At 46.4% G+C, this 288,358-nt stretch overlaps 2 protein-coding genes across 2 annotated transcripts; both read right to left on the bottom strand.

Annotated features, from left to right (window-relative positions):
- Positions 1-62,541: 62,541 nt before the first annotated feature.
- On the bottom strand, positions 62,542-176,933 carry HS3ST6 (heparan sulfate-glucosamine 3-sulfotransferase 6). Its single transcript, XM_073361516.2, has 2 exons — positions 176,545-176,933; positions 62,542-64,211 (listed from the first exon to the last, which is right to left on the bottom strand). The coding sequence occupies exons 1-2, from the start codon at positions 176,931-176,933 to the stop codon at positions 63,593-63,595; spliced, it is 1,008 nt and encodes a 335-aa protein (XP_073217617.1). The 3' UTR covers positions 62,542-63,592.
- A 99,569-nt stretch (positions 176,934-276,502) lies between these two features.
- MSRB1 (methionine sulfoxide reductase B1) lies at positions 276,503-282,821 on the bottom strand. The gene is made up of 4 exons (XM_073361733.2): positions 282,729-282,821; positions 281,266-281,408; positions 281,003-281,117; positions 276,503-278,939 (listed from the first exon to the last, which is right to left on the bottom strand). Exons 1-4 carry the CDS (start codon positions 282,781-282,783, stop codon positions 278,911-278,913), a joined length of 342 nt encoding a protein of 113 aa, XP_073217834.1. The 5' UTR covers positions 282,784-282,821; the 3' UTR covers positions 276,503-278,910.
- Positions 282,822-288,358: the final 5,537 nt, after the last annotated feature.

Here is a 288,358-nt window from a genome sequence, read left to right as displayed (position 1 = left end):
CTCTCTGGTCACGCAATCACAGACATGAAGGTCGCTATCTTAAAACAAAAAAACTTCAAATCCAGACTCCAGCGAGAAACTGCTGAATTGGAATTCATTTGCAAATTGGATACTATTAATTTAGGCTTAAATAGAGACTGGGAGTGGCTAAGTCATTATGCAAGGTAGCCTATTTCCTCTTGTTTTTTCCTACCCCCCCCCCCCCAGATGTTCTGGTTTAACTTGGATTTAAACTTGGAGAGTGGTCAGTTTGGATGAGCTATTACCAGCAGGAGAGTGAGTTTGTGTGTGTATGGGGGTGGGGGGGATGTGAGAAAACCTGGATTTGTGCTGGAAATGGCCCACCTTGATTATCATGCACATTGTAGGGAGAATGGTCACTTTGGATGAGCTATTACCAGCAGGATAGTGAGTTTGTGTGTGTGGTTTTTGGGAGGGGGGTGAGGGGGTGAGAGAACCTGGATTTGTGCAGGAAATGGCCCAACTTGATTATCATGCACATCGTGTAAAGAGTTGTCACTTTGGATGGGCTATCACCAGCAGGAGAGTGAATTTGTGTGGGGGGGTGGAAGGTGAGAAAACCTGGATTTGTGCTGGAAATGGCCCAACCTGATGATCACTTTAGATAAGCTATTACCAGCAGGACAGTGGGGTGGGAGGAGGTATTGTTTCATATTCTCTGTGTGTATATAAAGTCTGCTGCAGTTTCCACGGTATGCATCCGATGAAGTGAGCTGTAGCTCACGAAAGCTCATGCTCAAATAAATTGGTTAGTCTCTAAGGTGCCACAAGTACTCCTTTTCTTTTTGCGAATACAGACTAACACGGCTGTTACTCTGAAACCAGTGAAATTAATGCGACTACTCATGTGCTTAGTTTTAAGCACGTGTTTAAATGCTTTGCAGAATCAGGTCATTAGTGCAGAGGTTACAAGACAGAAATTACCTAATGCTGAAGAAAAATTATCATTTGTCCAATGTTATCGCACCAGTCACCTTAAAGAGAAGCTGTTCTTGTTTTCCTACAAAAAGATCATTTGATTTCTCTTCCCTAGTCAAGGTCTTTGCAAATATTCCTTCTCCTTCTTGGAGTTATTTTTAAAAAGTATTTGTATACAGTTATAACTGTAGTTTCAATTTGCTGTAGGCAAATTGTTCTGTCACCCCCCAAAAGCCCTTTCCTCACATAGCCAGGATTTTTTTTTTTTTGGCCATACAATATCTTCAATTTAAAAAACAACAATATAAATAGTCTTCAGTTATACTAAAATTATGCATATATATTACTTCTACAAAAGCAATAAATTAAGGAATATAATTCATATGTTTGTCTCTGGCTTGTTTTGGTGTGTTTTTAATTTAAATAAATGAATAATTGCGGAAAGCTACATCTTGGTAAGCTAACACAGTCAGGCTCAACACAACAACACCATGACCACTCTTTCATGAGAATCATCCTGCTTCACTGCACATTACATTTGGTTCCAGAGATCAGCTTTTCAGAGAAGGACTGTACTGTCTTAATAATGAAGTCAGCATCTCTGATGTGCAAAGAAATGGTTTCTGCCTTTTCTGGTAACATTGCTGTGCAATAGTTTTGTCTTCTTAACAATAGCATTGACCTGTCAATACAGCCCTGATTAATATGAACAGAAATGAGGGCAACACATGACTAGTTCTTGCCACTTGATAAAGAAGTCAAGGGTGACTGAGCAAAGGTCAGAGCTGAAATAGTTTGCATATATGGCGAGAGAAATTATATCAGATTGCATCTGTCATCTCGTCAGAAAATGCCAGGTGTCAAACAGTCAACACAACACAGTATCCATATCACTGGTACAGGTAATATTATTTAAAACAGGAGTGGGCAAACTTTTTGGCCTGAGGGCCACATCGGGGTGCGAAACTATATGGTGGGCTGGGTAGGGAAGGCTGTGCCCCCCAAACAAATGCAAAATAATTAAAAAATCATAACCCGAATTGTGCCTGCCTTACTCAGACAAGAAGTCTCATATGTGTAATGAAATGGGAATTTGGCCCATAGAATCTGATCCAAAGCCCAGTGAAATCAACTTGGATTGATCTGAGTGGGTTTTGGATCAGGCTCTTACTGAGCTATGAATACACTGTAAGTGGAAAACTCTTTAAAAAATATTGTACCTGCAGTTGGATCCCTTGCTTCTGTCATCTGAGACAGTGAGAAAAGAGTCCAGCTTGCTGTTAGAGGTCGACTGATGTGGATATTTGACTCAAAAAAAAAAGTCTGTAATTGTGAAGTATGTGGCTTCCCACCTCTGTCCTTTATAGTTTTACATTAAGAAAGCTGTGTGTGCATCCCCACTCATGGCTTACAGATCTTTTGAAATTAATCTACAGTGCACTTCATTCCATAAAAAATATTTTCTATAAAAGCTATTGAGATTGGTTCTGCACCTTGATGATAGAGGTTCTGTAAACACCCAAGAGAGGTCCAAACTAAAGCCACGTCATGTTTAAGTCTCTTTGAAGTCACACACTTAAGTGCTTTCCTGAATCAAGACCTTAAACATCAGAATGTAGTATCCCACATTTTTCACAAATTTGGATTCTCATTCAGATTGGCTCAGATCTGTCTCTAATATACATCAAGCCACACACACAGAGCTATAATGGGACTCAAACTCAGCATTGATTCTTACCCACAGCACATGGACATGAAATAATGCAATCCCTGATTTCCACAATGATGCAGTATACAAACTGTAAACCTCACAGTAACATCCTGAATTTTGTATGCTCTTGATTGAAGGGTGTACTCCAGTTTGTTAGCCTGTGACACTCATAAGAATCCTTAAGAGAAATGTACCACAAGAAGAGCTCCCATGTGAAGGCTTATAAGTACGTATCCTTGGAAAATGTGTTTTATTTAAACTACACATAAATGCATCCTTACTGAAGTTTGAAGAATAATTTTGTGGGATTAGAGATGGGCCAGTTCCAACAGCTGCTTCCGCCCCTGAGATCCAAATACCCACAAATTTTGGCAAAGTTTGTATCCAGATCTAAACTTCACAGCCAACCTCTCAATCTATAGCAGGCAGAACTAGAAACACTCCCAAAGTCTGGGAAAGTTCAGATCCAAAATGCAAATTTGTGTATTTCGGGCCTGTCTATGCGGGGCATACCACAATCATTAACTTGTTTGCCACATTTAAATCCACTAATTGTTACTTCACTTATAGTGTGAAAAAAATGGTAGGTGAGTCACAGATTGGGAATGGATGAAAAAACAGACGAACCAGAGTTTCTGAATTAAGATAATCAAGCTATGCCTCCAAAGGGCCCAGTTATTGCTACTTGGCTAAATCCTGAGACTTTTTCATATTTCACTCTGACAGTCCCAGATCCTCAAAGGTATTTAGGTACTAAGTGGGAGTTAGCCCCCTTTAAAGATCTGGGCCTCAATCCTTATGTAGGCAAAAGATCATTCACATCTATGAGAATTTGCCTGGTAAGGACCTCAGCATTTGGTCCATTGAGTTTTATTTTTTGTTTGGAATTCTTTTGATGTTTACACCGTCATGAGTATTTTACGCTGTGCCATGCTGGATCTATTTTTTCACTAGTTTAAAGAGACAATGGGCCAGATCTGTAGCTAGTATAAATCAACAGGGCTTCACTGAAGTCAATGGAGCTACTGCCATTTACACCAACTGAGGATCGATATTTTTAAATCTCATTGACTGTGATATCCACATTCAGTGCCTAATGCACTTGGATGGACAAATGCACTGCAGAATACTTTGCTCTGTAGTAAAAATTCCCTGGCTCTTTATTTTCTTTGCTAGCCCATACAACTCAATGTGTGCCATATTTCATAACTGAATTAAAATTTATATGTTTAGACATAATTTGTATTGATTCGAACACAGCACTCATGGGTTTTCATAGACAGCAGGAGAATGGAGCAGGCCATTTTGTCCATTTATGATACATATAAAAATTAAAAAAGAATCAATAGAATTCACTTCTATGTCATAAAATTTTTTTAGTCCTGATCAGTAATTTTGTGACCTTGAGGTCACAGCTATTGAAATCTTTAGTGTGGCCTGACAAATGCTCTGAATCAACTCCATACTACAGGATCTTTCAGTCCTTCAATTAAACAACTGAAAATGGATACCACCTGTGCTCTCTATATTTATTATGTCAATAAAGTCCATTATAATTATACTGTGCTGATGACAAATGGCATGCCAGAGAACTGATGGCCTGGTTTTTTAGGTAACCATTTTATACAACATGAACTATGGATCTAACTTTTTTTCAAATGCTTTGAAAATGCTTGGAATGGCTTCTGTATGAGGAGAGATTAATAAGACTGGAACTTTTAAGCTTGGAAAAGAGACAACTAAGGGGGTGGGGGCGTATGACAGATATCTAAAAAATCATGACTTGTGTGGAGAAAGTAAAGGAGGAAGTGTTATTTACTCCTTCTCATAACAGAAGAACTAGGGGCCACCAAATGAAATTAATAGGCAGCAGGTTTAAAACAGACAAAAGGAAGTATTTTTTCACACAACGCACAGTCAGTCTGTGGAACTCCTTGCCAGAGGATGTTGTGAAGACCAAGACTATAACAGGGTTCAAAAAAGAACTAGATAAATTCATGGAGGATAGGTCCATCAATGGCTATCAGCCAGGATGGGCAGGGATGGTGTCCCTAGCCTCTGTTTGCCAGAAGCTGGGAATGGGCGACAGGGGGTGGATCACTTGATGATTACCTGTTCTATTCATTCCCTCTGGGGCACCTGGAATTGGCCACTGTCAGAAGACAGGATACTGGGCTAGATGGACCTTTGGTCTGACCCAATTTGGCCATTCTTATGTTCTTAAATCCTGATAAACAGAAAGAGGGACTAACACATGGCTTACACCATTTTCATTAATGTTTTGCAAAACTATTGAATGGGCAGAAGATATTTCATGTACCCATAGGATTCTAATTGCACTAGAAGAAATAATACATAGGAAATCTGAAAACTTAAATACTAGAGATTATGAGCCTGCTTCTTATCTCAGTTACACTGATGTAAATCATCAGTAACTCCACTGGTCCCACCACTATAAAACTAGTTTAAGCAAGATCAAAATCAGGCCTCGTATTTATTTGAAGGCTGTTGTCAAAAAACTATTGGATTTCATGTGAATTCCAGTTATAAACAACTTTTGAAAGCACATACTTAATGGGACATAAGCACATGTATGTTTAAAGTTAAGCATGTACTTAAATGCCTCTCTGAATGAGGACTTTAGTGCTGCACATTTGTTCAAAGCACAGTTACCAGTTTCTCTCGGGTTTATCTAGTTTTAATTGCCATTTCTCACGCATATGCAGGTGTAATCTGACTGACTTCACTCCTTCCTTCACCTTTATGGCAACAAGTCATTGTTTGGATTCAAAGCTAGTAAAACAAGGGTGCTGTTGTGTGCCATCTCTGTGTGACTGTAGCTGGAGTGTAATGTTTTGTGGTCAGGTAACTCAGACCGTCAGCATTTTGCCTTGTGGTTTACTTTCATTTTCCTGCTCTTGTTTTCAACTAACCAATGTACCTGCATTTTGAAAAGACCATAATTTACTTTCCAGTCACACTTCTTGTTAAAATGAAGTTACAAGGTCTGTCAAAGAATGACATTAAAGAATCAAATCACAACAAAGTAGTCGTGCTCAACAGGTTATAGACACACAAGCCACTGAGGTGACAATAGCAACAACAAAACAATTACACTTTGAGATCTGATTACCTATTCATTCCAGATTGATAAAAATGTCAGGTGGGAAGGAGGGAAAAGGTTATTTTAATTAGCATATCAGTCCCAAGATTATATTTAATAACTCTGCCTAGCAAGACTGAGTCCTGCTCCATGACTGGGGATACTAGGTGCTACTGCAATACACATGAATCATAAATTATTATTATAATAATAATAATATAATATTAATAAATGAACTCACTAACTTGAAAATATTCAGCCAATTTACAAAGATTAAAGCAGATTCTCAAAGTTAGGTATTTTAAAAACAATTAACAGAACCTGCAAAAATATGTTGCTATCTCAAGGACAATAATCCCTAGCTCTGATCAGTATATGTCAAAGGGCTTTACAAAGGAGGTCTGCATTTTACGGATGGTAAAACTGTGGCACAATGTGGGGAAATGACTTGGCTAAGTGGGGAACAGAACCCAGGTCTCTTGACTCCTAGTCTAGAGAGCTACACTTTAGGTCATACTGCCCCTTTGAAACAGGCTCAACCCTGGGATCAGCATTTTTCAGTTTTAGGGTCCAGTTCTTGCAAGGGGCTGAGCAACTTCAACTCTCACTGACTTCACTGCCAGCACTTTGTAAGGTTGAGCCAGTAATTAGCAGAGACTTTCTACAGAGCATCCAATGGGCCCAGATAGTTACTTCTTCATAAATGTATTTATTTAAATTATGTTCATCAGTATGGTCACGGAATCCAAATGGCATCTCGTAAATTCACTTAGCAATTTGTTATACCATGATTAACATTGCATGCATGCAGGGAGAGCTAATCTGGAACTCATCACTACTGTGGACATTTAAGACATATATTTTTAGCTTTAACAGGCTCATCAAAGCCATAGGACATCCTAATATTTGCTCCATAAACTTTCTGCCACCCACTGCTTTTATTGAGTGGACTCATCTAATATTTATCCATGCTTACACCGAAAAGAATGTGTAAAATGAAAAGGGCAGACCTGTAATTTCATGTAATTGGCCTGCCTGAATGCATTAAAAACAGCAGATTATTAAAGGTATTCACTGGTTTTTGCCTTTGGCTGATACCTGAATTGGCTGGGAACCAGGAGCGTTGACTGAGTAATGATGACATTTTTAATAGAAGTAATACAGGTGCTGATGCAGCAAAACAGATGCTTGGTGCATTGAAGGATATTCAATCTAAACCTTCTCGCCATCACCCCAGTAAGCCATTGTTCAACTCTTTCACCAACACAGAGCCCCATCCCGTGCAGCCTTACTGACTGGAGTAGTCCTGACTGGAGTATTTACTGCCTGCCAGATTTTCTGTGATGCAACCTTCTTTATTTACAAGGAATGCATCAAGTCCTGTGTCTCTGAATGCAGAAGAAACCAAGCCCAAAAGGATCTTTCCTAGCTTACAGCCCTCCACCTCTTTAGCCAACACCAGAACCAAAAGCTGTCTCTCTCTAGGTTTTTCCTGAGTCACACTGTGCTCACAAGCTCCTGCTTGGCTTTCTTGCATCCCCCTCTCTCTGTTCTTGCCATTTCTCTGTTTCTGTGTATTTTTCTCTACACGCACAACACACAATACTCAACCAAAAGCGCCTGTGCAGATTCACACACACCTTTTGTCTTAGGAGGGGGTTTACGCTTACAGTTATGTTAACTGACCGATGAATTGTCACCAGCTGATCTCACCCCATTTCAAGGTTTCACCCAGCTCATAACATTGCTCTGAGTAACTATGCAACTTCCTGGAGCCCATGAAGAATGCCTGCATACATGCATGCTCATTTGCCACTGTAAAATGAAAATGAACCATGGCGGTCTTCAGTCCAAAAGCCATTTATGTGAACGTGGCGCCTACCTTTGACTACTGTGCTTCAGCACAAAGCCTTCTCGGACCACTAGGACTTGAGGCTCCCAGGAGACAGGAGAGTGAATGGTATATGTATATGTATATGTCCGAGCAGGAGGGAGAGTTTGTGGCTAGATTGGGTTCTATTTAGAGATTATGATGACTCACTCTTGCTGCCTGACTGGAGTGAGGCCTGTGTGTTAACAAGGATGGAAAAGGACAAGCTTTAAGGCATAAACCTACTTGATTTTGTGCATGTGAGTAATGTAATGTTTTATGTAAGTTACTCCATGCAGACATGCATGTACAAGGCTAATATGCTTATTAGCAGAGCTCCAGCAGTCTGCTCCATACTCTAAAAATTGTGCACCAAAGTAGCTTTCAGCAGTGATGGGGTTTTCAGATTGTAATGTGGTGGTCTTAAATGGACACAGCAATTACAATTAGCATGATATACTTGGGTTGGTATAATGCCACTTGAAAGAACAACCGAGCTTCTTAGTGCGTTAAACTTGACAACACTTGACATCTATGACACACAGGGCTTTGTAAAAATGGCTCCCATTGCTAACATACAGTCAGTATTGTCCTGGTCCTTTAAAATACCTGCTGCCATACAGTGAAAATCCATTTACTAAAATGCAGTTCCTGTTTAAAAATAAATTCACCCTTCCTAGAGGGCAGGAGGAATTTTAAAGGGACAGGACTGCAGATGAGTAAATGACATCTAGGGAGTTCAAATGGAGAATCCAACAATTTCCCAAGAGTCTTTATCTATGATAGTTAGCAGTTCTCCTTCTCCAAAACCTGAACCAGCTGCCTATTAATCAGCAAGTTCAATTCAAGACCTTTTAAACAGAATTTAAGCCCTTCCATCACATAGGAACATTCAGTTCAAAGGATCATCTTTTGCCTAATGTCCAGCTGTTGCAAGTGAGGTCAGTAGGTCTGGAACTGCAATCTGTCCTGGGGTATAATCTTGAGAAGCTTGACCCACAGCTCAGGAATTCTCTTCCCATGTGGCTAAACCAGATATTGTCACTTAAATCTAAAGAGGGGTATTAGGCCATATTAGAGTCACATTGTAAATCTGGATATTTGGTAGGCCGCATTGAGATATCTACCCATCTATCCATTAGGGCTGTACAAATGCTTCCAAAAAGTATTACAATCCTGAATAAAACCCATGAATTCCCTTTGACTGTATTTACAACCCTTTTCCCCCCACATGCTTTTATGTGAGCCATTTTAGGGACAGGGGTTACAAGAATGTGTGTGGAAAGCAGAGTTCTTGCCAATACTCAGGTGACTATTTAGCAGTCCCAGTGTTCATAGTGGAAGGGTTCATGCAGCCAACTTTGATTTCCTTCCACTTGTTTGTTAGTATGATTTATTATTTGCATTTGCCCAAAGTCCCCAATCAGGACCAAGGCCTCACCCCACAGCACCTCACACCCCAATAGGCGGGGCCCAGCTCCCCACTCTGGCCCATTGGCTCTCACCACAGTGTGCCGGCGGCGCACTCCTCCCACAATGCCTTGCCCTGTCCTTCCTGGCCCTGGAGTCATTGCATCACTTGCCTGAGCTGGGCTGTGGCAGGCCCAAAAGAAGTCAGGCCATGGCCCAGCTGCTCCCAGGCTCTGCAGCCTATGCCTTTGAAAAGCTGGTCCCTGCAGAGAGCTGAAAGTCCAATTTAGAAAAGTTTCATTCACCCAGTCAGGGAGCAGAAACAATAACAGGTGACGTAGGTGACCGGTCACTCCCCAGGAATAATGCAAATAGTCAAAGCAAATCCATGCTCTGAAATATATTCACATTACCTGTGTGATGCTGACAGACCAAATGCCAGCTCATGTCAAAGCCCCAAGCCAATTCACGTGTGTATTAATGTAGATCAGAGTGATTTTTAAATGTATAAGAGTGTATTTGGTGTTTAAACTTCATGAAAACTAGTGGGATGTCACTTGCATTGTTTTCATTTATCTGTATCACATTATAATGTAGCAGCAAACATTTACATTGCGTGTACCCCTGCAACTAAATAACCCATCCAATGAGAAAGAAGCCTTGTGGAATGCAGATGAAGAACTTTAAGAGAAAAGTGTTCATTTCAAAGCAAGTGGTCTTTGTGTGTGATGATCGGAGGCAAACACTCAAAATGCATTCCTCATTCTCCGACAAAGGAAAAGCCCACATGGGCAGTGACCCTATCAGCTTGTTTTCTGTGAGAAGAAGCTATAAATATGGATTCAGGGAATTCAGACTCTGGACTGTTTGGATTCTAACACAGCGGAACAACTGAATAAGAAGACTGAGATCCCCAGAGTTATTCTGGGTAGCCCTGAAAGATTTCTGGGAAACTGGCCGATGACTACATCTCTGCTACCATTTGGAATTGTAGACTGTGACTCACATGTTACCTGCTTTCACCTCTCAATAACTCTGATTTCCTTTTCTTAGCTAATAAACCTTTAGGTAGTTTACTATAGTATTGGTTACCAGTGTTGTCTTTCAAGGGTACCAATGGATCTGGGGTAAGTGATTGGTCTCTTGGGATTGGAAGCAACCTGATGTGGTATGATTTTTGGCCTTTTATCACGAAGTCCAGTTTAACTGGGTGCAAAGGTAGACTGGAGAGTCAAAAGGGACTGTCTCTGTGACTCCATGCTAAGACTGGTATAGTGATCCAAGAGTTCACATTTGTTACCGGCTTTGTGAAATCTAATTGTAGAACATACCACTGGTTTGGGGTGTTTGACCTGTTTTCTGACTGTTTGCCCTAAGGCAGGCACTCAGTCGAGAACCACTCCAGACAGCTTGACAACATGATCATTGAGCAGTTTGGGGCAGGGGGGAATAGTACAAATCTAAGACTGTAGATCATTTTTAACATAAAAAGGGGAAAAGATTCTTGGCAATGAACAGCTCTCCCAGAACTTTTCTCTATCTGGGTGTCTTTATCTACTGTCTATGTGTCTGTAACTATGTTTGACTATTTCTGCAACCTTAGTCCTTTTGAAGATAGCTAAAATAAGTTGTCTGTGCAGCTATTTGATGTTCATAAACATTGGAACATATCTTTAGATGTCACTTTGCCTATGTCTCTGTGCACAGACTGGTGCTGTATCTTGCTTCTTTGAATGTCAGACTCCAGTTGTCTGAGATTTTAAAGCCATCAGCTAGAAATTTAGCTTGCCTGTATCTGTAGAGTTGAAAAGAACTTCCTTATGGAACCAAGGAGCCAGTGCTTTACCTCATGCAGCTTCTGGGAGTCAAATTCTTCTTGATATAAATCCAGAATTACTCCACTGAAGTCAAAGGAGTTAGTCCAGTTTTACATCAGTATCACTGAGAGCAGAATCTGGCCCACCCTGGACAAACCAAAATTTAACATTTTGCAACAGAAAATTGTGAGTTTTAAAGAAAAGAGATATACAAAGGTTAAAAATAGTTTTTGCCCCAAACTGGCAAAGAATGACTTGGGATTTGGGAAGAGAAAATATTTGAAAATGATTGGCTGTCATCCCAAACAAACATTTCCCACTATTCAAATCAGATGCTCAAAAATCAATGAAAAACCTATTTCTGGATTTCAGTTTGAGAAACAAGATATTTGACAAGGCTAATTGGAAAAAATGTTGTCCAAAATTTTTCAATGACAAAAGCTGGGGGTGAGGATGTTGATTTTTTTTTTGTTTCAGTTTCCAACCAGTTCTACTACTCAGTCAAACTAGCAGTTGCATAAGGAAGAAAATTTTGGATATGATTCTCAATGACAGATGGGCATGGGTGTGAGATAAAACTGAGGATTCCTAGAATAAACAGGATTTTCCTCCCAACACAAAGAAACAGGGCTTCAGTGAGAACCAAATAATACATCCAAGTTAAACTTTCCAGCATAAATATATCTTTAATATAATGAGTAAAATCCTTCCTCCCTTGAAGTTAATGGCAAAACTCCCACTGACTTCAACAGAGTCAAGATTTCATGTGATCTTTTTCTGTAAGTAACGTTGTGTTCATGTTTCTTTTATATCCCTGAATTGTGTTCAGTCCACTGTTTAGAAAATTCCTTCTGATATAGACATCTAAAGTTGTCACCTACGTTTTTAAACATAAAATATCTATTGAGAATGCAACAAATATAAGAGTTGATCAGAAGTGGACTTGCCCAACAAATTTTGTTTTAAGAAGATGAACACTAGAGGTCAATCTAGCAACTTGTACCAGAAATGTTTATTCCTGGAATAAAACACTACAGACTGTTTTCTGTATACAGTACAGTTCTAACTACAACCACATTTACTGAATTGGCGACATATTTCATATCTAACACACAGTTCATTCTATGTTTTAAAAGTTGTTCTTGTCTTGCTATAAATTAGTATTTCTTTTCTAGAGTTTACTTGTATGATCATTATCCCAATTCACATAATTTGCTAATATACTTAACTACCAGTTTATGAAGTGAAAAGGAAAAGTAGCACTTGAGTATGTAGATTACATGGGGCCAAATGTATCTCTGATGTAATTCCATTGAAGTAGATGGAGTTAGATTACGAATGAATGTGGGAACAAAGTAACAGATTAGATTAATGGTCCATCTAATCCAGTATGCTGTCTTCAGTGGCCAGTACCAATTGTTTCAGAGGAAGGTGCAAGAATCCCCACAGTGGACCATTATGGAATAATCTCAGTGTTTGGCCTGTGACCTGAAGCATTAGGGTTTATATCCTTAAAAATATATCCTATTTAATGGAAAGGTGGATATTCTCCTTAACCACGTCTCATCCTTTTTCAACTAAACTCTTAGATTCAGTGATACCTTGTGGCATTGAGTTCCAGAGGTTAAATGTGGACTATATAAAAATGTATATTCTTTCATCAGTTTTAAATGGGTTGCCATTTCAGTTTCAGTGTATTTCTGCTTCTTCTTTTCTTATGGAAAATGGAAAATGTGGAGCCCTTCCCTGCCTCACCTTCTCTATACCACACATTATTCTGTAAGCCTCTATCATGCCCCTTCTTATTGGACTCCTCTCTAAACTATGTGTAGGGACATGTGCATTCAAGGATTGATCTAATACCAAAGAAATTTGCATTGCAAGCTCCTCAGGGCAAGGGTTATCGTTTTGTTCTGTGTTTGTACAGCTCCTAGCTCAGTGGGGTCCTGGTCTGTGACTGGAATCTCCAGGTGCAATGGTAATACAAATAATAAATAAATAGTGATGATAGGCTATGACTTCCCAAAGCACAGCTTTCTCTATGACTGGTTTTCTGTTACTATATACCAGAGCTAAATATGATTTGCAGTTAGCCTGGGATGATTCTGAATGTGAAAGCACACATCTTTCTCCACATCGGTGGTTCTCAAACTATTGTGCTCGTTACCCCTATCACATAGCAAGCTTCTGAGTACAACCCCTCCTTATAAATTAAAAACACTTGTTTATATATTTAACACCATTATAAATGCTGGAGGCAATGCAGGGTTTGGGGTGGAGGCTGACAGCTCATGACCCCCCATGTAATAATCTCGCAACCCCCTGAGGGGTACCGACCCCCAGTTTAAGAACCCCTGCTCTACGTGGTAGTTTTGCTGATGAATACTAAGCACCTAGTAACCTGCTACTGTTGTTCAAAGCAATTATCTAGCTATTCTGGACTAACAATCTCCCCATTCCTGAGGCCTCTAAAATAGATAATGATCCAAAGAAATGCTGAAGGTAAACCCAGGCTTCTCAAGCTGTGAGACTGTCTCAGGTGAGACACTAGCTCAACCAGAGAAGATTCAAGGAAACTCAAATCAAAAGATTAAGGACCCTGATCCAGCAAAGCACATGCTTAATTCTAAGCACGTAAGTAGTCTCACTGAAGTCACCAGGACTACTCGTGTGATTAAAGTTAAGCACATGAGTAAGTGTCTTGGTGAGTCAGAGCTGTAATATAGCTCTTCTTTCTGAAGGCTTGTCTACATGGGGACTTATTCCAGAATAGCTATTCTGGATTAACTCCATATGTAGATGCTCTTATTCCGGCAAAAGAGTGCCTTATTCCAAATTAGTTTAATCCACTTTCAAAATTGACCCCCAATGTAAATGTTCACCCTACTTTATTCCACATTAACTTTCATGTGTAGATAAACCCTTACTGTGAACCAGATTTTGCAACCCTCACACATGATGAGTCGCCCTTATTCACACAAGTAGTCCTTGTGGATAAGTGCTGTGAATTTTGCTCCGAATGACTTTCTCCTAGAAATCAGCCAAAGGCAAGCTCCATATGGCAATCCTGAATAGTCACTCAACAGCTTGGCTTTTGCCTTCATGGAAATGGCCCAGCAAGACAGAAGAGCAAACAGACTGCTGCTTAATGCTTCATGTTGAAATTGCCTTTAAAGATCTGCCAAACGGACCCCTTCAAAATATTTCAGGAAGATCCGTTCTTCTGTCCCTCCCTTTGTAACAATCAGGGAGGCCCACGTTGCACTAAATGCTATTCACAGCAATATAACTGCACAGTGTCATGGACCATTCCAGGGGTGTTGCAAAGCAGGACTCTCAAATAGGATGCACTATGATCAACATTAGTCATTTCTTGGATTAGAACAGTTCTCAGGCATTTTCACAGGTATCTTATCAAAATGTACAGGAGAAATCCTGAACTGTTTAATTCAAGGAAGTAGCTAACGCAGAACATAGTGCATGCTTGTCTAGGGTAAGATTTGCAATACCCCTATTTCATGTTCCCCTTTCAATCTACTTCACCCACTGCTAAGGGCTCTGCTGTGGTTTTTAGACACTGTGCTGTTGAGGGTGTGGTGGAGACACCTTGCCTCAGCAGGCATCTTTGTGAGCGCTGTGCCTCCCCGAGCAACCTGATGCAGACATTGGAGCATGCTGGCTGATATGGCCCATTGGGGTGCAGCATACTCTCTTCTACACAGAGCTAGCTGGCACAAGGGGAGGAGGAGTCATGAAGCTGCCTTCTCCTCCCCAGTCCTTTTGGGTCACATGGCCCTTCTAGTGCGGATCAGCGCCTAAACTCAGAAAGGACCAGGGATTGAGATGCAAAAGCCCAAAACCTCATCTCCCCACATGCCCTTCTAGGACGTTCACAGGTCATCTCTGGCCCAACCCGCACAGATGGTCACGTCCTGAACCTGATCTTCAGCCTAGATATCTCGACTGAGTATATCACAACCCAGCCACTGTCTTGGACAGACCATTACCTCATTAAGGCTGTGGTCAGAGATCTTCCAGCTCCCAGGCAACAAGAAAGACCAATGACTTTGATTCAACCACAGAGACTCATGTACTCCACCAGAACACACGAAAGGACAATAGCACTCTACTCACTGGATGAGGAGTCAGGACCTGGTGAATCATGATCATTGTCGCTAGCGCACCATTGACTCACTGGCCCCCATTATCAAATTCTGCCTGCAGGAGCTATCCGGTCTGGCAAACTGCTTCCATCACTTCTGAATGCCTAAAACCCCAACACAACTGAGCACCAAGTGCAGTGAAGAACTATCACCTGACTGCGCTGAAAAGATCACACACATTCAGGAAGTTTTCTCAAACAGCATGGAGCCACTGCACCTGCCCCCACCAACCAACTGCCTGCCCACTTTCCCAGAGTTCAGTACAGTCACTCATCAAGAAGTTCTGAACACCCTAAAGGAGTCTCATTCCAAGATTTGTGAATCCAACCCAGGCCCTTCCTGGATTGGGAAGGAGGTGCCACTCCTGACCAAAATAGCCAACACATCATGCAGAGGAGGAATCTTCCCTTACTCCTTCAAACATGCAATAATCCAACCAACGCTCGAGAAACCTTCCCTGAATTAGGGTGACCAGATAGCAAAGGTGAAAAATTGGGACGGGGGTGGGAGGTAATAGGTGCCTATATAAGACAAAGCTCTGAATTGCGGGACAGTCCCTATAAAATCCAGACATCTGGTCATCCTACCCTGGACATACTGGTTCTAACCAACTCTCACCCAGTGGCAAACCTGTTCCTGAGCCAGCTTCACTGTGCACACTTCTCCCCCTGGGGAGAGGATGAGAGAACAAACAACATGTGACAGGTGTGTAGTCACATCACTTACTGCACTTCTGGAAGGCTCTCAGATACTACAATGATGAGCACAGGATAAGAATCTGTATAGAACAGAATAAATTGTAACTAACTCCTTACACTGTGGGGAGCAAGGGACTATAGGGGTTATTTTATGCTGTCCCTCAGACTCCCTGGCCCTAATGTGGTACTTGAGCCCTTGTGTGTAATTGACTCAGGGCAGGGATATGTCCCTCTATGGGTCTGTTAAGTGCCATGCACACAGAGTAATAAATAATAATGAACATAAACACAGTTGGGTCAGGTACACTGTGCAATGGGATTGAGATCAGCAACTTCCCCCCTGTGCAGAGCCTCCCTGCTAGCACTTTAACTCCTTGTTTTAACAGAGTTTAGAGAAGTAAAAACTATGCAGCTCCTTCCCTGCTATACTCTAACATTACGGGCTTTAACACTGGACTGGAAAGGTAGTTGCAAACAGGCTGGGGCATTCACTCCGATGACAGGCAAACGTGTCAGTGTCTGCAATAACTTTCTGCTCCCTTTGAAGTCGGTAAGGGAAGAATACATGCACACAAGTTCAAACCATCCCTGCAACAAAGGGTTTCCATTTCCATAGAGCCCATCTGGGCACACGGCATGACCACTTCCAAAGATGGGGAAATGCCAGGCTTTTCACTAACACAAAACACTACTAAGCCAAGAAAAAACAAGCCTGCTACCTCCGTGCCAGCTTACTGACACGGGAACAAGCATAAAAGAAAAACAGGGTGGGCCAAATCATGTCTTCAGCTACACCTGTGTAATCCTACTGCCTGGTCACAATGGTGGCCAAAATGTATGTATACGCTAAACTTTTCCATAATGTCCATCACTGTACTATGTGGACAGCTTTCATACCTTGATGAATTTATCCTCTGCACCAACAGGGGTAGAAAACAGACCCTCCTGCTTCAAACTTATCAGTTCCTCTTGAGCTCATGGAGAATCTCAGTTAGCAGTATAGGGACTATAGGCACAAAATTCAGTACTGCTGGCTCCACCCAGAAGAGGGGAGTGGTGACATGTACAGATTAACCGCTTCATTACAGTACAATATACACCAATTTCTAAGTGGCCAGCATGCATAACTGTACTCACAAACTGATATTTTGCAAAGGTCTCCGGTGCTGCAGAAAAGAGTGGTTAAGAGATGTATATGCCAGAAATGATTGGCACCAATCGATGGGGAAACTGTGTTTGTTCTGTGCTGACAGCTGATGTGTTCATTATAACTGATGTTCTGTCGCAACTGGCTCTGCCTCCCTCCTTTAATTCAAAGCAGCCTTCTTGTCAGGTGATAAAACTGCAACATGCAAAATGAAATCAGCAATGCAGACCATGGTGCATGTGAAGAGATGCCTGAAGAGATGCCTGACGTCAGTGACGTGTGTCTGAATTGGCTTGAGTATGTCCACTTGGTTGCTCATTTCTCATCCTACAAAGTACTGAGCAACCTCCCCTCCCCATGACTTGGAGCTGGAGGCTACTCATCACTTGGCAGGATCAAGCCCTAAATCAGGGGCATCTGATGTGGAGCCTTTCTGCATGCCCAGACCTTTCTGCATTTAATTCTGATTACTGCTAAATCAATACGTATGTCTTCCTAGTAAATAAGTGTGTCAGGGGGGTTTTAATGGCGCACAGGGTGCATGGTGTCAAGACTATTTTTGTCAGCAAAGCCAAGCTGTTTGTTTTTGTCTCCCTTCCCTGCCACTGAGCCTTCTCCAACACACAAAATGGGCTCCAGATCCACCTCCCACAAGGAAATGCAGGATCACCCAGCAAGAAGCCCTCTGTTCAAAGATCTAATGCCTCTTCAAAGCCAGAGCGAATGCACTTCTACCTGAGTTGATTTAGGCATGGCTTCTGCATCACCAGGGTGAGGGAAATGGTTAAATGCTAACAGAAGGAAGGGTAATTGAGAGCTCATTGTGTATACCCATAGCATGTTTGTCTGGATTAAGGAGTCATATCCCCCACGGCTGATGTTTAGATGGTGGGGCTGAATAATTGGTCTATTTATTGTACTTCATTTTCATATAATTAGATCTATATTAAATTTTCAAGGAAAACAAATAGCTCACAGACAGCAGCATACGCCACTGGATTACAGACCCTCTACCAAAATAAATGCCAGGAGAAGAAAATAGGCATAAAGTAAAGCAATGTCATTGCAATGAACACTGCTGCAGTCATAGCCAGTAGGGACAGGATGTGCAGGGTGGGCACTTAGTGGAAAGTGGACCACAGACACTAATGCGGTTTTCAGTGGGGAGCCTTATTACACACTGAAGGTCTGAAGCTGGGAGGCGCTCGCTTCTCTTTTCATTGACTTCCACAGGACGGGTCTGAAGGCACTCAGCACTTCACAGGAAATGATCTGCAATCTCTCATGGTCTGGTCCCAGTGCAGGGGCCTTCAAATCTTGCTCAGTTCAGGGTCATATAAATTGCACACCAATCAATGGAGCAGATTGCAACTGCCCTCCATCTTTAACACGGCAGGGCAGTCCACAGGGACTGCTCCCAGCTTACAGTTTTTCAATTCACGTCATTTCAATGTGACTTTGTTGGCCTGACAAGATATGCAAGTGTTGCCAAGTGTAAGAAAAAGACAGACCCCTCAGCTATGTGTCAGGCTGGGTCTCACTTACTCCAGAGAGGGTTACATCCTACACCCTTTTGTCATTTCTGTCCATGCTACCTTTGCAATAATAAAAACATAACACAACTCTTATTTACCAAAGGACCCTGTAGCCGAGAGGCATCCAAGTGCTGTGCAAAAAATAAGCTAAACCTTACACAAAGTTTCATCAGCAAACATAAATACCCGACTCAGCACAAAGGATCCCACACAAAGAGAAACCGCTCAACAGTAGCTGTGCTTGTTGTATGGCTCACAAGATGGAGGAAGAGAGGCTTTATGACCAGCATGGTTATTTCCATTTCCGTAAGACCAAAGAAAGAGAATCCTTCTTTCTTGAGAAGAGCCCCTGTTTACAAATGCCTCTGGTTCCAGGAGGCCCTTTAGGAAGCATTTCTCTTTTGCTAGGAAGAAGTAGACTCTGTTGCCAGGCTAAAGGGCAGAACACAAGCATTGTCTGCACTGCTGGTAATTTGCTTCAATTCCAGCAATCGAGAGTGAGCCACCAGTGTAGCTGCGTGAGTGCAAACCACAAGGGGGGACAAGGAAAGCTGCAATTTGCACCAATGGGGTTAACTGTGATTTCAAGCAGCAGTGAGTTCCTCCAGTGCAAAAGGCAGCTTTCCTTATCTACTCTTAAGGTTTGTATTGGCTGGCCATCGAATGTTGGAATCAGTGCAAATCTATAGATAAAGGCCACAGTCTCTTTCAGATCTTGAGTGGATCTGGATGGCTAGCAACCCTAAACCTCCACAAGAAAGCAGAAGGTCTTGATAATGTGGGTTCACATGTCCTCTAGAGATCTGTTTTCTATCTTGTTTCCTTAATTCCCCATTATGTTAAGAAACATCCGATGTAAATCGTTCTAAGGTATATCTGTTTGTTTTTAATTTCCACTGATGCACCAGTATTATTTACACTCATGACATATAGTTGCGGGTACGTGTATAATGTTGTGTGCATGAAATACGGCTGGCTGCCTATATTATTTATTGATTGGTAAAGTCAATAATGCCAACCAGCACAATTCATTTAAATAAGCGAAGAACACAGCTGAAGACTGACAATGTACATAGCCAGTGATGAAAATGAATCCAGAGTTGGGTGAATTTCAACAGCCATTCCAGTTTGATGGAGCCTCTTATCAAATAGGCTTTCCTCTTTATAAATCAAAGAAAGAATTTAGGGACAAATCCAACTCCCATTTTCAGACTTCGATGGGAAATGGATCAGACCCTTAAGTGGAGAACTGGCCTCGCAGACACCATCTCCGCCTGGATGGTAAATACTAGGAAGGTATCTGAAATGATATGGGATTCCTCCTGCACCATGGAGGTCAATGGGAAGTTTGCAGTTGACTTTAGTAGGGTAATGATGGTGACCACGAAGCAGTTGAAAAGTGGCTGCCTAGTGTAGTTCAAACCATTCTCCAGGTGCCCAGAGCATCTGTCAGGAAGTTATTAGAGTAGTGATATGCCAATGTAGCTGTGGTACACTCAGTAGTTAAAGTACACTCTGGAATAAAAAATAGGGCATTATTAAAAAGAAAAGCCCTGCGTATAGATGTTTTGGGTTTGATTTGTGCACATTTTGGGATGAAAAATAGTGCATTAACCATCTGTGTATAAATAATTACTCAGTTAGCATATTTAATGTATGCGGAATTTATTCAATGTCTGTGGATTCTTGGGCTTTTTCAGGAGTAAGATCAACAGGAAAATCTACATAATGCTGGATGTGCAGACCCATATCTCTCAACTGTCCCACATATTTAATCAGACACCCCCTCTTCTGTAATAAAGAGCAAAGACTGGGAAAGCAGAGTGTCATGCTGGATACATTTCAAGTTGATAGATCTCTATTCAATTGTCTTTAGTCAAAGTCAGAGGGTACAACAAACAAGGAAGAATATTTGAGCCAGATCCTCATCTGGTGTAAATCTATGTAGCTCTTTTGACTTGATTGATACCAACTGGTGATCTGACCTCCTGACTTCACTGAAGTTCAACATATTTACACCAGGGCTGAATTTGGCCCATCGTCCAACCCCAGTTGTGCAACAGGTTCTAGGACGGCTTGCAATCAAATGATCTGTCAACAATCCATGAGTAGACACCTCAGTGTGTCACTGATTTCACACCCGTATACCAGAGTAGAATTTTGGCTCTAAATCTGAGGAAGCAACAATGTAAAAAAGAACTAATGGAGGGGACCTATTCCCATCTGCATGCTTACAAAGAGCACAGAATTGCCTGTAAGCAGTTGCACTTACCACTGTAGCACCCCCTCTCATCAGGGTTTCTCGTTGCAGGGGTCCATGCTCCAGCCACCCCTGTAGGCAGTCTGTCCTTGTGTGCCATTCAACCCTCAGCTGAGAAGCATCCAGTTCAGATCCTCTGCAGGGTAACAAAAGTCAAAATAACATCCAAACTGTCTCAACAAATCAGCCCATCCTCTGAGCTCTGTCTTCATTCCCCTTTCTGGTGGCTACTCCAGAACCTTCTCCCCAGCTCCGATACTGAGCACTGCCCCCCTCAGAGTGAGTCTTTCTGAGGTATCTGTTCTCCTGCCCAGGAGTCTCTCCATGTCTCATCCTCCAGGCGGAGCTCTCTCAACTTTTATGAGGCCCTGCTGTCCATAAAGTTATCACCTGACCCCTGTTAGAGCCCCCTCTGGCTGAGGAGCAACTAATTAACTACACCACAGATGTAGTAAATATGACTATCTGGCCTTTAACTCTCTCTAGCCCATACTGAGGTCTCATCCTGTCACATAACCCTATAGGATTTCCTAAAGGAAAAAGGCCATCTGGTCAGAAGGTTTCATTGCCAGAAGCTGTTAAGGATCCACTTTTTAGTAAATGGGACAGATTCTCAGTTGGTGTAAATGAGCACAGCTCCACTGAAATCAATGCTGCTACGACTGACATGAGCTGAAGATCTTGGAGAAGTGATACAGATCTCTACAGAAGTTATGGACTCTTAAAGGCTAAGCTCTGGGATGAGATCATGGTGGACAGTTACATTCCTTGGACACAACTGAACTCTCTACAATAAGGGCAAAGCTTGTCTGTGCGGTGGACACCACCTTCTTGGGGGCTAGTCCCAGACTCTGGAATGAACTCCCTGATCACAAACCTCCCCGCCTTCCGCTCCAAGTGCAAGGTGTATTTCTTTGACCTTCCCTTCTCTAACATAAACATACAGCAACATACATATTAAAAAACAACAACAACAACCCCTAAACAACCTACCAAAACATTCACTCTACTGCACACACTTCTCCCCCTGGAGAGAGCATGAGAGAACAGACAACATGTGATGGATGTTAGTCACGTCACTTAATGCACTACTCAATGCAATGCAAGTCACTCAAATACCGTGGAGGGAAGGTGGGGTATCAGAATAGATAAAGGATAGACTAGACTAGAGAAATTACTGAGTGAGGTTCTCTGGCCCGTGTTGTGTAGGAGGTCAGATTAGATGATAGTAATATTCCCTCTTCTGGCCCTAAAAATCTACCAATCTATATATTTCTTCCTTTATGCAGAACTAAAGCATTTGCATTAGGTTTGTTTTCCAATCAGATAATAGCCTGAGGACCCAGCCTTTTTTCTAAAGAACGGAAGAGAGTAAGATACTATCTGACCGACAAAAAAATAATCAAGTTGGGGCAAAGTTTCTCTTCAGGTGCAGCAGGGTCTATAGAAAAGAGAAACAAGATCCCTGATTGTTCTGAGTTGCCTACTCTGTTGTGTTTTTTATTTTTTCATTTATTTAATTTATTGTCTATGAAATTCTTCCGGCTTCAAGTTTTTGTATTATCTGCTTTTAGTTGTCTTTGCTAGGGTTGCTCTCAGCACAGGACACAGAAAATGTGGATCAAATTAAGCAGCATGAAAAGAATTCCTCTCACTCAAACCAGGGAGCATATACCTATTGTCTCTGTCTCCTAGTTATGTTTTCAAAAGGCATTTTTCAAAGGTTGGCTCTTGCTTAGCTTACTGCACTGAACATTTCTTCTGGGAGAAGGTGGCTCTGCATCCAGTGATTGCATCGGGGATCAAAAGCTGGATTTTAATTTCTGAAGATGGGTAGTCGATCAAGTACGAGAGTAGAGTTTATGGAATAATGTTGAGGCTATTCACGCCATGTGGATGTAGAGTTGTGAATTTTGTATCACTTGCCCCCATCCTGCAAACACTTGAAGCATGTGTGAGACTTTGTACAGATGACTCATTCCACTGATTTCAGCGGGATCACTGACATGTGTCACGTTAAGCACCATGCATTACTGTGTGCAGGAGTGGGCCCACAGACTGCAAAATAACGGTCCGATCCTGCAATGTACCAAGCACCTTCAAGTCCCTTTGGGTGGGATTAAGACTGGATCCAAAAACTCTACTACGTGGTAACAACCTATCTGGTGAAATCGCAGTTTTGGGCTGTCTGGAACCTAAACTGCAGTCTGAGGGTGGCATGTTGTATGAAGGCTATGTATTGTAATGTGAAAACAAGAATCATTTAATTGGACTCTGGTTGTTTTGGGACATGCTGTGAAGATGGCATCTGGATGTCTCTCTAGCAGTAGACAGGTTTCCTTCCAGTTTACCTGGTCATCATCCCAAAGTGGATGGACATACTTACTAGAAGAACTCTTCAAGGTTCAATGGGGGACCCTCCACCCTTGTGTCAGAGGGAATAAACGGTGGTGGCCAAAAGGGTGAACGAAACCGATATAGCCTGCCCAGCAGCGATCATGTGCTGAGTGTGTTTGATGCAGTTGCGTTGCTGGTAACCAGGATACTTAGCTGTTTTCATGGTAGCAATATCTAGCTGCACTTCCATAGTTAGCCATCTGCCAGCGATAATACAAAACCACTCTGATCATGTGAACCTTGAACAGCTAACATGCCTTCTTGCCCAAATCAGGGTAACGTTTCCTAGGAGGAGCATTTGTGGATCAGCTTGTGTGGGCTGCTTCCTTGATCATCCAAATATGTCCCCGAAACATGACAAACAGGGTTGTACCGTATCTCAGTATTATGTAGACTCCGGGCCCTGTTCTGATGCCTCCGTCACTGTTTATATACTTGTCTAGCATAACTGACTTCAGCAGAGTTACTCTGGGTTTGTGCCAGTGTAAATGGGATCAGAATCAGGTTTTCAGTATTAAAAGGTTACTAAATGAGGTTCTCACTTTCTCCGCAAAGACAGAGATATGTACCAACACAAACGTCATAAGCCCTGATTTTCTGAAGTGCCCTCAAATTTTGCACAGGCAAAATAAAAATGTCGGTTTAAATAATTATGCAAAAAGAAAAGGAGTACTTGTGGCACCTTAGAGACTAACAAATTTATTTGAACATAAGCTTTCGTGAGCTACAGCATGAAAGCTCATGAAAGCTTATGCTCAAATAAATTTGTTAGTCTCTAAGGTGCCACAAGTACTCCTTTTCTTTTTGCAAATACAGACTAACACGGCTGCTACTCTGAAACCTAAATAATTATGATGCATTTTATAGCATTTAGGTATCTAACTACATAACTGCACCTGCAAAGTTGCACCTGGAGTTATCTGTGGATGGAAGCATGCGGGCGTGAAGTCAGAGTTGACTGAGAATCAGGCCCAGTGCATTTAGAAAGAGACTGAAGCGGGACTCACACTGTCAAATGCAATTCCATGGCTGCAATCGGAACACCCCGCAACTTGTGAATATTCAGAGAACGATTTTTGGTTCAGCCCTTTATTAACAGGAGCCATCTGCAAAGTTTGGGCCTGGTTCCAAGGCTGCGAGTTCATGCTCTGCCTCTAGGAGGCGCAGGAAAAGGAGGGGCTAAAACGGCTTTAAGCCTCCCAATTCTGGATGAGCTGCCTAAAATTAGCAGCATAAAATCACTGTAGCAGTGTCTGCTACTAATTGGGCCCTCCACACCCACTGGATCCTGTAGGGGGGGGCTTCTGTTTTATTCATCTCCCACACCAGAGGAATTATTCCCCAGCCGGATGCAGGGCAGCATAAACTGGCCATGCCAGGGAAGAGATTCCTTGCCCAGGTTTCAGTCCATGCTCTGGGTTTGCACGCGTTTCTAATCAAGACAGGTGGAGCTACGTTCTTTTCTCCGGGACATTAGTGGACTTCATCAGCAGAGTTCTTTGTGTGTCACAGAGAAGAGGATTTCACCCACTTGCGTGTGTACATTATAGTGTATGTAAGTAAAATGATTCTGCTACTGAAATCCGTTAATCATTGTTTTCTCATGCATTAAAAGCCAAGACTGTTGAGCTAAATACAGTAAGTGACCAGTGCTTACAGTAAACAACACTTCAATTACTGTTCCCTTGTGTCGTTATTTCAGGCTTGCCTTTCTTCCCCCCCTTTTGAGATAAGTTACAGAAGATGGAAATTTCTGTGAAGTCTCGTAAGACTTGCAATTTATTCCATCAGTTATCTGACCCCTCTGTTGGTTGTACTTCAATTTACAGGTTCTTATGAAGCTTATCGGGAGCTAATCCCACTCACTGCAAGCTGTCAGGCTGCAAAAAACAGAGCGGACATCATACCACGTGCTTTGCGTAACCTCTGGCTGCAGAAAGGCTGTTAAGAAAATTTAACTTTGTTGTGTTGTGATCGTAGCTGGGCCGATTTCCTACTGCCTTGCGCTTTACTGGGTTATGGAGTGGTGTGCCAAGCAGGTGCAAAGAGAGTGTAAAACACCCCCAGAGTGGTAGCATTTTACTCTCCCTCTCACAGAAGCAAAAGAATGAGCCAAGGAGGAAGGTAATGGAGCATCAAACTCTGCTATGTTTAAATATTCCAACTGTTTTCAGCATGCTCAAGTTGCAGCTCTCTGAATTGCTCTGTGATGTGACAGACGCAAAGCCAAATCCTGAACGAAGCCAGCCACACTATCCCGTCTCACATCTGCTGGGGATCAGGCCCATGATGTTTTTTTCAGCACTTCTGCTAGGGCAAATTGCTCCGCAGGTGCTACGCCTCTATGACGGGGAGTGGGATTTTATTAGTTGCAGCATTAGTCTGACTTTTAAAATGGATCTGGTGCTTGTGAAAGGGGCTAGCTTGGGGCCCTGGAGGCTGAAGTCCTCCGTTTAGACACAAAACCTGTACAGCCCAGGCAAAGCAGTGAATCTTTGTGCCTCAGCCCCGAGGAGCTGTGAGAGGCTAGTTCACTCTCCCTGCCTAAGTGATCCTTCGTTTTCCTGCTCCAACTGCCCACGAGGGTGTTAAGTCGACTGGTGGGTTTTGTGCTCTAGGACTGGAATGAGACCTGACCAACTCATTTCACATAGGGCAGCCATCGGCTGCTAATAACATTTGGTCACTGCTAGATTTGAACCTGGGGTCTGTACAGGTTACAGACCCCTGTCTTGCACCTCTCAAGGAGTTCCTCCTTCAAGGATTTCCCTTCATGGACAGGCTCTGCTTAGATGTTACACATAGCCCGAGGTTGTATTCACTTGTGAGCGGATTCTCCATTGGGTTTGTGGTTCTAGTCCCCGCCCTCCCCGCTTGTACATTTCCAACCCCATGGAAAGCTTTCTGCATGATCTGGGATGCAGGGGCTTGTGGGTGGGAGCTGACACTATCCTCATGTGTTCAAAGGGTTCAAACATCCATGCACAGAGGCTCTTCCCAATGCCTAGATCTCAGGGGGACTATCTGGCCCCCAAACATTCACAGAAATACTTCTCAGCTGAGCAGCTGATCCAGGACTAGACCTGGGAGAAGAATCAATGCCCAGTGCGCCATTACAAAATAAATAATCAGATCTGTTAAACAACTCATTTGTCCATGCACCAAACCAAAATGGGCTTCCCAAGGGATTGATCGTCTTCCCACAGAGCTCAAGGAAAAAATTCCAGTGGGAGCAGGATTGGGCCCCGAGCCTTCTGGAATAAATGCCTGTTCAAGAACAACATGTGGGTGCGGCACCGGGTCCTCTAGATTAGCACCTCTCAGTGGGCCCACTCCCACTGAAGTCAGTCACCAATCTCCCATTGACTCCAGTGTTGCAGCACCCAGTCCCTCCCCTCTAAATCCTTCCCCCTCCAGTGCCCTGAGCCTTCTGTAATTCACAAATCCAGGCTATGTAAATGTTGCTCTGGATTAGATTAGCAGCTAAATGTGGGACCTATTGCACAATGCTGGAAGCATGAAGGTTCATTTGGTTTAATGGCATAACTTTTTTTTTTTTTGGTCTCTGATTCTTCAGAATATATTATTTGGCTATTTCCAGCCCAAACCACAGCCCCCATTAATTTTTGAAAAGCCATCACAATTATGCTGATTGCCGGGTGATGTATTGAGTGCAACCTGGCGTCTTCTGGAAGGGCTGGATATTTAAAATCTATCCATCTGAAATCAAACCCAAAAGAATTTATACACGTACCAGGCACCTCTTTGCCCCCCGAAAATATAAATCCACACACTGATGGCACTGCAGAGATAGAAAATGTTTTTTTAAATGCTTGAGTTTATGAGTAAAACTCTTTCAATCATGGTTGGGAGCTTCCCAGCTATGTGTTTCTTTAGCCCCATTCATGAGTTCTTTTCTCTCAACCCCCTTTTTTTTTTTTTAAGTCTTCTGTAACTTTATAGTATTAAAGTTTCATTTTAGTCTCTATTCTGATTTTCAGCAGATAAAAGAATAGAATGGAAGTGGAAAGAGCCCTGGAGCCAACCATATCATCGGAGTTGACAGACTCTGGAGTTTCAAGCTGGGAAAGCTGCTGTTGTGAGGACAGGCCTGTGCTCTGCTGTGGGCCTCATTCAGGAGGAGAAGGATGGGTATTCATCAGTTCTGCCAGTCATTCTGCAGCTTTGATCAAGGGACCATTTAGGGGGGGGAGGGAAGGCACATTTCATGTCTGAATGTTTTGCTGGTTGGCTTTTTTTTTTTTTTTAAGTTAGAAATTTCATAGTTCCGAGTGAAATGTTCTCTGTTCTGCACAAGCCTCTGGGGGTCACTCCACGTCCCAGGAGAGAAAAACAATGACGGGTCAGTTGGATTCCCTCCCTTTACAAATACAGTTTGAAATGGAAATAATTGGGACTTTGGATGAGTTTATGTTTTCGTTACTGGAGAGAACTACAATGGCTGGTGAAAAGTTTGAGGTGGTAAATAAAATACGCAATATTGATGTTTAGATTTAAACCAGCACACACACAGATATGTACATAGCCTGATTTCCCGAGGGGTTTAGGCCCAGATTTTTAAAGGTATTTAGACATTGCAGAGCTCAGCAGTGCACAGCCTAACCGATTAAGGACCTACATTTCATTGTCAAAAGGGCATTCAGTGGCATTCAGGCTCTTAAGTGCCTAAATCCCTTATGAAAATGAGATTCAGTCTCCTAACTCAGTTAGGCGTTGCAACAATGCCTCAATCCTTTTAGAAAACTGGGCTAAGTGCCTGCAGCTCCCGCTGATTTCAGCTGACGCTGGGAATACTCAGCCCCTCTGAAACGTAGGCCCGCAGGAACCACAGCAGAAAGCGTTTGGGCCTGTTTCTGACCTCACTTAAACTGCTCTTAATCTGGAGTCACTATTAGAGCCAATGGAGTCACAGCAGTGGCAAGTGAGTGCACATGCAGACTCAGGGCCTGTGTGAAATGTTCCCAGGAGGAACAAAGACTCAGATTCCCATTGGCACCCAACTGGGTGTAGTTAGGAGGGGTCCATTAAGGAGCCAGTTGAAACTCCTTACTCCCAGGGCTGATTTTCTGCTGGCTCTCTCCACAATGTAGATTACAGCAATCTCAGGGCTGCTCTAAACTCCACCAGCTGGGCTATGGGACTCTAGAGGCTGTTCGGCCAGCTAGGGATTGCCAGAGTGCATTGACACTCTAGACACGACCCCTACATTGGAGCCTGCAAGTGGGCGACAGTGGAGGTAACTACTCCCGCAGGAGAGATCTGCTAACTTTACAGCCCCTTTGTGCTAATCGGCTCGTGCAAATTGGCTGTAAGTGTTTGGGGCAAAGGGGGAATATTTGCTATAGGTTTCCCTTAACAGACTAAGGAGAGAAAGTCAACTAACATGGTATTTCTCCCCCACTTCCTATCTTTAGCCTCCTTGGTTTGACACAAGTTTCAAAATATGGCTCCAACACGAGGACAGAATTTCCCCAAAGTTCAAGAGTGTACAGACCCAGGGTTTGGACCATTATAGCACTGGAGACCTGCTGATTTTATCCATCTAGGCACTAAAACCACACCCATCTCCATAGTCTGGCTGAGGCCAATTAGAATCACAAGACTGGAAGGAACCTCGAGAAGTCATCTAGTCCAGTCCCCTGCACTCAGGGCAGGACTAAGTATTATCTAGAATATCACTGGCAGGTGTTTGTCTAATCAGTTCTTAAAAATCCCCAATGATGGAGATTCCTCAACCTCCCTGGGCAATTTATTCCAGTGCTTAACCACCCTGGCAGTTAGGAAGTTTTTCCTAATGTCCAACCTGAACCGCCCTTACTGCAATTTAAGCCCATTGCTTCTCATCCTATGGAGATACGTCCCTGATCAGGAACTGAACCCAGGGCATGGCAATGAGAACACACCATATCCTGATCACTAGACCAGAGAGATGTCTAGCTTGTAGTCAAGATCTTGGTGGGTGGTGGGGATCTGGCCGGGAAAGGAATAGGGTTAATGGAGATTGGAATTGCCAGGAATTCTCCTTGCATGCTGGGAAGGGGTTGCTGCTCAAGGCAGATATATTGGGAGCTGCAAATGGGCCCCAGTCTGCTCTCCATGCACACGGGTAACTCTCCTCAGCACCACGTGGGTACAGAGAGCAGAACGGAGCCCTTTCACGGGACATTTTCCCCAGCTGTTGGCTTTGGCTATTGATTCTTTATAAAGGTAGGAGAGCTGGGAACCTCTCCCACTGATGTCATATTGTTCCAGGCAGGAGAGTTTAATATGAACAGAGGGTTGGACATCTGGGAGTAGTGTCTCTTCTGGGTTTAATGCAGTGGATGTTTATAAATAAAAGGTTGCCTTCCTTCAGTGCCTGGGGGGGCTGAGTTACAGAAGGGCTAAGTGAGGCCATGGGCACAGGCCAATGGTTAATGTACCTTTTATAGGCATTCATTATAACAGGAACGTTAACGTTTTAAATGATCTTTATATCCTGAGAACGTTCATGTTACTTGTAACTGGAATAAGGCTTGTGCGAAAGCCCGATGTTATTACTATTACTCCACCTGGGCTTCCAGTCATCCCTGGGATCTACTGCGGTGAGTACATGGCCACCCATGCATGACCACACACACACACAAGACTGTGTGTTGGACCCAATCTGTAAAAACACCAGTTTCTTAAAACAACTTTGTAAAGATCCGGCAGCACATTTTATTTTGTTATTGGTAAAAGGCTAGGGATGCAAAAGGAAAAAAAAAAAAAAAAACCCGAAGGAGCTATGTTTAAAAGGCTGAAAACAGCCCCTGAACAATATTAACACACAGTAAAATGCACCACCCATTCTTTATAAGGCAGTTTAGGAAGCCAATGTTTTTCCACACATGAATGTGCAGAAGGTGCAGGCACATGGGGTTTGGCTACTTTTTAATATACCTGGGATCTGACGTGATAGGGTCTCTTTAGGGGGAGTTGGAGCAAAAATCTCACCGCAGTTCACATTAAGAGTTTAAAATAACAGCAGAGCTACTTCTGCTAAAGGAGTCAGTTCAGGGGAGGGGAAATAGAAAGAGGAACATAGGAATTGCCAGACTGGATCAGACCTGAGGGCCACCTAGACAGTTCAGGGCAGCAGATACTCCAGAGGAGGATGTAATAAATCTTGCTGTAGGCAATTGAGGAACAATCTGCCCCTCCTCCCCATGAAGGAAGGTCCAATCCTAAGAACTAACAGTTAGTGATTGGCTTAAACCCCAAAGCATGAAGTTGTATAAACCTTCCAAAAATGTTAATAGCATTAATGATTTTATCTCTAGGTATCCTGTGGAAACAAGTGCCAGGTGACAATAATTCCACAGAAGGGTGATGTATTGGGATGTGTCCTGGGATGTGTCTTCAATGATGTAGCTATTGCAAGTCTACACAAACATTTAGTTCATGGCAAGTTGGGGTGTGAATCTACCCTGCGTTAGCCTGCTGCGGGCTAACTGGGGGGAGGGATAGCTCAGTGGTTTGAGCATTAGCCTGCTAAACCCAAGGTTCAGAGTTCAATCCTTGAAGGGGTCATTTAGGGATCTGGGGCAAAAATTGGGGCTTGGTCCTGCTTTGAGCAGGGGGTTGGACTAGATGACCTCCTGAGGTCCCTTCCAACCCTGATATTCTCTGAACTGTCCGTCCTGCCCCTGCTGATGGTTTTGATCTACTCCCGTTTGAAAGAAGACAACATCAAAGCACATTAATGAGCTGTTCATGCACATCAGCAGGGTCCACACGGACAGTTAGGCCGCAGCAGGCCAATTCGGGGTAGATTCTCACCCCAGCTTGCCACAAACTAATTGCTCATGTAGTCAAACGCTAAATCAGTGCAACCCCAGCGCACATGCACAGAACCCGAGCAGAGGGGGGCTTCACATTGGGGTGACCCCCTCCAGAAACTTACCCAAATTTGAAGGGTTTCTCAAGTGTCACTGCATCAACTCCCCAAGTTGAGACATACCATTAAAAAGTCCCTGAAGCACCAAAAAATGCAATATAAGAAGTGGTTGAAAACCAGAGGCCTAGTCTACACTACAACCCTCTATTGCAGCTCAGATATATGGAGTCAATCCACTGGCCAGCTTGGAGACACTCACAGCTGCTTTGGCTCTCTGTGCTCCCCGGGAACTGGCTGCTTTACTTTACCGCTTGCTGCCTACTGGTGAACTTCCACTGTCATGTGCTCTGCTGTGCACCAAGCTAATTCCCTCCAGCAGGGGGCGTGGCGCTCACTCATACAAGCCAGGTCCTTCCAATGGTTTTGGAACAGGCTGAAACTTTTCCACTTTTGAGACGTCCCTGAAAAACTGGGTCAAAATTACAAATTCTGACAGAAAAAATGCTGAACATTTTGGGGGAGTGTCTTCCCTTTTGGGGGGTTTTGTTCGGAGCAGCACCATCATCAAGCTATTTGGCAAAACCAGGTGCCCTTTAGGCATCAGGATCAGAGTCGACATGCAACGAGACTTCTCCCCTCATGCAGAAACAACACAGAACACAGCACAGGCTATTGACAGATGGTGAGAAATCAGGAAGGGAAAGGTTACGAACAGGGCCGGTTTGGGGTGCAGAATTGACTCTGCAGCTCTGCTCATTAGCAGCCCTTCTCAATAGGGTCTAGCAGCAACCTGATTTGTTAAACACTACTCTGTTCAAACTAAGTCCGTGCATTATTTACAAGGCTTCACGGCAGGCCACCATGACTTTGATACATGGGGCACTTTCCTTTCTTTCATTTCGTTAATAAATCTTGCCAGCAAAGGGGGCACAATATATCACATCTTACAGCTTTCTTGCCCCTCTGGACCAGTGGGTCTTGTGCTTTAATAAGGATGAAGCTGATCTGAGATGAGGCAATTTTGGTGGGACGTTGAGGGGAAAAAATGCTCCATGGTAACAAAAGCACTTGGTGGAAACAGCTCCTGTGCACAAACACACATTTTCAGAGGGATTTACGTGCAGAATAAATCAAAAATGCCCCCCACTCCTCCTTGGAGGTAGGCAAATATTTTCATACCCAATAATAAATATCACTTTATAGATGGGTTAACTGGGACACAGACAGGTTAAGTTAGTGGCTAGGTTAGCTCCAGATAGGTTAAGTGACTTGCCCAAGGGTATTAGTGGCGGAGCTGGGCAAAGTACCCAGGAGTCCTGCTTCTCCCATTTCCTCACTGCTAACCACTAGACACACCATTGCCTCCTGATTTAGGACCTAGTTCCGGAAATCATGTGCTCAGTGCCTCCCTGAATCTGGATGTTTTCCTGAATCAGAGCCATAAGGGTTTCCTCTACTCTAGAGCCGTGTGAACAACCACCATTGCGTCTGGCAGAAGCAGGGAGCTGATAATAGCCCCACCTCCACCCTGCCCCCTTCTGGATAACATGCACCCTGGAGGGAGTGAGGACCAAGCAGTCCATATTCACAGGGATGGCTGCTGTGGTAGGCCTTATACAAGTGGGAGGGAGCTTCTTGCCATCCCATGTGCCTGCGCATGAGTCAGTCACGATCCAGCCATCAGTGTGAGATCAGAATCAGGCCTAAAGGAATTACCCTGGATTTACACCAGATCACCTGACAGCAGGATTTGACCTCCAATTAAGGCTTTAAGAGATTTGAGATCACAGCTTTTGAGTTCACACAGAGTGCATAATGGAGGATCCAATTGTTCCCTTAGGAGAAAACACAGTGTTGGCTTTGGAAGGAGGTGTGAACTGCAATAGAAAAGGACAACACACTTTGCCAGTGACATATCCACAAAAATGGAGCGGAAACACCTCACCGTGGACGTTGCTTAGGTGAACTGGGCTATCACATATCGCACTATACAGATGTTTCCATGCTGGATGAGACAAAAAACAGAGCAGACAAACAATGGCCCAAGGGTTCAGCATTGGTGTTGTTTTGAAAGCCAAGCAGTCAGACCTTTTAAGAACTGATGACACACATGCTATTGGGGGGCCTTCTCCGGCACTCACTAGAGTAGCTCACCACAGCTTTAAAAGCTTAGCAAGACCTTGACTAGATAACAGGAGGGGGACATCTTCCCTGTAACATATGGCTATATTTCCATATGTAAAACTGGCAGTGAAGACAAAGATCTAAAGCCAGCTCATTACTGTGTAGCATAAAGGCACATGGGGCAGTGAACCGTCGGGAACAATTCAAAGCACCATCATCAGAGAAAACAGATGCCATGTCTCATGTCAAGTGTATATCAATGAAAATGGAATGAAAGGGAAGTGGGGAAGGGGGACATATGAATGTGTAATGAAAAGAGCAAGGAATTTAGAGCAGTCCAAAAAAATGGGAAGCCGAATAATGGGGAAAACAGGATTTTGAAATGGGGAAGTTTATGAACACATTGTCCTTTGGGTTTACATTTAATGAAGATTAGATAGATAGATAGATCATACACACATCTAAGATACTTATTTACATCTGGGTTCATACACAAACAAATTACATCTCTTCCTATACCTCACATAACGATAATGTTTTGTCCACGCCTTTAATGAGAACAGAATTACACTAGTGATTTAACTGTTAAGTATTGAGCTGAAGTTGCAAATAAATTAACCTGCACTAATGAGATCATAATTTGGTTTGATTTTTCCTTAAAACCACCCTCCCACACACAATCTCTTCACTAGAACATTAGCGTCTCTCAAAGATCCGTCAAGCCTGGAACGACCAAACCACGCACTTGAGTTTAATGGATATGGCAAATGGAACAACTTTAATAAATGTGTAAATTTCTAAGCAGCGTCTTGGTGCCATTTAAAGCAGCAGGCTCATCAATATTTTATTACGGGTGCTTATAGTTTGCCATTGATTTTCACCCCTGCCCTCGCTCCTTGTTCAGCATTACTTAGTCATGTACGCATTAAGAGCTACACCTTTGCTCCAAATGTCACCATGTCAATCCATGCAGGGCGGTCAGGAGCAAGATTAAAACACAGTTAGGTAAGGCAGTTCATTGATTCATTTCCCCTCTCTGCCCCCAGTTGCTTGCTGTCCCTCATACACACACACCAGTCAGGTATGTGCACTGGGTCAAGTCCTCTGCTGGGGTAAATGGGCACAGTTCCATTGGCTTGAGAGAAGTTGCACCCAGTTACACCAGAGGGAGCTATGGCCCGCTGCCTCTAAGTGGGCTATAGCCTGGGTGGGAGTAGGAAGCAAAAGGAAGTGCTGGGTTTAATGGCGAGAGAACAATGTTCAGAATCCAACAGATTTGCCCCAGGACGACACTGGTCTGATGAAGCCCTGCTGTAGCGGTGGCTTCTGGATCCCCTACGAACTGGTGAAGAATTCCCAAGTGGCCTGTGTACCAGCCTATACACTAGGTTGTGGGAGGCCCATGGAAGCACAGATCTAGCAGCTGGAGGACCGCAGGGGGTAACCACTGCTCCGTCCCTCTCCTACTTGATTATGGAGCCAATTCAACTTCCACTGAACAAGTCAATGGATGCACTGGTGGCACTAATGGGAATTAGTTCAGGCCCTAAATTCTACAGCACTTTTCCATGAAACTTTGCAAGCTTTGCCTTGCTTTTCCAATTTGCATCATCAGTCCTGGTTTGTGAAAAACCCAGGAACTTTCAGGGAACCTTTGCTTGCAAGCAGGACCTGTCGGAGTGAAAATCAGCTCGTTTTTGCTCTAGAACAGCCCGCAATTTGTCCCAAAATTTCAAAATGTTGAATTTCAAAAATGGAGGCTTAGTTTGCCCAAAGGTCATACGAAGATACAAGAATTCGGAGCAAAGCTGCCTTTCCATGAAAATCAAAAACATTCATTAAAATTGCTACCCACCCCCACCCCCCTACGCACACACACATTTTCCCCATGATTTTTGGGCAAATCCAGGTCAATTGTTTGCAAGCAACAGGACCAGGGAAGAGGGGTTTGCAAAGGGCTGAAGAAAAGTGGATGAAAGGGGATATTGTTGCTTTTTCCATGTGGGCTAAATTGTGTCTTTGCCGCACACCCTGAACGAGAGGCAGCCTGTAGCGACACTACGCCAGGAAGGAATTGTCCTTTGGGGAATCCTCATCTTTTCCTTACTCGCCCTTGCTTCAGGGACGGGGCAAGAGGAATTTATTGCACCCCTCTTCAGTGTGTAGCAGGCTGTCCCTTCACTGCTAGCTGGCATATAGCGGGAGAGGATTAGCCACTGCTCCACCGCTTCCCCACCCACGTGTTCATGACAGGGGGTTAGAAGCCACAGCCTCCGCTTCCGGACTCACTATCCAAGCAGGCCCTAGGCAGCTGTGCTGGGGATTGGGGCCTTAACTCAGCTGCCTGGAGCCATGGTACATAGCTCACAGTGATTATAGAAAGGCCTTTCCCTCACTTATAGTCCCTGGCAATGTTTATAAAGAAATAACTTCATTTTTATACAGACTAAACACTGAGGCTAAGGAACCTTTCCCAGGCCCCTGTCAGGGGCTGTATCATCTTCCAGGGGCCTTCGTGCAATAAACTTTTACAGCTATTATAAAGCACATCAGAAAGTAATACTAAAGGTGATTAACTGACATCCCCCCCACACCCCTTCTTTTGATAGTACAAGAAACTCACTGCTCTACTCGCGTGGAATATGCTCTTCTTTAAGGAGCTGCAAATGGAGCACTTACGACTAATTTGCCCCATCAACAGTCATGGAGCAAAATTAGTCTGTTTATTCATTCATCTAGTTTTTCTTTATTTAACCAGCCCTGCATTTCTAGGGATGTTGATATTATTATTGTTGTTTATTTTATTTTATGCTAACACACAGGGGCAAGGGCCTGATTGTGCTTGGCCCTGTGTAGAGACAAGCCCACACCCCTATCTCACCTCTAGAACAAATAAATCTCAGTATTAGCTTTCAAATATTTTCCATCCAAGAAATACCGGGCAACAATTCTTACCTGTTGGTGTGTTAGAGCTGGGGGTGGGGTGTTCAAGGAGTTTGCTGCTATTTCTAGTTTTGCATGAACCGCAATAATCTCACATTTTCCTGCGTGTGCCAAAGAATCTGTCGCTCTTTTTGCAAATGTTCATATTCTGCCCTTCTCCCCCATCCCTGACTTGAGCCTGAGAGGAAAGAAATTTACAGAGAATGAAGGACACAACATGGTGGTGTTGGGTTGGGTTTTTTTTTTTTTCTAAAGCAGTCTCAGCCCTTCCGTGTCAGTGTTTATATGAACATGTAATTAAGCCAGCTTTCCATTTGCCACACGGGCTGTGGAACACCATTGAATGAAGAGCCAATTCAGAACGGCAATTGTCCTGTACCATTTGGCTGATGCTACAAAGGAGTGGTGTGGTCCCTTAAAATACATGCTAGCTGGTCATGCTAAACTATTTGTTCGACCTGGTATTTAGCTGTGACACCCTGAGTACCTTTCCCAGACCTGCAGAAGAGCTCTGTGTAGCTCAAAAGCTTGTCTCTCTCACCAACTATCAGAGGCTCATTCACCTGCACATCTACCAATGTGATATATGCCATCATGTGCCAGCAATGCCCCTCTGTCATGTACATTGGTCAAACTGGACAGTCTCTATGTAAAAGAATAAATGGACACAAATCAGATGTCAAGAATTATAACATTCATAAACCAGTCAGAGAACACTTCAATCTCTCTGGTCACTTGATTACAGACCTAAAAGTCACAATATTACAACAAAAAGACTTCAAAAACAGACTCCAACAAGAGACTGCTGAATTGGAATTAATTTGCAAACTGGATACAATTAACTTAGGCTTGAATAGAGACTGGGAGTGGATGGGTCATTACACAAAGTAAAACTATTTCCTCATGTTTATTTCCCCCACCACCACCCCCCTCTGTTCCTCAGACGTTCCTGTTAACTGCTGGAAATGGTCCACCTTGATTATCACTACAAAAGGTCGTGTCATCCCGCCCCCCACCACCCTCCTGCTGGTAATAGCTCATTTTAAGTGATCACTCTCCTTACAGTGTGTATGATAACACCGATTTTTTTCATGTTCTGTGTCTATATAAATCTCCTCACTGTATTTTCCACTGAATGCATCTGATGAAGTGAGCTGTAGCTCACGAAAGCTTATGCTCAAATAAATTGGTTAGTCTCTAAGGTGCCAGAAGTCCTCCTTTTCTTTTCACCAACCAAAGTTGGTCCAACAATAGATATAATCTCACCCACCTTGTCTCTCTAAGGGTAAACTGGTCTCACAGTGACCTTTTCACACCATCCTCCCACCTGCAAACCTCCTGCTGCAGCTGCTACTAATTCCCTACTGGTAGGAGGGTGTGGCTCTGGCCAGACCCCAGGCTTTCCAGCCATAGATTGCCCAGCCTGTGTATTGTCCAGCCTTCCCTCCACGGCTAGATCCCAGCCTGCTGCTTCTGCTCCCATGCAGCCTCTGGCTCCCTCCTGAGCACCTTCCTTGCTGAGCTCAGGTTGCACTGTGCCCTGGAGTGATCAAAGAGTCCTTGTTCTCTGCTGCTGGATCCAGGGCCCCGTAATGCATCAACCGGACTCCTAGATCTTGTGCTGGCTTCTGGCATGAAGATGAATCTCATCCATAGTGGGCCCAGGACAGAGAATGTAAGAGCTGGGATGGACCATGGTCCATCTAGCCCAGTATCCTGTGTCTTACAGTGCCCTATCCTAGAGCTACAGGGATAGTGTCACAAACAGGGCAATTATCATGTGATCCACCCCATCTTTCCCTCCCGGCTTCTGGCAGTCAGAGGTTTAGGGTCGCCCTGAGCAAGGGGTTACATCCCTGACCATCTTGGCTAATAGTCATTGATGAACCTATCCATCATGAACTTATCTAATTCTTTTTTTAACCCAGTTATACTTTTGGCCTTCACGACATCTCCTGGCAATGAGTTCCACATGTTAACTATGTGTTGTGTGAAAAAGTACTTCCTCTTGTTGGTATCAAACCTGCTGCCTGTTAATTTCATTAGGTGACTCCTGGTTTTTGTGTTGTGGGAAAGGAGAAATGACACTTTCTTATTCACTTTTTCCACACCCGTCATGATTTTATAGACTGCTATCATGTCTTCCCTCAGTCGTCTCTTTTCTTAGCTGCACAGCCCCCCTCCTTTTCGTTTCTCCTCGTGAAGGTGCTGCTCCATACCCCATGTGATCTTTGTTGCCCTTCTCTGAATCTTTTCCAGTTCCACTATGTCCTTTTTGAGATGAAGTGAGCCCAATTGGAGCAGAACCCAGATTCCTCTGTTCCCAGTCCTTGTCTGAACCTCAGGAGCAATCCCCCTGCTTCCTTCCTCAAGAGAGAGGCACCATTCTCTCTTAAAGCCTTATCAACTCTGAGCATCAAACTCTCTTCCCTTCCTGCCTCTCCAGCACAATCAGGAATTCCCGCGTTAGATTTCTGGTACCCTGGCATATTCTATTTATCCCAATTTGTTTGTCAGAAGAAGAAAGAACTCACCCCCCACTCTTCTCCTCCACCCCCGCAAAAAAAGCCTATTTTATTTTTTACATTCGTGTTGAAAAATGTGCTGAGCTATCTAAAGAAAATCCAGGCTGTCAGCAAAGCAGGATACCTCCCGGTGAGCTGGGGGAGCCCACACAGCTCCTTATGAACCACACTGACAGTATGGGTCATACATCTTGCAGTCCCAATGTGGCAGTATGTAGCCAACATGATATATATTATCTCTCTCTCTCTCTCTCTCTCTCTCTCTCTCTATATATATATATATATATATATATCTCCCCCTTGGTTTTTCTGTGTTCTAAGTCTGGCCATGCAGGAAGAAGCTTTTCCAGATCTGTGCACTGGCCCAAAGCAATGTAACACATAAGAAGTTAGAGGAGAGAAAAATCTTTTCATAGAAGCTGCTAACAGCTGTAGTGGGGAGTCCATAGCTGTCTCTTATGTTTATGTGGAATAGCAGTCTCGGTTAGCCTCAGGAAAGCAGAATCTGTGACTTCTCTGCCAGGGCTATGCTCAGGACTGCCAAAGTGAAGTCTCTAGCATCTCTCATGGTAGAAAGAGACAGGCGCAGGTGCTGGAACTAGGGGTGTTGCCGTACCCCCTGACTTGACGTGGTTTCCATATCCACGGTTTACAGTTTGGTTCAATGGCTCTCAGCACCTGCACTATACACATTGTCCCAGCGCCCCTGGGCACAGGTTGTAATGGATATTAAAAAAGGGATTTCTTTACTGAGGCTGCTGGACACAGACAGACTTGGTGGGTCTCTCGGTCTCTTGCTCCCAGGCTTACTCACACAGACTACTGGCTACACTGTAATGGCCGAGATATTGGTACAGTGAAGAATGCTCACAACAGGGTCATTTCCGGGGCAGCTCGTCAGCCTGGGAAAATGAGGCACAGCCTAACGAAGAATTCCCACAAGCTACTACATATACATGTTTTTTGTTTCCCCGATCAATGTATACAGATTTCAGGACAATTTGTGATTGGATGTAAATGCCACAACTCTCTTGCCCTGGCAGCAAAACGCAATCCCAGGAAGATGGAGGACTGTAGTGCTGCGTGAGGCTCAAATCGTGGTATCACGAGTAGTTCCTCAAGAAGCTGCCTTGTGGCCATGGCAATTTGCCACGCCCAGGAGTCACTTTATAAGGGCGTTGCTTGGTGAGGCCACGATGGGTTTGTAGCCATTAAGCCTGGGCTGCTAGGGAATTGCAGGGGGCAAGGATGGGGCCTGCATCCTACCCCTGCCCAGTCTCTTACCCCACGTGCATGTGGGCCAGAAGCCGTCAGCACCGGTAGTGGCTCTAGCTCCCAGGTCCACCTGCTGCTTTTGTGATGTGTGCCTCACCTGTCCACAAACTCATGAGTGGCCACTGGTCATTTCTGAGCTCTGCAGAAGGGCTTCACTCTGAGCAGGGGCTTTGCTTGTCTGGCTGCTCTGTTTGCGCCTGCCGTATGGAAACAATTGGAGTTGATTCTCCTTCGGTAGAAATGGAGTTTCACGGTCTGGCATAACCAGATACAAATCTATGGACGTCAGTGGAGTGGCAGCCATTCCCACCTGAGCAAGAGTCACACCTCTCCCAGATCTGGCTGTCTGCAGTGGTTGCGTGGGAGCTGGATTCTGAGTGCTTAATGGAGGTTCAGTGCAGGGGGAGGCCGCAGAAAGCTCTCATTAATTTGTCTCTCACTGGTTTGCTGTCCCTGAGTTCCACTTTTGTATTTGGGGTTCAAGGGAACGTAGAATACAAAGCAAAACTCAGCCAGAACAGCTGTGGGGAGGGGATTGTCTGGTTTCAGGTCAAAATCAGTCAGAACTGCTGAACTTCACGTGACTCCCACCCAAAACCTAGATGGCCCACGTTCACTGGTGCCAGAGGGCCAGGTTTGCTTCAGTCTCAGCTCAGGTTTGCTGTCCCCAGATCTCAGCAAACCCCTCCCGTCATTCCACTCCTAACCAAAGCTCAATTCGGCTCCAGGGTTAGTCACATCCTCTCTGAATGAGCTCCCAAGAAAGGAAGTCGTCTCTGCACCCAATGCAAGACAAACGCTCGGCCAGCACAATGTCTGGCAATTGAGACAACGTGTTGGTTTGCAGACAATAGATTCCATTGCTTTCAGAAGTGGTACTGAGGCGGCACATTCGACAAAGTATGCCAACATTTTTATGGCTGATTTAGAACAACGCTTCCTCAGCTCTCGTCCCCTAAAGCCCCTACTCTACTTGCGCTATATTGATGACATCTTCATCATCTGGACCCATGGAAAAGAAGCCCTTGAGGAATTCCACCATGATTTCAACAATTTCCATCCCACCACCAACCTCAGCCTGGTCCAGTCCACACAAGAGATCCACTTCCTGGACACTACAGTGCTAATAAACAATGGCCACATAAACACCACCCTATACCGTAAACCTACTGACCGCTATTCCTACCTGCATGCCTCCAGCTTTCACCCTGACCACACCACACGATCCATCGTCTACAGCCAAGCTCTGCGATACAACCGCATTTGCTCCAACCCCTCAGACAGAGACAAACACCTACAAGATCTCTGTCAAGCTTTCTTACAACTACAATACCCACCTGCAGAAGTAAAGAAACAGATTGATAGAGCCAGAAGAGTTCCCAGAAGTTACCTACTACAGGACAGGCCTAACAAAGAAAATAACAGAACGCCACTAGCCGTCACCTTCAGCCCCCAACTAAAACCCCTCCAACGCATTATTAAGGATCTACAACCTATCCTAAAGGATGACCCAACACTCTCACAAGTCTTGGGAGACAGGCCAGTCCTTGCCTACAGACAGCCCCGCAACCTGAAGCAAATACTCACCAACAACCACATACCACACAACAGAACCACTAACCCAGGAACTTATCCTTGCAACAAAGCCCGTTGCCAATTGTGCCCACATATCTATTCAGGGGACACCATCACAGGGCCTAATAACATCAGCCACACTATCAGAGGCTCGTTCACCTGCACATCCACCAATGTGATCTATGCCATCATGTGCCAGCAATGCCCCTCTGCCATGTACATTGGTCAAACTGGACAGTCTCTACGTAAAAGAATAAATGGACACAAATCAGATGTCAAGAATTATAACATTCATAAACCAGTCGGAGAACACTTCAATCTCTCTGGTCACGCAATCACAGACATGAAGGTCGCTATCTTAAAACAAAAAAACTTCAAATCCAGACTCCAGCGAGAAACTGCTGAATTGGAATTCATTTGCAAATTGGATACTATTAATTTAGGCTTAAATAGAGACTGGGAGTGGCTAAGTCATTATGCAAGGTAGCCTGTTTCCTCTTGTTTTTTCCTACCCCCCCCCCCCAGATGTTCTGGTTTAACTTGGATTTAAACCTGGAGAATGGTCAGTTTAGATGAGCTATTACCAGCAGGAGAGTGAGTTTGTGTGTGTATGGGGGTGGGGGGGATGTGAGAAAACCTTGATCTATGCAGGAAATAGCCCGACTTGATTATGTAAAGAGTTGTCACTTTGGATGGGCTAGCACCAACAGGAGAGTAAATTTGTGGGGGGGGTGGAGGGTGAGAAAACCTGGATTTGTGCTGGAAATGGCCCACCTGTTGATCACTTTAGATAAGCTATTACCAGCAGGACAGTGGGGTGGGAGGAGGTATTGTTTCATGATTTCTGTGTGTATATAAAGTCTGCTGCAGTTTCCACGGTAAACATCTGATGAAGTGAGCTGTAGCTCACGAAAGCTCATGCTCAAATAAATTGGTTAGTCTCTAAGGTGCCACAAGTACTCCTTTTCTTTTTGCGAATACAGACTAACACGGCTGTTCCTCTGAAACCTATCTGGACTTTGTATCTCACGGCCCAAAAAACAGATTTCAGCTATTTTCCGAAGTGTTTTTCTTCTTTGTTTCCTTTCTTGTTCCCCTCCACCTTGAAATGGTTCAATGGTCCTATCCCTTCTTTCCCAAGCAGGTAGCATATGGGGTTGGAAGATGGGTGGGCAGGCCGCTGTCATTTAAGCCTGTGACTAAACAGGAAAAGAATAATTTCAGAAGAGCATTGCGTCTAAACCATTCCAGTATGGCAAAGCAATGTGAACCAGCTGGAAAATCACTTTACAGACCCTTAATTGAAGGCTGACTGTTCTGTAAAACTCTTTCCTATCTTAACCAGAACATTCTCCCAGACCCCCAACTCCCACCCCACCTGTCATTGCTAGCCCTTTCTCTCTCTCTGTCCTGAGTGTGTCAGGAGGCACATAGCTGGGAGAGGTTGAGCTGAAGTGCTGACCCTTTGTGGTCACATGGACGTTTTCATTCACAGCAGAAATGGGGGAAACAAATTCTTGCCCTCTTCTCGTTCACATGTGGTTTCTTTAGGCAGCATCTAGACTTGCCATCAAGACTGAGCCTTGCTGCCTTGGGCTTTGGGTTTTTTTTTCGCTGTCTTGATGTCCCCTGAGGGACAGTCCCTGCCCTGAAGAGGTTACTATCTGACTAGGGTCAGGAGGGGAGAAAGGAAGAATTATTACCTGCTGGTTACAGATGGAGAATTGAGGCGAGATTGGTGATGAGATTATATGACTGGTCCAAGGTCACCCCACAGAGTCTGTAACAGTGCAGCACATTCAGGCCAGGTCCCCAGAGTCCCAGTCTAGTGCCTTAACCACCAAATATCTCTTCCCCCACCCCTACCCCCTGCGCCATTCCAGTCGTACTGCCCTGCCAATGCACGTTGCAACCATGACCTAAACAAGTCACTTCTCTAGGTAAATGGTAGCTTGGCATCTAAGGCCCATTCAACCCGTCTTCTCTCTGCTGAGGCTGCCCACAGGCAGGAGAGCCACTTTTGTGAGGTGAATTGGACTGAGATTACCAAACTCATTTCACACAGACCCCTGAGCAGCCACCAGCTGGTGGCACCTATCCCCCCCGCCGTTAAACTGGGCTGGATGGGGAGAACTGAAGGTGAAAAAACGTTATATCTGGTTACTAGCCCCTGGAGTCACCCTCTCCGTTGGCAGCCATCCTCTTTCACCGGGCACTCCTGCACCAGGCTGCAAGGTCCCAGCAAAGAGCAACAAAATGAGGGGAATTGAAAAAGGATTGAAAACCTGCCAGAAAGGCACTGATCAGAAATCCCTGGGAGAGATTCTGTTCTCACCTACACCACAGCAAATCCAGAATGACTTCACTGAAGTAAATGGAGTCAATATGGATTCACACCTGTGGAACTAAGATCAGAAGCTGGCCCACTGTCCTTTCACTCTTATAACTTGTGCTTCCATTTATGTTCCAGAACAGGGAGAATTGTTTTGGGGAGCCAGGAACCCATGCAAATCTCAGGGCTAGGTTTTTGAAGGCACTCAGCCTTTGCCTAAGCCTGTCCCCATTGAGGTCAATGAGAGAACTCCCACTGACTTCAATAATGACAGGTCCAATGAATCCAATGAAGTGAGCTGTAGCTCTCGAAAACTGATGCTCAAATAAATTTGTTAGTCTCTAAGGTGCCACAAGTACTCCTTTTCTTTTGACTTCAATAGGAGCAGTCAGGCCTCTGCTAAGCATATGTGAGAAACCCACCCCAGATCTTCTTCTGCTTTTAGAGCCTTTCTTTTATAACATGATGCAAAAGCTATAAGCACATGTGACTGGTTCTCAGACCATCTGTGGTCAACTCGTCCCCACTGCTCTTTTTAAAAGCACTGCGTCTGACTGGGTCTCTCTCACATGGGCTCACTAGTGACTCATCCAGTATACAGAGAGGCTTTCGTGTGAGCCTGTGTTGCATTAAAGAGTGGGAGCAAGAAGGTATTTTATGTAGAGGGAGGATCAGAATTTGATTTTGTATCTCCTGTGTCAAATATCCAAAGGCACCATTTTTTTATTTTATTGCTATAAATTCGAGCATTTTGTTAGGCAGCATAATGCTGTTTCTAATCAAAGAAAACCAAAGCCTCTTTCGTTAATTTAACTTAGGCACTCAATACATGCAAAAGTTCACAACAAAAATATGATGACTTTGTCCAGGAATGTGCTGGCTTCCTTTGAATCCTTGTCTTTTCTCTACGTGGTAGGCAGTTGTGGTTCTTTAACACAGTGACAAAAGTTTATATCTGTGTGAGGCATGTGGCTCATAAGGCCAAAATGGTTTGGAAAACTTTCCAACGAGAGACGCTACATTTATCATAATTAACACACACAGGGGCTGCTTCTGCTCTCCCTTACACCTGTTTGATACTGGGGGGACTCCACTGGTTTCAGTAGAGCCAGGTAAAAATGAGAGAAGAATCACACCACTGATGGCTTTACTCCCGATTTACAAGTGGGTGACTGTGATCGAAAGCAGGCATAGGGTGATGGAGAAAAAGAAGCAAGCTCTGGATTTCTAGCTAGATTAATAAACAAATAATTTGGTCAGGCAGACCAAGAATGGGACCAGCGGTGAGGAGCTCCTGCATTCTAATTGTGGCTCTGACACTGACGCTGTGTATGGGCTTGAAGTCTCACTGAACACCAGCCTCCCCGTGTGACAAGCTGAGAATCTCAAAGTTACTGCCTGACTTCCTGGAGATGTGCAAGACTCTATCAGTTAGCATCTGCGTAGTGCTGTGACAATGTTGGGCCTGATTCTGCGTTGCCACGAGCCTTGTGCATTCATCTTCACCCATGCAAAATGGGTGTTATGCACAACCAAAGCAGAATGATAACATTTTGCACTCGTAAAACTAAAATGCCTTGTTGGCACTGAGTTCTTATGTCAGGATAGCTCACGTGCGTTAGTCACCCCAAGGTTAAGAAGTGTACATCCTTGTTAGCAATGAAGACAAGGCCTCAAGGCTGTGCTCCTGTCCTGCTATGCTGGGAAGAAGTGCCAGCTGCAAAAAGGCTACCCGCCCTTTGAGTTCCCACACCCGGAGCACGGTGAAGGGCTTGCCGGGTGGCCAGTTCACTCCACAATTCTCCAGCCCTGGAGGAGAATTCAGACTGGCTTTAGTGAGCCTTTGCTCCCAGGAGATCCCAGGGTAGCTCTACAACTGCATGGGACACTACAGAACTGCAGTAAACCAAGAATCATAGAATATCAGGGTTGGAAGGGACCTCAGGAGTCATCTAGACCAACCCCCCTGCTCAAAGCAGGACCAGAAACCACCTAAACAACTAAAGATGCTGATGAAATGGCTGTAAGGGAAGTGCAGGGTTCACTACATTTCTATGGCCTGTATGTTGTAATGATCTGGCTAGTGTATCACTGCCATCTGCTGGATGGAATCAGAGCCACTCCACTATGTACCATATTCCCTATATTGCTATAAATTAAAGGAGACTGCTCCTGTAGCTCAACTGGTGGAGGCATGGGTTTTTGGAGTGGGAGGATCTGGGTTTTGTCCCTGCTGTCCATAGGAATTGCTAAGTGGCCAGGGGTGTTCAGCAGAGCAATAGGGCACTGTACTGGGACTCAGGAGACCTAGAGTCTATTCTCAGCTTCGCTGCTGGAAGACCTCGGGTAAGTCTATGTGCCTCAGTTTGCCCATCTGTAAAAGGGAGTTAATGATACTGACCCCCTTTGTAAAACACTTTGAGCTACTGATGAAAAGAGCGAGGCTTTATCATTGTTACAATATTGAGGAGTGGAGAACAAATCTTTCAGCCTCCAGTGTGCACCGTTCTGGGCCTTTTTTGTTTCTCCTCCTTTCTGTTGTCTTTGTGAAATCAAGACAGAGAATGGAGTCGAACCCTTGCAACTCAGGCCGGGTAGTTGCTTCTAGAATTACAGGCACCAGAATAAAAGTGTCAGTTCCCCAAACGGCGAGCGCCTTATCAAGGGGGTTTTAAAGTCTCAGCACAAAAACTGAACTATTCAGAGGCAGGAAGAGAAAAGGCCTTCAATCCCTCCTTTTGTTAGCAAGCAAAATCAGGGCTTGTGAAAGGCAAGACTCCACCTATGGAAACTGCCTTCTTTATAGCCAGGCTGAGCGCAGGGAGGGAAAAAAACAGAGGATTCTACATTGTCACCCGTTCGAGTCTCTTAGTCACTCCTTGATGAGACGGTCTCTTATACACAAGTCTCTCAGAGATACGTGCATTATTTTGAGGGCCCTACCACTGATGGCTATCTTCCACTCTATGCTTGCAGAGATAATGCCTTTGTATCTCCTTTCCCACCCCGCTGTATATCAATTTTCATGGTTGGCACAGGCCTTCTACATGGTCTGTGCCCCCCCCCCCATTGCTGGGCAATGCCTGATGCAGCTAATGCCACGCGCTGAAACGTTGTTGACTATGTTGCATCAGCTCATTCCCAGACACAACAGTCTTCTGAATTGACTTGCCGAGGTGGGGGTCAAGGAGCTGGCTGGGGAACAGAAAAGGTGTAAGAGCCCTGGCTGGGATGATTTAACTGGGAATTGGTCCTGCTTCGAGCAGGGGGTTGGACTAGATGACCTTCTGGGGTCCCTTCCAACCCTGATATTCTAGGATTCTAAGACATCTGAGTTGACCCTTTGCTTTCAGATGTGGGGAGGTCATGGTAGCCACTAAAAATGGCTAGCTCGGGAGAGTTATCCTCACTCCAATGGCTTCTCGGTTCTGCTATGCCTGAACAGCCAGCTCCTGGCAGTGCTCCTGAAGGGCTGGAATCAGTTTTCGCATTGCTGCGGTAATAAGATTGGTGGGAACAGTGACAGCTAGAACAATTTCCACAGTATGGGCTTGAGTACGCTGACTCGCCTGTGGCAGACACCTGCGTACTAATAAACGGCAGCCTGGACAGCTGCAGAAGTCAGTTCTGTTATTCTGCGGCCATATAACTTCTTGATGCTCTCCCCGCATTGCTTGCAAAAACCTGTAGACAGCAGCTTTGGTGTTATCAAAGTCTGCAAATGATCCTGCAAGCATAGCTGGCTACTTCTCTGCTACCCTGAAATCAATCCCCAATACAATCAGAGGATATCAGGGTTGGAAAGGACCACAGGAGGTCATCTAGTCCAACCCCCTGCTCAAAGCAGGACCAATCCCCAATTTTTGCCCCAGATCCCTAAATGGCCCCCTCAATGATTGAACTCACAACCTTGGGTTTAGCAGGCCAATGCTCAAACCACTGAGTTATCCCTCCCCGATGACTCCCAGTAGCCTCAGGACTATCAGCTGTTCAACCTCATGCTTTCTTACTTAGTGATCAGAAAAGACAATGATGAAGGTGAGCTGTGGAAACATCTAAGACACCTTGTAAGTGAGCAGGAAGTCAGGCCTTCAGGTTACCCTGAGGTGGAAACAATGGTTGCACAAGTGATTTGTATCCATGTTCCAGGTGCGGAGCACTTCCTTAGCATTTGAGAAGGTGGATCAAGAGGTGGATTTTCTGGAACACCATCCTGTGTTTCTCTCTGTCCAGGTGGCAGAGTTAAACAACATGGTGCTAAGGATGTCTGTGCCTTGTCTACACTCCAGCATTCCCACCTTTCCTCCCACTTGTGGTGCTGCACCAATGGGAGCAGCAGTGGAAAAATTTTAGGGGGAAAAAAAAAGGCTAGTGGAGACAAGGCCCCAGGGTCAGACCCTTAGCTGGTGTAAACCAGCATCACGCCATTGCCTTTGCTGCAGCTACACCAATTTACAGCCTCGAGGATCTGACCATCTGAGCCCAATGAAAAGCCTTATTCGTTTCAATGCAATGAGACCCCGGGGGATTGTTCTAGCTGCGAACAGACATTCTAGCATCTCGCCATTTTCCTCAGGTCCCCTGGTCTCCCTGCTCTGTCAGTAACACCGGATTGAGTTGTACTGGGTTGCTGCTTCTCTGATCTAGCCCTTTCCTTATTGATTTGGGAGGTCCCCTAGGGTCCTCTTCTCGCACCTATTCTTTTTAATATTCATCGGCTCCCTCCCGGCCCCATTATACTCAGATCTGAACGTGATTAACATACATGTGCTGAGGACACATTCATTCCCTGTGCCCTTACTGAGGATCCCTAATGAGTTGAATGGGCGTGGAGCGGTCCATCTTACTTTGTGTTTGGGACATGGTGGCCCGGATGATGGAGGCATTTTTAAAAACCCAGTGCCGATGAAACAGAATTGCCTTCAACTGCTGTTCCCCATGGTTTGATTATGGGTTGTCTGTTGCCCCCACCCTCCTGCACACTAATTCCTTTTGATGAACTTGCTTAGGTTCCGGAGGCTAAACTCAGAAACTTTGATGTCCCCATTCATTTGGCCATGTCATCCAAGGTACTCGTTAATGTCGTTATTAAGAACACCCTCTTTCATCTTCATCCTACCTCTAGGCAGTGTCTCGTTAGTTCAGCACCGTGTGGTCTATTCTGGCACATGCCTCCTTCTCTCGTTGGGGAAGCTGAATAAGTTACGTTAGAGCTGGAGTAGGCTGATGGAAAGACTGGTCAGCAAAAACCTGATGGTGCTACATCTGGGTGATAGGAACTAAACCATCCTACCCCTCTGTGTTTTCTTGCAGGTCTTGAAAGCCCTCAGCTAGCTTCATGCCACACAGCCTCTTGTTTCCAACATTCTCGCTGTGGATAAGACGCGTTGGCTCAAGCCCAATCCGGTTGAAGGCAAAGCGCGTTTTGCTGTTGACTTCTGTGGCAGCAGGAGTGAAGCTTTTATATGGCTTTGCTATTGGCTCAGTGAGTGCCTGCAGAATGCTCATCATTGACTCTGCACCTAGCCAATTGTTACGTTAAGCCTTAGCTGGTCACCTGTCCGAATTCTGGATGCCGACTGAAATGTGCTGGGTGATGCACACACACACAATGCTCTTCATTTATGGAACCTCCTGCGTGTGGTGCCTTTTTTTAAAACTCAATATGGAGCTGAAACAAGCATTCTGGGGAGACCTGCGTGCATGCTGTGGAAAAATTTTCATGAATGTTTGTTTGAATTGTTAATTTAATGAATGCACTTTGAGTGTATTTGCCCCTCTTTTGCATTCACTTTTAATCACTGAGTTTACTGGGATAAATGTTTGCAGAAACCATGAATGTTAAAGGGCTTTTGGAGCCTACTGGTGGCAAGTGAATTTGTGTGTGTCCCCTGAAACATGACTCAGCAGCTATGCTCATCCAGTCAGGAAACAGAAACCCTGGGACCTGTGCATCCAATGAATTTGAACCAACACAGATCAGCTTCAAATAGTAAATAATCACAGCAAATTGCTCACAAGCTACAGAATAAGAATTATCTGCTGACATTATTGGGCAAACAATTTCAAAAAACAAATGCCTTCAAGGAAACAGTAAGTTGCTTGTAGACAGTTAGCAAACTGAACTAGAGGCTAAATTAGTCAAATATCATATTTGCTCCACTCTCATTCTGGGTAACCGATAGCCTTGTACGATAATTAAGGCAGATATTAAACCAAAGCATGCCAACTGATTTGAAAATTAAAAAATACTCTCAGTGTATCTGGTTTCCCTCTCGTTTACATACTTGCATAAACCGGCAATGCCTGATCATGTTTGTACGCACATGTGTAGACCAGACTTAACATTAGATGACTTGGAGCCAGGCCATTGGCATGTGGATACAATTACAACACTCTCTCCTTTGGCATGGGCATTTTCTTGACGACTGAGGAATATGGCATGAGTTTATTCTATGTATTGGGATTACATTGAGATTGAAACCAGAACATAAAATGTAGAACTCGGCTGGGCTGAATGTTGCAAAGCTATTCTGGCTTTCTGCAGCTCAAGAACCATGCTCAAAGCCATGAATACTTTGCATCAAATGTCAGTGGAAAGAAAGAAAACTCCCCAAAAGGCAAAAACATTTTTCTCCCCAGGAATATAACTGTTCTCTATGCTGTCATCGTGCATCCTGCCGAGTCATTGTGAGGAATGTTACGTCTTTTGAAGGGAAATGTCATAGATGTACTCCCTTCCTTAAAGGAGTCTTTCAGGGAAGTACCTGATGATAGGAGGCAAATAATCTGCAGCTGACATTATGATTTTACTTTTCATTCGGTTTCATTGGGGAGAGTTCTTCACTACATTGAGTCAACAAAATGTTAAATTCATCCCTGCAATGAACTGAGTCAAACTGAGGATGGATCTGGCTCAGATCCCTAGTGCTGACAACGCAGCAGATGGAATTATTTCTTGTGAAACAATAGCCATTGTCAGTTTAGCCCTTTCTTCTCTCCAGGAAGCATTTAAGAACAATCTGCAAACATAGAGCCAGGTTCTCATACCCTTGCTCAGGCTGTATAGAAACTTAGTCAGCAAGCGGAGTCTTATTTATTTCAATGAGATTGTGGCTGAAGGAAGGTGCTGCTCAGTGATCCTGGTACCATTCACCAGATCGCTCAGCTGTTTCTAGTCTTTGCATTATTCATGGAGTTAGAGCTTATTTTGTGCCAGGGTTTGCCAGGATTCAGCCCCAGCACCTCTTCTGTCAGTGGGGTATAGGGTGTGACCTCACATGGATTATACGTGTGAGTTCATGCTGTGCAGAGCACACCATCGTTATTGCTTGAGCTCTGGCATCTCTTTCTTTACAAATTAAGCACTGCATGTACCATTCACTTCAGCTATGGTTGACCTAGAGGCCCTACCCATGATTGGGGCCACACTGTACACACGCTTAGTAAGGGATCAATCCTGCCCTGAGGAGCTTACAATCCAAACAGACAATACAAAGGGCAGGAGAAAGGAAATATTGTTATCCCCATTTTAAAGATGAGAGACTGAGGCCCAGATAAATCAAGTGACTTGCCCAAGGTCACACACAAATGCCTTGGCTTCAAGGCCTTCATTCCATTAAGTATTTGAGATTCACCACCTTCTTTTGGTCAGCTAAGTCACATGGTATTGCTTCTACTCCCTGATTGGAAGACTGAAACATTTTAAACAGAATGACAAATAATTAATAGAAAAGAATTAAACTGCTGATACAAATTGTTGGACAAATAATCAGTTGTGAAAGTTTGAGGTTTTACCAATATTTTCACGAGTGCTGAGCGGGATGGATACACTCTTCAGAACCTAAGAATGGCCATACTGGGTCAGACCAATGGTCCATCTGGCCAGATACTTCATAGTGAATGAACAGAACACAATTATCAAGTGATCCACCCCCTGTTATCCAGTCCCAGCTTCTGGCAGTTGGAACCCAGAGCATGGAGTTGTGTCCCTGATCATCTTGGCTAATAGCCATTGAGGGACCTGTCCTCCATGAATTTATCTCAGACAATAAATCACAGCAAACCGAGTTCATCACTTTTAGTTACAAATCACATTTTGTTTTATTCTACCAGTTCTGAACACAAGTTTCATTTTGTACAATAAGATTTTATATAACATTTCATCCTTTAATGTACCTCAGCAATGAGTCTTACTGAGGCTCTCTTCTCATGGAAAAGAGCAGCATATTGGAAAGATGGAAGTCTGCATCTGGTTAAATTGTGCAAAATGGCATAATGGTATAGTACAAGCACACTGGGAAATTAGAGAGATGGTTTGAAAAATAAGTAGTTTATAATGGGAGTTAGTTCTTGTTTCAGGAGTTATCTGATTAAAGTAATGGTATGTTACGATACCAATTCTCTCTGAACTAGTATAGCCCACTGGAATATGGTCTGTAACCAAGTGGTACCAAAGTAAAAGTGTTTTGCCTGTGTTGGGGGGAAGGGGGAAATGCAATTTTTGTTAAGTATGGTTCGTTGAAAATCCCTAGCCAGTGGCAATTCCGAATTCCCAAAGGGCTGCAACCTAGGGTATGTCTACACAGCCGCTGGGACTGCGCTTCCCGGCTAAGGTGGACGGATGGGCTAGCAGTGCAGCCAGGGGTAATGAACACAGCAGCTCAGACTATCTGCCTGAGTACAAACACACCTGCGCCTCTGGGTGCATACTCAGGTAACGAGTCTGAGCCAGCACCCATGCTACCCTTGGCTACACTGCTATTTTTAGTGGGTTAGCTCAAGCAGAGCTTCTGCACACCTCTGTTTGAGCTGGGAAGCATGGTCCCAGCTGCAGTGTAGACATCATGCACAGGTTTGCTCGCCTCAGCAACCAGCTGATCTGTTTACCGGTGTTGGAAGTTGAAGACACAAGAGTGCTCTTGGCTGGGAAGCTCTAGGTCACTGAGTATCTCCTAGCTGCTGAAAGTGCTGCTGATGGTTATAGGAACCGGAGAGCAGGAGGCCGAGCTACCAGTGGTCTCAGAATGTAACATGGTATATAGGGTATGTAACACTCATATAGGGCCCAATTTTGCCATCCTCGCTCATGTTAATTGTTTTCAGTAGGATTAGCTGTGGTGAAAGGGACTACTCATCCTGAATAGAAGGCAGCAGGATTGGGCCCACAGAGAAAGTATTATCCCTTAGCTTGACCACAAGATTGGGAGCCAGGACTCCTGGGTTCTATTCCCAGTGCTGATACTGAATTGCTATGTGACCTTTAGCAACTTATATTAAGCTCGCTATGCCTCACTTTACCCATCTGTAAAACAGGTATCTTACCTAATTCATGGACATGTTCCGAGCCTTAAGCCTTGGTTCATATTGGGCTTCCGGTGCTTTTTATATGAGCATCCCAAAGTTTTGTGGGCTAGATTCCCCACGGATGAAAGCAGGTGCCACTCCATTGATTTCAACAGGCTCATGGTCACTTCGGCCAGTGGTGAATATATTATACTGATGTCAATAGAGCTACAATGAACTAATTTGACCCCATACCTCAAGCATGTCATACAGCTTGCTTCTTAGTGTTATGCAGTGGGAGGTCTTCAAATTGAAGAGATCTTGTCAAAAGATTATTTCTGTACTAGCCATCTCCTCGTTTAATTTGAATGAGCTTGATATGAAGCAGGGAATTGGGCCTCCCACCTCTCAAGTGAGCACCCTAACCATTGTCCATTATACAGAGTGGAACAGCTCCAAAAGAAGAGAGTGACACAACAGCAGAAATTGACTCAATCGCGTGGTGGTTAGATCAGTCACTTGGGATGTAGGAGACCTAGGTTTGAATCCCTACTCCAAATCAAGCAGACTAGGGAGTTGAAGCTGGCCTCCCCACATCCTCGATGAATGCCCTAAGCAATTTCACCATAAATTTCATCCTAGATCCAAGAAACCTTCCCAACAAATTTTTTTCTAGAAACCAATACATTTTCTATGAAAAGTTTCCATTTCTACAAATTGGCATTGTTTGGTCAAAAAATTCCCAGCCAGCTCTACCTAAACTGTGATAATTTTACACCAAGTATCACCATGCAAACAGACTCTCTTCTAGTGCTCAGGTTGCATTTCCATTCAAATAACCAAGGCTGGGGGGAAAAAATTCTCTCCAGAATCCCTGATCAGACAAATGAAATGGATTTTGGCAGCCCACGGGGCTAACACAGCTAACCCACATGCACACAGGGATCACTGCCGCCTACGCTGTGCATGCCATGTACATTGGTAAACCTAATTTTCTCCTCTCCTGCTCTTTCAAAGTGAAATTGACCCATGCAGATGTAACCTACCCCCATTCAGTATGACACCTGTCCCCCTGTAGTGGCAGGTGGTCCACATAAGTTGTTGATGAGTGTCTCCTTAGCTGAGAGAGCTAGATTTTTGTAGCCAAGGCACTAGAAGCTCACACATTAGCCCCAGAGCCCCCAGGTTCAATACCCACTGCTAATGACCCACCACCGGCATGCAGCTTATGCACCACTCAGGTCTCACCTGTGGTCTGTTTTTAAGATTTAAGTGGAAGCTAGGTTTCACCCAACTCTTTCACATGATCATATGAACCAGTCAGCATGAATCATCAGGGCCAGAAATTTCCAGGGCCATATGCCCTGACCCCTTTGCATTTTTAGCTTCCATCTTCACATCATTCCCACTCTTCTTGTTTTTTTGTTTTGTTTTTTTTTAATTTCCTCATTTCTTGACTGTATTCAGGGATGGTGCCCTCCCTGGTCACATCTCCCCGGCAGCCTGTGCCACTGCCCAACTGATCTTATGGTTCAGAACTGTTTTCTAAACATCCCTGGGCGGATATTCCATTTGCTCAGGAAGAAGGGAACGTCAGAGGGACATCTCATAGGTATAGGATCTCAGAGTACTTACCAGTAGGGAGGGACGGAGTGATGGGCAGTCTATGGCAGCTAGACACAAAATGGCTGTTCTAGGGCTGCAGCTGCTGACTCTCTCAAATTTAAAGAGCCAGTTATCAGAAAAGCATGCTGGGAAAGGCTAGTGAGCCTATATTGGAAACCAAGTGATTGCAGAGGAAATAGTTACTTGAGATGAGCTGAAGTCCCATCTTTGTAAGGGTCAGGAATGTGGGTGGAAGACACCCTGGGCTTTCTCAAGGCTGGAGCCAGGTGGTTTTGCAATAGTTATGTCCCTGTGATGCAATGTTTTTTATAGATGTTCTTTGTATAGATGTACTCTGAGCATCCTGCACTGAAATCTTAGTATGGCTTCAGTTTGGTGTCCTACCTCAGTATCAGGCTGTTCTCTGATCTGTAGAGAGAGCTAGGTTCTATGCTCCACTCTGTCATTCACTCCTTGTGTGACCCTGAGCAAATCATTCAACTTTCTCTGTGCCTCTTCTATCTCACCTATGAAATGAGGAGGAGGATAGTCACATGGCTTTGCAAAGAGATTTGAGACACATTGATAAAAATAGCTACAGCTGATTACAAGATTTTGACTGAGAATTTTTGCTACCAAACTGAGTTTGCTTTGAAAAATATCATTTATGATTGAATTATTTTTCCTTTTCTTGTGCAGGAAATTGCACAATTAAATGGTCTCATTTCATATTGACATTTCAGTTTTGGTTTTTGAAAATGGAAAATTTTCAAAATGTCACATTTTTTGTTTTCCTGCCTTTCCCTTGCTGTTTTCCTTTTTTGGGAGGAGGGGGCCACCAAATGCAATAGAAACTCTGAAACTTTTCCAAAGTTGGAGAAGTTTTGAATATTTACATGTGAAAAAGTGGAAAGAAAATAACCACATCATTCCGCCTAGCACATTCAGTGGCCAAAGAAAGTTTGTATGTGTGTGTGGGGGGGAATCCAATTTTTATTTTATTTTAAAAGGTCAGTTTTCAAAATCTTACCCACAAGGAAAAATCTCAGTTTGAAATGAAAATTTCGATTTGAATCAAAACCCTATGAAAATTTCCTTTCAAAAATTTCTCCTGAAAAATTTCAAATGACAGTTTTCCAGCTGAAATTTTTCCGACTCATTGTATGTGTAAGGGAATATGAAAGTTTTGTGTTTATGTCACTGCACAGACCGCGCCCCATTTAATGGATGACTGATCATTTACCAGGGGTGATGGTGGCACTGCCAATCAGATGCATGCTGCAAAGTGTGGTGATGAACTGCTTTCCTGTTGGTGACCATAGCTAGATTATAAATAAGCACTGTCTCCTGCACCAGCCATGCTGACAGACTCCTTCAGCACCATTCCACTCTTCCACTCCCTCCTCAATAGGCTGGCTGTAATCAACATTTGCAGACTCCATGAGTCAAGCATGCTCAACACCACTTCAAAGCAGAAAGACAATCAAGGCCGCCTTCTGGCATTTGATATATGCAGATCCTGGTAGCATGTGACATTGAGGAAGGCCAGATCACACAGTAAAATGTGAGTTTTGTGGAGAGGGGTATCCTTTGTGCATAGAATTCTTTATTTCTAGCCAAGTGTTTTCCACAGCAAATGGACCTTGCTTACAATTATTAAATGGTCACCCCACCAAAGTGTAGCCAGCTCACAAATAGGGTCATTTTCATGAGCAGACTCCATAACAAACTTCTGGACTAATGGATTCAACTGAACCAGAGAAAATGTCATTGAGCAGGACCCCAGATATAGATTGTGATTGTCTCTGGATGCAAACATTTTTATCAATATGTGTAACTTTCTCAGTGCAAGTTAATCTCAGTTGACAGTGAACGCTGCCCTCTGTCCAAACACTTGACAAGGTCACATGACAAGAAAGCCAGGGAGATCTGTGACTGACAAGGTCACATGATCCCTGGGTGACCCTGCCAGAAAGTCTGACTATAACTGACACTTTACCCCAAATGTTTAAATAGTCAGAATCCCTGTAGAAAACTTGTGGGGCTGGGAGCAGTTGAAGAGAGCTGAGGGAAATGTGTGTAGAATACGGCAATGTCGTTTTTATGCCAGAGGAGTCTCTGATACAATTTTTTTCCTTCCTAGAGCTCACCGAACAGAATAATCCTGGCAAGGTGCAATTACCAAAGCCCTGGGAGGTGAGGGGAAAACGTTCACCATTATTGTCATCTATGTAAACAAAATTACTAAGGATGCAGTAGGCACAAAATTACTAGTTACAGTTCACTGTAGAGTCACATGACCAGAATTCATTGGCAATAAAGCACCTTTGACACATTAACACGTTCAGCTTTGCCTTCCCTCTCTCTGTGATCAATTTCAGCTCACACATGGATGATGCAAGGCATGCCAAGATAACAGTTTAATGGAAGGAACGTGCCCAGATTATGCCTAGTTAAGGAGCACTCAGTGTATGATTCTTGCATCATGTATGCATGATCCTTACATTTTTAGCTGTAGGAGGCCTGATAGTGCTTTCTTGGAGCAAACTGAAGTCCACATACATTATCCAAACCATCATTTGCATGCTAATTTGGAAATGTCTTGACCTAACAGCAGTCAGTAGCACGTGGGAAGAAAATGTTTGATATATGTTAGGCTCTCTCTCTCTCACGTTTTGAGGCCAGGTTCCTTTATAACTAGACATCCTGGAAAATAAATATTGACTTCCAACTAACCTGAAAAATCTGAATTTTTACAAATTCAAGATAGGGACAAAAGGGGAGAAAAATCTATGAAAATAACAAGAGTCTATTTTTCACACTGGTCCAGAACAGCAAATGCACCAATGAAAACAAACAATAGTCCTGCATCATTTTCTTTATAACTTTATTTTCAGAGATCTTGTGCAGAAAAATATAGTGGTTATTTTTTTTTTTGAGTGTGATCAGATTCTGACATATTTTCACCCAACTTTGTTATCCCAGTGGAGACTGCTTATACAAGTTTTACAAGTGGTGAGAAAACTCCAGCAAAGGAGAGTGATATCAGACCCAGAGCTCTCTCTCTGTTAACAAAATATAAACACAAAGATGTATCTTCCATATAGGGAAAAGGGGAAAAAAATATAATAGCACAATCCAAGCCAAACAATCCATCTGATAATTTACAACATTCAAATACATTTCACACCATACCATGATATTTCCAGAGCCAATTGCTGCATTCTTACTGAGGCAAAACTCCCATGACTCCTGGGGGAGTTTTGCCTGTATAAAGAATGTAGCATTTTGGTTTTTCACAATACAAGTTTGATGCCCACCGGCTTAGAGGAATTTTTTAAAAAGTGATTGTAAATTAGGTAAAATTGGCCAGTGGGAAAAAAGAATAGACATTTTGGATTAGATTTTCATAAGTACTCAGTACCCACAATTGAGGACAGATTTTTCTAAGTGTCCCACTTAGACACCCAAAATGAAGAGATCAACGTTTTTTTTTCCCAAAAGTTCTTAGCGCTCATTAGCTCCCATTGGGAGGGATGGGAACTACAGTATGTTGTGCCTTAATGGAAAAGCTGGCTGAAATCTTTAGAAAATCTCGCCCCTAATTTTTCTAAATTTTCTTTTTTAATTAGGCCCATTAGCAAATGACGACAAAGGCCATTTCTTTTGGATATACACGAGGCACATGTGTTAACACATGATGGGTTCCCCATTCTGTCGCTGAAAGGAACCCACTTGTAATTGGGGAACAATGCATCACAAAAGTGACCACTGCTCGTTCAATGGATTTGATTCTACCAGCCCAATGTAGACTTTGCATCTTGGTTGTCACCAGCAATCGTTAACTGTCCACTGATGGCAAACAGAAGTGAATCGTTTGGAATTCCTCTGGCTTTAAGGGTTATCATAGGCTAATGATTCTGCATAAATTGAAACGCTAGCCATACAACTTGATGGATGTTTGAAGCACGTTATATTTCTCATGCTGGGCGCAATGCTTTAGTGGTGTCACAGGAGAACGTTGCCTTTGGAACAGTTTAACCAATGGCAGCAATTTGCTAAGATTGTGGTGGCATTTTTCAATGTGTTACGATGGAGAACTCTTAGGAGATAAAGTTGAATTTCAAGCAGCCCCGGTGATATAAGGTAGAGCATTCACTATCCAATCTCCTCTCTAATTCACCATCACTTGGATGCCAATTCTGCCTCTTGCTGCTGCTTTTCTTTCCTTACTGATGAGGTAAGTCCCCCTACCCAAAACAGGGAGACAAACATTTTAGGACAAGCCAGGCCTATTTATTAATGTTCAATTCATTGTGAAAGTTTAAACGCAGGATATGGAAGATACATCCCCACAGTGTCAGAGGCAAGGATGAAATTTTGCTGCCCAGCAAACACATCTAGAGCTGAAGGCAAAGAAAATGAAATGTCAGTGGATTTTCTCTGATCTCAGTCAGCTTTGCAATTTTTCTTTCAGTATACCTGTAACAAAATTCATAGAATTCAAGTAATAGGTTTCAAACTCCCAGGGGGTGACAGTAACAAAAAACTGCAGCATTGTGTACTAACCAAAACGACAGAGATTTGTACTCACTGAACTGATATATGTAATTAAAGTTACATTCCCTTTTAATTGAACTGGCCATTTTAGGATAGCACAACAAAGATTGTAATGAAGCATTTGGCAAGGCTACCTCCCCGCATTTAGTATATTAGATTGCAAAGCCACTATTCCATGTGGGAACTCTTTCATTGAAAAACCCTGCAGTGGTGGACATAAGTTTGTTTGTATTCAATGATTCTCCTTTGAGAGATCCATGAAATTTCCATCTTGGTTACCTTTCCCCTTCCTACGGGGAACTTCCAGCTTATTGTCCTGGTCTAATGAAGTGCAGACTTCACCTGGACAGCCCCACAAATGGCTCCTCTCGAATGCAATGAATACAAACACTTGACCTCATGAGCCATGGGGCAGCAATTAGTTTAAGCAGGGGGTTTGTGTATCACTTCAAAAGTCTTAATCCGTGCGGTCAGCCCTGGCACGGTATTTGCCAGAACCTATTGAGTAGTCTTAATGAGTTTGCAAAGCAAGCTTTCAATACATTTTGGGTTGCTTCAGATGCTTTAAATGGCATAGTCTATATGGTATTGTGCAGCTTTAGAAAGGCCTAGGCTTTAAAAAAGTATGGCCCCCTTTCACAAGGCAGACAGAAACCATCTTTAGACCCGGGGCCCTTAACGTTTTGCATATCAATATGGCTCTGGCTGAATGTAGCCACTCAGCTGAGAAATAGGGTCACTATCAGCATTTCTAGGCTTTCACAGGCACTTGGGAAACTTTAAAGCCCTTCGTGGAGAATAATTTGGTCGAATGTCGTGGCTGGAAACAAAACCTAAACAAGCAAAGTGCAGTCCATCATGTGGTGCTGCCAGCGAAAGTGACAACAGACTCCAGCAGCTCTGACATCCAACCCCAAGCGGGTTGATGGAGAGGGCACTTCCCTTTCCTTGGGCCGCTCACCTTGGCAGGATTTGCACACTTGGGGGAGGGCAATTTTACAAGGTGCTGGGCACCTGCTGTTGGGGCTGAGCACCCTCAGTTCCCCCTGGCAAAGGGGTGGAGGTAGGGTATGAGGGGAGGAGAGAGAGATTCCTCTGTGGTTTGTACAAAGCCAGACAAAACCAATCATACGAAGCTGTAGAATTACTTCACGGGAAAAGCTATGGAAATGGGGGAAGATGCCATTTACGTGTAGCCTGAACCTTTCTCTGCTTCAATTGCCTCTTCAGGACCATATTCTCAGCTGGCCTGAAATCACTGTAGTTCCACTGAAATCAATGGAACTGCTCTGATTTACCCCAGGTGGGGATCTAGCCTTTTGAGCGCCGCACAAAATTAATTCAGATTTTCTTTGTTGTTTAACCTACCACGGCGTCTTAACCAGGTACAATGCAGCTACATTGGCTTTAGAAACTGACAGGAATTTAAAGCAGGGCAAAGACCATGCAAATTAGAAGTCATGTCTATTTCCAAGGTATACCAAAAAAAGTTCACGTTTCTCTCTCCATCTCTCAATATATAAATAGCTGAGATGTTTGTGTTCAACTTAGACCTGACATTGAGTTGCATCATTTTGTGCATCGTTTGTTGCAGCAGTAAACAGATTAGCCTCCTGTCTGAAACAGTCTAAAGCGCTGACCGTTAGCCGTGAGTTTAGAGGCTTTAAGCGCCACCCATAGAAAAGAAATGCCACTGAAGAAGAACAAAGGGGAGCCTCTTACTGTAGAAAAAGCAAAGAAGTGGGAGAAGCTTTAGCAACATGTATTGCAAACCAACTAAAAACACCCCATCTAAAATGCCAGATGCAAAATCAATCTGGAGAATGACTGGAGCACTAAGGGACGCACTGGAAAGGGCAGAGGCTCTTTGCTTACATTGTATTTGTCAAGGAAAACATGGGCTACCTGAAAGAGTTTAACATTTTTGTTTAACAATGCAGCCGGGATGGTTTGCAACCAGTGGCTTGTGACCATTGAAACAGCAAGTCAACCCTACGCCTTACAGGATAGCCAGCACTGAGACTATGTTGTACTGGAATCGAATGGATCTATCACATAGTACAAAACCGTGCAGGGCCTTGGGGCCCTTCAAAACCATGTAATGAACTACTTAAAAAGACAAACAAGTCACTAATAAGATTATGAAAGGTTAAAGTGTTTTTTGCCCCTCTTTAATTATGAGAAAACTTGAAACTCATTCCACCGGCCTCCGATGACTGCCCTTTGTGGCTGCAAATCTGGAAACCGATTGGTAGGCACTGGGCTAAAGGTCAGACTTTTTTTTGCTATATGTTCTTTGGCAAAATTGTTCCTGGGAGGGGGGGATATTTGTCCTTACTCTTGGAGGTCTCCAACTTTATCACCTGTGTTGCATGTGATACACAATGCAACCAGATCTGGAATATATTCAGAACTACTGCTGCTAATTGTTTTTATTCTTTCAGACTATTTTAAATCAGGAAAAATACACCATTCTCTGGATTCGCTGTTCGACCAGATGTATCATCAAATGCCAGTCACTGCCCAGTCTCAGAAAGGAAGCTCGCCTCAATAAAAATCAACATGAGAGATGCAGAGCCAGCTGCAAAATGGGAAAGAGAAAATGGTCAAAGTGCCATTCTGAAAACAGGGCCCCAGTCCTGCAAGGTACTTGAGCATGTGTCTAAGCTTTTAGCATGTGAGTGGTCCCATTCTATTCAATGAGTGTTTTGACTCAGCTGTAAAGGCCCTGATTCAACAAAGTATTTAACCACCTGCTAAACTTTAAGCAGGTGCTTAACTCCCATTGAGGTCAATTACATGTAAGTACCAATTTAAAGCTGACTATGTGCTTAAGACGATTTTGCTTATTAGGGACAGAATATTTCCTTTTATTTCAAACTTTGCCAATTTACCGTTCTTCTGTCCAACCTTGTCATATGCTACTTGACCACCCACCAAGACAAATAATATTTGGACTGACAAAGTACCAATAATTTTGTATTCTCCTGGGGAAAAGAGCTGGCAAGCAGATTTTGTGATGTGGCCTAGTAAATTTTTATAATAATTTTGTAGAGCTGCAACTTTTGTCACAATTAAGAACAGGAGATTTTTCTACTCTTTTTTGCCCAGAGTTGTCAGTATTGTATGTTCCTGAAACCACACCAGAATAGAATTTTTAATGCAAACAGTTTAGCCAGAAAAGAACTGTGGGTAAAATCCTGTACAACTGTATTATTTTGTAGATTCATTGTGTCCTGTTTTTTGTAGATCTGACCGAAACTATCAAACCAGGTAACTGTTTCTAAGGACACCAAACATGACTTAGGTCCAAAATTCAGATTGTCTTTTTTAAAAGGGCTTTTACAAAACTCTAATAAACACAACATTTTATTTTATTTATTGTACATTTTAAGGAAAAAGAGCTTTGGGAAGAGGAGAGCATCCATGTCCTCTTGAAGCATGGGAAACCGAAAACCAAACTTGCAGGGCGTAGGCACTGGAAAGTGAAGTTGACTAGAAACACATAGGCCCAGATCATCAAAGGTATGTGGAGGGAAGTTAGGTGCCTTTGAGGATCTAGGCCAAAACTCACTGGCCCAACTGAGTGAAGCACAAAGAAAAACAAATAGCATAAAAAGTAATAGAGAAATAAGATTTTTTTTTTAAACTGGGGCATGCTACTGGCCCCAATAAGTCAATGGCCAAAACTCCATTGATTTCAATGGGAGGAGCAAGATCAGTCTCCTAACATGTTATTATCATAAGTCATTAGTGTTTTTAATATACCAGGACAGAGCATCAGCTGGTGTAAACCAACCTAGCTCCTTTGAAGTCAATGGACCTACATTGCTGTACAGCAGCTTTGAACCTGGCTGCAGTTATCTTTACAGTGTCCCTTTGTAAGGAAGGCATCCAAGACCTCAACACAGCACTGGTGTCTAGGGCCCTTTCGCCTGCTGATTAAAAGGGTCGGGATGGCTGATTGTGAATATTACAGCACTCTCAGTATAGTCAGAGAAAGAGCAGCATTAGGAGGCCAACTCTGATTTGCAAAGCTTTATTGTGAATCTTAGTGCCTTTGTCACTGCACACACTCACGCTCACTCTCTCTCTCTCTCTCACCATCTGAAAACCGTTCTGGTTAATATAGATTAGCAAGATTTATATGGAAGAATATTTAATCTGATCTGGGGTTGGGGTTTTTTTTTTTTTTTGTTTGTTTGTTTTTCTTTCTTAAATATTTCTCTCTAGTCAGTAAGTGTACATTTCTCTCCAGGAACAAGTCCGTTATAAATTAGAACATGGGAAGTGTCTTCCAAAAGTTTGCCTTGGACACACCTATGCTAGAGTCCCTGGGAAGTTTGGCACACAATGTGCCAAGGGCCCTGTAGGTCTGCTAAGCGGACTAGTTGTCCTCTCTCCACTGTGGCTTAGAAAGCCATTGGCCTGGTGAGATCTCAGTCCCACCCAAAGTCCTGCCCAGTCATCTGATAGAACTTCATGTTGAAGGGTCTGTAAAACTCCTGCAGGCGCTGGATCACCTGCCCGTGGATTTTTGGATGAGGTCGCCCTTTGGACTTCCCCAAACAGCGGGGCCGGCTGCTTCCTTCGGGCTTCTTCAGGCAAGGGAAGCCCTTGGTCTCATTGAAATAGAAGTGTTTGTCCGTCACGACTCTCTTGAGACCCAAAAAGTCTTGCACTCGGCCCATCTCCCCAGCAGGGTCACTCACGAGTCTTTCCCCGCTGACAAAGAGGAATTTTGAAAGGGGGAAGTACTGCAGCCAGTTATCCAGGTGCTTGGCATAGATGCCGATCCGCACTGCACTCCAGGTGGTGTCGATGAGGCCCGTGCTGACATTCTTGAAAGCCAGAGCCTGGAAGCTGGGGATGGTGGGGTTTTTGGATAGTGTCTGCGTGTAGTCTGAGATGGCCCTGGTGACCGGGTTCCTCACCACCACAATCAACTTGGTTTCCCTGGACATGTTGTAAATACGTTTGGGAGCCTCCTTGGTCACAAAGTAACTCGGGGTTTTCTCCATCGTGATCTGCCCCTCTAGAGTCCGTGGCATCAGGTTCCTGTGGAAAGGAAAGGACAACAGTAATGACTCAAGTGGATCTGTCCAGCTTTGACCCATTAACATCTTCAGTGATTCGCACCAGTGTAAGAACTAGCTGATAATATCAAGCCATCAGCCCCCACATGCCAAGCTCAATGTACAGGGAAAATCCTTCATCAAAACTCTTTAAAATCCCTACTTAAGCCCTATTGTGTTGTGCTGCCTACAAGCCATTCCCATCAGGCCCTGATTAGGGTTGTGACTTCTATTTTTTTGCCAAACTGTTTCTTTTGTTACCTCCCTCTCCAACAGACCCCGACCTCATTTCTCTGTTTTGTCCACCTCTGGCATGGCTAGACTGTTAGCTGCCTTGGGCAAGGACTATTCTCGGTACTTGTCTACACAGTGCTTAGCACAATGGAGTCCTGAGCCTTGTCTGGGATTGCTAGATGTGACCCCAGTACAGACGGACACACCGAGTGCAAACCCATTGACTACAGTGGGGTTGCATGGGATGTAAGTCAGAGCAGGAACTGGCTTTAGTCTGTAATAGTGCTGACAAAAAGCAAAGTACAGTACGACAATCACATTACTGGTCTTCTCCTGAATTAAGCACACAGGTCAAGGTTCTGATGTCAATGACCTTGGTATAAGATCTGGAGTCACTCTGAGGAGTGTGGATGGGTGGCAAAGGATGATCAGAAGAAGACTTTCTTTTCTAATTAGCTGGTGGGACTCCAGAATGGGTCAGCAATGACTGCGCCTTCCCTTCCATTTGTTCAGCACCTGTGGGCTCTACCAGAAAAAAGTTAAATTATAATGGCGAGTGACGATGTTGCCATCTGAGGCCTGTCCGGGCCCTCTCTTGAATGGGTGGAGAGCCAGATCCAGTTCAGACTATCCAATTGTCCACAGCACCAAAATCATCATCATCTTTGATACTAATTGGCACCATTGTTGGCATCATCAGCAAAAAAGCCAAGGAAAGGTTGAAATGGCTGGGGAGACCAAGCTATCTGACCCCCAGAAACAGTGGCCACAGGTTCTCACACCACAAAAAAGAACCCCTTTTCTCCCTTTTAGCTGCCTTCACACACCAGTTTGTTCATTTTAAACTGCCTGCCAGCTAATGAGACCTGGGAAATGGCAGTCCATTTAGACTCTAATGGGCACTTTGTTTTCTGACAGGCTGGACTTGCTCACTTACAGAGTCCCTTCCAAGATTTCGCTACCAAAACAAAACAGAATGCTGCGTACCATGGTATCGTCAGGAACTGGCCAGTGTGTATGTGCATGACTGCCCCCTGCTGGAGGGACTCAGAACTGTTCAGCTTTGTATCATAAACCCAATAGTGCTAACTGGAGCTGGTTGAAAAGATGTCAGTGAAACTTTTCCACTGAAAAATGCCATTGATTCCAAACCAAAAAGTGTGAATAGTCATTAGCTCAGTGGTTAAAGCACTCATCTGATATGGAGGATCCCGGTTCCAGTCCCCACTCTGCCTCATTCAAAGCAATGACTTTAACCTGGATTCCAGAGTGGGAAGGTATCTCGCGTTACTGTTTTTGTTTTCTTGTGAAAAAATTCCAAAGGCCTCGGTTTCATTCCGTAACAGAATGAAAACAAATTTCAAAACTTTGAAATTCTTTGCAAAATAGATTCACTGCTTTCCAGCGAGCCCCAGGGCTAACATTTAGGAGAGGTTCTCTGTCAGCTCAAAGGGTAAGGGTCTGTATATTTGGATGTGAGTTTGGTCACGGTGGAGTTCTGAGCAACAAGGCTGTCAGCAAGCCTCAGGGCCATGGTGCTCACCTAGCGATGTGATGGATTCGCCATCACTTGCTGGCTCTAAGCCAAGACTGGATGTCTTTCTGCTATGGCTCCAACAGACGTTATGGGCTCAACATCGGTTCTCTAGCCTGTGTGATGCAGGAGGTCAGATTAGAGAATTAACATGATCCCGCCTGGCCTTAAAATCCACAAAAGCCCTCAGGGGCCATGGATTGTGTCACTACTACACAGGTCTGACCTCAGAAGAGCTTTCAAAAGAAGCTAGCATCCTTTTTGTTTGTTTGTTTGTTTCTTTAAAGGAAGCTCAGAAGCTAGAAATTAAGACAGGTTTAGAAAAATGCTGAGTTTCCTTCAAAGAAATCTAGAAGGACCTTTCCACATAAAGAATTTCTGGATGGAAACGGTTCTCTCTAAGAGCTCAGGGGGTCACATTGCCACTGGGCATAGCCCCACTGAGTACATCCCCCGTGAATTTGGCCCAGGCTTCTTGAAGAGAAGACCCCAGCTGTGTCAACGATTGATTTCAGATCGACTCCCCCACAAACCCTTCTCCTTGTCTGAAGCCAAAGGGACTGCCATCTTCCTGAGCTGTCAAGCTCAGTTTGGTGCCGTGTAAGTCTCAGACACAGCGAGCAGGCCCACACTGCTTGGAATTCAGGAGGGAAGAATTAATCAGTCTGTCTGCATAAATATCCTCACAGGCGGATGAGGGCCTGAGCTACATGAGTTTCTGGGGCTGCTCCGAGGACCATCAGAGCTACTTGAAAATAATGAGAGGAGAGGAGAATAAGGAAAGTGAGAGGAGAGGAGTGTGGGGAACCGGGTCTTCAAGGACTTACTCTACATCACAGTCTTGTAACAGACCTGTCTCGTAACAGACTTGTCTCTACTGCAAACGTTAAAGAGCGAGCAGCGTTACAGCGCAAACTCTTCCCCGACGGGGGTTTATCAGCCAGGTGTAGCCACACACTTCGGGCTGCACAGGGAGAAGGGAAAGCTCATTCTGTACCACACTGGTTAGCCCAGTTTGGACGGATTCAACTCTGCTAGGCTGTACTAGCATCCCGAGGGGTCAGGGACATGAGGTGACTTCCCATGCCCGCTACTCACTGTCAGCAGCCCAATCAAATTCACTTTATTAAACATAAGAACATAAGAATGGCCATACTGGGTCAGACCAAAGGTCCATCGAGCCCAGTATCCTGTCTACCGACAGTGGCCAATGCCAGGTGCCCCAGAGGGAGTGAATCTAACAGGTAATGATCAAGTGATCTCTCTCCTGCCATCCATCTCATCTCCACCCTCTGACAAACAGAGGTTAGGGACACCATTCCTTACCCATCCTGGCTAATAGCCATTAATGGACTTAAAGAAGAGACTAAGGTAAAATCTCTCACCTAACCGCGCCCTATCACAATCCAACAGCTATAAAGCGTTTTCAGTCCACTTTCTCTCTTACTGGAGACGGTTTCTCTCTCTCTGACTCATTGCTCAGCAAATCCAGTCTCAAGCCCTTTAACACAAAAGCACATTTCTCTTATTGCCGTGCCAATAAATATTTATAGGGTGTTCAATCGTTTTTTATTCTTCATTTAGTGAGTTGCAGGTTGTCATTGTAAAGGCTTTTTTTTTCGCTCTTGTGTTTTCCTGATTGGAGTTCCCATCACAGTGACGGATGGAGAACTCCTGGCAATGTTACTGTTTAATCAATAGCTGTAGAGAGGCCAGCTGGGATGCTGTGGGACTTGCCAACAGCACAGTGAACTCCATCTCTTAAAAACGTTCAGTTCCCAATTTTGCACACAAAAGGTGTGAGCAAAAATGCAAATAAAACGCCAGATTGAGTCCTGCACATTCCTTTGCTAATTCTTCTAACACCCACTCCCCTGACCAGCGCTTCCCTCAGGAAGACAGAAAACGCATGGAATACGCAGCATTTCATTGGACTTGTCCAGTACACACTCCAAGATGGTTTTTCGACAACATAAGACCCCAGCCATTGTTTAAAAATTCAAATGTGCTTTTAGCACATCCTGTCGTCTCTCTGAAATGTGCTGTGGGCGAACTGAAACTTACAGATGATGATAAACAACCCAGGCAAAATAGCTGGTATGAACTGGTATGGGACCTATGCGAATTTACACAGCTGAAAATCTGGTCCTGTTTCTATTTTTAGGGCAGCGTGCAAATTTAGGTGGGAGGGGGAAATGTTTTGTTTGTTCTAACACCCAGCTAATGTTGTAACAGCACAATGTGGAGTTACAATTGTAAGGATTAAAAACAAAGCAGAATTTTGAAAGGGATATAAAACCCCTGCTCAGAGCATAAGCCAAACAGGCTTGGGACTCAGGAACCCTGGCTTCAATTCCTGCCTCTGCCACTGGTTTGTTAAGTGACCTTAGGCAAGTTACTTCCATTCCCTGTGCTTCAGTTTACCCATCTGTAAAATGGGAATAATGATAACCACCAAGGCTGGATTAACCCATCACTGAGCCCTAGACAAACATACACTTCTGGGCCCCTCTGCTGGCCAGCTAAACTAGATGCTCCCATGGCATGGGCACATTTATATTAACAGTGTCCTGGCCAGCACAGTTGCACTAGTGATCTATTAACCCAAACACATCTGGCTCCCACCACACAGATGTTGCTTAGTTAACCCTCTTTTGTCCAGGTCAGTCAGTGACTGGCTCAGACACGACCCCACATGTCCCACCCACTGGGCTCCTTGGGCCAGCTTCCCCATGTGGGCATTCACGGCAGCTCCCTGTACTGCTAACAGGTCTCAAGACTGTCGCTGAGTGGGCAGAGCAGAGGGGTCAGGGGTGCTGGAAGTGGGACAAGGCCAGGAAGGCCCAAAGTGGGGAGACCTGGTGCAGGAGCCAGCCCCATGGAAGCTGTGAGAAGCAGCATTAGCCGCCCCACTGGCCATTCAGGTTTGACCCCGGGGCCCTGTGTGATGACAGAGGGGAGGTCGGGCCAAATCTGAGCAGGTGGCGTTGTGCCAGGGCACAGGGGGTCACAGTGCCCCTTGGGTTGGGCCCCTCATGAATTTGGGCCTTAGGTACATGCCTAGTTTGCCTATGTGTTAATCCACCCCGGAGAGTGCCCTCCTTTGGGAGGTGTTTTGAGATCGACAGATGGAAAGTGCTGTATGACAACTAGCTGTTGTTACTATATTAACTGATGGGGAGCAGGAAGATACTTTCCCTGGGAGCAGGTTACCCCATAACTGCCTGCTGCAGGCTTTCCTTCACCTTTCTCTGAAGTCACTGCTAGAGACAGGATATTGGAGTAGATGGACCCTGGTCTGACGGAACATGGCAATTCGTACCCAATGACAACATCCCCACTGAATGGTATTTTATCGCTCTCTTCCAATATATATTATTACAGTCCACACTGGCTACACATTAACAAAATTTGCTCAATGTCACTTTGGTCTGGATTCACACGATGCCAGTTTCCCAGGCCCGTCAGACTTCTCCAACGGTCCAAAAGCTGCAGCTGTCTAGAAAATAGAAACAGCACAGGGATGGCTGGGTGAACCCAGGTGAAGTGATATCTGGCAACCCCTGGGAGCAAATCCCACTGAGCTTCACTTGACTCTCCCCCTTACCCTGCCTAGCTGGGATGTGCTGCAAAATAACCGGCTCCCTACAATCGAACCCAACCCTTTGATCACCCCCCTCCCCCCCAAAGTCGTCTTCTGTCCACATCAGCCAGACGTGAGGTGTAATGCCAAAAGGGGTGCAGCGAGAGGAAGGAAAGAGATTTGGGAGCACGTAGACTTCCTCACTGTGAACACCAGTCTCTTGTCCCATGCAGCGGGGACACTGTCCCAAACTCAGGGCTCACAGTCATGATTATTTCATAGCACAAGGCTGTCTCACTCACCAGTGAAGAGATGTTCCCCTAGTAACAAATAATAGGCCAGCCTATGGGGGGATTGCTCAGCCATCCCAGGCAGGCTGCAAGGAAGGTGGGATACAGATGAACTCAGGAAGGCTTAGGGGAGTCCAGCAATGAGGACAAAAGAATCTGAGTGATTTGCTCATAGCAAAGGGACAGATCCTGAGATCTTACTCCAACAAAATTGAACGGGAGTTTTCCGGAGTCAGACCCCAGAATCTGCCCCCAAATTAGCTGACTCCAAGGCTAATTAAGTACTATTATTATTAGAATATTTATCATTTATGTCACATAGCAGCACAATGGCCCCTGTCAGCAATAGGGCCCCGGTGCACTAGCCTCCAGCTGGTCCCGGCTCATCAGCCTCAGGACTGGCCCCAATCTCCCAGAAAGCTCCACACTTTTTCCTTGGTGAATCATAGAATAATAGAAAGGTAAGGCTGGAAGGGACCTCAAAGGATCGTCTAGTCTAGCGCCTGGAGTCACCTTCTGACTCCTCCATCACACCTGGTCTTCCAGAATGATCGCTGGGAGCACATTTTTAAACCATCCTTCCTGAACCTGTGACCAAGTGCCCCCACACAACTGCGGGTAGCTGCCCCCCTGGCACACGGCACCACCAGAGTCCTCACAGGCCCACCTGTGCCAGTGGTTGCAATGTGTGGGATGGCGTTCAGGGAAGTGGCTGCGTGGAATTCGGAGTGATTTGGTGCATGAGTAGGCGTGAGGGTCAGAGACTGTGTTTGTGTGTGTAACTGCGTGTTGTTTATGATTTGTGTATTTTGTAGCGTCCTTTCCAGAGTTGTTTATTCACTGTTAAGATTAGTGCCGGGTTTTTCCCTGTCTGCAGTCATTTCATTCTGTACCTAACCCATCATCTTTGGGGTCTGCACTTGCTGCAGTACTGTTGATGCTCATGCCCTTCACTGACATACACAGTTTTCTGCATGCTGCATTGACTCAGCTATCTATCCCCTGATTTTCGCTGTGGTGTCAGGTTAGTCAGAAAAGGACCCCACTTCAGTGGGTAGGCAAGGGGAGACCCTGGGGATTAAACACCTACTCCACAAATGTTCAGTCTACCCCCCCAGCACGACCCTTGATTTTTCTTTACAAAGGGCCACATGCCAGGTGGCCAAGGGAGCTCATGTGTTCACCTTTCATCCCATAGGAATTAAGGTCAGACCTACTTTAGAGCAGAGGTGACATAAGTGTTCCCAAGTGGGGGGGTGTTTACACCATAGAACCACCCCATAACTCAGCAAGCTCTGCGTCAGGGGAAGCAAGGTGCCTTGCTGTTCATGACTAAGGAGCAGCCACAAAGCTGGGGCGGGGGGGGGGGGATTAAAAGCACCTGTCCCCGTGACACCTGGATTCACCCAGTGCCCTGAGTTTCAGAAGCACTGAAATTCAGTGCATTTCCCCTTACACATATTGATACACTAAAAACATTGATTGTGTCAGATAGTGCAAATCAGCCTTGTTCCATTGAAGTCAACCCACCATAACGTGCACAACCCAGTCAATGAAGCTACACCGATTTACAGTAGAGGGGGATCTGACCCATATGGTTTTAGAATGAATTCAGCGCTGGCAAAGGATGCCTGGAGCTTGAAATCAGTGAGCTACATCCACAGAACCGGCATCAGCACAGCAAGCTCTCTCTGTACCATGAGCCTGATCCTCCTCTTACTTCGACGGGCAGTAATTGGGAGAGACTCCACTGAAGTCAGTGGAGTGACACAAGGTAAGTGAGAGGCGACAGAGACCCTTACACCAAACTTTTCCTCTGTGTGACCCCACTGCATGGGCGAGAGCACGCCTTACAAAATGACATACTCCGCAGAGCATAATCTCATGTGCTCCGTATGTGCGAGGTCATGCCACATGGAAGACGCCATTTTGCTCTACCGAGTGGCATCCTACACACAGGGTGATCTTTCATGGAGGGTGAGTGCACGTTCACGCTGTGTGGAGGAGGCCATTTTGTAAAATGGTGTCCTTTGTACACACGGGATTGCCACAACCGCATCCACTGATGACACAACCCCACCTGGAGCCACAACCCGTTGTGTGGGAACTGCTGCCTTAGACCCTTAATTCTGCTCTGGAGACACCATTTTTAGGACAGAGAAGGCAATTCAGTCCCTGGCCTCTTTGCTGAATAAGGCTAGCCAAAAACATTTCTGTCAGAAAATGGAGTTTTGTTGAAATCTAAATTATCCACGACGAAAAGATAAATTTGGGGAGAATTTTCTGAAACGAAATTAAACGTTTGGTTCCGGATGAACAATCATCTCTGCAGCTGCCTGAAGGGCTGCAGTGCCTCATGAGAACTGAAGTTCCAGATCCCTCCTGCTCCCAGTCTCCTCTATCAGTCAAGTTCCCCAGGCAGACTACACCTCCCATGATGCACAGCAGTCCCTCTCTCTTCCATGATGCACAGCAGTCCCTCTCTGTGGCTGAGCTGTCACAGTGCCTCCTAGGGGCCCCACAATGCACCGCAGTGGCTGAAGGACAGGGAGAGTAACGTCAACATTTCATAAACCAAAAAACTGAAATGAAACATTTCAACTTTTCCAAACAGAATTTTACTGGAACTTTCTGCGGCATGAAAAGTTTCACTATTTCAACTTTTCACCCAGATTCAGGACAAAACTAAGTATTGAAATATTGGAATTTCGATGGGATGGAAATTTTGACTTCCAATCAACTCTACTGCTGAACCTGCCCAATTAGTGTTATTAGAGGTGGTGGCTTTTGTGTTGTCTACTCCCCAAATTAAAAGTACCTTAAAGCGAATGAAATCTTCTAAACAGCTTAAAAAGCAATATGGAAATCAAGAGAAGTGATTCAATTTCCATGGTGCATTAGCAGCCAGTATCCAAAAGGTAACCTTTACCAACAGCTTTTCTGTAAGACATACATTGTCAGCAGATCATCCTCAAAAATATCTTCGCCTCTCAAGTGAACAAACCGGAAAGATTACAAATTGGGTAATCAAATAAAGGAAAGAAGCTACGGAATGAGAACGTCTGAGCAATCAGAACATATTGTTTTGTTTTGTTTTTAAATCTGACTCTGACTGCTCCATCTGTAGCTTTGCAAGGCAGGGAGCTCATCCAAAATGGTTTGCCAGCCACTGAAGTGGGTCTGTGAGCAGTGCATTTACGAGGGGCTGCACCTAGCTACACTGATATTAAGAACATATTAAGAACATAAGAATGGACATACTGGGTGATTTGCCAGCCACTGAAGTGGGTCTGTGAGCAGTGCATTTACGAGGGGCTGCACCTAGCTACACTGATATTAAGAACATATTAAGAACATATTAAGAACATAAGAACGGACATACTGGGTCAGACCAAAGATCCACCTAGCCCAGTATCCTGTCTTCCGACAGTGACCAATGCCAGGTGCTTCAGAGGGAATGAACAGAAAAGGTATTCATCCAATAGCTAATCGTGCCCCTGGAGCAGTGGATTCCAAATATTAAAATACAAGATGGAGTTATCGATCTGAACTGTTTGAGATAAACCTGTCTGCCCAACTATGATAATAAAGCCTATTCTGTGAACAAGTACAGATAACAACAGAGCCATAAAAATCCAGGTCTCACCAAAGACTATCTCTGAACAGAAAAAAGGCCAAATTGGACGTGTGTGTGTATGTGTGTGTTTTTATTACAGTAACGCCTGGACGCTCCGACCAAGTGCTGAGTCCCACTGAGCTAGACGTAGTGAGAGTACATACCCTGCAGAGTTTACAATCTACATAAATACAGACAGTGGGAAGACACCCAGGCTCAGAAAGGTGAAGAGACTTGCCCAAGGTTGCACAGCAAGTCAGTAGCAGAGTTGAGATCAAACCTAGATCAACCAATTCCTTATCCAGTGCTCAATCCACTAGATTACATTGTCTCTCCATAGCTCTGCTTGTTTGAGCAGCTCTGTAATGCAATTCTTTAAATTCCTCCCTTGCCTGAAGTCAGCCAAACATTCCCTGGCTTCCATTACACATGCTCCCCGTAGCATGGGGGATTTCCATTGGGAATGGATTTGCTTTTGCTTGGACAAATTATTTAACCTGAACCTCTTTTGCTTTAGCCTCCATCATATTGGCTCGAGCCAGAAGGAAAGTACATTCCAACCAACTTCTAAAAACCTGCTGACCTGCTGCTTTATTGGGCTGAAGCCAGGAAGCGGAAGTGGAAATGGCAGCACAAGCCTGGGGGCATTTGCTAATCGTGAGTTATGGCTTTCAAGAAGTAACACAAGTATGTTTGATGACTTTACGGCAGCAGTTTGATTTTGATCCAGCACAGTGTGTTACATTTGCGAAATGCAACATATGCGACGCTTTGATGTTTGGTGCTTTGGAAGTTACGCTTAGGAAGTTACGTCGGAATGGAAGCGTCTGCTATTCCTAGGCGAATTCCCATGGCCCTCGCTCACTTTATATAGTACCATGAATGTGATGGATCCAGTAGAGCTGGGCAAATAAAGCCTTTTTTGCTTTGCTGAAAAAGCTCCAAAAATGACATTTGGGGGGGATCAAATGAAATGTTTTGTTATGACAAAATCTAAAATGTTTCTTTTTGGCTTTATCCATTTTTAAAAATTTTCTGCAGGGGAGGGGGGATAACCAGAAAGGAAATTTGGGAACAAAAAGTCATTTTGAACCAAAAATTGAAACATTTCATTTTGAAAATGTCAAAAATTAATATTTCAATTTTTTTCAGCATTTTTTTAAGTTCAGCACAATCAACACAAAGTTGTGAAAGCTTTTGGTGTTGCTAAATCTGTGTGGCTAAATCTGTGTCGTACACAGCAGTTTGTTAGCACAGATTGACGTATTTCCTGGCCTACAGAGCTCCCAACCAAAGGGCTTCAGCCTGGAAACACATGAGTATCTTTACTCACATCTGAGGAAGTGAGCTGTAGCTCACGAAAGCTTATGCTCTAATAAATTGGTTAGTCTCTAAGGTGCCACAAGTCCTCCTTTTCTTTTTACTCACATCTGTAATCCAACACAGTCCTCAAACTGTCCTCATTAGCTCATGCCATTAGCTCTGGAAGGCCCTGGTTCCATCCCAGGATTCTTGGGTTTTACTCCTGGCCGCACAGGTAAATCACTTACCTGTTCTGTGCATCAATTCCCCATCTGTGAGATGGTGATGATAATAATTCTTCTCCTCACAGCAGCTGTGGATCTGGATTAATTCGTGCTTTTAAAGCACTTTGAATTCTTCCAGTGGAAAACATTATAGAATTGCAAAGTGTTATCAGTATTAACCAAATGTAGAAAGCGACACTACCTGATGCTCAGCCTGTTCCAGAATTAGGGGAGAAGTTTCCTCTCTGATCCACAGCGAAAATGGATCCCAATTCCTGACTGCCTATTTGGCTCCTGTTCTGTCTGCAGATTGGGAAACTGCCATCAACAAGAATTGAAACCCCACATGTGGGGAAATGTGCACTAGAGATCAGCTTTACTCTCACAGCTCATCTGACTACACCACAAGGAAATTAAGTAACTCGCCTCAGGCCCCAGAGCAATTCAGTGGCTTGGTCTGAATTACTTCCCCCTGCCTCCAAACACTTTGATCTAACCACTAGGCCACAGAGTCTCCAAACATTACATTACATTAGCACTAATGCAGATGGCCCTGATGAACACTCATTGCTGGTCTGGAAGCTAGCTATGCACACACCCCCTCTACCATTAGCCCATTCAGCACTGAGCTTTGAAACAGATTTTTTAATTTCTAAGATAAGATCCATTTTGTTTAAATTTAAAAAAAAATACAAAGATCCTTTGGCTTTGGAAATTGCCATAAGGCATGGGTTTTAATAATGCATGAGCCAGTAGAGAAATAAGTGGGCACTTTTGCAGCCAAACGTAATATTTTTAAAAACAATCTCTCACACTGGGGTTTCCTGATGCATTAGCAAAATAGGGAAAAGTTCACTTTGGAATTTCTTTTCTACCCTGCTTATTTCCATAGGCAAGCACAACGTTTTGGCTCTGAGACGCCTCAAGGAAAAAAAGTATATTATGTCCAATGACAACTTTGTTAAAGAGAAAGGATCCTATGTAACCAATGTAGGAAATATACCATTATTACTCATTGCAAAGTGGTCATGATCCTGAATTCTAAGGAAGTATTTGTTAGTCACAAATATTTACACCATAGCTCTTAAGCAAACAAATTTCAGCCCCTGGGGACGTTCGCAAGCTGTTCACTTCAACTTCAATAGTCACATGATATTGTTTCTGCTTCCCAATGAAATAAACGTTTTTTGAGGATGTGAACAGTGTCTGAGGCATGCTGAATAATGCACTTTTTGGGACACATTTTTGGACCAATAAATATTGGGGCTAAAAGTTGTGAAATTCATTTACAAACCTATAAGAAAAAGACACTGCTAACATAGATAGACAATGCGACAATTTGTCTAGGATGCAGCTAGATATCTGGTATTTCTATGCTTCCTGTCACCTCTCGATGTTTCATGTATTTATCCCCAGGACACTCCTGCAAGGAAGCCCAGTACTATTATCACCATTGTACAGATGGGGAAGTGAAGTAGAGAGAGGTTAAGTGACTTCTCCACGTAAGAAGCCTGTGGCACTGCAGGGAATTGAACCTAAATCTGTTTTCCACATCCCAAGCTAGCTCGCTAACCATGGGCACATCCTTCCGGCCTAATCCCTCATGCCAAAATTGCAATTAATCTTCAGTGATTATAAACTCTGGAAAGATGTCTCCTGCGGCCCCCACCCATAACATCACACCGAGGCATCTGTCCTGTGCTTACTCCATAGGACAATTACTACATCGGGTCACCACCACTGCTGGCTAGCAGGCCTCAATGGCTGGAACACTCCAGAGTGGAGCCAGTAGAAAGTGTTCCAATGGAATGTCTGTCCATCAGAAAATGCCAATTTGTCAAACTAGAAATATTACACGCGAACACTTCAATTTCAATGTTTTAAAGAAATGCTCAAAATTGTTCAATTAGTTTTTTTTGAGAATGGAACATTTTGGTTTTTTCTCTTAATTGACTTTGCATTTTGAAATCTATTTAATTTTTCATTATTCTACATGATAGTTTTTAAATGATTAAACCCTAATTTTAAAAGACAAATATGAAATAGAAAAATCATTTAGGGTCAATCAACATTTCATTTTCATTCAGACTTTTAAATATTTTTTTCAGATTTTCTGATTGTCCTTTCAGGGAATTTTGTTTTGCAGGAAATTTTGACTTTTTGTTCCAATTCGGAATAAAAAAAAATGTGAAATGTCAAAATTTCCCATGGAATGAAAATTCCACATTTCAATCAGATTTCCTCCACAGATTTCCTCCTGGATTTTCAAAGAGAGGTGCAATGATGGATACTCACTGAGGGTATTTGGAAAGGATTAGACAACCCTGCACCACCAGACGTGCACCTTTATGCTTTTTTAATTCAGTTTATGGCAGCAATTTTTATACTGCATGATTGAAAACAAGCTCAGCCACATGCCCTAGCCTGGGGAATTTTTTCTAAACCAATTCCTTAAGCTTCTCTTTGATGAGTTTCCTAGCTCAGAGTGTTGTTCCTTTTTATACTCAGGAACTCCACGGACATATAAAATTAACAAGTCCAGACTAATGTTAGACTTCTATAAAGTAAAGATCACTCCAGCCAATGCAGTCACAGATCACGGAGAACTCAAGTCAAAGCATGTTCAGGTCATTTTTATTAATATTGCAGTAGCAATCCAAAAGGGCTAAACGCCATACACTCACATATGAAGAGACACTCCCTGGCCCATAAAGCTTGCCATCTAGACAAGAGAAGAAAGGTGGAAGAGGAGAGACACAACACACAGAAGCAGAGCCATCAGTGTGATGATTGGCACGTGTCTTGTGAGTTCATTCTTTCGTTCCAACCCCCCCAGAGAAGGGCAGCTGGGAATTATTCCGATGTATGTCCCCACCAACAAAGATTTGGTTGGTTAATCGGTAGGGCTGCTTAAATGCAAAACCACCCAGTGCAAACATGGAGAAACAAGGAAATGGCCTGTCGAGGAAACCACCCTAAACGTACCTAGACTCACACATCACACTAACCCCCCCATGCTAACAGAGTCCTAACTGCAGAGTCTCTTCCACTTCCAACAAATACAGAAACACAATGCAGTCACCAGACTTGGCGCTCATCATAGAATCATAGAATATCAGGGTTGGAAGGGACCTCAGGAGGTCATCTAGTCCAACCCCCTGCTCAAAACAGGAGCAATCCCCAACTAAATCATCCCAGCCAGGGCTTTGTCAAGCCTGACCTTAAAAACTTCTAAGGAAGGAGATTCCACAACCTCCCTACGTAACGCATTCCAGTGTTTCATCACCTTCCTAGTGAAAAAGTTTTTCCTAATATCCAACCTAAACCTGCCCCACTGCAACTTGAGACCATTACTCCTTGTTCTGTCATCAGCTACCACTGAGAACAATCTAGATCCATCCTCTTTGGAACCCCCTTTTAGGTAGTTGAAAGCAGCTATCAAATCCCCCCTCATTCTTCTCTTCTGCAGACTAAACAATCCCAGTTTCCTCAGCCTCTCCTCATAAGTCATGTGTTCCAGTCCCCTAATCATTTTGGTTGCCCTCCGCTGGACTCTTTCCAATTTTTCCACATCCTTCTTGTAGTGTGGGGCCCAAAACTGGACACAGTACTCCAGTTGAGGCCTCACCAATGTCGAATAAAGGGGAACAATCACGTCCCTCGATCTGCTGGCAAAGCCCCTACATATACATCCCAAAATGCCATTGGCCTTCTTGGCGACAAGGGCACACTGTTGACTCATATCCAGCTTCTTGTCCACTGTAACCCCTAGGTCCTTTTCTGCAGAACTGCTGCCTAGCCATTCGGTCCCTAGTCTGTAGCCGTGCATGGGATTCTTCCATCCTAAGTGCAGGACTCTGCACTTGTCCTTGTTGAACCTCATCAGATTTCTTTTGGCCCAATCCTCTAATTTGTCTAGGGCCCTCTGTATCCTATCTCTACCATCCAGCGTATCTACCTCTCCTCCAAGTTTAGTGTCATCTGCAAACTTGCTGAGGGCGCAATCCACACCATCCTCCAGATCATTTATGAAGATATTGAACAAAACCAGCCCCAGGACTGACCCTTGGGGCACTCCACTTGATACCGGCTGCCAACCAGACATGGAGCCATTGATCACTACCCGTTGAGCCCGACAATCTAGCCAACTTTCTATCCACCTTATAGTCCATTCATCCAGCCCATACTTCTTTAACTTGCTGGCAAGAATACTGTGGGAGACCGTATCAAAAGCTTTGCTAAAGTCAAGGAACAATACATCCATTGCTTTCCCCTCATCCACAGAGCCAGTTATCTCGTCATAGAAGGTAATTAGATTAGTCAGGCATGACTTGCCCTTGGTGAATCCATGCTGACTGTTCCTGATCACTTTCCTCTCCTCTAAGTGCTTCAGAATTTATTCCTTGAGGACCTGCTCCATGATTTTTCCAGGGACTGAGGTGAGGCTGACTGGCCTGTAGTTCCCAGGATCCTCCTTCCCTTTTTTAAAGATGGGCACGACATTAGCCTTTTTCCAGTAGTCCGGGACTTCCCCCGATTGCCATGAGTTTTCAAAGAGAATGGCCAATGGCTCTGCAATCACATCTGCCAACTCCTTTAGCACTCTTGGATGCAGCGCATCCAGCCCCATGGACTTGTGCTCGTCCAGCTTTTCTAAATAGTTCTGAACACTTCTTTCTTCACAGAGGGCTGGTCACCTCCTCCCCATGCTGTGCTGCCCAGTGCAGCAGTCTGGGAGCTGACCTTGTTCGTGAAGACAGAGGCAAAAAAAGCATTGAGTACATTAGCTTTTTCCACATCCTCTGCCACTAGGTTGCCTCCCTCATTCAGTAAGGGGCCCACACTTTCCTTGACTTTCTTCTTGTTGCTAACATACCTGAAGAAACCCTTCTTTTTACTCTTAACATTTCTTGCTAGCTGCACCTCCTGGTGTGATTTGGCCTTCCTGATTTCACTCCTGCATGCCCGAGCAATATTTTTATACTCCTCTCTGGTCATTTGTCCAATCTGCCACTTCTTGTAAGCTTCTTTTTTGTGTTTAAGATCAGCAAGGATTTCACTGTTAAGCCAAGCTGGTCGCCTGACATATTTACTATTCTTTCTACACATTGGGATGGTTTGTCCCTGTAACCTCAATAAGGATTCTTTAAAATACAGCCAGCTCTCCTGGACCCCTTTCCCCCTCATGTTATTCTTCCAGGGGATCCTGCCCATCAGTTCCCTGAGGGAGTCAAAGTCTGCTTTTCTGAAGTCCAGGGTCCGTATTCTGCTGCTCTCTTTTCTTCCCTGCGTCATGATCCTGAACTCGACCATCTCATGGTCACTGCCTCCCAGGTTCCCATCCACTTTAGCTTCCCCTACTAATTCCTCTCAGTTTGTGAGCAGCAGGTCAAGAAGAGCTCTGCCCCTAGTTGGTTCTTCCAGCACTTGCACCAGGAAATTGTCCCCTACACTTTCCAAAAACTTCCTGGATTGTCTGTGCACCGCTGTATTGCTCTCCCAGCAGATATCAGGGGTATTGAAGTTTCCCATGAGAACCAGGGCCTGCGATCTGGTAACTTCCGTGAGTTGCCGGAAGAAAGCCTCGTCCACCTCATCCCCCTGGTCCGGTGGTCTATAGCAGACTACCACCACGACATCACCCTTGTTGCTCACACTTCTAAACTTAATCCAGAGACTCAGGTTTTTCTGCAGTTTCATACCGGAGCTCTGAGCAGTCATACTGCTCCCTTACATACAGTGCAACTCCCCCACCTTCTCTGCCCTGCCTGTCCTTCCTGAACAGTTTATAACCATCCATGACAGTACTCCAGTCATGTGAGTTATCCCACCAAGTCTCTGTTATTCCAATCACATCATAATTCCTTGACTGTGCCAGGACTTCCAGTTCTCCCTGCATGTTTCCCAGGCTTCTTGCATTTGTGTATAGGCACTTGAGATAACTCGCTGATCACCCCTCTTTCTCAGTATGAGGCAGGAGCCCTGCCCTCTCGCGCGCTCCTGCTCGTGCTTCCTCCCGGTATCCCACTTCCCCACTTACCTCACGGCTTTGGTCTCCTTCCCCAGGTGAACCTAGTTTAAAGCCCTCCTCACTAGGTTAGCCAGCCTGCTTGCGAAGATGCTCTTCCCTCAGGAACTCTCTGTCATGCCCAGACAAGCCCTAATCTTACCAGGCGGTTTCTTCAGGACTATACCTAGCAGTGGGGAAAGTATTAAGGGGAGACCCCTACAAGTTGACTGAGAAGTGGTCAGAGACTTCCAATCTCCTCCAATTCCAACTCCTGTCTTATGGCCAGACTGTGAGCCCTCCAACCCCCACCGACGAGCAGCTATTCACATGGGGAATCCCACTTTTTTCATAGAGAGTCGCTGCCCACCAATGGAATATGGGGTGACAATCCAGCCCGGTCAGTTAAGCCACTGAGGCCTTCAGCACTCGGACAGGTATGTGGTAGAACAAGCCCAAGCAAGCTGAAATGGGGAGCCTTGTGCATGAAATTGAGTTTTATGGGAAAATAAATTGATCCCATGGCTTAGCAACCTTTGGCAGGTTCAGAACCAGTGCATCAGCCAACTGTGTGTGTACATCCCGGGCTGAACAAGCTTGCCTTAGCCAACAGGTCTGTAACCTGCAGACAAATGGTGAGCCGTCTAGCGTCACCGCCCGTCTATTTTTAGCAGCCAAGGGAAGAGAGGTGAGAGTGGAACTGCTGAGTTAAAAGTACCTCCCAGCTTCTCCCCATCTGGAGCACTAGAGAAGGGACTGCTGCCCAAACCCTGGGCAAGTCCTCACTGGGCCCCCAACAATGTTATTTAGTGTGAGACTAGCCTTTCCAAACGCAACACCAGGGTTTTCCTCACTAAATATATTAAACAGCATCACACTCAATTAGCTTGGAATGAAGGAAAAAGGATGAATAAAAGCCAGATTTCCAGAAGTTTAACTGCTAGGTTTTCTTAGCTAGTCCTGCCACCTGTAAGCACGGTACATTAGGGTTTTCTCCTGCCGACTGAGGTTTCTTAGACTGCAAAGCCGGCACTCTCAATGGGAGTGGAGGCATATGTGTCTGCAGCTACCAGATCAAAAGACGGCCAAATAAACAACGATATTCATCACTGCCACAGGCTTCCAGTTGGGCTGGGAGATCAATTCAAAACAATGACTATTAGTATTACTTATTGTTTGTATTACCATAGGGCCTAGGCATCTCAGTCATTGACCAGGACCCCACAGTGTTAGGAGCTGTACAGACATAGCTGCCCCAAACAGCTTACAATCTAAGCACAGGAAAAGAGACAAACACATGGAGACAAACAGACAGGGGAGCACCAGGGAACGATGAGATAATCTCAACAGCCTGTCATGCTGACTAATATTGACACCTGTGCAACTGAGAAAGGACTGTATTTAGCTGCAGGCTTACATTTGTTCCAAGCATTTCTCTCTAACTCAATCTAAAGAGCGAAAGAGGATGAAGGAAAGTTCCTACATTGCACTGGGCAAACTCACCACCTCCGTGATTGGTGGAGAATACACTTAGCCCAGGAATTGTAGGAGAGGATCACCCTGAGAATGGGTATAAATGTGTTACTGCCCGCTACGGAATGGGGCACTGTCAAACCCAGGGTTAGGCCGTGAGATTGCCAGTGATCCACTGTAGAGAGCAGGGGAACAAGGCAGAGTCCAAGAGTCCCAGGCAGTGTGTGGAAAGCTGGATAACAAATCTGACAGGCCTGTTCCAGATGGGAGGGTCAAAGGCTAGAGAACAGTTAGGGAGGAGATGGGACTACAGTCCTGCCCCAACTCTGCACTGACCTAATGCAGATTATTATTGGTCTGAAAGTACCAAGGGGCACCAGACTGAATCATCCTAAGGGATGACGTGGGGTTGTCCCTTTCTGGGAATGCAATCCAGACCAGTGAGGGGTTGTGTCCTGCCTGCGCTGTAACCCTGGGTGCCTTCAGGGCTCTGCTGTTGTGGCTCCCAGCCCGGACACCAGACAAGCATGCACTGTGTGTCTGTGTGTCAAGTAGCTCTGGGTCAGTGTTCTGATTGCAGCAGCCTGTTTGTTACACCCCAGCCACATGCTGCTCTCCACCAACCTTGATTACCACCAGCCAAATGACCCCAGGCACTCCTAACCCCAAATTTTCCCAAAACCGTGTGTTCTACTATGTCCAGGCCTTTCCTGCACCTTTCAGAGGAATAATGAGGTTTGTTTGCTCCTTTAAAGAGTCAATACCCAGAAGCTCGCCACATGAACTGGAGTTAACAATCACTTCAATTCAAACACAGCAATGGGTTGGTTTAGATTTATTAACAGCAGGACGTAGGTTAAGTGATGCCAAGTAAAAGCAATAAAGGTGGAAACGGTTACAAGCAATAAGTGAAAAATACCCATCTAGCAAGGAACAGCCTTTGTTTAAGATGATGTCTCTCACCAAACACTCTGCCCAGCATGGCTGACTCGCTCTTAGTCAGGACCTTTCACAGAACCACAGGCTACTGGTTCCCCTTGTCCTCCTAGGTGAAAGATAACTTTGGGTTCTTTGCCCCTTTCTTTTATAGTCTAGTGAAACTCAGCAAAGGATTCCTCTGAAGCTTATCCCCCAAAATAAAGTTCATTCAAGCTGTGAGTCCGGTGGGGAAGGAAGTTCCATGCAGGTTTCTTCTCCTGCTGGTGTTTGCTAAAATGCAAGTTGAGTTGTTCCTGTCCTCTCCAATGCAAATGAATGGCCACTTGACATGTGATTGCTAATGGGCTCTGATGACACCTGGCTGGAGGCGTTGGCCTGTCCTTTATCTGGGAGAAACCTGTTTACCCATTCCCTGGACTTGTCTGATAAACACACTTTAGTTCTACATTTCCTTCATATTTGTATGGTCCCCGGGTGTTTATCATACACACACCACACAAGAATATTCATGATCAGTGTGTTATTAGTTTTCTAATTATACCTTACATGACCCATATTGGATACAGTTTATGACATTAATAAATTGAGATATTCTGAACTGGTCAGGCCAGCTGAAACTCACTACCAGATACCAGTGAGCCCCTGGCCCTCTCACAATGGGATGTTGCTAGGGTCATAGGGGTGCAGGGTCCCCTGCACACTAACCCATGATTCTGTGTTCCCCAATGGATAGCAAGAACCCACCAAACAATAGGGTATCACACAGCAAAATGTAACTGACAAAGAGCTCACTTTCTGGGATGAATTTTCCACAGGATATTCATCCATGCTAAAACCTGTGCAAAGTTTGGGAGATTCAGAATATTTCTCCCAGTGTCTGATGGGAATGACGAATGAGACCCCCCCCAGATCAGCACACAGGACACCCCAAGCCCCGCATCCCCAAAGCAATTCCTTTCCTCTGCCTGGGAAGCTAGCCCACAGTCTGGGGGCCCTCACAGTTAGAAGAGGTTGTGCTTTCTCAATGCTAGCTCTCTACCCAGCAGAGCTGGTGACTTGGGAAGAGGATGGGAGGTTGGGGGGTTTCTGAATGCAGGAAAGAACATTTTATTAAAAGCATTCGCGAGGTTATTTCTCACACACTCCCATGGAACGCCATGGAGGAGCGACTGTGGCTTTTGATTGGGTCAGCGTTTACAGTGCCGGTTATTCATTCCCGGCTTTGCTGCCACTCTGAAGCAACTGGCAGAGCACATGCAGTTTCCATACGTTTGGAGAGCCGGGAGCGCAGCTGGTATGAGTGTCTAGCATGCTCCTGTTCCCGCTTGGCATGAGACAGTTTGCCTGCGTGCCCGCAAGTGGGGAGCTCTGAAAGAGGAAGAGATTTGGTTGCTTCCCAAGCCTTTTTAATACTTCCCCCTCTCCCCCAATTAACCTCGCATTTGTACCCTTGTTTGGGAAATGTTTGACTTTGCCCCAGGGATTAGCCTTAGTTTACAACTAAGCAGGTGGGAAGGCACAATGGATGCATTCCCTCTCTGCACCTGGGAAACTCTGGGCGGCGTTGTGCCCCCTGGAAGCATACGAGCCACAGTTCCTGCACAGGTTTGGGAACCCCACAACTAAGAGGGGTATGTGTATCAGTCACCGTCTTGGCCAACAGCTCAGGGATTAAACCAGGCACCTCCAGAGCTCAAAGCATGAGCTGCTCCAGCTTGAACTAAAGCTCCCTTGCCGGGACTGTAACTCTCAGATCCTCTGCAGTTTGGGCTGAGAGAGGAACCTGTAACACACACTCACCAGTGGGCTACTTGTGCTGGCCTCTGCAGAGGCCTGAATTTCATCTTTCCTGTGTACATTTAGGGCGTTGCATGAAACAGAATAAGAGCTGGGTTCTTTCACAGGAAGCTTTTTGGTCATGGGTCTGCATCCTTCATTCCATTCCACTTTGATCTGGAGACTGACTCGGGAAAAAGCAGCAAGCCAGATTCTGCCGTGCCAATCTCAGTGAGAACACGAGTGGCCCAGGACGTTGATATTTCTAATATGCACCCAGGGCCTGATGTTTGGGGAATGTTTCCATTAACTTTAATAAGAATCGGAAGGGGCCCTTAGAGCCTGCTTGCAGCACTGTTTTCATCTACCCTTTGAGCAGCAGATTGTCGGTTGAGTGATGGTCTACGTTTGCAGAAGGAAGCCAAAATGTCTTTGAAGCGCTGCACCTCTGTTAAAGAGCCCATTAGCACACCTTAAACCTGCTGCTGTTTTTTGCTCAATAAGATAAGCAGGGAATATACGTTTAATTACGTTCAGAAATCTGTCATAAGATTTGCCAAGCTGTTTTATAGAGCTGCTCTGCGTAGACTGCTGAAGAATTTATGCTGTTCCCCAGTGCTTTCCTGGGATGTCATTAATATTTTTGTACAGGAAAATGATTCTTTCCATGTGCTGCTAACAGACATAAAAATATCACTCAGCAGACACAGACTTGAGAGCTAAATTAATCCCTCTGTTTAACGTGCAATAAAATGTTTATTATCAAGCAGAAAAAGCTGGTGATTACATCATCTCGGAAGGGACCACGTTAAACCGAAACGCTGCTTTTCTAAATCCCTGCATCACAGAATGGCATTTCTATGAACTCAGCACAAGAACTCAAGGTTCTGTTCAGTTTTCAGAAAACATAATGGTTCAAATTTATTTTATGTGCCCTAACTGTGCTCCTTAAAAATAAACTCAAGAGGAAACCCATAAGAGTTGGTAACAAGCAGAGGTGGTGGGTAATAATTGTGCATTAGCAGTCGTTTCTTTAAAGCGGCTATACAAATGTAGGAATGGTTTGACCATCTGGAACTGTAAAAATCTTATTTTAAAAACTTCTTATGGCAGGTAAAGTGCAAATAAAAAATACCTCATCCACAAATACACTGGAGCCCAAACACTGTAAAATAGATCTGAATTTGCCACCTTTTACAGAACACTGGATGTGGGTGGTCGGAAAGGTTTATGAACCGGCATTTAAAGCATTCACTCCACAAAACAAGTGCATTTTCCTGTGCAGCAAGGAATAGAAAGCACAACCTTTACCCAAGGGCCTACTGGATTTATGGACCCAAATCCCAGTGAAGTTAACTGAAAGGGTCGCCTCCACGCTGGAGTCCCCCGCTCAGAGCCATCTCCACCTGCGCAAAGTGGGTATAAAATGCTGCTACGAACCTGAGTGAAGTATTTTGACTTTAAAGGCATTTTATACCCACTTTGCATAGGTGGGAATGACAGCAGGGTAAGGGGCTAGCGGCCAGAGATAAGAGATCCCAAAGAACAGCTGCCACTGCAGACGATCACCACCGCTCTGGTTCCTGCTCAGAGCCACATCGACAGTAGCCCTGGGCTCAGAGGCAGGGCAGAGTGGGGATGGGCCACAGGTAGGGGGCATGTAGGGGACAGGGCCAAGGTGAACCAGTTCCCCAACCATTCTGCACCCCTGCAAAGGCCTTGCAACAAGGCAGGGACAGACTGGCGCCCCTTTCTCTCTAGCTGAGGGATGACTGTTCCACAAAGTACAATCCCTGGGGAAGTCAAGGTCTTTAATGAGCCAAAGGCAGTGGGCACTTTTCCACTTGTTTGTGTAGTCTTGCATCCAAGAGCTGAACTACACACACAAGCTGCACCAGTTTCAAAAGCAAGCTAGTGAAACCAGTGCAAACCCCGACACTCAGATCAATTGATCCCTGACTCGTACAAGGTTAGCCTGCACCAGGCAAAACTGATGTAAGCCAGGTTAACACTGAAATTAGAGTCAATGTACAATGATGCACCGATTTAACTAACTCAGTTTAAAGTCGCACCTTTAGTTAACTCAGAGCAACCACCGGCACAGACCAGGTCACAGATGGAAGAATATATTCTTGACATTATTTTTGGTGTCTGGTCGCTCCCTCATTTTGGGATCATGTTGGAAACGCCACCCACCGCCTCCATAGTTAATTGTGAGATGCATCCTCTTCCTCTGCGGCTCCAGCACACAAATTCCCAGCTACTGCGAAATAATTACACTATTTCACATTTTCATTAACTCCCTAATACTTTCTCCTAAATTATGTCTGTTAATTATTGACAACCCCACTCTCCCTCCACATCTAGATGAAACTGGCAAATGAAAGGCCAGGCTCCACTTTGGCGAAAGCATTGGAAACTTTAATTAAATTTATAGTTAATTCCTATTGACCTTAAGAGGCTATCTTTGGAATGCTAAGCATTGCCTACAGGTACAAGGTGAGAGATTCAAATGACGGCGCACTCAGGCACGCTTCGAAAGGACTTATATTTCAAGTGGAGAGCTAATGCCTGGCAGGGAGAATAAAACATTTTTGCCTCTCTATTAAGCTGATACATTTCGATCGTTAATAAATACTAAAGTGACTGGCATTCGTTGGGCATCAGAGACAGGATATCCTATGTGGGGGGCTTTCAACGCATCAAACTGCTAACGTTTAGAAAACCTCAGACGTACGGAAAATGTCACTGGCCCTGTGATCTCCCAGGAGTGATTTATCTTTTCATTCTCGAAAGTTTTCCTTTACATACACCTTTGGCAACCTACCCTGCTTCCCTTGTCCCCCCCACCTTGTGGAGCGACTGTTCGTGGCAGTTGCTTATCGGCTAACAGGCCATGGGTTTTGTCCCATTGGCTCAGTGATTGGATCCAGGCTTCTAGGTTCCCTGGCTCCACGTTTTCTGTTCCTGGTGAGTGATTATTCTGAATCTTGTGCTCCCAGCCCCAAAATAGATATATGCACAGCCCCAATGGGCAGGGAGCTCATTTCGCTGCTCCCTCCATTCTCCAGCGAGCCTGGGTCAGAGCCACAAACGTCTTATATACCAGTCATCACAATTCCTCAGCAAATCTGGGCTGCTATGCAAGCTTCCGAGGGAGCAAAGCCAAAGATCCTTACTCCTCTTCCAGGATCTGTATATGGAGAGGAACCTCTGTGCATGGATCTCCACACCCTCTGTGGCATCCTCCACCCTGTTCCTGCATGGGCAGAGGGCTCTCCAGATGAGCCAGTGGATTTGTGTTACGGGGTGGGAAGGAGGCTTGAGGACTAGAGGGAATAGAATTCACACTGCATCATGGGGAAACCGTCCCCCATAGTGGGTCCCAGGGACCCAGCTTTACTGGAGCGGGAGAGTGGCCCCTGTGCTGGTGGCCATGTGTCTGATTATGATCAGAGTGGATCTTGGGAGAGGGATCCTTACGATTTGGGGCCCAAACCCCCTGCTTCTTTTTTTGTGCTTCATTAAATAAAATACGAATGAGAAGAATCCAGATTTCTGCCACTCTCTTCATCATTGTCCCCCCAAGAGTAAAATACCATCCCTCACAAGAGCCTTAAGCATTGAGCACTGGAAGCTAGGCCTCTGCACTGGGCCTCTGCACTGTCCTGGTGCTATCACACCTGTGGAGAGCAACAGAAACCTGGCACGTCTGCATTGTTTGCAGTAATGTGCCATGCAGACAGTGCGTCAACGGACTTCGGTCTAATTGGTCCCAGCCCAGGAGAGGAGTTTCAGCAACTGCTTCGCAAAGTCTGCCTTTGATTCTTCAGACTCACTCCTCACATTTCCCTCCCCTGTGGGAGCCCGGGAGCAGGTGCCTGACATGCACAAAACAGGGCTGTGCCTGCATCTGCTGGCGAGATGGGGCAGGGAGGAGGAAGTGGTTAGGATCAAACAAAAGGCTGCTCAGAGCGTGGCCATGAAGTCAGAGTGAATCCAAGTCCTTGCTGGAGGAAAAATGGCAGGATCACCTTCTCCTTCTCCATTGTTTTATACATCCAGGCATGTCTGGACAGCGGCACAAGTATCTTTGGAGCAGCACCCCTTTCGAAGATGCCCCAAATCAGGACGTGCAAAAGCCTTGCAAGAAAGCCAGTCCTCAGGAGAGTTCCAGGCTGACTGTGCAGACTCAGAAAGATGGGATGAACATCTGAACCAGAACATCAAACCCTCTGAGGTTCACCCATGACTTAGTGAAAGATGTATTGGTTCCAGCAGATCCAAATGACAACCAGATTCTACCATTTCCGTGTCCATTTCGATCTAATCTACCAAGCTAACCTGCTCCTGGTGCCCAGCCCAATGGAGCCCTTGTCTAGTGCTGTCTAGGTGCTACCACAATATAATAATCCCTATCTCTCCAGCAACCCAAACATCCTAATCCAAACCCTGTCAGACTATTGGTTTAGAGGGACAGCACTCATGAGTACAGCTAAGTATTTATTTGTCTGGCATCTGGGAAATACCAGTATTCAAAGTGTTAAAAAGGAGTCACCAATGGTCCAGTAGGAGGAACATAAATGTAGACAGTTAAGAGCCAGGGCCATCACCATGTAAATGCTCTTGTCCATTCAAGACATGCTTGTTCACTTTGAGGCTGCATAATTGCTCCCATATAATGTCAGCCTCTGCATGTGAAATGAAACATGACCCTGGACTTCAATTATCAGTCACTGAGGGGTTGAGCTAACAAGCTCACGTCTTTAACGGTCTCTAATTGCTATCAGTAGAGAAGCGTTTCGGAGGCCAGCGAAGATTCACTTTGCTGGACATTTCAGAGGGCACATATATTGGATTCAAACGGAAAGTTCAGATTAAGACTGCACTTCCAAAATGCCTTGCAAGATTAATTACTTCTTGCGTTTAGGTAACGAAGTGTAATAAGTCTAACACTGATAAAAATGCATGCATAGTGGCATTAAATACAAATCACCAGCAAAATTCAAAAGCTTGGACAGAGATAACCATCCAGTGTTAATTGGTTCACGATTCCTGGAATCTAGAATGATTTTGTTGCAGAGTGTGGTGGGGCGGCTTCCCCACACAGGCAGAAGAAGGGTTAAAGCAACCTTGGGGAGGCTGCACAGAACCCAGCCAATCAGAAGAGGGCTTACTGAGCCAGCCAATAGGGAGAAGTCTCAGTTGAGCAGCCAATCAGGGCCAGACTGGCCCATATAAGAAGGGCTGCTGAGCAGAACAGAGGGAGGAGGCCAAGGGAGGAAGACTGGCTGCCCTGTAGGAGGGTTGAGCGAGACAGCACCTCGGACAGAGCAGTGCTGGGCAGGGTCAGGGGAGCAAGAGGGATCTGCAGCCTGAGGGCTGCCAGACTGAGGCCCTGGTGCAAGGGCGGAGAAGGTGCTAGGGCTGCGGGGAAGTGGCCCAGGTAAACAGACAGCAGAGTAGGAGTAGGGCCAGGAGGTGGCTGCCGGCTACAGGGTCCCTGGGCCAGGACCCAGAGTAGTGGGCGGGCCCGGGTCCCCTCTTTTTGTCCCCCCACTTGCCACTGAGGGGAGTGGCCAGTGCATGGACTGCAGTTTGCCACTGAGGCGAGTGGCTAGACTGAGGACTGTCAGATCCCCCAGAAGTGGGGAGAGAACCAAGTGGGGCACAGCCAGAGGGCTGTGTCCAGAAGAGGATGCCGCGTCCGGGGAGTGACGTGGGTCCTAGAGGTGGAGGCAAGAGTGACGACAGGTGAGACACCACTAAACCAGGGTGCTCCGGTGAAATGAGAGCTAATTCCCAGGATGGCCAGTAGGTGGCGCTGCGGTGGTGAGTCAAACCCCGTCACACAGAGGAAGGAGTTCCGTTGATAACACGCTGAGACCATAATGGAACCAGCTGTTTAAGGGAGGATGAACTCACTGACAAGTAAGATTGCAGAGCCAGAGCCTCCTACCTGATAGGACCTACAGAGGCAAATACAGCATGTCTCGAAGTCAGAAAGCGGTTATCACAACACCAGTGACCGGGGGTCGACTTGGACTTTCAGCATCTTATACTGAAACATGTGGCAACAGTAAAGACCCAAATTAGAATCTGGCCAGTAAACTGGGGCTAAGGCCCCTGCTCTTGGGAAACATCCCAGGACCTCTAGTTTATGACTCATTCCAAAGTGCAATTTAAACTGCTGTTAATCTTCTTATGCTCTCCCATCCTAGCCTGCAATGTGGGCTTGCTGCACATGGTTCACAGGGCTGTTATTTGCCATCCCAGAGGGTAGTGACTTTCAAAGGAAATTTTCAAAAAGAAAAGGAGTACTTATGGCACCTTAGAGACTAACCAATTTATTTGAGCATAAGCTTTCGTGAGCTACAGCTCACTTCATCGGATGCATACTGTGGAAAGTTTAGAAGATCTTATTATATACACACAAAGCATGAAAAAAATACCTCCTCCCACCCCACTCTCCTGCTGGTAATAGCTTATCTAAAGTGATCACTCTCCTTACAATGTGTATGATAATCAAGGTGGGCCATTTCCAGTACAAATCCAGGGTTTAACCAAGAACGTCTGGGGGAGGTGGGTAGGAAAAAACAAGGGGAAATAGGCTACCTTGCATAATGACTAAGCCACTCCCAGTCTCTATTCAAGCCTAAGTTAATTGTATCCAATTTGCAAATGAATTCCAATTCAGCAGTTTCTCGCTGGAGTCTGGATTTGAAGTTTTTTTGTTGTAAAATAGCGACTTTCATGTCTGTAATCGCGTGACCAGAGAGATTGAAGTGTTCTCCGACTGGTTTATGAATGTTATAATTCTTGACATCTGATTTGTGTCTTGACTACAGGACAGGCCTAACAAAGAAAATAACAGAACGCCACTAGCCGTCACCTTCAGCCCCCAACTAAAACCCCTCCAACGCATTATTAAGGATCTACAACCTATCCTGAAGGATGACCCCACACTCTCACAAATCTTGGGAGACAGGCCAGTCTTTGCCTACAGACAGCCCCCCAACCTGAAGCAAATACTCACCAGCAACCACATACCACACAACAGAACCACTAACCCAGGAACCTATCCTTGCAACAAAGCCCATTGCCAACTGTGCCCACATATCTATTCAGGGGACACCATCACAGGGCCTAATAACATCAGCCACACTATCAGAGGCTCGTTCACGTGCACATCCACCAATGTGATATATGCCATCATGTGCCAGCAATGCCCCTCTGCCATGTACATTGGTCAAACTGGACAGTCTCTACGTAAAAGAATAAATGGACACAAATCAGATGTCAAGAATTATAACATTCATAAACCAGTCGGAGAACACTTCAATCTCTCTGGTCACGCGATTACAGACATGAAAGTCGCTATTTTACAACAAAAAAACTTCAAATCCAGACTCCAGCAAGAAACTGCTGAATTGGAATTCATTTGCAAATTGGATACTATTAATTTAGGCTTAAATAGAGACTGGGAGTGGCTTAGTCATTATGCAAGGTAGCCTATTTCCCCTTGTTTTTTCCTACCCCCCCCCCCCAGACGTTCTTGTTAAACCCTGGATTTGTGCTGGAAATGGCCCACCTTGATTATCATACACAATGTAAGGAGAGTGGTCACTTTGGATAAGTTATTACCAGCAGGTGAGTGAGTTTGTGGTGGGGGGGGGAGAAAACCTGGATTTGTGTTGGAAATGGCCCAACTTGATTATCATACACTTTGTAAGGAGAGTGATCACTTTAGATAAGCTATTACCAGCAGGAGAGTGGGGTGGGAAGAGGTATTTTTTTCATGCTTTGTGTGTATATAATAAGATCTTCTAAACTTTCCACAGTATGCATCCGATGAAGTGAGCTGTAGCTCACGAAAGCTTATGCTCAAATAAATTGGTTAGTCTCTAAGGTGCCATAAGTACTCCTTTTCTTTTTGCAAATACAGACTAACACAGCTGTTACTCTGAAAAGGAAATGTTATCATCTAATATTTGCACAGTGTTTTCAGGTTCTGGAATGAAACAGCCGATAGAAGAGCGAAGTAGAATTATTACTTGACACAAAGCAGGGGAAAACCCTTCGTCCCATTTAGATGGGTGCCATCCGCAGACATTTAGCAGCATGGGAAGGGCACGGTGGTCACAATTCCAGACCCCTGTTGCCTCCCCCAGGTTGAGAATCCATGATCTGAGGTTCCTTTCTACTTGGTGCTAAAGGGCGTCCATCCATTATATTGTTGTCTCTCTCTCTTTTTATCCCCCCTAACGTCAGGAGCTGTACGCACTCCGATACCACGGTGATGGATGAGGTATAAGAACCTGAACAGAACACAGATGAGGCGATCTGATCTACAAGGGTTTAAATAATGCCTATGTGTCAGAACTGGTACCATGTGATCCAAAATTCCCCTCAGTCCAGCCCACTGGAGGAAGATTCATATAAAATAAGCCTCATGATCTTTGCTTGTTTGTCTGCAGGTGCCTTTGTGGCAGAGGCCCCGTGAGCTGATTTACTATTTAAAATGGGGGGGAGGGAGCACAGTTTATTCCTTTAAAAATGTCAGGAAATAGCTTCAGTGAGGCCAGAGGTCCAGCTTCATTACGAGGCGGGATTGATTTCACATCACCAAGTCTCATTACGGCTAGAATGCATGTTGCTGGTTGGGACGGCTTTCTGGGAGAGTGCTCCATTAAAGAGCGTAAACATGGATTTCCCGCCTTCCCCTGCAAAGTGAAAATGTCATTTGCCTGGAAAGCCTAGGGCACTAACAAACATCCTAAAGATACAATAAGGGGATAGAGAAGTCTGCGGCTCTGGCTCTGGTTCTTCCAACCACAGTGCACTAGGTGCTAGCGAGGGTTCTTGTTTGTGCATGCCCCGCCCAGCACAAGGGGCATGCACAAACCAGAGTTCTGAGGCATTTTCCCAGAGGGTGAGATCCTCAGCTGGTCTAAAGCAGCGTCACTTCACTGAAGTCACAGGAGCCACACTGATTTATACCAGCTAAGGAGGCTCTCCACCACTAACATGCCTGGACTGTAAGCAATTTGAAGTGGTAATCACCTTTTGATTGAGTTTGTACAGCCCCTAGCGCATGGGCTTCATGCCCCTGACGGAGGCTCCTAGGAGCTACTGAAATGCACAAAATAAATAAATAACAGATCAAGATGCTCGATGGGTTGGCTAATCTCAGCCCGTCTCATAGCAATTTGGCAAACAAGGGCTGAGCTGGTTGGCACAGCTGGTAAGCTGGTAACCTTCCCTCTCATCTCATTCCCCTCCACCCCCCAGGATCATCTTTCTCCTTCCAAGAAGACATATACAGTAAGAAGGGCCTTGGGTCTCGATGGATGGGAGGAGATGGCTCATCCAACTTGACCCTCCTAGTTCTGTTCACCGGCTCCCTTTGTAAACGGACCCTACAGGATTCCCCCAGCCTAATTCATAACCCATTACAGCAGGAATCTGGTCCATCTGCCCACCCACTGTTCCTCTTCGAGCCCTTGTGAACTGAACCAACTCCTGCTGGTTCACTTGGAAAGTCAAACTGGTTGAGCCACCTCCTGCTATTGAACAAGGCCCAGAACCTCTCTTACTGTAGATGTCTTGATGGACAGGGGAGGGGAATGAGATGGGAGGCAGAGTTAGCAGCTCAGCGGCTCTGCCAGCCACCTCAGCCCTCGTTTGCTGAACTGCTACGAGACGGGCCTGAGCTCAGTGAACCCGGCTACCATCTTTCCCATCTTGGCACTGGTAACGCAGCCGCCATCGCAGGACCTAGGCACAAAACACTGCCCTGCCAAAAAAAACCCAGCGTTAGCTCTTTGAGATTTACCTATCTGAGGGAACCCGCCCGCTCTCTCTCGCTCCTTATCAGGAGCTGGTTAACTGCGTGGGGCACATTACTGACCCGGCTGACGGTCCAGGTGTGGGTTACGTTTTACAGGGAAATGAGGGTTGCAGATATATGGGAAGGAGATTACACACTAACCAATCCCAGTACAAACCTACTGTCCAGCTCCTGAGTGCAGCCCTCACTCTGGCAATGGGAGTTTTGTGTATTAGTGAATGGCCCAGTCTCGTTTTAAAGGTGCCAAGCAATGACGCATCCACCACTTCCCTGGGGAAGATTAACAGGCCTGTCAGAAAGTTTTACAGAATATTCTGACTAGATTTCCCCTTCTGCGCAGTTAAACTCCCTTTTATTATGCTCATAATTCCTCTCCCTCCTTGGGCGTTCATACCGTTCAAATATTTGCAGACAGACAGTTATCCTGTTTCACTCCTTCCCTGCCCCCTGCTTAATCACAGCTTAGCCAAGCTGGACGTATTTAGCTCTTAATATCTCTCCTCATAAATCAGGCTCTAACCATTCCCACTGCTCTTCCCTGAAATCCCTTTTCAGCCATCACCTTGCAATGCTCCAGGAGAGAAACCTGAACACCAGGTGGACCACAGACACCTTTCCCAGTGGGACTGCCTCTTTACTTGACAAACGTTATCCTAAGCATTGCCCGTGGCGTTTACCACAGCCCCAAATGTTTACCCAGAATCCCCCTCAGGGCATGTCTGACAGGCATGGAGGAGGCTGCTCCCATGATCCTTAGAGGCCATGCCATCTCTGGCAAGCTCCACAACAGCACTCAGTCATGCAGCAAGCACCTGGGATATGTTTAGAAAGTTCCATCGGAGATGCTGCCCCTGTTCTTCCTTAGCCACGGAAGCTAGATCCCCAGCAGCTGCTAAAGAGTCTCTCCTTCCCCACTCTAGAGCACGACCATTAATTTGTGTGCTAGAGGCATCTTCCATTAGCTGCATCTCTTCCTCAGCAGATCTGACAATTGCAAGTGTCCTAGGACCTGCCTCGTCACCAGATACCGGAGATAAGGGAAGATCTCTCCAATCCACAGGTGTCGTCCTCCCCCGTGGTCACCTAGGGAAATCTGCCCTGCCCTGCCCCACACTGTACTCCTTGCTGCCTTGCAAGCTATCTGGTTGGGATCTGAGATATATCGTCTTCCAGTTATCACACTGCTGGTGCTGGGCAACTGTACAAGAGCCTTCACAAGCACCTCTGCGTCAACAGGTTTTAATTAAGAGCAAGGCCATTTCAAACAACATCTGTGTGATGTTGCTTTGCTGATGGAGGACACAGCAGTTGTATTCAAAGCACCAAAGGCCAGAATCTGATCTTAAAAATACTTCTGCACATGTAAGTGAAATTATTATAATTACACCACAGCACTGCCTCTTCATCTGAGGATCACAGAGCAAGTTAAGCAATCCCCACAGAAGCTGCAAAATGGAGATAAATTTTAGGGACAGGGAAAGTGAGGAAGAAAGGGCTGATTTCCAAGTTAACTTGTCTGGAGGTATATGCCTATGTCCTGCACTATTCCCCAGGATTTAGGGCCAATGGTATTTAGGCACCTAAAGATGCAAATAGGAACCTCACCCACTTGGTGCCTAACTGCCACTGATACCAAAGGGAGTTAGGTACATAATCTGGTAGGCACCTATCTATATCTTTAGGTGCCTAAATACCTTTGTAAATCTAGCTCTTGGCCCTTTGCAGTCCTACTGGATGGAAGGGATGGGAGACATGGACAGCACCATTGTTGGGATTATATGGACTTAATATGGAGAGTTTCTTGATCTTGTCCAAAGAGTGATGTGGTAGGAAACTGCGTAAAACACGTCCCTAATGTAAAGGTGCTGTTCAAGGGGAGCGAGGCTGCTCAATGCTCACGACTAACAGGAGTGCTCCTTGGAGGAACGACATGGAAGACTCAGCAGGCTTCCTATGAAACTGTAATGGGACAAAGTGGGCAGGCAGCTCCCCTGCTGACTTCCCATAGGATCAGCAAAACACGACCTACAATACAACACATCGCATTTTCAGAAGTCCTGGGCATCTGGCTGAGGACTTGATTACACTCACTGGGAGCTACAGGTGCTCAGCACCTCTGAAAAATCAGACTCATTATTGAGATCTACGATTTGAAGCGGGGAAGGAGGAAATCAACAGAAGAGAGCATTCCAGGGAGTTTGAATTAAAATGAAAACACTGCCAGACGGTAACAGCACAAGTCGCTGGCTCCCAGAGACGGATGCAGGGTTTCCCAAAAGTCTGGGCCACAACAAAACGGCGCATCCAAGTACTTTAAGGCATCCCATCTCCGTAGTATCTGAGCATCTCAGAATCGCTAATGTGTTTATCCTCATGGTGCCCCAAGGACATAAGACAGTGATACTATCCTCATTTTACAGATGGGAAACTGAGACACCGATCCTCAAAGGTATCGATTGCAATGGAAGTGAGGAGCCTAAATACCATTGAGGATCTGGGCCAGAGAGTCTAAATGACTACCCCAAAGACATCCACGAAGCCCCTGCCAGAGCAGAGAATTGAATGGGGATCTCCTGAGTCCCATACTACCGCCCTAACCACTGGTCACACCGCTCAGTGTGTTTCTCAAAGCTCCAGTTCCTGGAGTCAGGTGGATACAGGGGATTTGCAGCTGTCATTTAACAGAGAGTAAGTTTCCAGCTTTTGCAGTGGTGGAGAACAGCTTGGGAGTGTGACCGGAGTGCACCCTATAGGGCAGAGACCAGGTCAATTAAAAAAAACCACCACTTTTGTTTTTCACAAAATCTTTTTTAAGCCACTCTCCAGATTTTTTGAGCCACTGGTTCATGACCTTTTTTTGAACCCTTGAGGTTGGCCCTGTTGCCATTCTCCCAGCCCCAGGGCCCAAAATCTGCTTCACCTGCTTCTTGCTTTCAAGTCTCAGCTAATGCCATGGAGTCAAGTAGCATATTATAAAATCCAGCACTAACATGACATTGCTAGGGGTCAGGTCACAAGAGGACAGAGGATGGGGCTCAAGGCACTAAATGGTATGAACCCCAGTTATCACTGGGACCACCACTCCCCAACTACCATGAAACCAGAGCATGGGATCAGGTCAAACGCTCTGGCCATTAATCTCTCACCAGCATGGGAGAGTGGATGGAAGGCCATTCTTTGTGCCAGGGCCTCGGCCCTAGCATTCTCTCTCAGTCCAGGTTTGGTAGTTCTTGGGAAGTGGTGCAAGATGTATCTGCACAATCTGGTCTTAAGCGTCTTGATTTACGGAGCTCTTTAAATCAGAAGAAGAAATATCATACCACAGGACAGACGTAAGTAGAGAAAGACTGAGCCAATTCCTCACTAGAAGGGCAAACTTCTTTGAGAACTGTAGAACTGGGTGAGTCATTCACAATTCATTTCTTCAGGGAATGTGACCTCTTTTCCTACTCGCAAATTTCCTGCAAACAGATCTGAATTTGCTCACATTTGTTCCTCAGTTATCATCCAAACCCTTCCAATGAATAACCTTCACAGGGCTCACAAACATGATATTCTCCCTATGATATTGTGAATGAGCACACTTGGGATGGCACATGTAAGTCACATGGCTGGTTTCTGTTCCCTGCTTTGATGAGAGCACAACTGTTAGCCTCCAATCTGAAGAAGGCAGAGTGGTCTAGCAGGGGGCATTAGACTAGAATTTAAGAGACTTGGCTTCTAACCCCAGCCCTGCCACTGACCTACTGCGTGTCCCTGGGCAAGTCCCTTCCTGCATGACTTTCCCCTCTCTCTATTTATGCTGTACGCTGTTTGGGGCAGAAGCTGTCTCTCATTTTGTAGTTACGTCTACACTGCAATTAGATCCCCGCAGCTGGCCCGAGCCAGCTGACTCAGACTCACGGGGCTCAGGCTGCCAGGCTGTTTAATTGCAGTGTAGACATTCAGGCTCAGCCTGCAGCCCGAGCTCTGGGACCCTCCCACCTCACAGGATCTTAGAGCCCCTGAGCCTGATCCAGCTGGCACGGGCCAGCCGCAGGTGTCTAACTGCAGTGTACACATATCCTGGGCGTGTACAGCTCCCAGCATGTCAGGGCCTACAGATGCCACCCACCCAAATACAAATAGTAATAAATGAAGGTGCCAGCACTCAGCGTTATACATTCAAAATATGCTGCGTGTGCAACAGTCCCCGTTTAAATCCAAATTCCCATGCCTGTTACTGCTAGTAAGCCCATTCATTAGATTATTTATTTCTTCACCTCTTTAAAAATACAGCCGTAGGCGGCCATCCAGTGCTCTGGGTGCCTTGTCCATAGATTAAAGATCACAACCATAAACAAAGGCTACTCATATATGGGTCCACCTCAGCCCACACCTGCCTCAGCAGCTGGGAGGTGCTTTCCCACTTGGACAGACAGGCGAGCTAGTATGCTAAAACCAGCAGTGTGGCCACTGCAGCTAAGGCTAGCCGCCAGGATAGAGATCCAGCGAGCCCAGGTGGGTTTGTACTCAGGCGGCGAGCCCCAGCTTCCGCACGCCACCCCCAGCTACATTGCTATTGGTCGCGCTTTAGCTGGAGAACAGCTAGCATGCACCTGTCCACCCAAGCCGGGACGCACGCTCCCTGCTGCAGTGTAGACGTACCCAAAGTTGTTAGGAAACCAGGGAAAAAACTGTGTCTCATTATAAAAACGCCACAAAAGCAAGCAAAAGGCAATGGGATTTATCCTGGGGCCGATACGGTTGAAAGATTTCTCCAGTGCTAAAGAAAGCGTCACCCTTTCAAGCCAGTGAGCTGGGAAGCCGATGGCATCGTGGTGGGGACAAGACTCCCAGCAAGGCCAACACAGATTAATTTCCCCTTTCCTTTGCGCCCCTTTCCCTCCCCTCCTCAATTCACTCAGGCGGCCCCTAGAATAGCTGGGGCGATGCTCTGAATTCAGTCCGGCCACAATTAGGCTGGGAGTGCCTCTTTCAAAGGCAGCGTGACAGGCTGCCCCAGGAACGGAGCTTAAGGGGGACAGAACCCTTTTTGTGAAAATGTAAAACAGTTTGGAACCAGGAAAGGAGGCCGAGGGTTGGTGCAGATTTATCCGCTCACACCAGACATACAGTACCACCCATCTCTGCATATGAATCACAATAACAGGCTTATCTGCAGCAAAGTTGAGACAAGGCCGCCTTTGTGAGAGTGGAAAGCCACTGCTGCAAAGTTATTACATTGCAGATATACCAGCCTTTTCCTTTTTCTTTTTGGCGGTGGGGGGGGGGCACCGAAATAGCAGCACCTAGACTGAAAATAAGGGCCCAGAGCCAGTGCTGGGGTAACCCCATGCTATCGCAGATGGAGTTACGCGGAGGATGACCATGGCCCAAATGGGGTGTTTTTGTTCCCGACTTGGGAACAGACGGGAAGAGGCGCTTGACATTCCTGGTTCACAATGACGTGGCCAGTCTCCGAAGAGATGCACATGGAAGCAGAACTGCCACTTCTGTCCACAACCCCTGTTCCCACCAAGACCCTGCAGTGTGCTGGAGCCACTTCCAAATGCTCAGCGGGTGCTCCAGGGCCCCCAATCTCCCCCCCCCCCCACCAAAGCGCCTATTGGAGAGGCATGTCAGAGCTTCTGTTGAATCTCTAATGTCCCTCCTTGCCTTCCCACACGCAAAGCAGAGGAGCATTAGCACTCCAGCAAGCTGCCCGGGAGCAAATTAGGCCAAGTTCCTTTTGGCAACAGGAAACCTTTTTACTTCTAATTACTTTAATCTTCCCCCTTCTTCCCCCCCTTCAGAGAATCCAGCATTTCACTTCAAGTGACTCACAAAGGCAGCCACTGGGCCCTCCGGGCACATCAATTCCTCAATCTATTATTTTTGATTCAAAAACCGTGCAAATGAGGCTGTGGGTTTCCAATCAGGCCTGGCCGTGAGCTAATTGCCTTTAAGAAGGGAAACCTGAATATGCTAATAGAGGCAATAACGAAGCGACGATGCCCCCGGAATGAAAGCCAGCCCCTCGGCTCAACAATCCGCTGACTTTGAGACCCATCAGTTAACAACAAGGAGGACAATTTATTAATGCGCTTTCCCCACACACGTACACCGCCCTTTGCACCTAATTACAGTTTGATACAAGAATATCCAAGGTCTGGGTGGGGGAACGATCCCCCTGCCCCAGATATTTGCTGCTTGAAGGAACATGGTCCATGCTCCGGAGCTTGGCCAGCACAAAGCACCTCCTGCTGTCTCCAGAGCAAGGAGTGGATGGGCCGGGGCCTGGTGCCTTTAGCTCTGAGGTCCCTGGTTTGAATCTGGTTCAATAGCAGTCAAGCCTGAAGGTGTGCATGAAATGGAGCAGCCAGGTCTGAGACTAGCTCCTAGTGGGCAAATGTCTGTATGGCACCCAAAACCCACCACTGGAAACCGAACTCTCCCCTACAGGGGTTGCCCATCCAGCGTATGGCTGAGGTACATGAAGAGGGGCTGGTGGGATAGGGGAAGAGAGCCCAAAGTTACAGTATAAATCCTGGTTCTGCTGCAAGAAACAGAGAGAGTCAAAACGTTTCCCTTGCTCACTTTGGTCTTGCAAACAGCAGGATTTAGCCCAGTACAGACACATCCCTCCTGGATGCAGAGTTAAGCGAGTTTGGTCCACAGTGTCCACAAGTCAATGACCCCAGCGGAGGTCATGACCCGGAAGCTGCTTCTAATAACTGACTGTTCAGAGAGCGCAGGCAGGGGGTGTGGGCCAGAAAGCAACCAGTTTTCCTTTGCCAGCTATTTACCTTTAAGACCTGGAGGGATTTGGAGTGACAAAGAGGACAGAATCCTGACTCAGAGCCAATATTAACATTGCCATTTGGAGTAATTTCCACTTGAATCAGTTCTCCGAGGCCCGGTTATTAACCTTAGATAAGAGCCAAGCCGATTTCTGACACCGGCACAGCCACTTCGGATTTTCAAAAAGTTAATTGGTGTCATCTGCCAAACACGACAGCACAGCCTAAAGCGACTATCCCAGAGGAGGGAGATGAGCAGAGAGAGCACATTAGCCGGCAGCTCCAGCAGACCTGGGTTTGGATGCTGGTTTGTGTGGGATTGTCTCAGATCCCGTTTGTGTTCACAGTGAGAGCAGTTTGGCTTTACTGGCTGACAAGCCGAGGACTGGGAGAGCGAGGGACGCTGCAGGTCAGTATTGAGGGGCGCTAGCAGAGGGGTGTGCAGGAAGAGAAGTCATACAGGTTTGGGTGTAGTGATGGAGTTGTAGGTTGGGGAAGACCCCTCCGGCTAGGACTGAAATAGGGCGGTCAGGCATGAGGCGCATTGGCGTGACTGAGTGAGATCCCAAGACCAGGACTGGAGGAGCTGGGTGGGTTCCAAGGAGTGGAAGCACAAAGGGTTCGCACACGGAAACCAGGATGCAATGGCACAGCTGTGTGGAGTAACCGTGTCCACCATCTGCCCATGGTCTGCCCGGCTCTGTAGTTAGCCCCTCATTTCAATAAGCGCTGAAGCCCCAAAGCATTTGCAGAGTTGGATCCAATGGAGGGCCAGATCCCAATCTCATTTCTGCAGGTGAGTGAATCCGCTAAAGTCAGTGGAGTTAGTCTGGATTGTCACCCACGTGAATGAGATCAGAATGTGTCCCAGGGACACGCTGCAGAGACTGAACCTCAAAACAGTCACTGAAAGGGGAGATAAAGGGGTCACCCCCACTCCATGTGGTTGGGTACAACCCTTTCTAAGTGATCCTCATCTCCTTTGAGACATAACCTACCCCCCTTCATTCAACATTTGATTTACATTAAGATCATGCTAATTTTTATGACCCAGGCTGTGTAATTATGGGCAGTTCAACGCCCTGCAGGTTTGTAAGTGACTAACACAAGATTTTCCCTCTGAACCCAATACTTTGGAAAATCCAGTACGGCTGGCTGATTCCTCCTCCAACTCCGAACGCCACAGGCCTATGAGCCAAGCCCGCAAGGGCTGCCTTTTAATCTCAGGTTGTGAAGACAAGGAAGCCTTTATTCCCAAACGGCAGCATGGGTTCAGTGCTTTGTCTCTGGAGAGCACAGGGGATAGTCAATAGTAATAACATTTCACTCCTTTGGGAGGATTACGGTGTTTTCTTTCCAAGGCCGGAAGTCATGCTCATTTCCATAGAGTTGTTAAGGCCAGAGGGTTACTGGTGAATGCACATAACAGCATATGACTATGTATAGTGGGATATAAGAGACAATTAAAGGGGGCGTTTCTTTTCTTCTTAGAAGACATTAACTAAGTGGAAAGGTGACAGCCCTAGAGACTGGAGTCCTCGGTTTATCCATCCTAACCATGTGCCTCATTCCTGGTGTGGGGAAAACTCCGACGGGGAACTAGGGGACATATCCCATCCATTCCCTGGGCTCTTTGTTGACCCTGCCAGTCAATTTGTGCCTATTTGAGTATGGTTTTCTGTGACATGCATACCTAGTTCTGGAAGGAACTGGACTGCAATCCAGCAGCTCATTTCACGCAAGCCCCCAGCCGTTCACATATTCCAAGGCATGAAGGGACCACTGTGACCATCTAGTCTGACCTCCTGAATAGCTCAGGCCAGAGACCTGCCCCACAATAACCCCTAGAGCAGATCTTCCAGAAAAACATCCCATCTTGATTTAAAAATTGTCAGTGATGGAGAAGAATCCACCATGACCCTTGCTTGGTAAATTGTTCCAATGGTTAATGACTAAGGCTGTGAGTCTGTCACGGAGGTCATGGAAGTCATGGATTCTGTGACTTCTGCAGCGGCCAGTGCAGCTGGCCACTGCTGGGACAGTCTCGGGCCACTGCGCCCCAACCCCAGCAACAGCAGGAGTTTGGGTGTGGAAGGGGGCTCAGGGCTGGGGTAGGGGATTGGAGAATGGGAGGGGGTGAGGGCTCCAGGCAGCACTTACCCCAAGGGGCTCCCCGGAAGTGGTGACATGTCCCTCGGCTCCTAGGCGGAGGCGTGGCCAGGCGGCTCTGTGCACTGCCTCCGCCCACAGGCACTGCCCCCCTGCCCACAGTTCCCATTGGCTGCTGTTACCAACCAATGGGAGCTGCAGAGCTGGCGCTCAGGGCGAGAACAGTGTGCGGAACCCCCCAGGCTGCGCCTCCACCTAGGAGCTGAGGGACATGCTGGCTGCTTCCAGGACCAGTGCACAGAGCCACGTAGGGAACCTGCCAGCCCTACCAAACTCCAGCCCCCAGCAGCAGTGGGAGTCCCAGGCCGCACACCACCACCCCCCAGAGCACCCGCAGCACCCTCAGGCCGCCTCCCCCAGAGCACACACAGTGCCCCTGGGCAGCCGCCTACCCCCAGAGCACCCAAGATTTAGTCAGGGGTATATAGTACAAGTCATGGACAGGTCACGGGCTGTGAATTTTTGTTTAGTGCCCGTGACCTGTCCATGACTTTTACTAAAAATACCTGTGACTAAAACATAGCCTTATTAATGACACTCACTGTTAAAAATTTATATCTTATTTCCAGTCTGAATTTGTCTAGCTTCAACATCCAGCCATTGGATCATGTTATCCTTTCTCTGCTAGACTGAAGAGGCCATTATTAAATATTTGTTCCCTAGGTAGGTACGTACAGAGTATGATCAAATCACCCTTTAACACGGAGGTTACGCTAATTAGATTGAGCTCTGGGCCTCTATCAGAATCAGGCAGGTTTTCTAATCCTTCAGTCATTCTCGTGGCTCTTCTCTGAACCCTCTCTCCAGCCATCAGAGGGGACCTGCTTCAAGGGATGCTCTTTCAATCCCACACCGCCTGTTGGCTTGACACATTAGCTCCCCTCAATACCGGCTGGAGATAGATGCCTGTTCCACCTTGCAGGGCACTGAATCCTCCCACCTCCTCAGCCTTGTGCTATTTAGTATTGTAGGTAGGAAAGAAGAATCCAATTTATAGTCAGAAAGAGCCACCCTTTCCAAGAGAGTTCTGATCCTGAATGGTGCTGTGTGCCCTCAACAACCACGGAAGCCAGGGGGAGATAAAGGCCCAGATCCTCAAAGGTATTTAGTTGCCTAATTCTCACTGGTTTCAACAGAAGTTAGGTGACTAAACATTTTTGAGGATGAGGGTCTAAGTCACTCAGGGTATGTCGACACATAACCCACGCACCTTCTGGGTGTGGTGTTCTGTCCTATTTAGTGGCACTGAGATCACTTAGAAAGAGATTAATGACTAGAGAATTATGCACTAAGCTCCAAAGGCCCCAGATTCAATCCCGCCTGCTGACGACCGCGGTCTGTCGGTATTACATACACAGCAAAGAAAAACCCACAGCTGGTCCGCGCCGTCTAGAACTATCGTAATACAATGAATCAATACAGTGAGAATGCCACTTAACTAGTGAGATCATTAAGAAAGTCAACCTAATACTTAGACTGCAGCATTTCACTTCGTTAATTTAAAGATATTTTAAAAGATACAGTAATGAAAAAGCAGCCAAACCCATTTTTTCCAGGAAAGCTGGTGTGATACACGAAACAGCTCAATTCATTCTTGTAAATAACAAAAGATTGGTTTACAGAACATGGTTTGTCAGCAAAACTACCATCATCTGCTTTCTGTACAAGGAGAAACCATGGAATGAAATATAAAAAAGAGCAGAGAAGATCATTCTTATGAGGGCATCATGGAAAACTTTTCATTCTGGTATTTTGGTGTCCAGATACCACGGTGATGGCCACACTAGAAGTAAGTAACATCGTTAATTCACATCGATGACTGGGAGGAACCCCAAGAGTGACTGTATGTTACACGTGTAGCCAGTACGTTTAGCCCATTGTGGATCCATTCTGGATGAACCTACTTAAGAAGAGTCAATCATAATTTTTTCCCCTCTGAAACCTTTTTAGCATTAAAAAGTGACCTTTAGAGAAAATTCATTTCTTTCCAAGGTTTCCAACAAATCAAACAATTTTCCGTTTTCAAATTTTTTCCTCCCTCTCCCTTTTCCTGACTTTGTCACTGAAAGAGGAACAATGTGGAGGGGGAGAAGAAAGGCGGGAAGAGGTAAAAACTAAAAACCTGACCAATGGAAAAACCTAAGGTTTGGGTTTTTTTAATTGAAAACTTACCGGGTTTGGCCAGACTTACAGTTAAGCACGTGCTTAACTCGAAGCACATATTTAAACAGTTTGCTGGGCTGCGGAATGGTCAGCTCCAGCACAGCGAGGCTGATGTATCCCCACAGTGTGCTTCATTCCTTTGATTTGCATACAGCAGTTGTGTTTGATTTTTTTTTTGAGAGAGAGAGAAATACCCCCCAGAATCCTAGTGAAAGCGCAGGACTAAGTCTTAGAATTAAGGAAAGCGGGGTACAAAGAGGCCTCCCCACAGCAGTAATATTAACCCTTTGCTGACAGGAGGTGGGCACTGAAACTCCACCTGGGAAACTGCCAGGAGTTCATTATTAAGTGCACAGCTTAGGGATCGGCAGATTAGAGACGTTCTATGACGAGATAAAACACGGTAGCTGGACCCTGCTAGAACACTCTGTACCGATGCAGAGTTAGAGAAAGCAAGCAAAGCAGACCTTCCTAGCACCTACAGGTGTTTTAATAACAGCTATTAATTCATCCTTAGATTGTTATTAATAGTGCATGGAAACTCAACGCTCAGAGGGGTACAAAGCTAGGGACTCTAGTTTCTTCTTTCCTTCGTGTTTACAAAGGGAGATTTCTAAGGACTTGCAGAACTCAAACCGCAAAAGAATTATTATGTTTACGAGACGGAGAGATGCAGGGGCTGGGGTGAGAAGAGAATGGGACAAACAACCCCTTCCTATCCTCCTGGAATGAAATGTGTCGGCAAAGCCGCAATTAGAAATCCTTTTATTGATATTCCTTCCCCAGTGTCTCTTTGATTCACAAGTCCTTGTTGCCATCGGGGGCGGAGAGGAGACTCTGTGACAGGTGTCTTGCCTGTGACCCGGGTCAATTGAGGGCTCTGATCTCCAAATGACCCTTTCCATCAGTGAATATGTACAGCGCTCAAACAGCTTGCAGATGAAGGGGCAACAGACTGGAGATGATTTATTCAGGAATTAAAGGTTCACTACCCCTCTTAAAGACTGATCCTCAAAACGGTCAGCCTTCATTGCACACAATTAAAGGGGTTAGCTACCCAAGCCTGCCATTATCCCTCTCCCTTAAATAAGAACAAAAAAACACCCCCCAATTGCTCGAATATACAGTTTGGTGCCTAAAAGAGGAGCTCATCTCATCATAACTGCTCAGAACGGCAGCAACATGACTGGGGCTCATTGTTTAGGGTTCCCATGAGTTTTCCACCTGAGGCAAATCCAACCCTTGCCCCCCTCCATGGGACTGGGCAAGAGTGTCTCTGTGGAGATTCTCTCACCTCTCGTGGATTTTTTCTGCAGAAGGGGTTGGCCCGGGTCTGGATTTCTATTAAAGGAAGTTTTTCACTTAGCCCATGGGGAAGACAGTCCTGTCCTGCTCTACAATTAGACAAAAAAGCATTCCTGTAGGCCTGGCACCTGCATACTTTTTTAAAAGGGATGCTCACGGGGAGGTTAGGTCCAAAACCTCCGGGGGGTGGAGGTTGTGTTTGAAAACACAAGGTTTAGTTTGGTTTGTTTTATTAAATCATGCCTTGAAAAACAACACGGCATCGAAAATAGTCTTTGTCTAGATTTAAACAAGAGCTCACGAGCCATTACAACATGGCATTAATCAGAAAGTGAAACTGACTAGGAACGAATATGTGCTGACTAATCTATTTCTACTATGCAAGTCTGTGAAATGCAGAAGGGGAAACACTCCACACACAAACACACACACACACACACACACGTAAAAATTAAATTTTGACAAAATTTTCTTTCACTATTCAAAATTATTGTTTAGCAAGACAAGCAGGGACTTTTAAAAAGTGCTTTGACTTTTAAATTGACAGCAGCCCTTTAAAGATCTCTTCCGTTCTACTCCACACTGATATGGCTTCAACTGGAGTATTGTGTCCAGTTCTGGGCACCACATTTCAGGAAAGATGTGGACAAATTGGAGAAAGTCCAGAGAAGGGCAACAAAAATGATTAAAGATCTAGAAAATATGACCTATTAGGGAAGATGGAAAAAATTGGGTTTGTTTAGTCTGGAGAAGAGAAGACTGAGAGGGGACATGATAACAGTTTTCAAGTACATAAAAGGTTGTTACAAGGAGGAGGGAGAAAAATTGTTCTTCGTAACCTCTGAGGACAGGACAAGAAGCAATGGGCTTAAATTGCAGCAAGGGAGGTTTAGGTTGGATATTAGGAAAAACTTCCTGTCAGAGTAGTTAAGCACTGGAATACATTGCCCAGGGAGGTTGTGGAGTCTCCATCATCGGGGATTTTTAAGAGCAGGTTGGACAAACACCTGTCAGGGATGGTCTAGATAATACTTAGTCCTGCCTCAGTGCAGGGGACTGGACTAGATGACTTCTTGAAGTCCCTTCCAGCTCCATGATTCTAATCTCTAAGATCTCCAAATATAAAGGACTTTGTTCCTTTCTAGCAACTATTGTTGAACCTGTCATATCATTCAGCTCCAGCATTAGCTCCTGGCCTCACATCCCAACCTAAAGGCCTGATCCAATGCCCATTGGGGCAAGATTCCCCATTAACTTCATCAGGTTTTGGACTGAGACCTACGTGCATATCAGTTTGAGCCACTGGGCTCAACAAGGGAATACAGAGAGAGTTAGGGGCCCAATCCTGTGAGGTGCTGAGTGCCTCATCCCCAAACAAAGCCAAGGGGAGTTGAGGGTGCTCAGTATCAGTCAGGAGGTACTCAGCACCTGATAGTTCCAGATCCAATGGGCCTGATCTTGCAATGCCCACAGAGAACCAACTGCAGGATTGGTGCTTAAGTCTCCAACTCAAAAATGCACTTGATCACATGCTTAACTGAAAGCACATGCTTAAAGTTAAGCACATATATAAGTACTTTGTCAAATCAGGGCCTTAGAGTGGATAAGTGCAAAGCTTGGGCTCTTAGCCGCTTTGTTCTTCTGGGTTATTAAAACTGAGATGATCAGTTTTACTGTTGGAGTGAAAACACTGGTTATGGAGACAAACAGCACAAACTCAATCCAAAGGTTCCTTTTCTTTTATAACACAGAAAGAAATCTGCTGGCTACAGCAGCTGCTAATTATCTATTCCCAGAGCAGTAAATTTGCCAGCAGCTATCCAGCTAGTAATCCAGCAGATTATTACACCTTTCAGAGGGATCAGCCTTTTAAACGTGTACTTCCTCAACTGGCATCTTGTGTTTTATGACTACCTGAAGATACTTGACTTGCTGTCTGCAAGTGGTAAAACAAAAAATTACACCCTTCTGCAAACACAGAGGAGGTACCAGTGACAAATTTTATACCTCTGGTAACTGGGGTTTCTTGAGCATGCCAATAAATCAGGAAAATTTGCTTTTAAAACTCAACTGGGCTGCCAAGTTTGGGGCTTTGAATCATTGCAGCAAGTGTGGGAAAAGGAGCAGAATCAAGGCCTGTCATTGCAGAGGAGGCCACCAAACTGAACTAGGCAAATGGGATACCAGCCCAGGTGTGACCATACTCCTACAGCAGACATACAAGCATGTGAGCCACCATTACACTGGTTAACAACTGGCCATTAAAAAAAAAAAAAAAAAGGATGATCCCAGTTTGAATATTTCATACAGAGCACAGAGACGGTAGATTTTCAATCAAAGCAATTTAGGCTTTCACTCCTTAACAGGAGTACATCAATCCTACATCACTCAGAGCATTCTCTTCGCTACCTAAAAGAGTCCATCCTATGAAACACTAAGAGTCAGATTCTCAACCAAATCCTCAGCTGATAGTTTCAGAGCATCTCTTTGAAGTTAGAATTTCAGAATTGCATCTACACATCTTGCAGCTTCCCCACTAAAGAACCCCACAATGCTGTAAAAACCCTATACACAGGGATTGCTTTACTCGCCTCTGAAATGGAGCTACTGCTGGGGTGGAACAGAAGAGTTCTAACAGTAGAAAACAGCTCTGGATAGACATGAAATAGAATATTCTCTCCAGGTGGAAATGCAGCAGGCATTTTAGCTAGGCACTTTTAGTTACCCCAAGGAGAATTTGGCCAAGATGCTGGGGCATCTGCAGCTGTGTCCTCATGGCATTTTATAGGAGATATTCAAGATCTGGTATTAAAATAATGAGGAACTGTATTTCATCTAGGAATTGGCACTTCTAACCACACAGATCTCCAAACACTGTGCTGGCACATTGGTTCTGGACTGACTTAGCGTGCGGTCCAACTCCCCCTGAAGTCAGTGAAAAAAAAGACTCCCATTGGCGCCAGTGGCTCCTACCTGGAAGGTCTCCAGCTGACTAAATCACGCCCTACACTGGGCTCTCGCACCTAACAGGTGGTAGAGGGAAGGTTGGGCTCACAGATTATAAAATACAAATGAAACCACAAAACTCTCATGGTTTTATGGTTCTCGCCTTCCTTCCTTTCGGATCTAATCCATCGGCCATGGGAAGATACTCCTGGACAACAACTGGCTTTGGATAAGATCCCCATGCATGAAATACACACAAATAGTAACGGGAGTTCTGTATGTGCCAATATCACATGGGAAGGCAGCTCGCCTAGGGAAGCGAGCATTTTTCACTTCCATGGTGGTTTTTTTTCCCATAGATTCATAGATATTTAGGTCAGAAGGGACCATCATGATCATCTAGTCTGTGTTACATCTTGCATGAGCTTTCTATATCTATTATGTTTTGGAGGGGGGGAAATTATCAACAATTCAGCAGTTTTGCCCGTTCAGTTCTCAGCTACTGCAGAAGAGATGAGATTCTACACGGACCACATCCTCTTTTCCACACTAAGGATATTCACACAGATATGCAGAATACCACCCCAGGAAAATCACTGACAAATGGATTTTGGAAAGCCACAGAGGGGACACATTTATTTTCCTTTTTAACACAACAGGAAGTCTTCAGATCACCCACCCACAAAACCTTTCAATCATAAAGGCGAAAATCACAGAGGGTAAATAAAACCCTGGATCTGGAGCATTACGAAATATTAAGGGTCTGTCTTATTTGCATATAAAGGGTTGAACTACTGAATATGACAGTATGTCAAATGCAGTATGTACACCATACAAAAGTAACTTCCAACACTGGGGGTAAATCATTCCCTTATATTCTCAATGTTCCTCTTCTGGAGCAGCTCCCTGACTTGCATATGACAACCTGACAGACCAAGGTTCAGGCAAACTGGGGTGCTTAGAAAGTTGGGATGTTCCTAGGAACGGTTGTTGTGTTGGATTCCCATGCTCCATCTTGCCAGAGGGAAAACAGAAAGCGAGACAATTAAGCCAAGTGAACAGAAGATCCCTGGATACGCAATTTGGGCCATATTTGCAAAGGGATCTCTCCAGCATGCTGGTAAATTTTGAGCACGCCCCCACTGCAAGATGTGCAGTTGACAAGCCCAACCCAGCGCAGTCACCATTTAGGCATATGATAATGAAGAACAAATGGAAGGAAGGAAGGATTCACACTTGTCTCGAGACCGTTCCCGTTTGTCTAGGAATTGACAGACCCTTTGATTTCTGCCCATTTCTCAAGTAGCAGATGCTGCGAAAGCCTCTGGATGAGTCCCCAGAGCTATGAATAATTTCCCTTTATTTGATCTCAGTAGAGGCTACCCCTGCTTGGCTTTTGATCAGCAGCTCTTACAAAGCCCAGCCTCGGACACCTGGCACCGCATCCAATGGAAGCCTCGGCTAGGGTGACTATTTTCTGGAATCTCCACCATGACAGCCTGTACCAACACCGGCCATGTGCACTCACCCAGACGGGAGAATCAGGTCTACCTAACTCTCCTGCAATGCAGCCCAATCATAGCCCACAGCCCCCTTTGTAAGACACCTCGCTCCTGACCTTCTCCCCCACTAGTCCAGTTCGGGGTGCCCCATACCCAGCTCTTCAGTGCACCCGAGTCTTGACCTGCAGCACCCACCCTTCCTCTGGTATTCTAGTCCTGGGCTCGCTGCCCCCGCCCCAGCTCTGCGGCTGCCCCTCAGTTCGGACTTGCAACACTCCTGCCATTTCCATCCCTTAGTTTCACAGCAGCAGAGGCTGCCAAACACGTCAACCTGAGTTAAGCAAGAAAATCCCGCACACAGACCCGCACACCCATCAGGGCTGTGATGCTGAGGCCCCGTAGCTTGTCAAGAGGATGTGAACCCAGGACTCTGGCTGTATTAATGTACATTGCTTTCCCCTCCCCGGGTCTGGAAGAGGGACAGTCTGGAGGAGCCCATACAGTACCCCCTCCTTTCCACCTGGATACCGCCTTACAGAGGGATTTTCTGTGGGGTGTGGGAGCAGGTCATGAAGCAGACTCACTTCTACACATGCAGCATCATTCAACTCCCAGGGTGCTGGACCAAACCCAGGCAGGAAACAAGAAGGCCCAGAGTTAGAGCTGGTTGGGAATTTTTTACTAAAAACTTTCCCCTCCCACTCCCGAAAAACACCAATTGGTCGAGACCAGAACAGCTGGCAGCCACGGGTCACTTTCGACAAGTCTCCTGACAAAGAAGTGGAGGAAAAGAAGAGTTCTGAATTCACCGCAGGGCTTGTGTCAACCCTATCAGGACAAACCGGCTTGGCTTTTCGTTCCAAAATGACTTTCTGGTTAGAAATTTAAGTTAATTTGTATTTTAAAAGAGTTTCAAAAGGGAGTGAAATTGGAACAACTTCTTTTGATTGACCCAAATCAAAAAAACGTTCAGTCTGTCGATTCACAGACCCATTACAGATTCTCACTTTTTGGCCCAATTCAGGATAGGAAAACATTTCAAAAAATCAGGAAAATTTGCACAGGACAGGAAAGCTATTTCCCACCCAGCTTTCCTCATATTCCTGTAGCTCCAACTCCAGTGGCAACAGGGAATTTAACGTGACTCAACGTGCAACAGACACAAAATGCTGAGAGCCCTTTGCTATTGGCCAGCTTGCAGTGCCAGAGAGATCTCTCCAAAGCGAACAAGGGGAGATGAGGCCTCATACAGCCAGATTTCCCCAATAAACAAGAACCTAGACAGCAGCAACAACAACAAATTCGAAGCTTGGGCCACTTTCAAAGGTCCCCCACGCTGTGACGCATCGCGGATAATCCCAACACGTGGCCAGTATACAGATTTCTTCCAGTGGCACAAAACGGAAGCAGCTGCGGGAACTCTCTGTTATCTACGGGACACAACGGGAGAGGAACATCTGACTGGGATATTTGGCTCTGCGGGATGAATCTGCTCCATGAAATAAGAGCAGACTCCAGAGATGGGATAATTAATCTGGTGTGGAAAAGCTGTCAAGTTTGGTCAACCGATGAGGCCTTTTTATTTATTTTTTTTTTTTTGGGGTGGGCAACTGGATGCTTGATTGAATTAAGGGTTAAAAGCCTCTTCCTTCAGCAGGTTTTTTTTATTTCTTGAAGGGAAGCTGAGAGGAACTTCAGCTCCAATTCCGAGGGGCTGGGGAATAAGAAAACCTCAAAGCAAATCACCACCATGTGTGAGAGAACAGCGAGGATGGTTTAAAAGAAGCAGAAATATGGGACAGCTTTGTGGTCAGGCATAGGGCTGTACCCGTATTATATAGGATGGCCACCACATAGGACAAAACCAGTCTCAGTTATTCTCATCAGATTGAAGCGGATCAAGCTTCTGAGGAGAAGAACGGAGAGCATTGTTTGCTACAATACAATTTCATATCATCAAACCTGTGTCCCGAACCACTTTGCAAAGTTAAACAGAAGGAGCAAAGTTAAAAGCAAAAGGGAAAGGACGTTTTCAGCTTAGATTTGGAATGGCATGGAGAGTGGATGAGACGGGCTCTTCTAGGTGCCAGGAACTATGTTATCAAATGCGGTGAGAGCGAACGAAGGGATTGGAGAGAGGCTGGCACTAGACAACTGGAGGGAGAGGCTGTTAGCGAGGCAGTCTGGAGAGGGACACAGTGGGCCTGGTCAGACAACTGGCTCTCCCACTGCTAGGAGATCTGCTAACTGTGTGGATCTACTGGGTGCACACCAGCAAAGAAGGTTCTGCTTCTGGGGTTTCAGCCATAAAAGGTCAATATCGAACTGGATCTAAAACAGCTGGGGCATCAGTGGAGGTAGTCTGAGGACAGGGGACCTTCTTTATACCCTTGGGAAGGTGTCCAGCTGTATATGGTTTATGGGACAGGCAGTGTGTTCCAGTGGATAGGCAACAGACCTGGAACCAGGAGACCTGGATTCTACTCCTCCATCTGCCACTGACCTGCTTGGGCCGGTAACGTCCCCTCTCTGTGCCTCAGTTTCCCCCTGTATTTGAAATCGGAATGCTTCAAGCTCCATGGCTGAATGTGTCCAACACACTGTGCTAAATATTATCACCACCCAGCACATAATGGAGCTCGCAGAGCTCACAGGAACAAGATTCGTTAGCTGCCCAAACAAGCCTCCTGCAGAAAATTCCAGTTGTTGTTTTATTACTGTTGTTATTAACTGGTTTGCATGACTCTGGCTTAGGTTCCAGCCCTATTTTCCTTCCTTCTTTTAAGTGGTTATTTACTAGCTGCTTTTCCCAGCGCAGTATTTCATCTGAGGCTATGCCTCCCCCACCCCAATTTTAGTTAACATTACAGGATTTTCTTTTTTACAGCGTCAGATGTTTCCCATGCTATGAATTTCCCTGAGCTGGATCAGGTCTCCCATAAAGAGGGAGAGTTTTGTGTGTGCTTCGAACTGTGGCATTTCTTATTAAAAACTCTGAGGCGAACACAAGTTGAAAGGCTGGGTGCTGCACAGAAGTTGTGAGCTTTACCATCAGCGGACGAAACAGTATCACGACAGGAGTCTAGGTGATAATAAGGGAATCCTATGAAATAATTCCTACCAGCAGTAATAACTCTGTATAAGAACGGCTAAACGTGTGTCCGTGGCAGAGGATCAGTGTGAACGTCTGCTGATGAAACACGGCTCCTGATTACTTGCGGTCATTACCGTTCCGCAGGCACTTTTTGCAAACCTAGGGGAGTTAGGCGCAGAATCATGGCCACATTCCAAGCCGGGTAATTACTAGAGCTGAGCGGATTAATTTGTAACCCAATTAGTCATCGAGTTTCCACCTCTTTTTGTGCTCACGAGCAGACTGCAAAACTCTCCAATTTATTGATAACGCAAAGAGCTTTGTGAGTTTCGCCGCACTGCATGAACAGTGCACTGCAAATATTTCATGGGCCAACTCATCAGCCACTATGCATCAGCCTCATTCCACTGCAGCAACTGGAGCTACAGTGAGTTACAACTGCTGAGGATCTGGCTATAAGACAGGTCTCTACATATTTGGGTCAGAGGATTTTAAGAAGAGAGAAAAACAAGTCTATTAATATTTCTCATGTATGTTTGGATACTGACCCTGCTGTGTCTTAGTAGGGTTAGATCTGTGAACTGAAACCAAAGCGCAGTATGGCAAAGGGGTGGAAAATATTTTACACTATTTGAAAAGGTTTCAAGAGCCCATCAGACCGGGATCTTCCCATCCTGTTTCCAACCGCCATCATTATTTGATTTAGGGTCAAAAATAATATAATGGGTCTTATATGTAACTATGTAATTATTCACCACCCTTGTCTCCTCTCATCGAACTGCTGTATCTCAGTGCTCCCTGACGAAGCTCTAAGTACAACTTTCCCCTCTCTACCCCTGTGCCTGCCTTGGGCTCCTTAAACATTCTAGGGAGCGTAAAGCTCAGAACAACTAACAGCGTCGATCTAGGATAAACCTCCTGTGTTGAGCTATGGAAAATGTATGAGCTGGTCCCAGCGACTGTCTGTCCCCAGCAGAGAGCAGACATCACAAAACCATAAGAGCCAAGCTCTGCCCTAATCATCTCTGTCTTGAGCTGGCAACATTTCTCTTGTATCTACCCAGGAGCACTGTTCAGCATAGCATGGCTGCTGCTGGGTCATTAATTAAAACCACTCTTCGGTGGGCGTCTTTGGAATCAGTGGTAACCCAGGGAGAGAAGTAATAAGGACTAAAGGAAAGAATGTCTTGGCCCTTGATAATTCTGTCTAGTCTTTTTCTGGTGCTGGGCTGAATACGCCCAGGGCTCCAGAACCTGCAGGGGTAGTGCTGGGTGGAGGAATTCATCTTCTAGCTGGCCTGGGTCGGGGGGACAAACTGAAAGGCATGTTTGTGGTTACCCTGAGCTCCTTTTAACAGGCATGACCCTGAAAGCCCTTACCAAGGCAGAACTCCCAGCGGCCTCAACCAAAGCCCCATCGGTCCTCCGGTGCTTTGTAGGGGAGTGTGCTTCGACTCAATGCTCGCTCACACACATTCAGCACCAGGGTCAGTTGACTTCAGTGAAGCTCCTCCAAATGGAGTGGGAGGGAGAGCGGTGTGGGGCCAGAGACCCAGCCCCTCTGCTAGGGCTGAGGAGAGCCACTCAGGTGAGGGACAGGAAAGACCGCCTTTGCACTCACTCAACTCTGGATCGTCCCCTGGCATCATGCTAAACATTGGCTGCCAGCAGCCCTTAAAGGTTCACACAGCGGCTAGGGACCAGTTGGATGTATGGGGGGCAGGGGCGCAGCAAGAATTTGGGGTGGTGGAGCAGTCTTTACAACACTGATTGTGCTGGCTTTGGGGACACGATCCTCCTGCAGCAGCTACCACGCACGCCAGGGGCTGGGCTAGTCTCCCCTGTGAATTAAAGCCAGGTTTAATTGGCTTGATGTAAAATGATGGTAGAATATAGCACAGAGGTTAGATTCCTGCCCTAACACCTGACCTTGCAACTATGCTGGGATCCCCCACGTGCCTGGCATCCCCATGGCCTGCCAAAAGAAAAACTCTGAGCCCATGGTGGCTTCTGGGCATTTGGCAGGAAGGGGATGCTGGAGTTAAGAAGCTCAGCAATTAATTCAGTAGGACTTGGACAGGAAAGTGTGCAGAACAGGTGTTTCTAGTGAGAGTGTCTAGACAACAGCAGGAGCTGATGGGGTTTGCTAGGGACAAGAAAGTGATGCAGAACTCAGCTCTTAACCCTGACTGAGCTTGGAAGGAAATGCCTCAGAACTGGCAGCAGGGGAATCCATGAAGCCTTTCCAGAAGCACCTGGTCCAGGAGGAGCAGGGTGGCCTGGGGTGTGTTCCAACGCCCCAGTTGTTTCCTGGTCGCAACAGCCCACCATTGCCATAGCAGGCAGGGTGCAAGTTAGGGCAGCCCTTAAGGCTCCTCTAATCCATGCCAAGGGCTGAACCAGGGAGCTTTTAGGTAAGAAGGCACAAGGCCCTGTGCTGGGCTCACACCCCATACGGCTGAAGATACTTTCAGTGTAGGCCCCACTCCAGCAGGTTCTGAGAACACAGCGTGTTGAGTCGCTTCGTACTTCTGTTCCACGTTCGATCTGAGTGGCGAGGTAACCCACAGCAGCAGAGGAAACCCAGGCCTTGGACTCACAGCCACTGTAATTCAAACCAGATCAGGAGCCGCCATCTGCCTTTCGTCAGCAGCACGAGTCGAAAACCTGAGCCAGGCCAGCGTTCGCATTTGGCTGTAAACTCCGAAGAGGGCGGCCTGCCCTACCTGGCTGCAGAGATTTCAACAGGCCGGTTTGTGATTCATGGGAAATTGCTCCGAGGATGATAATTACACATCCCCTTCAGATCGCATAATCGCTTGTGGCTGTAGAAGGTGGGTCTAGCCAAATGGGATCAATAGCACGTCGTAAACCTTTGCATCAAGGGTAGAGGATGGCTTGCTCCAGCTCTGAGCTGGGGAGGAGCAGTGGAGTTCACAGCAGGTTTCCCATTAGGTTTGGAAGCTAGACTGCAGGAAATTTACCACCGAGTCATACACGGCTTCATTCACCATTGCCTTACCCTGGCATGGAGCTGGAGTAACCGTGTTGACTTGGGTAGAGTCACACTGTGGGAGAAACCAGCAGTGAGCCAGCCCCATGTTACTGCCTTATAGGAAATGGACTCCCACTAGGAAAGGAACAATGCATCGGAGTAAAACACCTGACAGGGCAGGAATCTAAAGAGATGCTCAGATGCTTGCAGAACAGCACCATGAAATTCACCCCTGCACAAGAGGCTCACAGAACCCCAAACACAGGGCTAAGTGCTGCAGAAGCCCCTGGGCCTGGGGTGAATTTTGCCTGTTTTGAGGGCACGGTTCTGCCCAGCTCACAGGGGGCGGGATACAGGGGAGACGCGTTGGAGCTGCGGCCCTCCAGGTGGGATCCTGGCTGACTCAGAGTTCTCCTGGCATATGCACAAGCCTAGAGGATGCCACGTGCTCCCCACCCTGCCTGCTTCATGGGCTGAAACGAATGGACACCCACCCATCCCCTGTATGCGCAGCTAGTGCCTATGTAGGTACTAGGACTATACTCTCCACGGGGATTTGGGCTAGCCCTGCAACAGTGGGTGTGGGGCATGGAGAGCATTCTTGTATTCCTCCCTCTCCCCCCCACCCTCACCCCCAACCCCACCCTCACACCCTTGTGACGTGCAGCCAGAATGCAGCCCTGAGTTCCTGGAGCTCTCCCAGTCCGCTACGAGGGTCTGTTCAGGGTACAGTTATATTCCAAAAACAGTGCAGCTAGTTACTTGGATCTTCATTTGTAATAGGTCCACCGCATTATCATGCCAGGGCTGGAGAACCAGAAATTGAAACTGACTATAAAAATCAAAGAGAAACTGACTGGCTAGTGTGCTTAGCTAAGACACTGCTCCAGACACTTGCCTCAGCTCCAGGAGGTGGAGTTCCTGCTGTGAGCAGAATGAGAGATCAGTTGATTTACTCCATACTTACACTGGTGCAACTGAGATCAGAATCCACCTTGGTCCTTAGCTGCCTGCCATCCGATATGGAGCAGATTGATGCTGCATTTCCATAGAGATATGTGTCCATGCCCATTCCCACACTGCCTGCACCAGGAGAAGAGGAGGGCTCCTTCTCACTCACAGGGTGCTACTGATTAGTGCCACATGGGTCTCTCACTGTCATTGAGCAGGTCACGTGAGGGCAAGCGCTGTGAATTAGGGGACTGCTCCCAGCTGGTTGAAGAATGGCTCCCAGGTGAGTTGAGGGCTTTAACCAGCTGATCCGTCCCCATTTAAAATTCTTTAAACAACTGTGCGGTACAAAAGCTTTGATTCTTGGCTAAGTTACCAGATAACAGATGTTCTCTCTGAAAGAGTATCGGAGGTCTCAGAGTATGTTAATGTCTACCCAACACTTCCACATTCAGCTGCCCCTGGATTTTGAATCCTGACCTACATTTTTGCCTAGACTCCCTGAAAACTTAAGAACTGTTCTGCAGAGGGAATTTTACTCTATTAAATTTTAAAACAGGGCAACACACGTTACAATCCCAGGCAGACTCCTGCCTCTGATTCAGAAGCCCCAGGTTCCTCTCTTAGAGTGCAGTGACATGGGGCACACACCAAAGCCTCTGGTCATCTAATACCCAATGAAAGAACCATTGCACATTGCTGATTTTCATACTTAGTACAATTTATTTACAGAGAAGAAGTGGGATCTAGTGCTTAGAGCTGGGTTCAATTCATAGCTCACCCACTGACACATCATGGGATCTTAGGCCAGTCACTTAACAGAGATGCGTCAGTTTCCCCACCTATAAAAGTGGGGCTAATGATATTTACCCACCCCAAGGGCTACCAAGAGGCTTAATTAAGTGAGCCAGATTCTTTCCTGGTGTAAACTGATACAGCCCCTTTGACTGCAGTGGAATTACACTGACTTACACGGAGTAATAACCATCATATATTAATTAATTAATAACATGACCAAATGTTTGTAAAGCATGTTTAGAATTTCCAGTGACAGATGATATAGAGGAGCAAATTATGATGGAACCAGTTTAAAAAGCACTAAGCCATTGCTTAAAAAAATCAACTTTCAGTGCCAGCGAAAGAGTCACACTCATGTACAGAACATCACACAAAGATCTTGAGAAGCTACATTCACTTACACTGGCTGTTCTCTAGGGCAGGGCCCATCTTTTTGATATGGGTTTGTACAGCCCCTAACACAAAGGGTTTTGATACCATGATACGCAGAATAATAAAGGCTAGGTCTGTACTAGGCAAATAGGTTAAACATGCTAGCGAACCTGTTTTGACTAAAGTGATTTGAAACAGGACCTTGCACCTAGTGTAGACAGAGCAGGTAGTATTTAAAAGAGGGTTAGCAGGTCAAAGTCAACCATAGCCTGGGAGGTAAGCGTAATCTTTAACAAGGCAAGAGCCTCGCGTTAGCCATTATAATAACTGCTTCTTGTATCACTGGCTGGTGATTTTCACACTCACAGGTGAAGGCTCACAGGTATCATGTGGAGCTGTTGTGAAATTGGCAATTGCATTTCAAGGGCATTTGTGCAAACTCTTTTCCAGCTTGGCTTCACCTATGTTAACACCCCTTGAGTTTTGACTTGAATTACAGGTTCAAATGAACCCAATGTCTCTCAGTCAAAGTCCTCCAAAGCCGCCTGGTTTTCACCTAAAAACCACAAATTAGTCCCAGCTTGTGAACCTGGGCCACGTTTGGGGTCTGTAATAAAGTCTTTGGGTTCGATCAGGAAAGTTTCCCATGTCAATTGTATGCCCTTTGGTGCAGGGATTGTGTCTTCCTATACATTTGTACAGTGCCTAGCACAATGGGGCCACTGCCCCGACTGGGACCTTTGAACACTAACACAGTAGAAATAATCATCAATAAACTCATGGGGAAGGGAAGTAGCACCCATGCCTGGATCCTCACTTCCCTTCTGGAGATGTGCACGATCAGGGAGGATGGCAATCCAGGACTGCAGCCACTCAGGCTCCATAGCCAACGTGGGGCTGGAACCAAAGCCTAGGGGAGTCAATGGAAAGTCTCCCAAACTACGTCTACACTACAGCTGGGAGCGTGTAGACAGACTCGCGCTGGCTCCTCTTGACCTAGCGTGTTAAAAATAGCCATGTGGGCGTCATGGCACAGGCCGCAGCGTGAGCTCACCCTCCTCCAAGCCTGACAGACCCCCCCGGTCCAAGCTGCCGCCCATGCTATTTATCTCGAGTGGCACTAGCATAAGTCTGCCTACCCGGGCTAGGAGGTGCGCTTCCAGCTGCCGTGTAGACATACCCCCATTGAAGTCAGCGGGCTTTGGCTCAGGCCCTGGAAGCTGAAGGCGTGACTAATTCTTTCTCCGGTCCTGTGTCTCGTACAGACAGAGAGGGAGAACAGCCATGGGAGACACGCCTATTCAGGGAGAGTCAACAATCCTTTTAAACTGCTTTCCACAGCCACAAAGAGAGCCCTGAGCCCTTCAGGGGAATTAACCTTTCCAAGAACATTTCTGCATTCACACCACAAATGCGTCTTCTGTTTATCATGAAGACAGGAGTGCTAAGCAGGCTCCTTGTTTTGCCGCCAGCAGCTCTCTTTCTCCCTCTCATCCCGCTGTACCCATTAAAATTAGATGTTGACATCACATTCTGCAAATGAGTCCAAGCTGCAGGTGGCAAGTTAGAATCAAATCTCGTTTCCTCCTTTAACCCTCGTGCCACCCCAGCCCAGCTCGCCATCCCGCAAGGTGAGCCGTCGTCCGTTTCAAGCGGCTCCGTTTGATGACAATGACAGATGGGTTTCCAGAGCTTTAATTTGGTTCCACTTGTCATTCTGCCTATTGATTGTGTGAATGGCTGGGGTGGGCAGGCTGGGCCTGAAGGGCGAGAGAGAACTCGGAAATTATGCAAAGCAGAGTATTTCTATCTACTGTAAATGACATAACCGCAGGCTTGGGAGGACAGAAAATAACTGACTGGAATTCAACAGGAAAGAAAACCCCATGATGATATTCACACGTTCGTCTGCAAAAGGGTACCTGAGCAGCAGGCCGTATGGGGACTGTCACCAATATGACCCATGGAAGAGTATTAAGCCTTGAGGGGGTGGGGGGGTTGGATCACCAAATGAATAAGGGAGAAGAGGAGGAGGATTCCAATATAAATCTGTGCCATGGATCACAGGTCACTTGGCATTTCTCAGCCTAACTGAATCCCTCATTAGAACAGGTCTACCTCCCGCCCCCCAGAAAATCAAACGGCTCCATTTGAATGTTACGTTATTCAGCATGTTAACATCCAGACTAACTGAGTCTGACGCACAGACCGCACAGATCAGAGCCGACAGGGCTCCTAAATGCCATTAAAAGATGCTACGTTATTTAATATTTTTGTGCCGTGGGCTTTAGGGGGCTTTGCTGCAGCACCAAACCCAGCAAAACAGACACAAATCCACAGGTTCAGTAGCCCTGAAGTCAGGGGGAGTTTGCCTTTGGAAAGCAGCATGAAAACTGAGTAAAGGCGGCAGGATCTGGCCCACAGGCTGGCGAGTGCTGATTTGGCAGTACAATCTGAGCTCAGCAGAACTTTGATGGCAGCCGACCTGACAACCCTCATGCCAGATTTAATAGCCAGCAGGTGAATGGTGTCATCTGCATCATTAGCACTTGGCTTGGGGGACCGGGGGACCTGACACCGAGCCCCTGCATGGTTCAGAGTAAGGAGCAGATGTCTGGCATGGGAACAGCATGAAGAGCAGAAGGCCATGTTGCCCCTGCAGGTGCAGGTGTGGTCAGAGGCAGCAGCAATTAGGATGTTCCATTACTCAAGGAGGGGGCCGGCGGAGATAGGGAAACCACGGCTGTGGTCTCAGCTGTGCAAAGCCTAAGGGTCTCGGAGGACAAATCCGATAGTGCATTTAGAACAGGGAGACAGCTCATCCATGTTTGCAAACCTCACCGGATCCTGTAGCCAGCTCTATGCTGGAGGTGGGAATGAAGTGACCCCGTCTTCCCTTTTCCCTGAGATTTCTTTTGACAGGACTCAAGTTATCGATTCCTGGGACACTGCCCACTTGGCCCTGGGTGGAACCTGCAGCCTGTTGTTGTCTCTCCCCCAGGCTCCGGGTCCTTTTGGTCACACACGCTGTACAAACCTGTCCAGGATAATAGGTTGACGAGACAGCAGCTCCAGGTAACGAGCTGAGCTCCCAGAGAGCCTGTTAGTCTCTAAGGTGCCACAAGTACTCCTTTTCTTTCTGTCCTTCACTGTGACCAAAAGGGAGGACATGGGGATTTGGCTCTGCACCCCGTAGGCAACCCATGTCCTCCCTGGCACTGGGTGTGCCTGAAGAGACTTGGAAAGGGAGTCAGCAAGAAAATGAAGCAGATGTGACCAAGCCTGCACCCTCCTGAGGCACCATCCTCCTGGGCAATGGGGCTCTCCGGACGAAGTGAGATGCTGGGCAAAGGCAGCTGAAAACCCACATTCCAACAGCCAGCGATGACTCGGGGCGGTTGCTGGAAGCTCGTTCTGCTCGCTTTGCTGGGGGGTGGCTGGGGCAGGAGGACCCCTGAGCACAGTGTGCAGAGCTCCTCTCCACGGCTGGTCTTCTCCAGACCTGGGCTGTCAGGGGAAGCAGTAACACTGCTTTAAAAGGGGAAATTTGGCCTAGCGGGAGGAGTCAGCGTTCCTGGTTCTCGTCCCAGCTCAGTCGTGTCCTGACCATAAGTAATTCCCTTAACCTCCCTTTGTCTCCATTTCCCCATCTCTGAAGTGGGAGCTAACCCCGCTCCCCAGGCTCATGCAGAATTGGAGGGTTTGTGTAGACTTGAGTCTTTTGAATCCTCCAGTAGAAGATTCAGAATATTTGTCTATAACCCCCGAGGAATTCAAAATTATCAGTATCCCAGGACGCAACGGAGCCCCACATGACACTCCTGATCATTGAGGCCTCCAATTAGCAGCTGGGGCTGAATTAAGCCACTGAAGCACCCAATGGACTGGAAGGACCAAATCTGGCCCATATCCTATTTTGCAAACTCCTAAAAATGACCCAGCGGATAAGAATGCCTCTGGTAATTGAGGCTGGACTTGCCTGTTAATAAGATAAGAACAGTGCTTTAAAGCAAAATTCTTTTCTGTGGTGTTTATCCCCTTGCCTGCTCGTTAGCTTGGCACCTACTTGTCCCGAGATATGCACTTTGGGGGTTTGTGTGTGGACAAGGGGAGTGTCGGGCACGGTCATGCCCTGGACACACGTGGAGTCAGCAGTCTAGATGTACTCTGTGAGATGAGAATCAGGCACCTGGTTTTTCGTCACTTTCAACTTCACAGGCCTGAACACAATGCCCTTGGGTTTGATTTTCTAAGTCTGCCAGGGAAGTTTTGAATTTAAAAAGTCTCTTTTCATTGACACCCCTGGAACCGTTGGTCTAGAGTCCTTTCCACACCTCCTCCTAACTGCTCAGAAACAACAGCTTGCCTGGTGTGAGGCATCACCAGGGCTAACACCAGGCACATGTGGTTGCATCCATGTTCTAAGGCACACTGGGGCTTCTGGGAGTTAGGGAAGAGAATCTCCTTTTCTCTCCTCTCCCCCTTGGCCATGGAAGGTGGGTTTTTTGCAGGCAGAAAGCTGTTACCTCCCCATGGCAAGGCTCTCTGTGAGATGGAAATGGCATCACATTTCCCACAAAAATGGAAAAATTCCCATCTGTGTCAAATTTGCAGTTTTGCCTGGGGGAAGACAAGGAACAAATTTCACTCTTTTTACCATAAAAAACCCCCTCATTTGCGGGCAGAAAGCGCAATAACATTCCACCTTGGGCCACATCAGTGATGCAGTCACACGGACAAATAATGGCTGGTTTCAGAGTGTTATGCTCTCCCCAGCTTACCAGCCAGTGGCAAAAGTACCACCCAGCACCAGGCCTGCAACAAGGAGCGTCTCATGGGAGCTGCCCTAAAGGGAGATGAGAAAAAGCCAATGAGCACCACCGTGTATTTCCACGGCTGATTATTGCTGACATGTGGTTGCCACATGGTTATTTTTCTTGACAACCTGTCCAGCCATTTCCATACCTCTGTACTACAGAAGCCCTTTGCACTTCCATATTATCAGATAAATGCTTCCCCACTGACCGAGAATGCTACACGATCAGAAATCTGTCCAGATAGAGCTCATGAATACAACACAACTTCCTGCACTATCATGATTTTTGGATGCCTCCGAACATACATGTGTCTCTTTCAGGGATGTAAGAGGTCATCTGGCCCATGGTGCCTGAAGCCCTAGAAGCAGACCCAGCTGGCACCCACATTCAGCCCATACAATGCAGGCGGGAGCAGGCTTGACACATCCGCCTGTTCACAAAGCCATTCCTCTGATTCCCGCACACAGAAACACAGCAGAGATGCTAGGAAGCTTTTTTCAGATCTGGGGCATGTTTCCGTATCTGGCACCATTCTGGCCACCGCAGCTCCAGCTGAGTTGGAATCATTTGCTGCTAACAGCTCCCGAAGCTTCTATTAGACAATCCTTTTCCAAAGGCCATGGCTCCCCAGGTCGGGTTTTACGGGTGCCATTAACATTTCTGCAGAGGGTAGTTTTCCAGTTCATTAGTGTCTCTGACTTGCTTGGAAGTGGTCAGTCCAGGAAAATAATCTGTCTCTCTCCCTCCCACCCCGCATCCTTACTTCCATGCACCCTGCCACTTACCCACCCTTATGCGGGAGTCTTCACTTCCTGTCCTAAACTTGTGCTGTGTTGCCCTGAGCTGTTAGACACCGTCACTTTTAAAAACATATTTAACAGGTCGGGGGGCAGGAAATTGTTTCATACTGGGCTTATTAAAAACACTTTCAGCTTCCCTATGTTATTAGTGGTGGCGGTGGTTTTTTTGTCAGCATGACACCCCAGTACATGCTCCTAGGGTAGACTCCCTGCATCAGTTTAAACCATGACTTGCACACCACAGCACACCCACACTAGGCTTTACATCAGCTGCACGGGTGCACGAACACTGGTGCAAAAACCAATTCTATAGTGTAGACATGGCCTCCGCTTATGAAATGCTATGGGGAAGATTTTCCAAAGTGCCTAAAAGATTTAGGAGCACAAGTCAGCAGGACATATGCTCCTAAATGCACGAGGCTCTTTTGAAAACCTGCCCCTAAATCATTTTCTTTTCACCACTTGTTTAAACTCTTTGCATTTCACGCAGCTGGGAGGATGAAATCAAGTTTTGTTTCACTTTCAAGCTCTCAGACACCAGCATGATGCTGCAATGTGTGGCCTGCAAACCCAGCAGAATGGGGATTGTTCCAGTTCCAATTAAAATACAATTCACTGAAATTGTAAACATAAACCCATAAAAACATTTCCATTGAACTGAACTCCCTTTTTACAGAACCGAAATCCACGTGGCAATGGCCCTTTAAACAGCTGCCATGTTGCACTCCAGAGGTGGCTGCATTTCAGTAGCAGATAAGCAGTTTCTGTAGTTTAAGGGGATGACCCAGCACCTTTTGAACAGTTTTTATGTACTTCAATGGGCTTTAGATCATCCCCTCATGGCTTTGAAGCCCTTCAGGGTGAGCATACTATGGAAACACAAGGTACTGTTATTATTACAATCACGTCTCAAAGCTTTTCTCTACAGCTGCCCTGAACTTGCTAAGTCAGGATGGGAAACCCTGACCATCCCAGCCAGGACCACCCAGTTCCTTCTGGGGCTTGGTAAGCAGCCCCCTGGCATGTCAGGAATAATTCCAGGAAACTTCCCATGTGCTCTCCTCTGGCTTATTTCCTTTGGCAGCTGGTTACAATAGAAAACAGTCGATGGACATGCCGCAAGCCACTGACCCTCCTGCTAGAAAAGAAAAAAGGGGGGAGGGAGACAAAGGAAAGAGAAGCACCTGCTTTCTGGAGGACTCACTGTGGTTTGTCCTTCCTTCTGCCCAGATCTTAAGCACCAATAAGTAATTACAGCCTGGCCAGACACACCAAGGATTTGAAAGGACCCCAAAGCCCTGATGCTACAGTTCTCCTCCCTGTGAACTCTGGGCTGAGCCTTTCTATGTAACTTTAGCCTTTGAGGAAACTCAGTGGCTGTGCTTCCCCCAAACCGCCTTCTTCGGAAGGAAACCATCAAATGCCCATCAGCATCAAAGCATGTTCTAGCAACATGTCGTTAGTGGGGATTCAAACAAACGGTTATCAGTCCATCTGCCCAGCATCTGGAATGAGGGCTGGGAAAAGGGAATGGGGGAACAGTGGCTGGCCAGTTCTAGCCAACGTTCTGAGCATGGTATAAAACGGTGAGGCCCAACATCCAACAAACTGAACCTTCCCAAGCTCTCTCCACAGCCAGCTCTCTCACATCATCCCTTGCAGGCTTGGAAGGACAACTCGGCCACGCAGTAAGGCCTGGTGGGCAATGCATCTTAGCTTTGGTGAAACTAATTCCACCGGCAAGGAGCCCTTAACAAGAACGTCCGGACTCCGGTTCCCTCGCTGGCTGGCACAGCCACTCCATCTCCATGGATTTATAGAGAGGTAACATGATATGATGTCCAGACACATCATGGGAAACCAGCTTATCCCAATTACAATTGCCTACAACACATTTATGCTACTGGTTTCCACTGTGTTCTCAGGCCATCTCCTCCTAATTCCACTCCGCCTCTTGGGAGGGGTGGGATGAGGAGCCCTACCTGAGATCCTGCCTGAATCTCTCTTCACTTGGTCTCCACATATAATACCATCTCCAGTGAGATCAAAGGAAGTATAAAAGACCCCCCAAAAGTTACAGAATGGACATGCTGCTGGACCTGATGGTATTCCACCTGAGCTGCTCAAAGGTGCTCACTATTCCAAGGCATCAGCCTCCATCCGCTGTTCTTAAGAGCATGGACATCAGGCAAAGTACAAGCAGAACAGAAAGATGGTATCATAGGGTCCCTGAACAAGGGCAAAGGATCTCAAACTGTGTGTGGCAACTACGGGCCAATCTTGATGGGGTAACAAGCCTTGTGGATGGGGGAAAGCGGTAGATGTGGTATATCTTGTCTTTAATAAAGCTTTGGTACTGTCTCACATGACCTTCTCATAAACAAACTAGGAAAATGCATCCTAGATGGAGCTACTATAAGGTGGGTGCAAAACTGATTGGAAAACCATTCCCAGAGAGTAGTTATCAGTGGTTCACAGTCATGCTGGAAGGGCATAATGAGTGGGGTCGCACAGGGATCAGTTCTGGGTCTGGTTCTATTCAATATCTTCATCAGTGATTTAGATAATGGTCTAGAGAGTACACTTATAAAGTTGACAGATGATACTAAGCTGGGAAGGGTTACAAGTGCTTTGGAGGATAAGATTAAAATTCAAAATGATCTGGACAAACTGGCGAAATAGTCTGAAGTAAATAGGATGAAATTCAATACGGACAAATGCAAAGTACTCCACTTAGAAAGGAACAATCAGTTGCACACATACAAAATGGGAAATGACTGCCTAGGAAGGAGTACTGAGGAAAGGGATCTGGGGGACATAGTGGATCACAAGCTAAATATAAGTCAACATTGTAACACTGTTGCAAAAAAAGCAAACATCATTCTGGGCTGTATTAGCGGAGTGTTGTAAGCAAGACACAAGAAGTAATTCTTCTGCTCTAGTCCACGCTGATACGGCCTCATCAGGAGTATTGTGTCCAGTTCTGGGTGCCGCATTTCAGGAAGAATGTGGACAAACTGGAGAAAGTCCAGAGAAGAGCGACAAAAATGATCAAAGGTCTAGAAAACATGACCTAAGAGGGAAGATGGAAAAAATTGGGTTTGTTTAGTCTGGAGAAGAGAAGACTGAGAGGGGACATGATAACAGTTTTCAAGTACAAAAGTATAAAAGGTTGTTACAAGGAGGAGGGAGAAAAATTGTTCTTCTTAACCTCTGAGGATAGGAGAAGAAGCAATGGGCTTAAATTGCAGCAAGGGAGGTTTAGGTTGGACATTAGGAAAAACTTCCTGTCAGGGTGGTTGAGCACTGGAATAAATTGCCTAGGGAGGTTGTGGAATCTCCACCACTGGAGATTTTTAGGAGCAGGTCGGACAAACACCTGTCAGGGATGGCCTAGATAATACTTAGTCCTGCCATGAGTGCAGGGGCCCGGACTAGATGACCTCTTGAGGTCCCTTCCAGTCCTATGATTCTATGATTCATTGTAATTAGTCCCCAGAGAGGTCTTTGCTCATGTTCTGCTTGGTAGGATGCAGCCATTCTTTAACATGCAATCGGGGTTCACTGTTGGGCGGTCAACAATCCCTGGCTTTTGGCTGAGATGCACTGAGAATTTAACCACCCGTTTCATGAGGCAAATATCAACATAAAAGCAGCTCCTGATTCAGTCAACAGGCCAGCCAGAGGGAGTTTCACACTTAAAGGAGTTTGCTAAATCTTTGCTAAATCGATGCGTGACCTTCACATCAGTACCGGTGCAAGTGTGCTTGACGATTCGCAGCTTTTGCTGCATTTCTACACAGCCTCAAGTGTGCGGCAGGGATGTATTCCCTCCCCAGTGCTATTCTGTTGACTGGATATCAGGACTTGCCGTTCTACATGTCAGAATCAAGGCTGGTCAAGAAGTGTTTACCAACGAAGAATATGCCAACAACACTACCTTGCTTGTGAACAAGTAAGAGAATTTCAGACCCGTCCAGGCTGCAAGCAGAGTTCAGACGGTCACAGCAAACCAGACGCTGGACGATTAATGGGACCCCCTGTGCTAGCTACTGTACAGGCATGGAAAAAAAGGACGGTCCCTGCCCCCAAAGAGTTTACAATCTAAGAGGTAAACAAAGAGCCAGATTTGCAAACCTCTCTCGCACTGGTGAGCATTTACTCACACGGGTCACCCTGATGTCAACGGAACTATTTCTGTGAGTAACTACTCACCCGTATGAGAAAGGGTGGCAGTCCGGCTCAAATGCAGGAGGTGATGGGCATGGTCTAACACTAGATAGGCAGATTAGCCAGATACAGGCCCACACCAGACCATCAAACCTCAACCACCCCATGTCCTGGAAGTATGAAATTGGGACCTGGAATGGAATTTTCCACATGGCTCCTGTCTTGGTAAGGGGCCAGACCACAACACTGGATCCAAAGAACATTCAGACTTTGCAGTTGTTCCAAATGCAGAGCAGGGTTTCAGTTTTCCAGGTTTGAGACATCTCTAAAAATTGGATCTCTGCGCAGGATCTCCCAGAACCTCTGCGCAAGTCTCCTTAGTCTGAAAAGACCCCTTCAGGATCAATTAAAAGACAGTGAAAGACAAACTGATTCCAGCCGTGACTATACCCAAGCAAAACCTTCTCTTCAGGTTCAAATAGTTGGGTTAAATTTTTCACGTTTGCTGCAGCCTCTGCCCACCAGATTCCACCCGGGAGTGCTCACTGGCCGTTCTTTGCGAGAGCGCCTGTTAGGCGAAGTTTCAAGCACAAGTCTGCAGACTCAAGGCAGTGGCGGTGCCGGAGAGGGGGGAGGAGGTTGTGTCAGAAAAGCAGCGAACTTCCGAGGGGCTTCAGACCACAAGCCTGAAGATCTTGAGGTTCCTCCATCGCTACTAAAAGCCCAGGCACATAAATAAGATTTTGGCTGAATTTTTTTTTCTTTTTTTGCTTTAATGCCTGATATCATAGAATTTTAACTGGATGATTCCACTACCCTCCTTCCCCAAAACCTCATGTGCCAGCAACATCTTCAGTGCAACTTCCTTAGAGCCAATGAAATTACACCACGGTTGAATTTGGCCCCTGATCTAAAAACGCTCACAAGATACATTAATTGCCATCATTTTGATATCAGGATGGAGACTTACTCTGCTTTTATTAGGGAGGTGGCTTCTGAGAAATCAGAGACTCCTGTGTTAATCCTGAGACCACCAAGGAACTGGAAAGAAATGTTTGTCTGCCCTCAAGAATCACTTACTCTTTTAAGTGGGAGACTCATTCCATAAATGCTGGGGATTAGTACTGAGTATTTAATTCAAAAGCAACCAGGCCCCCAAGGAACAGGATACGTTGGCTTGGAAGGATTAAATTTTAATCGGTAAACATCAATTTCACCATCCTCACACAAGCGGAGGAAAAAATATTTCCATTGATAATAATCAAAATGTAGAGAGAGGAAAAGTCAGAAAAATGCTTTCATGAGAACTTAATATTTGATGTAAGGGTATTTACTTGGTATATTTTGACATGTGATGTTGACAATTTGTGTTTTAGTGATTATCAAGCTTTAACTTTTTGAATCTCAACATCTACTGACATTCATTATTGTCTGTTTCCCCCCACAACTTCCTGCAATAGTGAAAATTTAAAATCAATAAAAAATTTAAAATATCCTTTAACACAAGCATCTATATTATCCATCAAAATGATAAAAAACAAACAATCAAATTCTGCCAAGCCTATGTATGCTGTACACAAAAATCAGTTCACCCACTGCTGAAATACAACCGTCTCTGGAGGGGAACGTAGCAGCTATTTAATAGGGCACATCAATTCAGGGCAAGAAGAATACAGAATGAACACCTTGCAAAAATGAAACTACCAGGAACCATGATGTGTGACCAGAATTAGAATCTGGTCAGGCTGGACTGACACTCCTAATTCTAATATTTAAAAAACGTGACAGGATCTTCAAAAATCTTCAAAAGGGGTCAAATTTTCAAAAGCACCTAATGGACCTAAAAGCCTAAGTGCCTTAAAAGACAATGTGGACTTAGGTTCCTAAATCACTGAGGCACATTTGAAAATTTGCTCCCAGAAGAGACGATGACCTGGCTTGACATCTCAGCTGAAGGACAACAGGAGAGTTAGCTTCAGAGAGGTCTCTCTGTGAAGAGGTCAAGGTAGCTCTAGTCTAAGGTCTGGAGGAGATAGGTCCACCTCACAAGAAACACCAACTGCACTGACCCCATCTCCCCAACCCCAGAGACATCAAGGACTGAATGGGCATTGGACAACGAATGAACCTCTCACCTGCCTGATCAGGGCTGAGACACACTGACTAGGCAGAGTGGCAGCAGGGTGACCAGATAGCAAGTGTGAAAAATCGGGATGGGGCTAATAGGTGCCTATATAAGATAAAGCCCCGAATATCGGGACTGTCCCTATAAAATCAGGGCATCTGGTCACCCTACATGGGAGAAACTGTACTATTATACTGACAAACAAGAGGGCTTCAGCCTACAACACTCTCAAGGAGGCGTGTTTCATTAGCACTAAATTCATTTTTAAACAGATAATAAAACGCAAGGGAGATTGAAAATGAACCTCGACAGAGTTTAAAAGTACAAAACACTAGAAGGATACGGATACATAGTAAGGGCTGGGTTTTGTTTTTTGTGGGGGAGGGAGGGAAGGTCAAGTTGGGAAATTGCATGCATAAAATGAGGATGCAACTGTACCCCTCCCGTGAGTGTACCTGCAAACTGGATACATGCAATGCCCACCATCAGCCATCTGTACAGAAACTCCAACCACGTGCAAACACAACCACAGAGGAGCAGCCGTGTTAGTCTGTATTCGCAAAAAGAAAAGGAGGACTTGTGGCACCTTAGAGACTAACCCATTTATTTGAGCATAAGCTTTCGTGAGCTACAGCTCACTTCATCGGATGCATGCCCGGATGCATGAAGTGGGCTGTAGCTCACGAAAGCTCATGCTCAAATAAATGGGTTAGTCTCTAAGGTGCCACAAGTCCTCCTTTTCTTTTCACAGTAACTGTGTTGGCAAACTGGGCAAGAATGTTGCACACTTGCTTGCACGCCCTACGTTCTAAATAATCTGGCCCGAATGGTCAGACCACATTCTCTGCAGTTATTCAGTTCTGTAAGCTACCAGAACCCTGCACAGAGAAACGCTGCTATGGTTTGGAGTAACGTTTTTTTGGATACAGACTAACATGGCTACCCCCTGATTTTTATGTAAGCTGCAACATACAAAATTGAATTCCAGCATTTTATTGTGTAGATTTATTTACATCGTCATTTGTAGTTGGTAGTATTTATCGTTATTTATTTGCATTAAGTAAGAGCCTGAGTCATGGGCCAGGATCTCAGTGCGCTGGGGGCTGTACGCAAACACAAAATTGAAAGATGGTCCCTCTCCCAAACCCCAACTGGGATCAGGGCCCCATTGTTCTGGGCACTACAGACACGTAGTAAGGAAGGGTTCTTACCCCAAACAGCTTGTAAATCTAAAACAGACAAGACAGAATTATTATCCCCATGTTACAGATGGAAGAGAACTGAGGCACAGAGAGATTAAGTGACTTGCGCAAGATTATACAGCAAGAGCAGTGGAACTGGGAATTAAGTGTACATCTCCCGAGTCCCAGCCCAGTGCTTTACCCACAAGCCCACCCTTCCTCCCAGCAGGTACACCCAGCTAGTATAGTTCCAGCCAAACAGTCCACACTGGAATTGGGCTATCTCTGGGCATCCAACAGGGGAAAGAATTTCAGCTTCATCCTCCATTGCTCCTTTCCCAGCAAAAACCAGAGCAAAGCAGGTAAGCATGCACGGGCTCTGCTTCTCATTCACTGATTGCGACTGATCTATTTGCACCAAAGCCCCGCCTCAGCAGCAATGCCAGGAACTGCAAGCCTTCGAAAAGAAACATCCTTCTTCTCTCTCCTGCGAGATGAATGGGTCCCCCTTTTTCCATCTCCCCCACCCTGAGCCATTCCCAAGAACCTTGTAGTTTTCTCTCCTAAATTTATCAGCAGTAAAACGTTTCCATGTGCTAGTCCACGCCAACTCGGAAAACACAGAGAGTAAATTACAGCTGGTGATTTGGATGATGTTTGTGGTTTGGTCCCTGCTTTAGGTTATAGGCTCTGGGATGGGTTTGGGAGAAGTATGCCAGGAGAAATACTAATAGATCCAGACGAATGGCCGGGCCAAGAAAGAAAATAACCCCGCCTTGGCTCGTTCGGGTCCCTAGAGGTGTCCTTGATCCTGACTGCAGCAGCTGGAGGAGGTGCTGGAATTAAAGCGTATAATTTGTTACTTTTGGTGCAAGCATCTAGACAACAAGGGAGAACAACCCCAGAGAGCCCACTAGCATGCTGGAGCAGGATTATGACTGATGCCTGAATTAAACTTTTATTATTATCCCCGTGCTGCAGAGGAAGGAGAGCTGAGGCACAGAGAGATTAAGTGATTTGCCCCAGGTTATACAGGGCAGAGCTGGAATTGACCTTAGATCTCCTGCAGCCTTTATCCCTGGCCCCACTCTTCCTCCCGATGGTGCGTCAGCATTTTTACACCCATGGGTTGCTCTGTTTTATTTATCAGAGCAAACACAATGCTGGTGAAAGGAGCCAGACTAGCTGCCCTAGACTGAATTCCTTTGTCTAGCTACCGGGGAGCACTTCAGGCAATGCAAACTCCCCACACCCACCACTGCCATTTCACTCAGGGACGCATACAAGAAAAGAGCGAGGAGTTCCCTCTCCACGGCCCATTCAGTCTTTGCTCAGACTGCCCAGCAAGGGAGTAGACTGGAGAGAATTGTGAAGCACACAACTATGTCTCCAAGAAATAACCTGAGGCCACTGACTCATGTCACAAAAACCACAAACATCCAGATGGTGATGACTTTTGGTCCCAAACCCCTCTTCTCTGAATCCCTTGGGTGGCTCCCATCCCTTGCCTTTCCTTTCCCTCCTGCTAACTGCTTCTCAGACAATCAATCCCATGCAGAATTATGGAAGGAGGGGCTTTCAGATCATCTGAACCATTGAACTCCAAGGAGTGACATCAATTTACACCTGCTCAGGATCTGGTCCAGAAAACGTAAGGGAGGAGTAGAAATGGTTACAATTTACGAAAGCAAAACCTGTTGCACCTTTTCCTTTACTTTTTAATCGTGCTGGACATGAAGAGACCAACTATCAGTGCACGAGAACCTATCGTCTGGCGTGCTAAGGTAATGCATCTTTCTTAGCAAAGGGACTCGCCATGCTGGGGTACCAGCTGGCAAATTCGCTTCAAGGTGACCCCTTTATTCAGATGACATCATTTCTGTGTCTTGGGGTGTATTCCGTATAGTCACCTTGACAGGTCTTGTGGTTCCAGAATCATTCAGATTTAGGCTATGACTAAACTACAATTTATGTCGGCATAATATGTCGCTCGGGTGTGAATAAACCACTCCCCGAGTGACGTAAGTTACACCGACCTACGCGCTGGTGTGGACAGTGCATGTCTCTCCCGCGAGCACAGCGACCGCCTCTCGCGGAGGTGGTTTGATGATGCCGACAGGAGAGCTCTCTCCCGTCGGCATAGAGCGTCTTCACCAGATGTGCTGCCAAAAACCAAGAATTCCATTATGCACAAGATGTCAGTGTTGCAGCATTTGTTTTCATGCCCCACCAGAACAAAAACGAGACCTTCTGAGACTTCTTATGGAAGAGAGAGACCCACCCACACTAGAACACCCAGTAGCCCAGTGGGAGATGGAAGACACAGGTTCTGCCTTATTTGAACCTAGGTTTCCCACGTCCCAGGGGTGTGCTAACGACTGGCATCTCTCTCTCTCTCTCTCTCTCTTATTTTGACCAGAAATCACATGGACCCTAGAACCTTCCTGACAAAAGTTTTGGCTAAATCAATAAATGTCTGCAAAAATTGTTTGTCTGTAATGAATCAGCTTTTTCCGATGGGAAAACATTTCATTGATAACTCTGAGCTGCCCTCGAGATCTACAATTATGGTGTTAACCCAAGAACCACCAGCAGGGTGGTGACTGGCACGGCAGCGCAAAGGGCTGAGTCGGTGAATTCCTGGATCACAAGGATATGGCGAGACTCAGCCTCGCCAAAGGGTTGGCTACGAGGCTGTCTCACCTCACAGCAGCACGCTCGTGGGCAGAGCGTGACGGCTGGGAGCATGGACGTGTCCTGGGGCTGCCAGGGATGAGCTGCAGGCTTTTGCTGGCAAAGGAAAGTTGGCAAGTTTGAGGTTAGGGCTTGAAGCTGCTCCCTGCTAAAAACAACTACAGTGAGTAAAGTGGAACATGGCTCTTTGGTGGATAATCACACGTCCGGCTCTGCTAGCAGGCGGGGCCAGGTCCAGCCTTATTTAACATCTTCATCAACATATAGAAGATAAAGATGTCTCCAGGGTTCCTTCCCCTTAGGCGTCCCCTACGCTTCCTTCCCCCTGGGCATCCCAGAGGCTCTGGGCACGGCCCCAGCACTCATCCAGACCCCTGCTCTATGACGTCCGGAGGGTTTTCCCACTCCAGTTCCAGTCCTCTGGCTGGGCCCCAGACAGTCCACCCCTCCTGGGGTTGTCAAAGCACAGAAAACCCACCCCAAAGCTGGGTAAAGGTTCTCTGCCTTCAGAGGGCATTTGTCAGGCTGGGTAACTAAGTGGCGTTCACATGTCACTAGAGAGGAATAGTCCCCTCTCAGGGTGAGTCACCATTGGGCCCTCCCTTCCTTCTGGCTGTCGGGCAGGGGTTGTGCTGGACCTCCTGCCTTGAGCCCCCTCTCACCAGGAGCTGAGCACTGGGGACCTGCTCTCCTTCCTGGCCCACCAGCGGCTGAGCTGGTTTTCTCCCTTTTAAGCTCCAGCCTGCAATGCCGACATCTCTCAAAGGTGTAATGGGGCAGGACCACTGGAGCACGTTAGCCCATTAACCCCACGCCACCTGGTGTGGGGTTTGTGTATCCCAAGAGTGGGCAAACTTTTTGGCCCGAGGGCCACATCTGGGTGGGGAAATTGCATGCAAGGCCATGAATGTAGGGCTGGGGCAGAGGGTTGGGGTGCAGGAGGGAGTGCTGGGCGTGGGAAGGGGTGCAGTGTGCAGGAAGGCGCTCAGGGCAGGGGGTTGGGGTGCAGGAGGGGTGCGGGATGTGGCAGGAGGCTCAGGGCAGGGAGTTGGGGTTCAGGAAGGGTTCGGGGTGCAGGCTCTGGCCTGGCGCTGCTTGCCTGGAGCGGCTCAGGGGTGGCAGCGGTGCGCAGTGAGGCTAAGGCAGGCTCCCTGCCTGCCCTGGCCCCGCACCGTTCCCGGAAGCAGCCGGCACCACATCCCTGCGGCCCCTGGGGTCGTGGGGGGGGGAGCCAGAGGACTCCAAGCGCTGCCCTCGCCTGCAGGTACCTCCCCCAAAGCTCCCATTGGCCGCGGTTCCCCATTCCCGGCTAATGGGAGCTGCGGGGGGCGGTGCCTGAAGGCGAGGGCAGTGCACGGAGGCCTCTGCCCTCGCCCCCCCCCGACCAATCCCCCAGGGGCCGCAGGGACGTGCTGCTGGCTGCTTCCAGGTATGGTGCGGGGCCCATGGCGATAGGGGGTGGCGATCCCACGGGCCAGATCCAAAGCCCTGATGGGCCAGATCTGGCCCATGAGCCGTAGTTTGCCCATCCCTGCTGTATCCCATCACAGGAGCAAACAGCATGGCCATGCAACAGGCTGATGATCATACACTGGCAGGCACTGCAAAAACCAGTGAGGACCCAGATGTAACCCAGAGTGACCCAGAGACATGGGCATGAAATAACAAAGTGCTATGCTGCTTGGGTGGGGAAGTGCAAGGGGGGGAATGAAATGAATCTTCGGGGAGACCGAGGGGCCCAGCTGAGGTTGGACTGTACTGTCAAAGGCTGATGAGCTGTGTCAGCACTTCCCCGGTGGATCCTAGTTGCTGCTGCAGAAATTTTTATTTTATTATTTAAAAAAAAAAAAAAAAGTTTCTAGCCCCCTTCTGGCGACAGAGATAGAGGGCAGGTCTGTACTTCAAACGCTGCATCAATGCAGCTTCACTGCTGTAGTACTGAAGGGAAGATGCTCCTATGCCGACAGGGGAGCTGCTCCCATTGGTGTCATTAATCCACCTCCCTGTGGGCAGTAGCTATACTGGCGGGAGAAGCTCTCCCAATGACCTAGCGCGGTCCACATGTGGGATTAGGTCGGTATAACTACCTTGCTCGGGGGGGTGGATTTTCACACCCCTGAGCGACACAGTTACACAGGTGTACGTTCCTAGCGCAGATCTGGCCAAAGTCTCACTGTGAACTGACACCGTGTCATCTTCTCACATCTGCTGGCAGACAGACAGAAACAATAACTCCCTAGAGAGGTGTGAACTGGGACCATTTGTCTCTATGGGACATTTGCACTGGAGCCGAACGATGACAGGCTCGACATTATCTTTTGTTAACTATTTCAATGCTGATGACTTCAACAGAAACATCTAGGATTGTCATCAGATCTGGAGAGAATAGGGTCAGCCACACATGGTCCCAGCACACCGGGGTGTGGATTCTGGCACTGTGTAGTCAGCATGAAACAGAGTGCCCAGTGATTTCGCTCCACAGATCCCATTGCATGTAAGTAAGTTTGTGCTTGTGCATATACACACACAGTTGCGTACACGTGCGAGTAAAACAATTAAACCACCAGACACTAATTTGAAAATATTTCCTGCATGCTACTGTCTTGTCTTAGCATTTTTAACTAAATACTTGGACACTACAGGGGCAGACGGATGGATGCTCACCCTTTTGGTCCAAAGCAGGGAAGACATGGCTGCTTTGTAAGACCTGGAGAAGATGCTCTGGAGTGGTGGTTAAGGTCAGCCAGCTCATTTTGGGGAGCAGGGACCCAGAGGCAGGTTGAGAACATGTTGATCCAAGCTGACACCCAGGTATGGGAGCAAATAAAAAAGGAAAGGAGAATGCAGAGGTGGGGGAATATCGAAGGAAGCCTCCATTGTATAAAGCCCTGCCTTGCCAGCTCAGGGTACTGCGTGATCGAAACAACACAGCGTAAAGAAACAGAGCAGTGTGACAAGAAAACACAAGCAATCGTCAATCTCCAGAGCCAAGCACAAACTGTGCCAGACAGACTGGAGAGGCACAGCATGGCTATGATTAAACGGACCCATTCCAACAGATCAACACTCGAGAGCACTGTTCCCTCTAAGCTTTGCGTGCACACACAGATCCGAAACAACACGCACACAACAATTTGCACAGAAGAAATTTTTTGCACACACGACCTGTCAAAAATTAGAGGGAACATTTCTCGAGAGCCACTCAAACATGGCAGAAAAATCAATTCTGTTTAATCATTAGGTCATCAAACTGCAGATGACGTAGAAGGCAGCCACCCCACCCCGTGCCTCAGAATACAGGCCGAATAACAGCACAAAAGACACTTTATATATATATTCCCTGCCCCCTCCGGTAATAAACGTAGCAGGCGGATTTTTCCGCTTCACTATTAGGTTACTGTAGGCTGGCGAGGGGAATGGAGATCAGGTCTCCTTATTTTGTACAAAGATGGCAAAGAATCCCTGCAACTGATGCTGGAAATTAAACAGAGAGATTCTTGTTTCCTGCTCGAACAGTACAGCCACTTCTGGTAAGTTTCATTCCACTGAAAGGGAAACCCCGCTCAGCTCCAGACAGCCCAGTAGTCCCATCACTCCTTGCATGGCAGAAAGAAGCAGCACCAAACCCCATTTGGGTTCTTTAGGAGTCGCCAGTTCCAGCTGGCAGCGTCTGATCAGCGGCCAAGAAACAGCTTTGGGAAGGAGAAGACTTGATCATCGGGATTTTAGGGTGAGTTTCTGAACTACAGCTCGAGTGAGAAATAACTAGGCTGCACTCAGGATGGGTGAAGTGGGTCAACCAAAATAGAAGCCACCCTAGAACTTGAAGAAATCCTCCAAATTAGCCATTTTTGCAAGGTTTGGAAGGGGCCAGCAGCTCCAAAAATTCTTCTTAAAACAATGCTAAAAAAACCCCAGTTTTTACTCATAAAAAAATGACCTGGAATTTGCCTAAAAGTAAAGCACTGAAAGTAGGACGTTCCCTAGATTGGGGCCTCTTGGAAGTATTTGGTCTCCAGATTACCAAGTCTCCATATACAGGTCACAGGTATTACCAGGCTGAGCGACTTTAATCCCCAATCTGAACACCCAACTAGGAAACTTGCAATAATTCTTTGCTCCCACAAGGGGATTTGATCATCCCTCCTGGCTCACGCGAGCAGTGGTTGATGGTTTCCCTAAGAACAAGCATAATGAAGGGTCGTCGAGATGAAAAAGCACTCGAGAGACCACAGTTTTGGATACACAAAGCATAACAGTGCAACTTGGCCTGCTCTCCACTAATACCCAGCCGCTGAAAAGAGCAACAAAGAGAAGTCACAGAAACCACCCCAGATGTCACAAGGAGAGTAACATGCATGGGAATCTTATACATGGGACACACACAATTAGTTGACAGCTGGCCATCTCCAGCCACAGCCCTGCTTGCAACTATGGCAAAGTCAAGTGAAAAGCTTGTCAGTACCTGGCCGTTCAAAGAGGTCGACACTCTGGTGTTAAGATGGCTGGGCTCCATCTGAGATACGAAAGCGTGTTTGCAAACAGCAGATGGTCTTACCCAGTACACCAAACAGGCTATGAGATCTGGGCACCACGGCAGGAACGAAGAATGGAGGTGAAGCCAAAGGGCTGAACATTCTAGGTTTATACCCATTATTTTTTGTTTTTAATAGATATTATTGAGCCAGGTCTCACTGGGTATAATGAGGAATTTACCTTAATTAAAAAGGTAACTCCCACAAACTCTCACTGCCTTAGACATGCAAGACTCTCTGTTTTCCTTAGTTCAAAAAAATGCAGAGAATATTTTTTCCATTAAACCTGCCTTTTTAAACCGGCTTCCCTTCCTGGATCTACTAACCAACCTTCCCTTAGAGAAACGTGACCCCTCCGTCCGGCCACTTCATACCTACTGCTCTTAGTGCATTTCAGAGTAACAAGATGCCTGGAGAGGAGACAGTTCAGGCAACTGGCTCTAGGAGATGGTGTCTTTCATTTCTAGGCTGCCAGTATGTGTTAGGGGGCTTATTCCTTCACCCACTTACTTCCCTGGTCCTTCTCGCAGGAACAGAGAGCAACAATACCCGAAGTCCAAAGGTGCAAACAATTCGATGTTTATTGCGGTGAATTTCCAGCAAGCATGATTCCAGTTTCCTTCCTTAGTGTCCCCCTTCCCAGCTCTGACACCACAGAGCCTTACACCTGTGTCCCTGTTCCCATTCCTGCCCTTAGCCAAACACGATTCCAATTTCCCCACCCACATTCCCTGTTCCCATCTCCCCCACCCACCCACACTTCCTGATTGACTGCAGACTACATAGTAAAACTTGAGTTCTTCTGAGCTATACCATAACCAATCATTTTCCGGAGATTTAACTAACCAATCCTAATATATTGTAACATGATTATTTAACCAATTATATCCCACCACCTTAATTAGTTTACCCCCAGCAAAATTAATTATACAGCAGACAGAAACAATCACAGAACCAGACAGAGATTATGCAGACAAACAATAGGGAAATGGGGACTACAGTGACAGAACAAACACAGAAATGAGGATTTCACATCCCAGCTATTGATAAGTGAGTTCTTGCCAGACAGGATGCTATCAAACTAAGTTTCCTTTTACATTTTCTAGGCATTTCCCTTTCTCTGGAGGTGATAGGCACTATCAGGACAGGATTGTATGCCTAACAGCCCAATAGCACCTTATTTCAATGTGACTAGTTTGGAATGTGAGGAGGTGACCGGTCGCTTCCCAGCTTATGGCTGCCTCGCCAAAGGCCTTAGCCTAAGCACAGGGCCTCAGACTGTCACGGTGAGAGAAGGCCCTTACACCAGCAGACAGTGATTTTGATTCTTTCTTTTATACCCCTAGAACTAGCCAAGTGATAAGAATACACCTAAATTAGAGTATAGGCCTTTACAGACAGGCCTGAATATCTGTATCCTAACAGTATGAACCCAGCCTAGGTTTCTAAGCTGACCTAAAGTCATTACTGTCCGATGGCTCTTTTGTGACCTTGGTGGAAAAAGTCGGTGTCTCTGATCTGGTGCCTAGAAGTCAGGGGCGCACACCACAAAATCTCCTCCGCCACCCTGGCTAGTCGAGTTACTATGCTACCTGCACACAAGTACTTAATGCTGTGAGCTGGTCATCACCATGTTATTGTTAATTCACTGCACCACGGCCATTACGGTGCCGAGAACTCTTCAGGTGGACTTCTTTTCATTGTTGTTTAACTCTGAAGACATCTTAAAAATGCAATAGCCCCCTTTGCTAGAATCTCAATAGATAGAGGCCTTGAATGGACCGTGGAGACTGACTTCCCTGGCAGCGTCTCTCTCCAGGCTGGGGTGGGTCATGCCGGCAGATCACTGTGACTGCCTCTCATGGGTCCAGTCCAGCTCCAGTGAAATCAATGGTTTCAGAGTAACAGCCGTGTTAGTCTGTATTCGCAAAAAGAAAAGGAGTACTTGTGGCACCTTAGAGACTAACCAATTTATTAGAGCATAAGCTTTCGTGAGCTACAGCTCACTTCATCAGATGCATACCGTGGAAACTGCAGCAGACTTTATATATACACAGAGAATATGAACCAATACCTCCTCCCACCCCACTGTCCTGCTGGTAATAGCTTATCTAAAGTGATCATCAGGTGGGCCATTTCCACTACAAATCCAGGTTTTCTTACCCTCCACCCCCCCACACAAATTCACTCTCCTGCTGGTGATAGCCCATCCAAAGTGACAACTCTTTACACAATGTGCATGACAATCAAGTTGGGCTAAATTTAGGCTTAAATAGAGACTTGGAGTGGCTAAGTCATTATGCAAGGTAGCCTGTTTCCTCTTGTTTTTTCCTACCCCCCCCCCAGATGTTCTGGTTTAACTTGGATTTAAACTTGAAGAGTGGTCAGTTTGGATGAGCTATTACCAGCAGGAGAGTGAGTTTGTGTGTGTATGGGGGTGGGGGGGATGTGAGAAAACCTGGATTTGTGCAGGAAATAGCCCAACTTGATTGTCATGCACATTGTGTAAAGAGTTGTCACTTTGGATGGGCTATCACCAGCAGGAGAGTGAATTTGTGGGGGGGGGTGGAGGGTGAGAAAACCTGGATTTGTGCTGGAAATGGCCCACCTGATGATCACTTTAGATAAGCTATTACCAGCAGGACAGTGGGGTGGGAGGAGGTATTGGTTCATATTCTCTGTGTATATATAAAGTCTGCTGCAGTTTCCACGATATGCATCTGATGAAGTGAGCTGTAGCTCACGAAAGCTTATGCTCTAATAAATTGGTTAGTCTCTAAGGTGCCACAAGTACTCCTTTTCTTTTAGTGAAATCAATGGAAGCCTTTCCATTAACTTCCCCGATTCTGACAAAGTCTTCTGCGAGGGCACAAGAGGCACGCTCAGGATTTCTCTGGGATGCACATCATCCCGGGGGTGGGGTGGGGGTGGCAGGAAGTGAAGACAGGTGGCGAGACTTGGGACTGGCCCATGGAACACAATATTAGGGTAATATGCTGTATCCTATAAAGGAAGGCACAGAAGCAGGTTTTGTCAGACCAGATCAGCCCATAGTTCCATCAAGCTCAGGACACAGTTCCTGGCAGTGGCTAATACCCATGATTCCTGGAAAGGCAATTATGCACAAGGCCAACTGTACAACGTTGTGCAATTGGAAGCATCTAGTTGTCATTGGCAGATGAAGCAACCGGTGCTGCCTTCCTGCATCCCCACAAAGCAGCTAACCTGCCAGCCTCCTGCCGGCTTGCAACAGATGTGGTTTACAGAGAAAAAAAACCAGACTGACCTGCTGCCACTGCAGAAATAGTGTTGCCCGCCTTACCCACTGGAGCGAGACTGGAAATGCTGACCAACGGGCTTTGAATGCAGACGCCTTAGAGCAATGGAGAAGAGAAGGAGCGAGTGACAGAGAACAGGGAAGAACGTGGAGACGTCGGTGCCTTTGCCCCATGCATCCCTCCAAACATTTCACTGATGAACATCAGTTCTGCTCAGATGGTGCCATTTCACGTACAGGGCCAGATTCTCAGCAGGCATCAGTTCCTTCAAAGTCAATGCAGCTGTGCTGATTTACGCCAGCAGAGGATCTGGTGCCCAGGACCATACATTAGGAGGCTTTCTGAGATTTTGAAGGAAAGAACAAAACCTCTGCCACTTTCCCCTGAAAGCTTCCCACGCTTCTGAAATGTGTTGAGAGACGGGTTTAATTAAAGCAGCACAGCCTCCTAGTGCCAATATAAAGGTTCCCCTTATAAATTATTCCTATAAATGGACAGAAATGAGCTCTCCTGGTATAAGCACTTTTACACCGGTGTAACTGTGGGGTTGGACTGATTTTATCATATCCCTACAAAATCCCACCGCTCACCAGAGTTAAATCGGCACAAAAACTGCAGACAAGGCCTTCTCATGGGCCAGATCCACAGCTCGGGTCAATCAGCATTGCTCCCTTGAAGTTAATGAAGCTGCAGAGATTTACACCAGCTCAAAACGTGGCCTTGTATTCATAAGCGGCACAAGCCCAGACAGAACCCTTTGTTTATACACTCACATAACACTGATCTGTTTGCTCCTGGTTCCCTTTCACAACAGCAGCACAAACGATGGGAAACGGAAGAGTTTTCACACAGTTTTCATCCAGTGCACAGCGCAAGTTCAGTGTTTCGGGGATCAGCCCTCAGCTATCAGGGTCTACCTAACCCCTACATCTCATAGGAAGGATCCGAAGAAATTCTTCTCAGAGCACAGGGCATTTGCCTTGGGACCACACCGTTCTTTCTTTTCATGTGTGGGTAATAAAAAGCAACATCTTGGGACATTTGGTGAGTATTAAATGGTCAGTCACCAAGAGGCTCTCCTTGCAATGCACACTCAGCTAATTATAAAGCTGTCCAGCAAGCCTGGGAATTTCATCTGGGGTTTAAAAACACTAAGTATATTGGGAGCTTGCTCTGTACATTAGGTGGGGTGGTGAGTTACAACTCAGTACAAGTATTTCCAAGAGCCCCATTTTACATTACTTGTGGGATCTTCTTACAGTCCCCATGAGAAAGGCGGGAACTCTTCTCTTTCGGATAGCAGGTCTCCTTTTTTTATGGGAAGTCCTGGAGGGCAATTTAAAAAGATTCTCCTTTAGCCCAAATGATGGAGGCCTAGGCTTTTGGAGAAGGAGGATCAGAGTTCTCTCCCAGCTGCTGCTAAATTCCCAATGGCCACAACTGTGACAGCCGGAGTCTTTGGTGAATTTGGTTTTGCCCTCATGCTTTCAGGGAGCTTAAATCAGTCAGCAACGGATACATGGCAGCCGACATTAGGCCACATCTGTGCCAGGCCTGCAGACTCAGGTGTTTACAGTGAGAAAAACCTACAGATAGTGGAAATGGAGCTTTTTACATTCAAGAAACCAGCACAGTTCTGGATCCCCACCAAACTGCATACTGAGGAAATTGAGAGCATATGTCAAATTAATCCAGGGTTGATTTTCATCAGAGTTTGCAAAAACTATGATAGGAACTCGCAGGCAGGATTCTAGATTTCAGCCTTTCCTGCGTGCAATGCAGAGCAGAGCAAATTGCATTTTAAATGGCTCTTAACCTGCAGCGTGATCTAAACAGCGAAGGTTAGACACACACAGGCAGGATGACAGAGTACCTGTTGTAGCAAGAGGAGACTTAACCCCCGGAGGGGAACACAAGTAAAACAGATTGCAAATTAGAGCCGGGGAATAACAGATGTTTTGCAATTTCGAAAAGTAAACAAAAAAATTGTTTGGGGTCGATCAAAATGTTTTATCTTGATTTCGGCCATTTTTAAACATTTTTGATTTTTTTTAAAAAATAAAAATTAAAAGACATTTTTAAACTAAAACTTGCTTAAGCCCAGAAATGAAAACATTTAGATCTTTTCAGAATTTGAGGGGTTTTTTTAAACAAATAATTCAGAGAAATCAACATGAATTTACAAACTGTTTCGGTGTTGCTGAGTCTCCATTTTTATTTATTTATTTATTTGCCAAAAAAAGTTTGGCCAAAAAATTTTGCTAGCTCCGCTGCAGATCCTCTTTTTGAGAGATGGAGCCATCAATCCAACAACTCCTTAACAATGGGGTCAGATGAATCGTGACCCAGATCTGAACCTTGCCCGGTCTTAGTTTTGACAGGCAAAATCCACCACTGATTTTTGCCCATCTCTAAAAGTTGAACGATATTCCTCCAGACCCGAGATTTCACGCTGGGTGTATCATTGATATCGAGGAGCTTCAGTAGGAGCTATAAAGATGTCTTTTTCCCAGATGCCTGGCTGGTGGGTCTTGCTCCCACACTCAGGTCAACCTGATCGCCATTCTCCAGGTCAGGAAGGAATCCCAACGCTCCCCTCTCCCCCCCCCCCCCCCCGTAGCATATCACATTGGCAGAGACTTTGGTGTTTTTTCACCTTCTGCTGCAGCATAGAGAGCAGGTCACTTTCTAGCATCATCTGGGCACAGCTCACCTAGCCAACTTCCTGCCATTTCAGGGGCCTCGAGCACCAGTGCACCTCTCTCGCTCTCTCCTCTCCTGTGCTGTGACACGCAATGGTTTAGTCTCCTGAGTCCAAATGCAAGTGTCTGGGCTCAGTGCAGGAGAAACTAAGGAGACCTGGGATGTGCAGGAGGTCGGATTAGATGGTCATGTTCCTTCTGACCTTAAACTCGACAAGGCATCATGGTCTAGTCCGAGGGGCATTGGATTGGGCATCAGAGACTGGATTCGATTCCTGGCTCGGCCACTGACCAGTTGCCCACCTGGAAATGCTGCCCTTTAAGAGAAGAGAGGAGATGGGCGATGTCTCAGCTCTTAACAATTACACTATTTATACACGCTGCCTGCATCCCCCTGGCTCAGTTTGCTGAACTCATCCCTTCCACTCCTTCACTCTGCAACTCACGCTCTACTTGCGGATTAAATGGATCCATTTTTCTCTCTGGGCGGTAGCAGGGCGTTCCCACCACTGACGTTCACCGAGCACATTTTCCTCATCATGGCTTTTGGAGCAGGACAGTTGGCTCCCTTCCAAATCTCATCCAGGCTCTTCCCCAAACAGACCTAGCAGACAGTTCCAAAGCGAGGTGGTTAGAGCTGATCCGTCCATCGGTTTTCCAGCCAGGAGTTGAAATCTCAACATTTCCAGTTGGCCCAGCCATAGGCACAGCATAAGGAAATGATTTCGGTGTTCAAAAAAAAACAGCAACCCACATCCACTGCACACAGCCAGGAGCTGAGCAGCGCTTGTGTAAAATGGGTGCCAGGAGACTATAAAGCTCCCATTTTTAATGGCAGCCAACTGGAATCCAGAGCACGCACGTCAGAACCATTTCAAAGGGAAAAGGCACACACACACACACACACGCTGTGAAAGCTTCTCGGCATTTTCATGACAACGACGTGTCCGTGATTCATGGGAGCTGCCACTGAATAGCTCTCAGCACTGAGCCCCGAACACCAACTCCTGGTGACAGTGGCAGAGCCTTGGAGTTTCCCTCCTGAATCTGGGGATGGATCCAAAACAGACTTGGGATCAGAGGATTGGATTTAGTGGGGGGGAAGGGTGTTAATGCTCTTTTGTGTTGGCGGTGGGTTTTTTTTAAAAGAGGGGGCGGGATGTGGTGTGGGCTGGATCGAATGAAAACAATCCAATGGGCTCCCCCACCCCGGACACCTATCAAAATCGATTTCTTGGGGCTTCTGCTGGCCACTGTGGAAGCCAGACATTTTTCTTTTTGTTTTAAATTGAATCTGGGTTCTCAGATGGGAGGAAGGTAACACAATTTGAAAGATTTCAGAGTAGCAGCCGTGTTAGTCTGTATTCGCAAAAAGAAAAGGAGGACTTGTGGCACCTTAGAGACTAACCAATTTATCTGAGCATGAGCTTTCGTGAGCTACAGCTCCCTTCATCGGATGCCATTACAGGGGATGGGTGGCTACTGTGTTATAGCATCCCTCTCTGCACTCCCGTTACTAATGCTTTACCTCCTCGAGCACCTGTCATCGGGGATTTCAAAGCACTCTCCAAACCTTAACTGCCGAACCATCATGCCATACCTGTGAGGGAGGGAATTATATCTGGGTGTTTATAGCTGGGGAAACCGAAGCACAGAGAGGCTACGTGACAAGAATTCAGTGGCAGATCCAGGGGCCCCGACTCCCTCTCTCCTGTACAAGCGTTACGGCTATTCGTTATTTGTAATACGGTAGCACCTAGATGCACCAACCGAGATGGAGTCCCTGTTGTGCAAGGCACAGTACGGACACACAGGGAGCGACAGCTGCTGCACTGAAAAGCTCACAGACTTGACAGACAAGGGTAAGGGACTTGCCCAGGCCATATAGCAGGTCAGTGGCAGAGCTGGGAAGAGAAAACCAGGATCTCGTGACTCTAGTCCAGTGCTTTGTCCACTAGGTGCTTAATCCTGCTGTGTGTGGAAGACCTTCACCTCCTACTGTTTACTGGCCTATGGATCATACCCCATCCCTACAGGCGAAGATCTCTCAGTATTTCCATTGTAATAGACCCTTATTTTCCGTCACCGAGAGGAACACTGTTAGACTGTCAACGGGTATGATCTCTCGGGGCATGTCCGCAATACAAAAGCTACGCTCGTAGCCCAGAGGAGTTATGTGCATGCCAAAGGAAGAGACTGTACTTATCAGATCGAATTGGCAAACTGCAGCTCCACACAGCATACAAAGCATGCATTAAAGTCCTGGGCAGTAAGTGTTAGCATGGACTTTGCAGAAACTCTCACAACTGACCAGCAGTGGCCAGCTCTTGGTGAAGAGAGGAGATGAGAACATTTACCAGAATGTCTGATTAACATTAATGCTGTGCAAGTCCCCAGCTGCTGTCAATCAACAGAGATCCAGAACAATACAACTATGACAACTGAGGATCTGTCCCTACACACACACACACAGTTTGACTGTGTTGTGCTTTAGGAACTGAGATCAGAAAAATCACTTTAAGGAAAACTGCTTTTTCCTCCTCTGTCAATAATTTTTTTAAAACAACATTTAATGCATGTCAGGGTTGAGTTTTTTTATAGATATCCTAAAAAATTTTAGATCAGAAAATATTTTGAGTAAAATATTCTCTTCCTCACAGCCTTAAATGCCTCACCAAAATCCATGTGAAGTATTACTTTCCAATCCCTTATGGCAATGGGATACTTTAAGGTCAGTTAAATTTATTCTTCACTCAAGATTTTTTTCAGTTCCCTGCATATTCTAAACTGATTTTTCCTCTTTAACCCAGCTATGTTACCAAAAAAAAAAAAAAACTTTCCCTCTCTTTTCTGAAAAGAAAAAACGAAGTTGTCAAAAGAAGAGAAATTAATCAGAAACAGGTTCTCACGTTTTCCAACTCACTACACTTTATACTTGTTACCAAAAAAACATTGACAATCTCTCCCGTTCCCTGAATCCCTCGATGTTTAGAATGCTACACAGGGTTGTGCTCGGAATAAAAGAATTAATCTGAATATTTGAATTTATTTTTCCTATTTGCCATTTCATGTCCCACAGAATAAATGTTATACATGAGGAGGGGGGCTAAGCTGAGTGAGAACAGAAAGCTAGCCCTTCAAAATCTGAAGTTTGTTAATTTTTGTCCATGCTGGGGGTTTCCAATGTACCGGAATAAGAACTTACTTTTTTATAGTGCTTTTCACCTTGAAGGAAGCCACAGACTTTTATTAACATTATATACAGAAAATACTTCATTCGATTCTCAAGTACAGCCACCTCTAAAGTGAAAAATGGCAGCTCTTTTTAACAACACGTAAGCAGGAGCCAATCCTGCAGACCTTACCGTATCTATTGGTGTTGACAAGAGTGGTCCCTTAAGTGGCAGAATGTTATCACTCCAAATGGAATTTGGCCAGGACAAAACAGCTAACATCTTACAGAAAGTGTCATGTAATAATAGTTTCTGTTCCTAAGAATTAGTGAAATATTCACAATGAAATTAAGGACTTTGCATTTTGGTGTTTATTCACAAAAACAACCCCACTTTGCCCCAAACCCGCCCCAAATTATAGGTGTCCTACTCAAAAACTGCCCTGTTTTCAACCAGAACCACCAACACTCATGAAATTCAAAATCTCATCTGGAAAAAGATCCATTTCCACATTAAAAAAAAAAATCGGTATCTACCCACGTTTCAACGAAAAAATGAACAGTTCACAAAAACCAAAATGTGGGGGGCTTAAAATGGAATGAAAATGCACACACCATTGCACAACATTTCACCAAAATAGTTTTGCTCCGCCATGAATAGCCAGGAGCACTTCCCTGCTCTGCCAGGGACACTCTGCGTGACCTTGGGCAGGACACTTAGCCGTTGTGTGCCTCGGTTCCTCAGCTGTCCGATGAGGATAATACTTTCCTATCTCTCAGGGGTGGGTGGCAAGGATAAATACAATAAAGATTATCATCCACAGATCTCAAAGTGTTCCACAAATGCTATATGAGAGCTAGGTATTATTAATTATTATATATACACTCCTGCAGGAGACTCACTCCTCGCTGTATGCTAGCATCCTCAAGTCCATTCCCAGTCCAAGAAAGAATTCAAGTAAATGCTTAAGTCTAGATCTATATTCAGGACAGTACGTAACCACACAGTTACCTTTAACCATGCGCTTGAATCTCAGTGACTTCAGTGGGACTTTAGATTGTGCTTAAATGCTGCCCCAAATAAAGATGCTGTCCTGAATTGGAGTTCAAATGAGTCACCAACACTACTTCCCTCAACAAACAGGGTGCTCTTTGGAGGATTGGCTGGGACTGGGGGAACCTCAAAAGGGTCAGAATTCAAGTTTAGTTGGGCTAAAGGATGAATCTGATGTTTTTCTGAATGATCTGAGCCTCCCAAGTGTGCAGAACTGGTCTGGAAATCTCATGAGAACAGGATTTCTAACATTTCCACTTCCAGTCCACCTAGTCCACGGTATTCTGGCACTTCCAGCTGGTCTTGGAAACGTAAAGAGAAAACTGGCTTCTCCGAACATTTCAGAGCCTCCCAGAAGGTTTTGTGCGGGTTTGGTTCTTAAAAAACAGGTGCAAATTTAGAGGGCAGGGCTATTTTTCTTTTAATCCAAATCAATCTGCCCAACCCTATTTCAGACCATGCCAAAACCTGCCCAGCTTGTGACAACTGACAAGTTCACATCCCGAGGTGCTATGCAGCTGCAGGCTTGCTACACCCATGCTCTCCTTTTATACTTTGGAATAACACATTTCGCCAGAGTTGGCCCTTACTAGCGTCTCACTGTGGTTTGCAGCGTGTTTGCACAATACCCTTGCCTTTCCGTACCTCAGGTGTGGAATATTTGGTTAAATAAAATACATTCCTATTTACTGCATGGAAAATTAAAATTTCTGGGACTTGGCTAGGACAATACACATATTAGACTAATAAAAGAAAAAAGGAAAAACACTTCTTTGTGCAGAGCTCTGTGACAGGAGGTGATGACTTTGGCTTCATTATGGACTGGACAGGTGTCCATCTCACAACAGCCAGCTCTGTAATTAGCCTTCTTGGGCAATCTCAATGAATGCATTGGCATGGAAACTGGAATATCCCTTCTTCCTTAACAGTGTTTCTTTCAGGCCAAGACGAAGGGACATTGGCAGGGGGCGGGAAGCTGGCAATACAGCAGGCCCATGCTGTAGCTGTTCTATGGATAACACCACGGAGTTATGGGGACAGATTCCAGACTTACCAGTCAGCCCCCTTGCATTAGCACAAACTCATATTTCGAAGTATCTTGGGCTCTAAACAGAAACTGTTGGTCTGGAGTGTTCAATAGGATGAACTGCATGGGGTGCAATATACTCTTGATCAGTGGTTCTTAACCTGGGATGCATGCACTCCCTGGGGGTGCGAGACGCCCCTTCTGGGGGTGCGAGACATGCCAGATTTTTTGTAGAAGGTAAATCATCAAAAACACAAATTAAGCACAGGCATGTAAGTACAACTACTTTGTTTCATCAAACCTATGTGTTTATTAACACGATACATTTTGAAACGATTATTGTAATGTACCATCAAAAAATATATCTTGGTTTAAAGAACTGACTGACTTCAACTATTTTTGATAAGGGGTGCAAGAACATATTTTGAGAACCAAAGGGGTGCAGGCTGCAGTAAAGGTTAAGAACCACTGCTCTAGATCCACCATGAGTATAACCATCATTTACATTTCTGTACTGCAGTGCCCTTGCCTTCATCCCGAAGTCCCTCACAAAACATATATCCCAGTATAACACAGAAATACAGCCATCTCTCGAGTGGAGAGCGGTAGCCAACAGACAGGATCTCCATTTTTAAGTACTCACACAGAAGAGACTCAACCACAGGGCCAATGGCTTAGCACACAGGGTAGCTATTGTAGATTGAAAGAATGCAGGTTCAAGTGGCCAGATTCTTAGGGTGACCAGATGTCCCAATTTTATAGGGACAGTCCCGATCTTTTGGGCTTTTTCTTATATAGGCTCCTATTACCGCCCACCCCCGTCCCGATTTTTCACATTTGCTATCTGGTCATCCTACAGATTCTGATCACGCTTACTCCGGTTTTACACTGGTGAGCCTACATTGATTTCAATGGCATGACTCCATTTCTTCTGGTCCCAATCTCACTTTCACCAGTGTCAATCAGACATAGCAGGCCAAGTGAGATCAGAACCGAACCCTGTGAGTCTAAACCTTGCAGACGATTGCTCAGGGTGAAACTACAGAACATTCCCCTATGGCATGCACTAATTGGAGCCAGAGGCAATGTTCACACCACAGAAGATGCCAGTTTATCAGTGGCGCTTCAAAAGCACCCCTCACCCTAGAATGTGGGTGCCGTTCTTATCAGAATCCATCTCCTGCTTCCCAGAGGATGCTGAGCTTTATATATATTGACAATGCCTCAAATTTCTGAAGCTGATGAAAAATCCCTACTAAGATCTCTACCTAGTAGCCAAAAGATTAATGCTAACAACCAGGAGCCTATCCCAAGTACAAAGGAACAGAATGTGGGTCCCTGTGATCTTGCTCCATAGAGCGAATATCTTACAAATTGTTAAACAAATTCTCCGTATCTGTAGCCATCTGGCCTGCATTTCACCATCTACATGATTCAACATATGTTGCTTTTATCCCCTCCCACCACCCCCAGCTTTCCCTCTGTTCTCTGAACACAGGCGCGTCATCCCTTTCACCCTCACTCTCAGAACTGGCTCCATGCTAATCCTGTAAAGTGTTGGGTACATTTTAGCCCTTGTAACAAATGGACCCACTTGCTCAAGCCATTCTCACCAACAAGGGCAGTTTTCCAGCATTGGTGACAAAGAGGAAAAGGGTCTTTGCTAAGCAATAAAGCTGCTCTTGTTGGCCCATCATGTGGAATTTTTGAGTCAGACACACTGAGGACCAGATCCTCCATTGGCATAAATCAGCATCTCTCCATTGAAGCCAATGGAGCTTTGTCAATTTACACCACAGAGGATCCATGCCTTGAGGTCCACTCAAGTTGCAAGGTCATGGAGAATGAGGCTATTTTCCTATAGTTCTGTTCATGGTAACCGCTGGAAATACACATCAAAGTAAGCAGACCCTTTCCCAAAACACTGTTCAGAAGCACTAAGAACATCACAAACCAATTTCCGAGCAAGCAGCACTATTCAAAAGACCCACAATTCCTACCCCAAGGATCAGTCAGACCTCAAAGACTCAGACTTCAAGGCCAGAAGGGACCATCTTCTCTGACCTCTCGCACATTGCAGGCCACAGAACCTCACACACCCACTCCTGAGGTAGGCCCCTAGCCCCTGGCTGAGTTAATGAAGTCTTCAAATCTTAATTTAAAGACTTCAAGTTACAGAGAATCCACCATTTACTCAGCAAATGGTCACAGAATCATAGAATATCAGGGTTGGAAGGGACCTCAGGAGGTCATCTAGTCCAACCCCCTGCTCAAAGCAGGACCAATCCCCAATTAAATCATCCCAGCCAGGGCTTTGTCAAGCCTGACCTTAAAAACTTCTAAGGAAGGAGATTCTACCACCTCCCTAGGTAACGCATTCCAGTGTTTCACCACCCTCCTAGTGAAAAAGTTTTTCCTAATATCCAACCTAAACCTCCCCCACTGCAACTTGAGACCATTACTCCTTGTCCTGTCCTCTTCTACCACTGAGAATAGTCTAGAACCATCCTCTCTGGAACCACCTCTCAGGTAGTTGAAAGCAGCTATCAAATCCCCCCTCATTCTTCTCTTCTGCAGACTAAACAATCCCAGTTCCCTCAGCCTCTCCTCATAACTCATGTGTTCCAGACCCCTAATCATTTTTGTTGCCCTTCGCTGGACTCTTTCCAATTTATCCACATCCTTCTTGTAGTGTGGTGCCCAAAACTGGACACAGTACTCCAGATGAGGCCTCATCAATGTCGAATAGAGGGGGACGATCACGTCCCCCGATCTGCTCGCTATGCCCCTACTTATACATCCCAAAATGCCATTGGCCTTCTTGGCAACAAGGGCACACTGCTGACTCATATCCAGCTTCTCGTCCACTGTCACCCCTAGGTCCTTTTCCGCAGAACTGCTGCCTAGCCATTCGGTCCCTAGTCTGTAGCTGTGCATCGGGTTCTTCCGTCCTAAGTGCAGGACCCTGCACTTATCCTTATTGAACCTCATCAGATTTCTTTTGGCCCAATCCTTCAATTTGTCTAGGTCCCTCTGTATCCTATCCCTGCCCTCCAGCGTATCTACCACTCCTCCATGCTCCACACTGCAGAAGGCAGCAAACCCTCCTTTTTCCCCTCTGCCAGGGTCTCTTCCAGTCTGACCAGGACGAAAATTCCTTCCCAACCCCAAATATGATGATCAGTTAGACCCTGAGCACGTGGACAAGACCCACCAGCCAGACACCAGGAAAAGAATTCACCGTAATAACTCAGAGCCTTCCACTGTAGTGTCGCATCTCCAGCTGTTGGAGATATTTGCTACCAGCAGTTGCAGATGGGCCACATGCCATTGTAGGTAACCTCATCACACCATCCCCTCCATAAACTTATCAAGCTCAGTCATAAAACAAGTCAAGTTTTTTGCCCCTGCTGCTCCCCTTGAAAAGCTGTTCCAGAACTTCACTCCTCTGTTGGTTAAAAGCCGTCCAATTTCAAGCCTAAGCTTATTGATGGACAGTTTATATCCATTTGTTCTTGTGCCGGTATTGGTCCTTATCTTAAATAACTCCTCTCCCTCCCAGGTGTTTATCCCTCTGATGTATTTGTAAAGAGCAATCATATCGCTCCATAGCCTTCACTTGGTTAGGCTAAACAAGCTAAGCTCCTTAATTCCCCTCTCATAAGGTAGCTTCTCCATTCCCCTGACCATCCTAGTAGCCCTTCTCTGTACCTGTTCCAGTTTGAATTCATCTTTCTTAAACGTGGGAGGCCAGAACTGCACACACTACTCCAGAGGAGGTCTCACCAGTGCCTTGTATAATGGTAATAAGGCCAGGCCTTGATTCAGGGCCATTCTACCATGATTATTCTCCTCTCTCTCTCCTTTCCTCACTGGTCTTGTTTCCTGCTGTGAATTTTTCTCTAGCAGAACACTCAGTTCATTTGATGGTGCTATGAATCTATAGCGGCAAATAACAGATGCAAAGGTGACTTGCTAAACTCTAAACGGGCAACACAGGAACCTTCTGCTCCAAAAACACAAGCTCCTGCCGCTAAAGTTAACAGACATCTACACTGGGTGCTAATAACCGGTTGCTCATATCCTCTTTGCAGGTCTCTAGAGGCTGCCAAGAGTGAGTGGACAGCAGTGATAAGTATTGACACAGCCATGTTACACAGAACAAGACAAAGGCATCTAGGGAAGAGAGTGAAAAGCAAAGGATTTTACTTCACATCTACGTTTTCCCCCCAATATGCTAGGCCAACAGGAAGATACAGGTGCTCAGCATCTCTGAAAAATCAGCTCAGCTATCTAGGGATATTTAGGTCCCTAAATCTAGGCACCCAGGGTTTGAAAACACCGGTCTTGAATCCTTTCCCAGCCCGGGGATCGCAGCTTCCCTGCAAAATGACTCTCTCCTCTTAGCCATCCCCGGTAAAGCGCTTGTGTCAGACGCCCAGCTGGACACTTAACACTGGGATTGACGCGGCCTCTCATTCAATTTTCATGAGGCCTGTGGAACCTTGCTTCAAAGAGAACTGGGGAGCCTGGAGCGTAAGGGCAGCTCCACAATGGGACAGGGAGTGTATTACACTTAATTACACACTGTTCATGGTCTTAAGTATCAGACCAAGTGTTACCAGATGTGTTCGGATCTCTCCAAGTGAGCTGCACGCCTGAATGCCTGTTTGGATATTTAATAGGTCAGTATCTTGGGTGTTAGGGTCAGGGCTGGATTTCATATGCAGATGTGACAAATCTTTTCTCCTCTTCCGATAGCCTTTTAATAACAGCATAAATCATCAGACACTTCTCAGGTGGCTGTATAAATTACTCATTAGTGTATTTAAACAGGTTTATCGGGGACCTCTTTCTATGCCACCGTACGAAGCTGTCGGGACAACAGACCTGCCTGCTGAGAACGCCGAGTCTGGGACTTTGCATACACCATACTTCATATTAAAAAAAACCCAAAACAGATCTCCACATTACACCAGTGTGCTTCAGATGTGTTATAGCAGGGCAAGAGAAACACGAGTAACTGATACAGGAAGGCTAAAAAAGGCTGGAGCAGTCTATTCCTAATGTGTGCCTTGCTGCTTGCAGTGTTTGGATTGCAACTGGGAATTTAACAGGATGCTCAGACAGAGGCAAAGAAATCAGCTCAAAGGAGAATAAAGGAACATCACTAGTCTGGCATCAATTCTGATGACCTCCTGAGGTCCCTTCCAACCCTGAGATTCTATGATTCTGAGATGACAACCTTTTTAGTTGTGCTTTAAAGCATTCTTGCCTTCCCCACATGGTAACCAAGAAACTACCATTTAGCGTGTACAAGGCCGACAAAGACAGACCAGGTCATCCCCTACACGAGAGAAGCCCACATACGGGATGGGAAACCCATGTCAGGCCATCACTGTTTGCTCCCCAAAGAACAAGAGGGGCCCCCTAAAACCAGCAGACCTTGGGAGAGCCGCGCAGGTCAGTGAGATTTCTGTAGAAGCTCAGTGCCTCCATGTAGCTTCTGTGGTAGCCTGGCCTCTTCGAGTACGTCCACACTGCATCCCAACCCGGGTAGACAGACACACGCTAGCCCCGCTCGAGCTAGAGCGTGAAAAACAGCATCATGGATGTTGCAGCCCAGACCGGAGCAGCCACCCGAGGATGGACCTGGTGGGGTCAGGCAGGCAGGCTTGTACTAGGGTTGCAAATCCGTGCTGGTGCTTGAGCCACAACATCTCCCCAGCTATTTTGAGCGCCGTAGCTCAAGCAGAGCTAACGCATGTGTCTGTCTCGGCGGGCTACAAGGTAGACATAACTGTTAGGACGGGGCGCAGCTCCCATTTATGCTCGACTGCCCCAACTGTCAACAGATTTTTTTGCACAGAACATTTTGAGTTTTGCCAACCCGGCCAGGGGCCAGGCCCCAAAAGACCATGAGACTGGCTTAAAAATCATGGAGTATTTTTTTTTAAATTAGAAATATGGGATATTTTTATTAGCCTTCTAATTTCTGAGCCTTTAGAGTTGACACTTTCTGGGAAACATGTTTTTTTAAAAGAAGTGACAGTGGAGATCCTCCCATTATAACATGACTTCAGGATCTGGGGCTTTAAGATAAACAACAAATATCATGAGACTCATCATACAATTGCAGGAGTTTGCACTGCTGCATATCACACAGCTTATGTTTTGAACATTAATTCTAATTGTGACATTAAGAGAAGTATCTCTTGTTTAAACAATCCCAGTGGAACGCTGCAGACTTTTACCCTCAGAATTCTTCCCAAAGAGTGTGTTTTTACTTCTCACTTTTTTGGAAATGAATATGATTCCTCATTTCATTTAAACGGAAATGTATTCTTCACTCTGAGAAACACAGGGTGCATTACACTCTGTCGTAGGTCTAATTCACTGGCCAGGAATGTCATGTCCATCAGAGACCAGGTAACATCAGCTCCATGTTTGAACATTCATGGTCAGACTGTGGAACCCTTTACCAGTGGCAACGTGTGGGATGGGGCATGCGGGGTCACATGGCTCTCCAGATTTGCTGCTTGGCTTGTACTGAGCCCACTCAGTAACACTGCTGAAGCCAGCTGCCCTCACGCTGCACCCCGCCCCGACTATCAGCGGGGGCAGGTTGTCTCTGCCCTTTACCCACGCTGATGCAGGCTCACTCATTCACATAAGGGTTCCTCAACTGGGTCACGAACGTTAAAAACGCAGAACTGAAATCAGCTGGCTGCCAATTACAGACATTGCTGGAAGATAAACTGGGACCTAATATTTTCATTTATTTTCAATTAACCCGTCAGTAGAAAAAAGGTTTAGTGGAGCTATGGGGAGGTTTAACGCTAAATGTGGAATTGACTCACTGACATATTTGGTCATGTTACACATTCAATAATTCACTCTTTGCAAATTACTTCTGAAAGTGTAGGACCCTGATCTTGCAAAGCCTCACTCCAATGATTAGACCTTATTCTGTTAAGTCACATGAGTAAAGGCTGCAGAATCCGGCCCTTAATCATTTTCTTAGTATACTCAAAACCAAACGAATTTGAAGTTCTAACACATAGCCCTGGTATCTGCCTTATAACAAGATCAGAATCAAGTCAAAACATATCCCTAGGTGAAGAGAGAGCTGGATTACATTGGACCACCAAGTTTCTCTTTCATTTGTGTGTTAGGAAATTAACCAGAGCACCAAACTCCAAGACTGTGTCCAGACTGATTATGACAACCCATTGGGACTCTGTGACTTCAAACAACTTCGGCAGCTGCTTCTTTGCTTTACTTTGCCAAATGAATTGTGATATTATTTTTTATTATTATTATTGAGCTTGTGCCAGAGTCTGATTCCAGTTGTTCTAGTGTTAATCCAGAGCCACTACACTGAAATCAGTGGGGTTAGTCCAGATATACACCAGTGTAAATGAGAACAGAATCTGGTCCCTTAGGGTATGTCTACACAGCAGATGGGAGGTGTAATTCCCAGCAGGGATAGACACACACACACTCGCTCTGCTTGAACATGGCCACAGCACCATGGGAATTTGGGTTAGCTGCTGGAGTACGTACCTGGGCTCCATCAGGATTGTGCTCGGGTAGCTGGCCTTAGCTGCTGCCCATGCTGCCAGGGCCATACAGCAAATGACAGTTGTTAGCTCAAGCAGAGCTAGGGCATGTATGTCTGCCCAAGCTGGGAATTACACCTCCCAGCTGCTGTGTTAGCCGTACCTGGAAATACAATGCACCAGATCTTCAGCTGGTGTAAATCAACAGAGCTGTACTGAAATCAATGGAAAGATTGCATGGCACCAGCTGAGGATTGGACCCAGTTTTTCCACCACAGAAGTCAATGGAAAGACTCCCATTTGGGCTTGGATTGGACCCTTAAAATCTGGGATAGGGGATGTTGGCTTCTCAATCAGGATTAAGCAATGGCCAAGGCACTGGATACTTCCTATTTAAGGAACAAACTCAGGGCTGTAGAAATAGGGATGGAAGCATTCTGACTATGAAAGCAGGATGGAAGAAGACTGTGTTCGGGTAACACAGGAACTGACTCAAAACCAACCTCAACAGCCATCTGCTATTTTGAGGTTTCAAGCCTTTCAGACAAATACTTGTTCAGTCTGTTCCTGATGCCTTTGCATTTTCATAATGCGGCTGGGACCAGGAGCAGATGTGCTGAAATATCAGAAAAAAATAAAAGCATGTTTTTTTGGTATTTCTAGATGGATCTGGTATAACACCAGAAATCTCTCCAGAACACCTCATATCTCAGGAGACCACCTTTTTTGACTATCAGACCCAGGAGGTTCAGAAAAGGTTTGGATAATCATCCAAACAGAGGTCTCTGGAGGTTCTCCAATTACTTGGCTTAAAGTAGCCCAGACAGGTTCTGAGATGAGTGAGACCAGAGTCAGAACTAGGGCTGGAAAAAAGCTTGAGTTTAAAAAAGACCTGCCAATTAATTAAAAAGCAGGAAATGCTGCGTCAGCCAACAATGGTTTTTCACTGAGTACAAGAGTCACTTTTAACTAATAACGTAAAAGAGGTAAAAGCAGAGACCTGAGATGCTCTGCACTGAGCTTATTGAAATTAAAGAAAATCAGAAAGGGGGGAAATGCGCTATACAAAAGTGAGCAGAGATCTACCACCAGCATCTGCTGCAAGATTAATTGGGCACTTGCAAAGCACTGTGGGTAGCAATATGCAAATAAATAAGCATGTCCAGTGTTCCACTCGACCTCAGAATCTTCTGTGCCCTTTTAAGCAGTTCTGGTTGTAACAAAAAACTATGTGGGTGGAACCTGAAGTCACAGCAAGGAGTTGTCAGCAGTACAGGACCATCGACTGGTTGAATTGGATTGGGTGGTGGTACATGCAGAGAACAAACTATTTAACACCCAGGGTAGAAAATATGATCATCCCCTGTTTAAACTGTGGGGTCGAGCACTGTCCCTTAGAATGGGACTCAATCCAGTTGACACCGTCTACACCGGCAGAATATTTCCAACACCCATTCAGCAATGCTCTAGCCGGGAGACTTGATCTCTATGTTTGTCCTCCAATGTTGTACTCATGTCACAGAGGAAGAGACAGGAAAAGGAGGTGAGCAATACCGTCAATTATTACCAAACAGTGCCTCATTCTGTAACAAAGCCTGACTAGCAGCCAGTAAGATTGACCTTCCCTCAATCCAAGCCATACTGCAGAAAGCAAATATATATCTGAGTGTGTAAAAACATACAGGTCCACACTGGGCAACATGTCTTTTTTATTTCTGTGAAATCCCATACACATTAATGATGCTTTGTAAATATTAAATAAGTAATAACTTCAGTAGCTACCTCAGACTAAAGTCCCAGCAGGTTCACCGTAAATCCTGACAAACAAGTCAGACCTCGTTACGAAAACACCAGGGGCCAAATTCTGCTCTTAGCTGTACTATTGTGAATAAGTAGTACAACTTGCCAAGAGGATTGACACCCATGTAGCTGAAATCCAAATATGGCTCATTCTATTCAACGTAATATAGGGTTAGAGCAGTTCAGCATGATCCTCACCTGCAACTGTGGACACCACATACGCTCTCAGGGTAGACACGGTCTTCTTTATTCCTTGTCTGCCTAGACCATGGGCCCTCATCCTGGATTGAGGTACAGTGGAACCTCAGAGTTATGAACACCAGAGTTACGAACCGACCAGTCAACTGCACACCTCCTTTGGAACCGGAATCAGGCAGCAGCAGAGGACACGCATGCACAAACACACACACACAAGCGAGTACATTACAGCACTGTGTTAAACGTAAACTACTACCAAAAAAAGGAAAGCAGCATTTTTTTCTGCGTGGTAAAGCTCCCGAGCTGTATTAAGTCACTGTCCAGTTTTGAGCTTTTGAAAGAACCACCATAACGGTTTGTTCAGAGTTACAAACAAACAGCCTCCATACCAACGATCAGAGGGGTAGCCATGTTAGTCCGGATCTCGTTGTTCCCATTCCTGTTCTTAACTCTGAGGTTCTACTGTACCTGGATTCTACCGCAGCTGAAATGAATAATCAATTTGTGCTTGTGCAACACGAGCGCATTCTGATCTGGTGACATTTTACACCCCTGTTGCACAGGCATAAGTGACAAAACCATGTGGAAGTCCGGGGAGAACCAGGCCCTCCGTCACGAATTTTCGTTTCCCTTTTAGTAACCAATAACCATTCTGCATCCTGCCTGTTCACCTGCTGCATTTCATTCACTTGGACACAAAATAAAAATCGATTGACCAGCCAGGCAAAGTGAAACAATTTCACTTCTGAATGTAGGTTTTTCCCTCATGCTTCGGTCTACAACACGGCAGGCGAATGTTTAAATCTACCCCCAAAAAGCTTTTCATTGAAACGAGCATTTCTTTCCTTCAACAAAACCAAAATTCTGAGCCTAACTGACTTGGCAGCGGCCCTTGCATTTTTCTCACCGTCTGTGTGGCTTTGGAACATGACTTTCTGACATATAAAAGCGGCCAGAGGAAGCAGCGTACGTTCTCATTTGGAGAGAATAATCTCCCCCGCTTATGCCAAAAGCTCAGTGGCTCAAATGCAGCCCCAGCACACACACCCCACTGAGTTGTCACTTCAGGGAAGGGACTTGGCAGGCAAACGCGAGCAAGGTTAGGACAGTCCATGAAAAGGTTTGCGTTGCCATCAATAACCCAGGAGACCTCAGCATGCCACTTTTGTTGAGCAGGCTGTGTCGATGGACGGCATTTTATTGGCAGCCTATTCAGTCCCTTGCCAATGGCTCCATCCCAAACCCTAAGCATCAATTGACAAGTGTAAGTAATGAGGGACTGCGTACTGACACGCTGGAGAGCTCCTAGTCGAGCACCTGATCAATGACACCTTCTTCATATTCCTTTAACAGCCCACTCTGTGCACCCGGTAATTGGGGAACTGCTTTCACTTCCATCATTATTGACAGTTCCTCCATCGGGCGTTGACACACAACTTGTCACTAGGAATTACAGTGCGACTTCAAGACACAGGGCAAGATTAGCAACAACCACACGGCATTGGGGTGTTCGAATAATCCAGCACCGGAAGCTGTCGGGGTGCAATCAGCCATTTGAAAAGTGCACATTTATACAACTGAACGGAAGGACAGGCTAACTTCTGCACCCCTACAACCTCCCCAGCAGATGCACTTAAAGAGAGATGCGTGTTGCATGATGCACGTTAGATAAGGCGGCATGTTGCTAAAAGCATGAAGGAAAACAAAATGAGCCTACCAGTTGCCATAAGTAATATTGCCTTGAGGAAGTTAAAAACTACGTCACGGTACACATGGCTTAGGCATGCCAGAGCAGGACAGGGTCTGTTCAGAGCCAATCAGGGGAGAGGGCATAGGGGAGGAGGGGAAGGTAGAGTAATCACAAATCCAAAGTTGTAAACTCTCTATTGGCGCAGCACTGCCCAGTGGTTAAAAACAGAGCTCAGAAAACAAGTATCTTTTGCTAGTCCCAGCTCCGCCACTGACTCTGCATGTGACCTTGGGCAAGTCACTTTAGCTTCTTTGTGCTTCTATTTACCTCTATCTGTGAAAGGGGAGAGTATCTGCCAACCTCACAGAAGGACTGCAGGACTGAGTTAAAGTTTGTAGAGTGTTCTGGGATAAGGGTCACTTCTGGTGCAAGGGGCCAGAGAAGGCTGACTGTTAAAGTCACGTAGGGGTCAATTCTGCCCTCAGCCCCCAGCTCAAGTGAGCAGGTTGTGTGATGGCAAAATCCACCAGGGTCAGAAGGAATCCAGGGTGGGGAATGGCCAGTGGATCAACCATCCCAGCCCCAGGGCTATCCCCAGCTAAGAGCTCCATCGTTCAGAATACTGGGGTTTAGCGAGCTCTCACAGCTCAGCCGCAAGGGCAGAGTTCAGACACCATGGATGGGCTCCCAGAATGCTGCCTACCCCCATGCACCAGCAGCAAACCTGCGGCAGCCAGGTCCCTATACAGAACACAAGAAGCTGGGGAGAGAAGGAAACATGATTTGGCCTCCAGGGACCGTATCTGTCAGATTTCTTGTGCCTTCCCATCAATCACCAGAGACTCCTTTTTGCACAATATGGTGCATGTCCAAAACACCTGCTAATTCACCAGCTGAACTACCAAATGAGTACAAATGGTGGCAGGTTAGGAGACTGCTAATTCTTCATTATAGCTGCAAATACACCTGCTGCATATGCATGCAAGAACGCAAACGCACGGCGTATTTATGGGTCTAAGTAGTAAATCAATACCAGAATGGTCAGTACTTCCAACAGCAAGGACGCTTAACAAGGTCACATTCTTATTCTCTCCAGACTAATGAGTGAAGATTACTAATAAGACCCCAGTGACAAGTGACTACATTAATGTAATTCTCTCCTGCTTGTAATCAATGTTCTGTGTTAAAATTCACAGCTATTTTTGATGCCTGAAATCACTTGTCTCTCCCCCTCGCTCTCCCAACACCAGCTCCTTTCGATCAGCTGTTTCAAATAAAGAATTTTACATTTATGATGTCCTGTTGGTGCCGAGATTTCTTCACTTCGGAACATCTTCAGTACTACGGCTTGACAAAGAGAGGCAAATATTTGCAGTGAATATTTAAATCGAATTTGACAGTGTGTTTTGATTACAAGATGTTTGCAGCCCTTTCACCTTTGCTGTCCGTGAACATTTGTGTATTGAGGCTTTCCTAGCCCAGCTACTCACAAAAAGCAAATGTTCAATGAGAATATTTGCAGGGAGCAAATTTGATTATATTATTCAAAATGCAAAATTCGGGCCGCCTTGATTAGTTATATCAGTCACATGGTATTGGGCCTTGTTCCCTGATTGGACAATTTAGCTAAATAACACACACCACACAAATAAAAGATTACACGGCAGGGCTAATCTTCCTGTGCTGTGTTTGTATGGCAACCAACACAGTAGGGTCCTGGTTCATAGCGCGGGGTTCATGAGTGTGACAGTAACACAATTCACAAATAATAATTATTTAATTGATAGTCATGATGTGCAATTCACCATTTGAAATTTGCAGCCTGAAATTCCATTCCACATACCACTTTAAAAAAGTCCCACTTAAACCTTCAAAATAAGTTAGTCAGACACGTGGCAGGAGTTAGTTGCTGAAGTTACAGAGCAAAGTGTACACCGAATTGTAACAGTCCCCATTTGCATTTCGGACAATCTGCAGACCAAGAACTATTCACCAAAGGGAGTAGCGAATAATTATGAATTGCTGACACCTTTCAGATGTGTGTGTTCATAAGCAATTTACTACTAGGAAAAAAAAACAAGCCACAATTTGTCAAACCACCTTATTTGATGTGAATTATTCACCCAGGTTCATTAGCTCAAAATGAGGGTTTGCAATTTTTGTGTAATGGGTTAGCATATTATACCTTCTAACATGGACAGTTTGGGGACCACAGAATCATAGAACGGGGTGGCTAAAGTGAAATGAATGGGGAAATTGCAGCTCTTGAACCCTACACTGCTTGCGGGACCCTAACACGGGGTTCTGGCCCACAGACCCCTCTGAGCCCAGTATGCAAGGATCATTCAGTCAGAGCCACGGACTGATGGGGCACCGCAAGCTGAGACCCACAGCAGATATGAGCCCCAAACTGAAGTTGAGGAAAGCTGCTATCTGTTTCCAGTGCACCCCAGGGGGTTCCTAGAAAATTGTCAATGTGACGCCCCCTGCCACAAGCGGAATGAAGTTTGGGCACCGCTATTGTAAAATCCTCTGTTGGGCATGAGCTTGATGTAACTGGTACATGCAGCCAAAATAGAGCATGATCCAGCACACCCATACGCATGAGACCACCGCAAGGTGTCCCACTGTTCATGGTAGTAAGGCCTGTGGTGTTTGGCAGTAAATGTTTCCTGCAGCACGTCCGTAGATCTTTTAGAAAATAAAGGCTCACTTTAAAATAAGATCACAGCGTTAAAACCTGACCTAGGAACCTGAGACAAGAGGCCAGATTCACACCACTGACTTCACTGGGGCTACTCCAGATTTACACCATAACACAGAGCAGGATTTGGTCCATAACCTCTCTAAGTTTTGAAGCTTTCAAAATTAAAACCCTAAACCCATTTGATGGCTGCCTTCCCTGGCCCCTTCTTCCTCTCATTCCCATCTCACCTTCTCCCACAAGCCAAATATCTACAAAGGAAGTGAATTCTAAAGAGTTTGTGACATTCACCATCTACAGTTCCTTTTTATCCCTAGCCTGATGTGGTTCAGAACCAAGAGACCTTCCTGTTGGATTAATGCACGTCACACCATTTCAAAATAGTGGCCATGAACGAAGCTGCAAAAGTTAGGGAGGGAATTGCAGGAAGGAAAGTTAGAGAATCAAAGCAGCTTTGGAACCTAAAGCAAGTTGGAGGGTTTTCTTAAAAATCCCTTCCCTTGTGTGACCCCCATTTTTGGTTTCATTTTAGGAGATGGGGAATGGAGACTGTGAAGAGAAAAAGAGGAAGGAGGGATTGGGATTTGATACTCTTGCTTTGTATGGTACATAGAGGCTGACTGCAAGGAGGTGGAGAGACTCAGCAGAAATATTCAGATGCAATCAGAGAGGTCTTTTCTTCAGTATGTATTATAACAAAACAACAACAACAACAATAATCCCTACCTCTTCTATACTGCTTTTCATCAGTTGATCTCAAAGTGCTTTAACACAGGAGGGCAGGATCATTATCCCCATTTTACAGATGGGGAACTGAGGCACAGAGCAGTCACCCAGCAGGCCAGTGGCAGAGCCAGGAATAAAACCCAGGTCTCCCAAGTCCCTCCCACAAGGACATGCGGTGCGCCACACTGCTTAATGTTAAGCATGTGAGTAAATTCCCCTTGACTTCATGGGGATCTAATCATATTCTTAAGGTTAAGCACATACATAAGTGCTTTGCTGGAATCGGGGCCAGAATGATCAGTACCTTGTAGGGTCAGTGAGCAACGGAAGTGAAAAGGGGAAACTCTCCTGCTTGGGGCTCAGCATGGCCCTTAGACCCTGGGCGTGAAACCCAAACTCCCTTCTCCCCACTGCCTCCCAAGCTATCCGCTTATAGCCTTTCCCCTGAGCACCCATGCAAGGGAGCAGGATAGCTGATCTGAAGTTAACCCCTTGACTCTTTAAAGTATTTGCCATCAGAGACAACTCTTATGCAGCAGCTTCTGCTTTGGGCAGGCCATCCTTTTGCAGAGGGGGCAGGGAAGAATCAGTCCATTGCTGATGAGCTTTGTAAGCAGATGGATTTTGAAAGCTCTTTGAAAAGCCATTTAGAGCTAAATCCGGGTATTAAACCAGGCCTTTCATTAGCCAAGTTTTCAATCCCCACCCAAGCTTAATACAGTGAAGAGTTTTGAAAGGGTCAGGAATAAGCTTTTAAGCATGTTCTCCAATTAACTTTTGTGCTTCTCTCCACAACTTCCTCTGAGCAGCCCACTTCCTTCGCAGGGTGACTATAATTACTGTTTTAAAAATCTTTGAACAGTCTTAACTAACAGATTCCATTTGCATTTAGGCAGCATCCAACTCCATTAGCCTTTTCCACTTTCCTGTCATTATTTACTTGTAAAAGCTGTCTAGAGAGAAAAAAAACCACGGTATTTTCAAGAATAAGTCAGGTCGCTGCTAAGAAAGGCGTTATTGTCTTTCAGGACAATCGCAATTACTTCATGTTATCAGATACAATGTGCATGATCATACACTGGATATATCAATTTAAAATCATCAAGTCAAGAAGAGCAATGTATCATCCCCCTTTACAGCAGCAATGTTGCATTGTATCTATCCACGTAACAATTAAGAAGCTGGATTTTCAGAACAGCTGAGTACCCCAAATCCCCGTTGATGTTCAACAGGAGCTGCAGGTGCTCAGAACTTCTGATAATCAGCCCCGACTTTTCTTTTAATACGACTTTTAAATAGTCCTTTTTCTTAAAGGGACACAGGACAAATCTGATCCAGAATTAATATTTTGTATTAAAAAAAGCTTTCAAAGAGTTTAAGACCAATATTTCTGTGATGGCCTTTAAGCTAATGAAAACAGTTTATAAATAAAAGTAGTGTTTGCAATTCAGACAATGCCGCGCTGCATGAATGCATGAAAATCAGACAGAGAAAATGACTAGAAGCAAAAGTGAAACTGGCTAGTTTATTGTCATTGTCCAAATAGAGAAATGCAGCAAGTAAACAAAGAGCATAAATTGCAAAGAGTAAATTAGAATTTTTTTTAGTTCTTTCCGTTTTAATATTCTAATCTATAACATAGCTAAGATTTTAATAAATATATTAACTGTAACATTGATTTGATTGTCATAGCAGAAAAATCATGACACTCCACAACATGCAAAATTCACAAATGCATAGAAAATATGAGCAAATGTCACAGTGGCACATTGTTTTGTGTTGAATGTAATTTATTTTGCAATGACAATTATTTAAAACTGTTCCATAATAATTAAGCTAACAGCAGTGCTGTAGCTTTTGCTATTTTTTATAGTAGAGTTTCACAATATTTGAGGTTTTTCTTAAAACTTCAGACCCTGGAGTCACGTAAATACACAAGAATCTGAGTTTTCATATAAAAACAGTAAGTTTTAATCCTTGTGGTTGCAGAGATAAGCTTGAAAACCTGAAGTCCAAAGGTTCAAAAGCCAGAAGGCAAATATAAAAAGAATTCCAAGTGTATTATTTGTTAAATCTCATGATTACATGATTTCTTGGGGCCTGGCTCACGATTTGTGAATGCTTAGGGTCGGCAATACTGTTTTGAACCATTTAAAACCCCATGTCACTTCCCAAAGCTTCACTACATTGCAAATTTGTTTAAAAAAAAATAATTAAAAGTCTTGCGCAGCTGATTGCAAAGAACATAACTTGCTCCATCCTAAGAGTGAGAGCTTTTATCAGGAAGACCATAGCTAATAGCAACACACAGCCTTAATCAGTTTTAACCTGATGGTGTCTATTTAACAACACAGAGAATAAATGGGCCTAATTCCTTTGCAGTTGCACCAGTCTAATGGTGTGATCTAAAGTCTGTTGAAGTGAGTGAAGAGAATTTCATTGACTTCTGTGGGGTTTGGACTGGGGCCAAAACCAGAAGCCACCCCATTAAAGTCAACAGCGTCACACTAGTGTGAAATTGATGTACATAAGATCAGAATCAGGCCCTTTGCCTCAGAGCTGATTATGCTTTAGTTGCAAAGAGTTTTCAAAACAGCAACAGCATAGTCCATCTCAGTCATCATGAATAATGCCTGCCCTGTGATCATCTTAAACATTTTCAAACGTTTCTTCTCCATCCTAGCAGCAGTAAAAGCTATTTTTAATCCCACTTGAAAGCAGTTTGCAAAATGCCAAAAATCTGCATGTCCTGCATCCCGACAGATTGCTTCATAACTACTGTCTAGGCCAAATGACCCAGAGAGGGCCCAATCCTGCAAACACTCATGCATGTGAGGCTCATTTGATTTGGTGTCTGCAGAGCACAGGGCTAAATGTTATGTAACTAACAGCAAGCTAAGAACACAAAAGGGTTGCTATCCAGGTGAGATAATTTTACTATTTCAGCTGAAAGAAAGTTAAATAGTTATTCTACAGACCCAGACAATTTAAGGTGCAAAGCTTAATATTTCTTAATGAGGGGCTAGCCTGATTGACTTTTCTGTCTTTTTGTTTGTGTTTTATATATTTTTTGGATTGTTGTGACCCGATGTGAGGGGTTTGGAGGTCGTGAAGATAGACATTGCTTCTGACATTTTAAAAAATGGGATAAGAAAATGATAACTAAGAAGTGTGCTCCAGAACTCAATTTGTAGGAAGACACTGTGAAAGGAAGACTGCTCTCAAACTTTGAAGATTTGGAAGTTAGTTCATTAGGAAACCAGATTAGCCTTTGTCAACGAATAAAGATAATGCATTAAAGTCAAGCTCCTTGGATGTTTTGTCATCTGATTCCATGTTTATTTTGTAAGATTTCTTTGTCTCTCCCCACCTATATATTACTTAAATGCTTCTGTGAAAAGCTTTCCTCAAGCAAGGACATGAGTTTCATGCCAAAATGCATCTTGGCGATCACTAGGAAGTGAAAATGTCCATTTATTTAACGGATCCTGCTATAGGATGTCTTGATCTGTCTGCACAAATCACAACACATGCAAAAACCCTTGAGGCATCCACTTAACTCTGCTTTTCAACTGCCAATAACATTCTCAGCTAATGTCAAAAGAGCAACACTGGAATCACAGCAGTCTTTTTGTGTATCTTTTCCACGCCCGCGCAAAGACTTAAGGACAACAAGGTTTACCTATAAGAAAGCCTGCCCCAAGAAACCCTGTCTCCCAGCTCCCTTATAAGATTGTTACTTGCCTCTAACAGTGAGACAGAAGAAATGCTTGCAGATGGCAAGGTTTAACTACTCCTTTTCTTTTTACACACACAAGTGTGTACACAAACAATATTAATAATTAGCTCCTCCTTTTGGCCTGTGTGTACTGTTTTTGAACAACGGAAAATTAAGAAATACAAAGTTTGGAGGGAGAGGCTCAAATAAATTCAGCGGGTTTAAATTGTTTTATTAAATTGATGGAGACCTAAGGGCACAAGTACTATGCATAACCTCTCTGCGCTACAGCACGGTCCACAGATCAAGCATTTATATTCGTCCACAAGGGCCTGCCAGCTGTTACCATTGCATACACGCAGCCATGACTGTGTGGCTTTGTTATTTATGCCAAAAAAAATTAATGAAGTATGCATTTTTTAAGTTCCTATAAAAATCTGATGTGGGCCAACATCCGCGGTGTGAAATTTTGTGGCACAAGAGGCTAATCTTTCAGCAGCTGCATTTTCAGTGTTTGTCAGAGGCAACAAACATGTGATGAGTTATCTAGTGCTTTGGCACAGCACCACACTTATCCTGCCTCTATAAAACTGTATTCCTTTAGGTATCAAAATACAGGCTGCGGGACGGAGCGGATCGTCAATAAGATGAGGAAATAGAAAATGCACTGCTAGTTATTCGGTTGACAATGAACTGGCTACTCTGTGCTGTTGCATTCTGCAGGGCTTCAGTGCAGGGAAACTGCTCTTTGCATCAGCTGATTTTAAAAACCTTAACGACCCAGAAGTCCCTGCTATCTAACATAATGTCCCTAAAGATCTAGTCATTCCATTGAAAGTTCCCTCAATTACCCAAAACCCCCATTATCCAAACTTTTCCATACTCTCCCCGTGACACTAGAATCGTTGAGGCCGTTCTGTGAAGCAAGGAACTGGGAGATTTTAGAGAATCCGTTTAAGTTATAGCTGCCATGAGGACAAATAAAGATCTAACAATCTGAACGAAAAATCTCAGCACTAGTAACAAACAAACAAAAAAATCAAATGCAACATTTTAGATTCCCCCCCCCCCAAAAAATCCCTAGTTATACAATCAGAGATGAGCAATTTCTGTTGTATGTTAAATCAGCCACAGCCTTTTACAGCTAGAAATTCTCCACATAAAAGTTTTATTGAATTGAAATATTCTGCAGTTCTTTCTATCCAGCCCCTTTCAATACAGGTTGTGGCCCTGATTCTGATCCCGTTTACATGGCAAGTACAGACTAACTGCATTGGGCCAGACAGTCTGCTGATGTAAATAGGCAGAGCTCCAGTGAAATGAAGGCGTTATGTCAATGCATTACAGTAGCTGAGGCCCTTTACTTCAGTAGAGTTAGGGGATACATGCACCAATCCAAATGAGTGCAGAACTGCCCCCATGTCTTCATGGTTAGCTAGCATCCCTAAAAATATTCCTGCTAGAATTCTAAAAATCACTTGTCAACTTATGTCTTCATGCAATTTGAAGTATTTACATTTTCCCTTTTCTTTATTTCCATAAAGCAGAGAAATAACTACACAGAGAGACAATAAAGTGCTAATATTTAAATTTAAAAAAAAAACAAACCCTTCTCCTTTGAAAGACAGTGCATTGTTACCCCAGTAGCCAAACTGACTACAAACATCAGCTTTGCTTTCCATTTAGGTTTAGTTTACACAGTGTTAAGTGCAAAAAAAATGGTTTTGCTTTAGGATAATAATTCACTTCATGCTTGGATTGTCCATTAGGTTATTTATGTCATAAACCAGAAAGGAAAGCTGTTTATCCTCACATTATGAGTTAAACCTATAGTAACCAGAAAACCGTCACATTAGATATTTGGTCGGTTTATGCTGAAGACTTTCGAGCCATTAACAAAGACCCCCACCCCACCCTACCCTTTTCAAAAAGGCAGAGCAGATAAATTGAATTTAAATACACAGTGAAAGACTAACTTAGAATGAATGTTTGTAATCAATTAACTAAACAATGCTTTAAGTGGATAATATAAGATAAACTACTCCACAACTACAACTAAATACTGCTCATTTCAGTACAACAATTGTTCCAAGCACGGGAAACTGAACTATGATTATGAAGAAGGGGAATCTGGAGTTGTACATATTCTAGAGGAATTTTTTTTTTTAATTTACTTAAGGCAAGCAACAACTCTATACAGGTGCCCCAGGGCCCCAATGTGTTGACATTAAAAGCTTTGGTGTAATTTTAGTTTCTTGGCTCATTCAAATATTTAAAAAAAAATGTTTACACCACTTTGAGACAGTCCTAGGAAAAGTTTAAACTTTTATCCACCTTCTCTTTTCACACAGGCACATCTCAACTTTAGCTCAGTCTGACGTTAAATGAAGAAACAACAATGAAAACACATTTTCATATGAAAATAAAACTGGAAAAGCAAAGAGTAATAGAAGAAATATTCTTATACATATTGTTTTGAATGCAGACTTGTTCTACTCTGAATCACAGCGAAGTGTCTTTAAAGATTCTTCTTTACCAGAGAGAAAACAGTCACATCTTTATAGAATATTGCACTCATTTCTGGTATTCAGTTAACGATATAAAAATGTTCTCTACTTGTATTTCCACTGATTCCACAATGCTCAGAACCATTTTAAAACGTTTCGTTGGTCTCACCTAAACTCCCTACAAACATTTATATCCCTCAAAATTCACAACTAATGCGGCACGAAGCATATTTACTCATTTTATACCTCTGCGGTACACGCTGCAACTTTCTCTTCGCTCCACTGTAGCCATTTAAGAGTATTCTAACTTCTGTATGGGGTTTCATAATGTGTATAATTGTCATTAAAATGTTTTTCTGGCTGGTTAGATCCATCGATTAGTTTTCAACGAGAAAGAGACGACTGATTATTGTCAACAGCGTAGGAATATATTGAACTTAGAAATGAAATCATAAATCCTTGTAACATTAATACAATCATAAAAATACCTTTGCTGCTCACTGTACTTGAAGGGGCACTAAGTCAACAACTTCACAGCCCAGATGTGGTATTACAGAGCTGCAACTGTGATGCTAAAGTTACCTCACTTTCCATTCAAAGCCCTGACTTTCAAGGGTTTGTGTTTCAGGGAGAATTATTACCTTAAACCTTCCCCGCGACGGAAAGAAATGTGAAGAAAGATGAAGTAATTGAAAAGAAAAAAATCTTTTTTGTTTTGGTTTAGAAGAGAAAACAATAGCTGAACCGACAGAAAGACAGACAGGGCTCCCCAGTTCATTACTTTCAGATGTTTGAATAAAACAGAGTGACACTTTATCAATCTGCACATGTTGGCTCTCTTCAACCTAACAGGCTAGATTCATTCACTGACTTTGGGGGACTTACATCATGAGTGAATTTGGCCCAGACACTTCCAGTTGGCCAAGATATGAAAGTTTAATAGACAACACATGCACAGTAGCTGCTCTTCCAAAGGTTTTATCGCCTGAAGAGTTCAACTCCATTGAAACCCTTGAAACCAAACAACTCCCTTGAATCAATACGGGTCTGCCCTTTGACACAACGGGCCGGCCGTGACGTATCAAGGAATTCAGACAATAGTTTTTTTCCCGCTTCTCTCCACTGTGCCAATATTTCCAACCCACTGTAAATAAGTGATTCCTTTGATCGATTCAACCATGTCATGCAATGCTAATGGGTACTCAGTCTTTTTTAAACTCCCTAAATGAAACACCATAAAAGGAAATGGGAAAAAATTGCAGGTGTATCAAGGATAAAATATTAAGGGTTAAAACCATAAATCCCAGGTAATTCAGAAGCCAAGTCTCTAGATTCATCAGTCTTTCCTTAACCTATGCCATCTGTCCCAGAACCAGCGAAGCCTGCCACAGATAGGTACAGTATGGTGCGTTAAGAACAGGGGGCCCGATTTGCACAGTTACTGAGCACTCACAACTCCAGCTGAAGGCAGTGAGAACAGCTGGCGATCAACTCCTCTGAAAAATAGACCCAGGGCTTCCTATCATGTAAGATTCACTGGGTTCATGCTGACATTAACCAACAAACTTGCAATGGACTGTTCCCATCCATGCCTGCAATTTAATTTTTGTTTTTATTAAGACCACTGATTGGTCGATCACTGGCCTCCGAATCCCTGAAATAACATTCAGACTCAGGAAACAAGACAGGTTTTGTTCTGATAAACATTTTTGCAGCGAAAGCCAGCCTTGCAACTAGCAGGCATAAAAGGTCATTTTAAGTATGGGTTAGTACTGGAACTTCTGTCAGCCTCCCTTTAAAAAAAAAAAAAGTTGTTTTTAAGTGTTAAGAATAAAAAAAATTAGACGGATTATTATTAATAATTTAGACTGAGAGCCCCCAGCACGTGCTCAGAGCTTTCCAAAGCACACAGGGCGGCACGGGCTGGAACTTAAAGCCTGATCACTGTAAACCTGTTGCTTTGGCACTGGAGCAGAGACCAAGGCATTACCAGATACCCCACCACGGGTCTGACACAGGTTGGCATACTTTAAACTGTATGATGCTGCAGAGAAGTGGCTCATGATTTATTATGCACACGGGGCATTCATTCCTGCTGTGCTATGAAAACGCAGCATCCGCAGAGACCAGAGGAGGTGAATGATTTCCCAAGGAGGGAGAGATTGGGAAAGGCTAGGCACGCTTTTATAAAGGCTGTACATAAAGTCGATTTCTTAGACTTGGCATTTTAGTCACTCTGCTAATAAAAATTAGGTACAGGGTTCCCACATACACACTCCCTGGCATGATTGTTTTTTAAACTAACAGCCCATTCATGCCTTGAAAGATTATTATTGCCTTTTTCTAATGCGGGGAGGGACGGGACAAAACCAATGCAACCCAGGTCATCTTTCCACACCATAACCCCCTCAAAAAGTGTGCATAGAAAATTTTTAAAGAGACAGTAATTAATTTTAGAGGGGCAACCTGGTTTGAGTTGAATGGGAGCAGAGGGCAACCTGAATTGCATGGATTAGGGGGTGGTTAGTCTGGATTGAATTGTTGGGAGCAACAGCTAACTGGGATTATATTAAAGAGGAGTAACCTGGATTGAGTGGATGTGAGCAGGGATGAACACAGATTATACTGGAGTAATCTGGATTAAGTGGGGAGAGCAGGAGTGAACCCAGATTATTTTCAAAAAGAGTAACCTGCATTGACTGGGGGGACCAGGGGGACCCCAGACTACAATAGAGTAACCTGGATTCAGTGGGGTGGGCACAGGAGTGAACCTGAATTACAATAAAGAGGAGTGATCTGGATTGTGGGGCAGTAGGAGTAAACCCAGATTACATTGGACCTGGATTGAGTGCCGAAAAAGGGGGTAACCCAGATTACAACAGAGTAACCTGGATGGAGCTGGGTGGGAGCAGGAGTGAATCCAGATTAGTGACCTGGACTGAGTGCAGGGAAAGGGGGCTAACCTGGATTACACTAAAGAGGAGTCACTGGGGTTGACTGGGAGTGGAAGCAGGAGTGAACGCACATTACACTGGAGTGACCTCGGTTGAGTGTGGGGAAAGGGGGTAATGTGGAGTATATTATAGAGGAGTAACTTGAATGAAGTCCGGTGGGAACAGGGGCAATCCTGGATTACATTGGAGTGACCCGGGTTGGGTGGAGGAGCAGGACTGAAGCCAGGTTACACTGGAGTGACCTGTCTTGAGTGCAGGGAAAGGGGGCTAAACCGGTGTATATTACAGAGGAGTCACTTGGACCGTGTGGCCTGGGAGCAGGAGCGAATCCAGCCAGAACACAGGAGTGCCCCAGGTTCAGCAGGAGCGAACCCGGACGACACTGGAGTGCCCCGGGCTGGGTGCGGGGAACGGGGACTGACCCGGGCTGGGTGCGGGGAACGGGGACTGACTCGGGCTACGCGAGCGTGCCCCGGGCTGGGTGCGGGAAACGGGGACTGACCCGGGCTGGGTGCGGGGAACGGGGACTGACCCGGGCTACGCGGGGGTGCCCCGGGCTGGGTGCGGGAAACGGGGACTGACCCGGGCTGGGTGCGGGGAACGGGGACTGACCCGGGCTACGCGGGGGTGCCCCGGGCTGGGTGCGGGGAACGGGGACTGACTCGGGCTGGGTGCGGGGAACGGGGACTGACCCGGGCTACGCGGGGGTGCCCCGGGCTGGGTGCGGGAAACGGGGACTGACCCGGGCTGGGTGCGGGGAACGGGGACTGACCCGGGCTACGCGGGGGTGCCCCGGGCTGGGTGCGGGGAACGGGGACTGACTCGGGCTGGGTGCGGGGAACGGGGACTGACCCGGGCTGTGCGGGGGTGCCCCGGGCTGGGTGCGGGGAACGGGGACTGACCCGGGCTGGGTGCGGGGAACCGGGACTGACCCGGGCAACGCGACGGAGGAATCCCCGGGGCGGAGCGGAGCGGAGCGGGCTGTCCCGGGTCTCACCTGTACCAGGGCAGCCCCTTCTCGTAGCCGCGGTCGAAGAAGTGGGGCTCGGCGCCCAGGGCGCGCACGGCGGGGTGCGCCCGCAGGAACTCCAGCAGCGCCCGGGTGCCGCCCTTCTTCACCCCCACGATGATGGCCTGCGGGAAGCGCCGGCTGCCCGGCCCGGACCTGCCCCCGGCCGCCGCCGGCTCCTCGGGCCGGTCCCCGGCGGGGTCGCGGGGCGGCGGGCGCAGCTGGCGGGCGGCGGGCGGCAGCGGCTCGCAGGAGCCCGTCAGGCAGTAGAAGAAGTAGGTGCCGAGCAGCAGCATGGGGAGGCCGAGGGAGGCGCGGGGCTGCGCCCGCAGCAGCCCGCCCAGCTGCCCCGCCAGCCCGCCGCGGCTACCGCCCATGGGGCGCCGCTGCCGGGGGCCGGCCAGCGCCGCCCGGCCGGCACATGCTCCCCTCGGCCGCCGCCGCCGCCGCCCCGCGGGCCCGGGCGAGCCTGGCCCAGCGGGGGCCCCCCAGGCTGCTGCCCAGCCGCGGGAGGATGCAGCGCCCGGTCCCGGGGCCAGCGCTGGGCACCGGCGGAGCCACCTCTGAGCCAGCCCCCTTCGCCGCCCTCCTCCTCTGCCGCTGCCCCGCTGCGGGGGGCGGGTCCCCGGCCCCTGCCCGAGGGGAGCCGCTCCGAGGCGGGGAGCCCCGGGGACCGCGGCCGGGCACCCCGCAAGGGCGCGCAGGCGGCGGGAGCTGCTGGTGCGGCGGCCGCTCCGTCCCCTTTCGGAGTCCGCGGCCGGGGCCGGGGCCAGTCCCGGGCGGGGCAGGGGAGTCCCGCGGGTGCCTGACCTGGGCAAAGACGCCGGCGGTGCGGGGCCGGGGAGTTGGCAAAGTCCCTCCCCTTTTGGAGACGGCGCAGGCAGCGGCGGGGCGAGAGGCAGGGACCAGCCGGGCTCCTGACGCTCGGCGGGATGCGCCTGCGAAGCGTCGGGCTGAAGGAGCGGAGCTTGGCACCCACCCCCCGGCCCCCAGCGGCACTCAGCCCGAGCAGGGGGGCGGCCCCGGGGGCGGGATGCCGGGCTCCGGCTGCGGGACACGCACGGGCCCTGCTGGGGCAGCGGCGCGCTAGCCAGACCCAGAGAATGAACCCCTGCCTCTGTCGAGGATCCAGGATGCCAGCCTCAGGCTCTGTCCGGAGTAGGATGGGAAGGTGTGAGCTAGTGTACACAAGGCAGGGTTTTAAACCGGGGGAGTTACAGTTTAGGGGGGAGCCTAGGAGTTACCATGAGCCCTTTAGCAGCTGTTAAATCTACACCCTGCCTTGTCTACACTAGGATTTTGACACCTTAGGCAAGTTAAAAACACACCTTTTCCTTCCCAGGCGAGGCACCAGACTCTAGGAGTGGGGGTGAGGTACGCCCTTTGCCAGCTGACAGCAGAGGAATATTGAGGCTGAGGTCCTGGTTCTGTAGGGGTGTGTTCAAGTAGTGCTTACAGACCTGGTGTCCCCTTTCCTACACCCCAGCCTGGAGCACTCTGCCCCTGAACATCTCTCCAGCCTATCCCCCTCTGCTCCTATTATTCCCAACCTGCCCTGTTCCCCCTCTGTTCCTCACCCCTGTGCATTCAGCTCAGGCTTTCCCCCCTTCTCCTGGGCAGCAGCAGGAGAAACACTGGGAGCCAGAGAAAACCGGTTTGCTCTGTCTGAGATTGTTCTCAATGCCAATACCTGGCACCACAGAGGGCACCAGCCGTGAACTCAGGCTCAGCCCCTGCAGCCCTGGGAGGGAGCATGCGCAGTCAGCTTTGTAGGAGTGGAGCATGCTCAATGCCAGGCAGCATCTGTCAAAGAATTTTGCTGCCATAACATGTAACAAACTTCTCCTGTGTATGTGCAACTGGCAGTTTTCACATGCTACTCACTTGAATAGATTTGTGTGGATTTGCAGAGGGGCAGCAAAAGACACCTGTATGATCCCATGGTGATCCCCTGCCAAATTTCCCATCCCTGCTCCAAAGCATGGAGGGGCTAGCGTTTCTCAAGGAAACATTTGTAATAGTGGTTATCCTGGGCAAAACAGCATATTTCCCCCCATCCTTGTTCTTGGAAATGGCTACGCCATCTTTGCTCAAAAGTTTCCCAAAAAGTTCAGCCTGAGGCAGACACCCAGCTTGGAAAATTTGGGCCCAAATGGTTAAAGTTCTGCAAAGTTATATGCAACTGAAAAACAGTCTTTATAATGGACTCTTATCTATAAGTGTGGCTACCAGCTCAACCAATAATACATAAATATATTGCAAAGTCTTAATATATTATTAATGAACCCTAAAAGAGATGCAACAATAATTATTAAATCAAGCCGCTTCATTAAGTCTGGAAATTAACTTCCAGGATGAATGCTCAGGCCTGCTATTGATCCATATGTGAAATTCTCCATTGAATTAATCTTAGAATATCAGGGCTGGAGGGGACCTCAGGAGGTCACCTAGTCCCACCCCCTGCTCCAAGCAGGGCCAATCCCCACTTTTTGCCCCAGATCCCTCAATGGCCCCCTCAAGGACTGAGCTCACAACCCTGGGTTTAAGCAGGCCAATGCTCAAACCACTGAGCTATGCCTCCCCCATTTATGAATGCAATAGGGAGTTCTCAGTACAAATCCTGAGTAGGCTAACAGAGCCAAAATTTAGCCTATTGTCCATTCATATTTTCCAGGCAACACAAGGAGTTAAATTAAAAGGTGTCTGGTCAGAACCAGCATGGAGCAGGAGGTGCTTGCGGGGCTATGGAAATCTCTAGCTATGCCACATTCCTTCCCCCCGGCAATAGCCACACCTGTATTCACACTGTACACCCTAGTATAATAATCTTATAATAGGCCTTGTGAGGTAACATTTGAAAACTAATAACTCGCTGGTCAACACTATCATGGTGAAATGTATGCAGCAAAACTGGGTGTAAAGTTATGAAATCTCCCGTATCTAATGTTAAAGGCACATGTTCCAACTCATGTAGCACAAATTAAGGCATAACTGGTCAAGCATGTCTTAAAGAAAGGGGTGTAGAGTTACTTCAGTTTGCATATAAGCTGTAAACAGAGTCCTCAGACAGCAAGAGAGAAAAGAAAATCTGCATCTGAGCACACACAAGTGAAAGAAAACCGCATGAAGAATCTTTCCTCACTAGACTCCGTATTTCCTTCTGCTCAGATGGATAGAACTTTATGGGGGGGGGACTGAACTATAAAAGTGAGGGGCAAACACCCCAAGGTATCTCTCTCCCTGTCCATCTCACTCCTTGAACCTAGGAAGACAAAAGAAACAGCGATTGGACTTTGGAGGAGGGGTCCTGACCTGAAAATTTTGGTAAGTAATGCTTTTGAATGATGTGATTAGGACTTTGCCTTGAATCAAGTATAGTTTGTTAAGTTAGGCACTAAGAAATGTTTTGTCTTTATTTTTTGTGTAACGATTTATGACTTTTATGCCTCATTACTTAAAATCCTCTCTTCTTTTGTCAATAAAACTTGTTGTATTATTTAATCCAATCCAGTGTGTTTAAGTTAAACTGTCTGGGTAACTCCATTTAAGGTGGCAAGTTGTTGTGTATTGTTCCCATAGAGGGACTGCAGACCTAATACCTCTGGACTGTCCAGGAGTGGGCTGGACAGTACAGAACATACATTTTTGGACTGGGAGTGTGTTGGGGTCACCCTGCAGTAGTAACCCAGGCTGACGAGAGCCCCAGTGTGGCTAGCAGGCTGCAGTTACACATAGACACTTGGGGACACCTGCATGCTGAAGGCTGTTTGTGAGCGATCCAGGTTGGGATATACAGCAGCGAAACGTTGCAGGGGCCTCCAGTTAAAAGGGGGAAGGCGATGACACAGCCCCTCCCTGGTCTGGATAACACCACAGTATGTCACAGAGGGCTGATTTTCAGGCCTTTTGCAGTGATGAACACCATTCCTGGCTCACCCAGAGAGGAACATTTCTGTTCATTAGCTCAGAGCATATGATCATCTCTTTCTTTAGTGGCTGGCGCCAGTGGATACAAGCACCTGCTATTTACTGAGTTAGGTCCAGACCCTCAGCTGGTGTAAATCCACATTACTCACAAAGCCACTAAGCCGATTTAAACCAGATGAGAATTAGACCCTGACTCAGAAAGCAGCAATTTGTGCTTTTGGCACTGAAAAATTCTGGTTCCTCTCCCAGTGATGACCTTAGTGTTTGAACGTATGCAATCAAGGTGTGCGACAAAACAGGCCCCTGACATGGGCTGAGCACCAAAGTACAACATTATGATGAAAATACCACATCAGCCGTAATGACAACAGCATCTATGGGTGCCACTGAACCATTTGCGATGCATGCAATAGAGGTGGGGCGTTGCGCCAAAAAGCGTTCTACTCATTTTGCAGAATCCTTTCTAGTTCCAACTGCTTCCTTCCCAAGTGAACAGCACACCCACAGCGACAAAAAAAGGAAATTGAAAAGTTTGTCTCTAAATTAAAATGAACATCAAGCGGAGATTGAATACCAATAAAACTGGAAGGTAAAAACCTGTTTTACAGCCTACAATCGATTAACTAAACATGTTTTCATTTTTATGGCACTCTAATTATTGTTTTAAATCACTTACATCATGCAAAGGGATTTACAACAAACTTTTTTTACGGCAGAGTTTCTAATCAAAGGGGGAAATATGCTGTAAATAAACAATAAGGATTGAGATGATAGCCAAATGCCAGGCAATTAACAATCAACACTGAGAAAGTCAATTTTAATTCTACTGCATCAGCTCTTATGTGTAAGTATAAATACAGTGCACATATATATTCAGATTGGGGAAAACCATTCAAAGGTTTATTCAGTTACCTTAGGGCTTGCAAAACAAGTTAAAAGGAAACAATTTACAATGTGGGACTTTTTTTCAAAATCAAATACTTGAGGTGGGTCACATTAAAAATACATTTTTGCAAACCTCAGAGAGAACCAAAAACCTGTCTGCTGTTTTCTCATGGAAAATTCAGTGCATTCTTACTATGCACTTACTTGTATTATATTATTATTTCAATTACAGTAGCAGTTGGAATTCCTAGCTGCAGTAGGGTTTCATTGTGCTATACACTCTACAAACACACAGAGACAGCCCTGCCTTAAAGAACTTACAATCTAAATAGACAAGACAGACAAAGCAATATTATCATCCCATCTATAGATGGGGGAACTAAGGATCAGAGAGGTTCAGTGATTTGCCCAGGGTCACACAGGAAGTCTGTGGCACAGCATAGGTTTCCTGAGTCCTATGATAGTGACTTAAGCACAAGATCTACTGCCTATACATTTCTGGAAGGTTAGGTCTGATTTGTAGAGCCCTCCGCCAATACAAAATTTGTATCCACATCCAATCTGGAAACATAGTTCACAGATATGTGTTCATATCTGTTCATATAAAGCAGATATTTGCAGATTTGCAGGGCTCTACCTATTCACCCTGCTCATCTTCAATAGGTCTGATTTAACTTTCTGAAACACCCCTGGTATTCGATGTATATGTTATATTGAGGTCACTGGAACTACTCTTGTGAATAAGGCAAGCAGGATTTGAATCAAGTTGTTCTAGGGATTGCAACTTTTGCATGCTGCCTCCTGGAACAGCAGGGTAAGGGCCTGTGTCTTGGTGGAAGCAATAAATAACAATACTTAGTACTTATGACAAGATAATCTAAATGTGCTTTACAATCTAGGCATCAAACATCCCCGTTTTCCAGATGGGGAAACTGAGCCACGCAGAGAGGCAAAGGGATTTGCCCGAGGTCACGCTGGAGGTCAGTGGCAGATCAAGAAAAGAACCCAAGACTCCTAATACCCACCCACTGTCCTCTCCACCAGACCTCCCCCTTGTCTACCACAGCAGCTATCATGTAGTGAGAAACACCTTATATTGAGATTTATACACATCATTTGAGCTTCCCAGGTGCTGCTTAAAGTTTCCCTCTTCCAAAGGCCTGATCCTGTGCATTGCTGGGTGCCCTTAACTCCCACTGAGTCACAGGGCACTCAACAGCTGGATGGATCAGGCCCTAAGTTTGCAATATGCATGGTATTCTTGTCAAGTCATGTCATGTCGAAAAGGGTCATGGTGTAAGGAGCTTTCTGCTACATTCTTTTTCTGTGGGATCTCAGCACCTGTTGAGATGGGGTACATTTCTGCATTGATACCGGCTGAGAAATCTCTCAAAACACACACACTCTCTCTCTCTCTTTCTCTCTCTCTGTGTGTCTTTTCCAGAGCACTACTCTTTCACTTGTGAAGTTTACTCAAGCCTGCACAGTGTACTGACACTGGGAAGAAAAAATACAACCCAATGGAAACAAGCCAACACCTTATTTATGTGACTTGCCAGTGAGAATGAACCAATGTACACCGGAGAAAGAGTTTTGTTTGAAGGTTAGAATGTGACTGGATGTCAAGTGACTAGTTTCTATACTACTGCCCTCTTCTGGATGGGACTGGAACTGCTGGCCTGTGTGTCATAGGTCCTATACTGCTAACGGCTCATAGAGATTTTCCTTTAGCTCTGGTGGTAGAGGCTTTGGCTTCTAGAGTAAAAGAATCCAAGTTACATCCTCACTGTGACTGCAAAGTTCCAAATGGCCAAGGCATGCAGCACACTGACAACCATAAGTGCATAATGACAGGTTTCAGAGTAGCAGCCGTGTTAGTCTGTATCCGCAAAAAGAAAATGTGTTAGTCTCTAAGGTGCCACAAGTACTCCTTTTCATAAGTGCATGGGTAGCCACAGATCTGCTACCATGTAATTGACCTTTTCTAATGTGATCTAAATACCTTTTAAAAAAAAAAATCTAGCCCCAAATACCCAAATCACTTTTGAAACGGGAGCGTAGGCTCTTTTGAAAATTTTACCCTATATCTGTCAGAGTAATTTGGACCTTCAACGGGGAGTTTTAGGGTTAATATGCACCCCAAATTTGCTTGACAATGGGAAAATGTTGACCCAGTGCGTTCAGCATCTTTTTCCTTTCTTCACCCCAGGCACATTTTATCACTGGAATTGAAATAAAACTGCCGCAAACTAACTTACTAATTAAATATGTCTGTACACATCTCCACCCCAGGCCCTCAGTCGTAGACTATGGAGTTTCATCTAACTTTATGGAAACCCTGGCTACTTAACTGAGAAGCACACAGGTCCTTCCCTCCGTCTCTTTCTGAAACGCTGCCATTTCAGTCATTTCCAATTTTGTAGTGGGCCGTTTTTAGCTAAAATGCAGGGCCTGACAGGCAGGCACAAGATTAAGCTGATAAGGAATCTCAATCAGGCAGAGAAGCAGTAAGACGATCTTTTGTTCCAGCGGAAACCACCCTATTAATGCTCAGATGATTCTACCCCCTGAAGCACCCAAAAACTGCACTGGACATGTCAGCACTGCGAGCCAAGTCATAGCTGGAGACGTCTGCAGGTGATTACCAGATGCTGCTGTTTCTAAATAGAACTGGAGGATACAGTTTGAGGGGCTGGAGAAGAAACAGAACAGCACAGTGGTGACATTGACAACCCAGACTAAGAAATCACAGAATGTGAATCAGAATAAATAATAATACTGTACATTTGGTCAGTGCTTTCCATCTAAGGATCTCAAAGCGTTGTACAAGCTTTAATGAACCGTCTGGGGAAGGTAGAATATTTGTGACCTGATGGGTCAAACAGAGTCCTGTTCCAAGGGGAACTGTTCTCAGGCATCAGAGGGTGTATTGGATTGGAGGAGGATTTCATTGGCAGTTGCGTCAATTTATGCCAGGGCTTCAATCTGGCCAAGTGACTTTAACGTAATCGTATCTGCTCACCGGCTGAATTTGGCCCACAAGCCCTTTTCCATCTTTAATTCCCAAGAGTCTGTTCACTGTCCCCATTTGAAGTGAGTTTAAAACATTGCCTGGTGTCTCTAAACGCAAGTGGTGGTCTCATGGTTGGTGTTTTACCTGAATTTCGATTGCAAGCAGTTCAGGGCAGGGACCTGGTCTTTTAAATGTTTTGCCAAGCCCTGTGTGCGCTTACAGCTCTCTGTGAATGAGAACTATGGGGGACATGTCCACGAGAGTTGGGGTTTCTATATCAGAGCACCCTAATGCCAGGAGAGCCTTTTCTAACACAGGTTTCAGAGTAGCAGCCAGACGTTCTCCCACTGCCGGAGAAAGAGGGAGAAATAGCGCCCCCTAGTGTCCTAGTTGAAGTAGGAGGCTCAGGGACATCAGCGGCGATTCACTGCTAAATTAGTTGGTAGATTTTTAGCAAGGAGGGCATAGATGCTACAGGGAGAACAGATTAAACCTCCCGATTCACTACACTAACATCTCCAGGCAGGGAAAACAAGACATAAAGATTAAGACAAGGACGTGAGTCTGTTACTGGGAGCACTTTAATAAACAGAAACTAACTCTGGATATACAGCACAGTGCCAACAGCGTTTGCCAGTTCTTGTTAGGCTCACATAACTCTGATTCACGGGAAGCACAGGCATCGTTTAGACTAGAGGATAAAGGATCCGTGGCCTTAGAAGGCATCCTAACCCCCACCTACTGCCGGTGCATGATGCCCTTACTAGCAAACAGGAGAGAGGATCCTCACTGCATTTTCCACTTTTTCATGCATCCGATGAAGTGAGCTGTAGCTCACGAAAGCTTATACTCTAATAAATTGGTTCGTCTCTAAGGTGACACAAGTCCTCCTTTTCTTTTTGTGAATACAGACTAACACAGCTGCTACTCTGAAAAGGGATCAGTGTCTTTCGGAAGCTTTAGAACAGATTTTTATTATGCTTGATGAGGAGTTAGGTGACTGCAGAATTGTCACCAAAGTTAAGTCAGCCAGGGGGGCTGGATGGCTCAACACATGGGGGTGGGGTGGGGGCTTAGTAATTGGGAGCCTTTTGTCTCTAGGTCCCATGGTTCGAATGCCACCTAGATTATTAACAGTGTTCAGTCACCACCAAACACTAGTCTGTGTGAAACATTGCTTGTCTCAGCCCACCTCCCAGTAAATAAGGAACCAGCCTCTAGCTGGGAGTCTGGGAGATTTCAGCTATCCTCATATTGACTGGGTACATGCCACCTCAAGACGGGATGCAGAGATAAAGTTTCTTGACACCTTACTTGACTGCTTCTTGGAGTAGGTAGTCCTGGAACCCACAAGAGGAGAGGCAGCTCTTGATTTTGTCCTAAGTGGAGCACAGGATCTGGTCCAAGAGGTGAATGTGGTTGGACCGCTTGGTAATAGTGACCATAATTACAGTCATGCTGGAAAGGCATAATGAGTGGGTTCCCGCAGGGATCGGTTCTGGGTCTGGTTCTGTTCAATATATTCATCAATGATTTAGATAATGGCATAGAGAGTATACTTATAAAGTTTGTGAATGATACCAAGCTGAGAGGGGTTGCAAGTGCTTTGGAGGACAGGATTAAATTTCAAAATGATCTGGACAAATTGGAGAAATGCTCTGAAGTAAATAGGATGAAATTCAATAAAGACAAGTGCAAAGTGCTCCATTTAGGAAGGAACAATGAGTTGCACACATTCAAAATGGGAAATGACTGCATAGGAAGGAATACTGCAGAAAGGGATCTGAGGGTCATAGTGGACACCAAGCTAAATATAAGTCAACAGTGTAACACTGTTTTAAATAAAAAAAAAGAACATGTATTAGTAGGAGTATTGTAAGCAAGACACGAGAAGTAATTCTTCCACTCTACTCTGCTGATTAGGCCTCAGCTGGGGATTGTGTCCAGTTCTCGGCACCACATTTCAGGAAAGATGTGGACAAACTGGAGAGAGTCCAGAGAAGAGCAACAAAAATGATTAAAGATCTAGAAAACATGACCTATGAGGGAAGATTGAAAAAATTGGGTTTGTTTAGTCCGGAGAAGAGAAGACCAAGAGGGGACATGATAACAGTTTTCAAGTATGTAAAAGATTGTTACAAGGAGGAGGAAGAAAAATTGTTTTTCTTAACCTCTGAGGATAGGACAAGAAGCAATGGGCTTAAATTGCAGCGATGAACTGTTCAATCAATATGAAACTGGCCATGATGGACAACACATTCAGCCCCACTTCTTATGCCCTCCCACCAAATCAGACGTAATTCAGCCATAGCCCAGAGTAAAGCCAATGACTTACCAAAGGGATGCATCTGGCACTTGTGCCCTGAAGATTGGTAAATTCAGGTTCTGAAAAATGCTCCAGGAGCAATTCCACAACCAGAGACACTTCACTAAATATACGCTGAACAGTACACATCTGCAGATGGTCAGCAAAAGCATCTCGGATGAGTTCAGCTACCACCATCCATCCATCCAGGTACTTATATGACACTCATCGCCATAAAATCTGATGGTTCATAGGATGGCAGCCCATCTCTAAGATATCAAGGATGGACACCATTCCGGGTTTTCTAGATTACAAACAAGACCTTGAACTGCACCCAGAAGCATATAAAGTGTCTTAATCTGGGCACTTCCCTGGGCTGAGGTAGAATGAGTTGACACTGACGCACTCCACCAGGAGGGACATACAGCATGCTCAACCATTTTGAAACATCTGTGTCATCTTCAAGAGTAGCCCCTAGTAGCGCTAAGGTGACCAGATGTCCCGACTTTATAGGGGCAATCCTGATATATCGGGGCTTTGTCTTATATAGATGCCTATTCCTCCCCACCCCCGTCCCGATTTTTCACACTGGCTATCTGGTCACCCTAAGTAGGACACACTGCAGTGTTCAAGCCTGGAAGTAGATGGCTGTGATGAAGGCCACATCAAAAAGGAAAGGCTGCAACTCCGAATTACCACAGACTGAAAACCGTGCGACTAGGGGCCACTCTCACCTGAGAATCCAAGAGCAATCGCAGGCCCAAAAGCATCTTGCAAGGAGTGGACATACTCCAGCCAATAGATGGAATAGCAGTAAACATTAGTCCTTCAAGTTGCCTCCCCCTTTTCCAGACTGACTTTCAACCAGTTGTTCTCCTACCCAGGTCCCTCCTTTGGCCAGGTAAACGCTACCATCTACATCTTCAGAAAGGAGGATCAGAGCACAGTGTCATCCACATGCCAATGATACTGCAGCCCAAATGGTCTCCTCTAACAGCCTTGTATTTACTGAACAAGAGGGGTGGCAAATTCTGTGTCTTCTGCCTGCTCTTAAAGTTTGCTCACTTGCCCTGATTATATTTTCCCTCTTCACTTTTGCTCCATCCAAACTTTCTTTGCCACCCTGCTCGTTGGTTGCTGGGAGCAACACCCTGCAAATGTGGGCCATATTAGCATAACTGCGCGCAGCTATAAGCATTTGGAAAATTAATCTTCATGTTAATTGTTTGATTGTAAACTGCCTCTTGGAGGTTAAAAGCAGTAAAAAATAAAAAGAAGAGGAACCAAAGAACTTCTATTTCCAAAACAACAGCCCTCTACCCTCATTAAATAGAAGAGATTCTCAATTAGCTGTCACTCGTACTGGGGCTAATGGCCATGTGTGCAGACCAGCCACTAATGCATTACAAGCACAAGTCTATGATCCCAAATGTGGATCCCAAATGCTGCCCTGCACCCACGTGAGGCACCGCAAATGGCAAGGTAAGCTGCAAAAGCGTGCAGATTTTAGAGCACTTTGAAGAATCAACCTTTAAAGAGACCGGACTTCTCACGCTTCTAGCTGAGCTGGTGCTCCACTCCACTGAACAGGGCTGATTGCGTCCAGCGGGTCAAACGTACGCCACCTGATATACTGCACTAGTCCAGGCCGCATCTCTGCTGCATAGCATATGCCACACTCCATGGTAAATGCCCAGCAGATGTCAAAACGATGTCTCCAAATTCTACTTTACTTCAGACCGAACATTTAAACCCCAGTCTTTAGAGGAAACAGCCAACATGTCACCTCACTGGGTACTCTCAGCCTCACCAGCACCAGACCTCAGGAGCAGAGATTTGATGAGGTGATGCACAAGGTTCAAATCCCTGGTAAAAATGTCATCACTTTTCCGAAGAGCAGAGTGAGAGCATGCAGCCCCGTGGGACAACAGTTCCCCTAGGATCAAAGCCACTGCTTCCTGCTGCTGTTTGCCAAACAGCTTTTAAAACAATCCAATTAGGTGAGCAGTAAAATATGTGCTAAGCATTGACATTGTGTATGAAAGAGACACACTCCAGGGCCTCCAGCTAATCAATGAAGTGGCTGTAGAGTGTCTGATTCAATTATCTGCTCTTTTCAATCAAAGATTCTCTAACTGAGAGCCTGAGCTGAGATCCCACGATGGGGCCTGATCCAGCATGGCCAGCTCTCATGATTTGTAGCATGAGACTCAGGATATTTGATGTTTTACATAAAGCCCCTGCTGCTCCTGGAGGCACTAATTAGGGGAGAATCTCAGCGTTCATTTAATAAAAGAAATAAGCTTCTAGCCCTCATCATTGCAGAGAAAAGCTCGAAAATGTGACCTCAGTGTGACCCTGCTGGCTCAGAAACCAGGAGGCAAAGACAAAGCACCCACGTCTTTGCTTTTTTTAATTTCATGATTAAGCCAATCTCCTGATTTTGGGGGCCCACATCATAACTTTTGAATGTTTGAGGTTGGCAATACTGCAGATCATGCCAGGCAGAACCTGTCTTCCATAGCAAGTGCCTGTGTTACTTGTCCAATGCTTCGCGTGTCCCCTTTTTAGTTCTGGAATAATGGATGGTGGTTGACTTCTCCATCATAATCCCAGAGCATGGCACTGGAGAGGGCCTTAAAGTTCAGTTCCATCTCCAAACTCCTCCAAAGGCTGGAAGTGCTTGGATCAAGAGTTTTGCTTTGGAGCCCTAATATCGAAACAGTGAACAGCAATATTATCAAACACTTCTCCCTTTTCTGCATTATTATTGATAATTCTACCATTTCCATCTAGTAATGGACCAATACCTCTGACAGGATTCTTTTTGTTCCTAGTACATTTAAAGAACTCCTTCCCCCCCTCCTCCCCTTAACTCTGCTGGCCATCGACTTCTTCTTGTGTCCCTTGGCTTCCCTTATCAATTTTCTGCAATTCCTAACTTTTGATTTCATAGACTTTAAAGTCGTTACCATCAATTTCCGCTTTCTTCCATGTGTTTGATACACACACAGAGCTGCCTTTGCCTTCCCTCTAAATCGGGTTGGTTTTTTAAACCAGCACAACCTTCTTCCTCGATTGTGGTTTTTTGAGCTTCTAGTAAGGTGTTCTGAAATGATTCCCAACAATCATTCTTTTCTGATTAAATTCTTCCTCCTAGCTGATTTAGCTCATAACTGTTTTGAGCTTTGTGGAAATGGCCCTATTAAAGCACCAGGTATGTATATTACTGGTCTGGACTTTATTCTACTTGCACGTTATAAATGTGATCAAGTTATGATCACTAGTACCTAAGCTACCATTATTTTTAGCTCTGTGATCTGTTCCTTTCTCTCTTAGGACAAGGTCTAATAAAGAATTCCTCCGTGTTGGCTGCAACACCTTTAGAGTTAGGAAATTGTCGTATGGCGTGTTTAGAAATTCCAAGGCTGTTTTAGTGCTGGCAGCATGCGACCGCCAGCATATGTCACTCACACTGAAGTCCCCTATGATCATGCAGCTTTTTTCCTACACATTGTAGATAGGCGCATAAGGAACTGGTCATCCTATTCCCTAGTCTGATTTGGTGGCCTGTAGCAGACACGAACTAATACCCCAGCTTGTACTTTATTTGTTAGGGCATTGATCCATAAGCATTCCAGATCATTTTCTTCCACGCTACCAGTGATGTGGAAACAGGTACTGCCCTTTTGGACATAGAGAGCCACTCCCCTACTCCTGTGAGGAAACCTGACTGGAGTTGGGGCCTAGAAGTTTGGGGACCTAGAGACAGGGCCAGGAGGCTGAGCTCCAGATCAGAAGAGCTGGTGGGATGGGCTGTGAGAACACACTGGGACGGAAGAGGAGCTTGAGCTGCGACAGATGACACCAGAGCTAAGTACAGACTGTTGTGAGGTGCAGGACTTTATTTTGGGACCTCAAGGAGTGTTAAGAACTGCTTTTGTTCTTAAGCCAGCCCCACGCAGAGGGTGCGTTACCCACATGAACTCCTGCATGCAGCTCTTAAGGTAAGCAACCGTTTTCATGTTCTCTCCACAGGTACTAATGTGGAGAGTGGATTAGGCTAGGATTCACGATGTGTCAGAGAGACTGCCGAGACTCATCAAGCCCTCGGATCGCTACCCCTTCCTGCTTCTCCACGTGGGCACCAATGATACTGCCAAGAATGACCTTGAGCGGATCAGATGCGGACTACGTGGCTCTGGGAAGGAGGATAAAGGAGTTTGAGGTACAAGTGGTGTTCTCGTCCCTCCTCCCCGTGGAAGGAAAAGGCCCGGGTAGGGACCGTCGAATCGTGGAAGTCAACGAATGGCTACACAGGTGGTGTCGGAGAGAAGGCTTTGGATTCTTTGACCCTGGGATGGTTTTCCAAGAAGGAGGAATGCTGGGCAGAGACGGGCTCCGCCAAACGAAGAGAGGGAAGAGCATCTTTGGAAGCAGGCTAGCTAAGCGAGTGAGGAGGGCTTTAAACTAGGTTTACTGGAGAAAGGAGACCAAAGCCCTGGGGTAAGTGGGGAGTGGGATACCAGGAGGAAGCATGAGCAGGAGAACACAAAAGGGGAGGGCTTCTGCCTCATACTAAGAAAACAGGACAAACAGCAAGTTATCTCAAGTGCCTATACACAAATGCACGAAGCCTGGGAAACAAGCAGGGAGAACTGGAAGTCCTGGCACAGTCAAGGAATTATGATGTGATTGGAATAACAGAGACTTGGTGGGATAACTCCCATGACTGGAGTACTGTCATGGATGGTTATAAACTGTTCAGGAAGGACAGGCAGGGCAGAGAAGGTGGGGGAGTTGCACTGTATATAAGGGAGCAGTATGACTGCTCAGAGCTCAAGTATGAAACTGCAGAAAAACCTGAGAGTCTCTGGATTAAGTTTAGAAGTGTGAGCAACAAGGGTGATGTCGTGGTGGTAGTCTGCTATAGACCACCAGACCAGGGGGATGAGGTGGACGAGGCTTTCTTCCGGCAACTAACGGAAGTTACTAGATCGCAGGCCCTGGTTCTCATGGGAGACTTCAATCACCCTGATATCTGCTGGGAGAGCAATACAGCAGTGCACAGACAATCCAGGAAGATTTTGGAAAGTGTAGGGGACAATTTCCTGGTGCAAGTGCTGGAGGAACCAACTAGGGGCAGTGCTCTTCTTGACCTGCTGCTCACAAACTGAGAGGAATTAGTAGGGGTAGCTAAAGTGGATGGGAATTAGTAGGGTCACTGGGAGGCAGTGACCATGAGATGGTCGAGTTCAGGATCATGACGCAGGGAAGAAAAGAGAGCAGCAGAATACAGACCCTGGACTTCAGAAAAGCAGACTTTGACTCCCTCAGGGAACTGATGGGCAGGATCCCCTGGGAGAATAACATGAGGGGAAAGAAGTCCAGGAGAGCTGGCTGTATTTTAAAGAATCCTTATTGAGGTTACAGGAACAAATCACCCCAATGTGTAGAAAGAATAGTAAATATGGCAGGCAACCAGCTTGACTTAACAGTGAAATCGTTGCTGATCTTAAACACAAATCTTCCACTTACAAGAAGTGGCAGACTGGACAAATGACCAGGAGGAGTATAAAAATATTTTTCAGGCATGCAGGAGTGAAATCAGGAAGGCCAAATCACACCTGGAATTGCAGCTAGCAAGAAATGTTAAGAGTAACAAGAAGGGTTTCTTCAGGTACGTTAGCAACAAGAAGAAAGTCAAGCATAGTGTGGGCCCCTTACTAAATGAGGGAGGCAACCTAGTGACAGAGGATGTGGAAAAAGCTAATGTACTCAATGCTTTTTTTTACCTCTGTCTTCACGAACAAGGTCAGCTCCCAGACTGCTGCACTGGGCAGCACAGCATGGGGAGGAGGTGACCAGCCCTCTGTGGAGAAAGAAGTGTTCAGGACTATTTAGAAAAGCTGGATGAGCACAAGTCCATGGGGCCGGATGTGCTGCATCCGAGAGTGCTAAAGGAGTTGGCGGATGTGATTGCAGAGCCATTGGCCATCTCTGAAAACTCATGGTGATCGGGGAGGTCCCAGACGACCGGAAAAAGGCTAATGTAGTGCCCATCTTTTAAAAAGGGAAGAAGGAGGATCCTGGAAACTACAGGCCAGTCAGCCTCACCTCAGTCCCTGGAAAAATCACGGAGCAGGTCCTCAAGGAATCAATTCTGAAGCACTTAGAGGAGAGGAAAGTGATCAGGAACAGTCAGCATGGATTCACCAAGGGCAAGTCATGTCTGACTAATCTAATTGCCTTCTATGACGAGATAACTGGCTCTGTGGATGAGGGGAAAGCAGTGGACGTGTTTTTCCTTGACTTTAGCAAAGCTTTTGACACTGTCTCCCACAGTATTCTTGCCAGTAAATTGAAGAAGTATGAGCTGGATGAATGGACGATAAGTTGGATAGAAAGCTGGCTAGATTGTCGGGCTCAACAGGTAGTGATCAATGGCTCCATGTCTAGTTGGCAGCCGGTATCAAGCAGTGTCAAGGGTCGGTCCTGGGGCTGGTTTTGTTCAATATCTTCATTAATGATCTGGAGGATGGTGTGGATTGCACCCTCAGCAAGTTTGCAGATAACACTAAACTGGGAGGAGAGGTAGACACGCTGGAGGGTAGGGATAGGATACAGAGGGCCCTAGACAAATTAGAGGATTGGGCCAAAAGAAATCTGATGAGGTTCAACAAGGACAAGTGCAGAGTCCGGCACTTAGGACAGAAGAATCCCACGCACCGCTACAGACTAGGGACCGAATGGCTAGGCAGCAGTTCTGCAGAAAAGGACCTAGGGGTTACAGTGGACGAGAAGCTGGATATAAGTCAACAAGAAGGCCAAGAAGGCCAATGGCATTTTGGGATGTATAAGTAGGGGCATTGCCAGCAGATCGAGGGTCGTGATCGTTCCCCTCTATTCGACATTGGTGAGGCCTCATCTGGAGTACTGTGTCCAGTTTTGGGCCCCACACTACAAGAAGGATGTGGAAAAATTGGAAAACGTCCAACGGAGGGCAACCAAAATGATTAGGGGACTGGAACACATGACTTATGAGGAGAGGCTGAGGGAACTGGGATTGTTTAGTCTGTGGAAGAGGAGAATGAGGGGGGATTTGATAGCTGCTTTCAACTACCTGAAAGGGGGTTCCAAAGAGGATGGATCTAGACTGTTCTCAGTGATGACAGAACAAGGAGTAATGGTCTCAAGTTGCAGTGGGGCAGGTTTAGGTTGGAAATTAGGAAAAACTTTTTCACTAGGAGGGTGGTGAAACACTGGAATGCGTTACCTAGGGAGGTGGTGGAATCTCCTTCCTTAGAAGTTTTTAAGGTCAGGCTTGACAAAGTTCTGGCTGGGATGATTTAGTTGGGGATTGGTCCAGCTTTGAGCAGGGGGCTGGACTAGATGACCTCCTGAGGTCCCTTCCAACCCTGATATTCTATGACTTGCAAGACGGCGCTAAGAGGGGGAGGGTGCCTGCAAAGCAACCCTGGCCACGAAGGGGTGCTCAGTAAACGACCACCTCACTACACATGGTGCTAGGCACTGCCCAGAGACATAGTGAGGTAGAGTCCTTGTCCTGCAGAGTTTGGGCAGACATAGGGGAAATCGAGGCACACAGGGAGTGGTGAAGTGATATGCCTGAGGTCATTATTTGGATGCTGCGTGGGCACTGGGCACTCACTCTTGCTAACATCTGGGCCATCCATCAGTGGTTCATTGAGACAATATTCTCTCCAGGGCCACTTGATGTCTTCCCCTTCTGTTAGCACCTTTTCATCTACTGCCCTGATAACACAGTCTGTTGGAGAGTGAAGGTTTTAGTGAGTTTCTTAATGGTGTTGAAAGGTCCCTTGCCACAGTCACTCAGTATGCTGCTGGTTATGGTCACTGTCTACTGACAGATCCCTGTTTGTCCCATCATCAGCCACGAGGTCTTTCAACCATGCTTCCTGGATACAAGCTGTGCCGTTTCAATATGTCTTTTCATGCTGTATCCGATCGCTTTCCTGGCCAATTCAAAATGTTAACGTATCATGAGGTTTTGCTGCTGGACCCGTGGGCCCCAGAAATAGAAAGGAACCCATGAGGGAGCCAGTGTGTGAATACAGGAGACCAGGGTTCAAATGGGAAAGTTCTAGTTTAGTGGTTTCTCGGTCCTAGTCCCACAGTGGAAGTCTGTTTATATCACAACAATTGTGAAATCTGGTACAGTTGGGAATCTGCACTCAGGGGAAGCCCAGAAGGGCACAGAAGAGATGCTGCTGGTCAGGATCAAGATGCACTGGCAGAGCTGGGCAGGGGATACTGGGACTGGACCAGCAGGGATGCTGCAGGCCAGGATCAAGATGTGTTTGCAAGGCCCAAGGCTGCCACAGGTCCAAATTGAGGTGCATTGGCAGAGATGAGGACTTGAACAGCCGATGTCCTGCAGGTCCGAATCAAGGTGTGAGCCATGCAGAGCAGTGTGAGGGTCCCTTGGGTTGGAGCCTCAGGGATTGAGGAGCATTGGCAGAGCTGTGTGGGCCTCCTCAGAAAGTTTACTCAGAGCATGTCCCCACGATGCCTGGCTTGGCCAGGCCTATTATTGAGCCAAGTGGAACTCATGGCTGGCTCATTGGCTTGGCAGTACCCAGAATGCCTTGCCAGCACCCAGAATGCCTTGCCAGCTCCTATCGATGTTGAGCACCTGCTGGCGTCTGATCACAGGGAGGATTTAGAGCATCACTCAAACGTTGACAAAGCAGGCGAGTGAGTGACTCTGGCATCGGTCGCTTTGTCTGTACGTTCCACCACAGAGCTCACCCCAGCTGGAGCCTTGGGGCTTGGCCAGGCACAGCGCCCGTCTGCAGGGCTGTGCACATAAGCACAAGGTAAAAGGGGAGGAGCAGGGAGCACTGCAGAACATGATACAGCATCAATGAGACAGAAAGAGCGAGCAAGAGAGAGAGAGACACCCTCCTTTGTCCAGGCACCAAAGACTCTCCTTGGCATTAGCATGATCAGGAGCCCCCTGAATCCTATCTCTCAACAGACACATCCATGTTCCACTCACACCCTGCCCCTTTTTACCCTAAAAGTAAGGGAGTCAGTGCACAAGGGACTCCCCACAACCCAGAGCTTAACCTCATGCCTGCATGGAGCCTCCAGTCACACCTGCCCTGGAGACCAATAGCCTTGTGTACCCCATGCAAGGATCTGTAAGGTCAAGGCAATTGTCTGCCTTCACCCTCCTTTAAGGCTGGCCTTAAGATAACCCACAAGTAAGACAAGTCTCTTGTCCAAGGTCAACCAGCTAGAGAGGGCCAGATGCCAGATTAGAAACCACAATTCTCTCACCTCCCAGGCCCCACTAGCACTTGTGACCTCCCAGAGGTCATTAGTCCAAGGCCAATGCTGTGTGCTCACCTACCAGTCTCATGAGCCCTCACACCCAGTTCGAGGAGGTGCATTCTCAGTGCAAACATGCAAAGGATCCACAGCTGGGCTCAAGCACCATGTTCTCTCTGTGAATGGAGATGAAGGGAGCTCTCAGCTGAAGATTAATTGAGCCCCTTTGGGTGAGCACAGAGAGAAGTCACAGCCCTCAAAGCAGGCATGTGTCAAAGAGGATGCTGGGCAGAGTCTTTTGTCAAAGACTCACAGACAAAGTCAGCTCCCAGACTGCTGCACTGGGCAGCACAATATGGGCAGGAGGTGAGCAGCCCTCAATGGTGAAGGGCGCAGAAGAGATGGTTAAGGACTATTTAGAAACGCTGGGCATGCACAAGTCCATAGGTCCGGATCTAATGCATATAAGAGTGCTGAGGGAGTTGGCTGATGTGATTGCAGAGTCATTGGCCATTATCTCTGAAAACTCATGGCAATCGGGGGAGGTCCGGGATGACTGGAAAAAGGCAAATGTAGTGCCCATCTTTTAAAAAGGGAAGAAGGAGAATCCAGGGAACTACACACCAGTCAGCCTCACCTCAGTTCCTGGAAAAATCATGGAGCAGGTCCTCAAGAAATCCATTTTGAAGCACTTGGAGGAGAGGAAGGTGATCAGGAACAGTCAGCATGGATTCACCTGACCAACGCAATTGCCTTCTATGAAGAGATAACTGGCTCTGTGGATATGGGGAAAGCGGTGGACGTGATATACCTTGACTTTAGCAAAACTTTCAATATGGTCTCCCACAGTATGGATTGGATGAATGGACTATAAGGTGGATAGAAAGCTGGCTAGATCATCAGGCTCAACAGATAGTGATCAATGGCTCAATGTCTAGTTGGCCGCTGGTATCAAGTGGAGTGCCCCAGGGGTCAGTCCTGGGGCCAGTTTTGTTCAACATCTTCATTAAGGATCTGGATGATGGGACGGATTGAACCCTCAGCAAGTTTGTGGATGACACTAAGCTGCGGGGAGAGGTAGATATGCTGGAGGGTAGGGGTGTGTGACCTAGACAAATTAGAGGATTGGGCCAAAAAGAAATAGATTCATGGACTCATAGACATTAAGGTCAGAAGGGAGCATTATGATCATCTAGTCTGACCTCCTGCACAATGCAGGCCACAGAATCTCACCCACCTACTCCTGCAATAAACCTCTCACCTATGTCTGAGCTATTGAAGTCCTCAAATCTTGGTTTAAAGACTTCAAGGAGCAGAGTATCCTCCAGCAAGTGACCCATGCCCCATGCTACAGAGGAAGGTGAAAAACCTCCAGGGCCTCTTCCAGTCTGCCCTGGAGGAAAATTCCTTCCCGACCCCAAATATGGCGATCAGCTGAACCCTGAGCGTGTGGGCAAAATTCATCAGCCAGATACCCAGGAAAGAATTCTCTGTAGTAACTCACATTCCACCCCATCTAACATCCCATCTCAGGCCATTGGGCCTATTTACCATGAATATTTAAAGATCAATTAATTGCCAAAATCATGTTATCCCATCATACCATCTCCTCCATAAACTTATCGAGTTTAATCTTAAAGCCAGATAGGTTTTTTGCCTCCACTGCTTCTCTTGGAAGGCTATTCCAAAACTTCACTCCTCTGATGGTTAGAAACCTTCATCTAATTTCAAGTCTAAACTTTCCAATGACCAGTTTATATCCATTTGTTCTTGTGTCCACATTGGTGCTAAGCTTAAAGAATTCTTCTCCCTGATGAGGTTCAACAAGGACAAGTGCACTTAGGACGGAAGAATCCCATGCACCGCTACAGGCTGGGGACTGACTGGCTAAGCGGCAGTTCTGCAGAGAAGGACCTAGGGATTATAGTGGACGAGAAGCTGGATATGAGCCAACAATGTGCCCTTGTTGCCAAGAAGGCTAATGGCATATTGGGCTGCATTAGTAGGAGCATTGCCAGCAGATCGAGGGAAGTGATTATTCCCCGCTATTCGGCACTGGTGAGGCCATATCTGGAGTACTGCATCCAGTTTTGGGCTCCCCACTAGAAAAAGGATGTGGACAAATTGGAGAGAGTCCAGCGGAGGCCAACAAAAATGATTAGGGGGCTGGGTCACATGACTTACGAGGAGGGTCTGAGGGAACTGAGCTTATTTAGACTGCAGAATAGAAGAGTGAGGGGGGATTTGATAGCAGCCTTCAACTACCTGAAGGGGGGTTCCAAAGAGGATGGAGCTCGGCTGTTCTCAGTGGTGGCAGATGACAGAACAAGGAGCAATGGTCTCAAGTTGCATTGGGGCAGTCTAGGTTGGATATTAGGAAACACTATTTCACTAGGAGGGAGGTAAAGCACTGGAATGGGTTACCTAGGTAGGTGGTGGAATCGCCATCCTTAGAGGTTTTTAAGGCCCGTCTTGACAAAGCCCTGGCTGAAATGATTTAGTTGGGGTTGGTCCTGCTTTGAGCAGGGGGTTGGACTAGATGACCTCCTGAGGTCTCTTCCAACCCTGATCTTCTCTGATTCTATGAAATCCAAGTCAACAGAGGGTTGAGTTAGAGGTGGGCGAATGGGAAAGCCTTTTGAACGGCCAATAAAGTGCTTTGTTTGGGCACGTGTGGAAAAACCCAGGGACACATGCAAGAGTGTTCACAGAGATGGTGCCAACATACCAATCACGCACTGATGATGGCAGAAGTGCACCCATTTACACCAGATTTGAACTGTGCCCATTGAGCCTGGATCTCTTCTCACACTGCTTTTACACTGGCCTGTCTCCATTGACTGCCATGGAGTTGCTCCTGATTTACACTACTGGGAGAGGCGGTAGTTACTAGATAGACTCAAAGGCAGTTCTATTAGCCCGCTGCATGAACACAGACAAACCTGCCCCGCTAAGCAGCTGCAGCTTACAGAAAGAAGCTCTCCGTCCCACCCTTTCTGAAGGAATGGATCGTTCCTATTTTCACAGTCAAGTGAAAAAGCTTTAGACAAAGACGGAGCAGTATGCAGGGGGCGGGGGGTCAGTTTTCTTCAGCACACCGTGGAGTAGCAGGAATGCGCCAGTCCCAAAAGAGGTTTTGTCGTTGTTCATGTCTAAATCAGGGTAAGGTGATGTTCCGGAAGGTTCTGTGAGGGGCTGAGGGTATACAAGAGGCAGACGCCCCATACAGATAGTTCTGTGGATACACCACAAGCCTAACCAGCAGCACTTCTCTTCTGCCACGACTGCCAATTACACTCAGCTGTGAAAGGGTTGGTTATTTTTGCCCTGGACAAATATCCACTGGAGAACTAACAATTCTCACTTGTGACCTCTGGCAAATCAGGATTTGAACCCAGGACTCCCAGAGGCCAGCGGAAGTTTATTTTCAAAACCACTAATTCCACTTAAGATTTTCACGTTTCCTAATGCCACTAAACTGCCAGGTGTTAATACCCTTCCACATCCTTGGGAGAACCCACCGTATGTTAGCCATTATCTGTTCACAAAACAAGGATAGCCTAGGGTGCTGTCTGCTGATCGGCAAAGCTGAGCCGCGGGGACTCAGGACAGGAATAGCAGGAGATACCACACGGGTTTAGGTGCATTGTACTTCACAAACTACAGAGGGCACCCCCATAGGTGTAGAGAACAGAGCTGAGAAACTTGATTTGTGACTTTATATATTAATCCTATGGTACATTTCCTTCTATTCATGGGCTCTCATTTTTACAAGTACTTAGACAATCACTGGCATTTCATCACAAACCCTGGCGTTTTCACAAATTTTAGCATGTGCAATCAATCATCTGAAAATTCATGTTCGCTATTTGTTAGATTCGTCCTTTGAAAGTTTCAAGTCATCCAATCAGGGAGCAGGAAAACTACCATGGGACTTGGATGCTCAACTAGACACTATAAATAGTGAACAGTTGAAGAGAACACTTTGCTCAAATCCCATCACCTAGAAGTACTTTCATCCAGATTATTCAGTGGAGTCTTATGAGTAATAAGCACATTTGAAAAACAACAGCGACGAGTGATTGGCTCATAATCAGAAAAAGATCTAGATTCTGGTTTGGTTTTGTCTAACACAGGCTTACACCAATGTAACTAACTGGAATTTAATGGCATTCCTCCTGATTTACACTGGGGCAAGGAGAATCAGGTCCATTGTGTCAATGAATAATTCAACCAGGGTGCTCAGAGTCAGAATAAAAATCCTTTATAAATTAGAGGCCAGATCCTCAGCTGGTGTCAGTTGCCTTAGCCCTGCTGAGTTCATTGGAGCGACACTAGTTTACACCAACTCAGCAGCCGGCCTTTGCTTTTGAACGGGCCCTTGGCCTGGCATGTTGTGGCAGCAGGGTGGGGGAAGGGGTGCTGAAAACATCTGGAATCCCAGCTGGCATTCTAAATTCCACAGCTGGAATCTTGATTTGGGCTGCTCTGAAGAAGGCCTGTCTGGACTCAACTTTATCAATTAATAATTCTACACGAGTGTATCAAGTTCTCCATCCAACACAGCTGAAAGTATTTCAGCGTGTGCAAATTTATTGATAAGCAGCAAGCGTTCAATGGAAATCACATGCAGACACTGCGGATGGTAAAACGATCCTCTCCGTTTCCTACCCCCGACTGATGAAATGCAAAATGCTGTTTGTTTCACTTATTAGATTATTATTGCTGGCTTGAGCTCATTAGTCTCCATTTGAAAGATTGTTTTGAACCCAGAGAAATGACTATCCAGGGATAATTTTTCCCTCGAGTACTTTTCTCGTAAGGGTTAGTAAGGGGCTACTCAACAAGGGACCACATGCTGGCTAGAGTGAGTATGTCTCAAGGTGAACTGGCCCTTTAATAGGGGATTGCATCTCAGCCTCACCTGTGCCAGGTGTAGCCCATCCCCCAAGCTGAAGGAAATGGGTAAGAGGGTCATGTGACTAAGAACTAGCCTTCTGGGAGCTATAAGGGTAGCCTGTGGTTACTCAGGGAGAGCAGACTCGAAATAAGATGTTCTAGTGAAGAGTAGCTAGGAAAGCATCTGGGAGGAGGCCTGGCTTGGTGCATAGGAAGGGGTACTGGGAAGGAAAGGCAGGGAAGTTTGTGTTATGGGGTAGATAGCTCAATGGTTTAGGGTCCTAAGGCCAGTGACCTGTAGTAGAGGGTGGATGTGGGTTCCCCCAGTGCAGCCACCTTTATGAAGTGGTACAGCCACTCCAGTCAACAGGAGGAAGGAGGCCCAGGAGAAGGGCTACAGACCATGGAGGGAGAGGACAGACTCTGAGAAGACCAAGACCCTGGCAAGATTCTGGGTGGAGGGGTGGCTCTTGGGTTTCCACCTGGATTTTGATTAACTCCGGCAGAGATGGATTTTTTGTGACGCTGCTGGAGGGCAACTCACCTCAGCAACCTACCTGCACTGGGAGTTGGGGAATGACAGAGAGGGGAAACTGAGGCAGCATATGGACCTGAAGTCTGACAACATAAGTCACTGCTGCAGGGTACCTGAAATCTCAGGACCACAAATGCCTTTGAGCCAGACTCAGCAGTGGTATGAGCTACACGTTAGCAATGCACTGGTCAGACAGCCATTAGAAACAGCAAAGCATGTAACCTGATGGATGCACTGAACAATAGGGAAATTCACCCTTATCCCGCACAAGAGCTATGGCTTTGACTCGGGCCCATATTCAGCAGGGACTGACCAAAACTAAACCTAGCCTGGACTGCCTCACAGTGAGGGTCCCCAACCCACTGGAGTACGTGCAAGGAGAATGGCCGTGCAGTCCGGAGGGCTCATCTGAACATGTGTGGTCCTCAGCAGAACATAGGCTGAGCTGTTGGCTCCCACCTAAGCCCATCACTGCTCTTGGTGATTCTCTCAGGGACCTGAATTCTCCCTTCAAGCTGTCTGAGGTTTGCAATAATGAAGACATTGCAATATGTCTTATGGGCTCCTTATGTAGCCCAGCTCCATGCGGCTTTTGAACTCCATGGTAAATGTGCAGTTTCAACAGAATCCCAAACACGGATTTCTGATCTCCCTTTGAGACGTGGAAGAGACCATGGCTACCCCCTCCCTTTCAGCCAGACTTCATTGCTTCCACAACAGCTGACTACAGGGACCCTTTTGCCAGTGGCTGCTTTGGACCATCTGCTTTAATCAGCTGCAGATGCTTCCCCGCTGTGCTGGAGTCGTATGATTTCTCTGGAGCCTGCACTGGTAACCCCTGTGATGATGCATTGGTTGGGCATTGTCTGGGGAATGGTATTTAAGAGCTGTATGCATGTGTGCATGGGGCCCAGCAATCCGTAACCATGGGATGGATTTGCACATATGTTTTGAAGGCACAGTCCAGTGAGTTGCTGAGCTCTTCTCTCTCTCACAGACTTCAGTGGACATCAAGGGTGCTCTGAGCCTCACAGGGTCAAGCCCTTAATGCCTTTGGCCTGCTTGGAGTATTTCCATTCCTGGATGGTAGCAATACCTTGACCAGACCAGCTTCCTGTGGCAATCAGAAACCTACGAAAAATATACCAAGCTTTTCCAACACTAGACATGGCCCCAGAGAAAAACCTCTGATCCCAATATTCCTAGACATTGGGGAAGCTCAGACTTACAGCCCAACTTTGCAGTGGACCCCATCTTAAGATCATACCACCCCAACCCTAGGGTGAAATTCTGGCCCCATTGAAGTCAAAGGGGGTTTTGCTTTGGACTTTAATGGAGCCAGGATTTCACCCCTGAAATCTGAGCTGAACACCTGGAAAATTTGGATCCAGATCCTAACTTGATGGCTTATGCCCATTTCGGACTACAACAGTTGCCTGTACCTGGCCCCACTGTCATTCCAGGGGGCAGCACCTTCACCTTTCTCTTTGTTCTTCCTCTTTCTGCTTAATAGCCTCACTCATCACCATGGGCAAACTGGTGCTGAACTAATAACTGGCCGGAACCTCCAGCCCCAGGCTCACCCCAGCCACCCCCAAGCCAACAAGGAGGTTTCAGCACATTTGGATGACGTCTCTTAATTCTTCTTCATGTTTGCAGTGGCTGGCACAAGCTTTCCCTTCTCCCCACTCCCACCTGGGGCTGCCAGGGTAGAAATCAGAGCTAAGTGGGGCTCACTAGCCACCCCACATTCTTGGTCGTCCTTCTCCATGCCCGCCCCTTTTGTGGGCTCCTCCCTCTGGTCCTCTTCTCCTTTTTCCCTTTGTGTCTTAACCCTTTTCTCACCCGCCCTCCACCCTTCCCAGCACCTCCAGAGAGACTCTGGGAGGGCAGCTCAGCCACTGAGCACCAGCTCCACCAAAGTCAGGCTAGAGTGAGGCTGATTTGCATCAGCAGAGGATCTGGCCCCAGGGCACGAAGTCTTAGCCTTATTTACACTCATCCATCCCCACTGAAGTCACAGGTGTTAGCAGAAGGTAGCGCGGACAACTCAGTGTTCGATTGTGCCCAGCTCCCACAAAGCCTGAATGAATATGCCTGTAGAAGTGACTCACCAGCCAGCCCGCCCCCTCCTGGCTGGTCATGGCATAGCAGCTTCCCCTCTCATCTGGGTTCCAGTCCAAGTTCTGCTCCTTCCAACCTGCTGCTGCTTCCCTGGATTTCTTCAGACCTTGGCCCGTCTCTCAGCCCCTGTCCAGGCCGTGCGGAGTCGTTCCAGCTCTGGCGTGCACAACACAAGGCTTTCCTCTGGAGAGCCAGTTCCTGCCCGTTTATCCAGGCTCACTTGCCTCCACCCCAGTGGTTTCTCCTGGCCTGTTGTTAGAGGTCAGCTCTCCCCCTTAACTTCCCGCTTTCCCACCACTTGGAGCTCAGACTCCAGCTGGATCTGATAACGGATTGGCTCACCACCTACAGGGCAGCGGAGGGAGAACACAGGCAAATGGAGTTTTCCCACTGCTCATTTGGGGAATGGGGAGTTTAGTTTCTGTGAGTTTACCCAGTTCTTTGGTTGGTTGGTTTTCTTAAAAAATGCCCAAGGGATCAGTCAGGTTGAAAGATGCTTGGGAACCATGGGAGATCCTTTAGGACAGGTCACCTCCGCAGAGGAGTTTGCCAAGCTAACATAAGCAAGTAAACTCATTACGGGGTGTGCAGCTTGAGTCAAAGCGAGTGCTTCCAAACGTCCAATTATCCAGGGCCAGCCCAATCCAATTGTTTCCCTGCTTACGGCTCTGTATTTTACAAATACAGCAGAACTGCTTGGGTTCAAAAAGCAACCCATAAATAATAGGAAAGCCAGTGCCCTCTAGCTGTAAGATGCTTACAGAGGTGATATGAGTCTAAATATAGCCCATACTTAGGCATGAAATCAGGGTTGCCACCCATCCAGTTTTCACCCAAATAGTCCAGGTTTTGGCTTGTGCATCTGGGTGCCATTTGACAAGCCCTGATGTCCACTGTATTTCTATCTGAGGGGGAAGAGGTGGAGCATGGGCAGGGTCTGGGGGAAGAAGTGGAGAAGGGGGCAGGGCCTTGAGGAAAGAGGTGGAACAGGGGCGGCCCCTTGGGGGAAGAAGCAGAGCAGGGGTGGGGCCTTGGGGAAGAGCGCAGCAGAGGGCAGGGACTTGGGGGTCCAGTTACCAGCCATTAGAAAGGTGGCAACCCTACATGAAATCTGTACCCAGCTTAATTATCTGGGAGTCTGAAGTCCCATTGGTATTGCGTATTTTCTCTTTGTGGCCAGATATCCTGGTGTTCCATATGTCCCGCAGCAGCATGGGGAAAGCATTCCATTCTCGTCCTGGTTATAAATGAACAAGTCAACTTTTAAGCCTGAGACATGAGGCTGCAGGTCAGCTGATCTCTCTTCCTGAAGCCTTCAGTGGGGCTTTGCGTCCGTCCACAGTGCCCAGAAGAGATCTCAGAGTCTGAACAACTAAAATGATTCAGTCCAATGCAATCTGGGGATGAGGATCTAAGCATGGCATGAGTAAAGGGGAGTGTTTCCCACCCCTAACTCACAGCGATCCCTAGCACCTACCGAGTGCCTCAGATGTGCAAACCACCAACCAGCCATTAGCTCATTAGTAGGGCCCTACCAAATTCACGGCCCATTTTGGTCAATTTCACAGTCATAGGGTTTGAAAAATAGTAAATGTCATGATATCAGCTATGTAAATCTGAAATGTCAGGGTGTTGTAACTGTCGGGGCCCTGACCCAAAAAGCAGTTGTGCAGGGGCGGGGTGTCATAAGGCTATTGTAGGGGGGGTTGCGGTACTCAAGTTGCAGTGGGGGAGGTTTAGGTTGGATATTAGGAAAAACTTTTTCACTAGGAGGGTGGTGAAACGCTGGAATGCATTACCTAGGGAGGTGGTGGAATCTCCTTCCTTAGAAGTTTTTAAGGTCAGGCTTGACAAAGCCCTGGCTGGGATGATTTAATTGGGGATGGGTCCTGCTTTGAGCAGGGGATTGGACTAGATGACCTACTGAGGTCCCTTCCAACCCTGATATTCTATGATTCTATGATTCTACCCTTACTGCTGCAGGCAACGGCCCTGCCTTCCGAGCTGGGCGGCCGGAGCGCGGCGGCTGCTGGCCGGGAGCCCGGCTCTGGAGGCAGAGTCATCGCCAGCAGCAGTGCAGAAGTCAGGGTGGCCGGGGATGGGATCGCCACCCTGACTTCTGCCCTGCTGCCTGCAGAGCTGGGCCCTCGGTCAGCCGCCATCACTCTGCAGCTGCCCAGCTCTGAAGGCAGCACAGGAGGAAGGGTGGCAATATCACAACCCCCTCTAAAATAACCTTGTGACCTCCTCCCCGGCAACTCCCTTTTGGGTCAGGACCCCCAGTTTGAGAAACGCTGGTCTCCCCCATGAAATCGCTATAGTACAGGGTAAAAGCACACAAAAGACCAGATTTCACGGGGGGAGACCAGATTTCACGGTCCGTGACACATTTTTCATGGCCGTGAATTTGATAGGGCTGCCCTACTCATTACACTCCACACCTCTTCTGTGGGGAACTGAAGCAGCGAGGGGACAGGATTTTCTCTAGGCCACACAGAGCCAGAGTCAGAACTCAGGCCTGCCCGCTGCCTATCCCCACCCACTTCCCTTCACGCCACATGGCCTCTAATCACGCACCCCTCCTGGCTGGGCCTGTGTGGTGGGTCCTGTCTGGTGTTTAACTGAACTAGTTCTCCTGTCCCTTATCCAAACTGACGAGTGCGTTTTAGGAGGGGTTGGAAACATTGCAGGAAAAAAGCCTGTGGGCCCGATTCTGATCTCAGCTACACAGGAGTAACACCATTGAAGCCAGTGGACTTACACTGATATAAGCAAGGTCAGAATCTGGCCTGCTGTGGCCAACCCCACAATCCTTGGTGCAGAGATCCTGGCATCCCCACCACGGAGACAAGAAGCTGCTTGATGTACTAACAGCCCCTGGGCGTGACTGTGGCTATTCCAAGTAGCGCTGGGGTGTCACCAAAACCAGTCAGTGCTGGTGCAACAGGAAAACGGAGGTGGCCGTGGAACAGGTTTGTGCTGCGACTGTGCTGAGGCAGGATGCAAAGAGCAGGGAGTTACGGTTAGGGAGAGACTGTGTTCCAACAGAGGATGTCCCTGTACCACAGTGCACTAGTCACTGGGAAGGACTCCTATCTGGGAAGCTCTGGGGGGCAAGAACCCAGGATTATAGGGTGCATAATAGCCAGCACCTGCACCCCACTGCCCAGCAGCCATGATAGGAGGGTGTTGGTGCATGTTATCACATGGACCGTGTGGAGACAAACACAGCCGGAAAGATCACCTCAGAAAACCAGATTAACGGCTTCCCTCCTGGCTCCTGCTCAGTCCAGAAGCCCTATTTAAGCCCAGGAGGAGTTCCAGGAAGTGTCTGTGCAAACTGTCATGACTCCAGTTTGGGTTGCCGGAGCAGCGTGGTCCGGGCCAGAGCCAGGAATCAAAGCCAGAGTCAGGAGCCCAAGAGCCAGGTCCATGCAACGAGGTGGACTCCCCTGCCAGCTGCAGTGACAATCCTGCCTCTCGGCTTGCTCTTGGACTCCTGACCCCAGCGAGGTAGATAGTAGGGAAAAAAAACCTTATTGCCCAGCAATGCAGGGCAACCTGATCTAGAGAAGAGAAATGCCAAAAACTGATTGACAGCTGCTTCTCACTGCAGTTGAATATGGCAGTCGGCTTTTAGCCTCATAAAGGCCACTGAAGAGCAGAAAAATTCAGATGGCATTTGGCCCATCTCTGAGCCCATTGGCTAGTGGTTGTAGCAGGCCTTCACCTTAGTGGCGACTGGCAAATGTAGCCGCTAGAAAACAAAAGCGATGCTTGACATGGAGAATCTTACCATAATCTCTGGGTTCCAATTTGCTAAGATTCTGGCCTCCTTTGCAAGCCTTCAGGATCAGTGATTTATTGCTTCCTCCACCAAATGTTTATTGGCACCAAAATGTGGACGCAGCTATAGTCTCTGGCTATGCAATCACCTGTCCAATAGGGATGCATCGGTGACCATTTGCAGGAGAGAGCAGCAGGTTTTCCAGCGTTAAGGGAGTGACTCCTTGGGGTGAGTGGATCCAGGGACCACATGGGAGAAGGGTGACTCATGGAAAATGTGCTCTTGCAATTATACTCCTGGAAAGGGAAGCAACCGGTCCACCTGCCCCATGTCTTTGCCTGACCATTCTCGAGTCTCTGCTGTACTAATAGGTGTGTCTCATTCATTATCCTATGTGCTTCACAGTGACAAATGACTGCAGCATAACCACTGCAGACAAAAGTGGAAGAACAAACGCCAGAAGCCAAGGTCACGGGTCTTTTATTAGAGTAAATTAAGTGGTGGGGTTTAAGCCACATGCAAGGTATAAAAGGAGCACAGTCCACCTTAGTAAAGAGAGAGAAAATCCCCAGAGAACAGCTAAAGTCCAGAGCTATATAGAAGCAGAAGGGACCAGATCCTTAAAGGTATTTGGAATCCTACCTGTCATTCCCACCCCCCCAGACCTAGCCCACTAAAGCCCCACTTACACCCTTTGAGGATCCAGGGTGAGATGCCTACAGATCATCTCCACAAATGGGCTACATGCCCTCTTTCTCCTCCTGCAAACAGAGTGGTGATGATGACTTTCAGCCCTGGAACACATCACAGCCATGGTCACCCAGTGCATTGTGGGGCACCTCCATTTCTCACCAAAGGCTACATTCCAGCCCAAGTTTCAGCTGTCAAGCGTCAGCTATGTTGGTTGAGACTGTGTGGCTAGACGAGGTTATTGTTGTTTGTTACAAGACCCAGTTCGCTTTGGTTTTGACTCTCCTGGAATGCCAAAAAAAACAGATTAAGGGAATTTACTCAAACTTTCAAAAAACAAATGGCCCTCAGGCAAGCCTGGCAAAGCACAGCCCTCAAGATAAGTTATGAGCATGTGAAAACTGGAGATAATACTAATGATAACTGTTTGCAACCTTGTGGGCATGACCAGCCTCTGCTTCAGTGGAAGAGCCTGTATTTAATGATCCTTCCTGCTGAAGTCAGAGCAGAAGAAGCATTTTTTATAGACTGGGGGAGAGAAAATGTCATTGTGAAACTTTAGCTTTTTATCTGAGCCCGCTTTTTGTCTGAGCCCAGAGCTGGTTTATGGCAGGGGCCTTTCTGCCTTTGATCTATACTAGCACGGGGATTTTTATGAGGACAGAGCAGAAAGACTGAACTGTCTCTCTTGCTAATTGGGTAACCACTGGCTGCTGTGGTACAGCAAGTGGAAAGGACCTTTCAGGACTGATGGAAATTTCCAAAGAGTCTTATGGAAAGGAGCGGCTGTCATGTTAATGAGAATCAGCTTGTTACTGATCTCCCACTGGTTGTGGTGTCTTTGTCTTCCTGCTCCAGGGCACATGGGTTTGAATGTAGAATAAGCATGTTGGGAGGGAAAATACTTTCTTATAGACTCCCAGAGGATTTCCATCATCAGACCTGGGCCTTGATTTTTATTAATCATTTATACCAGAGAGCCCCAAGTGGCAAAATTTGACTCCAGATTTGGATTCGGACCTTCTTAGCATCTGGGAGGTCTTCAGACCTAAGGGTTTAGTTTGGCTCATGAAAGGGGATGGTCATGAGATTTCGATCCAAAGCTGGGTTTGGACTCTGGATAGAAATCCTCTGGATTTCTTAATGGACTGCTGTTTATAGAGAACCTTTCAGAAAAAGATCCCAACTCATGCAACAAAATTATTTTAAACTGTTCACCCCGTGCAACCACTTCTGGAGTAGAACATGGCATCTGTTTTTAACGTGCACAGCAATGCTTTAAATAGCTCAGGGCAGAAGGTGATGGTATACATTAGCCATCTGAATCTCCCGAAGGAATTTTAAGCAAGGAGAATATAATTTCCCAAAGTGACACAGAGCCAGCATCACCATGGCGAGATTTTTCTTTATGAGTTCTACAAAACTTGAATACAGCAAAGAGCCTGTAACTATAGTGATGCCACTGCACTACAGACAGTCCTGTTATGCAAGGAACTGAAACATTCACAAGATTTAAAACCTCAGAAATGTAAATGAGTAATTCTCAGTATGTTTTGATTGCAGGATATAAGTAGCACAGTCTGTTCTGTTGTGTTTTATTGCTGCACTATTTGTCATTTGCTAGAAATCATGACATGTCTCTGTTACGATATCCAGAATCACAGTCCATCTTTAACAGGCGGCAATTGTTAAATAAAACAGCTACAAACCAAACAAACACACTTCCACAAAGCTTGAATCCCAACTTTGTCTGTTTACCATGGATCACTCTGGGTCTGGAACTCCACAGTGACATCTAGTGTCTGAATAATATATTGCAAATAAATGTGCCACAAGTACACCTTAAGGAAAATAGAGTCGCTATGAAGTCAGGTCAGCATTGCAGTGTGAATTTCCATAGTATTAGTTTCTAACTCTGAGCTCCCAAGTGCCTTCCTTTCAATCCCACAATTCCCTCGGGTGACATGAGTTTGGTGCCCGCTTGTTGGTACTGTTGAAAATTATTTCCTTCGGAACTAAAGACACTGAAGTGCTAGGAAGAGTCTGGCATACTGAAGGAAGAGATTCCACAGCGTGGTCAGTCTCCTGCAAGGATAATATTTATGTGTCCCTTATTTTGTGCCTTTATCCCACATTGCATCGTTCTTTGAGGCCTCCACAGTTCGAGAGACACAGTCAGTCCTGAGCAGGGCTCCTTCGCCTCTTATCTCAGTGGCATGGCTGCATACTTACTGCAAAGGAATGGTTTGGTTACTTCAGGCCAGATCCTGCTGACCAGTATAATCCAGAGTGGCTCCAATAAGAGAGTCCAGATTTACACCAGGGTGCCTGAGATCAGTGGCTGGCTCATTGCGCTGAATCAGCTTTCCAAGACAGGGCTGGTGAGGTCTCCAACTCCAGCCATGGGACGTGGCTGAGGCTCTGTCATGCTTGGTTCATGAAAGCAAAGTGTTTCCTTGCCACTATCGTAGGCGTTCTAGGCATGAGGCTGCCTGCCCTTCACTTGATGATGGTTGTTTTACAGAGGAGAGAAAGACCAGAGTGTGGCTTTGCCTTCGAGCACATTCTGGCAGGCTGGGGCCTCGACTCCAAAGACTGTGAGTGTAGCCAAGTACTGTAAATCCACTGGGGCTTCAGAGGGAAAGTCCACGTCCCTTCAGCGGGGAGATCTCTGCTGAGGAAAGACTTGCCGTGCCGCTGGGATCAGGAGCTACCAGCCTGGGTGAGCAGAGGGCTGACATGCTCCTCACTCTCTGGGCCGACTGCATCCCCCACCCCAGGTGACGGTTGCAGGGTTCATGCCAAGCAAATGCCTGTTGGTCTGGGGAACGTGCTGGGGTCTGTGATTGTTCTGAACACCAGGAAGAGCTGCCCCCACCTGCTCACTGCCTGCAAAACCAGCTGCCGGCCAAAATCGGAGCTTGCAGGCTCCCATCGGTACAGGAAAGATTGAGAGAGACTGGTTGAGCTGCTGTTTTAGCAGTTAGCAGGGGTGGAGGGCATGGGGTGTGTGCTTTCCAAATCATTTTATTGCCTAGAAGCCCCCTCAGAAGAAGCAGAGAAGCCCGTTCCCTGGTAATTATCCCTCTGGTTCTTCCGTGCCATGAAGGGATTTGTTTGCTGCTGTGAAATCCTGCTCCTATTAGCAGCTCCAGCTTCTGTTTAATAGCGCCCCGTGGCATTTGCTGATGGCAGGAGAGGCTTGCAAGCTTTGTTATTTAATTGCCAAGCCCATCATGAAATGTCAACATGCACGTGACTTATTTTTAATATCACACAAAACAATTAGCTTTTCCCAACTCACCTGCCAGGCTCCGTTTTGCAAGCACGATGCAGCTGGCGGGGCCGTCGCTGGCAAGAGAGAAGCGCTTTTGAAGGTGCAACCTGCGACCCACAACTGAACAGCCCTGCTGGGCTATTGCCCTGACTTCCACACCCCTCATCTGTGGGACCCTAGCTACCCTCCGTCAGTACCCCCTGAATCCCAGGCGTGGATCCAAACGCCCCTTCCCCAGTGCAGCTTCCTCCCAAGCCACTGAAACTCCTAACCCCCTCTCAGCAAACCTCCTCACTTAGGGGTCAGAGAGGGCACCAGGCGGGGAGGCAGCAAACAGAAGGCCCCCATCTATAGAAGTTTCTGGGGAAGAAACCCTTTCGGTGGCAGGATTTTGGAACAACATGTGCTTGGTCAAATGGGAGCACATGTGGTGTGGCTCGGCCGCTGCCTCTTGGTCACCTGGAGATGCGGCCTGAGAAAGTGCACAGCAAGAGGACAGGGTGCGCGGCCCGCTACCTAACAACCCCGCAGCGGATCAGGAAGGGACAGTGCCGACAAATGGCCAGCAGGGATTAAGCCTCGGTGGGTCATGCCCACCTCGGATACACACTTGAGGGGTCACCTGCTGAATTTACACGTCAGCAGCTTTCCTCCAGCTCGTCACGCCAGTGGAGCCTCGCTGAAGAGAAAGGAGCTGAAGTGCGTGTGAGTCGTCCCCGAGACCGTGCCATGCCCTGCAATTCTCCTGAGGACTGGGAGCCTGCCCCCTGCTCCCCTCAGGCGGGACAAGATGGTCAGCGGATCTAACCACAGACACATTCGCTAGCATCCAGTGAATATCATTTGTCAGCCTCCAGCTGCAGCCTCGAGCCAGAGGAATTAGTGAGGTGAGTTACAGCTCTTCCACTGCCTGAAACGGGAGAGGGGGGCATGCAAGCTGTTCAGGGACCTTTGGAGAAGGGAAGAACCAAAAGACACTAGTCTCTGGCTGACAGATTCCCTCCTTGTTGGGGCATATAGTATTTGTCAGAGCATTAGCCTGTCAGGGCCACCGTCTTCTCTCCAAAAGCTGATGCATCAGGGGAAGGTGGCAAATTGCACCCTAATGCCCCTAGTCAGCTGTGCGGGGCTTTATATATTTAGTCTTTCCTGCCCCCTGCTCCTCACACCTCTCTGTAGAGCTGTGATTACCAGTAATCAAATAACCCCTCTAAAGTAGCCTTGCAAAACTCCCCCTGCTTCTTTGCCCCAGGAACAGGAGTGATTTTTTTGAACAGGCGAATAAAATCTAACTTGTTTTCAACCTCTTTGTCATTATTAAAGTGAGTGGATTCTGGGCTGGGGCGAAAAGGTTTTCATGATCATGGTGCTAAGGCTCATCTTTTCTCTGTGCCTTGAGCACACAGAGTAACTCATAGACTAAAGGAGGAGGGTGGGTCTGCCTCAGCCTCCTGCCCCTGTGTGTGTGCGTTTTCACGATAACACAGTCTAGGGTTAGCAGGGTATTTGGCCGCTGCAGATGTACACCACGGCTCTCTGTGGGCCGGACTCAGAGCTGCTTGTGTGAATGCAAGACTGGATCCCAGTGGCAGAGCAAGAGGTAGGGAGTTCTGTTCCCCAAGCCTGTATGTGGTTAGCCGATGACCACGGTGTTTGTATGCCTGTGGCCACAGATACTCACGAGCGCTCTGGGATGTAACACAAGGCTCGGCTTTGGAATGCAGCCTCCAGAGCGGTATGAGATTTCCCTTCCCTGGGCAGCCAAGCACTCGAGCAGCCTCCCAGGGGAGCGGATGTGACGGATGTTTCGGGGTCTGTGGTGGGCTCTTCCCAGCGAGGTGCGTCTGGAGCAGAGCAAGGCCTTTCCCCCTCACTGGCTCTAGGGAGAAGCGAGCTCATGAGTTGTGAAGGCCAAGCAGGAAGACTTGATGATGAGCTGTGGGGGCAGAGGGGAGCGTTGGGGAGGATGAGACAATCCAGGCAGTGCTGGGAGGATCCCAGCTGCTTGTCCCTCGAGCCAGCTGCTTGCCCTGTCCTTGCTCCACACTCTTCTAATCAGCAAAAGAGAGACAGCAAAGCGCGACGGCAAGAACATGGCGGGTTATAACCCCAAATCTGCCGCTGAGCTGCTTTGGGGACAGAATACTTCACCTCTTCGCCACAACGCCTCCTGTCACCAGCCAGAGAGAGCTTGGGTGGCACGTGACCAGCAGGTGGGAGCTAGCCCTAAGGGACCCCAGGAACGTGTCCAGCCCTCTCCTTCACCCCAAGCTCCGGGTTGGCGTTGATGGGATACCACAGCTGTCGGCGTTACATTTGGCAGGGTTGAACTGCCAGTGGCCTGTCAGGCTCCATGACTGGGCCAGCCCCAAAGCATTCCCAAGCTGCGCAAACTAAAGCTGCTCTTGTCCCCACTTCTCTTCTTAGGGCTGCCTGGGTTAGAAACCCTCCTCTAACAAAAAGAAAAGGAGGACTTGTGGCACCTTAGAGAGTAACAAATTTATTTGAGCATAAGCTTTCGTGAGCTACAGCTCACTTCATCGGATGCATTCAGGTTCCACATCCACAGCCCTGGGGGAGGGCTCGCCAGATTTATTTTCTATTCAGCCACCCTCCACCCTCTCTGCTCCACCCTGCTTCCAACTGTCGCCTGCTTGCAGTAGCCCGGGCTTGTCTGGCTCCAGTCCCCGTGGAGCTGCAGAAAGAGCCATCCCCAGATGGCTGCTTTTTAGATGAATAATCCGCATAGCAGGACAAAAAGAAAAGGAGGACTTGTGGCACCTTAGAGACTAACCAATTTATTTGAGCATGAGCTTTCGTGAGCTACAGCTCACTTCATCTGATGAAGTGAGCTGTAGCTCACGAAAGCTCATGCTCAAATAAATTGGTTAGTCTCTAAGGTGCCACAAGTCCTCCTTTTCTTTTTGCGAATACAGACTAACACGGCTGTTCCTCTGAAACCTGTCATAGCAGGACAAAACAGCCCAAACCCAATGAATTGAAAAAGCTGCAATTTTATTATCTATATGAAATGTGCACTTTTGATGACAATAGGCAGGGCTGTTTGGGTCCCATAAACTCCGTCCCCAGCAGCGAGTTGCATGAAATATTACCAACAACTTCCAAAGGGTTTGAACATTCTCCCCTGAGGTTGGGAATTCTAACTTGGTTCCATTCTGGGACTAGTTTTTCCATATGAAAACAGAGTCATTTCTGAGTGATTATATTTCCCTCTCCCAGGAAAACATAGGACTGACTGAGCTGTTGCATGATCCTGCAACTGACAGTGTGTAATTTGGGGCAGGCACCAAATCAAAATAGTGGGAAATGTTTTATTTCCCCTCACACACAGCCATGAACACACAGCTGCTCTTGGGTTTGCGTAGATGTCTATTTAGATGTGTGTAGATGTGGCTGATCTTGCAACAAAAATTAAACCGGACTTGGGCAACACAACACATTAGCCCTGAAGAAATGATCATATTTTATATTTGTTTAGTGCTCTTCATCTTAAAGCACTTTTACAAACTGCCTGTCTGCATACAGCACCATCAAAAGGCAGCTGTCTGGGGTGGAGGGCAGGAACCACCACACTGTGAATTGTGCACAAGTAGGACACCTGTTCAATGAGACACACAGACAGAGAATTTATTTTGTCTAGCTCAAGGATGAAAGGTTGAGTTGGTGTCAAGGATCCAGGGAATCCTGCTATTGCAAATCTGACAGGCAATGCACAGTATATATGTATATAGGGTCAGATTCTGACCTCACTCACAGCTGTGTACCTGCACTGGGTGTATTTCCACTATTCCCCTACACTACGTGCAGTCATTTTTAACAGTGGGGTAAATTTCTCCAAAGTCAGAGTCGTAGCATTTCGCAATAACTTTGCACCGGGGCAGGACGACAGTAAATGGGGCCCACTCACTGTAATGGCATTATTCCTGATTTACACCATAACGGAATCAGATCCGTGAGGCTCAGATATGTACACTGCAAGAGTCCCACAGAAAGGCTTAGTTACCCACAATTGGATTCCAGATGCGATACAAGTTGGGTTTGAGCCGAGAAAAATCTCTTTCCAGAAGAAGCCAGTCTAATAATATGTAGCCAGACTGTCTTGCTGGGTAAAATATTACTGTACCGCAAAACTAATAGAATGGGAGCGAGTCTGACTCCTGACAGAGAAAGTAATGGGATTTTTAGCTGATGCATTTGAAAAGCTCCCTCAGCGGGTGGGTGGATAGAGCGGGCCAGTGCTTGACAAGAAATTGCATGTGGGAGTAGGTAGTGGAATACAGACACCCCAAAGACAAGGAGGTTAATGACAAACATCTGTCAGGGATCGGCTAGGTTTACTTGGTCCTGCCTTAGCACAGGGGACTGGACTGGACTTCTCAAGGCTTTTTCCCAGCCCGACATTTCTATGATTCCACAGTCTGAATGTGCCCCAAGCCACTGTGTGATGCTACTTGAAAAAGAAGTGGCAGAGATGATTTTCCAGGTTGGATGTACCATGTAGGGAAGGGAAAGAACGTGACAAATGTGAAATGAGCACAAAGTAGGAGTGTCTGATAATCAGAATCATAGAAATGTAGGGCTGGAAGGGACCTCGAGAGGTCATCTAGCCCCTGACCTCCGCACTGAGGCAGGACCAAGTAAACCTAGACCATCCCTAGCAGGTGTTTGTCCAACCTGAGCTTAAAAACCTCCAATGAAGGTCAGTGGTGCTGGAACAATTTTTACGGGGGAAGGAGGGGGGGAAGAATGGAGGCAGAAATCATGTATTTGGTTTATTAGTACTACTTCAAATTGGGGGTACGGCAGCACACCCAGCACCCCTAATTCCAGCACCTATGATGATGGAAAGTCCACAGCCTCCCTTGGAAGCCTGTTCCAGTGCTTCACTACTCTAGCAGTTAGAAAGTTTTTCCTAATAACTCACCTAAATCTCCCTTGCTGCAGATGAAGCCAGTTGCTTCTTGTCCTACCTTCAGAGGACATGGAGAACAACTGATCCATAAACTTTAAAATACTACGCTAGGTTAATTAAAAGCTTTGTGCATTTCTCTGTGGTGCTCTGTGCCTTCCCATCACTTGGCAGATGGGGACAGGACTTTCCTGTTTGACTTAGCATCATGAAATCAGTTGAGCTGGACAAGACGATTCATGAGTCATTTCCTCTTCTCCGTGGCAGGCTCCATTTCATTGTCTCTAAAACAGCCCATCCAAGGTGGCCCCTGTGGTTAATGCACTGGCTGGGACGTCATGAAATAGGGGTTCAAAGGCTGGCTCTGCCACAGACTCCCTGGATGGCTCACTTGACCTCTCTGTGCCTAAAGTAGGAAGTTTAATATTGCTTTTTTCCCCCCCTCTCTTGCCTATTTAGTTTGTAAGGCCCAGATCCTTAAACGTCTTTAGGTGCCTAAGTCCCACTGATGTCCTACACTCTTCAGCACAGGGACTGTCCCGTACAGTGTGTGGCTACAGCATGCAACTCAATGGGGCTTTGCTTTTGGTTATGGCCCACAGGTACTACCACCATAGAAATGATAATTGTGCAAGCCTGGAAAAATCTCTACTCTTGGGTTCCATGGGCTCCCCTGACAGGCTGTGCTATTCCTCACACTTCGTAGAATTTAAGCTTCCTAATATTAACTATCTACCCTTCCACCCGCTGAGGGTTATCAGCCCTTCAGGCACACTGGGATTGCCTGTAATTATTTCCAAACTGGTCTGACACACTGGTTAAGTCAATTTGTATGATGACTAGCTGATTGACTGGCCATAGGTATCTTGTCAACTGCTTACCTCCCATTTACAAGCTTAATAACTCAGTGGGACCATAATTACGTGTTCATTGCTGATCTCATTTGGCGTTAATTACATGCCAAATAGATGTATCTCCAATGAGCTTGGGAGCATCCCAACAAAGGCTTTTAACAGCCCAGCAATATTTAATGCATGTGTATCTTTCTAATTCTCTCCAGTGCTTTACCCACCCTGTACTAATCCTCAGGTCTAAAACAACGTCATCTAGTGTTGTGTTGGATAGATCCTGAGGCATCAGTTCAGCTCCATGTGATTTACCAACCTAGGTTTCTGGTTTAGTTCATGTCCTGGTCATAAGCAGATCCCTCTTTAGAGACACAGATCCAGAGATGAACTTAACCAGAACCCAAGAGCTCAGCATCTCTGAAGCTGGGTGGAGTTTGGATTCAGATCCAAACTCTGGGGATCAGGTTCTTCTTTGTAGAGAACACAGATTTGGAGTTGCATAGTGTCCTTGAATGTGTGTACGCTACCCAGGGGGCACTGTCAGTACCCAATCCTGCATTCCTTGCACACCCTAAACTCCCAGTGCAAGATCAGACTCATCACTCAAAGAAAGTGTGCAGTAAAATACGGATATTAAAGCTATCATCTGTTGCAGCCTGCAGATATAATAGTGGTGAGGACAGGGCAAGAGAGAGAGAGAGAGATAGAACCTTATTTTGCAATAAAATTATCTAGTGCTTGATGTAACTGAGAAAGACCATTGCTGAACCTGTCCATATTTAGGGTTTGTACGTGCTTCATCACCCTCGTACAATTACTCTAAGAATAAAGTTGACTTCACAATAAATTCACCTTGTTGCAGTACGTCCAGCACCAACCCCTTTATTCCAAGAGAGTTCACTCACTTGAAACATTTACTCCCAACTAAAATATGGTACAAGAGAGTTGTTTTAAGCCTGAGGGCAGATTTCAAATTTTGTTTGGGTTTTTATTTACAACATTTAAAGAGGAAAACCCTCAGCAATTATATAACTCAAAATCTGCCAGTGGGTTTGGCCAGCGTTGAGTTATATGAAAACAGCAGCAGACTACTGTGCCGAGCTGTAGTTTGGCAAACTGGTAACGTGAGAGGAACTTGTGGTTAGTTTGTGTTTTGATTTTGAAGGCCGGGGCCAAATCTGGAAAAAACACCGATCAATGATCATATTTTTTAAAATATCAGTCATTCGGTACTGGAATGGAAAGAACATCCAACCATTAGTTGGTCAATCTTATTGCTCAAAGGTTTCATGTGCTTTTTTGCTACAGGCAGGCCATATGCTAAGTCCTATTGCTCCCTTGAGAAATCTCACCAACATACAGAATAGTCCAGAGTGTAGGGCCAACAGGATCAGGTTCTCTGTAATCCCATTGCCCTGTGGTTTATCATATACATGTAACGACACCCCTGGGAGAGTCATCTTCTCTGGGGAGTGAACTAGTGGACTACTCACAGCAATGGGACAGAGCCAAACTGCAGTGACTAGTCCACATACAGAGAGCTGCATGATGCTGCGACATGGGTAACATACAGAAAAACTGGTTAGAAAAATCTGCCTATTTACTTGTTACCTGACAGAGGCAATCAAAATTCTTCCTTTTGCTATGAGTTACTGCCATTCTCTAAAGGGGTTTTGTTAAGAGCTGTTGTAAAGAGCTACGCAAAGGAAACCATCTGCAGTGCACAACAAGAAGCTACAAAACCCAAGAACTACACTACACATTCTTGAGTGCCATCTACTAGTACCCTGTCTATTAACCAATGTACAGACATGGAGCAGTCTTGTAACAAGGGTAACTCACTTGTAGAACTGGCCAGAGAAACTTTGGTGGAACCATATTTCTGGTTCCATCTAAATCCAAATGCTTCGAGAAACTGGGTCAGTTTCACTGGGAATTTCTTTTTTTTAAAAAAAAAAGTTCCAATAATGTCAAAATATCCCATTTAGGTATTGTTGGAACCAAACATTTTGATTTTTCAGTTTCTATTTTGGATTATTTTAGATTATAATGTCACACCAAGATTTTTTTAAAAGTCAAAATCAAAATGAAACATTTCAAACAATCCAAAATGTTTTTTTTTTAAATTTTCCATTGAGGAGACTCTCAGATTTTTCAGGTTTTGCTCCAGCTCAGAATAGAGCCAAATTTTGAAATCTCAAAATCCTTCATGAAACAGAGTTTCTATCCTCCACCCCGCTCTGTTTGCTTCCCCTTCAGGTCTAACCTGGAGGGGCAACCACAGTTCTGTCCCTTCTCCGTCTCCTCCACCCCCTAGTCTGAGCTCTGCTCTAGCTCTGGACCCAAAATCCAGAGAGAACAAGCAGCAGCGTGTAGAAGGCCTTGCCCGCCTGCTCAGCTATTTAAGACCACGGCACAGTCTAGCTCTCATCTTCTGGCGTGTGAGTGAACCAGTTCAGATTAGAAAAAGACCCACAAAGCAATCTTGATATCCAGCTCTGGATTTCCACCCCCCAAACATGTGGTGGTGTTTGAAGCTATGTTATTTCTGACCTGCACAGAGATTGGGCCAGGCACAGTATTCCACTCTGGATTCCCCATGCTGTCAGCGAGGGTAGGAGGCTCTGACTCAAAGGACTTGATATCTTTCCGTGAAGAAAACTGACCGAGAAAAGGGCCCGTGTTTATTCAAACTGAGCCAAAGAGAGATGAGTGCTCGGTGCTGGTGCTGGTGTGAGCCTATTGGGGGCCCTAAGCAGGAATATTTTTTCCCCAGTACAGCACATAGTAATAATTAATAGGTGGCCCCCTTAAGCTGCTTGGGGCCCTAAGCAATTGCTTAGTCTGCTTATGCCTAGCGTCGGCTCTGTGAGTGGTTCTGATACCGCTGACTGTATATTTGATCCACCTTCTAGCTACCTTCAAACAACAAGGGGGGAAAAACAGATCTCTGTGCTCACTTTGTCAGTGCCAGGCACACCTTGTAGTCTATCCTGTGGAAAATTTATCTATTTTAGGCTTTTATACCACCAATCACCACAGTGCCTGAGCACTATCAGACATGAGGTCACACAGAAGGAATCCAGAGAAAAAGCTACCCAAGATAAAACAAATATGAATAGAGACCTCGTGGGACCACAAGTCTGTCCTCAGGTATCCAAGAGACATCAAAATACAACAGATGGCCTGGGGCCAGATCTTTAGGTGGTGTAAATCGGAGTAGTTGCATTGAACGCAATGGGATCTACATTCTCTGAGCACATGATCCATTTAAAGCATCTGCATAAGAAAAAGCTCCAGGGGTTGAAAACCCGATCTGAAAGAAGAAACCAATTCTGAATCAGAATAATATCCTGGTTCAGGAGATGGCTTTGAAAAGCCCTGTACTGCGGTGAGCCATTTGTGTATCTGAAAATAATGGCTCTCTAAACCTCCTGGAAGGACAGGACATTATTTTAACTAATACTTCGTGGCCCGAAGCTAAAAATCAATCAACTGCAGCACAGAGCATGTTAGAGTGTAAGTTACTGACTTTGCTCTCCTTTTACGTCTTTGGTTAATCATTAAGACAAAAGGCCATAAACTCTGAAACTGAGGACAACGAAAAGAGAGCAGTCCTGGATTCTCCTCTTTTGCAATGGAGTAAATCAAGAGCCGTCAGTGGAGTTGCAGTGGTGCAAAACTGGTGAAAGTGGGAGGAGAATTGAGAGCTGCAAATTTTGAATGGGGTTCCAAACATGAAAGTGTTTCATGAATATCAATGGGCCAGATTCTCAGCAGTTGTAAACTGACATACCTCCATCTGCAAAGGAGCACTACCGGTTTATGCCAGCAGAGGATCTGGCACATAAAGTACAATTAAAACAAGAGAGACTCTCCTGGCTCAGAATCTGTAGCTGTTTGGAACAGCGTTAATTTGAATCACCACAATCAAATTAGCTCCAACACTCCTCTATAGACAGCACATCAGCGGCCGATGCCATCAATGATTGTGTTAGAGGGAGCTGGCTGGTGGGATTCATTCCTGGCAATGAGAGAAATAAGTCTGCCGATGCCAAGTAGGGGTTAAAGACCATCCCACAACAGCAGCAATTTGAATATCTTTGTCAGGAAGCATCACCCTTGACACCCTAAGAGGGAGCTGGGAAGTTCTGAATTACCCAGCATGATACATGGGGTATAGAATCATAGAACCATAGGACTGGAAGGGATGTCGAGAGGTCATCTAGTCCAGTCCCATATGACAAAGAGGAATAGTACAGCATTGTAGCAGGGGATGGAAAGCTGGAGAAACATCCTGACAGCAGCTCCATTCGTGTTTGAACTGATCTCCAAAGAGAAGTGATGGAAACGCTCCTCTTTTTCTTAGAACAACTGAATTAAGATCTGACTGGACAACTCAAGAGAAAATATCTGCTTTAGAGAAGAATCCTGCATTTCCAGGGACAGAGAGAGAGAGAGAGAGAAAGAGAGATGAACAGACCGGCCAGGCCAGTGACTCTGATTCTGTACACTGTCACTCCCTCGGAAGGTCTGGGATATGTACAGAAGATGCATGCTACTTCTTGTTCTCCATCTCAGCCAAGCCCCTTCTTTGCCAATAGAGGCCAATTCAGCATCTGTCAATCACATTGCTAAATCCCTCTTCATACCAGATTCAATGCAAGGTCACTACAGCCTGCCAACCCTGCAGTTGCTATGGGACGTAGAGCATGTCAGCTCTAGTCCTGTTCTGTTGGATAGGGTTGCTGTGCATTGCTAAAGAACTTCCACTTTACACTCCAAAGATAGCTGCATTTCAGTGGTGGGTGTCGTTTGCATAGTAGTTAAGATCTGTGAAGTGCTTTAGGAGGAATAATCTAACATAATTTCCTCATTATTATTACCTTATCTGATCTGTGAATGACATGCTAATGGTGACCAGTGTAAAAGCTCCCTATAACCAGTCACAGTCCAGCTTGCACATGTCAACAAGTCTGAGTTATTAGCTCTCCTGGATTATTCTTTTTGACTGGCCCATCCCTTCCGCGGTCTATATGAAATTATCAAACAATGTGCAGGGGCTGCCAAACCTCAGACATTTGCTCTGTCTGACAGACAGAATGATCTGGACTAGAATATGGGAGTAGGATCCAGGAACTTCTGATTTCTAATCCTGCCTCTGACGCTGAGTGGCTTTGTGAATGTAGGCAAATTGCATAATCTTTCTGGGCCTCGGTTTCTCTATCTGTAAAATATGGCTGGTTCTTCTTTCATAGGAGGGCAAGGATGTGAGAATTAATAAAGGTTTCAGAGTAGCAGCCGTGTTAACTTTTACAAAAGGCTTTGAGATCCACATATAAGCCACCGTATAAATGCAAAGGACTGTCCTTAGACAAATAATAAACCGTTTTGTTGATGCAACTACATGAGAACACAAGCGCCAGATCCACAGCTGGTGTGAATCAGCAGAGCTGCCCTGTCGTCAATAGCATTGCTCCAGTGTATGCAGGCTGAAGCTCCATCCCTTCAATCTGCTACCCTTTGCTCCGCAATGGGTGCAATTGTGCGTCAAGCAAAGAATTTTACATGTTTCCATCTTTTTAACAAGAATCTTTAAACAAAAAGTCTCAGGGCTTGGCTTGCTGCATGAAGAAGTCTACACAACATCTGAGTGTCCAGCATTAATGTTCTACAGAAGAGGGTTTCATTTTTATTTGGAGATAATCCAGCCAAATTCTCACTGGGCAAAACTGAGAGGAAGGGGAAGGTATGGGCTCATGAAATTCTAAATCTGGAACAGAGCCCAGCAATAAAAAAAAAAGTAATCCAACAAACAAGGTTGAAAAAATTCTCTCTAGCTCCTACCTGGAAAGAAAAAGCCACAGTTCAAAGAATCTTCCCCTGCCAGTCAGCGGGTTCCCAAATGTCATTTTGTTGGAAGCAGAAAAAAAGTGATGTTGAGAAAAAAAAATAAACCACCAGATTAAATATTAACAGTGGCAGGCTCCTTCGCCCCCTGCCCACAACGAAATGTGGCTCCCTTGTTTAGAGGCTTAAAGCAATGCCAATGCTTGACTTGAGAAACCCAAATTTCAGTGACACTGTTTCCATTCTCCAGATCATCATAAACACGTTGCTTAATAAACCCTGCCAACCCTTAGAACGCTGGAAGCCAGAAAGAGCTTCCATTCCATCTGAAACAGACACTGGCTTTTCTCCTTAGGAATTACCCTTCCCTGTCCCCACGGGACCATTGTCCTCTCGGCAATCCCCAGAGAATAGGCTACAGAACCTACAACAGGCTGAACACCACCATCCCCTGCACTCTCACGGCAAGAAGTCCAGCAACAACTCCTGGCTCGCGTCAACTCCTCTCCTCCATCCTAAGGGTTGGTCCAAAATCCAGTTCTTGATGTTACCTTGGCAAGAGCCCATTGCATGAGAAGTAGTAACAGAAAGGCGACAGCTGGCCCTTAAAGGGACACTCAAGATAAAAATGGTTGGGTGAATTCCAGGCTACGCTGCATCCTTTGGAATCGGTGAGACTGGATGGGGGACCCAGTCTCAATCCAGTATTTGAGCGCCCATTTTATATTCCTTCTCTCCGGACCTGATGCAAATACTTCCAAGCTCCGTGTTTGCTGCCGTGATTGCAGCCGGTGGGACTAATCAGGGCGGCAAGAATAACACCTGCTCTTGCTACCAAGGTATCATGAGATAAGTGGGGGCCCAATCTTGCAAACACTGAATTCAGTGCAAGCTTTGCTACTCACTGCAATGGAAGCAGGATCAGACCTTCCTTTCGTCACAACTTCTGCTGTTGGTTTACGTGCTGCTCTGCAGCACACCAGTTGTGATAACTGGGCTGACAAACGCACCCTACTTGTAAGATGAACTGTTTAAACTATGTGAAAGTTCATCAGGTGACACAAGAACCTATCCAATGTTAATAAGCAAAGGTACAAAAAGGAGACAGAATGACTCTATTCATCTAAACAAAAACGTGCTTTTGGCTCCAGCCCCATGGGGGCGGGGACGTGGAGGCTTGGGGCTTCCCCCCGCAGAGGTGCAAGCCAGCGCAGCAGCTCCAGCCCGGTGGGGGGGTGCCGAGATTCAGGGCTCCCCCCCTCACCCCCCCAGCAATGGGGCGAGCTGGTGCTCGCGGCTCCTACCCCGCAGGGGGCGCTACGGGCCTGATTAAATTAACCGAGGGGCAGGATCCAGCCTGCATGCCCTAGGTTCCCCACCCCTGCCCTACTCATAGGAGCTGGAGTGGGGATGTGCCAGTTGCTTCCTGGGAGCCACGCGGAGCGGAGGCTAGAAGGACGCCTGCCACCACCGCTGCACAGTCAACGGCCCGGTCACCGGAGCTAGCCAGAGCCGCCAGGTCCCTTTTCAACCCAGTGTTCCTGTCAGAAACCAGACATCTGGTCACCCTAGCAAGCCAGGCCTAACTGGTCTGCAAAATAGTGAGGATACAGGCTGTTCCAGCCACCATTCCCTTTGTGGGTCCTTAAAGAAAGAGACTTGAGGCGGGAAAACAGAAGAACAGATGGAGGCTACTGGAGGGAGCTTCATCGTATGACTGCCACCCCCTCCTCCCTTGGGACCCTTGGCCTTCGTCACCCTGATCCTGAGTGACGTCCTGACCAGACCGAGCTAAAGGGAGGAACCCAGATGACATCGCCACCCCTACTGCTTCAGCTGAGTCCGAAACACCACTGGGGATGAAATGGGATTGGACTTGAACAGCAGTAACCATAAGCACCGACCCCATGGGCGCTCCGGGGCTGCAGCATCCACTGGCAGCCCTGCGGATCAGTGCATCCCCTTCCTGCCCAGTGCCTCCCACCCACGATCAGCTGTTCAGCGGTGTGCAGGAGGCACTGGGTGGGGAGGAGGAGGAGCAGGGGCAGGAAGAGGCCAGGGCGGAATGGGGCGGGATGGGGGCAGGAAGAGGCGGGGCAGGGTGAGGGTTTGGGGGAAGGGGTGGAATAGGGACAGGGCCTGGGGTAGAGCGGGAGTCGAGTACCCCCCAGGACCTGAGGAAGGTGATGCCAGTAGCTGCAGCAGCAACAGCTCAACCCATCTCACCTAACGTCTTTTCTTTTCCCCAAAAGGACAGTTATCGGCATCTTTGACACCATTGACGAGACTGCTGAATCAGGGTGGTTTTCCTTCTAAAGCGCTCTGCAGCGAGTGGGACAGGGAACAAGGGATGCGGTCACAACAGCCTGATTTAATACTTCACATTTCAAGGGCTTTAACTGTTTTTCCTTCTTTTCTGTGTCTTTAATAAAAGGTTAAAAGGATTTTTAAGAGCATGTTTGCCATGGTACTAAGCAGACTGTATACAAACCCCAAACCTTGTTTAACGCTGTGTATTGTTTGGACAATATCTGGGTTATGTGAACACCTTAGGCCCATTTATTCCATCAACCTTAATTCAACATACCCTTCAACCAGCCAGGGCCTGAATGGGGGACACCACGATACAGACCCAAAGAGAGAGACACAGAAAAAATCATCCATGCAGAAAACTGAAAATGCCCTGGGATTCCTTCTGTCACTGCAAATAACTCTCCCTAGAGCCTCAACTTAATGATTCTTTGCGTTTTATGTCAGTAATTTTTAGCAGTAAAAATAAAGCGGGAAGAGGGCATCAAATGCGTGTTTGGAATATAGGTAATACGGGGACACAAATGGGTGACGTCCCTGAAAATGAGATGCCTCTGGAGAGGCGTGTGCTACACTCAGCGTGGACAGTGAAGCTAGATCAGGTGGTCTCAGATCAGTGTCACTTCCTGCTTTGCAGGGAGGATCGCAAGGCTGCAGCCTGGGGGTTCCAAGCTGTAACTTCATAACCAGCCATCATGCTTGGATGGAGCAACTCCTTCCGTATACCGACCAAGGATCCACACCAACTGATCTGGCCCTTCATGGTCATCCCTTTCAGGGCATGCTCCGAGTTGATGCAGAACACTTCCCGCAAGGTGCCTTCCATGGGAATCAAGGGCCACCTAACAAGATTGTGCCCATACTTGTCATTCTGATTTGTGGTTCAGATATTGGTTTCTATGAGCTGACGTGATTGCCCCGCTGATCAGCAGGGGAACAGCCCCTGAGGATCAAATCGGTATTCATTTCCTTTGATGTTTCCAAAGGTCGGAAGGAATTTCACACCTTTTTTGAGGTGCCACTCGGTTCCAGGAAAAGAATGCCACAGCTTGTGGGAGTGCTGCTTAGAAGCAGAGCTAATTGGCTTACACACTTTTGGGCGGTGTAAAAATAATACATTCACTTTTGATGATAAGCTAGGCTAAACTGAGTGGCCAGAGAGAACAGCTGCTCTGAGGAGGAGGATGATTTTGTCATTAAGGCACTGCATTGGCACTTGAGAGATCTGAGTTTTATTCCAAGATCTGCCACAGACAACCTATGTGACTTTGGACAAATCACTTCATCTCTCCATCTAAAACGGGGACAGTAATACTGAGGTATCTCCTAGAGTTGTGAGGACAGAATAAGTGAGGCAGAGACATTTTAAGCCATATTAGTGGGGGAGCAGAGAGATATCTGTTCCTCTTGTCTAGTTCAATCTGAATTCTGTGAAAACACTCAGACTGCAAAAAGTTCTGTCATTAAGAACAGCTAGTGAACACATAATGAATCAGGTAATGAACATAATGAGATAATACCCTAATTCCCCTGAATAGTCAAATGCTTCATGCAAACTCTTAAATTACAGCTGTTGAAATTAATGGTAAAGCAATTCACAGGTAGTCTAGAATTAGACTTATGAGAGTTGAATGCCCAGAGCTATATGTAACTAATAAGATCTGACAGGAATGGCAATCTGTGGAAGGCAAAGAAAGAAAAAACCTGGGTTTTCTTCTGTCCCCTCTATGAGATTTTGGGTAAACATGGTGCTCCGTACAGCTAGCGAGTATTTGGGGCTATCATTTCCACTGTTGTTATTTAACAGCAAATTCTCATGTTTTAACACATTTGTTATATATGGTGGAAGTTCTGAAAAAGCCGGATTATTTAACAAGTGGGAAATTGTCGTCTCTTATAGCTTCCTTTGGGTAATTAGCTATAGTGTGTCATATTGTCAAAACCAATGTTACATCATTTACTCAAAAGGAAAAAGATTGGTAGTTACTACAAAACATGGCATTATCCAGGGTATAGGGCACTAAACTTAGACTTGGTTGATCTGGATTCTATTCCTGGCTCTGCTGCTGACCTTGGGTAAGTCATTTCACCTCTTTTTGCTTCTGCTTCCCCTGACACCCTATGTTTGTCTTGTATATTTAGCTTGTAAGCTCTCTGGGGCAGGGACTGTTTGTACTAGGCCTGCTCAAAAATGTTCTATCAAAACTGCTTTTTCAATGGAAAATTGGGCTTTTGACTACATGAAGTTTTCCCATGGAAAGTGTCTGCTTTCTGCAGAAAATGTTGACTTTCCAGCCAAAAAGCAAACACCCAAAGTCCAAAAAGTTTCCTGTAAATTGATGGCATGCCATTTGTAACCACCTCTGTTCCAGGACCGGTAAACAAACAAGTTACACTAAGAAAACACCCAGTCTCTGTGTCACTGATTTTAACTCAAGTGGGAAAGTGACTTGCAAACCTTGACATCCCCTACCATTTGGCAGAGGGCTGACACTATTATAAAATCCTGTATACAATGAAATCCTTCTATAAGGATTAATTTGGGTATCAAACCCACATACACACACACCTTGTTTTCTGGCTCAGTTGTTACATTTGGATCCACAACACCATGAACTTTCCACATGCAGAGAAGCAAAATCTTCATCTTGCAAGGGAAAAGCAAGTTCGACTGGGCAGTTTAATACCATGGCTGATCAGTCAACTATAATTGGTTCTACTGTGAATAGAATTCCCACAGGCGGTAACATTCTTTACCCACAGCTAAGGGGCACTGAGGAATGTATGAAATTCTTTCCTACCTTTGAAAACATCAAAGAACACCAAAAATAAATTAATCCCAGCCTGATCCTTATGGCCCAATGACTTGTCGACAAACACTAGCTAGGGGCAAACTCAACAGCACTAGTAGGATATCACTGATTATTATAGTCAATAGCTGCTGGTAAGTACTGTAGAAACTCATGGTGAAAGATAGTCTCTGCCCCAAAGAACTTACAGTCCAAGTATGAAACAACAGGTGGCTACAGACAGACCAACAGGGGAGTACAAAGAAATAATGAGACAATATTGGTCTGCGTGACAGGTTGTGGTCTCTGCCACTCAAGTGAAGTGTGGACCTGATCCCACAAGCCTGATTCGAGTAAAAAGTCTCATTAAAGGGTTACTCTTTAGGTTTAATCCAGAGAGTTAAATGGACACCTCAAGCCACGATCGCTAGAACCGAAGGCTGTTGTAGGTCACACTTCTTCAAGCGTCAAATTTTAGGAGAAAAATCAAGGTCCCTCCCCCCCACCCCCCAGTATATTGGCAAATGGTTGGGGGGAGGTTGGAATGCAGGTAATTCAAACGCTCATTGCTGTACACTGGTGAAGTCCTCTCATTTACCCTATGGAGAAGGTTATTGGGCTTATCCCAGAAAAGCAGGGAAAGACGTTACTAATCTCTCAACATACGTGATGCACACACTGAACTAATCAAGAGGAAGGTTTGGAATGTTTTCAAATAAAAGCGGGTGCAGAGTATATTTTAGTTCTGGTAGCCCCGGGGCTGCAATACCTTTCACACCCATAAACTGCAGGTGCTCTGGTGATTGTAGGCACTTGTCTGTGCTGCCTTCACTAGCGTTAGTATTGTACCTAGTAGCCACATGCAACCCAATCCACGGTAGCCCCTCTCCGCTGGCTAGTTTAGAGACAAAAGCTTCTTAAGGGCGAGGATCCACTCATGCAGTGACAACAGGCATCTGGTTCTGACAGAGCAGATATTCCCACATGGTATATGATCTTAGTGAACAACATGCCCCAATCCCCTTACAAAGAGTCAAGGTTAATATGTTGCACTTCATAACCTTTCTGGCAGAAAAAGCCAACCCCTTTTTTAGAGGTGGGCCCGAGCCAGACTCTGTCATGCAAACCTCACTGAACCCTGGTGCGTCAGATACAAAAGGAGCCTACTTTCAAATCACCACTGATTTTAGGCTTTCAGAACCAAGCCTAACCTTGTTTGTCCAGTACTGAGATGGGACAGAAGCAAAACCTTTTACCCGAACTCTCTCCTTGCCCAAACTTTGGGAGTTCTGATTAAATGGACCCAAATTCCAAATGAGCCCAGGTGCCAGCTTTACAAAGCCAAGCCCGACTGATAAGGTTTGGCAAAACCAACCCCCTATCTTTGGCCCATCCTCCCTTTATTCCCAACACAGTGGCCTCATGCACTTACATGTAGTGCAATGTCAGAAGGGAAAGCAATACAGGGGTTGATCCCGTGGATCCCCCAGGAGAACCATGCTGTGTGGGATGATGGGAGGGGAGTTGGCTCCTTTCCTTATGAAGTGGTCTGCAGAATGAAAGCACTAAAGAGCCACATCGCTAGCAGAGTCCACAGCCCAGCATGCATCCCAGAAATGCTCTAAAGCCTCCCCCAGATGCCAGCTCTAAATAAGGGGAGTTCTATCCAGGACAGCCGTGGGAGATACCACAGAGCAGTGTTTTGGAAATCCCCTCGAGCTGCTGCAGGGAGCTCACTAGCAGGCACATTCGATCAACAAGACTTTGAGAAATGCAACTCCCAGAATGACGTACAGGAAACCCCTTCGCCAAGGGGGAGCGGTTATGTGCACTGAGCTCTTGGAGGAAGTACACTCGGTAGGGTCTTGTTATTATAGTGGACAACAAGGAACAAAGATGTTGTAGAACAAGACCCCCAGGCCTGCGTGGGGACTTGGTGCTCTAGTACAGGCTTACAATGCCATCTGAGTGACAAGAGCTCTCTTTAGCAGTCTTCTAATCTTCTTCGGAGCACCCCCCTGTAGCCCCCAGCCCCAGCATGCCGGGTGAGCAGCGCGGCCTAAGCACCAGATGCCCCAAGTCCCCATGGTAGGCCAGCCAGCCCCAGCCCCAGCCAGCCTGGGCCAGGGCAGAGTGTCGGAACTGCAGGAGTGGGGCTGGAGATGGAGTGTGGGTGGGGCCATGCCCAGCTGTTTGGGCACACCGTCCCCCAGCCTATGATACCCGCCGCCCATGGTGACCTTCCCTGCCCAAGATGACTACATGTAATTGTGGCCTTTCAAGATTTTGGACCTGGGCAGGTATACCAGCTCTGTCCACACTGAATGCAGGGCCATTTCCAAACGTGATCATTTTACTGGGCCCATCTGATTTTCCTTCTGCAAAAGGCACTCTAAAATCATCAGCAACTGCCCCTGAGTGAACTCAGTAAATCCTACCAATGAGAGATGCTGCCTGACTCACGTAGAGAAAATTAGCTGAATAACATTAACACTGATCCTGAATTTTGCACCAACACCCACTGGAGGAATGTCCTAGAATGTCCTGAAGAATAAACCCAGATCTGCACGGATCCATCAGTGTAACAATTATCAATATTTATTCCACCCCTTTAGACAAGAAAACTCAGCAAACGAAAGCTGCTTCCATCTGCTGGCAACAGACTAATACCGATGACATATGTCTCCTCTTATGGGTCTCACGCATCAACAGATTCACCTTCTGGGTAAGTCTATACATTTTAAATCCCAGAAATAGGTTTTGGAACCACACCTGGGACATAAAATCCAACACACATGCTCTGTATGGAATAGTCTTTCTGGTGGACCAGGAGAGCTGGATTATTAAGTTACCTGGTTCTGGGTTAGGATGCCCCAATACAGCGTATTGGCACCTCTTTCGTGCTGCTTTATTGTTCTCCAGAAGCTAAGCTTTCGGGTTTTGTTTTTTTTTGAAAGCTGCTGTGATTGCTGAAAGCCTGGGAAACGGGAACCAAGTGCAACTAGTGCACTGCTGTCTGCAAAACCCAAAACAGGACCTCGGAGAGGTGCGACCTGCCCCATTCCTCTCAATGGGTGTGAACTCAGATGCCCAGTGGTAAAACTTGACAGGTACGTGTACACTGCAATAAGAGACCCACAGCAGGGCCGCAGCTGGCCTGGGTCAGCTGACTCCAGCTCACGGGGCTATAAAATTGCAGAGTAGACGTTTGGGCTCAGGGTCAAGCCTGGGCTCTGAGACCTTGCCAGTGGAGTGAGCCCAAACATCAACACTGCTGCAGGTTTTTTAGTGCTCTGCAGATGTACCCTCAATGTCAACGCTGTTAACTCTTTCACTACTACCAGAGCACGTCAGAAAGGAGAGGGAGCGTCAGGGCAGGGCTATGGGCAGCCTGCGCAGACTGGTCAGTTACCAAGTTGCAGTCAAGAGACTATTAGCGGGGTCAGGGTCGAGCCAAGTCAGGATACCCAGGAAGTCAGGGTCAGGCACCAGGTTACAGGCAGCAGGCAAGTAGCAGAGGCAAGGATGAACTGAAACCAGAAGCCAGAGTCGAGGGGCCACAGCAAAGTGAGGTCTGGGGCAGAAGCAAACAGACAGTCTACATCATTGCTCAGACCGCGCCCGACGCCGGCCTCCTGGTTTATATACCAGCATGAGCCAATCAGTGGGCTGCGAGGGGCCGCCACTCATGCCCTGCTGGGTGGTACTTCCTGTAGCGTCTAGCTTCCTACGATCCCAGGTTCCTGCTGTGAATGGCAGCTCGTTGTGGCAGCTGGGGCTTCGGAAAGCAACTTTATTCCCCGACCCCCACAAGGGAAGAACAAAGCTGAGCTCAACAAGGCCTCTGAGAGTCCCTAAGGGAAAGCCAAGCTCCGGGGGGGGCAGACAAGTCAGTGAGGGGAAGCCACGTCGTGGAGGCCCCGCATAGCCCACAGCTGTATTCACATGTACGCAGACGCGAGCTAGTGTGAGGGCCACCAGCAGCGCAGCCGCGGCTGAGCTGGGCTGAATACGAACCCCCCCGTTCCAGGCGGGCTTGTACGTGGAGTGGCTCAGGCATGCCTCTGCTGCTGTTACAATGCTATGTATACTCGCGCTAGTGCAAATGTGTGGACACGAGCAGGCGAATCACAGCCCCAGCTCAAAGTGTGGACATGGCTATTGAGGGGGAGCTGAGCCCAGGCAGCATGAGTGATCATATTTTAAACCTCTGCACACTCCGCTGTGAGCAGTCTCCTGTGGGCGCAGCTTGGCAAAATACCGCTACCTCTCTTCTCTCCAGTTTTACGCCTGCCAGGGCATTCTTTTTTCCCCTCCTTCATTCTTTTGGGCACTCGCTGTGGGTACAGACCCTCCAGCTTCTCTTAGCAGGCTACTTGTCTTGCTGTCTTCTGGCTCCTGTGAGCAGATTGTCCTCCGGAGCAAACGAAACGTCTGCGGAGTGGCTGGCTCAGCTACCCCCTGGAATAATGCCCTCTTCTTTTCATCTTGCATGGCCCATCTCCAACAACATATTACCTCAAATCTCCCTTGGTTTTAGATCAGTTATGAGGGCCAGAATGGCCATTTGTCTCCTGTTTTGAACATTCTCTCTAGGTGAGAAATGCTTCTCTTTCCTGCTGTATTCAAAAAGGGGTCAGGGCTATGCCGGCGTAAGCAGGCGCCACTGCCTAGATCCACCCATTTGCCCCAGGTCTGAATTTGGCCCCATCAGTTACCAGCCCAGCTCCTCTCTGTCTACCTTTGAAGGCAGGGGGTGCTCTGTGTGAGCCTGGTTTCTCCAGACGAGCAATCTGTGTCTGCGGGAATGATGGATCTGGGGGAACATTTGGGCATTGTTCCGATAACTAGCCCTGTGACGCGGGGGTAAGTAAACAGCCTTAAAGGAGATTAACTGACTCTTAATTTTCCAGCCAGTTCAGAGACATTCCAGAGCAGTGAAATCAAACCTGAAAAGTGTTCAGGATGGTTCCTGGCCAGGCGCCATTCACTGCCTCTGCCAGCAAGGAAAAGGAGCAGCTTCCACCTCGTCGCTGGGCAGTCTGACATCCCGCCGCTCCACGCCGGTCCTTGTACATGGGCCTCTTCAAATCTCAATCACGGATTGAGAGAGAGTCGCAATCACGTGATTATTATTTGTATTACAGTTGCACCTAGAAGCCCTGCTCAGGGATTCCTGCCCCATTGTGCTATAGGCAGTGTACGAATGCAGAGTGAGAGACGGATCCTGCCCCCAAGAGCGCATGGGTGTCTAAGCACTTTTTCTATTATACATATTGGGAAACTGAGGCACTAAGTGGGGAAGTGACTTGCCCAAGGTCACCCAAGGAGCCAGTGACTCAGCTGGGACTAGAACCCAGGTCTCCTGAGTCCCCGTCCTGTGCTTTAGGCGGACATTGCCTGACTAAAGAGACAAGACAAAGGGTGGGAAGAAAGTGAGTATTGCTCTCCTGACTTTACAGCAGTGGCACTGAGGCCCAGAGAGGGAGTTGAGCAGGATCACCCAGGAAGTCAGAGACAGAACTGGGAAAAGAACCCATGAGTCTTAAATCCCAGTGTAGCACCCTACATACAAGACCCCTCTTCCTCAGGTTGGATGATCATAACAGTCTGCATCCCACCCCTTAGAAACCCCGTGAAGGGCCACTCTTGCTCCCAAGGAAGTCGCTGGCAAATCTCACTCAGTGCAGGGTGGGTTGCATACATTTCAGAAAGCAGGTTTTTTCAATTGTGAGTGTAAATAAACCCTCGAGCCCTCCCCAGATCCTCTGTAAGAATAGAGCAGAGCACTGTATTCAAACCTCCCCCTCCCCAACCCCACTTTTGTTTGGCTATATATCCTTGAAGTTGTCTCCCATGATTTGACATTTAGGGTCTGCACTAGGTGAACAATGCAAGCTAAGCACCTAGCCCCTTGGAATCAAAACATAACAGGACTCATATGAATGCCTCTTGGTCCTTTTTAACCTCAGATCTCTCAAGAGTTATTAATACCATACATGTGGGCCTTTCGTACCCTGTGGGATAACATCTGGGGGATATTCATCACGGCCACCGCAGATTTCATACCCCTCCTTCCCACAAAATGAAATGGGTCACATCTGAACACCACGCCGCTTGATGTGGAATCATTAGCATGCACAGACTTCCAGTCCAATTACGTGACAGATGAAATCAAGATCCGTTGGTCTTATTGTTTGCATCTGGCGCACTGCATATATACATACACACACTTTTCTCCTCTCTGCTAATCCGCACCCTCGTTCTCAATCTGAACTAATGTTCACTTCATCTGGATGTCATTGAGCATCGTTCAGCATATGGAAATGTATCAAGCACGCCATAATAAAATTAGCCCTACACAACATCAATTATCCACAGCACCTTCAGAGAAAAAATAGTATTTCCTGCTTCTTCTTTATATACCCATTTTTCGGGAGAGTAGCCCATTGTTTTTCTTCCTGTAATAATTTGTGACTTGAAAGGGTTTGTTCTTTCAGCCCGCGCCGACCAAAGCCAAGGCAGATCAGAAAGTGGACTGTATGTATTTTAATTTCTCCAGCCCAGCCACTGCCTTCTTGCTGGTTGATTTTACCCAGAGGAACAATTATGCATTGTGTTGCCCATTAGGGTCAACAACACACGGTCAAAATAACCCCAGAACCTGGCATCAGGAATATTTTAGGTGCTGAAGTCAGCACAGGGGTGTGGGAGTCTGAAAAAACTTGCTGTGAAAGGCTCTGAGCAATGTGCCAAAGTCTGAACAGACTTCTGTTTGATCCGAATCATAGACTACGTGAACCAGATCCTCAGACAGCATAACCGGTCATGGCTCCAATGAAGTGAGTGGAGCAGTGCCAGCTGAGGATCTGCCCCAGTATATATGTAATTGTAACAATCTCAGACTCAAATGCCTGACATCAAAGGTACTATTATATAATAGATATAACTGTTGTAGAATTCCTTGCCAATCCTTAGGTGCGTTCAGAACTTGCCTCGCTCTTGCAATTTCCCTTGACGTTTGGATATAGCCACTCAAAGACCATGGGAGGGGGAATGGTCGATAAGGTTAGATGGATAGATGGAGCTTGGGAAATGAAGAAGTTGCTTGGGCTCTTTAATGAAGTTATAGGTAACACGGTTCATGGTCTCAACCAAACACCTACCCAGGTTCCAGGGACCACTTTGGAGAACTGCATGTTAACCAGAAGGAAATGGGAAAGCTGCCTCTCCAGGAATGCTGAGCAGTGAGTTGTGCTGCAGACAAGCTCTCTGCAAGGTTTGAAAGCTAAGGAATATTGTCTTCACAGTGAAAGGAGCTCCTTGCTGAGATGGTGACAAGGAGAGCTGACTTGTGAAAACACTGTCTGGGCTGTTCATTCAGCTCTGAAAGAGAACTGCGAGTCGACCAGGTTCACGTCCCATGAAGATGCCAGCATGCCCACTGCAGTCAATGGCAGTGCTTGGAGAGAGAGGATGGGCATGCGGCTAAGGCACTGGTGGGGGGGCTCAAGATACCCAGGTTCATTTCTGGGATCTGCCACAGACTCCCTGTGCTATCTCATGGTGAGGCACTTAATTTCTTCTGGTCTTACCCCTCACCCTTGCTTCAGCCCCTTCATGTCACCTTAAGGGGTCTTACAACCCCATAGCTATCCGGAGCAGAACTCCACCAACCCAGACACTGTGGGAGACAGCCAAGAGATCCCCATGGCAAGCCCCAGCATAGGGGATGGCATTGGGGACAGGACCCAGAACACAGCATTGTGGAGACTCTGGGTGCTGCCGCAGCCCATAATGTAGCCCGGAGAGGCTGCTGTCACTTGGATGTGCCCCCAGGGCTGCTCCTTACCATGGATTTGTACAGTCCCTACTGCTATGAGGCTCTGATCTCAGTGGGGGCTGCCGAGCACTATCGTAACACAAACAATAATATTAAACGCTTCTGAATTCAATGCCTGATCCCCTTTGGACTCCAGCCTTCCTCCACATTGAGAACGTGCTAAAGCGGCTACTGTGACGCCCTTAGATTTGTTACAACGCTACGAGCTGTGACCACATGGCCAGGGTGTTTCTTTTCAAACAGATCTTTTACTTCACAGCAACATTCAACTCTGTATGACAAGCAGCCACCTTCAGCAAAATAATGCTCCGATATTTAGGCAGTCAGTTCAGGGCTGTGCCTGGGTGAATGAAACTTCCTGTTCCTCAGATTACTCACGGAAATCACATTTACACAGCTGGTTCAGTCTATGACTGAGCTCCCTCAAGTCATTTACTGTAGTATTGAATTAGGGGAGACGAGGCAGTTTAATTCTTGTCGTATGTTCCCCACCGTGCTCTTTCTGCTTTTAAGATGCTAACGCTTCATTTGAAAGTCTGTGCTCTGCGGCAGGATGGGAACATGTGGGCTACCCAGAGGAAGCATTAAGGTCTTGCTCCTCCATGAACTATCATTGTTCTGACACACACAGAGATTGCCATCTCGCAATGGGGCTTTCCAATAAAATGCACAGGAACGTCTGCAAGTGCGTTTACCCCATGATTGATGTAACACACCCCAGAACAGAACGAAAGACGCTTGCAGCTGATGGAGAGGAACTTTGCATCCGGTTGAAATCTATTTAAAGAGCTGGAAAGTGGGACTGAGGTAACTGTAGCCTCCCCGCTGAATAAAGGTGGATCATGGAATGAAGGAGAGCACCAGGGGAAGAGGAGAAAAAGGTCTGTCAGGAGAAGGGGAGAATGTGGTCAGAGGAGTGAGAAAGGCAATGGAGTTCCCTTGGGATTCCCTTTTGCTCAGCAGCACAGCTGGCCTCTGGAATGATCCCAGAGACCACCAGAAAATGCAAAGGGGCCCTTCATTGATGCTGCCAGAGACAGATAGATTAAAAGACATGAACCACTGGTGGGTCATAGTCAGGAGGTGTGACCCACTCGGGGGAGGGCGGGGGCTACACGGGACAGAGGGTGTGGTTCCAGTTCCAATCAAATCCCTGGGCAGGAGATAACAGAAGAAGGCTCTTTCTCGAGCAGCGCCTCCTGGAGGCCTAGACAAGCTCAAACAAGAGAAACTATGGCAAAGTGAGTCCTGTTTGGTATACTTTGAGATCCAGGAGTATCAGTGCCAGAGAGGCTGGCAGAAGCTTTCCCGGGTGGTGATAGGGTAGGGCGGGTAAGAAGAGAAGGTGGAAGTTAAACCACGAAAGCCACACCAGCGAACAGCAGAGCACTCCCTCGGTGAGGAGCTGGGATCAAGGAGGGTCTTGCTAACTGAACATATAAGATTCATCAGTTGAGAATGGTCCAGAGAGCGAGGAAATGGCTAGAGGGTGATGAGATACTTTACATCGCTGGCTGGAGATGAGGGATGAGATACCTCTGTGCTGCTTCCAGGGGAGCCAGCATGTGAATCTCAAGGAACAGAATGGGACCAAAAATACCCAGCCAGGCCAGATCACTACAGAGCCCAGGGCACATCCAATCCCAGGTGAGGTCAGCAGCATCCACCGTGGTAAATGCTTGGCCGTACAATAGCAGTTTACTAGATTCCAAGGTCAGAAGGGACCATTGTGATCATCCAGTCTGACCCACTATGTAACCCAGGCCAGAGAACATCTCCACAATCATTCCTAGAGCAGAGCTTTAAGAAGAACATCCAATCTTGATTGAAAAATTGTCAGCAATGGAGAATTCACCACAACCCTTGGTAAATTGTTCCAATGTTTAGTTACTCTCACTGTTAAACATTTACATTTTATTTCCACTTTGAATTTGTCTAGCTTCAGTTTCCAGCCATTGGACCTTGTTATACCTTTCTATGCTAAACTGAAGAGCCCATTATTAAATATTTGTTTCCAATGTAGGTAGGAATAGCCTGTAATCAAGTCACCCCTTAACCTTCTCTTTGTTAAACTAAATAGATTGATCTCCTTGAGTCTACCACTATAAGGCAGGTTTTGTAATCTGTTAGTCATTCTCGTGGCTCTTCTCTAAACCCTTTCCAATTTTTCAACATCCTTCTTGAATTGTTAGTACCAGAACTGGACACAGTATTCCAGCAGCAGTCGCACCACTGCCAAATACAGAAGTAAAATAACATCTCTACTGCTGCAAAATGGATGCCTAGTGTAATATCATTCATGATGGCTTTAGAGCACACTGTGTTTCCAAGGGAAGAGATGCTTTTGTATGGTGCACGCAAAGTATTTTTCGGGTGGGTACAACAGTATAGAAGGGGGTCACATTTCAGAGACTGACACCAAAGAGAAGAAGGAATTTGGTTGTTTTGGTTTGGGTTTTTTGTGATCCATCTGTCCTTAATTTGTTAGGGGTTTTCACTCTAAATTCTTAGAATTCTAAGGCAAATGCTTTGCAGTCCTTGATTCAGATCCCCTTGTTCAGCTTCCAGTTTTTATTTGACTGGCTCAAGGGCACACATGTAACGAGAAGAGAATTACAGGCCCCCAAAAAACAGGAATCCTGCAAATTAACAACAAATAACTGGCATCTGGGCAGCTTCACAGGCAGGAACTGTAACAGAGGCCAAGCTGGTGCCTCTGGAATTTAATGAAAAGACTTCCATTAACTTCAACCGGAGTTGGTCCTGGCCCTCATTGGTCTACGTTAGAGCCTGTTAATGCTGAGGATGATTATGCTGTGTAGCTACATGGATCTACACTGGTGCAACCCTCCAGTCCTGCACCCATGTAACAGGGGGTTTGCACCAGTGTCTTTGCATCACTGTTCCTATCCAGAGAGCCTCTGGGAGCAATGTAGCTACACGCTGCCCTTTATCGAGAGCTGAGTGTAAACCTGCCATCTGGCCCATGGTGAAGGGATAAGTGATATCAGGAAAACAGGCATCGATTCATCGTGTTACCTTGGGCAAGTTGCTTCACCATCTGTAAAATGAAGATGTGAAAGTAAGAGATGGCAAGGAGGCTTAATTCAATGTTTGTAAAGTGCTTTGAGAGCCTCCGGAGGAAGGAGTTATACAAAGTATCACTTTTACTTCCCCGTTTTTATATAAAGGCTTTTATGTGCTGAGCACAAATTTTGCTATTGCAAGACAGTCGCTTTCTGGCTGAAAGCAAATACAAATGTGACAGCATTTTTGTTTCCCAGTTTTACATTAACAGCATCTCTCCTCTTGCTTAACATGAGCAGGAAATGACATCCATTACAGTCACTGTTTACCATTAATTAACTGCTAATTTTACAAACACTTTTATAGGTCACAGCCATTAAATCTTTCATGCCGGCTGGAGTTCTGCTTTTGTATCTCTTGCTGGGAAGGGTTTGTTATGGGGACTCAGCACTAGATTTAGAAATCCCCCTGTGGAGCAGTTTCCAGCTCCTTTGGCAGCAAGTAAAACCTTAACACCAGTCCACACAAGATCAAACAGATGACGTAGTTCTAGTGGTCAAGCAAAGAGGCTGCTTTGGAAACACATGGATTATTTTATTATCAGGAGTCTTGTTGAAGGCATTGATTGGAACATATAGAGAAATACAATAATGATTGTCACATGCATATCCTAAAGCATGGAGTCCAGCAGTTCCCATGTATCTCTTCTCTTGTGTATCTCCACAGGATAAGGAGCTGAAGTAAGACAGTCCTGAGAGGAACTCTCAATGCTAAGGGTCTAAGAGGAAGAAAATTCATGCCAGAGTCGCCCATTCCTTGTAGGAACTCATGGAAGTTATTCCAATTGAGATCCTATTTCTTCCCCTTACCCTGATTATTCACAGTCTACTTCTCTGACTGGACATGTAATTGCTTTATCCACTGGTCATGGGGTAGATTTTTACTAAAGGAAGGTTGTGATAAGCTGTTGTGATCACCTGGAACACCTGACCACTGTTCTGTTTAATTTCTCCTCTACGTTGTTTTAAGTCAAGCTTCAGAAGCAAATTTCAACTTGGTGTAAGCACAATTCCCGCTAAGATGCTTCACATTCAGCCTGGTTGGGAAACTAGTTCCAGCACACTTGCCTCCTTGACAGGGTGAAAGCAAGGTTTGGATCTGTAGTGTGGACAAGACCTTAGCATGCTTTATCTGCTCCCTAAGTAGGGCCTAGCCTGCTGGGGAGACCTTGGCTAGATCCTGGCTTTTGCCTCTTACGTTTTTGTATGTGGAAAGTAAAATGAGGAATCTCTCTCAATACCCCATCTCACAGGCTGGAAAAAGCTCAAATCCTTTTTCCCATATGGTGAAATACATCCCTGTGCACAGGGTGAGCAGGAGGACACATGAGCCCAATTTAAACTCAGTTTTGAGGGCTTAAGTGACCCCTAAGCTTTGCAGTAGCCTTCTGCAATGGGATGAATTTCAGCCACAGAGCTTGAGTCCAAACCACTCTTTTGACAAGTATTTTGATTATACCGTACCAGCCCTCGATGGAGACATAAAATTAATATTTCAGATATTTTTGGTGACTCATTCACATGAGCAGTCTTAACAGAAGACATGATCAGCCTCTCCTTTCAGCATGTATCTATGAATTATAGCTTTTTATTATTGTCTCCTACGTTAATCTACATCTGCCAAAAAATGTTAATAGAAAAAACTTTTTAGTCCCTCCTGGGAAGTCCATGTACAAACATATGCCACAAAAACAAGAAACATTCAATTTTATCTCCAGCCAATCTTATAAACACCTCACTCCATGGCAATGGAATGTTTTAAAATGATCACTGCACAACTGCATAGCAAAAGGTCTTTCCCATGAAGCATAAACTACGGATTAAATCCTCCATTAAACTGGGGCCCCAAGAGACCCCGAATTTCTGAACTTATAACATTCTCGTACAGTCTGATCCAAAACCTTTCTGTTGACTTCAATGAGCTTTGGATCAGGCCTACAACTGGTGCTCGGTGGCAGTTTCACACAGGCCAGTGGTGAATGTGCTTTGGAGACTCAGTTTACCCTTTTACTCTGCTGGAGGTTGTTTGTCCCTGTAGGTTAGGGTTGAAGAACATTGGTGGGGGGTGGCATAAGGGGGAAGCTTGCATTATGCTGCCAGTGCTTTACCTCCGGTATGAATAAAATCAGGTCTTCAGGGCTACCCAAATAAATCAGTGAAATATTAAATAAACGTAGCACCTTTCCCAAGTATTAAATTTGCTTTTAAGGAAAAAAAGGACTCCTGGAAAACCAACTGATGCAAATAGCTTTATCCCACAAGAATAATAACTATGGGGTCCATTTGCCAAACAAGACAGGCTTGCAAATGCCTGTGTCCATTGTGACAGTGTGCACAAATGCAGGGGATTGTGCACACAGATAGCAGCCCTGGTCAGTTTCCAGATTGGCACAAGTAATTGCAGTAACTCTGTACATCAATAAGCATATGTCTTCGCTGAAATCAGACATGGAGACATATCCAGGCTTGGTTTGATCTACTCATGTGAACTTCACGTCGTTTTGATCGATAGTTGTGACTGCAGCACGTGTCCATGGGTTGCAATCACACCTCCTGATTGCAGTGTAGATACACCTTAAGGCTTGGGCTTGTTAAACTAAAACCTTGTTTTTTAAAGCTGGCTCCCAGTTCCTGCAAATGTGGATCTGCGTTCGTAAGATCTAGTCTGAAGGCTCTCCAAGGCAGATCCCGTGTTTTCGTCTGTGCCTTGTACAAGTCTAAGTAAGCTGTCCGCATCTCACAATCAGTGCTAGTGACCAAATCTGAGCAGTGTGGATAGTAAGGGCAGGGAAATGTGGACAAAAATTGGAAGGAATGGCAGGAGCTACAGTTTCAACTGGAGCAGCGGATCCCATTCCATGGAATAATATGGAGTAGAACTCTGCATATGTAACCCACGGGAAGGACTGTACCTAGGAGCCTTCTTCACTCCGGAGCTATATGGGGTTATTTAGCAACATACCATTAGCTTAGAGCTCTGGAGTTACAGCACCTGCCAACTTCACTGAGAGAGCCCTTCGTTTGGCTGCTGCAGCTCCGGATTCTAGTTAAGAGGTAAACCTGCACTGCCACTAACGAATCCATGGCCTCGTGTAGCACCCTGGAGAGGAAGGATGATCTAGTGGCTAGGGCACTGGACTGGAACTGAGGTCTTGGTTCTGCTCCCAGGTCTGCCACAGGTTCCCTGTCTGACTTTGAGCAAGTCACTTACTTTCCAGGCTCAGTGTCTTATCTGTAAAATAGGGAAAACAACCTTTCCTTTCTCCCACCCTTCTCTGGTCTCTTTAGACTGCAAACTCTTTAGGGCAGGAGCTGTCCCTTAATGTGTGTCTGTACAGCACCCCACACAACAGGGCTTTGATCTCAGCTGGGGCCTCTGGATACTTCTGTAATACAATTAAAGAATAGTTATCAACATGGTACATGCTGGGGCCATTCAGAACTTAGCAGCAGCAGCAGGGGTTGCTGTCAGTTCCAAAAACATGCAAGCTAAAGGACAATCTCCATTCACTGCTGAAAATATAAGGCATATGACACACAGTTGAGCCATTCAGATTCCACACTGAGTGCGGCAGTGGTGCACATATATACTAGCCAGCTCCTTAGAAGATTATTATATTTTTGTTTTGATACGTCTGTATATTTGGGTAGCATCCTGAACCTTCCCCATTCAGAAAAGCCAGAGCAGAAGGCATTCTCCTGTCTCAGGGCTCATACAATCCTCCTGGCAATACATCAGGAATAGGACTTAGCAGGTGCTCCTGGGAGCAGCTAGTCTTTGGTTCAGAAGCTGCATGATGAACAAACCAAGCCATGTGAATTTCGGCCAGTTTGGAGTTTCATGGTTCAATGACATGAACGACTGCGCACTGGATTTTTACCCACTAAACTTATTTTCAGTCAAAATTGAATCTAGATTCCTAGAGGCGAAGAGCTAGAGCAGGGCTCCTTAACCATGTTCGTAGTCCAAACTACACTGGGAGAGAGACTGTCTTGTGGATTCAGAGTAGCAGCCGTGTTAGTCTGTATCCGCAAAAAGGAGTACTTGTGGATGCCATCCTTTGCGTTCATGACCACATGGAGTCAAGGTGGATCTATTTAGGGCCATGTGCACCGAACTTTCCCTTCCCAGAACAACCCTGTGCAACAGCCGCGATGGCTTACGTCACAAAGTAACATCAGGGAAGCATTTTATGTGGTTTTAGCTTCTTTGAATGCAATTTAGCAGCTGGGAAGAAGGACAACACCTCCACATGATCAGCAAGCTCTTCGTAGACCACTAGCAAGTGATCTGCTGACTACCAGTGGTCAAGAGACAATTATCAAGGAGGCAGTGAGCTACGGCATTAAAGCATTGGGGTATTGAGCTGCCCCCATCAGTGTTCCTGTCACCCTCTCAACTGTGTTACACATTTCAAAACAATCCTTATTTTTTATTAAAAGACCAATTGGAAAAAAACCCGCAAAACTCAAACACTGTAGCCAAAAGATTTTGCTTCCTCTGTGAATGCCAGTCTCATTCAGAGCAGATGAGAGCTAGTTTACATAGTCAAGTTTGCCTGCAAAGACTTGTTTGGAATTATAGCTCTTCAGAGGAACTGGAGCTCCCACAATATGGATCCTTTATTAAGGTTTTAAGAATGCACCTTCAGCATCTGGCGTTAAAGAATTATTGGGCAATATTCTCCATGCTTTATGTCCCGGACTAGAGGCTGCGCATTACAACCATCAGTCTATTAGAGGATATTTCACTCCGACATTTATTAGCGTTTATGGGACATCTCTTGTTCATTCTTTTAAAAACACAATAAAATGTGTAAAAGGATGCAGCTCAGGGCGTGAGTCTTGGGTTTGTTTGTTTGTTTGTAATTAATAGAAACAATTTTCCCTTCTTTGGACCTGGAGTGATTTACTTTGAATCCCCACAATGGGTGTTTATGCAGATGTCTCAGTTAAACCAGGTAATCCTAGGATTCTGCCTAGATTTTACTGTGCCTCTTATGAAACCTGACCCGTATGAAGTGGTAGGGGTAGAGAGATACGGTGGGTGAGGTAATATCCTGGAACCGACACAGCTACAACTGCACTGTGTAGGTCGGGGTAAGGCAGAGATAGAGAGTAACAGGGTCAACATATTCCAAAGGGAGTAGGGAAATAAAGATGCAGGACTATCCACAAGACAACTTGTCCAGTCAGAGAAATGAGAGATGGGAAACCCCTGGTAGGTCCCATCTAGTCTAATGCAGCATCAACCCCTTCAATTTATCACCTGGCATTTTACTCAGGCTAGTTTCAAATATCTCAAGCACTGGGGCTACCTTGTCCACCTGGCTCTTAGGGAACATACCCAGTAACCAATATAACTTTTCTTCTTTATATCATCCTATGAATCCTGGTTATGCCCCCTTACCGCTCTAAATAATTCCTCTACCCTATACCCTTCAGATCGGTATCACAGCCCGCCCATAACCAGCCGATGCAGATTTAGTCCTTGCAATGTTTCCTTAGAAGACAATCTCTCCTGCCTCTCTTGTTCCTTCTGCTCAGCTCTCAGCAGGCTTGGAAATAACAGAAGTCAGAAAGGCAGTACAGAAGCCCAAGAGAAACAAAGATTATCATCCAGCTTCCACTGATATCTGTCTTCCTTAGGAAATTTTGCCCCCCTAGAGAGATACTAGGCGATCTTTGCAAGCTTCCCAGCCCAGCACCAGACTACTTGCCTTCTCTGCACAGTCCCTCTGCCTTTCAGCTCCCACTACGACTGCTACTGCTTTGGCTGTATAAGCCCTTAGATTACTCGGGAACACACCAGCTCCAGCATTTGGGCAGGCCTCTCCCAAACCATTAGAGAGAGAGAGATTTCTTCTTTAACTCAGGTTTGCTCACTCCTGAGTACCACAGGCTGAAAACGCTGCCAGTAGCCACCTTAGTCCAAGTCTGTGAAACGGCTACAGAGTCTCTGCCCTTGTCTCAGCCAAAGCCACTACCTCTGGCTTCTGCTCATGTGAATGTCTTTGGACACTAGGCCTTCTATTGCATCACCTGCCCCTGTGCCTACATAGGGGCCTGAGGATCAGTGTCTATGATACCTCCCACCAAATGGTTTGCATTTCAAAAATCCTCATTAAATAGCTAAGAAAAGACATTAGGTTCCTGTAAAGCCAGCCTCTTCCCCTTTTAAACTGAGCAGCTCCCTCTCCTTAGCCTCACCTGTGGGCACCTCATCCTCCAGCACCCAGTCTGGCTGATGGCTAACTAGCCACAAGGTTAACACAATCAGGAGTCAATTCCCTTGTTAAAGCACATCAACCCACTGCCCCCGCCCCGGCCACTTGAAAGCTCTTTGTTGCTGCTGCTGCTCGATAGCTGTAAAGGTGAATGTCACACAGGGACCCAGGCGTCTGTACTTTCCTATAATCTGCCCTTACTTCACTGTAACCACGCTTACCTGTCCAACTGGTGGGTAGTGCGTATCAGTCCTTTAATATCCATCAACTCCTTTGAAAATGGAAAGCTCTATGCATTCAGAGTGCAGGCCTGGCAGCCAGGACACCTGGGTTCTACTGCCAGCCCTGACGCTGATGCACTGTGGGACACTGAGCAAATGATTTCACTGGTCTGTCCCTCAGTTTCCCCAGCTTGTAAAATGGCAATAATGATACCGACTGAGCTCAGCAGGGGGGGCAAGCAGGATGCTTTCACATTTACAAAGTGCTTTGAGATCTCATGGTAAAAGTCTCCATCACAGAGCGCGGTCCTTCTCCGATTAAATAATACATGTGAAATGCTGGACGGTGGTGGCAGCTGCTGTGCTCCGTGGAACATCTCTACAACCCCCTTCCATACAGTAAATAGCATCCAGTCCATATATCACCGGGTCCTTGCACAGGATTGCCTACCACTCATTAGCCGGCATAAGCTGTTCCCTAGAGAGATCCCAGCTTGCTTAAAGGACAGAACCTGTATGCAACACCCACTGCTCCCAGCCCCTCGAAGGAATTCATCAGAATCAACAGACGTTCAGCACCTAAATACCTTTGGGGATCTAGGCTGAGGTTCCTAAGCGCCCGGGTCACTTCTGAAAATAGGATTTAGGCTCCCAATTCATTTACACCCTTAAAAATTTTTACCCCTTTACAAATAAATATTCAGGCTCCTGGTATCACAGACCCTGCAGCACAGCTGAGGTTCTCAGTGAAAGACTCTGATGTGGACCAGCTGGAAGGTGGGAAGATTGCAATTGGAATTCAGATCAGCTACAGTTCCCTGTTTTCCAGTCCTACCTAGTCTTAATATAGCAGCTGAGGGCTCTTCTAATCCAGCCTGCCCCCGAGCAACAATCATATTCCCATCTACCAGATACCAAGCACATCCACTGAAGTGTAAATCAAAAGCAAATATGGGGCTCATCGTCAAAGGGGTAGACGTGGGGGCAGGAAAGGCAGGAAGCTCAGGCACCTGGCTCTCACAAAGTGTGACCTTGCCGGCCATCTTTCCCACGATCAAAGGCACTTGCATTGGCATTGCCATGCTGAAGCTGGGGACAAGATCGTTCGCATCCATCTGAGCTCAGACACTGGGGATGGATCGAGTCATAGAAATGACAGAGAGAAAAGGCCAGTTGGTCTATTCCCCCTGACCTGGGCAGGAATCTCCAGACTCTTTTCCAATGTTTTGTCCAAGCTAGTTTTAAAAGAGATGGCAAAGTCTAGAGGACTGAGCGGAGCCAGCAATTCCTGCATCTACCGCTGTCTCATTGTTTGGCCTACAACAGGTCACCTCCCTACTCCGTGCCTCAGTTTCCCCATCTGTGAAGTGGGGATGAGATTTACCCATCTCGCAGGAGTGTCAGCCAGTGTTTGCGTAGTGCTTTGGAAATGCAAAGTGCTAAGCAGTATTCAGTTCTAAATGTCCCAAGCGATGGTGCTAGGTTTCTAGACTGAGACCCAGTGTAAAATGACTATGCTGTCTGAGAGACTGACGGAGAAATGTGCCTTTCCTCTCACATGACGGCAATTCTTGAAGGTCTTATTTCTTTACATAGGGATAATCCGAAAGTCTCATCCAACTTTCAGGGCAAAATCAAAATTCTCTCCAATTTTCCTGTGCCATGAAATAATATGAGAGGCAGAGAAGCACATGTGCACACACCCACACAAACAAGCAGACACAGACACACACCCACACAAATAAGCACATGCGCAGAGCCGGGCACCTAAGTCATGCCTAGAGGCCTCAGAACAATTCATGGCCAAATCAGAGTTTGCGGGGTGATAAAGCCTGATGCAAACTTAGCCTCTGCAGCTCCTGGAAGCAGCGCTGACCGATGCCGGATGGTACGGATAAAGTACCCATTGGGTTCAGCAGGGACCAGCACGCTAATTAGTGATCAGCACGGTCAGACGTGCCGCCGGAGACACTCGCCTGGCCGGCAGATCCCGCTCAGGATGCTGGTGTGTGTCTGGGCAGTGGCAGAAGCAGTGCGAATACATGGCCAAGCGGCCCGATACACCACAGTGATCATCCTCGGTGCTGACCTCCCAACCCATCAAGAGCCACGTGCGGGCCAAAGATCCAGTGCCAGGGAAATGAGAAAACGATGGTTGCTGGGTTTAGTGTGCGGGTGCTGGGTGCCGTTGGTGGTGTGTGATATGCAGGAGGTCAGACTAGTGCCGAGCCAGCCACTTCTGGCCTTGAACTCTCTGACTCTATTAGCACCAGATGCCTATAGCAATGTGGGGGGAAGACTTCTTCGAATACCCCGTAGATTATATTTTTACATTAATAAAAGCCAGCCTTAGTTTGGGCCCCTCAGGGCAAGTCTGCGTGGGAACTGCCTCCCCCATGTAGAGTCACAAGTGCCTGGAACTTTACCCAATGCTGCAAATTGACTCTGTGCTGCCCCTTTGGGAGTCATTTTCACCTTCCCACCTTCAGATGTCAGCAACCTCTGCTGGGAGACCGAGACCAGGCTGGCATAGAAGCGTAGCGCAGCGGACAGGAGACAGAGCATTGCTGGAAGGAGTATACAGGAGAGTCTTTAGTGAAGCTGCTGACCACAGACAGGTCCTGTGGTTCCCTCTCACTTGCTCGCTCCCTGACGGACATGCTCCCTGTTGTCCCTACAGAGGTCGTGGAGGAGCCTGCTGACCATATCACAGGACACGGGGCAGAAATTGGTTTAAAAAGGTCAATGGACAGTTCTGTGCCTCTGATGAGGAGGCCCCGAAAGGGAATTCAGGTCTGGTTTAGGAACCTAGAACAATGGAAGCTGATCTGAACAACCCGGCTGTCTTGGGCCTGCCGAGCTAGGTTGGAAATCTCTCAGAAACAGCTTTTCCCTGAGATTCTTGGGTATTTTTTTGCTTTTGACCAGACCAGATATACTTTGATCTGGGCCTAGAGAGAAACCAGATCCCATCTAGTTAGCGGGGAGGAATAAAACCTAAGAAATCAAAAGCTGTCAAACCTTCTTCAATCTTCAGAAAGGCTCCGTTCAAATTTTGGGCCACGGCCTGGGGCTCTTGTTCTCTCTGGGCTGTTTCACCTTCCCCTAGTCCGATTCCTCGTGTTTATCTCCTTTTCCCGCCTGTCTGGATTTCTCAAGACTTAAGAGTCAGCTCCCACCTGAACAGGCAGAGACACGTGCTCGGGCTGCTCCTGTTTCTCAGTGGACAAGCCAGCCACTGACACAACTGCAGCAACATCACTTCCTTGGTGGTTTTGGAATAGCTCCACCACAGACAAATGGATTTCGACTTGTAAAAGCAGATACAAGGTCTCTCACACACGCACACCCCTTCCCTGTGTGCTTCCAAATAAACGCAGCACACACAGTCTGAGAAAGAACAAATTCTGCAAAAAACCATAGCTGCGCTCTGTCCCACTGCCAGGATGATTGAAGCCCACAAACAGGATGGGGAATCAGGAGAGCTATTACACCCACCTCAGCCACAGCCTGATCATGTGACCTGTGGGCAAATCCCTTCCTTTCTCTGCTTCCATTTCCTCACGTGTACAATGGAGGATAATGATATTTATGCACCTCATCGGGGTTAATTAGTTGGGGCCTGATCCTGTGAGGTGCAGTCCCATTTTCAAAAAGGCACTTAGGCTACTAAGTTTTGAAAATGGGACTTAGCCATCTAAGTCACTTAGGCCTTGCACAGCTGAGCAGAGCAACACCTACATACCTTTAAAACCCTGGGCCTAAGTTCTTTCAACACGCGGGGGGCCTAAAGCTGGGTTATTTACTCAACCCTTCCGCAGGCAAAACTCCCACTCCCTTGAATGAGAGATAAGACTGAGTGAGGACCAGAGCTGGGCCACTAACCTTAACAGGAACTGAAGTACCCCGTGAGCGATGCTTCACACCTCACCGGAGGAGTCCCAGTGCTTGTGGAAAACTTTGGAATCCTCCAGTGGAAGGTGTGGTGGAATCCCAGCATCTTAGTACATGTAGCATCTTCTAGATCACGAAAGGTGAGTTAGAAAAGCAGCCAGCTGGGTGGATGCTTCAATCTGATTAACCATGTAATCAACCTGAACAACTTGGATCACAAGTCTACGGATTTTACTTGAGAAGTTTTATTGCAACCGGCCCCTGATGTCATTACCAGCACTCATTTTATTACTAAGTGACTGAGCTGCATTCATAAAACAGACCAAGTTACCCTAGTCTAGAACGCATCCTGTTTGTGCTGGTTTGTGCAAGGAGCAGGCATGCCCGAGTATTCCCAACTATTCACTCTATTTAGGATGGACAGGAAGAATGAACAATCTTCAAAATTACATTTTAATAGCCGCCTGTTAAAGGGGGATTTTTAATTAAGTACAATCTAAACTATGCAGTAATGTCAGGAGGGATGATAAAAAACATTCCACTTGGACTAGTGCACAAAGAAGGGTGTATTTCATGAGTTTCATTACCAGAGGGCTGTCTTGTTGCAGGAGTTATGGCCTCATGACCTATAATGGCCCTACGCACCCAGACACACATGCACACACCCACACGAGAGTGCATCAGAAATATTGCTTATGTTCAAGATACGTTAACAGGAAAAGAGAGGGTCACTGGATTTCTCTCATGCAGCCTTAGAACTTTGAGATCACAGAATATCAGGGTTGGAAGGGACCTCAGGAGATCATCTAGTCCAACTTCCTTCTCAAAGCAGGACCACTCCCCATTTTTTGCCCCAGATCAACTTAACAGCCCCCTCAAGGATTGAACTCACAACCCTAGGTTTAGCAGGCCAATGCTCAAACCACTGAGCTATCCCCAGAGTCTACTGCAACAGCAACTGAGGTTAGCTGCTGCCAATGGCATGGTAGCATCTAATTGAGTCAGCTCCTCCTGGTTGAAAGAACACAGGTGTCCGCTGCGTGTCATGCCTCTTTCCTTTCAAAAATAACTTCCAAGCGTGAAAAGAAGCTGTTGGATTGGGGGTGGGGACCAAAACTGGGCCTGTTGGGTTCACTAATGCTGCCGCAGTTCTTCCCACATCTCTAAAACAGAAGCACTGCCCATGGCAATGACACATCCTGACATGCCATTTTTCATCTTGAGCCAAGAGTCTTGTTCATCCATAAGTTGTGGGCTTGATGTAAGATCACCAGGTGAAATTCTCTACCCCATGATATGCAGGAGGTCAGACTAACTGACTGTAATGGTCCCTTATGGCCAGACAATCTATGATCTGTGATTGGGTCCTTCAAAAAGGTTCTTACCAGAATAAAAACCAAACTGAAAACAATAATCTTGGCATCTTGATGCATTGGCTTTTCTTCCATCTGCAGACACAGCAGCTGCTTTTGAGGAACTTAAACCAAGTGCTACCAGTGAGGATGCTAATGTGGTTTCAAGATAATTATGTTCCAGGGAGCATGTTAGACAGGACTAATGGAATGGCAAGAGCATAAGAACAGAATCTTTGTCCCCTCCTCTATTTTGTTTGGTAAGTGCCTTTCCGTAGGCCACTGCAGGGATACTGTTGTGGCATGGTGCAATAGACGGAACACCTCTGATGAAGATCTCACATCAGTTTTTGTGCCATATGCATATGGGATACACTTCCAAATATCTGCATATGCTGTAAGAACCCACACACTCCCAGTGTCCTGAATCAATCACAGAGTAACTATTTAGATCTTGAAAAGAATGCCTGTTATATTTTAAGAGAGCAGAGAAGTGGGCATCTGATGCTACCAAGCGCATCCCATTGGTGGTGGACGGAAGTGTGTCCACATGCAGACAGCTTAGAATAATGAATAAGGAGCTGTGGGCCTAATGTTGCTCCAGGGGCTGGTAACCCTTCCACGTAGAGACAAACTTACTATGGAAACAAACACCAACAGCCATATTGGTCTGCAGTAGATTCAAGCAAAAGATCAACTTCTGTGAAGAATTTGACAGGCATTGGTCAAATCCGTAGAGAAGTCCGTGTCCTGAAAAGTCCCTTGCTCAAGGCCAGATCAGTAACGAAAATCGGATTCTGGAATGTGAAAACAATATACAAAGCTACTAAAACTGCTCAAGTAATGACAGAAATGGACAGACACCATCTTGATGTCCTTGGAATTAGTGAGTGTAGATGGACAGTTTCACTTTAACTATACTTCAGAGAAACAAATAAGACCATTATGTACGCCAGGAATGTGGATGATAGACATGAAACTGGTACTGCAATTCTAATATCAAATCAAGTTGAGCAGTCACAGACTGCGTGGGAATCAGTCACTGAAAGAATTATTAGAGCTTGCTTTCAGACTAGAGTCTTCAAACTAACAGTCAGACCATGCTATGCACCAACCAATGAAGAGCCAGATGAGGAAAAAGATGCTTTTTATGATTTGTTACAGGACGTGTTAACCCATGTCCCAACACATGATTCATGGTGACTATGCGTGATTGTAACACAAAGGTTGTAAGTACCAATGATGGGTTGGATAAAGTTATGGACAAGCACGGTACGGGTTTGGACATGAACCAAAAGCGTGAACAGTTACTAGTAATTGGCAGTATGAACAACCTAGTGATTGGCAGACCAATATTTCCTCATAAAGAAATCCATGGAACTCCCCAGTTGGTACTACAAAGATCAACTCTGCATTTCATGAATGTTCATTGGCAGAAGTACAGGGAAGCAGATGTGGGCAGTCATCGTATCCTTTGAAACTCTAACTTGATGATCAAGTTAAAGAGGATGAACAAGTTAAAAGAAGACAGCACATCAATAGCGCACAATTAAAAGACACAAACACAAAAAGTGCTTTTCGGCTTGAACTGAAGAACAAGTTCAGAATTCTAATGAAATTAACTGAAGAAAACCAAAACATTGATACTCTTTGGGAAAACATCAAAGGGTGCTATCTAGAAAGTGCAAAGACAGCTCTAATAACAAAAAAATCCAAAAGTAAAGACTGGATTAGTGATGCTACTTGGGCAGCAGTAGAAAAGAGAAGAAGTGTAAAGCAAAATCTCATGAATGCTAAGACATGTGAAGAAAGAAGCAAGTGGCAAGAAGAATACAGAGCTCTAGACAGAGAGGGGAAAAGGAGCACCAGAAGAGATAAAAGGGCATGTGTTGCTAGCATATGTCAAGAGAATGAAGATGCTAGCCAAAGAGGTGACCTTCCAACCTTGTATAAGACAAACAAACAGCCAACAGGAAACTTTAGCAGTGCTAGAGTCCCTATTAAAGATGCAAATGGACAGATTCGTAGTACAGAAAAACAACAAAGGAAAAGATAGGGAGAACATTTTCAGGCTGTTTTAAATACGCCAAGCCCAAATGAACTACTAGAAATGCCAAATGTACAGTCAGAGAAGGTGGCGACGCCAGTCAATGGTTTGCAGTGGTCATTGACTATGTCCTGAAGAAAGTAACTTCAGAAGGCAACCGAGGAATTTTATGGATAAATGATAAAGCACAATTGGATAACCTTGGTTTTGCCAATGACATTGTCCTGCTTACCTCAACACAATGCTTAATGGAAGGAAAGACGCACCATTTGGCAGATACAAAAAAAAGAAGTTGGTTTGTTCATCAACAAGGGGAAGAGAAAATATATGGCTATCAGTGTTCCAAAAGTAATCCTTAGCGTGGACAAAGAAACACTAGAAGAAGTAAAAAGAAAAGGAGTACTTGTGGCACGAGAGGTGCAATGATGGTGATGCCATGCTAGAGTCAACCAATGAATATCAAAAGCATCAGACAACTTTCATAAACTTGAAACTTGTCCTCCTTTATGTAGCAGAGTGGTAGAAATCTACAACACAAATGGATAAGAAGATCAACTCATTCCAAAGTAAATGCCTGCAGAAGATCTTCAGAATCCATTGGAAAGAGTTTCTGGCAACATCCGAAATGCTAAGTAAAGCAAACCAAACTAAAGCATCGAATATGGCAAGAAGACGTTGAAGGACATATTTAGGACATGCTTTAAGAGTGCCACCAACACAGCTTCCACAGCAAGTGATCACATGAACACCACCTGGAAAGAGAAAAAGAGGGCAACCAAGAGAAACGTTACACAGAACATAAAGAAAGAAGCCAAATCCATCAACAGGACACTCAGAAGCCTGAAGAGACTAGCACAAAACCAAAAAAATAGGTGACAGAAACTGATGGACACCTTATGCACCTGGGGATGCCAAGGAGAAAGAAGAGAAGAAGTACTTCAGTTAGTTTCCAGATAAGTAACAGTGTTGCTGGTGAGCCCAACTATGATAATAAAACACCAAAGTCACCTAATTCCCATTGATTTCAAGATCCAGGCCCAACACCACTTCAATATGGCAAAGAGAAAATAATATATCTAGCTATATCGATATCAATATAGATATCTATGCCTGATACATCAAAGATACAAACTTTTTAAAAAAGAAATGTCTTTATAATGTAGTAGAATCGTCAAGCGACAGATATATCCATGCATCCAATGAAGTGAGCTGTAGCTCACAAAAGCTTATGCTCAAATAAATTTGTTAGTCTCTAAGGTGCCACAAGTACTCCTGTTCTTTCTGAGGATACAGACTAACACGACTGCTACTCTGAAAGATATATCCAGGTTCTCTTGTTGTTGGATCTTTTCCTCCTTGAATACACTGTATCCATTTATTCAGTCCTGGTATCTTTCCAATCCCTATTTTACATTCCATTCTAACAATGGTGTCATATAAACAAAAAATTTGCAGAACCCTCCACTAAGCCGCTTCAATAAGTGGCCTGCTTAATTTTTAAGACAAGCAGATTGTGACTCAATGCAGTGAACATCTTGACTAGGGGGTGGTCTGAACTGTAGCCTGCAAGCTGAGACATCTAGGGTAAGATCAGGGGAACCTGGAGAACATGAAGGCTTAGAGAGATTTCTGGCAGGTTGCCTGCAGCTTTTCTACTCCTGAAATTAAAGGCTAGCGCCATACTAACTCCCCTGTCTAAATTAAAACGAGCTATATTTACTGCTCATTTTAATTGAATTATATTAAATCTAAACTAGATGATAAGCAGAGCCAGCCCTTGTAGTTCGTGGTCTAATATGTTTTGCATTCAGACAAATATATACCAGCATGTCATCATGTTCAAAGCAAAGGATTTGTTTCTGGGCTATTTTCATCCTGCATTGACAAATTTGACCTGGAAATTTGAAGTCCGATGGTTTTGCTAACAGCTTGATTGTGCTTTAAGAAAGAGCAGCAACTGTGTAAATGTTAATGTTTGCAAGTCCAATGGAAAAAAGCCATTTTTTTCCTCTTTCCACTCAAGGGGATCCAGCAGTGGATAAGGTTGAAAGTTCTTCATTTAAGGATGTGCTATATTCTGGTTTGTTAAATACCGGCCTGAGACTATACTATGTGCTGTTGCTCAAAGTGATTCTAGTACAATCGTCTGAGTCCGAGACAGAAAGCGATGTGTATTTAATGAGTGTGTACACCTAGGATGTGATCCAAGGAACAATGGGATGAAGCTGACGAAGAAAAATCTAGGCTGAAGAGAGGGGAGGGGAAAACTCTCCTAAAAGTGAGATCAACTGTAGAATAATCTCCCAGTGGGAGAAGTCAGAGCTCCATTGCTTGGTTGGGCAAAGCACTGGTGAATTCATTACAGGGAATAATCCTACATCAGTGTGAGGTCAATGGGAGCAGGGAATGGACAAGGAATGTCCCTTCTGGTCTGTCTGGGAAGCACACGGTGGGCGCTATCGTATACAAATAAAGAACAGCAATAGGGCTTTTCTCTCACTAATTTCTATGATTCTATCACATCCCCCACAGCCAATCCTCATTCTGAATTCTGAGTCTCACCCTGGTCCCTCACTGGGGATGAAGAAAGCCATTTTCCTCCTGCTGTAATTTTCTGGCCGATGGTTCAAACAGGGAGCTTGTCTTTTTGAATACCAAGAGGCATCTAACCAAATTAATCCACTAATCTTAGTCTTCACTCAATGGGGATAATGTAATAATGGCAACCATCTAGTTCCACCTGCCTCTCAAGCAGTATTTCGGTGGCTTTCAAATGCCCAGTGGCAGCAGGTCCCCGTGGGGGTGCAGAAAGAGGGTGAACAGGATGCTTTAGAGCAACTGTTCTTCTGTGGTGCTCCATGGCTCACTAGCTCGTCATATGGGACTGGTTCCTCCTCCTTTATTTTCAGCTGGTAAATTGCATTTCCTAATATAGTTTTCCCACATAAGCAACTACCATGGGCTTTATTCAATCGCCATGGGGACGTGGACCACATGACTGTGAATGGGCTCAGAGGTGGAGCCAAGGGGTCATGAATGGAAGTAGTTGGAGCCAGCTGGTTATGAATGGGAGGGGAAGTGGTCACAAGAAAATCTCTTTATCAAGTTAGGACTTGTCTACACGAGGAAATTGACTGGAATAGCTATTGCAGAATAAGCTCTTCTGCAACAGTTCCCATGTGGACACACTTATTCTGGAATAAAAATGCCTTTCTTGTGATTTATCTGAATCCACTTCAGAAGATAAATAGCTGCTATCTCTGGGTCTCTTCAGAAATCACAAGGGCTAGAACTTTCCCCTGTTATCCATGCCTGTCATCCCCAGACCCTCTCTCTCTCTGTTGTCTTGTCATTGGGTCTTCCATCTCCTACAAGTCCCTGGGTGAAATTCTATGAACTGGGTTATACAGGAGGTCAGACTAAATGATCATAATGGTCCTTTCTGGTCTTGGAAACTCTACAGATAATACAGGAACATTTTCCTTCCATGGAATGCCTCTGATCCGTTGCAATTCCCATTTCCATCAGCTGTCCTACTCTTATACCTAAAGCTGTCCCTGAAAGAAACCTGTCACCAAATGAAAGAAATGCTTCACTCCAGGTGGACCATCAGCCAGAATGCCGTGTGGCAGGCTGTCTCCTTTAGCAATTGAAACCCACAACATCACCTGTCCTGCTTGCTAAGTTCCTGAGCTCTCTCACAATCAAGCCCTTCAGCCTCATTACGACAGTTGTCATAAAACGGGAGATAGGAACCGTGACTCATTCGAATGGGAGAAGCATGAGCCATGGAGGTAAGTGCTTGAGGGTGAAAACACCAATCCAGGAGAAGGACTAGTAGCCTGTCCTGCCTCACTGCAGCCGATTAGCGTTTTCCCCATTTAATGACTGCAGGATCCAACCCCAGTGTTTAGGGGGCTTTAAGTGGGTGTCCCTAGTGGGCTGGGTGTAATAGAATGATACTGAGAGAATGACATTAAGGATGAATATAAGGGGAATATCTCCTAAGAGTGGAACAGACTCTCCAAGGACAAGGGGTGAGATATTTATCACAGAGGCGGACGGATGCACTGCAGGGAACCATGGATGCTGGCGGAGGCCATTTCTATCTTCATAGGTCATTTCTATCTCTCGCAGGGCTGTTATTCTATGAACATCATAACGTCCTCAGGGGCCACCCGTGTTCTCAGCTCCCCACCATTATAAATCTGGCCTTGCATGGATCACACTGAAAGGGTCAGCTCGTGCTCTTAACTGTGAGGAGGATTTTCCCACTGTATTTCCTCAGAATCGTCCAGCAAGGCCTGATTCGGACCTCACAAGGGGGTAAGTCAGGAGTGACTCCACTGAAGCCAGAAACATTACTTGGCTGTAAAACTGGTGTAAAAATACTAGCAGAATTAAGACCCCTGCCTTTAATAATAAAATCCTACTTCTATTTATAAAAATAGACCCTGCCTACAAGCCTAACTCCCGATCAGACTACTGTTGATCCTTAGCAGGTGCACATTGGCATAGCTCCATTAAAGTACATGTGGATGTGACGAAGTGGGAATTTTCTTAATGTTTTGCATGAATATTGTGTGCCTCAGTTTCCCCTATGTGTTGCACAAGTATCTAGGTGATGGGGAAAGGGTGCGAGATCATTGCAGAGACCCTAGGGGGCAGGTGTGAGTGCCATCTAGCTCCATGGACCCTGACAATGGCCAGACATTCTGTGTCCTGGCAACTTATTGCCAGGGCCCATCCTTTGTAAGGAGCCAGCCAAAGGAGTTACAGAACAAAGAGAGAGGTGGAGGCCAGCTAACCAGTTTGCCCAGGAAAGAGACAAAGGATGGAGGAGGGGCAACTGGGCATGCTGGAGGGTGGGCTACTGGAAGCTGGTCGGTCTCCTGGTTTGGGTGCAGAGCCCAGGGCTCTGGATCCCCCTGCCACACCCACCCAAGATGGACTTTGCTGAATCTTCCTACTTCCTGTGCTATCAAGAACTGTTCTATGCTGTGTTCCAGACAACTAATAAACCCTTTTACAACGCTGGCTGAGTCACTGCTGACTGCGAAGATGGAGGTGCATGGCCCCTTTGGGGGTGTGTGCAAGGCTTCCCCAGGTGTCCCATTCAGGTGAACACCCTGCGGGGAGCTCATGACGTGAAACTCTGAGGGATGAACGCTTCAAGGTCAGACCCAGGAGGTGCTGAAGCCAAGGAGGCTCGCCTTAGTGAGAGTGTGCCCGGAGGGGAGTCACACTGCAAGACGGTCCTGTCTGAACTTCATTCAGAGCGGTCGTCCCAGAGCACAGAGCCTCTGCACCCCTGACAGTAGGCATGCTGATTTACACTAGCTGAAGATGTGGCCTTCTATAAAGATCCCTTCAGGATGGAAGCTGCTACAATAGTGCAAGACTTTGTTATGACGTTATTAAACAGCCTTGCTAATAATCACTATAAAAGACAAGGGCTGCGAAAAAACTAAACTAAAATGCATGATACCAGCAGAATTGTGTCTTTGTAGCATGTGTGCCAGGAAGCATAAAAAAAATGACAGTTGATAGATACTAGCAGAGAAGAAAAACATGTCACCCATCCTAATGCCATCCAGATGAGCTTAATTCAAAAAAACTTCGGCATGTGGCTTCAATAAGATCAGGGGACCCTGCCAAGAGTCACACTTCCTATATTGGATTGCATAAAGGCTAGACGTGTAAGACATGGAGAGAGCACAGGATAGCCCTGTGCCAACCAGCAAATATATAACACTGGAAGCATAAAATATTAATCACTGATGATAAAACAATAGGAAAAACCTGCCTTTTGAGGCAGACATCAATCCTCACTCAGCAGGGAACACCAAGAGAGGCCAATACCATACAGGTTCTGTTTAAATATTTGCCTTCCTTAATGCTCACGCAAAAAAGCATTCACTTTGAAGTTGAAAATAGACTGTAAATGTCTTTTGTGGGAGATGAAACATGATAAGACATGAAACTAGGAGGCTAAACCATAGTTAATCACGGTGGTTTTACAAGCAACAAATCATTATTGTAGACATAAAGCGTATTACTTAAAAGAGCGCTCCTATGAAGTTCAGTAGAAAGAAAAGTACCACCCTGACAGCACAAAGGACACAGAGCTTTTCAAGTCAGGACTCGTCCATAATAGCTGGGAAGGCGACCCCTCCAAAGAGGCAAGAAAGCACATTGCTCTGAGCTCCGTGCTTTATTCACGTATGCAGATGAGCACATTCTATCTGAGTCCCATCACTTAAGGACAGTAGCTACAGATGCTCTCCACATTATGCAAAAGGTTATTCACCTGATCTTCAATGAATCTTAGGCAGACACAAGCTAAACAGACCAGCTGTTTATGCAAAACGGTGTAGCTAAGAGATCCAACCTCAAAAACTTGGTCGCACAGCAAAAGGCCCTATTTGTAATATATTTAGTGTGATTTCACTGGTGCCATAAAGACATAACATGACAATATGTCCCCAAGGTATTTACAGAGGGAGGTGACAATGCCTTGGCATCATAATCCAAATAGCCAACTCCTTTGGAAAAACCCTGGGAACACACCAGAAAATTCCATGGGAGTCCCTTTGTGGGATTTCCCAGAAAATGTCTCCTCAGCTGGGAGCGACAGGAAGCTCAGAGAGTTGGCAGCAACTGGTGCCTCCCAGCTTCATAGATTCAGGGGGTCTGCAGGGAAGAATCTTCTTTTATCAGACAATAGCGAGATCAAAGCTAGCTCAGAGACATCTACAATGAGCAGCAACCTCACCCCAGGACTGCAGTGGGGATATCCTCTGTGTCTCATTGAAAGTCGCTTTGGAGCTTGAGAAATTTTTGCCCAGGATCTCTTTTCCACTTGATGTGGACAAAAGCTCCTGCTGCTGCAATTGGGAGTTCTATGAATGCAGCGAAAGAAGCATTGCTGAGCACTTACCTTTCTCACGCCTCAATGAGCTTCCATTTATATAAGAAAATGGGAACAACCATACTGGGTCAGACCAGTGATCCTTCTAGCCCAGTACCCTGTCTTCCAACAGTGGCCAATGCCAGGTGCTTCAGAGGGAATGAACAGAACAGGGCAATTTTTGAGTGATCCATTCCCTGCCATCTAGTCCTAGTGTCTGTAATCAGAGGTTCAAGGACACCCAAAGTATGGAGATGCATTCCTGACCATCTTAGCTAATAAAAGCTTTAATCTGTCTAGCTCAGGTGCCAGTCCATTGATGGATCTATTCTCCATTATCTAATTCTTTTTTGAGCCCACTTATACTTCTGGCCTTCACAATATCCCCTGGCAGTGAGTTCCACAGGTTGACTGTGCGTTGTGTGAAGAAGTACTTCCTTTCATTTGTTTTAAACCTGCTGCCTATTAATTTCATCAGGTGAGCCCTGGTCCTTGTGTTATGTGAAGGGATAAATAACACTTCCTTATTCACTTTCTCCACACCTGTCATGATTTTACAGACTTAATAGGTAATGAAGTTTGGCTTACTGGCCTGTAACTGAAACACTGTAACACCTCTGGAATCTTTTTTTAAAAAATCAATATTACATTACCTACCCTCCAATCATCTGGTACAAAGACTGATTTAAGTGGTAGGTTATATACCATAGTTAGTAGTTCTGCAATTTCATATTTGAGTTCCTGGTGACTTATTACTGTTTAATTTATTGATTTGTTCCAAAACCTCCTTTACTGACACCTCAATCTGGGACAGTTTCTCAGATGTCACCTACAAAGAATGACTCAGGTGTGGGATCTCCCTCAAATCCTCTGCAGTGAAGACCAATGCAAAGAATTAATTTAGCTTCTCCACAACAGCCCTGTCTTCCTTGAATAATCCTTTAGCAGCTTGATCATCCAGTGGCCCCACTAATAGTTTGGAGGCCTTCCTGCTTCTGATGTACTTCAAAAAAAAATTGTTGTTAGTTTTTGAGTCTTTTGCTACTTGCTCTTCAAATTCTTTTTTGGCCTGCCTAATTATACATGCAGTCACTCTCCAGCAGCATAGGTAAGGTCATTTGTTCTACAGAAATGGATGGGAGGAAGGAAGAAAGCATAGACAGCCACACTGCTGCGGACTGTCATGTTGCAGAGGTTATCAGAAGAGGATGTGCAAAGTAGTTCTTTGCCCTAGTCCCGTTCACACCATTTGGCAGATTAACAAACCCATTCAGAGAAAATCAGGATCCATTTGCGAATAATTCCCAAACAGAATAGGGGCTGAATTCATCATAAATTCATCACCAATGTATTCACTGTGGCCTTGACTTCTTTGGGAATTTGTCCTTGATTCCAGCAATCAAGGATCAGCCGAGGCAGCTGGCCCCGTGCAAAACCCCTAGTATGGGCAAGAAAAACTGCTATTTGCACTGGAGGGGCTGACCCCTGCTTGAAAGTGGAACAGGCCCCACTAGCATGCCTTGTTGAGTGTTGAGCTTTGTACAAGGGCAAGCTATCAACAGCTGGAATCAGAGCAGGCATGACTACAGGCAACCGGCACCAACATCAGCAGCGCAAGCCAGTAAAGAGCGAGGAGGAATGATAACAAAAAAGAAAAGGGAGTGTGAAAATCTTGATCCGCTGATGCTGGATCCGCTCAAGTAAAATACCATCGGCTATAATGCTCAGACTGAAATCAGTTTCTTCAAATGGAGAAAACGGGGAGGGAGGGCGGGTCAGAAGGGGCATATATTTTTATATAACAAAATGAAGAATATTATTAGGAAAGAGATGCATGAAAGTGTGACTGATTAACACATAAACCCTCACTAATTGCTTTAAAAGTCAGATCTCAGCAGCTGGGGGAAAAAATTATTTAAATTTTCCTTGGGCTACACATTTTTCCAGAAAGCTCAGACTAGCTGTGAATGTTTCCAGCCATTATCTCTCTAATTAACACACACCACAAACTGAAAACAAATGTCAACACCTCTTGGCTTTAAGAGATTTGCTTGGATTAAGCAAACTCCTTGAAATGGGTCACCTAGCCATTCCCATTAGGTGCATGAATTCTGCTGGGAGTGATGCAGCCAGGAATAAAGATAGATGAAGTTATTATCAGAGACTGCAGTGAAATAAGCCTTTAATTTTCTCCAGATGTTTTTGGATTTTCTCTATTGACAGGTGTGCTCTCAGAAGGATTGGGAATGGGGGCTCTGATAGGAAGACGACTTTCATCTAATTAAACTTCTTTTCTGCATGTCAGTAAAATCCAAAGTGTTTTTTTTTATCTAATTTTATTGTATGCAATTGACAAAAAAAATAGCTGCAGCCCCTTGCTGAGTTGTCACAGCCCCAGATGTAATTAAAGCAATTCTTTTTAAACACGACAATTCTAAAAGCCTGAGAATTAGATTACGTAAAGTGCATCGAATCTGTTTTATGAAATGGGCCAGCAGTGTTGATATGCGGGGTAGAAAAAGGCTTTGCAATTGTGGAGTTGCAGGAAATTCCACTCTCCAGGGAGACAAGGAAAGAACTGCCAATAGGAGAGGAAGGGAGGGTGGGTGTATATTTTAGCAACACAGTTTAATTCTCAAGAGCAGCTTTCATTCTAGATGGGATATTTCTTAGACAGCTAATACGTGGCCAGAGAGTGGGATAACCCTAGACAGGTGGGATAAAGAGTACCTTCTTATCCTCCACCCATTTCTATGGGTCCCGGGTCAAAGGGCATGTCACGAGCATACAAAAACTTAAGCTAGGCCAGTGCTGCCTCCCATGCTAGGCTCTCCATCGCAGGGGAGGTGAGAGCAGCCTTTAAGTCCTCACCAGGCAGTGAAGCTGAGCTAACACCACAGCGCACGCGGGCTGCGCCTTGTTAAAGAGCGTTGAAGCTTCCCCTCCAGCTTGCCATGGAGAAGATCCACTGGGTAGGCAGGAATGCCGCTGAGGAATCCTACTGCTCCATGGCTTCTCCTCCTTCCCACAACACGACCCCACTGAAGCCAGCTCCCTAGCAGTGGGACTATGCTCTCCATCTGCAGGGCAGTGTCAGTGATATTGTAGGTTTCAGAGTAGCAGCCGCGTTAGTCTGTATCTGCAAAAAGAAAAGGAGGACTTGGGGTACCTTAGAGACGAACCAATTTATTTGAGCAGAAGCTTTCGTGAGCTACAGCTCACTTCATCGGATACACAAAGTGAGCTGTAGCTCACGAAAGCTTATGCTCAAATAAATTGGTTCGTCTCTAAGGTGCCACAAGTGATATTGTAGTCACTTCAGAGGGGAGCGGGAAGGCTGAGGGGGCTGCGAGGGAGGCAGTGAGGATGGATTCTAATCTCAGCTTCCCCAGTATAGATCTACCAGCCTCCATGGCTTCACCCTGGATTTACACTGGCGTGTCCAGCCCTAGGCCACTGTGACGGCCGCCATCTTGGTCGATGCTGGGGACTGAACCAGGGACTTACTGGGCTGACAGCACAGACTTGGACTAAAGAACTAGGCTCTGTAGCTGGGGGCTGTAACAGCCTCACCTCCCCTGTAGATCAGGCACAGAGAGGGGTGCAGGACACACACTGAACAATGGGTTACAGCAATGACGTCATGTCTGACTGACAGACCTACGCTCGTGAAGGCCTGATTTAGCAGTGAACATCTGAGTTCAGTCCAGCGCCTCCTGGACACAGGCCCCTCATCACAAAAGCCACCACCCCAGCCAGCACTAAGAGTACCCTTCTTGTGACAGTCTCAGCAGAGAGGCCCAGGACTGAATGTGCCCTGGGGCTCTCCTGACATTGCCGGCTCTGACCAAGGTAGGGATGGGGCAGTGGGAGAGCCTTTGCCGCACTGTCAATCCTCCATCTGTTTTGTGGGTACAGGGCTGTCAATGCCGCACCTTGCACCAGCTCTAAACAAAACACAGAATGCAGCCGCAGTCCTACGCATGGGGCATTGTTAGCACATCACAGCCCTAAAGATTTGTTAGATGGAATGTACACAGTCTGGGTCTACATCTGGGAAGGGGCCAGTGCCCTCAACAGCTGCAGGAGCTCAAGATCAGACCCAGCTTTGATATAGATAAGTCTCTGAACCAGACGCTCAGCTGTTATAAATCAGGGTCACTCAGGATCTGTCTCTCTGACCAGCCGTAGTCTTGGAGTGGCCAGCTAGTTTATGAGCCCTTGTCTCCCGAGAATGGAACTGCTGCACCAACCTTGGATAGTTGTACCTGACCCTCCTCGTTTGGACTATACCATCTGGCCCGGTTTTCAAAGTCACCCCATCACACAAAGAAAAGGAGTACTTGTGGCACCTTAGAGACTAACCAATTTATTTGAGCATGAGCTTTCGTGAGCTACAGCTCACTTCATCGGATGCATACCGTGGAAACTGCAGCAGACTTTATATATACACAGAGAATATGAAACAATACCTCCTCCCACCCCACTGTCCTGCTGGTAATAGCTTATCTAAAGTGATCATCAGGTTGGGCCATTTCCAGCACAAATCCAGGTTTTCTCACCCTCCACCCCCCCACACAAATTCACTCTCCTGCTGGTGATAGCCCATCCAAAGTGACAACTTTTTACACAATGTGCATGATAATCAAGTTGGGCCATTTCCTGCACAAATCCAGGTTCTCTCACCCCCTCACCCCCCTCCCAAAAACCACACACACAAACTCACTATCCTAACCAGCAGGATAGTGAATTTGTGTGTGGGGGGGTGGAGGGTGAGAAAACCTGGATTTGTGCTGGAAATGGCCCAACCTGATGATCACTTTAGATAAGCTATTACCAGCAGGACAGTGGGGTGGGAGGAGGTATTGGTTCATATTCTCTGTGTATATATAAAGTCTGCTGCAGTTTCCACGGTATGCATCCGATGAAGTGAGCTGTAGCTCACGAAAGCTCATGCTCAAATAAATTGGTTAGTCTCTAAGGTGCCACAAGTACTCCTTTTCTTTTTGCGAATACAGACTAACACGGCTGTTACTCTGAAACCCCATCACACAGCCGCTCAAACCGAGCAACTTGGAAGACAAGTGTCTGGTGCTAATTTGACGTAACGCTCCTTCTGACAATTTGCAGATGTAATGAATAGGCAGTTCTGTGTGGTCTTTGCAGGAAGGTTAAACTTGAGGAAACTTTAGACATCCACAGCTGTAAAATCAAGACTCTTCAAATTGTGACCTTTGACCTTGTGCTTCTAGTAGAAGACCCAAACTAGAGGTCAGATGCACTAAGAAACCCCTGGTGCTGGGAGTGACCTGATGAATAACACTTCCATATATGCACAGAGCAAACGTTGGATCACTGTGAATTATTTCAACCCTGAGAGAGACTAGACATCATGACAAGACCCCTATTCAAGGAAAACAGCACGTTAGAGCAACAGAAGTCTTGGAAAGATTCTCATCGGTGATGAGCAATTACCTTCCAAACAGGAAGAGAAGCTCCTAAAATGGTGGGGCTGGGGCTGTCTTGTGAACAATGTATTTCTTTGTCATCAAAACTCTAGGTACGCGCATGTTTACACCATTTACTTGCACCACTTGCAGGAAAAAGAGGCAATGCTCCTCAGTACTAAACACTAACAATAATCCATATCCGGATCTCACCGATAGTGGTGTAAATCCACAATAAAGCTGAATGGATACTGTATAACATATCTATCTAAATAAAAATCACATCTTCTCTTCAGTGGCCTTCATCTCTGTTTGTATTCCTTTTCTTTTGGAGGAAAGGGCTATGCCTTACTCTATGTCCAAAGAGCACCTCGCACAATGGGACCGTGATCCTGGTTTGAGTAACACTGCACCACAAATCATGTGCATCGTGCTTAGGAGAAGCTTCCCATAAACATCCTCAAACCTAACTTCTTCTCCCCTCGATATCGCTGGAGCCAATCAGAGCTCCCGTGGGTAGTACGTGGCTGGGGCTATAGCTCTAGTAGCCATTGGGTAGAGGTCAGGATGTAACAGCTGTCTGGGGACTTCAAGACTTTGGACGTCACCATTTTTGGGCTTGAGCCCCCAGAAGGGTTTAATGATACCAAACCGCTGGCTACACGTCAGCTCTCGGTATGTCACCAGGGATGCTGATTGTGAGCCAGATGTTTTCTATCTGCCTCATTAACTCTTAAAGAACTCCTGGTCCACCACGCAGTAGGTAGTGTCTCCAGTTCAGACAGCTGCTGAGAGGTAAAAACACTATGTGAGATTTCAGCGTTGGCTTTTACATCTTCTCTCCTATCTGGTAATACAAATAAGGGCACAGTCATAAAGATCTTCCTCTGAAATCTCCATGGGGAGTGGTGGTGGGGGGGGGGAGGTTGGGGAAGGCACCAGCTGATGTTAGAAAAAACTTTTGACTGAAGGGCAGATATGAAGGGGGGCGGGGGTCAGTGCTTAAAGGGCAGAGATTGCCAGGGGTCGCAGACAGCCAAAAAAAATAAAATCAATCAAGTTGGTTCGCTTGGAGCACACTTGAAGCAGTCTTACCAAAACTCCTGCCCCCAGATTACAACAGACCCCACCAACACACACATTTTTCAGACCACTTTAAGCACTGCTGGGGAGAAAGGAGCCTAGGAATTGCCAGACTGAATCAGGCACAAGGTCCATGTGGTTCAGTGCGTGTTCTCTGACTGCGTAGAAGCCTCAAGTGGAGTCTCTGGCCCAGATCCTCAGCTGGTGCAAATTGGCATGGCTCAACTGTAACGGAGCTGTGCTGGTTTGTACCAGATGAGGATCTGGCCCTGTGTATTCAAGCAGAAACGATTTATGGCAAATGTGTGTGTGTGTATGTGTGTATATATATATATATTAGCTACTGCACTCAGTGTAATCTTGGGTCAGACTGCTGCTTTATCCTAATTAACTTGCCTAAAGGAATAACAATAATTAGAACTTCCTAATGTCTGGTGGTCATTTTTTAATATAATGTAATTTTTATAGGAATTTTTCTTTTTTTTTATTATTATTCAGAAAATGAGTCACTCTCTCTTCCTCTCCGACATTTCCACTTTTCACTCCAGCCATTTCTATGGAGGTCAAAGGGGTATGTCCACTCTGTGCCGTGCAAAAGAGAAAAAAAAAAACAAGGTCAGACTGAGGCTATTGGGAAGGAAAGTAATGATTTTTTAAACAAGTAGCGAAGTTTACTTAGGCCTGGTAACATAATTCAATTTCTGTTCTCAGAGCCCTTTATCTCATTAAATTCATGGTGCTGATGAGAGGCCTCTTTTGCTCAACTAAGCAAAATATTCTTATTAAGTCAGAATTGTCATTAGTTTAATAACAAAACAAGGGTTTAATGATGGAGGACGGGGTCAGGCCTCATCGGAGCCCATCATAGACAATGATAAGCAGTGATAGAGCAATCAGGCACTCGGCAGAACAAGCATCGGAAAAGGTTATAGCAGAAAATAGGAATGTTCTCGAACAAATGGGAATCCCAGACAGGGCTGCCGAGGTCTCTAACAATGGACAGAAGGGTTGCTGAACGCTCTGAAACCCAGCAAGAGGGAGGTCTCAGGGCCCAGGCTCCAGCCCAAGCAGGAATGGTGACACGGCTCTTTTTAGCCCCACAAACCTGGTCTCTGAGACTTGGTGCCACAGGTTTTTCTTTGCAGCATAGACATATCCTAATAGTTAAAGATCAGCTGAAGCCCCGAAGTATGAGGTGTGAATTTTCTTCCAAAATTTTTGTAGCTTTAACTATTATAACTGGATATTCTGGTTATCCATATAAACATCCAGTCTCTTCTGGAATCTTACTAGGTTCTTGGGCTCAACGACATCATGTGGCAATGAGTTCCACAGGCTGATTATGTGTGGGTGGGGGATTGTTGGGAAATGTATATCTTTTTACCAGTTTTGAATCATACACACATGTGGATAATTACATTAGGCTGCATGGAGCTATGCATATATTATCAGGACCAGTACTACCAGGGGACAAATCTCTCCTCCGCCCCAAACAATCCTCAAAGGGCCACAAATCGTTGTCAGAAAGGCCAGAGTTTCATGTACAGAAACATGTACTAAGTTTCTATTGTTAAGCAGTGGAACAGCAGTAGATTGGAGAGTCCTCATCCTTTATAGAAATTATAAATCACAGCAAAATACAGTAGCCAAATTTTACTTTTAAAAACTCTTTAAAATCTAAGATTTTCCAGGGCTCTAACTAGCCCCTGGACTCTTGGAAGGTTGTGTATTTTTTAAATAGAGGCATCCAGGGACCCCAAAATACCCTCTCCCCCCCCCGGCCCCCCCAGTAATAGGACCCTAGAACCATCTCTGCCTGCTATGTTTAGGTTTTCTGCATGCAATGCCTGTCTAGGTCAAAGAGTCATTGCTGGAAGTAAAGAGGTAGCAAGGCTATGTAATCTAGTGACTAGGTGCTGGACTGGGAGTCAGGAGTGCTGGGTTCTATTCCTATCACTTCCCCCATTTCACCTCCCACTCTGTCACTTTAGATTGTAAGCTCTTCAGGGCAGGGACTCTCTCTTACTAGATGTGTGTACAGCACTAGCCCAATGTGGACCTGTCACAGGGTCCACTCACTGCTAGGGGCACCTTCTCCTGGCCACTCTGGGGATTAGCTCCTGCCAGGTGCTGCGCCCTCCTGTGGCGCTCTCTCCACCCATCATCCTCTCCCACCTGGCAGCCCTTCCCTCCAGGAGCTGTAGCCCTCCGGCCAGGTCACTATGGGCCTCCTCTTCCAGGCTATCCAAGTCTTTTGGGGCAAAGTGTCCCAGGCAGTCCGCTCTCCACTGCCTGGTCTGTGCCACTTCCCAGTGACAGGTAGGGGAACCCAGGCCCAACCTCTACTCCAGGTTCCAGTTCAGGGGCCCCTCTCTTCAGCAGCCAAGGTCTCCACTATGCTATCCCTTCTACTTTCCCCCTGAGCCTTGCCTGCCCTTCTGGCTCTTCCCCTTCTCCGGGTTTGCCAGCCACACATTTCCCTCTACCTACTGTCTTGGATGAGGAGGACTGCATGAGATGTCACTTTGGAGCTGATCATCATGCTGCTTAGGGAGAACTCCTGGTCTGGGCTGCTTTGGGGCCATGAACTGGGTTAACGACAGATGCATCTCCTAAGGTTTGGAAGTGTCGTCTGGCTAGCCCCTACTGTGAGATGGGCTCCTACTATGAGAGAGGGAAAGGGGGGCATTCTTCGTGCTCTGACAGCAGAACAAAGAAACCCCTTGGAAAGATCATTTGCAGTATATTTTTAAAAAATGGAACTGTAACCAAAAAAAAAAAGAGAGAGAGAGAGAGAGAGAGAGAGAAACGCTAGAGTCCTCTTTTCCTTTGCATCAAGGCATGGTCCAGCCACTGGCTTTTACACTAGCTGCGGCTATTCTCCAGGGAAACAGAATTCCTTCTCAAATAGCACAAGATGTGTTAGGGCTGAAAACGATATTGAAAGAGACAGACTGACTTTAGCCTGCAGCTTGTCTGCATCACTGCACGATCCATCTTGCTGCAGGGGGCACTGAAGGAAGCACTGAAATCTCATCAGCCCACCAGGAGCCCATGACAGCACGGCGGGGGATGAAGATGGAGGCGTGGGAACAAACTGGGGAATCAGTGATGATTCCAAGTGTGGCTGTGGAAGAAGCCAACCCAGCGACCATCTCCAGGGATGCACAGAGGCTACCCAAACCAACGTTCAGAGAGGTGAAGATCTGCAGCTTTATAAAGCTCTCCCCAACTTCTGAGACACTGCAAAGGGGCCTGGTTTCCAGCTGGTGGTGCTCGAGACTTGTTCAAAATCAGGCCCCCCCAGGATATCCAAAATCACTGGCCACTCTTGACAGTGGTGGCCAGGGGCTAGCAGGGATCCCAAAGGGAGTGAGGGCCCAGGAGCAGGCTGCCAAGTATTCGAACAGAAGGGAGAGGAAAAAAGGGAAAAAAATGCTAATATCCCACCACATGGAGGTGCTAATGTAGCTGAGCCCCCTGATTGATGAGGCTTTCCAAACGATTGTTGTTATCACTGTAGTGTTTATATGGCACCCATCACTGTGGCACCTGGGCAGCTTGCAAGGTGAGGTTAACTTGAGACACTCGAATCTCAATAAAAGACCAAACGCCCTGTTCCCCTCCAGCTCCACAAGCCAGCTAGGCAAGCAGGATGAAATGGGGTCTGCCTGACCAAGAAGCAGAAGAGCACCTTTGCACACTGACCCACCAACTTAATGAGGAGGCCTATTAACTCGGTTCAAAGGGGGCAGGTGACAAAAGCCCCCAGGTAAGTATAAAAAAGGAAACCTTAACAGAGAGTTAGGTGTTGTGGGGGAGACATTCAAAATTACAATAGGGCCAACCTGTCTATACACAAATGCAAGTCATATTGGCAATAAACAGGAAGAACTCACAATGCTAGTACATAAGCTAAATTGTGACTTAAATACGCTGAGGGCTGTTATAAAGAGGACGGTGATCAGTTGCTCTCCATGCGCACTGGAGGCAGGGCAAGTCATAATGGGCGAAATCAAAACAAGCTGGACAAACACCGGTCAGGGATGGTCTAGGTTTACTTGGTCCTGCCTCAGCACAAGGGGCTGGACTTGATGATCTCCCGTGGTCCCTTCCAGGCCTACGTTCCTATGACTCTCTGACTTAGGGGCTGATCCTGTGCGATGCTGAGCACCCGCAGATCCCACCCACATCACAGGGAAGTGAGGATGATCAGAACGTCAGAAAAGGGGCTAGGCACATTGCAGGATCAGGCCCCATCTCACAGGGGTAGAACTGGGCTCCTTGCAGCTTTCCCCATTCTGTTTTCATAAAGGTGTTTACAAAACCCAGCGGGCCAGACCCTGTGGTCCTTAGCCAGCTTTTACTCCAGGTTTACTCAGCCCCTGCTCAGAGACATCCCTAGGAGTTTGTCTGAGTGCAACATTTGGAAGGACTGCAGGAGTTAGCCCAATATAGACAGAAACAACCTGGCGCCCACCAAAGCCCCAAAGCTCTTCCTTTCATTACCACTCCCTGGGCAACCTGGAGGCACCCAGGCACCTGATCTAGGTGCACAAGAACAGCCTCAGCAGCCAAAAGACTGAGCAGGGTGAGAGAATCAAAGAGAAGCCCTGGCCACACGTCATCCCCTTAGCAATTCAGCCTCCTCGGAAGTTCCTCTCTCCATTGGGGAGCTGTACCCTGTGTCCCTTCTGGGTGCCTGCTTGGACCGTCAGTCCTTCTTCACCACCTCTCCCTGTACGCCAGCAGATCAAAGCAGCGACTCGGCTCCCAGCTGAGGCATCTGCACCCTGCCACAAGGTGCTGTGGCTGACATTAAAAAATCTTCATCACTCATTGCCCCGGATGCTATCCCAGCAGATACCTCATTCCTTGCTCTGCTGGGACTTGTCAGCTCTTCATCTGGCACAGAATAACATTCACCGATGCCCATCAAGGAAACAAGTCATGATTTATAGGCACATGCTGCACCATGCCAGAGAACTAAGAATCAACTTATAGACTGTTATGAAAGGGGCAAAGAGGGAAGCAGCAGACTTGCAGGCTCCTGCAAAGACTTTGGGTTGGCAAGCCCTACTGAACTGGAGTTGGTTGCTGCAGAACCATGAATACCTATTGTTCCTGGCTTTGTGTTCTCATTGAAACAGTCTTTAGTTAACATCAAAATCCTTAGCGCATTCCATATGTGACAAAGCCGGGAAAGGAGGCATAATCCAGACCTTTCACTCCAAATAAGTCATGAGTATTATAGGAGATTTTATTATATGCTACCCAAGCTGTTGGCTGATCCAAGCAGAGAGAGAGAAGCCTAGCAGGAGCCTTCAGAGAAGCTAGTGCTCACTGGGCAGCCTACACATTGCAAAACTGGAATAGCAGGACGCTGGGGAAACATAATTCTCAGCTGCAACACCTGGGCTGGATTCAGGCCAGAGTTACACTGAGTTCTGCTGGCATAAAGCAGGGCACAAAGCCCCGGCAATAGAAAGGGAGTGGGGTCACCATTGTGCAAGGTGCCATCAACTCATAAAACTTAGATCCTCGCTGCCCTGTTATTTTTGCTCTCATTCCAATGCTGCCGTCCAAGCCAATGCCAGCCCTTGCAGCACCTTCCGTGGTTTCTGGATCAGGCCCAGATAGCAGATGGGCGTTTCAATAGCACTGCCTGGGGCATGCTCCCACACAGCACAAAGGACAGAGGGTAGCAACACCAAAGAAGGGGGGTGCAAACCTGATCCCGCACTAACGAGATCACTGCTTGCATCCTGGGAGCTAGGCTCTTTGTTAGAAGTTCATGCTGAAGTCCGACTGTTCAGCCATGCCCCATTCTCTGCCCCCTTCTCACTAGCCATTACTGAATGGGCCAGCAGGGGGCCTGGGACTCCCCCCTGCCCAGGGCAGAGGGCTCAGCCCAGCTGCACCCCCCTGGAGCATCTGCTCACAGTCGCACAGAATCACAACAACTGCACACCTGGTAGAAGTGCTCACAGGGTCAAGACCAGAGGGCAGGGATTGTGCAAGGGCATCTCCCCACGCGAGGTGACACGGGGCTCACTCCAGATGGTCCCACCACATGCACAAGTGCTCAAGGGATGGACTCTAAATTGGCAGCTTCCGGAAAGAGATGGGGTAGGGGGCCCTCAGGAAGGGCCGGCTCCAGCCCCAGGGGTCATGGGGAGTCCAGGCCATGGATGTCCACGGGCATGCATGGATCCACCAGCCATCCCCGGTTCCAAGCCTGCACTTGTCCACGCTGCCCTGGGCAGATCCCCGCAGAGCACAACCCTGCATTACACCTCCCCCACACACACACCAGTTCTGCAGCTTCTCTCAGCTTTAGGCACTCAGAGTGTAACTCTCCCTGCGAAAGGCCTGACACTTCTGTCCTATTGAGGGAAGGGCAGGATTTGCCCCTTAAAAGCCTCTAATTGCATGAATCCTTGCTAGGCTGGTCTCCCCACACTCCTGGACCAGATCTGTAATCCTGCTTATGCACTAGAGCAGCAGTTCTCAAACTGTGGGTCAGGACCCTGTTTTAATGGGGTCACCAGGGTTGGCGTTAGACTTGCTGGCCGAAGCTGAAGCCCAAGCCCCACCACCCAGGGCAGAAGCCGAAGGGCTTCCGGCCTGGGTGGAGGGGCTTACGTTAAGCTCAGGTGAACTTAGGCTTTGATCCCCCCTCTTGGGGTCATGTAGTAATTTTTGTTGTGAGAAGGGGGTCGGGGTGCAGTGAAGTTTGAGAACCCCTGCACTAGAAGGTGTAAGCTCTCTGGGGAAGGAGCATATGTTACTCTGTGTTCTGTTCGCGCATCATGACCATTTACAGAGCTACGGTATCGTCCTCAGCGCTAAGCAATGTAAGGTCATTGCCAGGTGGGCTGCAAGACACCCCCTCCTTCCCTTCGAAATCACTGCTTCAAATGATTGGTTTCAGAGAAGCAGCCGTGTTAGTCTGTATTTGCAAAAAGAAAAGGAGTACTTGTGGCACCTTAGAGACTAACCAATTTATTTGACCACAAGCTTTCGAGAGTGAAGTGAGCTGTAGCTCACGAAAGCTTATGCTCAAATAAATTGGTTAGTCTCTAAGGTGCCACAAGTACTCCTTTTCTTTTTGCTTCTAATGATTGAATCCTCTCAGTCCCACTACAGCCCTTGTTCCCAGCTAATGGTTCTTGTTTCCTCTGTTACTGCTCACAAGCAATGTCACTTTAAACGGATGCTCATGATAAGTCAACTCGTTCTGCGGAAAAACTTGAACATCTACATGCATCTTTGGGCAAAGGAGAAAACTGGAATAGCAAATGCACCCTCTAGTGTTGGTTTCGGGTAGTGCAAGTCAATATTAAACCCAGTTGAATACTATGGCCATTTCCAAAAGAAGGAATCATCAATTATTATTATTTGTATGGTGAGAGCACAGGGAGCTCCAGTCATAGACCAGGACCCTATTGTGCTCCGTGCTGTACAAACATATATAAAAGAAGATGGTCCCTGTTCCAAAGAGCTGACAATCTCAGTAAAGTCTCTCTCTCTTGTGCAGCTATAGGAGGCTGGACGAATCAGATCTTTTCCTTACAAACAAACAAACTCCAGGAACAATGGGGCCTGCACCAGAATGAAGGGGAAGAGAATACTCAGCTTGGCTTGTGGGGGAAGGGGGGACATTACAAAGAAAACAGGAGCTTGAAGTTTGGGTGATAGAAAATCTGTGATACTAAGATCTGCCAGCACTATTCTATATTAAATCATCAATAAGACAAATCCAATTCCGCCCCCTTTCGATAGCCACCCACAGCTCTGCTGATACACCTCAATCCTCTCAAGCAGCAACCTCTGTTATTTCAGTTCTGAGCTCCCCCCATGGAGTTCACCCAATGCACTTTGATCCTGGCCTGTGTACTCAATCCAGGATCCCCTGCTGCTCCAGTCCTGGGTTCACCCATTCCCCTAGAACTCTGCCGACACACCCCTTATCTACCCTGTAGGCTATACCCTGACATCCCTGTTATTCCAGTCTTGGGGGACCCCCCACCACCAGCCTTCCTGATGGACTGTGGTCTTGGCCAGCGGCGTTCCCCCCGTATTTTACTTCTGCACAGACAGCGTCATGTTCAACCCTCCGAGTGGTGGTTCCATGACGAGCAGAAAAGAAGGACGTCCTTGCAATCTTTGCATTGCCATAAATGATTCTGCGTTCCCAAGAGCGTTCCCTCCCACCGAAGAGAGCTTGGAGAGAGAGCGAATCTTTGCTACAAGGTATCAAGCTGTTTCCACAAGAAAAGCAATGACTAGGTCACCTAAGAGGCTGTTCTCCCTCCCATGTACAAGTGCTCAGTGGAGCTAGGCTCTCCTGAACCCACGTTCACCGCAGCCTGTCATTAAGACTGCTCTGGGCTGAAGGCTGACACACAAAAGCTTGGCTGGAAAGTGAATCACGTTTTGTTTTAAAAAAAAACAAAACGATGGTGGAATAAGGCTTGGAAGGAAACTGGATTCAAGTGCTTGGGGGGGGAGGAGAGTGGATTCGCAGGGAAGCCTTCGTTTCAGCCTGCAGCTACAACAGTAAGAAACAACGAAAATGAGGCCACAAGATTTGAGCTGGCCCTTCCCAGAGAGGGCTGCCATGCACTGAGGTGAGTTGGTAGCTTTCGCTCCACTTCCCTAGCACACTCATGCTTCTCCTTGTCTCCAAAGCTTTCCATGGCTTTCCCACCCCACCTCCCCATGTCTCCTCCTATGCCCTGGCCCTGCCCAGATTCCTTCCTCACTGTCCCCTTCTGTCTTCTCCATCTGAGCCTGAACATCTAGTTCAATGGGACAATGTGGGTCAGTAACATCACTCACACGTGTCTTTGCAGGCCCAGGCTCTAAACTCACATCCTGCCTGCCCTCTGGAGGCCCGGTAAGGTGCACAGCCATTCCGCACCACACAAAAATGACTGAAACCCAAAGGTGAGGCGTCAGCGTTGCTTCAGGAAGTGGGGAGGTGTCCCAACCATTTCCAAGCAGGCTCTTCAGGAGCAGGGCTAAATGCAAGAAGCAGACATGGCCCTGGACTTGCAGTGGGGCTAAGTCCTGGAGTTACAAGTAGGCCAGCAGCCGATGACCTGGCCTGATGCTTAGAGGTGACCAGATCATAGGAAGAGCTTGGCTCAAAGGTTTAATCAGCTGGGGAGCAGCTTGGAGCTAATACAGAAATCTGATTAGCAACCAGTGTAAGTGAGCCAGAACTGGTGTGCTTATCCATATATAGTCAGAGCACAAGCAACAATATTTGGTAGCAGCTGGGGTCAGAGCTGTGCATCAGACAAAACAAGAGAGGGCGTGCTTCCCCTGTCCAAAGGCAACTGCAGGAGGAAGGCTCGACTGGCTCCCTGTGGTCCCAGAAAGCAGATCTCACCCTAGCACAGGCATGAGGCCCAGATTAAGGAGAGAGCGGTCAAAGAGCCACCTAGACACAGTAATGGAGACGTGCGATGGCAAATGCTGTGCAGAAACTCACACCTATGTCAGAGCCACTGTAAAACAATCAAGCTTGCATCACGGTCAGAACTTCATGTGACTGACACGCTGCTGCTGAAAGCACTTCTAGTTTTGGTTCCGTATTTTAATGCATTCGCTAGAGAGAGAGCACACACACTCACAATCCTTTTCCAGCGAGTCAGCCAGATGGAAGTTCCATGACTTGTCAGAATACATAAACCCATTCAGGGGCAGAGTCCTCCCGATGAAGTGTGTGACTCTGGGGCTACACTCTTGCACCGGGATGGCGGAGAGTTCTTCCAAAAGGCCCTTTCACCATTACAGCGGCACAGCTCTGACCCTCCCTTCTTTCCAACCAGCCCCAGCCAACCAAACATACAAGAATGGCCCCGAAACAAACAACCCTACACGAAGTAAACTAATACACACTTTAAAAAAAATCAGAACTAGAAACACTCTCCCAAGCGAACTTCCACCCCAAAAGGGAAGAAGCGCCAGAGTTTCCATGAAGTCCATTAGCGATTTCACTATCGCTTTTATGTGGAAGGGGCCTAGATACTATGGGGATGGGTGGCAATACAAAACTTGCTATTTGTACTCCAGTAGCTCCTAGGCAGCAGCAAGGTTCGTGTGAGGCACTGTACAAATGCAGAGGAAGACGGGGTCTCTGACCCAAAGACACGTGACTGTGACGTGTTTAGCACATCTTTGCGCACTCAGACAAAAATAATAATAAATCTGTTTTCTCCCTCCCAATCCTGCCATGCAATACAGCGACGATCCAGAAAACAGAAGAGGAAACCTGGGGCTTATTCCCCACAGGGGTCAGCATGAGGAATGCTTCGTAAAACAAGTTATTGCTCCGGGACAATGAATCAGTGGTTTATTATCAGGTCGACAATTACAGCGGCAGATACAAAAGCACCAGCAGAGGCCCAGTGCTAAGTGGGGATGTCACGTTCTTTGTACTGTGTCCCTGTCACCTCCCTTGGGCTACACAAAATGCAGGCAGAGAAAAGCTTGTAAAGTGCCCCTCAGTGCAGATGAACCGTAATACTGCCATCAGTGTGCCTTAGCCCTCTGCCCACTGCAGGTAGACCCAATTCCCCATTGCGCTGTAGTTCATCATAATACTGTGCACCTCCAACCTCTGAGCCATAAGAGGGCTACCATGGTTAAAGGGGGTCTTCCTACAGTCACGTATACAGGTTCAAGATGGCACTTGGAGCTGCACCAGTCCAGCTGGCGGCAGATTCTGATCTCACTTAGGGTCAGTGGTGATCCTACATCACCAAAGCCAGTGGAAGTTTTGCCACCCACTTCAGTGGCAGCAGGATCAGGACCTTAATGTGGCATAAATCCACCGCCACCTACGGAGTTACTCCAGGGTTACACTAAAGTAACAGAGCAGAATGGAGCCCCGCCAAGGAGTCAGCCAAAGAGACTCACGGAGGAGAAAGCAATCCCATCGTGCATTTGTACTGGTGTCCCTGTGGACTGATCAAAGTACAAATGAGGATCTAGGGATTGAAGGAAGATACGCACATTCCAGCCCAAGGGAACGGAGCTGTGGGCAGTGTGGTGAAGGGGAGGAGGAGGTGCTATTTCAAGGGGAAATCAGTATAATAGCCCTTTAGTATCTAGAGGTAATTCATTCACAATTTCCAAAGCCTGAGTTAGGCAAGTTGCTGCTGAAAGGGCCCGATTCTGAGCTCCCTTACTCCGATGTACATCGAGAATAACTCTGCTAAGGCCAGTGGAGTCATACAGTAATAAAACGAGCACACAGCGAGACCAGAATCAGGCCCAATGCAGAATAAAATAAAATCGACTTCTAAAATTATTTCTATTGTGTGCAAAAATGATAAAATACCCAGAGCATTATCTGGTAGGATCATCCAAACATCCTTACCCTAACCATCCTGGAAGGGTTTACCTAGGGCAATTCATACCATGATCCCAGACCAGAAAATAGCATGTGAGAATGGGGCCAGATCTGAATCTCAGTTAAATCCAGCGTCACTCCCTAATGATTTCAATGGAGTAACTCAGGATTTACATGGGCATAAGAGATCAGAATCTCCACCCATTCTGGAAATAAAGGGTGAAATGTTGGCTCCTTTGAAGACAATGGCAAAACTCCTATTGACATCAATAGGGCCAGGATTTCACCCATCATACACGCTACTTATAATGGACAGGAGAGAAGGAATTCAGTAGCTGGTACTGGCCAGAGGCTGGGATGTTTTGGGACATGGGAGAGCTGGGGGTCGGGTCTGATGGATGAGAAGGAGTTACAGCATTTGCTTCCTCCCCATTCACTATATTTAAGGGACAAGTCACGGACCGTGAAATCTGGTCTCCCTCGTGAAATTTGGTGTTTTGTGTACTTTTACCCTGTATTATACAGATTTCACGGGGCAGACCAGCGTTTCTCAAACTGGTGATCCCGACCCAAAAGGGGGGTTGGGGGTCGCGGGGTTATTGTAGGGGGAATCACGGTATTTGCCACCCTTACTTCTGCACTGCCAGACAGCAGCAGCTGCCGGCCAAATGCCCAGCTCTGCAGGCAGCAGGGCAGAAGTCAGGGTGGCGATCCCATACCACGTCGTCCTGACTTCTGCGCTGCTGCTGACAGCGGCGCTGCCTTCAGAGCCGGGCTCCCGGCCAGCAGTTGCCACCCTCCGGCCACCTAGCTCCGTAGGCAGTGCTATCACCAGCAGCAGGACAGAAGTAAGGGTGGCAATACCATGACCCTCCCCCTACAATAACCTTGTGACCCCCATCAACCCTCTTTTGGGTCAGGACCCCTACAGTCACACCACCATGGCCTTTCAGATTTAAGTATCTGAAATCATGAAATTTACCATTTTTTAAACCCTATAACCGTGAAATTGACCAAAATGGACCCTGAATTTGGTAGGGTCCTAACTATGTACAAGTTTGCAACCGGATGGTTCAAAGCAGAAGTTGTCACATGTTCTGTGCAACATTCGCTATACAGAAGAGAGAACCCACCTGACAGAGCAAAGGCAACCAGAGATTTGTGTCCCATTTCCCTTCTGCTCCCCCAACCTCATGTTCCCAGACAGCAAACCAGCACCCAGCACAGATCTCTGACGGGAGGCATTGTATTGCAGAAGCCTGGAGGATCTTTGCTTCACTAGATTCTCATTTAGAGCACACAGGCACTTGATCTCAAACCGTTATCACAGGAAATAATGGGTAGCTTGTAGGAGTCCACTATAAGCAGCGAGTGAGTCCAGCAGCCCGCTTACTTCTTCAGGTCCTGCTCTGCTTTGTCTGAGAGAGGGGGAAACAAAATCAATGCGTCAGAATTTCGACACCACTTCTCTGGAATCCCCTGCTAATTACACACCGGAAGTTTTGATGAACACGGTTAATATTTCACAAGTTCTGTGGTCTGGGGACTAGAGGGCCGGACCAGAGGCACCAAGTTTTTGGTTCTAATTCTGGAGCTGCTCTTGCACCCTCTGGGCCCTTGGGAAAGCCCCTCAGAACCTTGATCCTTGCTCTGCAGAACTCCCCTGGCAGCAGGATCAAGCCCTCTGGTTCTCAGTTTCTCCATCTGTAAAATGGGGGCCATCTTTACCTCTCTAACACGGCTTTTATAGAACTTACATCATTAACGTCTCTAACACACTTTGGAAGGGGGCAGAGAGACAGGAGGAGTTACCTAGCTAAGAAGGCCCCGAGCTGAGTGAGTTTTGGGGCCTCCCGTGATGGGACAGGGCAAAAGGAGAGGACAGGGCTTGTGAGATTTCCAGTCCACACTGGACTTCCAGGGTAGGTTTGAGGTCTCGCAAGATTTGGAGCCATGATAAGGCTACTTCCTGATTGCTGGTTTCCAGCAGCCAACCCACCCTGCCCCACTTATCTAGATCTTAGTGGGTTGTGCTGTCTCCACTTGGGGGTTGGGAAGGAATTTTTCCCCAGACCACCAGCTTGGCTGAGGCTGGTTCGGTTATTTCACCTTCCCTGTAACAAAACCTAGGGGCAACCAGCAGGCTGGGATTCTCTCCCCTCCCAGAGGACTCAGCTGGACCTATCTGAGGGTCATTTAGTTGTCGCAACTGTTGGCAGGTGCCCAGTGCAGGAACTTGCCGATGTAGGCTCCACATCCCGCAAGGTGGATGGAGGCAGTGTGTCTAGAGGCAGTGTGTCTAAACCCCTGGAGGAAAATGTGAAGCAGGGGATGGGGCACTACCGCGGGAGGACCACCTCTCCAATGCGCCTGACGGTGACGCTGGTCAAGGTCCCCTCTTGCTCAACCCCCAAAATGGGAAGGGATGCTAGTGGGCAAGTGTGATGGTTGGCTCCCTCTGAGGTGGGGGACACCAAGAATTGGCAAAGGATCAATGGGGTGCAAGTGACCACAATGGGCTGTCCCCCGACTGGAACTTTGGATTTAACTTGACTAATAAAGCTACAGCCTAGTTAAAACCCACATCACATGTCCTTGTCTTCTTCTGCCAACTTGCACTAGCTAACTCTCCCAGCCCCATTCACATGGACTCATGTTTCCCTGTCCTTCCTTTACAAATACTAATCTCAAACTGTTCGGCTGCTTCTCCAAACTGCTTTGGGATCTGCAGCACTGGACTGGAAAGCTCGCTGGAAGGGACCCTCTCCAACACTCCCTGCTTCTGGCCCAGGAAGTTCAGGGGAGCATTGATTTATTTGTTCATTTTAAAATCTAAAGGCCTGGAAGGTTTGTTTAGGATTCTGGGTAGCTTCTCAGTTTATCTGAGCCCATCACCAATGACCTAATAAAAAACAGCCACCCCTAACTGAACCCAAAGCACAATGAGGCTCATCAACAAAAATCTCACAGAGAGCGAGATCAGGGGGACCACACCCAGGAGAGTTTACCAACACGGCTCCAGCCTCATCACTTTATCAGCTTGGCGCCTGCTTCTAACTAATTAACCTAACCAGAGAGGGCCCCAGGGAAGAACATTCCCTAGTATTCTTTAATTGAGTCAGCCTGAGGCGCTTTCTGCCACAGCGGCCATGATCCTGGACCGTGGTTGTCTCACTAACAGAGGTGGAAGAAAGAGGGAAACAAAGGAAGGCACCTCACTCCCTGCCAGGAGGCAGGCCTGATCAAGAATGCTCCCAAGGGTACTCTCAATGCCCCAGCTGTGTTTGGGAATGCGGGGGGTGGAGGGGGGGGAAGGAGGCCTGCCTTAACACTGGTCCTTGGAGATGGAAACACCAAACGCGGATGCTAGACAAATCCATTCTTATTAAACATGCCCTCGCTCAAACCCTGGAAACCACTGGAGTCGCTGACCAAACCAGGCAGATCCCAGCCAGAGGGACTGTCCAGGTGCAGCCCTTACCTGCAGGGATGAACTTCAGCGAGCTACTGAATATTCAGAAGCGAGACTGCCCCCTCTTCAGCCCGTCGTTGAGGAACTCATGGCCCAGTCCATTGCCGCATTTGCCACAGGACACCTAGAAGATGCAAGGGAGGAACACGAATGAACCGGGGCCAACCCCCAGGCGCCCCCTTTGTGCTGCTATTCAGACAGCGAGCAGCAGGGACAAGTCAGGGAGAGCTGTCAAGCTTCTGCTTTACTCTCTACAAGGTTTTCATCAGCACCTTCAAGGCGCCCGGCCGCTCTTCGTACTTGGCCACACTGTCGGCATGCACGGTTTCAGTGAAGGCCGGCCAAGGAGACGAGTGCTGGTATTTTGCTCTGCTGGAGAACAGCTCATAACCGCATTTGGAACAGATGTAAATGCCTGGGGAGGGGGACAGGAGAAATGACGGGTTAACTCCAGGTGGCAGCTAACCCTGCAAATTCAGTCACATGTGTGCTGCACCTGTAACGCCTGGATCCTTCTGCCCAGACACCACTCAAGGTCAGAGAAGATCACCTCAAAGAATGGTTTACAATACAGCCCTGCTAAACATGAACTCAGGCCAGGATACACCAACAGGTCACCAAACCTTAGCCAAACCTGCCACCACCCGCTGTCACTTTCCAGTGGCCAAGATAGGACTAAGGATTTCATGGCAGTGGCAGGGATGAAATCTCAGAGCCCTCTACAGCAAAATTGCAAGCCTCTGTCACATGATCTAAAGAGAATCCCATTTAGCTACAAGCAGTACAGGGCCTATGACACCGTTCTGGATCCTCTCTGTCACAAGCACACACTGGCCTGTTCCTTATGCACCTTTGGCCCAAGCACGGCTCAGAAGAGAAGCCCTAGTCCACACCCACCTCCAGCTGACCCCAGCTCTGGCGCGGTTTCTCCCGCAAGACTGGGCCCCGCTCATTCTATTGCCCAGCCCAGCTGGACTCTGGGCAGTCTGAGCTACCTGCCACGCCCACGCCCTGGCTGGCATGCCAGGGGGCTCTGCAAGCACCTGTGCGCCTCCTGGGGATTCAGAGCGGGTCTGGGGTTCTGTGCGGCCACCCGGGGATTGGGGGAGCTCAGACCCAGGCCCCACGGCTGAGCTGATCAGGGCTCCTGTGTTACCAGGAGGGGGCTGGCAAAGGGGTTCCTGCTGCCTCCAAGCCCCAGCAGCCCGGCCCCCCTGGCTGAAGGCCACCCTTATGGACAGGGAGAGACCAACCTCCCCTATGAACTGCGGGAGCCCAGCCGCCCCTATGGAGAGAGGGAACCCGGCCCCTATGGGCAATGGCCACCCCTATGGACGGGGATCCCGGCCCCCCTATGGACAGGGGGAGCCCGGCCACCCCTATGGACAGGGGGAGCCCGGCCACCCCTATGGACAGGGGGAGCCCGGCCACCCCTATGGGCAATGGCCACCCCTATGGACAGGGGGATCCCGGCCACCCCTATGGACAGGGGGATCCCGGCCACCCCTATGGACCGGGGGAGCCCAGCCCCTATGGGCAATGGCCACCCCTACGGACAGGGGGAGCCCGGCCACCCCTATGGACCGGGGGAGCCCGGCTCCTATGGATCCCAGCTCCTATGGAGAGAGAGAACTCGGCCCCTATGGGCAATGGCCACCCCGATGGACTGGGGGAGCCCGGCCCCTATGGGCAATGCCCTCCCGGCCCCCCGCTCCCGCGGGCCCCGCTCCCGCACCGGGCTCGAAGTGGCTCCGGAACGGCTCCCCGCCGAAGAAGGCGCAGAAGGACATGGCCGCCACGGGCGACTCGCGGCGCACTGCGCATGCTCCGCGCAGCGGCTGCAGGCCCTGGGGCTCTGCGGGCTGCTCTCGAGGGGGCGAATCGGAGCGGGGGGTGCAGCAGCTGGAGGCTGGGGCTACAGGGCAAAATCAGGGCTGGGGGGGGAGCAGCGTTAAGCCCGGGGCGAGGCGCTGGCAGAGGGTCACAGGGGGCAAAGCCTGGCACCGGGGGCAGCAGTTGCCCCAGGGGGACTGAGACCCCCCCGAGTTTGCCAAAATGGTGAGGGGCAAAGGGGCTTTTTTCTTTACTTCCCCTCTCACAGACAGCACCTCTCAGCACGGACACCGGGGCCAGGCCCTGGCTCCTCGGCCCGCCGGGGATTCAGTCCGTCCGTTGCCGAAAGTGGTCGGGGTCCGAGTCCATGAGGAGCACAGGCTCCTGGGGGGGCGCCGGGCCAAATCCAGCCGAGGTGCAGATGGGGTGTGGAAACCCCCCGCCCGGGGGTGCTGTGATCACTTACACTGGGTGCCAGGGGCAGGGGCGTGTAACTTGCACCGATTTGACACCCGCGGGGGCTGCAGATCGAGAACAGAATAAGGACCTGGGCCTGCGTCTCCTCTCGCCTACCCCAGTGTAAAACTGGGCTGACCCCACCGCTTTAACCGCTGCTAGACGCCAAGGGGCCTGCTTTAACTTCGTTCTTCTCTTGGCTTCTCTTCCTGCTCCCCCTCCTCACTTAGCCCTGATTTTCTCCCCTTCTTGCGGCCATGCAAATCAGGAGTAACTCCCAAGAACCCAGCTCAGTTCCTCTGGATTTACCCTGAGGTAGCTGACATTGGAATCTGGCACATAATGTTTATCTTGACATTCCCTGTTTGAACAGAAATTGCTCCATCTCTAGGAGTTCTCATAACCTTCCCCTGTAACCTTCAAATGAGCTGAATATTTCATTATACACAAGCCTGCGGGGGATCTGCCTAATGCACAAGACACTTCATGTCTCATCTGGACACTGAAGAAATCTGAATGGCACAGGGCTGATGGCAATCCAGGCCCTGCAGCAGCAAGCACCGCTGGAGAATAATGGCTTTTGCTGCAAAGAGTTTGTGAAGGACACTTCCAGACCTCACTCATCCGAAGTGGCATATTTTGAGCTGCTTGTTAGACTCATGGACATCGCTAACCTACACAAAGTAATAACCAACAGCAACCTCATATTCTCACTGGGCAGGTTCCTAGGGGGAACGGATTTGGAGTGGGAGGTGGAGCTCTTTGCCTCAAAGATAAATCCAGTCAAGTCAGTTTCCTTCTGACAGCTGATGGCCTTTGTCAAATGCACCCTCTCAGTACAGCAAAAACAAGGAGGAGTCCTCCTGGCACCTTAGAGACTAACAAATTTATTTGGGCATAAACTAACAAATGTATTTATATAAATGTGTTAGTCTTTAGGGTGCCAAAAGGACTCCTCGTTTTTGCTGATACAGACTAACACGGCTGCCCCTCTGAAACCTGTCTCAGTACAGTTCCCAGTGGACCGGTGTCACATTTCTGTTATTATTGATTACAGTGTATAAGGACCTTCAGACGGAGAAAGTACTGGGTCCTATAGGGCTCTTTAATCTAGTGGAGAAAGTCAAAACAAAAATCCATGCCTGGAACGCTGGAGTCAGGCAAACTGAAATTGGAAAGGCACAAATTGTTACCACTGGGGGAGATTAACCATTGGAACATGCTTCCAAGGAAAGTGGTGGATTCTCTCTCTTGCTGTCTTCAGATCCAGAGTGGAAGAGATGCTTTAGCCAAACACAAGCGACTGGGCTTAATACAGGGGTACCTGGGTGAAATTTATGAAGCTGGGATGCCCAGGAGGTCAGACTAGATGATCTAATGATCCTTTCTGGCCTTAAATGCTATGAATTTACATTGCAATAATGCCATAAGGCACTAATCAAGGACAGGACGCCATTGCGCTAGGCTCTGTACAAACGCATAACAAGTGACAGGGCTTGACCCAAACAGTTTACAATCTAAGTAGATAATAAGATAGACAAAGGGTGGAAGAAAAGCAGCATTATTATCCCCATTTTACAGGTGTAGAACTGCGGCCCAGAGAGAATCAATGACTTGTCCAAGGTCACACAGGGAGGCAGTGGCAGAGCCAGAAATTGAACCCAGGGCACCTGAGTCCCAATCAGTCATTTAACTGATGCTTTTGCTCTTCCTTGCATCTCAGAAATCATCAGCCTTGAGGGCAACATCAGCAGAGTATATTGATTTACTGGGTTATGGAGAATTAATTCTAGCAGAGGCTGCTTTAGGACCATGATAGAAGATAGCTGCTACCTATCTTGTACGTGTTCTGCTCCATACCTGTCACTCAACGTGTCAGGATGAAAGTTACTTAGTGATAACATAAACTATCTAATGCTATAAAGAGATCGCAGGCCCCATTCACAGCTGATGCAAGCAACTAGAGGATTTAAGGACAATAAGGAGTTTTCTACGTATATTAGGAACAAAAAGAATCCTGATACCGTTATTGGTCCATTACTAGATGGAAATGGTAGAATCATCAATAATAATGCAAAAAAGGCATAAGTGTTAATAAATATTGCTGTTCTGTATTAGAGAAAAAAACAGATGATGTAGTCTCATCAGATGATAACTCTTTCTTTCCACTGGTATCTCAGAAGGATGTTAAACACCAGCTACTGAAATTAGAGATTTTTAAATCAACAGGTCCAGATAACTTCCACCCAAGAGTTTTAAAAGAGCTGTCTGAGATGCTTTGCTGGATGGTTAGTGTTGATTTTCAAGTCTTGGAACACTGGGAAGTTCCAAGAGACAGGAAGAAAGCTAATGTTATGCCAATACTTTAAAAGGGTAAAGGGGATGAGCCGGGTAATTGTAGGTCTGTCAGTCTGACATCTATATGAGGCAAGATAATGGGTGGTTGATATGGGGCTTGATTAATAAAGAATTGAAGGAGGGTAATTTAATTAATACCAATCAACATGAGTTTGTGGAAAATAAATCCTGTCAAGCTAACTTGATTTTTTTTCATGAGATTACATATTTGGTTGATAAAGGTAATAGTATTGATGTAATAAATTTAGACTTCTGGAAAGTGTTTGATGTGATGCCGCACAATATTTTGTTGAAAAAACAAAATTAACATGACAAACATTAAGTGGATTAAAAGCTGACTAAATGATATGTCTCAAAATGTAACTGTAGGTGGGGAATCATCATTGAGTGGATGTGTTTCTAGTGAGGTCTTGTAGGGATCTGTACTTGGTCCTATGATATTTAATGATTTTATCAGTGACCTGGAAGAAAACACAAAATCTTCACTCATCAAGTTTGCAGAAGACACAAAAATTGGGAAAAGTGGTAAATAATGAAGAAGACAGGTTACTAATACAGAGCGATTTGGATTGCTCAGTAAGCTTGGGTGCAAGCAAATATGTGTTTTAATATGGCTAAATGTAAATGTACCTGTCATGAATAGGGGGAAGGGTAGCAACCTTTATGTATCCTTGGCAACTGTACTGGATTGCCTTACCTGTAAGGGGTTAAGTAGTTCAAATAACCTAGTTGGCACCTGACCAGAAGGACCAATGAGAAAAGAAGATACTTTCAAATCTGGAGGGGGAGGATTTGTTTGTTGTTCTCTTTTGTTGTTCCCCCTCCGGACAGTGGGAGAAGCCAAGCAGATACAACATCTCCTGAAAATATACCTGGAATAATCCATCTAAATCCACAGAAATTGTAAGTAGGGCAAGGAAATGCGTTAGGTTATCTTTTGTTTTAGCATGTGAATTTTTCTATGCTACAAAGGTAGTTTTATTCCTGTTTTTGTAACTGTGAAGCTGAGCCCAGAGCGGAATCCTCTGTTCTTTTAAATCTTTTTATTACCCTGTAAAATTACCTTCCATCTTGATTTTGCAGGTGTGATTCTTTTATTTTTTTTTCTTTATAAATGAAGTTCTTCTTTTAAGAACCTCATTGATTTCAGTGTCCTGAAGACAAAGTGTCAGGACTGTGCTCACATTGCAATTGGTTGGTATATTATTCTCAAGCCTCTGCAGGAAAGGGGGTGAAGGGGTTTGGAGGGATATTTTGGGGGGACAGGGATTCCAAGTGACCCTTCCCTGAATTTTTGTGTAAATCACTTGGTGGTGGCAGCAATACCAGTCCAAGGACAAGGAAAGGATTTGTGCCTTGGGGAAGTTTTAACCTAAGCTGGTAGAATATAACCTTAGGGGATCTTTCATGGAGGTCCCCACATCTGTACCCCAGAGTTCAGAGTGGGGGGGAAAACCCTGACAGTACCCTTCTAGGAGCAAAGAACGTAGGTCATACAGGATGGGGGAAGCAGTGACTAAAAGAATTTGGGAATACTGATGGATAACCAGCTGAACATGAACTCCCAGAGCGACACTGTAGCCAAATGGGCTAATGTAATCCTTGGATGCATAAATAGGAATCTCAAGTAGGAACAGAGCAGTTATTTTATCTCTGTGTTTGGTACTGGTGTGACTGTTGCTGGAATAGTGTGTCCAGTTCTGGTGCCCACAATTCAAGAAGGACATTGATAAATTGGAGAGAGTTCCAAGAAGAGCCTTGAGAATGTTTAAAGGATTAGAAAACTTTCCTTATAGTGGTAGGCTCAAGGAGCTCCATCTATTTAGTTTAACAAAGAGAAGCTTAAGGGATGACTTGATTACAGGCTATAACTACCTACATGGAGAACAAATGTTTAATAATGGGCTCTTCAGTCTAGCAGAGAAAGGTATAAGATGATCCAATGGCTGGAAGTTGTAGCTAGACAAATTCAGACTGGAAATCTGAGAGTAACTAACCACTGAAACAATTTACCAAGATTGCATGTTCTTCTAAAAGATCTGCTCTAGGAATTATTTTGGGGACATTCTATGGCCTGTGTTATGCAGGAGGTCAGACTAGATAATCACAATGGTCCCTTCTGGTCTTGGAATCAATGAATCTACAGGTCCACTGATATCACAGGAAACATACTTGCTCACACCCAGGCTGGATTTTATCCCCAGGTCACATACATACATAAAGCCTTGGATAGTATCATGCTAAGGGCTAAATTTTGCTCTGGGATACAACAGTGTAAATCTGGAGTAGCTCCAGTGAAGTTAATGGAGTCACTCTGGATTCACAGATCAGTGTAGCCAGAAGCAGATGGGAGACTGATACTAGCGAATCAGAATCCATTCCAGTAGCCTTGTCTGACCCATCAACCCTTAATTAAATAAATATTAACTAAACAGGCCACAGCCTGATCCTTCACTGCAGTGGCAGATTAGCCACTGGGCCAATAGGTCCCTTGTCCAGGGGCCCCCGCCACCTGTGGGGCCCCCAGAAAAATCTTCCACCCAGCCGCGGAAGCCCAGAGCCCCTGCCGCCGGGTGGGCAGTGCTGAGAAAGCCCCTGCACCGGACCCCGATCCGCAACAGAAGTGACGGGTGGGGGAATCCACACCCCCCACCGCAGCCCCCAACCCTGTCCCCAGCAGAAGCCCCCGGGCAGAGGGCAGCAGGGGAAGCCTAGCCC

Source organism: Lepidochelys kempii, chromosome 10 (genome assembly GCF_965140285.1).
Source record: "Lepidochelys kempii isolate rLepKem1 chromosome 10, rLepKem1.hap1, whole genome shotgun sequence".
Classification (NCBI taxonomy): domain Eukaryota; kingdom Metazoa; phylum Chordata; order Testudines; family Cheloniidae; genus Lepidochelys; species Lepidochelys kempii.
Note: the sequence above shows the minus strand (reverse complement) of the source record. Positions and strands in the feature narration are given on the sequence as shown.

What these genes read in the sequence shown, in the direction of transcription:
- HS3ST6 (XM_073361516.2), bottom strand. Translation starts at nt 176,933, where the DNA reads ATGGGCGGTAGCCGCGGCGGGCTGGCGGGGCAGCTGGGCGGGCTGCTG. An exon ending in AAGGGGCTGCCCTGGTACAG is followed by an intron (nt 64,212 to 176,544) that starts GTGAGACCCGGG and finishes TCCTTTCCACAG; the next exon opens with GAACCTGATGCCACGGACTC.